Source organism: Taudactylus pleione, unplaced genomic scaffold (assembly GCF_031769625.1).
Source record: "Taudactylus pleione unplaced genomic scaffold, aTauple2 ptg000089l, whole genome shotgun sequence".
Classification (NCBI taxonomy): domain Eukaryota; kingdom Metazoa; phylum Chordata; class Amphibia; order Anura; family Myobatrachidae; genus Taudactylus; species Taudactylus pleione.
In genome coordinates this window covers 9566520-9854877 of record NW_028284491.1, presented here as the reverse complement: position 1 = coordinate 9854877, position 288358 = coordinate 9566520, and the positions used below count along the sequence as shown (strand labels likewise).

The 288358-nt window shown below is 44.3% G+C and overlaps 1 protein-coding gene across 3 annotated transcripts; it reads left to right on the top strand.

The window, feature by feature from the left end:
* Positions 1-57888: 57888 nt before the first annotated feature.
* Positions 57889-250165, top strand: RARG (retinoic acid receptor gamma). 3 transcript variants are annotated; one of them, XM_088469160.1, is made up of 9 exons: positions 57889-57992; positions 113239-113603; positions 233280-233428; positions 234764-234905; positions 242807-242970; positions 243153-243329; positions 244436-244640; positions 247945-248103; positions 249254-250165. In XM_088469160.1, the coding sequence occupies exons 2-9, from the start codon at positions 113411-113413 to the stop codon at positions 249442-249444; spliced, it is 1380 nt and encodes a 459-aa protein (XP_088325286.1). In that variant the 5' UTR covers positions 57889-57992; positions 113239-113410; the 3' UTR covers positions 249445-250165. The 3 variants fall into 3 exon arrangements, with proteins under 3 accessions (XP_088325286.1, XP_088325287.1, XP_088325288.1); XM_088469161.1 differs by lacking the exons at positions 57889-57992; positions 113239-113603 and adding an exon at positions 207323-207603; XM_088469162.1 differs by lacking the exons at positions 57889-57992; positions 113239-113603 and adding an exon at positions 217876-217956.
* Positions 250166-288358: the final 38193 nt, after the last annotated feature.

Below are 288358 nucleotides of genomic sequence, written 5' to 3'. Positions count from 1 at the left end.
GAATATAACACTCTTTGTTCTATGTTGCAATTCTTGTGTTTAATGTTCGGTTGTGTCAGTTAGTCAGACCAGGTCTCTCTCTGACTTTGTGCAACTCTGTTACAAATTAATTTAAATTTAATACAAACATCTGTTGTTTTCGCTTTTAAAAATCAAATAGAAATCTGCGTTCCAGCAGTACTCAAAATGGAAATGTCATATAATATAGCCACCATGCTAATGGATTACTGGAGAGGTCAATATGCATTTAGCCAATCAACAGTGACTAGAGCAGGACTTCTCAACAATAAATATTATTACAGGATCTCAGCAAGATAATGCAGAATGGACGCCACATATGCGGAGGCACAAAACAGAAATTAAGTGTCCACTAATGTGTTGTTTAATAGACTCATGCAAATGTAAAGTTTATAACCCCTATGATGGCTTTTTGGGGGTGTCAGGGAGAGGCAGAGGGTGACTGGGGAAACAATGGGTGATTGGAAAGGCAGCGGCAGGTAGAGGGTGACAGGGGGAGGCAGTGGGTGATGGTTGAGCAGTGGGGGCCAGAGGGTGACAGTGGGGAGGCATAGGGTTGCAGAGAGAGGCAGTGGGAGAATAGGAGGCAGAGGGTGACAGGGGGAGGTGGTGGGTAACAGGAAGAGGCAGTGAGTGGCAGGGAGAGGCAGAGGGTGGCAGGAGAGACAGAGGGTGACAGTGGGTGACAGGAGGAAGGCAGTGGGTGACAGAGAAGCAGTGGGTGACAGGAAGCAGCAATGGGAGGCAAAGGGTGACAAGGGGAGGCATAGGTGGCAGGGAGAGGTAGTAGGAACTGGGGAGGCAAAGGGAGACAGGGGAAGGCAGAGGGTGTTTAAATACCCCCTCCACATACCACACTGTATGCTCCCCTGTTCCCCTATCCACAGGCACATCCCATAGGGTGACGGGGAAGGCAGTGGGTGACAGGAAGATGTAATAGGAGACAGATGGTGACAGGGTGAGTCAGAGGTGGCAGGGAGAGGCAGTGGGAGACTGGGAGGCAGCAGGTGACAGGGGGAGGCAAAGGGTGACAGGGCAAGGCAGAGGGTGACTAGGGAGAGGCAGTGGGTGTTTTATGAATGTGTATACTCCTGTTCCACATCCCACTCTGGTGGCTCCCCTCTTCCCCCAATTACAGACACATCCCATAGGGTTTGTGCTCAGTGCTGCCCTCCTTCCCTCTCATGCCCCCTGCTGCTGTTCCCCCTCCCCCACATCATTCATTACACATTATGGGGACCCCCTATCCCGGTGCCTGCACGACCCCAAGCTGAGATGGTTGCGACCCACTTTGGGGTCGCAACCCACAATTTAAGACCTGCTGAACTAGATAATGCTGTTAAAGGTCATTATCATCATTGCCTATCGTTGAACAAGGCCTTTAGCTCCAACAAGAGATGCTCCTCTATGTGTGGTCTACTTGAGTCCCACTTGCATGAACATCCTCCCCATTTCGCATCTTCGGTGGCTTAACCAGTGGAAGTGTAAAATAAGCCAAAATCTAAATATTTGGAACCCCCTATCTACCAAAGTGATTTCCACTGGTGTTAACCCCATCAATGTTAAGAGACACCAGCTATTGTATATATACCATTATTTACTAAATTGGCAAAGAGATGGATAACATTCTGTCTATGGGCTCTTTCCAATTCCATGCGATGTTCTCGCGGGTGTGAGTCATTGTGACAACGGGAGCGCTTTGCAGCAGCCCAAATTCGCATAAAAGTGCTCGTAGCCCCATAGGGTTCCGAGCAAAATTATGCAAATTTGGGCTTGAAGCGGGCCGCAAAGGGTGTGAGGTGCGGTACCGTTGCTGGCGTTTCACCGGCAACTCGCACCCTTCGCAAGTAATTGTATTGACCCCTATGTATTCATTCATGTTCTTACAAGCACTAAGCATTGTTGCATACAATGTGTACCTCAGGTTACCTTTTCTTATTACGAGCAGGATGCATCAAGCATCAAATTTTGAATGTGATGCATCCTACCACGAATGACCTTCCATAACTTCTCCCACTTTCACTGCATCTCCCTGGCACACTTCCATATAGCGCAGTTATCAGCACCTGCCAGCTTCTCAAAACTCACAGTGATCCTTGCACTGTAGGTATTACCTCTGCAAGTCTAAGGATCATTTCAACTTGTTCATCCTCCTGGAACTCTCTGCCACTTTGGACACTGTGGATCACAATCTTCTTCTGCACATTGGACTTATTTACACTGTTCTCTGAAAGTTCACGTCTTTTTCTCTTCAACTTCACATTCTCTACTTTCTATTCTTCTCCCTCTACCTGGCTCCACAATGCTCCATCCTCAGCCCTCTGCTCTTTCTATGAACATCTCCTCCATTGGTGAACAAAGCAGCATCTTCAGACTCCAATACAACTTTTCTGTTGATGACACCCAAATCTTCCTCTCCTATACCAAACTGTGTGCCCAGCTGTCTCACTGCTATTTCCTCATGGATGGACCAAGATTATTTTTAGCTTAACCTCCTCACCTCTCCCTCTCTGTGGACAAAACAACACTCCCCTCTGTTCCTCATGACCATTTGTTAGGAGTGAGCGCAGGGATGTATTTATAATGGGTGCAGGGTGTGTGGTGGGGGCCCGCACCGCATACCTTGCACCCATATTATACTTACCTCTCCAGAGTCCCACGTCGGCGCCGGTGTCAGCACTGTACAAACGGCTGGAAAATGGCTGCCGCGGCGCTATAGACTCTGAGCACACTCTAGTGCCCAGAGTCTATCAGTGCAGCGCTGTCCACTCTGCGCTCTGTCAGACTGACGGCGACTGCACACGGGCCCCCTCCTCTCTTGAAATGCCCCTGAGTGAGCGCCCTGTTCTGTCTCTCCATCCAAGCATTTCAAACACAGCCTGTGAGATGACAGTTGGGAGCTGATTGGCTGGCACCTTATCACTTTTCACTCTGTCTCCTAACACTGCTTAGTAAATAGACCCCTTTGCGATTTAACCAAGCGATTGCATGATAACTACGTCATTATCGTGCAATCACTTGCAAATTGCGCATGCATCGAGCATGCATCGGACATGTTTTGGTCGGAAGCGACCAGCGATGCGCGTGCCCGCTGGCCGCTTCCGACATCGCCCGTACATGCTGGTCAACCTGACGATCTCGTCAGGTTCAGCATGTGCAGGGATGAGGGATGTGCCTTGACTGAACGAGTGAACGTTCAGTCTAAGCACATCACTAGATATACAAACGAGAGCACGACAACAATGTCGTAATCGTGCTCTCGTTTGTATATCTATAAGTGGATACCCGCCTTTAGTGTCATTCTGTATGTCCATTACTTTTACTGTTGGCATGTCTTTATATGCTCTATTTTCTCACTGTACAGCAGTGAGTAAATAGAACATATAGAGCGGGAAAGGGAGTTCCGGGTAGGGGGCATGACAGGGCAAACTGCATCAACCCCCCCCCATGACAGTTTGTTGCAATTTTGCCAATGCGTCACTAGGTGGTGATAACATAATTCTTATCATTGGGTCATCAGGCCCCATCCACTTTACCCAGAAAGCACCGGGATGCGTGAGGTTTGCCCACTTTCCCGGGAGCTGTAAGTGTCTCCCCCAAAGTTAGGAGTCTCCCGACTATTCCAGCAGTGGGCAAGTATGCTGGACAGTAATGTAGATTGTTTCACCTTAAAAGCAAACAACAGGGATAATAATAATAATGATATTCAGCAATGCTGTACACCATGTTTGGGCCACCTGTGTGCATAGGTTTGCACTGAGGGCCCGATTCAGACCTGCTCGCTAGGCTGCGTTTGCACGCAGCCTGCTGATGTTTGCAATCTGCGCATGTGTATGCATCGCAGTGCGCGTGCGCAAACTAATCCATGCGTTCGGGAAGCGGTCGCTCGCTGCGCCTATACAGCTCGCTAGAATGAGTGACAGGACAAGCCGTTTACGGGTGGTGACAGGGGATGGTCGATGAAAACGGAGGAGTGGTTCTGCGAATGCAGGCGTGCCTGAGTGTCTCAACGCCGTTCAGAGGCGTGCATAATTAAGACGCAGCGTAATAGTACACGTCACATGGTTGTGTTACACAGTGAAGCACTCAGTGCTTGCGGTAGGGTATAGTCAACCATAAGTGCTGCTTTCGCTTCCGATGGTACTCGATGTTACCGATGGTTGCATACACATCCTGGAGATGACGTCCGCAAGTGGGCATCTTAAGACAGGCAGGTGGGCGTCTACATATACATCGCGATTGCACGCCAAGACATAGTGAGCGTGCTAATGACTTGCCGTGAGATTGCGGATTTGCATACTTTAGCTGCGTGCGAACGCATCTAGCGAGCGAGTTTGAATCAAGCCCTGAGGTCCATGAATTTACAAAGCAAGACAGGGAGGTTTGCAGAGTAGCAGAAGTTGTGCAGGGAGAGAGGAAGAGTTGGGTGGAGTAAGGCGTGTCTCACACAGAGTACATGCACTGGTGCACCTCATTTTACAGAGCAGTGCTTTAATGGAATCTCATTACGCAGATGGAAGTTATTGAAATGAGATAGAAGGCGAGGGAGCATTTTGTAGGGACACTCCTTGGCATGGGGAAGAGTGCACCAGCTTAGAGTTGGCAGATTTAAGCTGCATACACACGTAAAGATTATCTGTCCAACCATCCAACTAGTTGATTGGTTGGAATGAAAATCTGGTAAGGTATGAAAGCAAATGACAATCAGCAATTTGCTTCCAAACAAAAACTGTTGTTTGAACAAATTGTTTATATCAAACATTTAACAAACTTGTCTGACGACCATTTTCATCTGTTTTCTGGCATTTAGGAGCAAATTTCTGATCATCAGTTACTGATCATCAGTTATTTCTGATCATCAGATTTTCATTCCAACCAATCAACTAGTTGGATAGTTGGACAGAAATCTTTACGTGTGTATGCAGCTTAAAGGGCTTTGCCTTTTATTTTTTGTGCCTCCATGTTGCATTTTTAGGAGCGCTCCAAGCAATAGAATAAAAAGCTTTACACACATTATTGCTGACAAATGTGACAAATACTGTGCCCATGTCCACTAACTCTCATGATTTATTGACATCATATGTGAGACCATTCGCACATTATTTTAAGACAAAGGGGTCTATTCATTATGTTAATTATCGGGGCGCGATAATTAACAATCCATCTCGATGCGAGCGCCATTCATCATAGCTTCGCACAGAAACAGCTTATCTGAAAATCAGCTGTCTTCCCGAAGACAAGTGAGCATGCATGACCTACAGGTCGCGTATGCGCACAAGAGCCCTGACGTTTGGCGGAAGGACCCGGACAGGGGCGGAGGGATCCAAAAGGATCCCTCTTCGCGACCTGTGACTCCTTCCCATAGGGAGAAGATGGCGAATGCTCCCACACTCAAGCTCCAAAAATATTGTATTTTTGGAGCTTAATGATTCTGTCCCCATACTAGTGTATGGGGACGGACAGCGGGACATTCCGCGTGAGGATGGTAAGTAGGAGATATCTGTGATATCTCCTGTTTTACCTTCTTGATGAATGGCCCGATAACTTAATTTTAACAATTGCAGGTAAAAATATTCATTTTTTCACCTGCTTTTCTAAAAATTAAGTGATGATGAATAGGCCTAAAAAACTGAACAGATTATTTTATTAAAAGTTGCTTTTAAACTGATAAGAGGCTGGACTTTAATGTGACAGCTTCACTTTTCCCAGTGTGGGAATACACATGGGAACCCTCCTTGGTTGAGTATGTGACTCCGGAGAGTGGAGGGTAGACATGCACCTATATGTATATACTAGCTGCACATAATATGCCTATGGCAAAGTATAACATATTTTGGCAATGTGTATACTGTTTTATATAGGGCTGGCCTATATATGGTGTATATCACTGGCACTGCTCCCATCTTCACTTATATTTTATTGACTAGATTCTAGGGAAGAGATTAGGTGAAAATATTCTCATTTTACTAAAACAAAAATGTGTCAATAATGCAAGATATAGTATTTTATATAATCTACCATACACAGGGACAGATGTATCAAGGCTTGGAGTGCGATAAAGTGGAAAGAGATAAACTACCAACTAGAGATGAGCGGTTCGGATTCTGTGGAATCCGAACCGCTCCGAACATTGGGGATCCGAGTCCACCCGAACCCTGTTCGGGTGTTCACCGCCTGACTCGGATCCCCGTTCGGGGCCGAACGGCGGCCGCCTGATGTCGGATTCTCACTAGAGAATCCGACATCAGGTCTCCTCGCGTGTAGGGCAGAGCGCAGTGATAGCGCTCTGCCCTACACAGACACAGACACACAGCCGCCAGCGGCAGCTGTGTGTTTGTTACAGCAGCCAATGAGAGTCACACAGACTCTCATTGGCTGCTGCACGGAGGGAGCCGGCTGGAGCTCACACATGACTCCGTCTTCCGGCTCCCTCCTCAGCGTGTGACAGAGCGGACGGCGCGGGAGCGGGGATACAGGTAAGTTTTATTTTTTTTATTTTTTTACTTGTCAAAGGTCCGGGGGCGCTACTGGGGGGGGGGGGTCTGCACTACTGGGGGGGTCTGCTACTGGGGGGGGGCTATACTACTGGGGGGGCCATACTACAGAGGGGCCTGCTACTGGGGGGGCTATACTACTGGGGGGGGTCTGCACTACTGGGGGGGGGTCTGCTACTGGGGGAGGCAATACTACTGGGGGGGCCATACTACAGAGGGGCCTGCTACTGGGGGGGGCTATACTACTGGGGGGGGGTCTGCTACTGGGGGGGCCATACTACTGAGGGGCCTGCTACTGGGGGGGGCCATACTACTGGGGGGGCCTACTACAGGGGGGGCCATACTACAGGGGGGGCCCATACTACAGGGGGGGCTACTACTGGAGCAGCCTACTACTGGGGGGGCCTGCTACTGGGGCAGCCTACTACTGGGGGAGCCATACTACTGGGGGGGCATACTACTAGGTGGCATGCTAATGGGGGGCATACTACTGGGGGGGCCTGCTAATGGGGGACATACTACTGGGGGGGCCTGCTAATGGGGGGCATACTACTGGGGAGCATTCAACTGGGGGCACTGCATAGTGGACCGTACTACTAAGGGGACTGCATAGGGGGCACCACTGCTGGGGGACATTGTGTAAGGGACACCGCTACTGTGGGCATTGTGTAAAAGGGTCACTACTGTGGGCATTGTGTAAAAGGGGCACTACTGTGTGTCGTAACATAAATAAGAGACACTACTTTATGGTGTAATGTGAATCAGGCCCTATGTGCGGTGTAATGCTAATAAGATTGTGCACTGTGACTCCTAGGGCCGTAGCCCACTTTGTAAACAAGTACTGTGACTCTGCTGGCCGTACCCCACTGGGTGGGTGCACTACTTTTCATTTCTGCCACTGCTGTGTGGCAATGTGTCATAGATGTGCTTTATACTGTGGTGTCTGTGTCGTTGTGCCGCTGCTTTGTCGCTTAGTAACCAGTCAGCTCACTGCAACCTTTGGCCAATAATGTTGAAAACAATATTATAAGCTGTGATATGGTCTAAATTGACTGGAAATTAATGTTATTGAGGTTAATAATACTCTAGGAAGAAAAAAAAGACCAATTTATGTGATTTTAGCTTTTTTTGTCAATTTTTGTAAAAAAATCCAAATCCAAATCCAAATCCAAATCCAAAGCCAGTCACCGCAGTTTGGCAAATCCAAATCCAAATCCAAAGCCGGACGACGAATTAGAACCAAATCCAAATCCGGCAAAAATGGTCCGGCGCACATCCCTACTACCAACCAATCAGCTTCTAACTGTCATTTTTCAAACACAGCCTGTAACAAGGCAATAATGGAGCTGATTGACTGGTACTTTATCTCTCTCCACTTTATCACTCTCTAAGGCTTAGTGCATCTCCCCCATAGAATCATAGAAGACTGATGACAGACAAAGACCACTGAGCCAGGTGCAGCTGGATGCAACAATGCTTACAAAAAAGGGAACAAAAACATACATACATAGGAATAAAATAAAAAAACGCTGAAACTTATGCATTGGCCATCACGGAAAGATGAAGGAAAAGGAAGAAGGAGAAAGGGAAGAAGGAATATAAAATCTAACAAGTGTACAGACCAGTCCTCTCATTCTGTTGGACCCTCATGGGTAAGAAAAGCATATAGGGATAGCCACACCAGGAGAACCACAAAGCATGATATTTACAAGTTGCTACCCAACATGTGTACATACATTTTTTATCATTCATGGTCACATTAACCAGAGCCATCCACTTGTGCCCACATGGAGCATCCTGTGCCATCCATCCCATGTCACCATTAAGGTTCAGTTGAAAACATTTGAATACAGGTAAAGTTAGCATTTTCTCTAGGTTAACTCAAAGAAGCTTTAGGACTTAGAGGAGCGATCGGTATTGCCATCTAATGAGTGATATCCCAGATATCCACCCAGAATTGAAAACATCTCCGGGCAGCTCCACAATAGGTGCCAGAAGGTGCCCCCAGGAAAACCACCTTTGAGACAATCAGAAGTATCAACGGCTGCCCATCCCAAAAGGAAGTTGTACTTTTTATATATTTGATGTTTTTCATGTGTGAAAGTTGATAAGAGGGTGACCTGTCTTTCCCACCTTTATCAGTGGGCAGCATAGTATAGTGTGATCAGGAGGAGGAGAATCTCCGAGCAGAGTACCCTCTATTCTGTTTTATAATTCATCATTATTTAAGTTTTTGTTTTGTTTTATTAAACATGTAAGGTTCCCATGGCATTATTGCACCCCAGTCCTATGACTCACACCTCAAATAAACAAATGAGCAATGAAACATAATTTTAGAGGTCTTTTTACATGCATTTAAATTGAATTAAATAAACTTGCATTTTAAGCTGCTGGTAGTTATTGTAATTTTTCTATTCACATAAAACACTTTGCCAGATTCTAGACCTGCCAACAAATAATTCTTCTTTTATTCTGTAAGGTAACACATCTGTAGGAAAACATTACATACCATCTAGAAGGAACACATTTAAACAAGAAAAACTATTGTATTTTAATTTTATTTTGGGATATGGGCTGACATTAACACTTTCCATACTGGCCAATTCTTCCATGTTTTTTTATTCATTTCTAAGGGGGGAATCCAATAAGCCACATGCTCTTGAGCTCCGAGGAAAAATCAGCTTCTGGGAAATGATGCCTGAGGTTGACCCCACCAATAAATATGCTGTGTCACAGCCAGGGTTTCTCGGCATGGTAGTCACCGGGTATTACCTGTGAGTTTGTTATGGTGGGGGGTCTCTGGCAGCGGTGCTGGTGTTTGGCGAGGGGCATTGGCTGTGCATGGTTCTGTGCAGGCACATTGTCACTAGGCCTGGCGAGGTCTGGCGGTGTTTCCGTTCCATTGGCATGGGCGCCGCCATCTTGCCTGCGGCCATGAGATTCCAGCTGTCCAATCCTGGTAGGTCATGTGCTCATTCCAGCCAGTCACAGCGCGGCACTGAGCATTTAGGAAGGTCCAGAGCCTTCCTTCCTTTGCCAGTGCAACGTGTTTCTCAGCTGCCGCTGAGAGAGAGTACCTGTGCCTTACCTGCCTGCCTGTCTGTTACACTACTAAGCCTGAACCATGCCTGCTCCAACCTGCTGAATTTACCTTGCACCCTCCACATACCTTTACCTGCCTGAGTACCTGAACCTGCTGTTCCCTTCACCTTGCCTCCCTTCACTCCCAGCTGGACTTCGTTACCACAGCCTGCATTTGTTACAGCTCATCATTCCTGCTCATCATATCTGCACTCTGTTACAGCTCACCATATTTCATTACTGGACTGTTCCTGCCTGTCACTATCTGGACATTTCCCATTATCCTCACTACAGTTATCGAGTGCACTTTAGTGCTGTACCTGGACTTTTTATTTGCCATTCCCATGTCTTCTAAGTCACTTATTAAAAACTCCATTTTTTCATTTAAGTCTGCTTCTGTGTCTGCTCCTATCACCACCACGGGTCCACAACAAATTCAGAACCTCACATGCTGGCCATGGGTAATTGGATTCCCACTTAAAAATTGTCTTCAGTGCTCTCAGTGTGTCTCTTCTGCAATTAGAATTCTGGGGAAAATTTGAAATTCATCAGATGATCTATAAATTAAGATTATGATTTCAGCGATGACTTTGGGCCTGATTCAACAGAGGACTCCGTTGAATGGATTATGCATATTACCAAAGTTCAGGAATCTGCACATGCACCGGACCCATACAGCACATGTGCAGTACAGGTCTGCAGTCTAGCACGCAGTTCGGCAGCAGACCATCAGTGATTAACAGTCTGCTGCCGTTTCTAGGCTGGGAGGGGACGGTCAAAACGGAGGCGTATCACCACCGTTGGGGGGGGCAGTGATGAGGCCAGGATCTCTGTTGCCTTTTGTGCATCTGCGGCTGCCAACTTGCGTGACCCCATGGGCCACTTAGCTGGCTGATGGGATCACAGATGACCCAATGTTACATTCTAGAATGGAACTCGGATCATTAATGCATGCAGGAAGCATGATGCCTCCTACTGCACTACCATAATTGTGCAGTAGGAGGCGTTGGCACTATATATAGTACTCTATATTGGATTACTGATATAAAAATAGCTTTATTAAGGTATATAAAACATGTGCATGAAACATAATAATAATAATAATAATAATAATAAGTACAGATAAAAGATATAAAATGAATATAACATTTCTTAGGAATGTTGAAGCAGCAAACTAAAGGAAAAGCAGGCAGATGAACACGTGTATTTTGTGTTCATTACTCCTATGGAGCGTCCAATAAGCACTTCCAATGATTCAATAAAGTGCAAATACAATGTCAAAACGTGGACATAAATGGAAAGTTCCTGCCCCGCAAAGGTGTTGGGAAAACGAAAGGGCCTCCGGAGTACCCTGCATAGGCTCCAAAGTCAACTCCAGTCAGGTAAGTATCTTTCCATATGGTCCAGGCACAGTTAGGCCTCCTGAACTGCGATTTTGCATGGACAGCAGCTGCAAAAATATGCTAATGTCTGCAAAGACCACCCGAGCATTGAGACGCCCACTGTTGCCTTCTTACCTATGTGCGATGATGCATACCTGAGTAAATATTGGTAACATCGCCACACATCGCAGCCCATCTTGCCCATGCGGAAGATCTAACCAGCCGCATCCTTGGGAACTCTCCTGACAAACAAAAAGTATGGTGGTTGCTCATATCAGCTTAATGACATAGCACGGGTGTTTGTAAAGGGCAGGGTTTATACTGAACCACAAAAAAAAAAGATTCCCTCCAGCTCACTGCAGCAATACCAACAAAAAATACTTAAATCCTACATGATAATAGAGATTCAGAGGTATTAGTTACATACATTTGCAAATATATGAATAAGCGCCAGGCCATCGTCAAGGCTCCTCTATACTGGCGTCCCTTTTTTTTCCTGTGGAACTCTCCTGACAGGCAGAGCTGCATATGCACTCGCAGTGGCTAATTTATGCACGTCTGCATTTTCTGACCACTCCCCATTACCACCCCCAAACGCTGACAACCTGTAACTCACTCTATCATGGATTCCTATGTGCGCACACGCAGTGCGGCTTAAACGCATTAGCAATGGCAAATAATCGCTCGATCTGCATGAGAATCGCAATAAAGATGTAGATTTTGTTGTCTTCGAGGTTTTTAATAGGCTCTGCTGTGAGTAATGGGAGTGGTTTATTTGCTGTCCTTGGTTGAAATGGGAGTGTACACAGTTATACTTGGAGGGAACCCCCGTGAATTGCCCACGGTGGCAGTCCTGCAGGGGTTCACAGGATTTTTTTTAGGTTATTTTACCCCAGTTTTGTGTTCACATAGCGATGAGGATATTGGATGATCAGTTGTTTGAACACTGTAAATGTGACCCGTGGAGTTTGGGTTATCTAGCATGGTATACATGGCCAGAGGAGGAAATTGTTGCCCGGCACACCCTTCAATTTAAGAGTTAAATACAACACTTTAAATAGAAGTCTGTGGTCTAATAATCTCTACTGCTTGGTGTCATGTCTAATATTGACTGAGTGATTCTTGGGGCAAATAGTGTCCCAGTGTAAAGTCATTTGAATCCATATCTTCTAGTTGCACTGTAGCATGGTATTGGCACAGGCAGAATGCTTTTCTTTCCAAATAGTCATTACTGATGTTACAACAACAACTCACTCTTGCTAAACTGTTGGTCCAAGTTTAACTGTAGATGAATCAGATTGGTCATGCAGGAACAGTTTCGGAGTGACAGACCTTTGTGTAGTTATTACAGATAAAGTTGCTGTTGTGTGTTTGTTTATATAACACCGTGATGCCTACAGGCTGATTCTGAATTAGGAGAAAGGCAGAAAAGAGCAAGTGATTTGAAACGTGCAGAGAGATTTAGATTTGGGACGGGTGTGTCCAAACTCAAATATCAATTGCAGTGTAAAAATAAAGCTGTGCAGAATTTGTGGGCTATATGCAAAAGCAGCCAGTATTTATCCTACATCATGCAAAAATATATATAAATATATTTACACCCAGAGGAGTAACCAGAGGTATGGGGGCCCCATAGCAAAATTTCCTTGGGCTCCCCCCCAGCACGCACTACTTACCTCCTCCTGAGCCCGATGCACTGCTCCATCTCTCCTCACTGAACTTACTGAAGCTGGGAGGAGGCGTGGCCATGGTCCAGGGATGTCATCATAGCAACGCCTCCTCCCAGCTTCTAAGAGAGCCGATGTCATTTTTAATCAGGCGCTGCTCGCGAGCCAATCAGAACTCGCGGACCAACAGCCCCTGCTCATTGGCTGCTAATACGCAAGTTCCTACTGGCTCGCGACTGGCTCCTGATTGAAAATGACATTGGTGCTGTACTTGGTATGGTGCAGGGGGTTGCTCGCTGGGCAGGTGGTTCCCCTAAGCCGCCGGGCTCTATAGCAAGCGCACCCCTTGCACCCTTTATAGTAACACCAGTGTTTACACCACAACATGGTTTATTCCAGATACAAAGTTACTTATTTTTTTTGCTTTGCTCTCATCCCAGAATAAGCCCCTTAATGTTCCATCTTTCTTATGGTATTGAATTTGCTTCTGTGGCAGAAATTGCTTTATTTTGGCTTCAGGAATTTATCATTAGACATTTGTGGGATATTCCCCCAAAACAGCCATTTTCGGGGGGTACCTGCAGATATTAAGTATCCCCCAGTTGTACTATGGAAGGATCGCAGCAGATATCTTTGATATCTGCCACAGTCCCTCCATTTTTGACCGCAAATGTAGCCCCCATATTTTTCTGTGAGTTGAGAAGCTATCAGATTTACCAAGCTCCAGAATGCGCTTGGACCTGATAGGATAACGCCAGCCTATGGGCTACTAAGTTGCAGAATTGCTCCATCATCCCCAATGATGCATACGCCGGCCAACGGCCGTACATGAGCATTGGCTGCCGGGGACACGAACCAGGAATCAGTGTGAAAGCTTTACGCTAGTACACCACTTCCAGTTCTTCGCCAGGATGGGCTCTTATGGGAGCTCATCTCACAGCAAGAGGATTTAAAATTTGCGTGCAAATATTGCTTTACACATAGCAAATTTGGACAAAAAATATTAATCACATACACATAAAAAATGCGGATTGTGATAAATATGCCCCTTAGGAGCTCATTCTGACCCGCTCGCTAGACATGTTCTTTCGCACCCAAAGTATGCAAATCTGGCAAAGACCCAGCAAGGCAGGCGATCGCACGGCAAGACATAAACACGCCCACTATGTCTTGGCGTGAGATCACTTTGAGTATGCAGACGCCCACCAGCCTGTTATAAGATGCCCACTTGCGCACGTCATCTCCAAGAAGTGCATGAAACCATTGATACATCGAGCAGCATTGAAAGTGATCGCAGCGCTGCAGCAAACACTGAGATCACTTCAGTGTGTAAGTCAACCAGGTGACGTGTACAATGACGCTGCCTGTTACTGCTACCTCCACTGCCTGACGCTGCTACCTCCACTCCACCATTTCAAGTGGCTAGCCCCTGTCACCACCCACAAACGGCTTCTCCTGCTTTGCTGTCTATTTACAGCGAGCAAACGCTTCCCTATCTCTCCCAGTGGTTTGCGCACGCGCATTGCGATTTGTATGCATGCGCAGAAAGCGACAATCAGCCGGCTACGAGCGAACGCATCCTAGTAAGCGGGTCTGAATCAGCTCCTTAGTGCGAAGTTAAAACCCTCACAGTGCGTTTCTGCACACAGTAGAGTAAACTTGCCCGACTATTTTCAGACGTGTGCATGAAGTATGTTTTTGCATACGACAGTTGAACTGTGCATTTAAAAGAATTTTAGACCTACAGATTGCTATAAGGTATTGGTCTGTATACATATACCTCCAGTTCTTACCAAGTCCCCCATTTATTAATGATCGCATTTGCAATGCGATCAGGGCATGTCAGAACCGCCCATGATCGCATTGCAAAATGTGATCATAATGGCCGGATGTGTTATCAGGGACACGGGCGATGCCTCTGGAGAGCTGTCGGCCAGTGCCAGGGCTGCTGCGCATGCGCAGTCCCGGTGACTGGCGGCTATTGCCGGGGGAGAGTTCCGAGGGAACCCTCCACCGGCTAATTATGCGCGGTGTAGCCCATAGGCTTCAGATGGCGTTAGCTGCGGGGGCCAAAATTGGGAATGCATCACATTCCAGATATTGGTAAATCTGGCAGCATCACATTCCCCGTAGAAACCTATGGGGGATGCGGCTGCCTGCGGAATTGGAGGGATCACAGCAGGTCACTCCTTGATACATCCGGGGGAAACTTAATATTTGAGGTACACCCCAAAAATGGGTGTTTTGGGGGATATTACCTCAAATATTCAATGATAAATGGGCCCCTAAGTATTACATTGTTTCTAGGCTTTTCAGACGTGTCTTTATATCATCAGGTGCAGTGGCGTCCCTCCCTGCGGTGTCACCCGGTGCAAGGAGGGATGCTGTGCACGTGGCGAAGTCGCGTGCTGCCGAATAGGGGTTGGTCTCTATGACAGGGCGTGGCCTCACAGGAAGGGGCGTGGCCTCACGGCCGAACCCCCGTGGTCCTATCACCGTGCTTATTACTCGGGGGCAGGGGGGAAGGTGCAGTGCCTTGTGTGCAGTGCCGGTCGACTCCCTCATAGTGTCAGGAGCCGAGTGCTGCACTTAATTATACAGCATAGAAACCCGGCTCCTGTCAATGAGGGGGAGTCTGCACCTTGGTGTCACCCCTCAGCGGGTGACACCAGGGTACGGCACACACCCCCCTTGTGATGCCACTGATCAGGTGTACTTGTTAGTTGTATTTACATTGCTCAGGTAGATGCTGCGCTTGGATACAATTGTAATGTTTACAAAAACCCTAACAGCTGTATCATAGCCCAAGACAATGAATATAAACAGCTTTGGCCCGTATTCAATTTGAATGGTTAAGTCCGGATCCGCGTTAAGTTACCGCCGATGACATCATTATCGCCTGTTTTGGTTTTACCCCGTATTCAATTTGAAAGACTTTCCGCCTAGGCGGAAAGTCAATGCAATGTAATAGGCGGTAAAGTGTCGCCTATGAATGGCAGGAGGAAAAAAGTGCAGAGTAGGGGTTTTGGGGTGCAACGTTGCGGGAACCCCCGTGCATGCTTAAGACAGTCCCCCAAAGGTAATCTGTGTCAAAAAAATGTTTAAAAAACTTAAGAACACCCCAAAAATTTACTTTGAAAAAGGGGGCAAAAAAATGTTGGGGTACAAACTTAAAAACTAGCGAACTTGACTCTGGGGGGGTCCCCAAGTATGCCCCAAATGTTTTTTTGATTGCAGGTGTTTGCGGCAGGTGGATTTTTGAAAATTTTTCCAACTTCACTTTTTCAACTTTAAATATGCTGACCCCCATTTTCAAGTACCCCAAATTTGCTGGGATAAGTTATTTTCTGGAAAAAATACTCCTAAATACTATTCAGCATCAGGTATAGAAAAACGCTATTTAGCAGCTATTGAGCCCAGTTAAAAACACCAAATACCTTCAGCAAAGCCAAATCGGGGGGTACTATAGTGAACCCCCATGTCACAGCATCATTTGGGGGGTGACAGGCTGATTTTCCCAAAAATGAAAGTACTTTCCGCTTGTTACAGTATCGCCGGGTGCCGTTTACGCGTACTTTCAAATTGAATATGGGGTAAAAGCCTGGACGGCTGCGATACTTTAACGCCTACAAAACAGGCGAAGTCGGCGTTAAGTCCGGGCCGACTTCGAACATAAAAATATAAAACAATGTATTTGGCAAAAGCTGCTGAAGGGCAGACACAAGTCAGTTAAAGCCGACTGAAGGTGGACAACCCCGTTAAAATAAGCACATTAAGTTTATGTACTTTTAATGAGTACACCTCTGTTATGGCAGGGGTCCCAATGTGTCAAATATCATCAATTAATACATATCTGGTTCTACAGACACAAGGGGTAATGTGATACAATAATTTGCACACCTGGCCCTGTAGGAATTTATGCAGCAGAATAGAATTGCTCTGTAGGGCCTGTTTTGCCATTTTGTTGCTGTCAGGCAGGCGCATTGTACCATTTCCCTGACAGCTGAGGTTACTGTGGCAGAGTGGAGAGTACCGTCTTCTTCAGGACGAGGCTCGTGTTGGCGAGTCTCTCTTGTTGTTGCACATAGAGGAATGCAAGAGTAAATGAAGGCGCTAGGTGTGGCACCCTATGGTCTCGGAGATAATGAACATGCCCTGCACCCTGAGGGTACACATATGAACGTGAATAATAACTATGATTCACCTACATTTGTTCTTAAGTGGGAATCCTGTGTGTCTGCAAACGTGTGCGACTCTAGGTGTGTCTGGGCTTGTCTGATCCCTGCCAGAGAAGCAGACAGTTTCCATATAAAGAACTGACGATCAAAAAAAGTGTTGAAAGAAGCAACGATATGTGCTATCCCTCCTGTTCATAGCACCACCCTCCTAGCTTAGTGTGAGATTCCCTCTGTCACTGTGAAATGAGTCTCTCTCCTGCTCACGGTTTTCAGCTGCCTTGTGCTGCTCCTGGCACCTACTACTTCACATGCTGTGTTCTGGGACCTTTCTCCACTCTACCTTCATGGAATACACTTCTCTCTATATGGGATCACCCTAATTATTTTCTATATTTCAGGGTGCACATATTTAGTGTAGATGTGACTGGTTATATTCAGTGATGTGAGCAGGTCCGTACAAGCAGGGCGAGAAGTCCTGTTGTGGGGCCATGGTTATGTCTGCTTTAGATGTGGGCTACGTTCAGTTGCGTCCCTTCTTGCACGTGCATGTTATACAAGCGCACTGGTATTGCTTGGCCTCACCCTCTTCTGCTCCTCGGCTCTTCTCACCAGTTAAACCTGTTTAATGACCTAGGGCTGTTTATCTCTATTTGCGTGTTACTGCAGCAGCTGCTGTATATGTTTGTGATGCATGTATGTGTGTGTATATATATATATATATATATATATATAGATAGATAGATATATAGATAGATAGATAGATAGATAGATAGATAGATATTATAAGGGCACAGTCGTGCCCTTATATTAAGGCTGACTCGAAAAAAATGGAATTCTCTCATAGAGAACTCTTGACAGGGGGGCATGGTGTTTAAGGGGCTACACCTCAAAAGCTATTGGAGGTGCCGAGCTGAAATTTGGCACAGGCAGGTAGAACTGTCGCTTGGTGCTGCTGCCAAATTTCAGAGCAAAAACAAAAAGGATTTGAGACTAATCTAAAGGTCCAACTGTCAGTTTTTTCGGACACTCTCAATTAGGACCACTTTTCTGCTGTTCTCTATGGGGGATTTTTGGGAAGGCATAACTTGGGGAAAAGAACTACCAGCACTGGGCTTTGCAGACCCAGTCCTGGTGGTGCTAAATACAGGGGAAAAATGACATAGGGGTCCCCTGTATTAAGCACAACCAGCACTGGGCTATTCAGAACCAGTCCTGGTTGCCAAAATACAGAGGACAAATGACGTAGGGGTCCCCCGTTTTCAGAGCAGCCAGCACTGGGCTCTGAGCCAGTCCTGGTTCTGGAAATACAGGGGAAAAATATGTGTAGGGTCCCCCTGTATTATCCAGAACCAGCACCTGACTTTTTCTAGCAAGTAGCTGATGCCACAGCCAGGGGAGCCCTTTCACCGGGCACCCCAGCCGAAGCATCATTCCTGACCACTAGTGAGTCCTGGGGAGCTGGGGACCCCCCCAATAAAGGGGTCCCCCTCTCCAGGGCACCCCAGGCCTAGGCTGATAGCCCGGATCTATCCCCGGCACCCCTTCAGTGGTGGGTGCCGGGTTGATTTGTGCAAAAGTGTAGTGCAAATTAAAGAGTTCAAATATTGTCTTTTGCAGTAGAACTACAGGCCCCAGCAAGCCTCCCCCACATGCTGGTACTTGGAGAACCACAAGTACCAGAATGCGGGGCATTCCACAGAAAAAGAAATATAAAAAAAAAGACAGGCATGGCAGTCCATCGGCCGAGAGGGAGAGTGGAATATCTCCTGAAGAAAGAAGATGCCTGGAAGCCCAGGGGCGGCTCTGGCCCCATAAAAGAGCTTAAAGGCTGCCGCCCCCCAGGAGAAGGTGCAGCTAAATAAATTACTTTCAAAAATCGGTGTAGTTTGTTTATTTTAATACTTTTGCTGTGGAACTACAGGTACCAGCGGGCAGATAATGCCCCACATGCTGGTACTTGTGGTTCTCCAGGTACCCGCATGCAGGGAGGGCTTGCTGGGACCTGTAATTCCACAGCAAAAGACAATGGGCCTGATTCAGAGCCGTTCGCTATTTGCGGTCGTTCGTTCAAAAACAAGGGGTGGCTATTCAAATGATCCATTCGCAAATTGCAGTCTGTTCACACCTCTAAGTCTGAACGAGCGAGCAAAACATACGCTCGTTTATTTGTTAAAAACGCCCCCTGGCCGCTCGCACCATACGTCATGTCCGCTATTTATTAGATTAATCGAGTACATCGACCAGCGTATGAACTGCTCGCTATTCTTGTGGTTGGTGTTTGCTACCACAAATTTGCGAGCAGTTCTGGCTATAAAATAACCCAGTGACGTGGTCAATGACGCTGCTGTATTAATTATGCACACCCATAAAACGCCCGTTTTGACCTTTAAGCACGCCTGCGTTCGGATCTCCACTCCCCATTTTCAAGCACCTTCCCCTGTTACCACCCACATACGCCTCTTTCTGTCACTCAAAATAGCAGGCATTCGCTATTTAGTGAACAAACGATTTTCAGCCGCACTGACTGGTTGGCGCATGCGTATTACGATCCGTACGCATGCGCAGATGTGCGAACATCGCTCGGAACGAGCGTACTGCCGCTAGCGAGTGGCTCTGAATGAGGGCCAATATTTTTTACTCTTTCAAATGCACCACACTACTTCAATCGACCTGGCACCCACCGTCCAGAGGTGCAGGGGAAAGCCCCGTACTATCAGCCTAGGCCTTAGGTGTCCTGGAAAAGGGGAATCCGTTATTGGGGGAGCCCAGCTCCCCAGGGATCCCCGACCAGGGCTGACTAGCGGTCAAGGTTAATGCTTCGGCTGGGGGACACGGTGAAAGGGCTCCTCTGGCTGTGGCATTACCCTCCACTAGAAAAACACTGGTTGAGTAAAATATGGGGTCCCCTATGTCATTTGTCCCCTGTATTTTGGCAACCAGGGCTGGTTCTGACTAGCCCAGTGCTGGTTGTGCTTAAATACAGGGGACCGCTACGTCATTTGTTACCCATATTTTGCACAACCAGCTCTGGGTCACTAAAGCTCAGGGCTGGTTGCCTTTTTAGGTGGGGGGCATGCCATTTTTTTTTCCTTTTTGCACAGGTTTTTATTTTTTAGGCATAGATGCAAGCACGAGGCAACTGCATGGAAGTCCATTGGCCAGGAGGGAGCGTGGAAGAGCTCCCAAAGAAAGAAGACACCTGGAAGTCCTTATACGGTGGCAGCCCTGTAAAAGAGCTTAAAGGTCACCGCCCCCCAGGTGAAGATGCAGCTAAATAAATTATTTTCAAATATCGGTGTAGTATGTTTATTTTAATATTTATTTTGCTGTGGAACTACAGGTACCAGCGGGCCCGTAATGAGCCGCATGCAGAAACTTGTGGTTCTTCAAGTACCAGCATGAGGGGAAGGCTTGCTGGTACTTGTAGTTCCACAGCAACAGACATTATTTTTAACTCTTAAATTTGCACAACACACTACACAATCAACCCGGCACCCACCGCTCCAGGGTGGTCAGGCGTAATATTTTGACTGGGGGAACCGGTGAGAGGGCCCCCTGGCTGTGGCATTCCACCCCCACCTGCTAGAAAGGGTCCAGTGCTGGTAATGGTAAATACAGGGGAACCCTACTAATTTTTTTTCCCTGTATTTCCAGAACCAGTTCAGAGCCCAGTGCTGATTGCGCGAAATACAGGGGACCTCTACGTCATTTGTCCCCTGTATTTTGGCAACCAGGACTGGCTCTGATTAGCCTGGTGCTGGTTGTGCCTAATATAGGGGACCCCTATGTCGTTTGTCCCCTGTATTTAGCACAACCAGCACTTGTGCTTCAAAGCCCAGTGCTGTTGGGGCACAGTTTCACATGTCCCATTAAGGCTTCTTAGATATGATCTGAAATTTCACAAAACCTACTTAATTTGTGCCACTCAAACATAAAAAAGCAATGAAATTCCGATCATTAAGGCTGACGCCTTAATGGACGTGTTCCTTGCACAATACAGATATGGTATGCCATTACACTCTGTGGTTAACTGCAGATTCAGCACTCTCACAAAATGGTGGAGCTGCTAATTCACAGAAATGTGTGCTCATTGTAACACACACATATATATGACCACCTATCTTTATATGCATTCTATATACATGGATAGATAGATAGATAGATAGATAGATAGATAGATAGATAGATAGATAGATAGATAGATAGATAGATAGATAGATAGATAGATAATTGATTGATAGCAAAAATTATCCTAGAACAAGTACATTGGATGTTTCATCTGATTTGACAAAACGCATCAAAACATGTAACTCAAACATGAAAATAAATATGAAGGTATTAAGAATTACACTAGTTTGCAGGAATCTATGACCTGCAAACTGTCTTTGTTCTAGGGAATATGATTTCCACCTAGAAACAGCTGGTGGGTAGGTGAGCAAGTCTACTGATTGTGGCTGGAGAAGGTAAAGTGAAAAAAAGTTTCACTTACCTTCTCCACAGCCAGGGAAGCAGGCTGGCGTGGCTAATGTGATTCGTTCATGTGTGTGCATGTGTCATAAGTGCAAATAGCCACCAGAGTCCGCCCCCTGCAGGTTTTACAGAAGCGCACAGATGGCTAAGAAGAACATGAGAGCAAGGGTGTAACACCAAGAACACCAAGAACTGTACTAGCATACCAAAGAAGAACCAGAGACTAGTGGATGCAGAGTGAACAGTGCTTAATAGTAGTATTCAAAAACCCAGTCAACAAGGGATTGAGGAACAATTGGTAAGTGGAAGAAAAGTCGATGAGAATGTCTTGGAACCAGAAAAACAAAGGAAACTTGTGGCAACAGAAGAAAAAGTAATGGAGTGTTGTTTAGGTGGTTGCACTTTCTTTAGACCCATTGAGCGCCTAGAAGAAACATTAGCATAAAGAGTCAGTCCTGATTTGGCATAATTCATTGAGAAGCCTAGAATGAGAAGCAGGGACACAGCTCTCGCTGAGAGAGCAGCAACTCCTGATCTGAATTGACTACAAGGTCGTCCAAGTGAATTATGCAGTGGACTGGTTTCTGCTAGAGGTGTGTCACTACAGCTTCATAAGCAAAGTGAATACGTAAGGGATATCTTGATGACCATGACCATTCATTGATAGAGGACGTCATTCCAAATGAACCTGAGAAGCCTCCAGTATTTTAGGTGGACCTGAACTGCATGTCTCCTCCTCCTCCTATCTTAATGCAATAGTCATTTTGGACAAGAAGTGAAGGGGCCTCTGCAAGACCTTCCATTCTGAATTTGCAACGTTTTATATATTGGTTCAGGGACTTGACATTCAAAATGGGTCTGTAAGAACCATCCTGCCTCCTTATGGGGAAGAGGTGACTGATCCATCCTGACTTGGAGACATCTGCCAATTCTGTTTTGCCCTGAGATGCTGGGGTCAAAACGCCATCCATCAGAGGACTGGAGTTTGTTGAGCAGGGAAATCTCAACAATGGGATGGACAAACACCTTTGCATAATGTTTAGCAGTCATCTGTCTGTAGTAATCTCCCTCGACAACACTACTGCTTGAGAGAGGCCAAGGTAATTAGGTACATGTAAATTAAATACCATGACCTCTGTCTCTCCTGGAGGAGTTGAGGATGGTGGATACAGCACTTCTAGGGACACATATCATGGAGAAGCCTACTCCTTGCCCTCGTGGATTTCCTCTGGGTGCTCCGGTTTCCTCCCTCAATCCAAAAATATACTGGCAGGTTAATTGGCGCCTGACAAAAAAATGTACTTTTGTGTGCATGTACAGGAAATATAGATTGTAAGCTTCACAGGGGCAGGGACTGATGTGAGTGGCCAAATATTCTCTGTAACGTGCTGCGGAATATGCGTGCACCATATAAATAACTGGTAATAGATAAATAATAAATAAATGTTTTTCAAATAAAAACTGAATAAATAGGCTCTTTCCATGGGTGTATTAATGCTGGAGGGGGTTCATGTTCAGCGGGCCCCCTCCTCTGAGCAGCTCCCTCCCCAACTGCACAAATAACCTTTGGGCGCCGGGCGGCATGTGGGTCCCTCCTCCTCCACGGCGCCATCTTCACAATGATATTCGAAGATGGTACATGCCCCAACCAAAGCAAAGAATGTGGCATAGTGCCAGAGTCTTTGCTTTCACTGTGCGGCACCATCTTCCCGAAGATGTCACTAGGAAGATGGATTTTGCGGAGGAGGGACCCGCTTGCCAGCACAAGGTATGTATAAGCTGAGTGCAGGGTTTGCAGTTCAGGTTCACCTTGCCTGAACCCAGGGGCCTGTGTGCATTGCACACCCTGTGCCCATTATAAATACACCTATGGCCCCTTCATAACTAATGGTTGGTCTTTCATTGTGGTTGGATGCTGAAAGGAGAAACAAGCTTATATAAGGAACTAATACTATAAGAATTTGAAGTAAACATACAGGGCCAGACAGTGGCAAACACAGGATTTCTATAGGGGGGTTTCCAAATGCGTAATTTTAGAGCGAGTGTGGACAGTCCATGAAGAGGGTATAATTAGCACTTATCCAGCTTTAATATGCATCATACAATGTATATTGTGTTGCATAATTCCAGCATATACAGGACCAGCGATCACAGTAAGCCATTACTGGTCATGGTGTGTGCTGGGGAGGGGGGTTTCCAGGCAGATGGAAACCCCCCCTGCGTTTGCCTATGCCAGAATAAGGATTTTGGGGGCCCTAGGGCATCTAATTTGTGAGGGTCCCTACAAATAAAATTGTCAAAATTATATACTGGCAATGTTATTAAAAAGTGTCACGTGTAAATACTCCCAGTACTACAAGTGTACACACTGTAGTACACCCAGTTCACATTATGCCACAGTGCCCCCCACAGAAGTGATGTAGCTACCGTGTTTCCCCGATAATAAGACACTGTCTTATATTTTTTTTTGGTCAAAAAAACTCCATAGGACTTTTTTTCGGGGTAGGGCTTATTTTAATTCACATTGAAAGCATCATGCCCTCAGACCTGCTTTTATCCCCATCATGGCCTCAGTCCTGCTTTTATCCCCATCATGCCCTCAGTCCTGCTTTTATCCCCATCATGGCCTCAGTCCTGCTTTACAATTCTTTACTTACCATTATTTTTTTTCCTCCTTTTTTGTTAGGGCTTATTTTCGGGGTAGGGCTTATTTTGGACCATTTTTCAAAAGTAAGGGTAGGGCTTATTTTCGGGGTAGGTCTTATTATCGGGGAAACACGGTATGTGTGGGAGCAATCACTCTGTCTCCCTGTTGTTAATCCAGCACTGTACACAGAAATGTTCAATGTGGATATACAAACATAACTGACAGTGAGCTATATATTAAATACATGCTATAAACGCTCCCCATTTTCTGCACAGGAACACTTTGCACTTTGCTTTGTGAAAAATACTTGGATAGGAGAGATTTGAATATATCCTTGGTGTTGTCCTTGTTGACACTGTCTACATCCTGGTTGGCTTCACTTGAAAACGGAGCTTTCTTTTGTGGTTAGTCTTCACTTCTTCACTAAAAGAATCATTGGTGGGCACTGGGCACACCAGTATCTCTAGGTCTCTGGGATGATTTCAGTCTCACTCCTTAATCTAAGGTAGTGAGATTGTGTTTCTGCTTCCCTTTACCCAGAGGTCTCTGCATCTTACTACTACCTACTAAGTGTCGACAATGGCATAGCAGCTCTATTTTTCTGTGTTTCCCAGTTCATGTTGTACATTGTTATGCATAGCTCCCAACTTTTTCCAAATTTAGATCAGTACCTCTGTGCGTCCAAAAAGGGGGGCTTGACTGGGGGCATGCCCAGTGCTCCGGAAGCTACTGGCATGTCCCCAGTCCCTCTCTGCACTGAATAGATGCCATGCGCATGCGCTCGGCTTCTATTCACCTCTGCTATGCGGGTGGGACAGTGCCCGAAAAGCTAGACTGTCCTGACAAAATCGGGATGGTTGGGAGCAGTGGAGGCTCCAGAGGTGGGGCTGTAGTGTAGTCCAACTGCCACACCAACTGCCACCCCAAATGCTGCCAAACATCACCAGCTGGGACTCACTGCCAGTTGGTGTGGTTTCCCTATTTCAACTTTGGACTGCGCTGCAGCCCCACCTCTGGAGCCACCACTGGTTGGGAGGTATGCTTTATGTACATTGCAAAGGAATTATCCCGGCAGTTATAATCTTTGATCCCAATGTTATCAGAGAAGTAACTTTCTACCCATTAGCATCTGAGCATCTGTATGCGTTTGTAGCCAGAAATCATAGCACCTTCCATTGAACGGGTGATATATCTGTAGTGCATCGGCAGGCATGTATACCTATGTCTGTGAACGACGTAGTTCACAGACATATCTGATTGGCAAAATTTCATAGCCACACCTGTCGGCTTCCACAGCATGGCCGTCGCTATCCGGGTCTCGCGCATGCGCACAATGGAGCCGGGTCCATCATGCGCATGCGCACTGGGCCAACATCGACCCGCTTGCGAGCGCTCAGCGCTCACGAGCGGGTCTGAATCAGGCCCATAGACCACACTTTCCATATGGATCTCAGTGAATAATAAAGTGGTGAATGAGGGTGCATTTATTTAGCAAATTACTTTATTCGCAATGTGTATCCAGTAAAAAAAAATTACAGATGTCCCGCAGGTCCCAGCAGGCCATGTGTGTCAGTAAAGGACAATATAAATTCTTGCATTAAAGAATATTTATTAGCCCCACACCCATCACCCTAAGGGTTTTGAGGAAAAGCCCTAGTGTCCTAGTGCTATTGCTTTCAGCATGGGGCTGGTTTTCTTAGGTGGAGGCCCAACTTCCCCAGGGATTCCAGCCCCATGCTGCCTAGCCAAGGTCTGGTTGACACTATGGTGGACGGACCCCACACTGTCATACCACTGTGTGTTTACCATGTTATAGTGCCACCAGCCATGGCTGGTAAAGCCTAGTGCTGGTTAGTGGAAAAGTTGGGGGGGCCATGCTCTTTGTCCCCCCGATTTTGCCACTAACCATTTGAGGGAAGACCCACATTTTTTTATTATTTCCTTCTTTCTTTAAACACAATTATAAAGAGTAGACTGCACAGATCTCTACAGCGCTTTACACAAAGTGCTTCCCAGAAGCAACTAAGGCCCTCATTCAGAGCCGTACGCTCTGAGCAGAGCACACGCTCTGAATGAGGGCCGCCCTCCATAATTCTGGAGCGTCCTCCTGGACGCTCGTATAGCTGTGGGTCACCACCCACAGCCTATACGAGCGTGCAGTTTGATGGCCGCGATGGTCGTGACCATCGCGACCATCGAAACTGCAAGCCGGAGCCTGCGGTTGAGGTTTTCAACCGCAAGGCCCGGAGTGATTTTGGCTCTGTCAGAGCCAAAATCACTCCCACTGACATCACTAGTGATGTCAGTGGGCCGGCTTCTGACGGTAGGCGTTCCCTTGGGAACGCCCCCGTCAGGGAGGCATGCCCCCGGCATGCCCACCAAAGGGGGCGTGCTGTCAATCAACATCGACAGCACGCCCCCTTTGATCAGACACAACGAGCGAAGGACTTTCCTTCGCTCGTTGCGTCTGGCGCATGCGCACGACGGAGCTCCCTCCGTCGTGCGCATGCTCAGTGCAGACCATCGACCCACTTGCGAGCGGACAGCCGCTTGCGAGTGGGTCTGAATCAGGCCCTAATTTTGTTGGGCTTTTTTTGCAGTGGGTTTCAAGCCCGTACCCTGGAAATTCTGGTAGCTGGTATCCTAAAGTCACGTCTGAGGGTTGGATTTGGTCGGAACAGGCGTGGGAGGTTGATGAAGTTGGGAGGCTTGAGCCAAGACTTCCTTATGTTTGATATGAGGAGTTAGGGAAATTGTAGAGGATGATGTGCCCAAAGGTGAGAACAGGTATGCAATGTCTTTATTTAACAGCGAGTAGGAATGAGAACTGGAGATGATGATACTGTACAGATGAGCAGAATCGGACTGATGATGCTGGATTGTTGAGTAGGACCAGAGTGACCAGTAATGCTGAACTGAAGAGCTGGATCGATTTGAGGCCGATTGTGACGAAGTGGAATTCTGAGTCGGTTGGAGACCGATGAGATGTGTTGAAGTTCTGAACCGGTTTGAGACTGATGATCATGAGTTGAGATCCTGGAGTGGTTTGAGACCGATGATGATGAATTGGATTTCTGAATCATTTTGGGACAAATGATGAATGTACCCGATGTTTGAAGATGACAGTTGGAATCGATAATTGAATATATTGAATGAGACCGATGATTTGAGGTATCAGATGGGACCGATGATTGGAGGTATTGAATGAGACCGATGTTTGAAGGTATCGGGTGGGACCAATGATTGGATGTATTAAATGAGACTGGTGTTTGAAGGTATTGAATGAGATTGATGATTGAAACAATCGGATGGGTCCAATGATTGGAGGAATCAGCTGGAACTGATGGAGGCAGTTAAGAACAAGTCTCAGAGGTAGAACTAGACTGGAGTACAAGATAGCATTGCAGACTTATATACCAGATTTGGAACTGGATATAACGGACTGGGACCAATCAGATACTGAGTATTTGGAAGCTTAACACACAGGTGTAACTTCAGCAAGAAGGAACGTTGTATTAGCAATGTGGGCCAGTCAGGAAATGGAATTTATAGGGGTGGATCCCCAGGGATTGGATACTGCGATCATCTGCTTTGGGGAAGCATTCTGAGTGGAGGAAGAGAGTCAGGTGACAGAGTCCAACATGGCTGTGCCCATAATGTTGTTCTGATGGGAACTCCGGCGTGCAGTTTGTATCTCATTATGCTGGGGAGACACGCTGTGAGCAAGGGACTGGCAGAGAGCCATCTCCATGTTCAGTGACAGGACACTGAGCGGACGGGGCAAGAGCAGCACAGGCAGACCTCAGCACCAGCCGGGAGCAATGTGCAGCATGAGCGGACCTCAGCGCTAGCCTGGATAGGCACTAGGGAGGTAAGAAAGAGGTTTTAAGTGTCTGGAGCGTGCAAAAATCAGCTTGTTTTGTTCTAAAGTATGGTTTCTCAGAGTTTTACATGGTTTTGAGTTTAGTAAATTGCAATGTAATCCAGTTAAATTTCAGCCTTAGATGTTCTTGAGTGTTTCTCCTAGGATTTGCTTGACTTGTTTTGACAATTTTCTGTGAATTTCAAAATCTTCACTTATGTGTGGCCGAAACACTGCATTGATAGCACATCTCTTGTTCAACATTGTTCACAGGTGACCGTGATGTTATTTGTAAACATTTCACTGAGTAGGCACTTTGCAATTACAAGCTTGTCACCCACAAGCCCATTTGCTTCTGACAATAAGTGAGGCAATAAAAGTGTGGTGAAAATAGGTCACAGCTTTATTTAAATTAGAATAATTGCAATGGTGTCAAAAAATGAACAGCAGAAGCCAGCTCCAGCACCACATTACATTGGGGAGCACTACTACACCCACACCAACAACCATGGGTTCCAGTCCTGGTATTTACAAAACTTCTGGCTAGATGTCCTACAGCCTCCATTTCAGATGAAAATCACCTGGATATGGTGTTTTTTAATGAGTGTGTCTTTGTCTGGTTTGTTTTGCTCTAAAAAGTTCTATTTTTGTAAACTCATTATCCACCTTTACTGGCACTGTGCAGCCAACATTGGAAGCTTGTGAGGTTTGTACTACAGTGGCGTGTGATCCGTTTCAACCACTGTTCTACACCCATCACTGTAATGATTGAACTGATCAAGTCCCACTTCTGTAGCCAATATTTATTTCTCTGTCTGTGTGTAGTTAATCTGTGGTTGGTGTTTTGGCATGTGCCATATAGGGCTCTATTTATTTTCATTATTTTTACTAAAATAAAGTGAAAAAGGGTGTTTTCACACCCGTTTCACATTATTTTGTTTATTTTAGTTTAACCTAAGGCTACTAAAGGGCAATTGGAGTAGAATTCGTGAAATTCTACTCAACCCATAATTATCACTTATTTTTAGTAATCAGATCGCATTTCCCATCATTGTACTGCGATCTGCCTGGTAGTTACTAAAAAAATTGTGAAAAAACACAGGGGGAAGCCATGTGATAATAACGCCACCTCTTGCTCCGCTCTGACAGGCAGAGCAGATCCCAGAGCTGGCCCCAGTGATCAGCTGTGTCGTCTAAACAGACCACGCGCTGATCTCTGCTAAAATCATAAAAAAAATAACTTATCTGAGTCCAGGGACCTGAGATTTCCTCCCTCCGGTCAGCTGGTTTCCCATCCTGCATTGGGACCCGGTCATCAGGTGACCGGGTCCCAGTGCAGGATGGGAGATCAGCTGACTGGAGCCATTGAGGACATTACCGGAGCCCGATCACCGAAGGCAAATGCAATTAAGTGAGTGGGGGTCACAATCGCGTGGGGGCGGGGCTTAGTGGCGGCTGGCGCATGCGCGGGCAATTATCACAGTATTTTGTTCGAAAATACCGTGATAAGTGTGCGGAGGGGAGTTGCAGGGACAGAGCTTTGATCACAATTTTTAGTAAATCCCTGTGATATTGGCTGAATTCGCAATGCGATTTCAGTCGGTACTATCACACTACAATCTGCATTCAAAATGCGGATTGTAGTAAATAGAGCTCATAGTTAGTAACTATAACCCACTGTCCTCTATGTGATTTATCCACTTGAATTTTAACAACTATATATATATATATATATATATATATATATATATATAACAGGCTTAATCCACGGCACTCAACCATCTGGGGTGCCCTTGGTATGTGACCACACCATCTACATAAGAAACATCATACAAACTCGGCACTCACTTGCTTTTCAAACTGCAACTCCTTTTAATACAGGGAATGTTGGTTCCAAAATATTGCAATAATTTGTTAAGCTGACCACCACTTCACGGTCATTCCCATCTGGCCTGTCCCTACACTGATTCTCAGATAAATGATCTTGGTCTGCCACCTTTGGCTCAAGCTTGCATATATTTTATCAAGAACTGATAAAAGTCGCCAGACTGAAATGTTGAACTTTGACCTTCCTGAGTCGTGAGTCTTCTTTACACAAGTCCTGTGAGTGCCGCCGTTATTTCCATATATATATATATATATATACATATATATATATATAAAATGTCCAATGATGCGGCACTCCATACATGAAATAATAGAATTTAATGGCAAAGGCAAACAGCAACTTTTCAGTGCTGCATCGGCACTGTCATCAGGCTTGCCACATCATTGGACTTATTTGTATATTTCTTCTTTGTGGGCACCTGTTCCAGCTTCTGCAGTTTGGGGAGAGCTGGGCCTTCAGTGGACATATATATATATATATATATATATATATATATATATATATATATATATATATATATATATGAAAAACAATAGTCTAGGCACCTGGCGCTTCCTGATACTTATGAGCCAGAACAGTTCAAATTAAGTATTTTTGTGAATTGTTCAAAAAACACACACTTCTCTGTGTATAAGAGATGGCTGCTTTTTCCTCAAGGTGCTGGTTTGAGCAGAATAGCTGGGTAAATCTGGAATAGTGGGAAAGCGGAAAAGGCGCCTGATAGTGTAATATATTAAGTAAGAATTGTGAAAGACATATAACAGGTAACTCTTATGTGCGTACCAGACAGTTTCTTGAGTATACTCAGTAGATGGGATCCAGTTTGGATGTTACAATATTTCATAAAACGTCGATACCACGAAAAAATATAAAAAAAATCCAGTGATATCACTATGGTATTTACCACCAATTAGTGTAGTGCCCTCTGTTTAGAGGATATAAATATAATTCAAAAGAATCATTTGATATATATATATATATATATACATATATATATATATAAAAATATATTTATTAGAGGAGGGGGACCCAACGCGTTTTGTTCTGCTCCCCTTGAAGAAGTCTGTGTTAGACGAAACGCGTTGGGTCCCCTCCTCCCACCAACATATGGACTAAATAACGGACTACCATATTGAGTCTCTGCGCTAGCACTTTATATGAAATCTTGGAACATCGAAACCGGATCCCATCTACTGAGTATACTCAAGAAACTGTCTGGTACGCACATAAGAGTTATCTGTTATATGTCTTTGACAATTTTTACTTAATATATTACACTATCTATATATATGTATATATATATAACTATATATATATATATAAATTCCAGTAAGCAGCACTCAGTGGGCTTGATAAATAAAAACTCTCCACAGCTCCTTTTGAGCAACGTTTCAGGCTTTAATGCCCTTCGTCAGGCTGCATACATGTGAGAAGACTTAACATAGATGCTTACCTTAAATACCTGTGACTCTCTCCGACCTGCGTCCAGTCCCCGCTGGCTGTCCTCCGCCTTGTGTACTCAACTTCCGGAGCCAGCATTCCATTTATACTAACAACAGAGATATATTAATGTCCCCTAGTATGATCTATATTAGAGGAAGATATTGCAATTAAGCTTATCATTTAGACCTCTAGGTCTAACAGTGTCTAAAAGGTGGATCCATTTTGCTTCCAGTCTCATAAGTTTCTTATTCCTGCCCCCTCTTCTATCATCAGGTACATGGTCGATCACCATATGTTTAAGACTGGAAAAATTATGTTTCAATTTGGCAAAATGCCTTGCCACCATACCAGCTGTTCAGATACTTTGCCACTAATAGCTGATCTGATAGCCGATCTATGTAGGGACATGTGTTACTTAAACAAACGCATGGTTTTCCCTACATAGCAGAGTCCACAGGGACACTTTATCATATATACAACAAATGAGCTAGTACAAGTTAACCTGTGTCGTATTTCAAACTTGTATCCAGAATGTGGGTGAACAAAGTATTTTCCCGTTATCATATGGCCGCAAGTTGTGCAGCCCACACACTTGTGACATCCATTCTTTGGTCTACATGTATAGCTGAATACTTTATTGTGCTCTGTGATATCTGACCGGACTACCCAATCTTTGATATTTTTGCCCCTTTTATAGCATGATCTAATCCCTATTTTTTTCAAGGTGGGTAAATCTCGGTCACTCTGTATAAGTGGCCAAAGTTGATTATGTACTTTTATGATTTCATCATGGGCAGTAGAATATGTCTGTACCCAATTGATGACATCATCTGAATTTTTTTTGGATATATGTTTTAAAGTGTCTTCCCGCGTAATAAGATCCATCTTATTTCTTGCTGAACGAAATGTTGTTTCAGAGTAACCTCTATCTTTAAACTTCTTTAACATATTGTCCATTTCTTCCTCTAGTATCTCTTCATCGCTAGTTATCCTCTTCACTCGCAATAATTGAGAGTATGGTAAACTGTTAATTGTTGGCTTTGGATGGAAGCTGTCTACTCTCAAGAGAGTGTTTCTTTCCGTCTGTTTAGGAAAGATCTTAGTCAAAATTTTGTTATCCTTTACTGAGATAGTGACGTCCAAGAAGTTGATTTCTTCTAAGCTCATTTGATATGTGAACTTGATTGGATGATCCAATGTGTTGATGTTTTCTATAAGATCTACCAGATCATTACTTCTCCCCTTCCAAAGGAGAAATACGTCATCTATGTACCTCTTAAAAAAGAGGATACTTTCTCTGGTATCTCTGTTGAAGAAATATTCTCTCTCGACCTCTGCCATGTATGCATTGTCATAAGTTGGTGCCACGTGCGATCCCATTGCACATCCACTTTTTTGTTGATAGTACTGTCCATCGAAAAATAAATAATTTCTTCTCAAGGATAGATCTAATAATGTTAAGAAGAAATTGACCTTGGCGCCCTAGGTACAGATCATTGTTACTGATCAATCTTTTAACAGCTTCCACCCCTCCTACATGAGGTATATTTGTATATAGACTGGCTATGTCTAACATACAGAACCACGTCCCAGAAGGAATATTGCTTATTTCTGCCAGGCAAAGTATCAATTCTGTAGTGTCCTTTAGATAAGTGTTTCCTGTTTGGACGCAGGGTTGTAGGAAGTGATCCAAATAGCAGGAGATATTACTAAAAAGTGAATCCCTTGCTGAAACTATAGGTCGTCCAGGGGGGTGGGTGAGGCTCTTGTGGATCTTGGGTAGAGTATAGAGTAATGGTACTCTCGGGTGTTCAGTTGTTAGATACTTTTGTACATCCTCTGTGATGATTCCTCCATTTAAAGCCACCCCAAGAAGGATATCTTTTCATATACCGATGTATCCGATAGTTGTGTATAAATCTCATCACAGTATTCATCCACATTGAGCACTACCACCCCTCCCCCCTTGTCCGCTGGTCTTATAACTATGTCCCTGTAGGCACTCAGATTCTACAACGCCGCCCATTCATTTTTATCCAGGTTGTTCCTATAGGGGACCTTTTCATTAAAATTCCCACTGATTCTAGTATCCAGGTATTTTAGATAGCTATTAATAGAAATATTACTAGTGGGAGGTTCAAAATTGGATCTAGTTCTGAAGGGGTTCTCAACCTTCTGATATTGTCTCAAGATTTAGTTGTCTAAAGAGATATTGATGGTCAATTTTCCATTTTAACGAATTATGCTTATTAGTAGGTACGTAGCCAAGACCTTTATTCAATACTCTCACTTCTGCTTCTGATAAAATTCTGTTGGAAAGATTGTAGATAAGATTTATTTCCTCCGGCCTCTGCCCATGATGTTTTTTGCAGTGCCTCTGCCCTCCCCTTCTCTTATGTTTAGGGGTGAAAACCCGTGCAGGACGAGGGGTGGTAGAAAACATTATTATTTGCATCTATAGGGGTTCAGCATGCAGTACACCCTGGAAACAGGCCATTTTGCTTCAGAGTCCATGGCCAAATATATCATCGCACAAACTGTCGAAATGCTACAATAAAAAAAAATGCCAAAACCCATAAATGTTGGAAAAAGTAGGTCAGGGAAGAGTGCCCTCTACGGCAACAGCCTCACGTGTTGTGCCACCCGCACCCTCCTTCAGTATGTAATAGCTACGTCACGCAGCTAAGTGTTGGAGAAAGTAGGTCAGGGAAGAGGGCCCAAATTGGCAAAATGTTCGCCCAGGACATACTAGTATATATATTTGTATATATATATATATATATATATATATATTTATTTATATATATTGTATATATTTTTGTTTTTCTTTGCTTGGTTGTGTATTGTTTTAAAACTTTCTGCGTGCTAAAATCTCATGTTCTACATTTTGAGTAAGGTTCACAAAGGGAATGTGGCTTGTGCTAATCCCTTAGGAAATTATAGTTGAACTTGCCGAATACAGTCTCTGGCTCATTCTGGTTTGTTGGTGCCGGCTCCATGACTGCATCTATTTTCTTTGGAAATGGTTTTCTACCCTCACTGCTTATTATATGCCCAAAATATGACACCTCCTGTTCTCCTATTTGCATTTTAACAGGATTAAGTTTGAGTTGTTTCTTTTTGCAGTGTTCTAGCACTGAAGGCTGCTTAGCTTCATGTTCAGTCTTTGTTTTCCCATGCTCCAGGTTATCAGCAATGATTGTACCTCCTGTACTATTATTTCATGTACCTTTTTTTTTTTTATATATTTCCTGTGTACATGTGATTCATGTGATTCAAAATCATATGTGTATAAATCTGAACCTCCCAAATGGATTTTGAAAATCGATTGAATTATTGTCTTCTTCATCCAGTTGGCATACTTTATCCAGAACGCAATATCTATATAATAAGTGAGAGAGCGTGTCTGTCTGTCCGTGTTTTTGTCCTTTATGCATGGCAAGAGTTTTGGACCTAGGACCTGATTCAGACCCGGTCACAAGGCTGCGTTCGCACGCAGCCTGACGATGTTTGCAATCTGCGCATACGTACAAGATGCAGTGCACGTGCGTAAATTAGTCCATGCGATCGGGAAGCGTTTGCACCCTGTACACAGACGCTCTTTAAGCATGAGTGACAGGACGTGCCATTTGTGGGTGGTGACAGGGGGTGGTCGATGGTAACGAGGGTATGGTGGTGTGATCGCGAGTGTGTCTCTGCCTCTGAAAGCCGTTTCAGGGGCATGCATAATTAAGACGCATCGTCAGCATACACGTCTCATCACTGAATTCCACACAGCAGAGATGACGTCTGTTACTAAGGGAAAGTGGGCGTCTTTTGTCAGGCTGGTGGGCATCTAATGACATACCGCGATCGCACAGCAAAACATAGTGGGCGTGCTAATGTCTTGCTAGCGATCGTGGGTTTGCATACTTTGGATGCGGACAGCTGCATGCAAACGCAGCCTTGTGACCGGGTCTGAATAAGGCCCTTAGCTTCACCAAATTTGGCATGGTGGTGTAGTTTGACCTAATTAGGTTTTTGCCTAGGTTTGAACTTCGTCAGGGTCACACACTGTCACACAATCACTAATGAGGGCACTCTTAAATTACAGGGCTGGCTCCAGTGGAAATTGGCAGTCTGCCAAAAACCTGTGAGAATGCAATAAAAGTATCCTTTTAACTGAGCAAACTTGATGACTCATGCAAGTTCATATTACATCCAGAGCCTCTCTGTTTGCATGCAAGGGCGAACCTGGAGAGAGCTACCTGGGGAAATGGTTTGGCCTAATAGCGCCTGCCGTGGCCACGCCCACTTAGGAAAAAATCTTTTTGCGGTGCTGCGCACTGAGGAGGGGACGCTGTGAGCCTCTCAGCGTGGTGCAAATCCAGGGGGGGGCACGATCATTGTGATCACACACCCCCCAAGCAGAGGAGACTGCTGCTGCTGTTCTGCAGCAGCAAGCAGTCTCACATTGCAGCTCAGCACACAGCAGCGTGTGCTGGGCTGCTGACAGGTAAGGGAGGGTGGCATCGGACCAAGGCAACAGGTGGGCCCCTCCAAAAAGCTGGGCCCAGGTAATTAGTTCCTGCTCCCCCCTTCCTCTTGGTGCCCCTGGGTGTAACTAGAACTTTGTGGACCACATAACACGATCTTAAAAGGGCCCCCCCAGAGGTAAAAAAAAACACATACATTTGACCCTCACAGAGCCCATTCACATTATGCCACAGACTCCAATCAGAGTATGCCACAGAGTACAGTATGGTGTGTGTGTGTATATATATATATATATATATACAGTCAGGTCCATAAATATTGGGACATTGACAGAATTGTCAGATTTTGGCCTCTATTCACCACCACAATGGTTTTGAAATGAAACAAACAAGATGTGCTTTAACTGCAGACTTTCAGATTTAATTTGAGGGTACTTACATCCAAATCGGGTGAACGGTGTAGGAATTACAACAGTTTCAATATGTGCCTCCCACTTTTTAAGGGGCCAAAAGTAATGGGACTATCAACTCAAAAGCTATTTCATGGGCAGGTGTAGGCTATTCCCTCGTTATTTCATTATCAATTAAGCAGGTAAAAGGTCTGGAGTTGATTCTAGGTGTGACATTTGCATTTGGAATCAGTTGCTGTCGACTCTCAATATGAGATCCAAAGAGCTGTCACTATCAGTGAAGCAAGCCATCATTAGGCTGAAAAATCAAAACAAACCCATCAGAGAGATTGCAAAAACATTAGGTGTGGCCAAATCAACTGTTTGGAACATTCTTAAAAAGAAAGAACGCACCGGAGAGCTCAGGAACACCAAAACACCCGAAAGACCATGGAAAACAACTGTGGTGGATGACAAAAGAATTATTTCTCTGGTGAAGAAAAACCCCTTCACGACAGTTGGCCAAATCAAGAACACTCTCCAGGAGGTAGATGTATATGTGTCAAAGTCAACAATGAAGAGAAGAGTTCACAAGAGTGAATATAGAGGGTTTACCACAAAATGCAAACCATTGGTGAGCCACAAAAACAGGAAGACCAGATTACAGTTTGCCAAACAACATCTAAAAAAGCCATTACAGTTCTGGAACAACATCCTATGGACAGATGAGACAAAGATCAACTTGTACCAGAGTGATGGGAAGAGAAGAGAAGGAAAGGAACTGCTCATGATCCAAAACATACCACCTCATCAGTGAAGCATGGTGGTGGTAGTGTCATGGCGTGGGCATGTATGGCTGCCAATGGAACTGGTTCCCTTGTATTTATTGATGATGTGACTGCTGACAAAAGCAGCAGAATGAATTCTGAAGTGTTTCGGGCAATATTATATGCTCATATTCAGTCAAATGCTTCAGAACTCATTGGACGGCGCTTCACAGTGCAGATGGACAATGACCCAAAGCATACTGCAAAAGCAACCAAAGAGTTTTTTAAGGCTAAAAAGTGGAATGTTATGCAATGGCCAAGTCAATTCCCTGACCTGAATCCTATTGAGCATGCATTTCACTTAATGAAGACAAAACTGAAGGGAAAATGCCCCAAGAACAAGCAGGAACAGAAGACATTTGCAGTAGAGGCCTGGCAGAGCATCACCAGGGATGAAATCCAGCGTCTGGTGATGTCTATGCGTTCCAGACTTCAGGCTGTAATTGCCTGCAAAGGATTTGCAAGAAAGTATTAAAAAGTGAAAGTTAGATTTAGGATTGTTTAGTTTGTCCCATTACTTTTGGCCCCTTAAAAAGTGGGAGGCACATATAGAAACCGTTGTCATTCTTACACCGTTCACCTGATTTGGATGTAATTACCCTCAAATTAAATCTGAAAGTCTGCAGTTAAATCACATCTTGTTTGTTTAATTTCAAAGCCATTGTGGTGGTGAATAGAGGACAAAATATGAAAATTCTGTCAATGTCCCAATATTTATGCACCTGACTGTATATATATATATATATATACACACACAGGCTGTCTCTTCTGTCCCACTCTGATTTATAGTCAGGAAACCATTGCTGCCTTTCTTATACATATAAATATATATATATATATATATATATATATATATATATATATATATATTGTAGTATAGGGGTGCACTCACCAGTCTTCAAACCAATTCATATAAGAATATATCTTTATTCCATTATGAAATATCCGAAGTTTCGGTCCTCTTTGGACAAAGGTCCAAAGAGGACCGAAACATCGGATATTTCATGATGGAATAAAGATATCTTCTTATATGAATTGGTTTGAAGACTGGTGAGTGCACCCCTATACTGGGGAAGCAGTAGGGAAGCCGGCGGATGTAATCCTGACCGCCGGCTTCCCGACTGTCTAATGCCGGCAAGGCACTAATGACAGACGTCGAAATCCTGACGCTTGTCATTAGACCGACGCCGGGAGCCCGACACACGGCTTACCTTCGATCGCTGGGCGCGGACGGCCGCGCGGGGGGTGGTTTAGGGGCTCCCGGGGGGACTTAGGGTTAGGCACCCCCCCGGGAGGTTAGGTTTAGGCTAGGGGAAGGGGGTGTTAGGGTTAGGCACCTCCCTGGGGAAGGTTAGGGTTAGGCACCCCCCCGGGGGACTTAGGTATAGGCTGCGGGGAAGGGGGGGTTTGGTTTGGGCACTTGGGGGGGAGGTTAGGGTTAGGCACCCCTAAGGGAGGATTAGGGTTAAGGGGTAGAATTAGGTTAGTTAGTACTTACCGTAGGACAATCAGGATTTCCTCCTCTGTCGGGGTGCCACAGTTGGGATTTGAACCGCCGCCGGCGGTAAATCATACTGATTCCCTATACTGCAGTGTATCTTTGTTGGTCTGCGAATGATTTCCAGACTGAATATTGGCCTGCACCCCAGCATATTAATTATACCAGAGAGTGTGCGGATACTTCTGGAACTATATATATATATATATATATATATATATTATATATACCATCCTTTCTTCTACTTCAATTGTAATTCCCCCAAATTACGTTCACTAACAATAACACCACTTCTACATTTCTTCTTCAATCACTGTACATATTTCTTAGTAGGGCTTTTCTGAAACCATAACATGATATATTTTTTTTATATGGTACTTTATAGAAAAAAAATAGTGAAACAGTAACCAAGCTCATTTTCCAAGATATTACCTTCACATTGTTGTAATATTCAGCTAATGTTTTTTCAATGTTTAGGTGGAAATTCAATTCCTCGCCATGTGCTGCCAGCAACACTGCAGTGTCCGGCTGCACATTACTGTAGCAGGATAACGCAACAAAGTAGCCCATAATCTCCAACGTTTTGGGGTCTTTCTTCAACCCCGTAGTGAAATCGACCAGCTGCCGAAGCCCCATCAGCAGTATGTGTGTGACTTCCAGAAATAAGCTGTGCAATGATTTCAAGGGTGTACCACGACTACACAACATCAGGTAAGACAACGTGTGACACTGCTGTGGCCAATGAAAACTCTAGACAGCATCATCCGACCGGCTTGCAACAATGCTATAGATAAAATTGGGGCCACAAGTAAATCAGCATTTGAACAGTGCAACGTTCCCTTTCTTCTATGGAGAAGAGGAGCCGACAGCCCTCATAGGTCCCATTGCTGACCCCACAGCACAAGGCACGTGAACACCACCACTAGACACAAGATGACTGGAAATGTATAGCCCGGTCCAAAGAGTCGAGGTTCCAACAGTTTCTGGCAGATGGACGAATACATGTGTGAAGAAAACCCCATTAGACAGTGGACCCTGCATGCCAGGAGACTATCCAAGGCAACTCTCTGATGGTAGGAAAAGTATACTTTTAAAGTATAGCAACAGCTGCAGGCTTAGTAGTAAACTGTACTGAAGGGACAATAGATGGCAGTGTGACAAATTGTTACTGTTGTAGTCTCTCTTTGTTGTTATATTGTACTGTATTGTTGTTAATCCTCCATGTTTTGAGTTTTACAGGTACTGTTCCCACATTAAAGTTTACCTTACAAACTCTCTAGGTGTGTTTGAGAATAGGGAATATAAAAATGCAGCACAATAGTCTAAGGGGGAGATGTACTAAGCCTTGGAGAGAGATAAAGTGGATAGTGATGGCAACCAAGTACCAACCAATCAGCTCTTAACTGGCATTTTTCAATCACAGCCTGTAAACTGACAGGAGCTGATTGCTTGGTACTTTATTACTCTCCACTTTATCATTCTCCAAGGGTTAGTGCCTCTCCTCCTTAATGTATACACTCTTGGATATTCTTTATAATTTAATATAACAGTGACATAATTTTAACATGCAAATAACTATCTCAGCAACAGAATATAAGATAAAAAGTAAAATGTGTAAAACATCCAAGCCTTGACCCTACAATATAATGTGTTTAAGGAGTCATCCGTAACAAATCTGGCATTTATATATCCAGCTCAAACAAGTCTGCATAATAAAGTCTAAAAGACCATTTATATTGCACTGTGTGTAATATAATATATTCACTGTCCCTAAGTTGTTATTCAAAGAGCTGGGATCATATCCTCCAGTATTCCCTCTGACTGGTTTGTATGTTTGAATTTTTTTTTATATACAGCGTAGTATAGGTTATCCCTGGACCCAGTGGCCATGTGAGCTGCGCCTCTCACAGTGTTCCATGGCAGCCATCTATGGTGATGACAGCTGCAACTGTATGGGATATGATGTAAAGCGGTATCCAAACTATCAGTGCTACAAAGCTACCTATTGCAACATGGTTGATTTGAGAGCTGCCCCACTCTCAATATTCTGTGGAATTGGCCTTTGATGTTCAAAGCTGCACTGATACCAGATCCTATGTTCAGTAAGGAGTAATTCAGCACTGTATTATAAATGGAGTAAATGAAGAAAAAAGGAAATAAATTTGCCAGCGGTTCAGAGCTGAAAATATCAGTGTTATGAATCAAACTGTTAACACTGTGATAAGCTTCTAAAACCAAATGCTTTACAAACAGCAGCCTTTCTTTTAAAGTGAGATTACCTAGGTACCACCAGGACTTCTGCATTGGTAGTAATGGCTTAGCAAAGGTTAGTGTGATTATGAAAGGATATATGGGACACATAAATCAGGCCATATACGAAAAGAAATACAAGTAACCAATGAAAAGGTTTGTTATAAATATAGTAAATGAGAATAAATCTAAATTAGAAAATGAAAAATTAATATGTCCCAAGGCGCAAAAATTGTAGCTTATACTGCCACTTGTATAACTAGACCACCAAATCTATTTAAAACCAAGATAACAATGAAAATAACAGGTCTGCCCAGTTTCAGACACAACAAAGTAAGATAACACAATGTCCACTATAAATGATACTTAGGGCCTGATTCAGAGCCGCTCGTAAGCGGCCGCTCATTCACTCTGAGCGATGTTCGCACAACTGCGCATGCGTATGGGTCGTAATGCGCATGCGCCAACCAGTCAGTGTGGTCGGAAATAGAGCACTCGCAAAATAGCGAGTGCCTGCTAATTTGAGTGACAGGATGAGGCGTTTGTGGGTGGTAACAGGGGAAGGTGCTTGAAAACAGGAAGTGGTGATCCGAATGCAGGCGTGCCAAACGGTCAAAACGGGCGTTTTAAGGGTGTACATAATTAACAAAGCATCGTCATCGGCCACGTCACTTGGTTGTCTCTTAGCCTGAACTGTTCACATGATTGCGGTAGGAAAATCCTACCACAAGCACTGCGAGCAGTTCAGACGCCTTTCGATGTACTCGATTAATCTAATAAATAGCGGAGATGATGTAGGATGTCAGCGGCCAGGGGGCGTCTTTACAAAATAGCGAGCGCATGTTTCGTTCACTCGCTCAGACATAGAGGCGTCAACAGGCCACAAAGAGCTAGCGCTCAATTTAAATATCCGGCCCCTTTTTCTGAACGAGCGAGCGCAAATAGCGTCCGGCTCTGAATCAGGCCCTTAGTCCTTCCAAATTGGTCCAAGAAGTCATGTAAAACAGTTCTGTGTCCTTCTTTGGAGTCCACACATATATAGTAAAAAAACAAAAATATACAAAAAACACTAATAGTGTAGTATGTCTGAGGCCGTAACACCCTTCAGTGTATGTAGCACAGAAAATTGTTGATAAATATATCAAATCCACCAATTTGCAGAAAAGATGTATTGATACCCCTAAATCTCTATACCCAAATGTCGCTTAAGAAATAATTGCTTTCCAATCCAATTAAGGTTCCAAAGCACAAAAAGTTATATTGTTCAATGAAATGTATAATGCGCTGTGGTCTAAGCAATTAGTTCAAAAAGCAAGTAAATACAAAGATACAAGCCGATACATACGCGTGCACACTGGTCCCAGTATACAGTCGTCTATCCAGAAGCCTGTGGTCATCCAAGAAGAATGGCTGTATACTATAATCAGTACTCAGGTTATATACCTTACAGAACAAAGAAACTATTTGACAGATTTCTATTGGGTCTTGCTCCTGGACATTCTGGTACGATGCCGGTCATAGGACAGTTCATACAGCATCACTAGGGGTATGTTCCAGTTCCTCAGATGTTGCTTTGTGTGGTTTTCCTGCCGAAGAACTGGTTTAAACTAGGGATGTGCAGGCTCGGTTCTACTCGGTTCCGTTCATTTTTTTTTACCGAATCTTATTGGCTATCCAAAACTCGTGACAGCTGAAACCCAATAAGATTCGGGAAAAAAATCAGAACGGAACCGAGTAGAACCGAGCCTGCACATCCCTAGTTTAAACTAATAAAATACACTACATACAGATATACATTCTAACCTATAATTCATAACTTGCAGACGCATGATGCGATCTCCTTGACGATAGAACCGGAGATCTGCAAATAAACAATAATTTAGAATGGTACCAAACATGACATGTCTACTAGCTTATGTACCTTAAATATCATATACATTACATTTCACAACATAAGTATTTGCTAATAAAACCTCTAACATTAACCTTAATTCTTGGGAACCTTTTTTATTAGTGCGTGCATGTGTGAGAGTGAGAATATTGTGTAAATTCGCTAGTATGCGTTGTGCGTCTGTGTTTTGTACTTATCTGCATTGGTGTACAGTGCAACTATGCGTTGTGTGCCTTGTATGTTTTATATGTATTATCTAATGTGCGTATAGATTTTGATTGGACTCGACATTATGCAGTAGCAAAACAGACGCACAACGCTAATAATCAAATATAGCATCGTATATAATGGTATCGTGCTGAAAACGCAAAATGGCGTCGTCAGAGGCAACACAAAATGGCGTCGCCAGATATTAATTTAAAGATTTTTTCTCAGCCAATCATCCAGCTTCGACAGATGGCATACCCAACTATTATTCACTGTAGATTATGCTCTTAAAGGTATCTATACACTGGCAATTCCCACCGCGTGAAGGGAGGTAACTAGCATATCACCATGGTAGACTGTTGGTTCAAATAGGTGTTTGTACCGTACTCACAAAACAACAATCACGATCAATCATGTAGTGGTTTCTAAGTGATACTCAAAAGTAGGGATGTGCAGGCTCGGTTCTACTCGGTTCCGTTCGGTTCTTTTTACCGAATCTTATTGGCTATCCAAAACTCGTGACAGCTGAAACCCAATAAGATTCGGTAAAAAGAACCGAACGGAACCGAGTAGAACCGAGCCTGCACATCCCTACTCAAAAGTATCTCCACCTGCTAAATGGCCATTTCTCTTTCTACCATTTAAATGGTATATCATGGAAGCAAAAGATATCAAGGATATTTATTGAAATAAAACTGATAGACTGATCATAGAAGACTATATCATACACAGAAGATGGAATAAAAAAGGCATATCACCTGACCAGCAGTCCTGCAGCCAATGGACATGGCTACCATGAATGGCTGGTGGCAGGTGGATCAACACAACCGGCCTCCGCAATGTGGAAGATGCACACGTGAACGTGGATATTTTCACTATAAAAGATGTTAGTGGGTAAGTCACTCTTTCACCTTGACAAAGACTAATGATAAGTCAAAACGCATCGGCGGAGAGAGTTTGACTGATCCATTATCCCTATTCAAACTGGAGTATGGTATTACCGGGAGCCGCATCCATTAGCCGCAGGACTGCTGGTCAGGTGATATGCCTTTTTTATTCCATCCTCTGTTTATGATATAGTCTTTTATGCTCAGTTTGGTAAAGCAGAGTGTTTAAAGTTTTTCCAGTGATCCGCTTACATGCTGTAAGTAGCATGTTAACCTTGTCAACATAGAAAAAAGAAAATTGCCCTCCAGCACACTGCAGATAAATCAAAAATACTTGAATCCTACATGATAACAGAAATTCAGAGGTATTGGTTTACATACATTTGCAAATATATGAATAAGCGCTGGGCTGTCGTCAAGGCTCCTCTATACCAGTATCCCTAAAATTAAGGGGTTCACGTCCGAGAAGCAAGGCACCCCAAAAAATTCCAGCCAAGGACCACCCCCAGGGCATCACACGAAAAGGGGTGATAGTGAAGTGTTAAAGTACAGGTGTGTAAAGATAAATCAATAAGTGTTAATGAGATGTAAAAGAATTAAAATGACATAAACAATACACAAACGCATAGAAAAGTGAAAAAATATTCTATGTGAATTAAGTGGTGATGCCATGAGCAAGGTCCAGCCAGAACAATCCCGGGGGCCCCACTCCCAAACGCTCACCCCAAAATAATTATTGCTACATAATAGTAGCACCCACTCTGGGTCATATAATAACAAATTGAAGTACTTCATGATAACAGTACATGTATGAGCTGAGAGCTCACTTACCTTGGAGGTACCCCAAAAAACCTCCACATGGCACTATAAGGAACAGCACCTCCTCCTAATGCTGACTCCTTTCATGCCTCCAAACTGCAAGTAAAAAATATGGTAGTTGCTCAATCAGCTTAATATACTACAGGTGCTTGTAAAGGGCGGGGTTTACACTGAACACAGAAAAAAGAAAATTGCCCTCTAGCACACTGCAGATAAATCAAAAATACTTGAATCCTACATGATAACAGAAATTCAGAGGTATTGGTTTACATACACTTGCAAATATATGAATAAGCGCTGGGCCGTCGTCAAGGCTCCTCTATACCAGCATCCCTAAAATTAAGGGGTTCACGTCCGAGAAGCAAGGCACCCCAAAAAATTCCAGCCAAGGACCACCCCCAGGGTGTTTCTGACAAACATCCAAGACAAGGTTCTGCAACATCCGCTTGCATCTGTAAGTGACAATGGTGGTGAATTTACAGCAGATAAAATAGAATTTCATGAGACAACACTGCATAATGCATCAAAACACAGTTCCATATCATCGGATAGCTGAAAGGAAGACCAGTTCCTTGGTTGAAAGGATCATATGCATGGTAACACACACCAGATATTGGGGTCTATTTACTAAATCTTGGAAGGAGATAAAGTGTAAGGAGATAAGGTACCAGCCAACCAGCTCTTAACTGTCATTTTTCAAACACAGCCTGTGACATGTCAGTTAGGAGCTGATTGGCGGGTACCTTATCTCCATTCAAGGCTTAGTAAATAGACCCCCTATCTGGGGAAAGCTGGGGACAGCAGCAATAACCGCTACTTACTTGCAAAACAGATTGGTGTAGGAAGTTCCTTGACATGGTAAGAAAACTATCATAAAACCCATCACAGTTCTTAGATGCAAAGCATCTGTTATAATATCATTGAAGAAAAGAGCAGCCAGTTACAAGTCCAAGCAGAGGAAGGGATACTTGTTGGATACAGTGAGAGCTTCAAAGGATACAAAATCCTAGACCCAAGCACAGACAAGGTGACTATCATCAACAGCATGACTTTTGTGGAAGACTTAAGGAAATATGCCATGCTTAGTGTCACCAATATATCTTCTGAATACATGATTGAGTTCAGTTGGATAACATGGATGAAAGCACACAGTTAAGAATGGATGAAGGTGTTCAACAAGAGAAAAGAAGGCACACCACTTGTACCTCTCTCATACAAAGCAAGAACGACCAACATCTTGGAAAGATATAGCAATTTACTTGTACCTGTCCCATAATCTATCACTGAATGTTTGAAGTGTAAACAAAGAAACACATTTTGCAGCATAGACAATTTGGGATTACATCCAATTAGTTATTGTGGTCTTCTATAAAGGACCGAGGGCCTGATTCAGCAAGGAACGCAGTTGCTAATGCGCACACAATCGGTCGATTAATGCGCATGCGTCTGCTGATACTAGCAAGTACGGTGCATACGTATAAGCAGAATTGTGATCCTTGCTGAATCAGGCCCTGAGATAATGAGTAGGTAAGTGTATAGTTTATATAGGTATTAGGTGACAGAAATAGTTTTTATTTCATTATCATAGTGTCATCGGTGCTGTTATAATCAGTGCTGCATTGTAACAAATAGCCATAATTTATTAGTCAGATTTCATTAATCTGCCTACATTATACATCTAAAATCAGGTATCTAACTGGTTGCTAAGGGTTACTGCACACACATTATTTTTACTTCGTTATTTAAAAGAACATATTGCAACAAAGGCATTCCTTACGCATTGAAAAGTTGTTTTTTTTTGTATCTATTTGTTATATTATAGGCATTTTTGTTTCTCCTTGCCCTTCCTACTTGCCTCCTACCCTGGCCAGCGAGCAGTGGTGCCATGTTTCATTGACAGCAAGCGTTGAGCAGGTACCTGGTTTGCATCTCTAGTCACCTGCCTAGCACCAGCTCACAGGATACTGACCCTGGTTGCAGCACATGTGAGCAAAATAAGCAGCAGCCAGGTGGAAAAGAAAAGGGAAGGCTAATTTGCATACACTGAGTATATGCAAATAAGTACACAAATGAAACAAAATCATAAAAGAAATATATTTTTCGATTTTTGATATGATTTTAATATAAACTAAAATATAAATGGTCATCTTTAAACTAAGGCCGTGATTCATTTACGGATCGTAACTGCGAATGCAATAGCGATTGCGCATGCAGTCTCGTGTCTGCGAAAGTATGCTAATTCATTGTGATTGCTATGCCGTCGCAGCAGTACATAAGGACACCCACTTTACCTTACACACATTTGTAATGTTTAGCAAGACTGCGAAACCATCGGTAACATCGGAGCCTCACGCACACTTGCACAAGGTCAGACCTTACTCAGAAATTGCTAACCTCATCGCACGTAGTGAAAACCCAAGCTGCGTATGACATTGCAGTGGCTAATTTATGCACACCCCTGTAACAGCGTTTGAACACACTGGCACGCCTGCGTTCCGCTGACCACCACCCCCGTCACCACCCACAAACGATGCTTCCTGTCAATCACTCTGCGATGGGTCGGCATAGTCACTGCAATCGCAGTCCCGATCGCATGCACAGTATGCAATTGGACGATTGTGTTCGGAATCGCAGTTGCAATCGGCAGTGAATCAGGCCAGAGGTTCATAGACTCTGTAGATACCCAGCATACATTGTTTGTACTTACCATTGTATACACAAAGTATAGCTGGGTTTTCCACCGGGTGATCATGTGTCAGTGGTTCTGATCTTAACATATGCAGCTTTTTTTTTTTAAACTGGTTAGGAAACACAAAAATGCATTGATCAAAGTTCCACATGCTTATACAAAAGCTTCCTTTCTAAGATGTTCCACCTGCATTTTCACTATTGCAAAACAGTGGGCGCTGGGGTGAGCGGTATTCTGGGACTGAATGAATTGTAAACATAACATTGGTGCTGCTATAGAAATGGTGTTGTAGAGATTTGTATTCCCTGAACAAGCTCTGTGAATGGAACGGTCTCTGGACCTGATTCAGACCCACTCGCGAGCGCATGCGCACAACGGACCCGGCTTTGTCGTGCACATGCGCGAGACCCGGATAGCGACGGGCAAGCCGTTGCTATGGGTCTCGCTACAAAGGGGGCGTGCTGTCGATGGTGAGTGACTGCACGCCCCCTTTGGTGGGCATGCCGGGGGCATGGCTGGCTAGACTGAGGCTTTCCCATGGGAATGCCTACCGTCTGGGGCCGGACCCACTGACATCAATAGATAGAGCCAAAAGCACTCCAGGGCTTGCGGCAGATGAGACCTTACCACAAGGGTCTCGTCGCAAGCCCGATGGTCGCGATGGTCTTGACCATCGCGACCATCTTTTTGGCCGCTCGCTATAGCTGTGTGTGGTCACCCACAGCTATGCGAGTGGCCAGGAGGCCGCTCTAAAATCAAGAAGGACGGCCCTGATTCAGAGCGAGCGCTCTGTCAGAGCGTCCGGCTCTGAATCAGGGCCTCTGTCTCTGAGTTGCTATTGGTTAGTACATATCGTATTGTAACCATAGATTTTATGTCCCCCTTTGGATAATATTTAGGTGGGTATATCTCATGGGTTGACAAAGTTTTGTAACATTCAAGAACCAGTCTGTCTGTCTGTGAGCCAGCAGGGTCTATAAGGGAGCCAGGGCAGATGTGCATACATTATTGACATATATTACTTCTAAAACTTTGGATGTATTTATTAAGATAACTGGGACTGGTAGTTATTAGATTAGTCTTACCGCCTGCCAGGCCAGTAACTTGTATATCAGGGCATGTGTGAGGCGCTCTGACAGACAGATTCAATTAAAGCTAAATATATATATATATATATATATATATATATACAGTCAGGTCCATAAATATTGGGACATTGACAGAATTTTCAGATTTTGGCCTCTATTCACCACCACAATGGCTTTGAAATGAAACAAACAAGATGTGATTTAACTGCAGACTTTCAGATTTAATTTGAGGGTAATTACATCCAAATCAGGTGAACGGTGTAGGAATTACAACGGTTTCTATATGTGCCTCCCACTTTTTAAGGGGCCAAAAGAAATGGGACAAACTAAACAATCCTAAATCTAACTTTCACTTTTTAATACTTTGTTGCAAATCCTTTGCAGGCAATTACAGCCTGAAGTCTGGAACGCATAGACATCACCAGATGCTGGGTTTCATCCCTGGTGATGCTCTGCCAGGCCTCTACTGCAAATGTCTTCAGTTCCTGCTTGTTCTTGGGGCATTTTCCCTTCAGTTTTGTCTTCATCAAGTGAAATGCATGCTCAATCGGATTCAGGTCAGGGGATTGACTTGGCCATTGCATAACATTCCACTTTTTAGCCTTAAAAAACTCTTTGGTTGCTTTTGCAGTATGCTTCGGGTCATTGTCCATCTGCACTGTGAAGCGCAGTCCAAAGAGTTCTGAAGTATTTGACTGAATATGAGCATATAATATTGCCCGACACTTCCAAATTCATTCTGCTGCTTTTGTCAGCAGTCACATCATCAATAAATACAAGGGAACCAGTTCCATTGGCAGCCATACATGCCCACGCCATGACACTACCACCACCATGCTTCACTGATGAGGTGGTATGTTTTGGATCATGAGCAGTTCCTTTCCTTCTCCATTCTCTTCTCTTCCCATCACTCTGGTACAAGTTGATCTTTGTCTCATCTGTCCATAGGATGTTGTTCCAGAACTGTAATGGCTTTTTTAGATGTTGTTTGGCAAACTCTAATCTGGTCTTCCTGTTTTTGTGGCTCACCAATGGTTTGCAACTTGTGGTGAACCCTCTATATTCACTCTTGTGAAGTCTTCTCTTGATTGTTGACTTTGAAACATATAAACCTACCTCCTGGAGAGTGTTCTTGATTTGGCCAACTGTTGTGAAGGGGTTTTTCTTCACCAGGGAAATAATTCTTTTGTCATCCGCCACAGTTGTTTTCTGTGGTCTTCCGGGTCTTTTGGTGTTGCTGAGCTCTCCGGTGCGTTCTTTCTTTTTAAGAATGTTCCAAACAGTTGATTTGGCCACACCTAATGTTTTTGCTATCTCTCTGATGGGTTTGTTTTGATTTTTCAGCCTAATGATGGCTTGCTTCACTGATAGTGACAGCTCTTTGGATCTCATATTGAGAGTTGACAGCAACTGATTCCAAATGCAAATGTCACACCTAGAATCAACTCCAGACCTTTTACCTGCTTAATTGATAATGAAATAATGAGGGAATAGCCCACACCTGTCCATGAAATAGCTTTTGAGTTGATAGTCCCATTACTTTTGGCCCCTTAAAAAGTGGGAGGCACATATTGGAACTGTTGTAATTCCTACACCGTTCACCCGATTTGGATGTAATTACCCTCAAATTAAATCTGAAAGTCTGCAGTTAAAGCACATCTTGTTTGTTTCATTTCAAAACCAATGTGGTGGTGAATAGAGGCCAAAATCTGAAAATTCTGTCAATGTCCCAATATTTAAGGACCTGACTGTATATATATCTATACAGGGGTGTATCTAGGGATCCGAGTGCCCCTGGCAGTGTATAGGACTGGCGTCCCCTTCCCCTCATAATTTCAGGCACTGCCCCCAGTAGTAGTCCCCCCTATGCAGTGCTCCCAGTAGTAGTCCCCCCATACAGTACCCCCAGTAGTAGTCCCCCCTATGCATTGCCCCCAGTAGTAGTCCCCTTATGCAGTTCCCCCAGTAGTAGTCCCCCCTATGCAGTGCCCCCGGTAGTAGTCCCCCCTATACAGTGACCCCAGTAGCATTAGGGGTGTGCACCGGCCACTTTTCTTGTTTTGTGTTTTGGTTTTGGATCTGGATCTTTCTTCGTGTTTTGGATCTGGATTGGTTTTGCCAAAACCACCCTTCCGTGTTTTGGGTTCTGGGTTTTGTGTTTTGGATCTGTATTTTTTTTAAAAAAAGCATAAAAACAGCTAAAATCACAGAATTTGTAGGTTTTTCTGCTCCTATGCTATTATTAACCTCAATAACCTTAATTTCCACTCATTTCCAGTCTATTCTGAACACCTCACACCTCACAATAGTGTTTTTATGTCCAAAAGGTTGCACCGAGGTAGCTGGATGACTATGCTAAGCGACACGAGTGGGCGGCACAAACACGTGACCCATCTAGGCGTGTAACTGCAGTGGCAGATGGATGGCAGTTTGAAAAACTAGGCCCCAAACTGTACATAATGCAAAGAAAAAAAAGAGGTGCAAGATGGAATTGTCCTTGGGCCCTCCCACCCACCCTTATGTTGTATAAACAGGACATGCACACTTTAACAAACCAATCATTTCAGCACCAGGGTCTGCCACACAACTGTGGCTGAAATGATTGGTTCGTTTGGGCCCCCACAAAACAAGCTGGCAATTAATCTGTCCCTGCACAAACTGGCTCTACGGAGGCAAGATGTCATCCTCATCCTCCTCATCCACCGATTCCTCACCCTCTTCAGTGTGTACATCCTCATCCTCACAGAGTATTAATTCGTCCCCGCTGGAACCACAGGTCCCTCTGTATGTTCTGGAGGCTGGTCTCCCTGGAAGAGTTGATAATTCATTTTATGAACATCATCTTCTCCACATTTTGTGGAAGCAACCTCCTACGCCTTTCGCTGACAAGGTTCCCGGCTGCACTAAACACTCTTTCGGAGTACACACTGGAGGGGGTGCAACTCAGGTAAAATAGAGCCAGTTTGTACAGGGACCTCCAAATTGCTTCTTTTTCCTGCCAGTACAGGTACGGACTGTCTGACATGCCTACTTGGATGCTGTCACCGATGTAATCCTTTAACAGACAGACGCACGCTTGTCGCTGCTGCTTTAAGGATGCAGGTGCGGCTACAGCCCACACAATTCACAAAGACAGAAAAAAGAAGAATATTTTAATTGTTTGTGTAGCACACTTTGAGGGTGTCACCACCCTTTAACAGACAGACGCACGCTTGTCGCTGCTGCTTTAAGGATGCAGGTGCGGCTACAGCCCACACAATTCACAAAGACAGAAAAAAGAAGAATATTTTTATTGTTTGTGTAGCACACTTTGAGGGTGTCACCACCCTTTAACAGACAGACGCACGCTTGTCGCTGCTGCTTTGAGGATGCAAGTGCGGCTACATCGCACACAAGTCACAAACACATTAAAAAAATAGTTTTTTATTTTTTGGAGCACTTTGAGAGTTACACCACCCTTTAACAGACAGACGCACGCTTGTCGCTGCTGCTTTAAGGATGCAGGTGCGGCTACAGCCCACACAATTCACAAAGACAGAAAAAAGAAGAATATTTTAATTGTTTGTGTAGCACACTTTGAGGGTGTCACCACCCTTTAACAGACAGACGCACGCTTGTCACTGCTGCTTTGAGGATTCAAGTGCGGCTACATCGCACACAAGTCACAAACACATTAAAAAAATTGTTTTTTATTTTTTGGAGCACTTTGAGAGTTACACCACCCTTTAACAGACAGACGCACGCTTATCGCTGCTGCTTTAAGGATGCAGGTGCGGCTACAGCCCACACATTTCACAAAGACCGAAAAAAAAGAACAATATTGTAATTGTTTGTGTAGCACACTTTGAGGGTGTCACCACCCTTTAACAGACAGACGCACGCTTGTCTCTGCTGCTTTAAGGATGCAGGTGCGGCTACAGCCCACACATTTCACAAAGACAGAAAAAAAAGAACAATATTTTAATTGTTTGTGTAGCACACTTTGAGGGTGTCACCACCCTTTAGCAGACAGACGCAAGCTTGTCGCTGCTGCTTTGAGGATGCTGGTGGAATCTAGACGGGATTTGGAACCGAGGACACACTACCTCCATCAATTGTCTAAATCCCACTGCACTAATGGCGGATACCGGACGCACGTCTAACACCAACATAGCAGTCAAGGCCTCAGTTATACGTTTTGCTTCAGGATGACTGCTGTCGTACTTCATCCTCATCGCTAGGGACTGTTGGAGGGTCAATTGTTTAGTAAAAGTAGTGATGTTCCTACTTCCTCTCTGGGATGATGAACAACTCCCAGCAGCAGCAACAGCACTAGGAGGAAGTGGTTCTTGATCTTTCCCTATTTTATTTTTATCGGAGAAAGTTTGGTCCTCCATTTATGTTATATTGATATATACGTGCGGCTAAAGCGCACACAAACACAGAAAATATTTTTTTATTTTTGCTGGAGAGTAGTGCACTTTGTGGGTTACACCACCCTTTAAGAAATGAGCCAGCCGGCCCTTTACTTATGACACAGGCGCACGATTGGCACTACTTTGTTGATGCACGTGCGGCTACTGCGCACACAATTCACAAACACAGAAAATAATTTTTTTTTTGGTTTGGACTGGAGTGTACTTTCGGGGGTTACAGCACCCTTAACGGTCAAGCCAGCCGGCCCTTTACTTATGACACAGGCGCACGCTTGGCACTACTTTGTTGATGCACGTGCGGCTACTGCGCACACAATTCACAAACACAGAAAATAATTTTTTTTTTGGTTTGGACTGGAGTGTACTTTCGGGGGTTACAGCACCCTTTAACGGTCAAGCCAGCCGGCCCTTTACTTATGACACAGGCGCACGCTTGGCACTACTTTGTTGATGCACGTGCGGCTACTGCGCACACAATTCACAAACACAGAAAATAATTTTTTTTTTGGTTTGGACTGGAGTGTACTTTCGGGGGTTACAGCACCCTTTAACGGTCAAGCCAGCCGGCCCTTTACTTATGACACAGGCGCACGCTTGGCACTACTTTGTTGATGCACGTGCGGCTACTGCGCACACAATTCACAAACACAGAAAATAATTTTTTTTTGGTTTGGACTGGAGTGTACTTTCGGGGGTTACAGCACCCTTTAACGGTCAAGCCAGCCGGCCCTTTACTTATGACACAGGCGCACGCTTGGCACTACTTTGTTGATGCACGTGCGGCTACTGCGCACACAATTCACAAACACAGAAAATAATTTTTTTTTGGGTTTGGACTGGAGTGTACTTTCGGGGGTTACAGCACCCTTTAACGGTCAAGCCAGCCGGCCCTTTACTTATGACACAGGCGCACGCTTGGCACTACTTTGTTGATGCACGTGCGGCTACTGCGCACACAATTCACAAACACAGAAAATAATTTTTTTTTGGTTTGGACTGGAGTGTACTTTCGGGGGTTACAGCACCCTTTAACGGTCAAGCCAGCCGGCCCTTTACTTATGACACAGGCGCACGCTTGGCACTACTTTGTTGATGCACGTGCGGCTACTGCGCACACAATTCACAAACACAGAAAATAATTTTTTTTTGGGTTTGGACTGGAGTGTACTTTCGGGGGTTACAGCACCCTTAACGGTCAAGCCAGCCGGCCCTTTACTTATGACACAGGCGTACGCTTGGCACTACTTTGTTGATGCACGTGCGGCTACTGCGCACACAATTCACAAACACAGAAAATATATAATTTTTTTAGCACTTGGGGGGAGCACCCCTGATGGACAGAGCACCCCCTGGACAACACTACAGCACCCCTTTAGGACTGGGACACTGCACAGGACTTTGGAGTGGACACAGCCCCTATGGAGAACTGACTGCACAACACAGTCCAGCCAGCCCCTATGGACTTTGAAGTAGTGGACACAGCCCCTATTAGCAACAGCAGCACAGCACAACACAGCCAGCCCCTATGGACTTTGAAGTAGTGGACAACAGCAGCACTACACTACACTACACTACACAGCCCTAACTCCCACCCTCCCTCTTCACTATCCACAGCCGAGTGAGAAAATGGCGCCGACGCGGGTACCTTATATAGGGTCCAAAACCCGCGAGTCTCGGAAGGCGGGATGATGACGTTTTGCCTCGATTTCAGATCCGAGTCAGGTGGGAAAAGTCGAGCCTGACTCGGATCGGACTCGGATCGGGGGGGCTCGGGGGGGTTCGGATATTAGAAATCCGAACCCGCTCACCCCTAATATATATATATATATATATATATATAATTTTTTTTTTTTAAGAAATAAAACGTCCCATGTTTGCAGTATATATGGCGTTTCGCCTTTGATAAATAGATGCTTTAGACACCAGCAGTAATGTTTAAGACACATTTGACCATGATCATTTGGTGGCAACCTCTCCACATCCAGATGCTGGGTGGATGTATGCTCATTCTATCCAGATGTGTAGAGGGTTGTGCCTGTGTCTCCACAGATGTTGAACAGTTGTCCCTCTTCTGACTTAACATAAAAATGTGTGCATAAAAATAAGAAATCTCCTCATACATCTCTGCTGTAGTGATCCTTTCATACATCTCCTCATACATCTCTGCTGTAGTGATCCTTTCATTATGGTACAAAACTCAACAATTCAGTCATTGACATAAGTTACATTTTTATCCCCTTATTTGTAAAACCTAGGCAATTACTATTCATTCATTACTGGGATTCCAGAGATGTACACAAAGTATGGTAGTGAAATGTTCCTGATTGTATCACTGAAATTCTTCAATGGAGTCATTACTGTGTTCTTGGTTTCCTTTTTTGCAATGTATCATTAACCACAGGAGCCACAGGATCATTTTAATAATGCACGTCAGGCCTGGGGATGTACTGCCTTCCCCTGTATTATCATGCTTTTGCCAGAGCTGTGCTTACCATATATGCCTTGTGACTCTCTATAAATTACCATACTGTATTCCCAATAACAAAATGCAATACTCAAATTAGCTTCATTTGTGTTATAGGAAACATTTGCTAATTCATGCTTTTTTAATCTCCTGTAACGTCCCGAGAGACTTATGACTGTAGGGTGGCTCTCCCTGACACCTGGACAGGAAGCTCAGTTCTCCGGAGGTACACAGCTGTCTCCCTGAGGGAAGTGAGTGGCTCAAGCAGATTGATGAAGTGATTTGCGCTAAATAGTGTAATCATCTGTGTCACCCGTTTGTCTTCCCCTCCCTTTTAGAATGTAAGCTCTTGCGAGCAGGGCCCTCTACCCTCTTGTGCTTCTCCCTACTTTAGTTTCATCTACTTCTTACTCACCACTAGGGCACCTAACACTTGGTTGCTTATGCTCTGTTGCTTATCTGGGTGTTATGGTCGCTAATGTAGCAATATATATTATCCATATCCTGGTCCTGTATTGTATTGTTCTGTAAGTCGCTTGTCTACAACTTGTTTATGTACTTTGTAAGGCGCTGCGGAACATTTGTGGCGCCATATAAATAAATGATAATAATAATAATCATGGTCCCGCCCCGCACTTTACACGGAATCATGGATTTGTATAGAGGGGGTGGAGCCAAGATGATGCAACGCCCCGCACAGTCACATTCCCTGCACCTCCCATCTAGCTGCCTCCTGAGAGGGCAAACAAAAGGTCAACATCTATATGGAATTTTGTATATATTCAGTGCTGTCAGACGCTGCTACTACCAAAAGTGCAGCAATATTTCAATAAAAGCCCTGTCCATCCCTCTGTATTAGATAATCTTCCCAGTGGTGGATTTTACCTAGTGCTGTAGCCCCGCCCAGTAAAATCCACCACCCGCAGAGGCTGCCTAGCAGTTGCAGTGACTTCTCATTGGAATTGCTCCCTACTAATCACAGCTACACAGGCAGAGCCGGGGAGAGATGTTTTCTTCACTTGGGACTACCAGTCCAGACCGCTTCCCACAGGAAACCACTCCCCTGCTATTATGGCATGCGCGGGACTGCGATCCTGCGCATGTGCACAATTACAGACCCCACGGCCGGACAGGTAATTAATTAACAAATCTGCACTGATTGAGCAGCCTGTGTACCCTTCACAACACTTGGCTTCCTGATCCAATCTGTAAAACCTAGTACTATGAAGTGCTATCAAATTTAGCGCATTAAAGGATCTTAGAGAAGAGAGATGCATAGAAATGCAGGTCTACAGACATGTCAAATTAAGGAAGGCCATCGTTAGGTTAACCATCGGCAGGGAACCATTGATGGTTTTGCACACCGATGGTCATACCTGCTCTCTTACTCAAGGGACAGCAGATCAATCACAGGGCAGGGCTTCGCAGGTCACATAAGGGGCGGACCTATGCTATGTCCAGGTGCCATGGGGAAAAAAACACATTGACAGCCTCTGTGCCATTGAAGGTGGAGAACCATTGGTTCTCACCATCGATAGCAAACCAATCACCCATCAATGGATAACCATCGATGGTTGTTAATCATCGATGGCCGATAGCCATCCCTATGTCAAATCCGTTACCATGGGAGAAGAGAACTGTACAGCTACAGCCCTCCCTGCTGCCCCAGCTCATTTCTGCTTTATTGTCAGATTTGTTTGTCAGGGGTGCACAGAGGTTTGGGTGTGGATATAAAGTACTTCAGCCTCTGTGGAGGCCCGTTAGTGCAGAGGAGGCAGAAACACGCCTACCATAATGCCACAACACCACCCCCTCTCTGTGTGCCACCAATTTATGTGCATACTCCATGATGGGGTGTAGCCACGCCTCCTCTGGGGCCACACCCTATCGTATTCAGACCTGCCCAATGTCTCATAAGCCCTGTTGTTTGTTATAGCTAGCACTTAAAATACCTGCAATGTTATTACAGATGGGTGTCTTTTTATTTGATTCAATGTATTGTATAGGTATTGCGCAGCCCTTTCGAAAGCTACAGGGCTGCCATTGTTTACAGAATCCGAGTACAGCACAGTTATATTTCTTGTAAGTGTAACTTAAAACAAATCATCATTATGGGGGCAGGGTCAAAAAGGAATAAGTGGCTGGAAGTTTTCCAATGTAACCAATTCACAGCACACTTGCAAGCGTAAGTTAGAGAAGATACTGTATGTAATATATTTTTATTTCAGTATATGTTAACTTAGGAAATTCAGAGTTCGGCAGATCAGTGGGTGCTGTAATGTGTAAGAGACAGGGGACCTGATTGCTAGTTGCACGCACTGCCGATGCTCAAACGCTCACATAGGAATCCATATGTTACTCAGTCGAAGAAACTCTGCCAGCCAAAGGGGTTTGGAGCGACATTTGCAAAAAGTCGCAAATGGGTGACCACCAAACGACGCAGAATCAGCCCCAATATATCCATATTTTACATAATTCCTGGTTTAGCTCACGTTTACATTCCAGTGAGAATGATCAGATTTCAGGTTTATGTTTATGCCAGCACAGGCTATATAATGCATGTACATGAACACACTAGCACAGTGAAGTCTTGAACACACATGTGTTTATGTACATAGGAATTTTTTACAGGCCCCTCCAGCAGGATGGCCATATAATGACTGAAATTACATTGCCTTGGAATGGCACAGCCAGAAGAAAGGAGGGGGAAATACATTTTCCGTGCTTTCCACTGAATTCATTCTGTGGTTTGTGCAGAGGAAAAAAAAAATGTGCTTTATATTTTGTGAGTGGAGTCACATGACCTAGGTTATGAATAGCAGATTGTAATGAGTTGGTAGTGTAAGTAAGAGAGGAGGCGAGAGCACACACATAGACACACACATACAGACACACACTGTCTGTGCTGCTACTACAGACACATCCATACAGCCAGGTACAGTGCTGAGCTGCTGGTGGGCAAGGTGAGTGTCCATGTCCAGTGGCTGCACTCATGTGCAGTGCTGAGGGTGGGGAAGGGGGGGATCCTATTGTTTTCTTTTAGGGAACTTTACAGGGAGGAGGGAAGATTTCTCATCTCAGGAAGTTACAAGAGTTTTTTTTCCTCTTCATTAATTGAACCCGGCTGGTGCCCTCTCTATGCCCCGGCTCTTTCCTCTCCTCCTGGGCATCTCTGCGACCAGGAGCCGGGTGGAAAGTCTGCTGACTGACACGTTGCTTTTTTGTTTGGCTGAGAGAGGGCAGAGGTCACGGCTGTCAGCTCTCTCCGGCTACAAATCGCTCCGTCCTACTCTCTCCTGCGCTTCTCTATCTGGGTGTCTGCTGCGACTTTACTCTTTGCGTGCGTGCGACTTTGCCTAGACGCAAACTTGTCACTCCTGGTTTTTGCACTTGATTTCCCCAGTGTCGCCTTCAGCAGCCCTTCTTGTCGTTACTCCCTTCTTCATAGTGTCCTGCTCTTTTCTCCTGTTCCTATCCCGGTCTTCCTTCTCTCTCCTTCCTACTTTACCTTTCTGCGTCCAGGGAGATGCTGCGCAGCTTTCTCGTACAGACCTGCGTCTTCCTGGCGTCATGTAGGAAGGGTCACTCATATATACCCTGCGCGCTTCTATATAGTGTGTGAAGTTACACAGATAGGTCAGTGCTCACACTCAGCACTTTACAGTGTTCAGCAAGATAAGGAACTTTTCCTTTTATTTCTCTCCTGTCCCACTCTGTCCTTAGTTTCCGTCACAGTCAGGAAACCACTGCTTCATCATTTGTTATATATACATAATATATCTTACTGTAGCTTGTTTTTTTCATTTATTTTGCTTACTATATTGTTGGTATTTACATTAGATTATTCAATTCGATGCTTTCATAAAGTAGTATGTCTTGTTGCACAATTCTGAAACTTGTTTACTGTAGTACTTTATTATAGAAATTTCTCCTCCACTGTAAATTCACTTCTTCATCAAACTGCATCAAACTGTACCTCTCATGCTTTTTTGTGTAACTCTTGTTTTTCAACAAATTTTTATCAATTACTTAATATTTTGTGTAAATTACAGTGGATTGCTTCCAATGTATAAGGATTGTTAAGTCCCTAAGTTATAGTGCACTCATACACTACCTGTCTGCACTCATTACAGTGTACCAGAATGTAAATATATGTGGCTGTTCATGGACTACTGTTTTTCATTGTACATAATTTATATTGTGCCTGCATCAGGATATGTAATAGCAGTAATCACCCTAATTCACAGTGGCTCACCTTTACTAATAATAAACCCTTCCAAATCTAGGCTGTCATTTTGACTTTTCTATGTCATTCCCTAATTTACCAGCAGGAGTCTCCACTGTCATTCATTATTGTACATCATGCTTTAATATTTCTATGGTGGAAGAGGATGAAGAGAAGGGTGTTGGGGTAAAGGAGGTGAGATGAGGTGAACTCAGAGGTGGGGGGTTGGCAGCAGGGTAAGGAAAACATCACCCTTTCCTGGCCCGCCTTTTGCCCCTTGAGCTGTGTCTGACTGCTGCTCTGTGATTGTGTGTGTGGTACCGCGGGAGGATGATGGTAAAAGGGAGGGAGTTTGGGGAAGAGCGGAGAAGTGACCCTCAGATGTGGTGTAGTAACCACAGTATTGGTTTGTTGTGTTGCAGGGAGTGTGACAAGCGTGGTACATATGCTTAGCATACTCTGTCCTGGAGTAACAAACAAACAAAAGTTTTTTTTTTTTTTTGGTTGAACATTATGAAAGTATTTATTTTAATATATTTGCTTACTCACTTCTGACTCATAAGTCCCCTTTGGACAGCTACTGCACAGATACTTGTACATATAAATAATAGTATAGCTGTATGTACAATGGGATAGATGGAGGGGATACCCAGATGGAGTAAAGCCTACATCCCATGTGTAGCAGTCTGAAGATTTTTTTTTTTACTTCACAGCATTTTTTTTTTTTTATTTCTGCTTAAACAGTTACATTATTTTAATTCTATCTGATTTAATCATTTGCATTTTGGAAATGCAATTTCTTAACCCATGTGAGCAAACTCTATGCTTTATTTACTAGAATGGACATGCTGCTATAATAGTGTGGTATGTGCAAATAGCCTCAGAAAATATTACACACACTTATCAATATATTTTTTAAAAAAATCAAATATGTTGAAAAGTTATTGTAATTGCCAGTGTGAGCAGGTTTTCTCCTACAGCTCAGTCTGTTGTTTGCATCGTTAATCATTGTTGTATTAGATTTGATCATCATTATAATTCCTATGATTTTGTAAGTATGTAAACATGTTTATGCTTATGCAGAATTAAGTCTCTTACATATACAGTCTAACATATGGGAATCATTTTTTGCTTTGAACAGGGATTTGTATCTGGCGTACGAGAAAAGCTAAAATAAAATATTCGTAATTGACAATAAAGACCATTCCAAATTGTCTCCACGGTTAGTTGTAAGTATAGAAACTCACGGCAAAGACGCTTTCTGCATTACATTTTATTTTATTGGGAACTGCTAGTTGTTGCTCACTATATGCTACCATATATCTGTAAAAGTTCCACAAGTATTACCGTATGTTTTAGTAGACCTATGTTATTGTGCCCGTGGCCTGCCTACATATTATATGAAAGACAATTAATGACCCTTCTCTGTGGATGTGTAGTATATAGCATACTGGAGATCACTTATACAAATTCATATATTAGTTCCAGATAGGAAGACCATTTTTCTATTATTTTTTTAATAAGTAAAAAAATAAGTAATGTTTGGGTAAGTAATGTTTGATCACAGTCAAAAACATATAATTAGTGTGCAAATCTTTACTATTTATAATGAGTAAAGCCACTATTTGCAGTGCCATAGAAATAGGACATTGGCAGCCTCGGTGACGGTTTCCAGCTATGTTAATTATATTTCTATGTGTTTGATTGGAGCTCACTGAGCCAGAGACTTGTTTGCACTGCAGAAAAATGCCACAAAAGAGACTTTTGGAGAGACAATTAAATATGTGTCTGATTGTCAGGCTGCTGAAACATTTTGTACACTGAGCACATCTGGGGAGCAGTAGTAGCAAGAGATAGGAGCCGTCTGCATCCAGAGCTGTCTGGCCGAGTCCCTTAAGGGCCACTGACCTGGCTGATGTTTAACTTTTTTTAACTAGTGAGCACGTAATTCCTATAGAAGTTACACAGGAACAGAACTGGTGCCATGTGCAAGCAGGTTTAAAAAAAGCACAGGTACCACTTGTTTTTCACAATGGTTTTTCCTGGTTCTTTAAGCTGCTGGCAACATATGTAATATTTTCATTAGCATGCATAATTATTTAATGTCCCACTAACCGTGAAAACGTAGAAAACTAATAGACCATGGCGACTGCTTATCTCCGATTTGCCTAATTCTACATCTTATTTATATGTTATAAACTCCCTTTCTGTCTATCTGCGTCACACAGGTGACAGCAGGGCAAGGGGAGCGTACCTTCACGGTGTAGGTTTATAAGTAAGCTGTGTTATATCTGTCATAATTAACACCGCAGTGTGTGTGCAACCTGCTCCCCTGTTGTTCAGCTCCACCATGTGGCATGGCCATGGCAGAGTATAGAAAAGTAATAACTGTATATAGCTGTGGTCTCACTGGTGAGTTTAGACATCATTTCAGGTAAGACTGACTTTTCTTCATTATATTAAACATACACAGGCAAAAATAGAAATTCAATGGAAAAGGGACATGTATTAACGATTGCATTTGATATATGCCATCTGGGCATGGTATTAGCGCCCATGATCGCATTGCAAGATGCGATCATGGTGCCGGAATGTATAATCCGAAATGATCCCGTCCCTGCGATGTGCCTGTAGTGCTGTCGGGGCTACTGTGTATACGCAGTCCTGCTGACTGCACATGCGAGGGCACCATTGCCGGGGGAGGGTTCCCATGGAACCCTTTCCTGGAAAGTTTTGCAATTTCGAGGCCATTAGCTGCGGTGGCCAATATCCGGAGTGCTTCGCATTCTGGATGTTGCTAAATCTGGCAGCATCGATCCTATATAGAAGCCTACGGGGGATGTGACTGCCTGCAGGAATGGATTTAAACTGTGCCCGATATGTCTGTTTCTCACTTCACATATGCCGCCGTCTGAGAACAGCAGGGCAAGTCAGATCTGCTGCAAAGGACGCTGGGCAAAAGGGGACGGAGCCAGCGGCGGGTGCCGGGCAGACAGCAGAGAAGTATGCAGCTTCCCTGCTTGCGGTACAGATTACGCTTTTCTCAGATGGCGAATCTGTGCGCAGCAGAGGATGAATTGCACTCACTATACAAAAATATGGTGATGCGATTCGTACACAAAGCTGGGGTGCTGCTGGAGAAGGAAGAACCTTCTCCACAGTATGAATTGTCGAAAGCTAAATAGGACTTTTCACTGCTCTATGAATAGACCCCTAAATGCTTTCTCTCTCCTGCTTGTGCAAAGGGCCATAACCCACATTACTCAGAAGTTCTGTACCCTCGGTTGTATTGTATATGTGTAATGGAAATAGTTGTAGACCAAGCATTGCCCAATGGAACGGTTTTTGGGTTCCCCACTTCATCCAACAACACTTTCCTATACTAACAATGTCACTCTCGTGTATGCTCTCAACCTCTGCTCTATTCCTTTGCCTTGCAGTAATGAATTCCCACTCTCCCCTGTTCCCACATTACACACTTATTCCATAGGGCTAGATTCCCTTGAAAAATGGACAAAACTACTAATATAATAGAGCTAATAGTAAAAAAAATATTGTTATTATTATTACTATTAAAAATAAGAATTAAAGTCCTCCCAAACTACATCCCTGTTATTTTGGCATTGTTGTCACAATTCGGCTCCTTTGCGGGGTATAAGATTGACCTACACAAGTTAGAAGTCCTTTATGTGCATAACACAGGGTCCTCGTCCCCACCACCCTCTGTTACATGTTTAGATCATTTTCGGCTGCCTAAGCAGTCATTTAAATACCTTGGAATTCAAATTCCGGCTGATAGCTCTAAGTTATACACTGTTAATGTCACTCCTGTGATAGCTGACATAACTAGGCTACTGGGAATTTGGCAACACCTTCCGTTATCTCTTCTGGGTAGGGTTGCATTGCTGAAATCAATTATGTTTCCTAAGCTGGCCTATCCTATTCAAATGTTACCAATACAATTATCACATTTCAATATTTCTCAAATTACTCGCCTATTTCTTGAATTGTTATGGAGGGGTGGGAAACCACAGCTAATCTAGAGCGAAGATGTATTTGGGGAAATCTGATGGTGGACTGGCTGTTCCGCATGTCTCTGCATTCACCAACGCAGTATTTTTTCGTTATTTACTTGATTGGTTGACGGGTTGTGAGGCATATACCCATAAATCCCTGGAAGAAGAAATGGTTTATCCTTATTCTTTAGCTGCTCTCCTACATACTCCCAGAGTAAGTCTCCCGCCCCTAGTGCGAAATATTTTATTTTTTGATACCTATTTAGTTTGACTACAAATAAACTGAAAGCTTCACAGGTGTCATACTGTGTCTCAATATATAATGCTTTTTGGGGCAATCCTATGTTTATTTCTGGTTTGGAATATGCTAAGTACCTGGTCTGGAGGGTAGGGTGTATCGCTGCCATTTGGGATGTGTTTGATCCTGGGGATAAATTATATTCTTTTTAGGATCTGAAATTCAAATTTCTTCTTACTAATAGAGACTTTTTTATGTTCTTACAACTTAGACACTTTATACAATCCTTACCACCTCCTATGCTGCGGGAGAAATATACTGATGTCTTACTGCCCTTATGTAATGTATCCAATACTGGGTATTACAAGACACGGTTTTTGTATCCCTACTTGCTCCCTGTGACAGCGGAGGTTTTATGGGAAAGCTGTACCCAAAATTGGTCCTCAGAGATATAACAGGTGGATTCCCCGGCTGTATATGGAGAATACTTAAGAATCCTCCATTCAACTATTTGGCAAGAAGTACATATGAGGACCATTCATAGGGCGTCTATGTCTCAGATTCAGGGGCAACATGTTGTTAAGGGAGCTCATTCAGACCCTCTCGCTATGGTGCGTTCGCTCGTAGCAACCGATGGCTCGTAATGCGCGTGTGCAAACCACTGCGAAAGATCGGGAAACGTTTGCTCGCCCAGCATAGACAGCCCAGCTGAGTGACAGAAGAGGCCGTTTGTGGGTGGTGGCAGGGGCAGACCACTAGTAACGGGGGAGTGGAGGTGCGAACGCAGGTGTGCCTGAGTGTTGCAACGCCGTTTCAGAGGCGTGCATAAATAAAAGGCAGCATCATAGTACACGTCACTTGGTGGGATTTCACACTGAAGTGATCGCAGTGCTTGCGGAAGGGTATAGTCAACCTCAAGCGCTGCAATCGCATCCGATGGTGCTTGATGTACCAATGTTTTCATGCACTTCCAGGAGATAACGTGCGCAAGTGGACGTCTTATGAATAGCTGGTGGGCGTCTGCATACACATAGTGATCGCACACCAAGACATAGTGGGTGTGCTAATGCCTTGCCGTGCGATCGCCTGTCTTGCTGGGCGTGCTCTGGATTTGCATACGCTGGGTCCGAGCGAACGCATCTAGCGAGAGGGTGTGAATGTGCTCCTATGTTTTTGCCACAATGGGCCGTATTCAATTGCCGGCGTCATTTCGCCTGTCGGAAACTGGCCTCCGTATTCAATTGCAAAAGAAAAAGATTCGCCTCTGAAAGCAGGCGGAAAAAAGTGCAGAATTGGGGTTTTGGGGTGCAACTTTACGGAAACCCCCGTGCAAGCTTAAGACAGTCCCCCAAAGGTAAACTGCGTAAAAAAAAAAAAAAACACTTAAGAACACCCCTAAAAATTACTTTCGTTTTGAGGGTGAAGAAAGAAAAAGTTGGGGGACATACATAAATACTAGCGAAATAGACTCCAGGGGGGTTCCCAAGTATGCCCCAGGTTTATTTAAGTTTGCAGGTGGTTGCGGCAGGTGGATTTTTCACGATTTTAAAACTTTAAGCAACTTCAAAATATGCTACCCCCCATTTTCAAGTACCTCAATTTTGCTGGGACTAGTTATTTTCTCCCCCCAAAAATTATAAATGCAATTCTTCACCCCTTATGCAAATACGTTAAACAGCACCTATTAAGAACTTTTAACTACCCCAAATACCTTTAGCAGGGCAATTCGGGGGGATCCATAGTGATCACACATGTCAGTGCATCTTTTGGGGGGGTGTCAGGCTGATTTCCCCGTTTTTGAGTGGACTTTCCGCCTGTTCAAGTTTTGCTGGGTGCCGTTTTTACGTCCTTTGGAATTAAATAGGGCGAAAAAGCAGTCGCGCACGCGGAAAGTGATTTCTCCAAAAACACGCAATGTAGGCGGAAAGTCCGGCAGGAGAAAAGTCCGGGACTTTTCGCCTGCAATTGAATACGGCCCAATATATGGGAGTGCGGGAAAATTAGAAAATTTTGGGATAAGATTATGGTATTTATAAATATGACATGTGCCCTACGCCATACCCTCTAGATATGTTATGTGCTAATTTAACGAATTGGGATTTACAAGATCGTAAGACGGAATTGTTACCTTTTCTTACGGTGGTTGAAACTGTAGCGAGAAAAAATATCCTCTGTAATTGGACAGTTTCCACAGCACCATCTCTAAAACATACTACTACAAATGCTTTATTTTGATCCGACGGGCAACTATACCTGGTGTTGAGAAGGGGTGGTTAACTTTTATGCTAAATGGGGTGTATATATTGATACTGAAACACATATTGAAGCTATTTGAGACTATAACTTGGTCTCTACATGGTAATTTGGAGTGACATATTTGGACCTACCAGTGTTATATATTTATGATCTTATGCTTTTATAATTACATGCTATGGGATATGCTTCCTTTTCTTTCGAGAGGGATACTGGCATTCCCCCCACTATAAAGGTATTCAGTTAATGGGAGGGTTCAGCTGCACTAGGGTCCAGTCTCCCCCCCCCCCCCTTATTATGTTAGTTTTCTGCTGCTAATGTTTTCAGTTGAATTATATATCTTAATTATGCTGCTTTTCTTAAAAAGGGCAAAAAAAAAAAGAACGCGTGGCAATATTAAGGCGGAGAATTTGTTGTTTTGATGTTTTGCCATAGCCTGTGTTATGGTCTATGAGGAGGGTAATTATTACAGTAGCTGACCTTGGGTAAAGTGGGACTGTACAGTTATATTGGGTAATTAGAATTGGAAATTGACAGGGGTGGTGGTAATAGAGGGGTTCCTTACAGTTTTGGAATTTCATCAGGACGGGTCATCTGGTGGCCAGGCGATAGGGTGATGTCATGCAAAAATTAATGCAGATATTTCCTGAAATACATGGTGTTTCTGGTGCTCCAGAGTTTCAGCCGAAATCACAGCTTAAGACAGTGAGTGACAGTAAACTTTGAGATGTTTGATACCTATAATATATACATCATATGTACACCATACCTCTCAGCATTCGAGGACAGGAGTACAGGACAGGGGGCATAGCAACATTTCGGAGGGGGTATGACTGTGCCACTGGAGCCTGTCTAGCACTAGGCTAACCTTCCAGGCCCCTCCAATCAAACTTTTAATGCTCTGCGCACCAGCTGCTCTGCATAAATGGGACATGACTGTCAGATCGATAGAGACAATGAAGTCTCCATTGGGACAATGAAGTCTGAAGATAGGTGGCAAGCGGAAATGTTCTCCAATGACAAAGGGCTACCTCAGGGCAATCAGTAAAATGTTAGATAGCTTTAAGGACCGGAGTAACATGGACTGTGGGCCTGATTCAGAGCCGGACGCTCTGACCAGAGCGCTCGCTCTGAATCAGGACAATCCTCCATGAAAATGGAACGGCCTCCTGGCCGCTCGCATAGCTGTGGGTGACCGCCCACAGCATATGCGAGCGGCCAAAAAGATGGTCGCGATGGTCTTGACCATCGCGACCATCGGACTTGCGACGGAGACCATGCGGTAGGGTCTCCCTGCCACAAGCCCTGGAGTGATTTTGGCTCTATCAGAGCCAAAATCACTCCCACTGACATCACTAGTGATGTCAGTGGGCCCGGCTTCAGACGGTAGGCGTTCCCATGGGAACGCCTCCGTCTGGCAGGCACGCCCCCGGCACGCCCACCAAAGGGGGCGTGCTGTCAATCAACATCGACAGCACGCCCCCTTTGGTGCGAGACCCGGAGCGATGGGAAGCCCATTGCTCCCCGGAGCTCCCTCCGTCGTGCGCATGCGCAGTGGGGAACATCGACCCACTTGCGAGCGTACTGCCGCTCGCGAGTGGGTCTGAATGACCCCCTGTATGTGCATGGTTGGTTGTACTCTGGAATAGCTATCAGGTTTATGTGTGGGGCGGGGGGCAGATGGTGTAGAAAGTGTACATGTTGCTAAGCAGAGAGTATAATGAATGCGTGTGAGTAGCAGAAGGTGCTCCAGGGCAGGATTACTGTACAGCGGTAGCATAATGTGTGGGGCACTGAAAAACAGGGAGGACCGCAGGGTAGGATTAAAGCACAACAAAAATAAAGCTATATAAAAATAGAGAATTTAGTGCAACACCAGAACAGGAAATGCAGTGAAACGAGAGTTCATCGTGTGTTCTTTTCCTGTCTTACAATATATTGTTTGCTGGGATTTTTTACGGTATATTTTTAACATTTGCCAGAGTTGTATTCATATGTTTATACAACAATATCCACTAATTGTTGGGGGGGGGGGATACTGTACATCTAGAAGCCAATGGGACTTGTTCCCTGATAAATTTATTTAGGTTCCATAGCTAGTATAGGGCTGTTATATAAGAACAGTGGCAGGAGCCCGATATACAGTGCCTCTTTAGCAGTGCAGGCCCTTTGGGGTACCTTATAAATAATAATACAAATGACATATAGATGGAAGACACCGAGGGCCTGATTCAGACTTGGACGCAGGACTGTTTTGCTGACGGATCTACACAGCTTTGAGCAATACGGACAATTCAGAGTTGTACGCATCTCGGGGCATCTCCCGTTTGCGGCTGAATGGGTGTAACTGGGCCGATTCTTGTGGGCAACTAGGCAGCAATGTAAGGTAAGCGCTCAGTGGGCCGTATAGACAAAACTGTCTGATCTAGAAGGATCTCTTGACCAAGGACAGAGCTGCTGCACATCTGCACTTGTTAATGATGAAGGCTACTTACACAAGCAGATGGATAGGGCTGCGGCAGCCTCGTCGTATATGCAGCCAACTCTGTATACAGGCAAATATATGCCTTTATTTCCGGGACTGCAATGTGGCCAAATTGTGTGCAACTCTGAATCAGCCCCAGAGTGTCTCCATTGACTTCCATGTAAACTAAACTAAAACCTTTGTGAAAGAAAAAAAAAACAAGGTGGCCTGATAACAAGTTCACGTGTTGTCCTATACAAAGTGTGGTGACTTTGTAGCTACAGTAAACATGATGGCGTAGCCATCGGCTCCTCCTAACAAGCTTTCAGAACTGTTCACAATTGTAACCAATAATAATATATAGAAAGCGATCGTCATTTGTGCTACAACCTCTGCTCACTGGTGCAGTAGGTGGCATACTTAGTTGTGTTGAAAGCAGACTTATTGTCACCATGTTACATGACTTAATGACATACTCTGTACATCAAAGTGTGTGATGTGTAAAGCAGTGACCTATTCTCTGGAGCTTGCTGTAGAATAACCCTTCGATGTGTCATGCAATGTTTGATGATCTAAAGATAGATATACATAGTGGTTTATTCTGTACTTTGCATTTTGGCTTACATTTAGGTGTCAGGCAGAGGTCAGAGTCAGGGTCATGAGATTCAGGTCAATAAATGAGTCTCTGTTTTGATCTTAATAGGTTATAATTATATTCTGGAAGTTCAGGAAAACATTCCCCACCCTCTCGGTCCATGAATACAGGATGTCTAGCTGTATGCTTCTAAGTGCAGGACATCCCATCCCCATCACACTCTTTCCAAGTGAAAGCAAGAATCCAGAGTTTAGAATATCCACACTTGTACTGTATTTGCCTCCTTTGGTTATATAATAAATCATCTGATAGCGACACCTTTACCGCTATCCATGTGTCTCGCCAGTGCACACAATCTGTCTGCAAATTCCAGTGCATGTTAGAGAACATGAGAACACAGTTACTACTGTCTGACTATGGGGTCTATTTATTACACTTCAAAAATCTACAATGCCACCCCCCCAGTAGTGAGGGGGTAGTGAGATTTGCTTATGTAAACATTTTGGCAGTACATGTTGGCATTAACCGCACAGCGACAGAAGAAAATCAGTGACAAAATATTTTATTCTTTAATTAAAGCATTTTTTCAACAAAAAATATTTTTTATTTGTTTTTCTATCATTTTAGAATTATTATTATTAGTATAATTATAATTTTTAAGTTAGTGGAACTGAATGTCCAATCAGGGACTCACGTGCACATCCATGAAAACGAACCTGTAAGTGAATCCTTTGCCGCTTTGGGCCAGTATAGCCGAGGAAGCTGCCATTTTATTGGTACATTGCAGAATGGGAAATCAACCTTATCACTGCCTTTTAATAAATAGACCTATGATATTCTTACTTTGGTGCAAAATGCAGTCTTTACTCTTGTTAGGTGGACCTCTTTGTCCTCTAGCTTATCTTACATGAGAATTTAGGACTCCATCTTTTCATGAACTTATGCTGATGTTCTTATGCCTACACTAGTGTAGTTGTCCCCCGACCAAAGTGCTGGGCGCAACCGCGAAAAGTGATGTTTGGGCGCCGAAACAGGTCACTTTTCGCACATTTCAGCTCTCGCCCCCCTGGGGCTGCGAGCTGAAATGGAGCACTGACTGCTGATCGCGCCCAACAGGGGCAACAATTGAATAGCTCCGTCGGGCGCGATGGGGGCAGGAAACAATTGAATACCGCCCAATGAATGCACACAAATACCAGAAGGGGCATTCTCACTTGAGCTGAGTCAGAAAGAGCGTATTTACACAAATGTGGCCAGTGCAGACCAGCACTGTTAGGAGGTGTATCTTTTGCACCTAGCATAGTGCAGGAACAAATACAGTACAGTACATACTGATGATTTGAAACTAAACGTATAAGCTTCCAACACAGGAGATGTTTCTTTATAGCAATGTATGCCAACTCTACTGTACATCAGCGCTAAAATGATTTTCCCAGGTGCATATTTGCCCCAGTAGCAGGATTTGCTCCTAATTATAGATCAGCCTTTATGCCTCCAACTTGCTGATGTTTTACAGATATAGGCTCGGTTATAGTACATTTTTATCGTAGCAATGAATATGTCAGATATTTTGTGTAACGTTTTACATAATGTATGTTCTTGTAAGCACTTGTTTGTATGTGAACGCAGCTCTCATTTTCTTCCTGCCTGTTAGTATAGATTTTCTTAAGTAACTTGAATTCAAGCTTGCCTTGTCTTTGGGTGCCTCACCCTGCCAAATGTAACCTCCCCCCAACTTCACACACTAATGGCCCTTCTGGAAATCAGGATACGCGACCTCCCTTTCCCTAGCCAGACATGAGCCACTAATGAGCAGCGAGTCTGGGCGCGCATGGAATAAGGAGCATATATCACTTTATTTTATTTGAATAAGCCAAACATAAGAGGGATTGACAGAGGAGGGCTTCAGTGAATAGAAGCCTTGTTCATTCAAGCCCCTGCGTTTATTTAAAGGGGGGATTCTGGAAACTAAATCATAGAAAGTAAAAGAAACAGATTTACAAGCATACCTGTATGTGTTTGTGTGAGTTAGATGGAAGCACAACACAGTTAGCCATAGATACTGTGCCTAGTTTTCTTTTTAACCTAAGTTCTGCTTTATGTTCAGTTATATGTGATACGTTTCAAGGTAACTGCCAACAATACAGAATATAAATGCCCATCAAAATGCTGTGTTTCAGATTATTCTGCTAAAGGAAAACATCAGTGGTAGAAGATTTTTCCCAAATCGTGAGTAGCAGATAGGCGAGGGTTAACCCACCAATATTCCTTTCCTGACACGTGTGTGCTCTAGAGGTCCGGAGGTGCAAGAACAATGAAGTTATTTGACAGAGTATATTTTGGGTGAAGCTGGCATTTAAATGGATGGTTGTGGCACATGTACACAAACTATTCACATTAATTTGAACCTTTCCCCTTGCTTTCGGTCACTGCTGGCGGTATCCCATTGTGGTATAAGAGTTTGGGTGGGATGTATCGTGCATCGCATTTTGAATGTGATACATCCTGCCACTTACCGCATGCATAGCTGTGTTTATAACACCGTATGCATGTACAATTTTGATTAAAACTACAAAGGACAGCTGTCCATTGCGGTTTGAGGACTTCCAGGTTCATGACCCTGGAGTCCTTCTGCACAGCTGTGTGAGCCGTGGGGGACACTGGGAGGTATCCTATTGGATCCCTATAAGGGAATCATCCAAAAAGAAGCCCATAGGCTAACAGGAACAAGCTCCGGAAAGTTTCGCTTTCTGCAGCTTGATACTTATGGGGAATACGGTAAAGCCTCCGAAAACAGCAGTATTCAGATGTTTGACCACATTTTAGTGTTAGTACTTCCTGCCCTTTATGATAAACCTGCCCCTTTCTAAAGGGAACAAGTTACAATTTGATTGGTTGCTATGAGTACAACGGCCGCTTGTCCTCTTTAGAAGGTTTGATAAATCTCCCCCAGAGTATCCTTGAATTCTCTATAAGCATAACCAATTCCATCATCAGATCCATACCTCAAGCTTACTGTGTAGGGATAATCTCTGAGGGAATCGGTATGACATACCCCCGGAAGCAAGCCAGATGGATGTAATACCGACGCCGCAAGGCAGAAAGCTGAAAATCCCGACTAAGGTAAGATCTAACCCTAACCCTCCCTTAGGGGTGCCTAACCCTAACCTCTCACCCTAGTGCCTAACCTCCCCCCAAGAGTGCCTAAACCCAACCCCCTCTCCCCACACCATAAACCTAACCCTCCAGGGGGGTGCCTAACCCTAACTCCCCCATTCTCCTAGCCCAGCAGTTTTCAACCGGTGTGCCGCGGCACACTAGTGTGCCTTGGGCAGTTGTGAAGTGTGCTGCGGCGGCTTTAATGTGTGGTCTGGGCTGCCGCTGAGCTCCTCCGGGAGGCTCAGGCACGCCCGGGCCGTCCCCTGCCTAGACGCGGCGATGTGACATCACAGGTCACGCACACCGCGTTGCCTCCAGCAAGCCCGCACGCCTGCGCTAGTGAACAAGCCGGCGCTTCCTGCTCCTGCCAGTGACAGAGCCATTTCTTCCCGCCTGCCCCACGCCAATGACAGAGCCAGCGCTTCCCTTCCCGCGACAGTGACAGAGCCAGCTCTTCCAGCCCGCCCTGTGCCAGTGACCGAGCCAGCGCTTCCAGCCCGGGGGGGCAGGGTGAGCCAATCTGCTTTTTTTTTCAGTTGGGGAGCAATGTGTTTTTTTTCTCTGTGGGGGCCAATGTGATTGTTTTATTTCTGCAGGGGGCCAATGTGATTGCTTTATTTCTGCAGGGGGCCAATGTGATTGCTTTATTTCTGCAGGGGGCCTATGTGATTGCTTTATTTCTGTGGGGACCAATGAGATTGCTTTATTTCTGTTCGGGCCCAGAAATGTAATGTGTTTTATTCCTGCGGTTGCCAATGTAGTGTGTTTTATTCCTGCGGGGGCCAATGTAGTGTGTTTTTTTCCTGCGGGGGCCAATGTAGTGTGTTTTATTCCTGCAGTTGCCAATGTAGTGTGTTTTATTCCTGCGGTTGCCAATGTAGTGTGTTTTATTCCTGCGGGGGCCAATGTAGTGTGTTTTTTTCCTGCAGAGGCCAATGTAGTGTGTTTTATTCCTGCGGGGGCCAATGTAGTGTGTTTTATTCCTGCAGTTGCCAATGTAGTGTGTTTTATTCCTGCGGTTAGCCAATGTAGTGTGTTTCATTCCTGCGGGGGCCAATGTAGTGTGTTTTATTCCTGCGGTTGCCAATGTAGTGTGTTTTATTCCTGCGGGGGCCAATGTAGTGTGTTTTATTCCTGCGGGGGCCAATGTAGTGTGTTTGTTTCCTGCAGGGGCCAATGTAGTGTGTTTTATTCCTGCGGGGGCCAATGTAGTGTGTTTTATTCCTGCAGTTGCCAATGTAGTGTGTTTTATTCCTGCGGTTAGCCAATGTAGTGTGTTTTATTCCTGCGGTTGCCAATGTAGTGTGTTTTATTCCTGCGGTTAGCCAATGTAGTGTGTTTTATTCCTGCGGGGGCCAATGTAGTGTGTTTTATTCCTGCGGGGGCCAATGTAGTGTGTTTCATTCCTGCGGGGGCCAATATAATGTGTTTTTTCATAGGTTGAGCACGCCAAATCGCCGGATGGTGTACCTTGGCAATTTTAAAATCTTGTGTAGTGTGCCTTGATTTAAAAAATTTTGAAAATCACTGTCCTAGCCTAACCCCCTCGGGGGGGGGGGGGGGGGCGGGGGTGCCTATCCCTAACCCCCCCCCTTCTCCTAGCCTAACCCTCCCGAGGGGGTGCCCAACTCTGTCTCCAGGGCGTTCCTAAACCTAACACCACTCCCGCGGCTAAGAGGTCCCGACGCCCGGCTTACCTTCATTCGGTATGCCGGGCGTCGGGATTTTGGCATCTGGATAATGATATGCGTCAATATTTCGATGCCTATCATTAGTCCCATGCCGGAATTTCACAGTCGGGAAGCCAGCGATCGGCATCCTGACTACATACCTCTCTGAGATGTCCCTTTATTCTGTTGCTGAAAACTGTCATTTTCACCCGCTCAACATCTGTAACATAAGTGTAAGCAGTGCTTTTATTTTTGGTGGTTCCTAGTACCGGCACTTTTTTATTTGTCTTGTTTTTAATTCTTATAACTAGTTCTGGAACCATAAGAAATAAGTTAAATTCTTTCAGAAATGAATTAAATAAGCATCTGAATACTTATCTAGAGTATGAAAGCTACTATAAGTCCTGTATCATCTTGTAACTTTAGATGAGTCCCTACAATCCCTGGAAATAACAATGTTTCCTTACACAATAACATTCAGTCCTGATATATTTTCTTATCATGTCATGCCTTGACTATTTTGACTGAATGTTCACAGAATGCCCTTTAATCCTTTATGAATGAATCCTGCTCCCTTCAAATCATCATTCATCCAACCACACATCCTTTTATCCGTTTGATAAATACAGGTCTATTTATCATTGTGTGGAGATAACAGATTTTCTATTGCTGCTTATCAGACATATATATACAGACAAACTACAGACGTACAGGCTGGTCAGATATGTACATACAGACACATCATACACAGAAACTGGGGTTGGACATACACATACAGAGGCACCACATTCAGACTGATCCGACATACACAGACAGACACACCAGCATATCAGACAGCTACATACACGAACACAGACAGCCTAATCAGACGCACACACAGACACTCATCCTATTGGCCAACATTACCCATTTCATCCAGAAGATACTGGTTTACTCTTGGTTTCTTTGGATATTTCCCAAATGAATAAACCTGATCTTAATTAAATAATTGATGTTGCAAATGTCTATCATCATCCCAGCTGAGCTTGTGTATCTGTGAGACAGCCTATAAATATGACCATGTTACCATACAGTAAAGGTGCGTACACATGTAACGATTTTTTTTAAATGATGTAACGATAACGATATCGTTAAATCGTTTAAAAAATCGTTAATTTTTTTGGGTGAACAATGAACGATAGTCGTTCTAGCGCGCTCCCGTTTGTAGTTTGAAGTTCATCGTACATTCTGCCTGTCCAACAAAACGATTTTCATTCAGAAAATTGTTCATGTTGTACAGAATGAACGATGAACGATGTCCATTCACTGTATGCATGATTAAAAAATTGTTCATCGTTCATCATTCATGAAAATCGTTCACAAAATCGTTCAATAATTTAGTAACCAACGATTTTTGTAAACGACTTTCGTTCACTTTTTCAAGGGAAAATCTGAACGAAAATCGTTGGTTAATAAAATCGTTACGTGCGTATGCACCTTTAGGCTTACCATACTATACATTTAAACTGGGACACTCATGAATTACACAGGTTCTATAGCGGGCTGACTTCAAGTCTGCATTTCACCTGGTTTTATTTAGCCACAGAACCTGTGTAATTCATGAGTGTCTTGGTTTAAAGGTATAGTATTTGAAGCCTACTTATAGCTATATTTGTAGTATCAAAAATTGCTAAGGTTTTGAGCAATAGAATGACATAGTACTGTCTTTTTCATACTGCAGAATTAGGGGTATATTTACTAAAGTGCAGGATTTTAGAAGTGGAGATGTTGCCCATAGCAACCAATCAGATTCTACTTATCATTTAACTAGCATTAGGGCTGTATTCAATTGTCGGCAAAAAGCCGAGATGGGTAAGAAGTTCTCGCTGATGACGTCATTTCGCCAGGCGAGAACTTTTCCCCGTATTCAATTCCATTGACTTTCCGCCTTGCGAAAAGTCCGGGACTTTTCGCCAGCAATTGTAGCAATAGTAGAAGATAATATCTACAATATGATTGGTTGCTATGGGCAACATCTCCACTTCTAAAAACCTGCACTTATACCCATTATAGTCAATTGTCATGTGTAAATATATTGTTTGCAAACCAAATCATCATACTCTTCCAATTGCAAACAATGGAAAGATGCAGCTACAATGCTTCCCTGCATTTCCATTGTGGTCAGCTGTAGACCAAAATTCTCAGTCTTCTCTGGAATGGATAGATTGCCCAGCTGGTATAATAATAATAATAACAATAATAATAGTAATAATAATAATAATAATAGTAATTGTACAAGTATCTAGAATACCAGCAATGATAGAGTTAAGCAGGTTAGTGTCAAATAAAAGGGAAGACCAATGACCTGTATGAGATGGTTTCATTTATGTAGCGCTCATTTAAAAGTTGTATAAATTATAACATTACTCATGTACCCAGCTAGTGATCCATGTACTTTCTTGATGTTGTATTCTATAATTAAGCATCTCTTTCCTGCATAAACTATGTTGATTGTGATTGGCTAGAACATTATTACTGGGCCAGCTGGCCTGCTAAAGCGTTCATAGCTTTGAGAATGTTCTCACAGATATGTCATATGTTAAAATGCATTGCAAGCAATCCTCTCATCATCTTTCGTGGAGTAATTTTAAATGAAACCTTTGTTCCTGGATAATGATTCCAGGCTGTGTGAGATTCGGATTGGTAGGTGTGTACCGTTAACTTTTCCTCTGCTCTCCAGGGGGGTCATACTCAATGATGTTGTCTAACGTATTGACGAGTTGCTCATATGAATTCGTACTGACTTTCTTGTTTTTTCCACTGGAACTTATATCAGGACCTCTTTCATTTACACTCAGTACTAGTTTTGTTTTGGAGTGGCAAAAAAGGATTTAGGAAAAACTGCAGCTGTTTATTGCAAAAATAGCATTAACAATATCTGCACCAAACTTTTGACTCTGAGTAATGAATATATACAGGACATCTTGTTGTTTCCAATATATTTTAGTGAGCAATGATAAGAGATGACAATTACAAATGGCTTTACAATGGATTATATTATATTTTGTACATTAATGTGCGGATACATGGCAATTTGTATACAGTATGCTGATTTGTGTATATACATAAGTGTATACTGCTTGTTGAATTATGATCATGCAAGCTAACATGTTTCAGTTTGTTTATATAGTTTAAAGATGGTTATAATGAAGACAGATGCCATACAGTTATACTTGGTTTTAGTCCTACTCTGTGAATAGTTTATTATAAATGAACATGATTGTAAGCTCCTAGGAGCAGGGTCCTTCTCCCCAGTGTCTCACAGCCTTCTTCTCTAGCACTTCTATGACAGCCTTCACCTTCAGAGCTGTATTGTGTATGGAGAATTGTGTTGCTAACTGTTACTTGTGTTCTGTTTATATTTTGGTTACTGTATTGTAATGTAATGTTCTGTGTACCCTTTACTGTATGTACGGCGTTGCGGACCACTTGTGGCGCCCTATAAATAAAATGTAATAATAATAATAATACTTGTCCACTATCACCAGAATGTCCAAGAGACTCCTGTATCCCACTTCTAGGGATGGCCATTGGTGTGGCATCCATCGATGGATACCATCGATATCAAAGGTGACACAAACCATCGATAGCTGGTAACTATTAAGTGTGGTGCCATCAATGGTTTTACCATTGTTGTATTTGCGCACACGCACTGTGGCAGGTTCTGTTTTACACAGCTCAGCCTGTGAAGGAGGCAGGACATCCTATTCCCTGCTCTTTCACTTATACCCCTTTTACACCGGAGCTAAAACCTGGGTTATTGCAGGGTTAACTCGGGCAGCTCCCTGGTGTAAAAGGGGAGAGGGTTGGATCGCTGAGTCGAGAGTCCCGGCAATCCAACCCAGGCAAACAGCAGGGTTTAACACGGGCATAGCCCGTGAAACCCTGTTGTGAGAACAGCGCACTCCGAGTCACGATGACCTGGAGTGCGCTGCAAGCCGGCCGATTGGTCCGGCTTCAGTGGCGCTTGGAGATGACGTCATCTCCAAGCGACCACTTACACGCCGGAAAAGCCGGGTCTATGCAGACCTGACTCCGGGGTGAGCGGCGCCGACTCGGGAATATCCCGAGTCGGCTCCGGCAAAATTCCGGGTCTGATCCGGATAGGAACCCTGGCCCTGATTCAGACCCGCTCGCGAGTTCTATGAGCTCGCAAGCAGGTTGATGGTGGCCCAGTGCGCATGCGCACGACGGAGCAGGCTCTGTCGTGCGCATGCGCGAGACCTGGATAGCGACGGGCAAATCATCGCTCCGGGTCTCGTACCAAAGGGGGCGTGCTGTCGATGTTGAGTGACAGCACGCCTCCTTTGGTGGGCGTGCCGGGGGCGTGGCTGCCCAGACGGAGGCGTTCCCATGGGAACGCCTACCGTCTGGGGCCGGCCCCACTGACATCACAAGTGATGTCAGTGGGAGTGCTCTCGGCTCTGATAGAGCCAAAAGCATTCTTGGGCTTGCGGCAACGAGACCCTACCACAAGGGTCTCGTCGCAAGCCCGATGGTCACGATGGTCTTGACCATCGCGACCATCTTCCTGGCCGCTCGCTATAGCTGTGGGTGGTCACCCACAGCTATACGAGCGGCCAGGAGGCCGCTCTAAAAATCAAGAAGGCCGGCCCTGATTCAGAGCCAGCGCTCTGTCAGAGCGTCCGGCTCTGAATCAGGCCCCCTGTTCCAACTCCGGGTCAGACCCGGAATTTTGGTAGAAAAGGGGTATTAGTGTAAGAGGCTGGGGCAGCACAGGGCTGCTTGCTGACAGCCTAGCAGCTCTGTGCAGCAGAAAATTACAAGGGCGTAAAAAAATCAACCATCGGGCATACAGCTACCATCGATGTCAGGAACCTATCTGGTTCCCTGCCATCGATGGTATAAGTATTCAACATAAGCCATAAACCATTGATGATTTTGAATCATAGACCATCGCTACCTACTTCTCTTTCTTGTAAAGTGTGTGTGCCGTTATGGCATAATTCTGCAGGGACTGGTGATGCAAATCTACTCACCATGGCTCTGCCCCACCATTGCAAGGTGATATGAATCGTGTTTGGCATTGCGGGGGTCACGTGGTAACACAGCTGTCTCAGTGATATCTGCCAGGAGCAGTACAGCAGTTAAGCCCCATACACACTGGACGATTTATTTGAACGATAATGATATCTTTGAACGATATATAGTTCAAATCGTCCAGTGTGTATGCACTTACCGAAGAACGGTGCGCGCTCCCACGTGTCGTTAACAATATCCCCAGTCGTCTGTATATGCAGTCCAATCTGGGAATATTGTTAGCGATGCCATGCTGCCGAATGCCGTCCTTCATTGTTGCCGGCATCGGCAAGTGTGTATGCACTTGCCGATGCCCGCACCACTGCCGAATCCGACATCGCTCTGTACACACATTGTCCAATGTGTACGGGGCTTAAGGGATACCTAACCAGTTCGCCGGGACAGTTCCTGCAAATTGGTGCTGGCATGTGCAGTGGGACTGGAAGTATCGACTTCAGCTTTCAAACTCTCTTAGTAAAAATAATTTGAAAAAAAGTTATATATAGATATATATTTTTAATAAATGTGTGTATATATATATATATATATATATATACTGTATATATAATATATAAAAAAATTATTTTAAGACTACTAGCCATTGAAAAAATAATGTCTTAATCTAGATGGCAATTTGATGGCAATAAAGAAAAGTAAGTACTGCGGTGGCAAGCTTACGTGTGCAAAGCGCATAACACCTATTTGCACCTATGGTGGATACACCCCTGCAGCCACTCCTCTGACCCCAACCCAACTCGGTCTGGAACTCTTATGGTGCCCACACACATAACAATGTCCTCACGATACAATTTTATGGCCAATTTCCTCATGAATTTTCACGGGAGCTCCCTTGCCGTCGTGATCACGATTTGGAGTTAAAAAAGATCCATCTTGCAGCCAATGCATTGTATCCCAGATTGGCTAATCTGCCCTACAGCACGGCAGATCAGAAGATGCGATGTACGACGAGCGGGGACGCGCATCGGCATCGTGCTCGTGAGTATAAATAAACTCACGATTTGTACTTTTTTTACCCGATTCGTCGAAATCGGCCAAATCGTGTAAAATATCGCTATGTGTGTGGGCACCTTTACTTCTATGTCTGCCTGTTAAGGTGCCCACACACATACCGATGTCCTCACGATACGATTTTATGGCCAATTTCCTCATGAACTTTCACGGGAGCTCCCTTGCCGTCGTGATCACGATTTGGAGTTAAAAATGTCCAATCTGACTAAAGATCCATCTTGCAGCCAATGCATTGTATCCCAGATTGGCTAATCTGCCCTACAGCACGGCAGATCAGAAGATGCGATGTACGACAAGCGGGGACACGCATCGGCATCATGCTCGTGAGTATAAATCCACGATTTGTACTTTTTTTACCCGATTCGTCGTCACGATTCGTAGAAATCGGCAAAATCGTTTAAAATGTCGCTATGTGTGTGGGCACCTTTAATACCCAGCCTTGTTTTATTACATTGTGTGCTTTGATGTTGACTATTGTATAGCACTGTGAAGTAGGCTGGAGCACCCATAGGTGCCTACACTCCCAAAATTTTGGGGAGTTCTCCCTGACTACTAGGAGAGAAGGTAACCCTCCTCCTCCACACACTTCTCTAGTCAAGTGATAGGGGGCTAATTACTGCATATCGCATCATCAAGACCCCTCCATCTGCGTCCTGATGCCATGATTACAACCTTATACCACAGGGTGCACGGCAGGATGGCCACCCCCAACCTCCCATTCATTTGCCATTAGGTCCAAAAAGTTGACAAAAATGTGCTATATAAATAAATGTTATTAATAATAAGAAGTAGAATGAGAAGAAGAATATTAATAGCACAAAGAAAGTGTTCATTCAGGTGTGCATTCAGCCCATAGATTTCATGTCTTATGTACTATATGAGGTGTGACTGATCTACAGAGGTGTTGATAAAAGTCTGTAAAACAATGGTTTAGCTGTGCTTGCTACATATTGATGCATGTCTGGCTTTCATTTGTCTTTAAGAGAATGAAGACACAGATATTTTATGGGACAACCAGTGTTTGTACAGTAGGGCGAGATGCTTTTAATATGATCTGTGCTGACATGTGATGTATTCATGAGAGTGAGAGTGACAACCTTGCTGTAGGCTGTAATGTAGCTCGGAAAGCTAAAGTCAATAAAGGAATTTAGACAAAAATAATATTGATGGGCAATTATAACTCTATAGGGGGCTGTTGAAAAACCACTTTTACTGATACTGTACACATTACTTACCGTTGGGGAGCGTTACTATTCTGACATAAATACTGTATGAAATAGCTCAGCATTATACAGGCTTACGGTGTCGTTTTGGTCTTTTTGCCGGTTATATGGCAGTAATGCTGATCATTCCACTTCTTTTATTTATTTGAACGGTGCCTAAATTCAGTCTTTATACAACGCACAACTGCCATGGGTAGTGAGTGGATGGTATTTGTGTTGTGCAGAACAAACCTGTCTGCTCATTGATCGATGATGGTTAATCATATTGCCTAATGTGCAGACAATCTTATTACCAATCGCCATTAATATTAATCTGACATTGGTTATTTGACAATGAGTGAGGGTCGGTAAGTATGTCTAACCCTAAACGTCATTGCAGCCTGCTCCTAAAATTGTCCTAACATTGGTTGTCGACATCTCTTTTTGACAATCACAATGTCCACGTTGTGAGTGTTGACATTTTTGTGTCAACATTCCTAATATAGACATTCTGAACGTATTTACCATAAAACTTTGATCAAATCTCTCTCCCTCTCCTTGATGACTCAAGCTTAGCTCTCCGGCCTAGTCTAATGGGCTGTACGGGGGAGCAATTGATGTGATTTGCTTCACCATAGCCCTGGCCCACTGAGCAATGCTGAGGCCATGACGACACATATCACGCTGCCATGTGGTGTTAGCGCAGACGTTTGACAGAATAAAACCTAACTTTTATCAGTATTGATAATAAACTTTTCGAGGTGGGGTTCCTCTACACTTTCCAATGGTTTATCCATTTTTATTTTTTTTTTTAAAAAGGGGAATACCGAAATTCACCGCCATTCAGTGTACGTTTATCTTTCCATTAACGTCAGTTCAAATACCATAGAAATATAAATCTTGGTATACATTGGATCTCATACATTGGATATGCATTTCCATTAGCAATGATATCATCTCAAATGCATTGAACACAATTGATCAATGCACAATAAGTGCATAAAAATTAGGGATGTGCAGACTCGGATTAGTTCGGATTTTCCTGACAAATTCAGATTTTCCCAAAAAATGCGAATTTGGAGGGAGAAACCGAACTAATCCCAGCCTGTACATCCCTAATACAAATACTGAGTAAAGCTGGGTACACTCTATGTGATTGTGTCCCCAGCTGACAGGACGTCGAAATGGAACGATACATTGCGCTGTCCATACACACTGCACAATTCGGAGTACGACGGCGCCATGTGTCATTCCATGCTGCATTTAGCAGTATGGCGTAGTTTATCGCATCATCCCATCTGCAGTTCAGCACAGCATATTGGACGATGAGATGAATGACCTGCGGGCACGAGCTGTCGGGCGTACACACTATGCGATTCGCACGATATATCGTTCCAATCCGCGCTGGAACAATATATATCATAAGATGGATCGCATAGTGTGTACACAGCTTAACGCCATGTGTGCATTATTGACATGTTATGAATGTAGGTAGCCTGGGGGCACAGTGGTTAGAATTGCTGACTGACTGCATTGGGATCATGAGATCCATTCCTGAGCAGGGCCCTGTCTGTGTGGAGCTTGTTTGCCCTTCCTGTGTTCTCCAGTTTCTATGTGAATGGACAATATTCTCTGTACAGCACTGTGTTATTTCATAGCGCTATATAAATAAACAATAATTATAATAATGAAACCTGCGTTTGAATACATCTAAGGGAGAGGGTGTTTGGTTTAAACCAGGGGAGGGCAATAAGCGCCCCGCTAGCTGCTGTAGAATGACACATCCCAGCATGTCCTGTCGCAGCTTTGCTGTGACCATGCTGAAACTGTTGCAGAGCATGCTGGGAGGTGTGGTTTAACAGCAGTTGGAGGTACGCTCATTGCCCACCCCTGATTTATACGTACATTGATGACCATGTGCTTCTGTGGTGCTAGAAATGGAAATGAAAGACTTTCAATGAAAGACCAGTAAAACCAGTAAGTCAAAAAGAGGAATTCCGGCCACCTGTCACCCCCCTCTGCACTTGCCTGTGACATCATCACAGTTTTTTCCTACAACCCTTTGAACATGACCTGATAGGTTGAAAGCAGTTAGGGCATATCGCGTTAGTCTAAGCAATATTTTTAACCCATTGTTTACATGGAATACTAAAAGTTCAGTATGGTGCCATGAGATTGCATATTAATCTGTGAGTATTGAAATGTTATTCATTCATTTCCTACAATATGCTGGATATGTGAGTACTATGGGTATTGGAATATTATGGTGCGTACACACGGTACGACTTTCATGAACTATATGAACGATATCGTTCATATCGTTATCGTTCATATCGTTCACGACCAACAATGCACGTTCCCACATGGACGATAAAGATATCTTTCATCGTCCATGCATGCAGACCAACTTGGACGATATCATCAACTTTGCCTGTTCAGAGATGTGGCAGGATGACTCACTGAAAGATATCTTTGAAAGATCTATGAAAGATATCTTTCAAGTCGGTGGTACAGATCGTACCGTGTGTATGCACTTTGGGTATTGGAATATTGCAATTCAGGAATTAAACTATAAGGAGTGGTGAGTTATAATTATTTTCTTATATGTTATGCCTTATAAGTTTGATGCATTTTTATTATAATGTATGGACATGAGAATTATATCTCAATACATTATTATTTTCAGTTATTTTTAGTTTTTCACAACAACACTCTACTTGAAAAAGACGCCGCAGTGCGTCGAAATGCGTAGAAAAGAGTGTTATGCTATGGTCTCAGGAAGCCTATCCATATTTTTTGTCATACTGAATATACCCGGGTTCCATCTTCAGTATTTTCTATGTCCGTTATATGGTACGGCCACCTTTTACCTATGTTTTTAGTTGGTTGTAGTTTTTAATAAACATGTGTTAATATACCCATACCACAACCTTTTCCATACTTTTTCTTTTTTGACGTTGCATTATATTAGAGCTCATTGGAATATATCCATTTCTTACCTGCACATTGGTATATTATTGGGATTAAAGAAACCTTTGCACCATCCTTTCTGAAGTAAGCATTCATGTGAGGATTCATTATATATCTTGTTCACGAGTTTGTGGTGTCTTTCGGATCGTTTTGAACTATTATCTACTGGAATTTGGTACAGCATGTATCCTTGAAGAGGACCTATATGCACCGATCCTTTTTCCTACATCACCATTGGAACATTTTTTTGTGAAATAACTATATACTATTGTTAAAAATATATCTTTTTTATTTTTTATTTTATGTGAATGTCTCATGGCTTGAGGAAAAATTATCACCATCATTATTTGAAGTTGAAAAAATCTGGAGCGCAAGTGAGATTGTTCTATTTTTTCTTTTTGTATTGGAATATTAGTCATTCACTTCCTACAGTACGCTAATATTTGAGTACTATGGGTATTGGAATATTAGTCATTCACTTCCTACAGTACGCTGGATATGTGAGTACTATGGGTATTGGAATATTAGTCATTCATTTCCTACAGTATGCTGATATGTGAGTACTATGGGTATTGTAATATTAGTCATTCATTTCCTACAGTACGCTGATATGTGAGTACTATGGGTATTGGAATATTAGTCATTCATTTCCTACAATACGCTATGTGAGTACTATGGGTATTGGAATATTAGTCATTCACTTCCTACAGTATGCTGATATGTGAGTACTATGGGTATTGTAATATTAGTCATTCATTTCCTACAGTACGCTGATATGTGAGTACTATGGGTATTGGAATATTAGTCATTCATTTCCTACAGTATGCTGATATGTGAGTACTATGGGTATTGGAATATTAGTCATTCATTTTCTACAGTATGCTGATATGTGAGTACTATGGTTATTGGAATATTAGTCATTCATTTCCTACAATACGCTGATATGTGAGTACTATGGGTATTGGAATATTAGTCATTCATTTCCTACAGTATGCTGATATATGAGTACTATGGGTATTGGAATATTAGTCATTCACTTCCTACAGTATGCTGATATGTGAGTACTATGGGTATTGGAATATTAGTCATTCATTTTCTACAGTATGCTGATATGTGAGTACTATGGGTATTGGAATATTAGTCATTCACTACCTACAGTACGCTGATATGTGAGTACTATGGGTATTGGAATATTAGTCATTCATTTCCTACAGTACGCTGATATGTAAGTACTATGGGTATTGCAATATTAGTCATTCATTTTCTATAGTACGCTGATATGTGAGTACTATGGGTATTGGAATATGAGTCATTCACTTCCTACAGTACGCTGATATGTGAGTACTATGGGTATTGGAATATTAGTCATTCGCTTCCTACAGTACACTAGATATGTGAGTACTATGGGTATTGGAATATTAGTTATTCACTTCCTACAGTACGTTGGATATGTGAGTACTATAGGCATTGGAATATTAGTCATTCACTTCCTACAGTATGCTGGATATGTGAGTACTATGGGTATTGGAATATTAGTCATTTATTTCCTACAGTATGCTGATATGTGAGTACTATGGGTATTGGAATATTAGTCAATCACTTCCTACAGTATGCTGGATATGTGAGTACTATGGATATTGGAATATTAGTCATTAATTTCCTACAGTACGCTGATATGTGAGTACTATGGGAATTGGAATATTAGTCATTCATTTCCTACAGTACGCTGATATGAGTACTATCGGAATTGGAATATTAGTCATTCATTTCCTACAATACGCTATGTGAGTACTATGGGTATTGGAATATTAGTCATTCACTTCCTACAGTATGCTGATATGTGAGTACTATGGGTATTGTAATATTAGTCATTCATTTCCTACAGTACGCTGATATGTGAGTACTCTGGGTATTGGAATATTAGTCATTCATTTCCTACAGTACGCTGATATGTGAGTACTATGGGTATTGGAATATTAGTCATTCACTTCCTACAGTATGCTGATATGTGAGTACTATGGGTATTGGAATATTAGTCATTCATTTTCTACAGTATGCTGATATGTGAGTACTATGGGTATTGGAATATTAGTCATTCATTTCCTACAGTACGCTGATATGTGAGTACTATGGGTATTGGAATATTAGTCATTCATTTCCTACAGTATGCTGATATGTGAATACTATGGGTATTGGAATATTAGTCATTCATTTCCTACAGTATGCTGATATGTGAGTACTATGGGTATTGGAATATTAGTCATTAATTTCCTACAGTACGCTGATATGTGAATACTATGGGTATTGGAATATTAGTCATTCATTTCCTACAGTACGCTGATATGTGAGTACTATTGGTATTGGAATATTAGTCATTCATTTCCAGACTGAGATGATCATCTTCCCACCCTCCCACATAACCTCACCTCCCACTATTTCTTTATCAATTGATGGCACAGCTATCTCCTCTAGCCCCAAAGTGCGCTGTCTTGGAGTTATCCTGGACTCCTCCCTCGCCTTCAAAGCACATATCCAGAACCTCTCACAGTCCTGTCATTTCCATCTTAAAAATATTTCCAGGATCAGACCCTTTCTCACCCAGGATGCTACTAAGACCTTAATACACTCACTGGTCATCTCCAGATTGGATTTCTGTAACCTTCTCCTATCTAGCCTCCCCAACTCCCATCTCTCTCCGCTCCAGTCTGTCCTCAATGCTGCCGTTCGTCTCATCTTTCTCTCCAAACGCTCTTCATCTGCCTCCCCTCTCTTACAAGCCTTCCACTGGCTCCCCTTCCCCTTCAGAACCCAATTCAAGGTTCTCACATTTGCTTACAAAGCCCTCACACACTCCTCTCCCATTTACATCTCTGACCTCATCTCCCTTCACTCTCCTGTCCGCCCTCTTCGTTCAACAAATGCACATCGCCTCTCATGCCAACTGATTACTTCCTCCCACTCCCGCCTCCAAGACTTTGCCCGTGCTGCTCCCCACCTTTGGAACTCTCTCCCTCTCCCCATCAGACTCTCCACCTCTCTACAATCCTTCAAACGGGCTCTCAAGACCCACTACTTCATCAATGCTTTCCAGCTCTCATCCTAACTTGCTACTACATGCTCCCTCCTCCCTGTCTTCCCCATCTGTATAATGCCCATCTGTCTGCCCCTCCCCTTGAGAATGTAAGCTTTTGCGAGCAGGGCCCTCTACCCTCTTGTGCTTCTCCTTACTTTATGTTCATCTACTTCTTACTCACCACTAGGACACCTAACACTTGGAGCCTATGCTTTGTTGCTTAATTGGGTGTTATGGCCACCTATGTATCAATGTATATTATCCATGTCCTTGTCCTTCATTGTATTGTATGTTACTGTAAGTCACTTTTGGTTATGTACCTTGTAAGGCGCTACGGAACACTTGTGGCGCCATATAAATAAATGATAACAATAATAATACCGTACGCTGATATGTAAATACTATGGGTATTGGAATATTAGTCATTCATTTCCTACAGTAGGCTGGTATATGAGTACTATGGGTATTGGAATATTAGTCATTAATTTCCTACAGTACGCTGATATGTGAGTACTATGGGTATTGGAATATTAGTCATTCACTTCCTACAGTACGCTGATATGTGAGTACTATGGGTATTGGAATATTAGTCATTCACTTCCTACAGTACGCTGATATGTGAGTACTATGGGTATTGGAATATTAGTCATTAATTGACTACAGTACGCTGATATGTGGGAAGTATGGTTATTGGGATATTAGTCATTCATTTCCTATCTACGCTGATATGTGAGTACTATGGGTATTGGAATATTAGTCATTCATTTCCTACAGTACGCTGATATGTGAGTACTATTGGTATTGTAATATTAGTCATTCATTTCCTACAGTATGCTGATATGTGAGTACTATGGGTATTGGAATATTAGTCATTCATTTCCTACAGTATGCTGATATGTGAGTACTATGGGTATTGGAATATTAGTCATTTATTTCCTACAGTATGCTGATATGTGAGTACTATGGGTATTGGAATATTAGTCATTCACTTCCTACAGTACGCTGATATGTGAGTACTATGGGTATTGGAATATTAGTCATTCACTTCCTACAGTACGCTGATAGGTGAGTACTATGGGTATTGCAATATTAGTCATTCATTTCCTACAGTACGCTGGATATGTGAGTACTCTGGGTATTGGAATATTAGTCATTTATTTCCTACAGTACGCTGGATATGTGAGTACTATTGGTATTGAAATATTAGTAATTCACTATGACATTCTTATAAATGTGACTTGCAAAACAATTGCCTCACTGCACATGTGCAAAACTTACACCCATATTTTGAGTTGAAGATTTATTATAGCTCTTTTCTGGCGATTGAATAGGTGGATGATGCATGTCTACCATTTTATGCGTACATTCAAGCGTCACATAGACTGTGTGCAAGTTTCCGGGTAAATGTTGATGATGCTGATGGCTACATTTGTTTTAAGATGAAAGTGGGGTAAACAGATTCTTCTTTCTTTTCCACTTACAGAGAGAACAAATGACTAGCACATGCATTCTGCACAATTAAATTAAAATAGCTTAACAGACTTTCTTCTTTAACTGTGTGGGATAAAGAGATCATGTCTTGTCCTAACTGGGTAAAGCTATTCTCAAAGTGAGGCATGGCCATTAGAAAGATAAACCCTGCCCTCATCATTTGCTAATAATATCTATGTCCACAAGGGTTGGGTTCGGGATCCCGATAATCACAATACCGACAGATTTTGGTAAGTACTCTAACCCCAATCCTAACCCTAACCCACCCCTCCCGCAGCCTAACTGCCCCCCATATTGCACAATGACATTTGGTGAAGGAATACTGACCACTTCTTCTCCTGGAGAGTGGCAAGTGTGTGGGGGGCATCATCCTTTGCTTATCAAGTACTGGCTCTGCCCACTTCATTAGGGAAGTGGGCAGGATTTGGGAGTGCAACCTAGTTGTTTGGGAGCCCAGAATGACTCCTCAAAATTGTTGCGTGTAGGCTAGTAGGGGTGAAGTCTTCCTAGTTGGCCTTGACATTAGGCTTTTTTCAGTTTGTTCATGTTTTCATCCTGTGAAGTAGTGTTTGTGTCCCCTGATGAAACCAGAGATGTCAGCAAGGCCTCATTTATAAAGCGTCAAATAGCTGATGCAATGAGGTGCAACAACCTCATTTTGTGGAGTGAAATTATTATCATGAGTTAAAAGTGTGGAGAAAACATATCATATGGGGAATTCCAGAACTTGCCTAGTTTTTGTTTCTGTTTCCCCTGGTATAAACCATATGGGAAGATCCAAGAGGAAAGGGCCATGGTTCACTGCATCTCGCAGCAGGGCTATAATGAGGCGAATCACTGCATATTGCGTCATCACCCCTTATATCACATAGTAGGGTGGGCTACTCTCCTGGGAGTACAGAGGAAGTCACCACAATTTGTGCATCTCCTGGACATCCCGGGAGAGCAGACAAGTGCGGACATATATTTACTCAGAGATCATGTCTTGTCCTATACGTTTAATGGGTCACATGTTGCTTGCCATTAACAGTAAGCACAGAAGCTACAAGAGGCTTATTTATATGGGCTGTTCTACCTAGAGTTGGAGAGTTTTAAGGGACACTAACCTCTACAACCTTCGCCTGATTGTACCTTGGCCAATAGCATAAATATGGTAAATGTACTTAATATGGTATGTTATCTCTCTGTGCAGACAAACCTTGGATGAGGTCCCTGTTACCTGTTTGCCTACATTCTGCCATATATTCTTTCCATTACAGATTTCACCATACCTCCAATGATACCATACACCACATGCAGTGATGTATGATATCATTTACACACATCCTATTGCCATTGGACCATGCCCCGATGTATTGTACTGAGTGAGAATGATCACACATCAGTTACATTGATAGTAAAGCTCTGGTTAGAGATAAAGGGATTCCATGGATGAGAAAGAATAACAATGGAACTGTACGCAATAATGAATTCTATAATTAGTCTTAATAGCACTATCTTACAAAATAGGTAAAGTACTATAACAAGAATATTTTTAGAATTCATATCTTAATATTAACATTGCACAAATATAAGGGAATATATATATTTAAATATATATATATATATATATATATATACACACACATATGTATATACAGAGTAAAAGACCCTTTAAGTCAGTGATGTTGCTGTCATGAGTATATGGTCTTCCCTCAATCACTCAACTTACATAAGCTTGTTAAAGAGTAGTTCATGTGCATTTCCACATGTGTTTTTCTGACTATGCTTGGCTTGCATTTTGCTGTGGAATATCTACTAATGCAATATGCATTGGTGTGTGTGCTGACTATCAGTCTTAAGGTGCGTATCCACTAGACGATTAAAATGAGCCATTGAACAATTATGCCATCGTTATCGTTCAATCCTTCATAAATCGTGCATTAAAATGTTGAAATCGGCCAGCGATGCGCTCTCCCACTGGTCGTTTTCGACATCAATCATTGCCTGAACAGGCATCAGGCCAACCTGCCGATATCAACAGGTTGTGCTTGTTTGGGGATGAGGGAGGGTGCCTGCACTGAATGACATATCGTTAAGTGTGGGCACATTATCCACTGCACAGGATGGAGAACGATTGCATGATCACAATGTTGTAATCGTACAGTCGTTCCAGTGGTTACGCACCTTTAGTCCATCCCAATTTACCTTGCGCAATCTCATCAAAAATGCAGTCCATAGACTATTAGACATTATGTCGAGCTCCATGCATATGTTTTAAAATAACTCTTGGGGGATTGCAGTTAGAAATCATATTATGTGGGACTGATCCAGCCAATGAACGTCTATTCCGGATATTTTGTGGATACATTACAGACCTCAAGTAAGGGTTCAATTTGCACCTACTCCCAGTGTAAACCAAGCCATGTGTCAGTATTTGGCCTCCAGTACACAAAGATGAGCCATAGTCAAGATTTCATTTGACATGGAATTCTCTATTAAATTTGTTTTTCACCTAATATTGAAGACAGTTGGGATTATTCATCATATTCCAAATGTGAGTGTATGATAAGTTTTTAGTTACTTAGCCAATGATCAGCTCTGTGCACAGCATGTTAGCAGGGCAATTTATTATCGCTTGGCACCAATGTGAGGCCTGGACACTGGCTTTATGAGCTTATTTAGCACACATGTTACGCTATATATCTATCACTTTCTGTTGTCTCTATTCATTATCCTTTCCTGATGTGCCTAGCCACCCTTACAGTGGATAATACAGCTCTATGCTGATGATGAAACTGTTTTCTACAGTCACAGTGAGTCGACCAGCAACCCAGGTGGCTGCTCTGGAACATGTCAGAGTAGGGGGTCCGAGTGATTCAGCTTAGTTCCGTATATTTTGTCAAGCTGCCAGTGTTGACTTTATTATTATTATTAATTGTTATTTATAAGGCGCCACAAGATGTCCGCAGCGCCCTACAATGGAATAAAAATGAAATACATATAGCAAAATACAAATGATAGCCAAAGTACAAATAACGGAACGGTTGGGGAAGAGGAATGGGTAGGGACGACTAATTGAAATCTGAAGCAGCAGTAATGGGTATCCCAAGGGGGAACAGAGAGCAAGCAGCAATCAATGTGCCTTTACCCACAAGCGGGCAGACAGACAGGAACAGAGGCCCTGATTCAGAGCCGGACGCTCTGACAGACCGCTCGCTCTGAATCAGGGCCGGCCTTCTGGTTTTTTAGAGTGGCCTCCTGGCCGCTCACATAGCTGTGGGTGACATCGTGACCATCGGACTTGCGACGAGACCCTTGTGGTAGGGTCTCGTTGCCACAAGCCTCGGAGAGATTTCGGCTCTCATAGAGCTGAAATCTCTCCCACTGACATCACTCGTGATGTCAGTGGGGCCGGCGTTCACATGGGAACGCCTCCGTTTGGGCAGCCACTCCCCCGGCCCGCCCACCAAAGGGGGCGTGCTGTCACTCAACATCGACAGCACGCCCCCTTTGGTACGAGACCCGGAGCAACGGTTTGCCCGTTGCTATCCGGGTCTTGTGCATGCGCACGACGGAGCCGGCTCCGTCGTGCGCATGCGCACTGGGCCACCATCGACCCGCTTGCGAGCACACAGCGCTCGCGAGTTGGTCTGAATCAGGCCCAGAGTCACTGGTGGGAAGTAAGGAGACAGGGGAACTGATGGAATAGTGCAGGGAGGAGACCGAGGGATGAGGGCCCTGCCAGTGAGTGCTTATAGCCTTACGCTGGGCATACATATACAGATAAAATGCCTGTCGGGCATTTTATCTGACAGCCTAATATCGTGACTATATGACTCACAGTGTATGGGCCTCGGTATCTGCGCTGTTCCGCAGGGGAGGAGACATTTCCTCATTCCTTCCCTGTGAAGGAACAGGGGAAATGTCTGTCGGTCGGCCACGGCAGTGCATGCACTGCCTGATACTGCCGACTCTTACATAGGAATTATTGCATCGAACGGGCATACTGGACGATCTGGCATGCCTGACCAATCGATATATTCAAATTGGTCGCCCGCATACACTGTGCAATTATCTGGCCAGTTCGCCAATGTCGGGCAGGTCGGCCAGATAATTGTATAGGGTATGCCCACTGCTCAGCATAAAAAAAGTTACTGGGGAGAGATTACAGTGTAACTACCCCCTAGTCTGTCAATGTACTGGTTACATGTCTCATCTCCTGCATCCGGTCTTCATCTCAGTATAACCTTTGGGGCAACCTGTGTTTTATTCAGGGAGCTACTTCCGGTTCTGCGTCTAGCACATTAAAAAGTTAATGGCTGTTTGGAAGCCAAGTGATCCAGCGTAAATGAAGGTTAGGCACAGGATATGGGAGCTGTCGGCACTCTTTGTGCAGGTGAGAGGCAATAACAATGGGTGCCCATAGAGAGGGTCATGCAAGTTGGCAGTGGACAGCTTTTAAAAAAAAGTGAGGTGGAAGTGGTCATTTGTTTTCTATGGCAAAGTATTGTACAAGAGGCTGCAGTTATTTATACGGGCGGGAGGGGCGAGTGAGAAGATATTGTATGGGGGGGTGGGGAATAAAAGAAAAGGATTTTATTTCATATGGTAAAATGGGACTGGAAATATTTGTAATTTATTTGGCTACTACTGTATTTATCCAGGTGGGTCTCTTATTTTAACACAGAGAACCGTTTATTCTAATTATCATTTTTTTCTTGTTCTGTACACTTGTAACAGATTTCATGCTGTTTAAACGATCACTGCAACTTGCACTTGTTGTAATCTTAGAAACAAAATTGGATTTTGCTCTAATTGATATTAAGTATCTGAAAAATATGAGAATATAAAAGTATAATCGGAATATGGTAGAACCCATATAAAGATCAAGAAGCCATTTTTAATATCATACAATGTTTATAAATGTATTTTGAATAAAAGTAACAATAATATAACAATAAAAATACAACAATACACCCACATTAATAATCTAGTAATAGTAGCATGAATATTAGCAGTGGCCCACTGGGATCTAATGTACTATAATAAGAAATCCATAGAGTCCAGACCTGAACCATCGATCGTCAGCTTCGAAAAGTACAATTCTGTGTATATAAATACAGGTTTAGGGGTAAATTTACTAAAGGTCGATTAGGCATTTTCAGTGATTTGAGGTGCGATTTTCATTCGATTTGTATTTGACTTTGCTATTGAGTATTTACTAAAGGCCAAATCGAATGAAAAATCGAATTTCAAATCGAATTTGTGACAAATCGACCTCAAATCGAACACCGGAAAAACATTGGTACTTTTACAAAGCCCAACACACAAAACCCTTATTTACTATCATTCGATTTGAAATCGACCTCAAAAGCGGATTTCAAATCGAACTTCAAATCACCAAATGAATAGACCTGCTTCATGCTTTCGATTTGAGCATGAGCAGGTCGGATTGACACAGATACATGCAGACATTAGTGAGATGCCTGCATGTATCTGACTGTAAAAAGTAAATAAAGAGTTAAAAGTTTTAATAAAATTACGTAAGCCCCCCCCCCCACAAACAGAACCAGCCCCGGACTGTTCAAACCCAGGTCTGGTTGACTTAAGTACAAGGAAAAAATTGCGTAGGGTCTCCCTGTACTTAATACAACCAGCACTGGGCTATGAGAATCAGTGCTGGCTCTGGAATTACAGGGAAAAATTTGCGTTGGGTCTCCATGTAATTCACAGAACCAGCCCTGGACCCTTTGTAACGGGGGACTGATGCCACAGCCAGGGGAGCCCTATCACTGGGCCCCCCAGCCGCTGCATCAGCCCTAACCGCTAGTCAAACAAGGCTAAGGATACCTAGGGAGTTGGAGCCCTCCAATAAAGGGTCTCCCTCTCCAGGGCACCCCTAGCCTAGGCTGATAGCCTGGGGCTATCCCCACCACCCCTGGGCGGTGGGTGGCGGGTTGATTGTGTTAGTGTAGTGTAAAAATAGAAGAATAAAAACATTGTCTTTACAGTAGAACTGCAGGCCCCAGCAAGCCTCCCCCACATGCTGGTACTTGGAGAACCACAAGTACCAACATGTGGGGCATTAAGGGCCCACTGGGACCTGTAGTTCACCTGTAAAGAAATGTTGAAAGAAACACACACACGCACCTTACACAGTATAAGCTTAATACATACATACACACTCACACAATACTCACCTATATTACCTCAAGTGGTCCCCTTGTCCAGTAGGCATCCATGGGTCTTCTTAAAATAACAACATGAAAAACCGGACCCTCGCACTAAGCAATAATCTAACCAGGATGATTATTCCTTCCCGAATGAAGCGCTCATACGCGGCTTCCTCCTTTGAAGGTCCGTGTCTGAGCGTTCATTGGCTGAGAGAGGTCAGGCCCCGCCTCTCAGCCAATGAATGGCTCCCTCCATTGAACTCAATGGAGAGCTGCAGTGTAACTAAAGTTTATCCTTAGATGCTTCCCAATGCGAGCTTGCTTTATCATAGGTAATGGTGGTGCAAGTACCGCTGCTGCCTTATTACTAACACCATTTCAGAATGGCGTTAGCTGGGGTGGGGGGGCACAGGAAAACATGCTTTATTAGTCAACTAAAAGCATCAATATATTTGTAACTATTAATGACCTAAGCTCACCCTAATTTGTCTAACATCTCTTTTTTTATTGAAATTAAACTTCCATTTCATTTATTGATTAGGTTGATCACCCCTTAACACTTTTAAGGTCTACTATGATTTTATTACAGACAAGCGCCCAAAACTGTGACTGGCGTCAAAGAAGATGTTCTGACTAGTGGCTTATACAGTTACCAAACTATGGTTCATATATCCCTCCTTTTATGCATCTCTGTATTTATTGTGTATGTAAAGTGTTTTATTATACAGCTTGGACTGTATGGGGGGAATTCAATTAGGTGCGAGTTTGGTCCCGCAAGGTGAAACCACAGCAAATTAGCATTGCGAATTACATTTGCAATACAATTCCAAACTCGCATTTCTTTTTCAGAGTAAATTTGCCTGTTTTTGTTTGCACCCCCCTGAGCTGGGAAAAAGTAGGGAAAATCTGTATTTTAAGGTAAAAATGTTGGAACTTGCTTCAGAACCCCTTGCACACACACCATAATGACTAATTAGGCATTTGGAATTTTGTAATTAGCTTAATTGGACCAATAATTACTTGTAATTTTTTGTGTGAAAAAATGCCCTCAAATTACCTAAAAATAAGCTTATTTAGCTAAATAATGCACCCTACATTTAATGAAAGTATTTATTTCAACGAAAAAAAAATTGCTTTCTATATTTTTTTTACATTTTATAAAGTTGCCTCAAATTACCCCAAAAGCATCTTTTATTTCAACTTTTATTGCATTTTCCGTTTAGTTCCTTTGTAATTAAATGAAATTCTACAGCTTTTTAAAAAAAAATTTTTAAATGCACAAATCAGTAACGAAGTTTTCACTTTTTTGAGATCCAGGAAGGTCTCCCCACTTTTTCTTGCTATTTTCACTGTTAATTTTTTGGACAAAATTCGCACGCTCTCACTGTATGAAGTGCAAATTTGCATTTTTAATTGAATTGCGCGTATCTCGGGTCCGTGCATGAAGGCGAAGTGAGTGAATTATAAGGCAAAGTGTGAGAGTTTTTCGCCTTTTGAAAACTCTCACCTTTTTGTATTCCCCTCTATAAGGCCCGTATTCAATTTGGAGCGAAAAGCCTTCTCCGCCGATGATGTCATTTCGCCAGGTGGGAAAAGTATCGCCGTATTCAATTTGAAAGACTTTCCGCCTAGGCAGAAAGTCAATGCAATGTAATAGGTAAAAAAGTTTCGCCTATGAATAGCAGGCGGAAAAAAGTGCAGAATTGGGGTTTTGGGGTGCAACATTGCGGGAACCCTCGTGCGGCCTTCAGACAGTCCCCCAAAGGTAAACTGCGTCAGAAAATATAAAAACAAAACACTTAAGAACACAAAAAAAAATCACTTTCATTTTGGGGACTAAAAAAAAAAAATGTTGTGGGACAAAGTCAAAAACTAGTGAACTAGACTCCAGGGGGGTCCCCCAGTATTCCCCAGGTGTTTTTTCATTGCAGGGGCTTGCGGCAGGTGGCTTTTTCAAGATTTTTTAAACTTAACTTTAGCAACTTTAAAATATGCTGACCCCCATTTTCAAGTACCCCAAATTTGCTGGGATAAGTTATTTTCTTCTTAAAAAACTCCTGAATACCATTCTTCACCACTTGTACAAAAACACTATTTAGCAGCTATTGAGCCCCTTTAAAAACACCAAATACCTTCAGATATTCACACACTACCTTCAGACGGGATATGACACAATGTCCGTCAGCTCCGAGCTGGTACAAAGCATGAATCCTTTTCAGGAGTGGAAGAGGCGATGCGCAGTTGTGATCCACCCTCCGCCATCTGACATTGCAGCAATCCTTACCCTGAAACTGGAAAATCATTCCTGCAGCCTCCTTAGGGTAACGGCAAGTTCTCCATTTTAATCCATTCTGACTTCTCCACTACATATATTGCTATAGCTGGCTGATGTTACCTCTGGCTACATACACTGAAATATTGTAGCCAGTTACCTGATATTGCAGCATGATCATTGCCAAATAATTGTAATCAGATAGAAAGTGCAAACACACAGACGTTAGAATCAAGCACCGAGAATGCATTTAACACACATCAACAAAGGCCATTAACATACCACGACATCGGGACTCGGAAAAATAATCTAAGCAAATGGACCTGTATGCGTTATAACAAGAATTAGCATTGCGTTGCATCAATTTCCAGTCATGTCTGCAGCAGTAACAGTTATTACGCTCGGTAGACCTTAATGAAGTTCTATGGGAATGATTATGTAGGGCAGGGGTGGCCAACCAGCCAGAGGCAAAGAGCCAAAAAATATCTGTGGTCAAGTTGAAGAACCGATCGCATGCGTGCACGCAAAAAATGGGGCGTGGCCTAACTGTCACAAGGCCATGCCCCATTTTTGTGCGCACGCCTTTGGTATGACATTCGCAGGAGCATGACCTTGTGTCACACCCCCGTTTTTAGTCACGCTGGGGGCGAGCCCAGCACATTGAAAATACACAATTTACATAAACTTCCCAATATAATTTTTTCACTGTTGAAGAAAAAGCCAGAGCAATATAGAAAACACTGAAATAGCCACGTTCACATAAAATACACAGAAACAAGCCAGATCTACATAAAATACATTTAAAATACACATCCACATAAAATACATATTGAAATCCAGAACCACATAAAAGCCAGTGCCCATTATGCTGTGCCCCCTGTAGTTGTGCCCCATATGCAGTGCCCCCCTGTAGTTGTGCCCATTATGCAATGCCCCCAGTAGTTGTGCCCCTTCTGCAATGCCCCCTGTAGTTGTGCCCATTAAGCAATGCCCTCAGTAGTTGTGCACCTTATGCAGTGCCCTCTTGTATTTGTGCCTTCTAAAGTAGTGCCCCTCCCTTAAGCAGTGCCCCCTAAAGTATTTGTGCCCCCTAAAGTAGAGCCCCCAGCCTAGTACTTACCTGATCACGCTGGCTCTGGCACCCGCTGCCTAGCTCTGACTGGATCTAACTAGATCCAGCAGGCGTGCAGAGCAGGCTCCTCACATCGCGGGTTACGTCATGACGTCACCTGCGCAATGCATCACTGGGAACATTGGCCTCTGAAGCGATCAGAGGCTTATTTAGTCTCTGATCGCTTCAGAGACCAGCGAAGCCAGTTCCAGTACGGGGAGCCACATTTCAGAAACAAAGGAGCCGCAGGTTGACCGCCCCTGATGTAGGGGATGATGCACAGTGAGCACTAAGCCAGTTGGTGAGGCTTATTTTGAGCATTTTCACACTGTGGTTACCCAGAAAGCAAAAAGACGCAAATGTGCAATTGTAACTGGGACGTTTTATGGACGCAACAAACCTTATGACCAGAGAGCTGGATCGGGATGTGAAGGGAGTCCTCAAACAGGCAAAGTTCAGTAAGGGCATGTTCACACAAATACATTTTATTCAGGCCAGCAATTATAGCATAAATGCCTTTTAGATGGCGTATCAATTCCAGCCGCCATAGGGCAGGCGAAAGTACACCCTGATGTTGATGACTTGTTGCATACTATCGGCTTGATTCAGAGTTGTACGCAAACCACAACTCAGATGGTGGCCTATTGGCACATGTGCAGGATCTGTACTGCGCATGTGCCGATCAGTGTCTATGAGCTGACTTGCAGTGCCTGAACGCCGTAGCCCAGTGGTTCCCAAACTGGGAGCGGTGGCACCCTGGGGTGCCTTTTATAGTTCGTTCTGAAGCCAGTAGCAGCGTCCTTGTAAGTAGCTTCACTGACTTCAGCTCAGTGAAAATATCATCCATCCTTAGCAACCTGAGGGCTACTCAGGTGACCCATGTTCATGCACAGTGATCCAGTGGCGGATCCAGACTTTACTTTTAGGGGGGGCGGTTTAAGAATACAATGCCCACAGTAGTAGTGCCCCCTATTCAATGCCCCCAGTAGTAGTGCCCCTTATGCAATGCCCCCTGTAGTACTGCCCATTATGCAGTTCCCCCTTTCGTAGTGCGGTGCCCCTTTATGCAATGCCCCTGTAGTAGAGCCCAATATGCAATGCCCACTGTATTATAGCCCCTTATGCTGTGCCCCCAGTAGTGCCCCTTATGCAGTGCCCCCTGTAGCGCCCCTTATGCAGTGCCGCCAGTAGTGCCCCTTATACAGTACCCCCAGTAGTGCCCCTTATACAGTACCCCAGTAGCTCCCCTTATGCAGTGTCCCCAGTAATGCCCTTATACAGTGCCCCCAGTAGTGCCCCTTATACAGAACCCCCAGTAGTACCACTTATACAGTACCCCCAGTAGTGCCCCTTATACAGTCCCCCCAGGAGCTTCCCTTATGCAGTGCCCCCAGACAGCAGTGCCCCTTATACAGTGCCCCCAGCAGTGCCCCTTATACAGTACCCCCAGTAGCGCCCCTTATACAGTGCCCCCAGTAGTGCCCCTTATACAGTACGCCCAGGAGCTCCCCTTATACAGTGCCCCCAGACGGTCGTGCCCCTTATGCTGTGCCCTTATACAGTACCCCAGTAGTGCCCCTATGCAGTGGCCCCAGAACTCCCCCAGTAATGCCCCTTATGCTGTGCCCCCTCCCCTGTGCAGTACTACTTACCTCTCTTCACTATGTCCAGGCTGGTGCACACCTCCTTCTTCTTCTCCCTCCCAGAACCACTAGCGGAGCCGGCGTGCCACGTGCATGTTGACGTCACCACGGCCGGCATCCAGGCAGAGCCACACACAGGCACAGAGAGATGCTCTGTGCTCTGTGCCTGTGTGTGGCTCTGGACGCCGGCCGCGGTGAGAGAATGGACTGGCCCCCGGCGTTGGCAAGCAGGGGTCGGCGGTAGTGCCGGGGAAGGGGGTGTGCGGGCAGCTGACGTCGCGGATTTGTGTCACCCGGTGTGGGCTGCACCCCCTTAGTGACACCACTGGGGAGGAGACGGGAGGGGGGCCAGCGGGACATGACTACGCTGAGCCGGCAGCCCAGCAGAACGCTGGCAGCAGCGATGTGTGAGTCATCGCTAGCACTGCAGGCTTGCAGCAGACACTGACAGTATAAGCGGACGGGGCTTCGGGCTTTCTGTACGCGGGGCGATCGCCCTTATCGCCCCCCCTGTATCCGCCACTGGAGTGATCAGATGCTGCGTCCTCGGACGCAGCATCTGGATCACAGAAGCCGTTAGGAGGAGTCTATTTACATAAAACAGCTCCTGCGGCTTTAGCATATTTTAGCATCGCTGCTGTGGCCAAAGATGCAGCGTCCATACTAAAAGCGTACGAATTTGGATCAGGCCCTCTGCTCATATGCTGCCCATGTAGATTCGGACACTACTTTATATATGATCAGCTCTGTATAGGTGCGGAAATATGCAGCTTTTTGTGCCCACTATATTTTGTCGTAATTTGCATCCATTTTGCTACTGACTCTGCATCAGTAGCAGAATGTCATTGAGAGCGCTACAGTAAACAGCTTTGTAGCTAAATGACCTAGGAATGAGAGCTGCCCTTCTGTGCCCGTGTGCCAGTAGCTTTACGGGAACTTAGTACTTGGCCAGTAGGCAATAGCTATTAACTGCAGGCAGAAATTTCATCTGTGGCTTTAGTGGCGGAAAATGTTCTCGGTATAAGAAAATGGTGTGCGCGCTTTGGCTAACACTGTTATTATGTTAACAAATAAACTGTTCTTGGGCTTTCAACGAGAAAATGTTAACCCTCTAAACACACTGCGAGCTATGTCCCAGCTTGAGGAATGCAGCTCTGCGAGTTTGTGGTGTGAATATTATTCTTATTAGTCAGCCCAAGGGATATAATAGCTCCGAGGATCACGCCATTAGCCCCACATTTTGAAGTTTCAGTCAGCTTCCCAGTTTCTCTAAAGTACAGGGCTGGATGAAAGTTGTCAGTAACAAATCTATTATTTCTAATAGATGGCTGATGAATCCATACTTACTGTAGTTGTCACTGTAATGGAATCTTGTCGTTTGTGTAGTTTGTGTTTCATTGACTTGTCATTCATTAACATGGAAGAGATAAGGCAGAGAATAACCCATCATGGGGGAGAGCATGAGCGGAGCTCTGGGTGTAAAACCTGATATTTGTGGTGGTTGATGTGGCTAAAATATGTAGCACTCAGCATTATTTTGCTGCGAATTCCAGTAACGTCTTGTAAAACTTACTTGCTTTCAGGATGGTGCTTTTTTTTGTGGCGCGTTGTGCATTTTTTGGCGGGTCCGTTTACTCTAGGGCAGTGATGTCAAACTCTGGCCATCCAGATGCATCCAGTGGAACTACATATCCCAGCATGCACTGCCACAGTATTGTTCTTAGGGCATGCTAACACTGTGACAGGGCATTCTTGGATCTGTAGTTCTACTGCAGTTGGATGGCCCGAGTTTGACACCACTGCTCTGGGAAATTCAGCCATGTGTTGAACACGCATGGGCTGTAGTACATTGTAACAGGGGGACCTGTCCAGCATAGTCTATGAGCTCTGGTTCTTGCTTCCCTCATTAAAGGAGGGGGTCCACTCTGGTTTATTGATTTATTTATTTAAAACAATTTTTATACCTCAGCAGAGATCTTTGCTCCAGAGGCAGGCCACCCACAACAGCTATACTTCCTGCAGTATAAGAAAACTTATTGTACACTTAAACGGGCCTTCAGCCTGATTCTGAGTCACACGCAAACGTGCACGCAGCAGCGTCTATTGGCGGTCGCCCGTCTGCGACTTTATGCATATGGCCTACAAACTCCTCCCTTGTGTACATCAGTGCTGCCAAATGTGCAAGGACTGGGACACTCGCTTTTAGTGCCTGTGCTCGCCGTAATACTGATTGGTGCATCCTTATTTGCCACCATCGGTCGTACCACCAAAAATTGCTTCAGCCCTATAGAAGGTGCAGTTTCTCCGGCTGACCACGGCCTCCTATGCGTGTGGCTGTACGTCTGTGAACGCATTAACAAGCAGTCGCATTAACAAGCCTGCGACACTCCCATAATACGCCCACTGAATAAACCATTTTTGCGCGTACTTCTAGCCACCTCCCAGTCACCGCCAAGGAACGCCCATCTCTTTTCGCCACACTCCTGATGTCGACTGCCCTGATAGCCCCTTTGTGCGCACACTCAGGGTAACGCATTAGTCGTAGGAGATTTCAGATTTTTTCTCGCATACGCAGTTGCAAATTATCACTCACCTATGTGAACATTGGCATTGCATGCGGCTTGCGTGCAGCTCTGAATCAGGCCCCTTGTCTCTAAATCATAATGATCCCCAAAATACGTACTCCCCTGCCACTCATGTTATCAACATGGTGTTAGGATACTGAGGCGGCTTTACCTAGGTGTTTATTAGACTACTCAGGATCTGCCACGTTGGGAAAAATGATTAAACGTATTTGAGAAATGCTGCCTTAAGGCGCACATCCACTAGCAGATGAGGTAACGACAGTACGGTTACGACATCATAATCGTACAGTCATTCCCCACCCCCTGCAGTGCCTACACCGAACGATTGGTCATTCAGTGTAGGCACCCTCCATCATCCCTGACATGACCAATCTGTCGTTATCGGCATATTGACCAGCATGCTCAGCCGATGATTGATGTTGGAAACTAACTGCGGGAGCGCGCATCGCTGGTCGTTTCCAACATTATAGTGCAAGGCATCAGTACGCCCATTATGTCTTAGCATGCGATTGTGGTGTTTTTAGACGCCCACTAGCCTGTATTAAGACGCCCACTAATGCACGTTATCTCAAGGAAGTGTATGCAGCCATCGGTACCAAAGAGTACCATCTGATGCATACGCAGTACTTGTTGTTGACCATACCCTCCCGCAAAGCCCTGCGAGCGCTTCAGTGTAAAATTCAGCCAAGTGACGTATACTATGACGCTGCGTCTTAATTATGCACGCCTCTGACACGGCGTTAAGACGCTAAGGCGTGCCTGCGTTGACACCACCGCTCCCCCGTTTCTAGTTACCAACCCCTGTCACCACCCACAAACTGCTACTCCTGTCACTCATTCTGGCGAGGTGGCTATGCTCAGCGAGTCAAAGCTTCGTAATCGCAAGGGCTGGTTTGTGCACGCGCACTGCGATGCGTACCGGCTGGCTGCGTGCGAACGCATCCTAGCGAGCAGGTGTGGAATGGGCCCAAAGAACCATGTTTTACTACATACTTGTGTTTATTAATAATGAAACGTCTCTTATTACATATTTAACTGAGGTGTAGCTCATGTGCGCCTACCAGACGTTGCGTCAATGAGAGCACCTACTGGAATGCTCTGTACTGCACCCTGCTGGTTGATGCACACTGGAACATCAGTAGAGGCAAGCTAGGATCATTTGTGAGCACTTTGGCTGTGTGGTTATTTCAGTGTTTTCTAGTTTCCTGCCATTAGTAATAGTATTACTTCCAGTTTGACCTTAACTTGTCCACTAGTTAGTGTTAACTTCTTTTCAGATTTTGGGTAATCCTTATCCCTCTCTGTATTTGCTGGACCATGATTTTCCTGCCTGTCCCTGATCTCAGTTGTGTTTCCTGTACTTGGACTGTCCTATCTACCCTCAACCTAAACTATACTTGCTGATGCTTAGATGATTTTAAGCATGCCTGAACATCTACTCATCACTCGATTTTCTGGTTACCAGGAATGTACCTTCATATTAATCATTGATTCTACTTTAGCTTGGTTCCTGTTTACCTCTTTCTGAAATTGGTTTATCCAAACTCCTGCATGTGACCTCAATGGGTTCAGATTCTTTGCTTCCTGCCCTTAAAATCAGCTTTGCTGAATGTGTCTTGTCTTCTCCTGGGTACTCTTAGTCAGCACTCATGCTAATCTCCACATTACAAATTTGCCTGTGAAGTAGTTTCTAGATATTACTGATATATCGCCATAAATAGGCAATAACACGGTGCTTGAGTGACCAAATTAGTAACTTTTGAATTAAGCATCTCTTCCTTGTTTTATTCATTAATAGGAGCACCACTGGCAATACTATACATTCTCTAAGCAACTATAAAGACCATGCTTGTGAAGCCATGGGATTGCTTCTACATGAGAATACACTGAAAGAGGTATAGGTGCAGTACTCCGAGAGGTGGTAGTTTAGTATCGTGCAATACAGTACACGGATACGTTGGCACTGTCTGTACAGCATGTATCACGCAATAAGGTACACAGAGGTGTTGGTACTGTTGGAACAGCGCGTAGCATGCATTGAGAGGCATGGATATGTTGGCATTGTGGGAGCAGCATGTAGCATGCAATGAGATACACAAATGCGTTAGTGTGTAATGAGAGGCACGGATGTGTTGGCACTTTGGGAACAGCATGTAGAGTGCCATTAGAATCATGGATATGTTGGCACTGTAGGAACAGTGTGTAGCTTGCAGTGAGAGGCTTGGATGTGCAAAACCACACAGCGAGTGTATCAGAGTACACACATGCATATAGCTCATAAATACAAATAGTTGAAATTGGCACAACCAAATGCACTGGCACAGAGTTTAAGACCCCCACCGGACTTCACCAGGGATCCTCGCAAGAGCATATGGACTTTACTCAGTGAAGACCCAGTGTAGGGAAAGCAACATAGCACTTAGCTGGTATGAGGACACTGCCTGGAAACACTGCCGATGGAAATGCGGGTATGAATGTGCAAACACCGAAGTTGATACAATACTGGAAGCACACTATACTGGAAAGTATAGTTCTGAAGCAGGTGCATCTGAAACACAATTGATACTCAGGCACTGGAGAAATGCACTGAGCAGGCTTGCCTGATGTCATCAGGGCTGGAGGTTATTGATAACACCTGAGAGAGGTGTTATATCATGCCTGAGCCTGAGCACAGCTGGGTTCTGTTGAGAACTCTGATTGGGAAGGCCAGCAATCAGTGACCTTCTGAGTGTTGGTAGCTGGCCAGTCATGTCTATGACTGTTGTTACTGACAATGCTACTCTGAAATATAGGGGCAATGGACCTAGGTAAAAAATATGGACATATAATGGTAGTCTGACAATATTTTCTGATCTTGTTGTTTGGCCTATTCACTGGATTTGTTTCCAGTATGGCCAAACTTGGATAAAACCAGTTGTTTGGTGGACCAGATTATGGGGGAGATGTACTAAGCCTTGGAGAGTGATAAAGTGGAGAGAGATAAAGTGCCAGCCAATCAGCTCCTAACTGCCATGTTACAGGCTGTGTTTGAAAAATTAGCTGATTGGTTGGTACTTTATCTGTCTCCACTTTATCACTCCCCAAGGCTTAGTACATCTCCCCCCTATATGGGTAATAATCACCATGAATCACGTCATTAAACTCACATCACTTCACTGAGACTGCCCTACTCTGTCAGTCTGAGTGAGCTTACTAAAATTTGTGAGTCTCCTAGAATTTCCTAGAGAGAGATCAAGTATGACCAATGGAATACGTACATCTTGTTGATATAGAGTATGTGAACCCCGGAACACCATCATGTTTACAGTTGTACAGCCGGCGCATGAAATGCTTGAAAAAATGCTTGAAAATACAATTCACAGTTGTCGATCTTCTGGTGCCAGCGTTCCGGGGTCGACCTAGGTCTTGTCATCATTATAAATGTTGACAAGACAATACATACCTGACCAATGGTTAATCAATTTTAAACTCAGTAAAGATTTGTTTCATCTCATAAGTGTGTTACAGGGCCCAGGTCAACTTCCTATTCTTTGGAAACACCCACATATAATTAGAGAGGAGTAGTTTAGTTTTGACTTGGTTCTTTTGGCCAATTTATCGCAAGTTTGGATCTGTAAATGTCATCTTATTGGCTATCCAAGACACGTGAGTACCGGACAGCCAATAAGATCAGAGTAAAATCCAAACCGCTCATCTCTTCATAAAATATGAACCTACTATTTGGTGGTGCTGAAAAAAACATTAATGGTGGTAGTGTCACATCAAAGTCCAACCTACTCCCACCTTAGGACCTCCTACTTCACTCTTACAAAATGTTATACCTCTATCCTTTATTTTCGTCATAACTTAGACATGAGAGTGATTGGATATTGGGACCATATTAATAAAATGTGTTTGAAGCTTTCCATTACATTGCTTGAAGTGTACCTAGAAAGGGGCTATCTAGAAGGTGCAAAATGCGTCAGCCATTATACGTATGAGACCTGATCCCTAATACATCAGAAATGCTAAATATATATGAAGTCCTTTTGAGGGGAGGAAAAAAATATGCTATTTCCCACAAATCAGGAAAGGTATTAATGCTTTCCATCCGCTGATTCGTCTCATTGAAATAATCCCTTCCCACAAAATTTGAATCCTATTATTCCACTACAGTACAAAGGCAGACCGACTTGTGTCCTTAATCCGCAGATCCCACCATCTTGGCATCAAAAATCTGAGTAAAACTAGGGCAATTGTGCAACAGTAGGCACGTGACATTACTAAAAGCATTTGCAATGTGGTTTTACACTGTTGTGGTCCACAAACCATCCGTAATAATGTCATATGTGGGTGGAGCTTGTTTGGGGGGTGAGAGACAAAAATGTTGGTCACAATTGGTGCTTATTATTTGTGGCAAGACATCTATTTGTAAAAGGCAATTTGTAAGGAAAAGCCACACTGCCGGAGGCATTAGCAATCTGCTGTACCTTTGCATTTTTCATAAAGTCGTCCATTTCCAGTGTTCATTGTTTAGAAGGAACATTTCCCTGTCCTACAAGGGCAGTCTTTAGGAAGATGTTTTGTTTTTTTAATAGTCGATAATGAGTACAGAACACAGCAGTGAAGTCTGGATAAGCTGAGCAGAAACTCATGAAGTCACATAAAACGGTGAAATGAACATAAGGAGCTCAGGGAAGTGGTTTATAGAAGGAAAGCACAAGACAGAATAGCTATAGATTGAAAACGAGAGAGGGAGAATAAGGAGGGATGTGGAAAAAAAAAAAAGAGCCAACGAAGGAAATAGCAGGGAGGGGGTGCGGGTGACAGACAGGGTAGGGGGGAGCGTAAGGACGGCACAGGGACAGAGTGAGCCTGTTGTGAGTTAGGAGTGTGGTTTTGAGTTCCATGTGGAATATTTGAGCTCAGTTTCTGCCCTCGGGGTGGTACAGCCAAGGCTGCAGCTCTATGGGAGCCAAGCCTGCCCCAGCGCTGGCAGTGAGAACATAAGCGCTATTTATCTCACAGCCCAAAAAGACTCCTGATTTAAATCATATGTTGCATGCGGCACACATTTCCACCGTGTCTGGACACGGCTCAAAAGAGGGAAAAAAAACACACACACAGAAAGCAGATCCACACCCTGTTCTATCATTCAGCTGCCGCCACTGTTGGGACTTAACCCTTCACAATCTGTCTATGAATGATGGGTTAATATGGAGGTTTCCTGCACACAGTCATTCTCAATGTTTCTACAAGTTATGGTTTAAATTCTTGGTAATTAGATTACATGGTATAGGCATAGCAAACACTCCTATGTTCAATTTCACATTCACAGAGTGCACAGAGTGTATTGCTTTTTACATTACATTGCAGGAAACATAAGGGACGTAAACTGCGAATGTTCTGGGTAGTTCACCAGTAAGTATGAGGTTAATGGGTGGGGTTCAAAAGAAGTTTCATAAAGTAATATTTAGCATTTTTGTCATTAAAGCACCATTCACCTGCATTTAATGTATTTATAGGGCAACTGTCTGTGCTGCAGATTTGCATCCATGCCTACACCATGCATATATTGGAGGTCATTTACTACAGATGAGTAAATTGCTGCGTTGTGTGGCAAACCTCATTTTGCGGAGTAACAGATCATTTTGTGGGGGTGTGAAGATTCAGCGATACCAGTTTGGGCTTTGCTTCACCATTCTGTCCCAAATTCTACACCCAAATGCAGAACGAGGTGCATATTGTGCGAAACAATTTCATTCATCTTCCTCAGTTTATACAAGTGCGCCGAGAATTCAGATAAAGCGCATACATTTGTACATGAGCAGAAGTTGGGAGGAGTCGCAGGAGGGGTTGGGCAGAGCGTGGACGATACTTGGTATGTGCCTAGTTTTGCGCATTAGTGCAATTGAGCTTCCAGTTTCAGACCAAGCAGTAGATTTACTGAAGCTTATAAAAATAAAAAGTCTAGGCGTGGTTTATAGCAACCAATCAGATTATAGCTATTATTTAGCTGTTACATTTTATAAAATGATTACAATGAATTGATTTGTTGCTTTGGGCAACACATCTACTTTCCCTTTTACAAGCTTTAGCAAATGAACCCCCAAGTGACATTTATGATAGACAACATTTGGGCGGGATGTAAAGGCAAAAATGCGGTAAAACTCCCAAAAATGCAGTTTTCGGGGGTTTACCATATTCCCCATATGTACTAAGCGGTGCTTCGTCCCGATGCGTAACGTCACTTTCAGGTGGCGTTACCCAATAGAAGCTTATGGGCTTCATATCGGGACACTCCCGTATGTGCAGAAGGATGCCAGAGTGACTTCTGAGTGTTAAACCCGGAAGTCTCTCTGTCCGTAACCATCACAAAGAACAGCTCATATCAGGAGAGCTGTCCTTTGCGATATTCTTGGTCAATACCGCAGTAATGAACTGCGGTATGTACCCGAAGACAGGGAAGCGATGTTTAGTACATCCCGCCCTTACTCTGAAAAGTTGAATCTCTTGTCACCGCTATGCTTTTCAGAGCTTGGTAAATTAAATAGGTGTCATCCTTGACTCTGAACTGTCTTTTGTTCCCCACATTCAATCTGTCTCTAAATCCTGTTACATACATCTAAAAAACATAGCCAAAATTCGACCATATCTTACGCAAGACACTACAAAACTCTAATACACGCAGTCATTATTTCCCGCATTGACTATTGCAATAGTCTCCTTATTGGTCTTCCCAAAAACAGGCTCTCCCCACTACAATCCATTTTGAATGCAGCTGCGAGGCTGATCTTTCTTACCAAACGTTCAGTGTCAGCTGATCCACTCTGTCAGCCCCTCCATATCTGCCAGTCTTCTACCGTATTCAATTCAAAATACTTACACTCACACATAAAGCTATTAACCAAACCACACCAACATACATCTCTTCACTTATCTCAAAATATCTTCCAACCCGACATCTCCGCTCTGCACAAGATCTGCGTCTCTCCCCATGCATTACTTATTTGCACGGTTACAGGACTTTTTTCGGGCTGCACCCACCCTGTGGAATGCCCTCCCACGCACATTAAGACTTTCCACTAGTTTCCAAACATTCAAGCGTTCCCTGAAAACTCACCTCTTCAGACAAGCTTATCAGATTCCAGGACCGCCCACATAACCCTTATAGCTTCCCTATCTAACTCCCTTCTTATAGTAAACACCTATCACATCTTCTCTTTCTTCAATTTAACATCCTCCTAACCCTAGGCCAACTTTCCAGTGTGATTGCATTATACAGCCCACCAAGAACATCTGCAATCGGGCTGGACCAATTTGCAATATGTAGCATCTATCCTTGTGTATCAACACCTATTTCCCTATAGATTGTAAGCTTGCGAGCAGGGCCCTCTTTCCTTTATGTGTGTCTTTTATGTATGTCTTTTATGTATGTATGTATGTTTGTCTTTTACAACCAGGTAACATTTTAATGTTGATTCAATTGTAAATCGACAATGGAATTTGCTGCGCTATATAAGAAACTGTTAATAAATAATAATAATAATAAATAAGGTTACCTTTCCCATAGTGGACTATGGGGACTGCAGTGTTCAGATGTTCCTTGGTTAACGCATTCTGAGCAATGTGATAAGACGCTTTGCACACTCAAAATTGCTGCATGCAATAAAAACAGAGTTCTGCTCACCTTGAGCTATAAATGAAGCTAAACAATGGTCTGATTCAGAGTTACATGCAAGTCTGTTCTGCAAATGGACCTTTTTGCACTCCATAGCCAAGCATATACAACTGTGAGCAACTACAGGACATACACATGTAGCTGATTGGATATAACTGGGTGGCAATAACATTTGAGTTTGTCTGTATAGGCAATGGGGCTTTAGCACATAGGGTAAGGAGCCAGAGCAATTACTTTAGAGGTGATGTGTTGCGATGTACAGCTGCACACATATTTGCTCATTGCAGTAACCACTGCATCACTTCCTCCTGCATACCTATATGGCTGCTAGGCAATTTTAAAAATAATAATTGATGTCAGCGGCAAGTGCAGCTGAAGGACAGCTATAAAATACATCATAAAAAGGTGGCACCTGCAATGCGGCATAGAAGCAGCGGAGACTAGTGATGACACCAAAAACAACTCTGCAGGAGCAATTTGTATGCTGGACTGTTGTGTATTATTACATAGGATCTCTGGTAGGCACACCTAAAGTCTCATTACCAGCATTTTTATGGTTTCTATCTATGATAGTTGTGCAATTAAATATTCATTGTTTTATACAATGTTGCACTAGTTCTTTTCATTTCTCTCCATATACAAGGGTGACCGACAGCAGTCGGAATCCTGGCTCCACGATCCCGACCGCAGGTAAGGGTTATAGGGGTTAGGCACTACTACTGCTATCAGGGACTCTGAGAGGGAATGGTGCTGGTACAAAGTAATGATGGACATCTACTATCGATGGTACTCCTCCAGTGATGGCAGAGAAGCAATTATGCTTTTTTCCTTTTCCCAGAACAGGGGGCATGCCACTTTGCCTTTTCCCCTTGTTGCCCCGGCCCCCACTCAGCCTCATCCTCCTTCCCTGATTGGGCTCCTTCACAGTTGGGATGCTCATCGATGGTTGAAACTATCCAAGGCTTTCTGTTGATGGTTTTCTTGACGGTGAATCCTTTGATGGACATCCCTAGCACAAAGTATCAAGCCCTGGGCCATTCTGGGGGCCCAGGAGTGCAAGGGAGGTGGAACCACACACCCAGTATGGCACAGTCCAGCCCCCTTAGCACAGAGCTTTTATAGAGGTCACCCAATGGGGCATTGTCACACCCCGACACATGTTGACTCCCTCTCTCTTGGTGGCCGTGACTACTTTTTTCTTCCTATTTAAAAAAAAAAAACTAGCAAAAATGCTAATAAATGATGCTTGTCAAGCACATTAGACATGCATTTTTACTAACATTAAAACATGCTAATGCAAAGCCATGGGATATGTGGCCTAAAAATAGTCTTTGGAGCTTGAACATATGTGCAAGGAATTAAAAAATAGGCGCAGTAATGCTTTCTGTAATGTTCTTTGCTCTGTACATGAACCCTTTATTTGTAACTTTGCACCAGATTTGTGCTAAGGATACTTTATACAATTTACAACTATTAGAACTTCCTCCGGCTGTCAACTGGAGCTACGCTCAACATAAATAACCACATATGGCAGAGATTTGGGAAGTTTACATTTACTTGATAAGTAACAATTATAACCCACAGTGAATAGCCCAGAGAACTTTATGTACTTACGTTCCAATACAAGTTAATGTATTGTATGACTGAACCGTACAGGCCCATTGCTATTTGCAGAGAGATTGTACTTTGTGGTTGTCTTTTCTTAATGATTTTACATCATTTACTAACATTGATTGACAGACACTTGTGATTTCAAAGACTCCATCTCATTAATTTACATGTCATTGTTTGAAATGTGTTAACCCTATTTATTAGTACATAGCTTCAAACATGACCCTGTCATGGCATGACGTGGAGGGGGCAGGACCCACAATGCATGCCATTGTGCTCAGCCCTGTGTATGGGGTCCTTTGGTCTGTCTGATTTTCAGAAAGGGTCTGTCAACACAGAGTTAGGGGATGGCGCTATTCAAGGCAATGGGATATTCAATTTTAAAAGAAAATTTATCAAAGGATATATCCTTTTTAAAGTACAAAAAAAATCAGATCACTAATTTTAAAACCCCCATTAAGTATTTTACTTTATGTATCTGTAATTTCAGCCTCACATGATTGGGATGATATTGATGAGCTATCTAAAAGGGTGATGCTTTTCAAATCCACAGGAGAAAATAGATATTAATGGCAGTGATGTGATATCTAAACAGTCAAAGGAGATTAAAAAAAATACTGTCTGCTGCTGCTGCGTGCATTGGGGCTTATGCTGAGTTTAATGGCGTTTGATCCCAGAAAACAGGCGCATTTTGCTTAGTTTGAAACTCTGGCTGTACGTACGAAATACAGCACATGGCTGGACAGTGTCATTTATAACTAATAAAGTCACATTCACCATGTCAAGACACAAAGACATTTTATATATATATATATATATATATATATATAATTTTCATCACATCAATGCACATCATTGTTCTTCTAATTTAAAAATCCTAAGGGGAGTCTGCTTTATTACTTAGGACCAATTACAAATATTACTGTAATAATGCAAATAGTTTGCAGTAGAATATTAAAATAGAAATAGCCTAAATGGGAGGGATTCAGCCATTTTGCTCAAATACGCCCTTTCTGTATTTTTGCCTCGCTTACCTACGCAATTGATACAAAATACTTGAGCCCTACTGTTGCTTTTCTCACTTTAAAATAAGTGACTAGGGGGTCTGTGTACTAAGACTTGGAAAGCGATGAAGTGGATGGAGATAAGTGCAAACCAATCAGCTCCTAACTGTCTCTTTACAGACTGAGTTCGAAAAATGACAAGAGCTGATTGGTTGGTACTTTATTTCCATTCACTTTATCTCCCTCCAAGGCTTAGTACATAGACCCCTAAGGATGAAAGATGGACTTTCTCCAAAATATGTCAGCACTCAGCAGCATGCAGTAAGCAACTTCTGATTCATTTTCTGAATAGCTGCTCCAGTCCTATTACGTCAGTACTTTTGGTTTTAGTTGGAATGAATAAAATGGAATTTGACTGAGGAAAGTATTAGATACTTTATAATTGATTTTCATAAGGATATAACAGGCCAACTAACTCTTCTAAATGTGTATTGATGTTTGTACATGCACACATTCATGTGCAGCTACTGACACCCTGGTAACTGGCTTATGGTTTATGACCTAATGAGCAGGTATAGACCAATTGCACATTCCTTGTTTCTTACATTTCAGCATGAATGTTGTCGCCATTGAAATTAAAGCTAAAGGAAAGCCTTAAGACATGGATAAATATCACCCTGATTTATTGTTATGTTATTCTTCAGGAAGAAATGTAAGAGACTGCAGTCCAAAGTGTGGCCACTAAATCACTACACATGTGTCCAGAAAGGCCCAGGATGAATTTATTGCTGGAGAACTAGACCAGACAGGTTTATCTGAAGAGGATCCCCTGGAGTTACGTTACAGCTTAGTGATCTACGGAGATACCATAAGACCATGGCAAACAGCAGCAAGGAGCGTCTGTGCGGGTCTGGTACGCCACTTGGTCATGTCAATGGCTTCCCACCATCTGTTTACCCCTTTGCCTTTAGCGGAGGGATCCGGAGCTCACCACCTTTTGAAGTACTTGCAAATGGGAACTTCTTCCGGAGTTTCCCCACCGACCTGCCCAAAGAAATGGCTTCTCTGTGTGAGTATACAATTCGTTTTAATTATGTATATTAAATAGTCAAATAACGGTACCATGAAGCAAAGATAATACAATAGTTAATGAGATAATGGGTTATTATTTATTAGTCTAACTTTTCTTATTACACTGCAATTATTTTTTTTAGCACAAAACCCTTTCCAGCCTTTTGATAGGCCGACTATGAGTGCCCACCTGATGTACCCACCTGTATGCACAGTAGAGGCAGTGATTCTCTGGGCTGAACAAATATTTGGGAGCATACAACCTATTAAATCACTAGGAACAAGTGACATTACTGAGGGATAAGGCATAAAGTGGTTCCTGGGGAACTGATGCCTACAAAATGGCTGCCTCCAGTGGAGGGTAGTCACTGCATTGCAATTAACTCCCCTAAAAATGTGCACTCTCCACCACTTTAATATTTTTAGTAATCATGCACTGCATATAGAACTTTCATACCTGCACTGCTTTGCGAAACTAGGGGCGTATTCATTTAGTTTTGCGTCCGCGATAAAGTTCCACCTGCCGATCTTTTCGCCTACTTCACGTCTTTTGGATGCTAAAACTTATCGTGCGCATCCCCGCTATTCGCCCTACTCAATTCCAAAAGACGAGAAAACAGCGACCCGCGAAGGTCCCATGGTGCCCTGGGGTGGTTTGGCTGGTGTGGTTTGGGAGTGCCCCACACCCCAGACATGAACCCCCATAGTGTTAGGGACTTACCCGATGAGGTTTACTTTGACGATGGTGGGTAAGCTCATAATTTTGGCCAAATTTATGCCAAAAACCTCACATATTATGCATAATTATTAATGGTTGTATGGTGCATCTGGTTTCTCTGTTTTCTATGTTGTAATATTTAAGTCTCAGCTAGGTAGCACATCACATTAGAAAGCGCTAGGGTGTGCAGTCCAGGCCCCCTTTCCCAAAAGTCCTAATAAAACTGTTTGGGGTACTTAAGTTGGTACAATAGTCTCTAATTAGCGTCTTTGCACAAGTGGTGAAGAATGGCATAAAGCTGTATTTATTGGAGCAAATAAGTAGTCCTGGCAAATTTGGGGTACCTGAAAATAGGTGCTAGCATATTTTAATGTCTGTAAAGTGAAGTTTTAGTAAAAGTGAAATTCCTCCGTCATAAAAGCACCAGAAATCCCAAAAACACTTGTCCCCTTCTTAGAGCTCCCCCGGAACCTTATTTCACTAGTTTTTGAAGTTGTCCCCCCACTTTGTGCTACTTTTTTGGGGTGTTCTTAAGTTTTATCCAGGAATTTTTTGACGCAGTTATCCTTTGGGGGCTGTCCCAAGGGTTCTGAGTGGTTTCCCCACCTTTGTACCCCGAAATAAAAATGTTGCACTTCTTTTCTCCTGCTATTCAGAGGTGAGTCTTTTTCGCCTATTACATTGCATTGACTTTCGGAGTACGCGAAAAGCGGCTGGGCGTACGGGATCACAGCTGCGGTGGCATTAGCGTACTCTGAATCAGGCTCTTGGTGTGCTAGTGCTCCTACTCTGTACTTTGTATCACCCTCCTATACACTGGTGCAGTCTCCTGCACCTCTCCCAATGCTGCCATCTTGCATGCGGAAGCTCCGAATAGCGGTTTACACTGCAGCTGTACTTTGAGGCTCACATCGTGTCAGCAACAGGTGCAATTCAATATTAAAGCATCACTTACTATTATTTATAAATATTATGCTGAAAGTAAAATAAATAGATGTAAACGCCCGGCGCACATGTTGATTCAAAGCTACAGAATTTTACTTCCTGTTGCTATTTAACTGGTGGTCACTAAAGGGCATTATACTGACACATTATTTATTTGTGATCTATAAACAAGGCTGGCCTCACCTAAGAGTTGTTGTATCATGCCTGGTATAGTTGGATTGATAATATACAATGGCCCCGTATTTACCAACGAAGTATAACCCCTTTACCCTTTCTGACTACAGTGAAGCCTTCCAGGCACTGGCGGGTCCCCGTGTTATGCACATGCACAGACGGACCGTCGCGCATGGGTATAACACCGGAGCCACGTCCTTGCCAGCAGCCCTGCGGAGGACCTCGCCAAGGACGAGGACTTCGCAGGACCTTGCTGGAGGGGTAAGTATTGGTAAATACCAGTGAATTTTTCGTTTGTATCACAGTGATACTAAACGAAAAATTGTGCTGGTGTTTACTATCAATGATTAGTGTTCACTCTAGGTCTGGCGCCAGGCAGGGTGCCGGACCTAGAGAAAGGGCACTTCTGCGCACGCCCAAAAAAGGGGGCGTGGCCAATGAAAAAAGAGTATGTCTTTTTGACGCGTCCCCTTTTCGTCACGCTTGGGGGCGTGCCAGGCACTTACGGACATGCCGGGCAGCCCCCAAGCACTGCGGTCACTGTGAATGGATGCCGGACGCATTCGCCCAGCATACGTTCACCGGCGGTGACCTCCGCACTGCCGTTTTCCCCACCCGCGGGACACTGCGGCCCACGGGAGGGAACAGAACCCGCAGGCTGTTTCAGCGGGGCACCGTGGGTAGGGTGCTTTCTCCCCTTTAGAAATAGAGCAGGGCGCAGTGCCCCGCTGAAACAGCCTAGCAGGAACACTAAATGATAAATGGGGGCCTCTGGCCCTGATTCAGAGCCGGACGCTCTGACAGAGCGGTCGCTCTGAATCAGGGCCGTCCCTCTTGATTTTTAGAGCGGCCTCCTGGCGGCTTGTATAGCTGTGGGTGACCACCCATAGCTATAGCGGGCGGCCAGGAAGATGGTCGCGATGGTCAAGACCATCGTGCTTGCGACGAGACCCTTGTGGTAGGGTCTCGTTGCCGCAAGCCCTAGAGTGCTTTCGGCTCAAACAGAGCCGAAAGCACTCCCACTGACATCACTTGTGATGTCAGTGGGGCCGGCCCCAGCAGGTAGGCGTTCCCATGGGAACGCCTCCGTCTGGGCAGCCACGCCCACGGCACGCCCACCAATGGGGGCGTGCTGTCATTCAACATCGACAGCACGCCCCCTTTGGTACGAGACCCGGAGCGACGGTTTGCCCGTTGCTATCCGAGTCTCGCGCATACACACACAACGATTTTTTGAACGATTATCGATATCGTTTATCGTTCAATCGTTGAAAAAATCGTTCACTTTCTGTGTTAAAACAATGAACGATCATCGTTCATGCGCGTTCACGTTTGTAGTTTGTAATTTGTAGTTCAATCAGACTGACCAACTCAACGATTTTCATTAAGGGAATATGCAAAAATCGTTTGTAGTTCAAAAAAATCGTTCATTACACTTTAAAAAATCTGACAGATAATCTGACAGAAAATCATTCATAAAATCGTTCATAAAATTGTTGGTAACAAAATCGTTGTGCGTGTATGCAGCTTTATTGGTTGCAGGCTGGTCTAGCACTTTTGGGATATTTCACACACACCGGTTTTAATTGTTGCCAGCAATCGGTGCCTTTCACATGCAACGGCTTGGAGACGTTTTTAATGTTGTTTTCTTTATGTAGTAGGCATGCGCAGCAGCAGCTCTATTCAAAGATAATACTAGTTTATACACAATACTTAAAAACAGTACTACAAATAAAAGTACTAACCATATATATCTTTATCCTTGTCTCCCAGCACATTGAAATCTTCTTTCAATTCAAAGCAACCCTCTTGCCACGCCTTTCCAGTGGAATTTCTATCATTATGACTATCTTGTGTTTTGTCCCATAAAACTGGTCTGGCTTCTACTAATGATATCAGCCTCTCAGTATTTATGTCACAGTTGTCACTCATGTCGACACTCAGGTACCAGCTCGGAAAACCCGGTGTGTGTGTGAAAGCAAACATAGCAATAAGTACCTCACTGACTTGCAGTGATGGCACGTATATGGCATGGCAGCCGTATTTTTCAGTGTAACATGGCGACCGTGCCGTCTGAAAGGACCAATCTATTTACATAGTTCACTAAAATTAGCACACGGCAAAAAAATTCAGTTTTTTTGCCGGACGGTCAAAACTGGTGTTTGTGAAATAGCCCTTTGAGCTTTCAGTACACTGATTAGGAAGTTATAACACTGCAATATTACAGTATACTGACTTTAGGTTGCTCTAGCTATGGCTACACTTCACTGCAATGATTGGCAGTAGGGTTGCCTAATTCTGGGAAATTTCCATTGCACTGATTGGTTGCAGGTTGGTCTACCAATGGGAACATTATAGTACACTGACTGGCAGCAGGATAGTCTAGAACTGGTAACATGCCACACTGGTGTCAGGATGTCAAGCTCTGGGAAATTTCCATTGCACTAATTGGCGAAAGGTTGCTCTAGCTCTGGTAACATTCCAGTGCGCGGTGTGGTGGCAGGTTGGTCTAGAACTGGAACATTCCAATACACTGGTGGCAGGATGTCTAGCTGTGTGAGCTTTCCAGTGCACTGATTGGCAGCAGGGTGGTCTAGCTGAGGCAACATTCCAGTACCCTGATTGGCGATAGGTCCGTCTAGCTTTGGGAACATCTCAGTGCACTTATTGGAGGCAGGTTGGTCTAGCACTGGGAACATACCAGTGTTCAAATTGGCAGCAGCCTGGTATAGCTCTAGTAACATTCCAGTGCACCGTTTGGCGGTGGGTATATGACTTCTCCAGTGCACTGTTTGGCTGCCTGTTGGTCTAGTTCAGTGAATGGTCTAATGTACTAAATGGCTGCAGTTTGATCTTGCCCTATGTATGTTGTGATCTGAGAGGCTGCATGTTTTTCTATAGTTGTGAATGTTGTAATTTTCTTACTAGCCCTGGGAAAGTTTCATTCCTCTGATTGGCTACAGATAGGTATAACAGTGGGAACAAACTAATAACCAATACAGATTTGTCTAGTTTCGGAATTTCTCAAATACAGTATGAACACTGGGGCTGATTCAGAGATGTGTGCAAACCCGATGGTTAGCGTACATCTCCGATTGTGCCTCCTCTTCGCAGGTGCATGACCCGTACAGCGCAAGTGTTCCCCTTAGCTGTGTAACTATAAATCAGTACTTTGCTGGTAACGATTGCTGTCCTGTAGTTCAAGACACCACCTGATATCCTACCTAGCCAAGATCCTGTGGCAGAGGAAAATTGGGGAGAAAGATCCTTTCTAATGCCATGTACATACTAGACGATGATAGTACCCAGCCAACGCACGATGCGATGAACGACGTATAGTGCAATCATTTGACATTGCATGATCTGGTGAACGACCGCTCAACATGTCAAGCACCAGCCGCATCCACAACCATGGGGTCGCTCATCAAATTGACAGATTGAGCAGCATGTAGGCTTGACCGGGATCGCGCATGGTCAGTCATAGTGCATATACACTTGCCGACATGGACGATATTTCAGCCCGATCCGCCAGATCGGGCGACAATCGCCTAGTGTGTAGCCAGCTTAAGTCATCCTTAGCGCAATCCATCAATTCAATCCTCCGTATGTAGAGAACTAAGCACTTTTTTTAAATGTTACAAATCATAATGTTACAGTTTTGTTAGGAAGATGTAATTGAAACATAGTTAATAGCGTTATGAAGAAATAAAAATCATACCAAAAATAATGAGCAATAAAAGGTAGAGCCTTTAAGAGCAAAGTACCAATTTCTGTTTTCTCAATATTGACCAACTGCTCATTAAAATACAACTTTTTCTGCATGTCATATGCCATTTGTACCGGGAAGCGGTGAGATTACCAGCGGCCGGGATGCTGGCTGTCGGAATCCCGACAGTGGAATCTCGACCCGTGACTAAAGATAGCCGTAGAAACCCAGATGCCTATCTTTAGCCCCATGACAAAATCCCGACGGGCCGGCATCCCAAACGAAGGTAAGCAGGGCTCTCTAGGTGTTAGCTGGGGGGGGGGGGGGGTAGGTTTCGGCACCCCTTGGGAGTGTTAGGGTTAGGCTACGGGGAGGGGGGATAGGATTAGGCACCACCAGGGGGGAGGTTAGGGTTAGGCACTGGGTTAAGTTTAGGGTGCAAGGAGGGGTGGTTAGGTTTAGGCACCTCTGGGGGGACTTAGGGTTAGGCACCACCCCGGGAGTTTTAGGGTTAGGCACCACCAAGTGAGGGTTAGGGGGGGGGGACAGGGGAGGGTTAATCTACTTACCAGCCCCAGTCGGGATGTTAAACCTTCAGGCGTCCGGCGTCAGTATGAGAACCGACGGCTGAATATTTCATACCAATTCCATTTGTACCATCTGTTCTTATATTTTATACCTTATAAACTAACCGCTATTGTGTATGTGTACTTAAAATTCCAAAAAGAGCATTATAATTAAGTTCTGTAAATATGACTTCCTGGAAATTGTTAATTTCCTTGTATGCAGTTATGTTGATGGCTTGTTTAAGAAATTCTTACATAAAAATATTGGTGTTTGCTTTATTATTATACTGGTTTTGGTAGATCTTTCACATCCAGTACAATGGCCCACTGAGGACTAACCATAATCAGTGTATATAGGGGCTAATACAGAGATGTGCACTAACCTGATGGTTAGTGCACATCACTGATTGTGCCGTTCTGCACAGGCGCAATGCCCGTACTGCCCGACGGCCTCCGTCTCCCCAAACGGAAGGCGCTGTCTGACAGAGTTTTCCTGGCCTCCTTTGAGCAACTGCGTTCGCCGGCTTGAGTGACCCCCATGAGTCACTTAGCCGGCAGAGGATCACGCGCAGGGGCTGGCTGGCAACTTTCAGCCTGGGGGCAGACACAAATAAATGGCCCGGCTTTTCTACCAGTGCGTGCAACAATGGGTGTAATAAAAGTGGTTGTAATGTTGTAGGTGTGGTTTGCCTAATGTGGATGTGGTTTAAATAGCTATTGCAATTTGTGACAAACTGTTATGTAAAAGAGCAACATATGACCAAATGCTGCCCCATTTGACCAATGCTAGTGACCGATAAACAATAGAAGAACCATTCAGGGGCGTATCTATAATGTGCACACGGGCCCCCAGGTCCAGGGGGGCCTGCACCGCACCCAGATTATTTAAAACTTTCCTCTCTGAGGTCTTGCATGGGGTCCCTCAGCGCTGCTCAAAACGCTATAATATGGCCGCCGCGCCCATTTTTCCGCCGTTTTACGCATGCACTATGAAGATATCACCGGGAAAATGGCGGCAGCGCCATTTCCCTGGCGATCTGCGCATGCGCAGTAGACTCTACTGATTCTGTGGTGGCCGGCCAGCCACATCAGTCGGCTGCTGGCCGTCGGGGTGAGAGGAGGGGGCCCGTGACGGGGGATGCACACGGGCCCCCTCCTCTCTAAAGACACCCCTCGAACCATTCTAATGACTGATATACTATACAGGAGCCATTCCATTCTGTATGCAAAAAAATAATATTACTGACTTGACATGAAATTTTATTGTAACCTATATACATTATGCAAATGTCACAGCCGCAGGAGTTTGTACTGAGACGCCCACTAGCGGCGCCTGAAAACCGCTGCTTGTATACAATCATGCACCATCAGTCAGACCAACCATCTACTGAGCAACACACCGGAGCCTTCACTGTGTACAAAATCACAATCACAGGCTGAGATGCGCCCCCCAGAACGGCCTAGACACCTGCTTTTACCTCTCCATCCCCCCGTTACCTCCCACAACCGATCCATCAATCACACTGCATCCAAGTCCTCACTGCGACCGTCGCTGGTAATATCACTGTGCGCATGTGCAGTATGGCTCATACACATGTGCTGTATAACAGGAATTGCTCAGTCAGGCGCTATGTAGTATATTATGCCAAATACTTTACCCTGCAAACCCTCACTTAATTATGATGGTATCAATGCCTCAATATATACCCTAGCACACACAGTAATAGATACCCTAGCACACACAGTAATAGATACCCTAGCTCACACAGTAATATATACCCTAGCACACACAGTAATATATACCCTAGCACACACAGTAATATATACCCTAGCACACACAGTAATATATACCCTAGCACACACAGTAATATATACCCTAGCTCACACAGTAATATATACCCTAGCACACACAGTAATATATACCCTATCACACACAGTAATAGATACCCTAGCGCACACAGTAATATATACCCTAGCACACACAGTAATAGATACCCTAGCGCACACAGTAATATATACCCTAGCGCACACAGTAATATATACCCTAGCGCACACAGTAATATATACCCTAGCGCACACAGTAATATATACCCTAGCTCACACAGTAATATATACCCTAGCACACACAGTAATATATATCCTAGCACACACAGTAATATATACCCTAGCACACACAGTAATAGATACCCTAGCGCACACAGTAATATATACCCTAGCGCACACAGTAATATATACCCTAGCTCACACAGTAATATATACCCTAGCGCACACAGTAATATATACCCTAGCGCACACAGTAATAGATACCCTAGCGCACACAGTAATATATACCCTAGCGCACACAGTAATAGATACCCTAGCGCACACAGTAATATATACCCTAGCACACACAGTAATATATACCCTAGCTCACACAGTAATATATACCCTAGCACACACAGTAATATATACCCTAGCACACACAGTAATATATACCCTAGCTCATACAGTAATATATACCCTAGCACTCAGAGTACTATATACCCTAGCTCACACAGTAATATATACCCTAGCTCATACAGTAATATATACCCTAGCACTCAGAGTACTATATACCCTAGCTCACACAGTAATATATACCCTAGCACACACAGTAATATAAACCCTAGCACACACAGTAATATATACCCTAGCTCACACAGTAATATATACCCTAGCTCATACAGTAATATATACCCTAGCACTCAGAGTACTATATACACTAGCTCACACAGTAATATATACCCTAGCACACACAGTAATATATACCCTAGCACACACAGTAATAGATACCCTAGCACGCACAGTAATAGATACCCTAGCTCACACAGTAATATATACCCTAGCTCACACAGTAATATATACCCTAGCTCATACAGTAATATATACCCTAGCACTCAGAGTACTATATACCCTAGCTCTCACAGTAATATATACCCTAGCACACACAGTAATATATACCCTAGCACACAGAGTAATATATACCCTAGCACACACAGTAATATATACCCTAGCACACACCGTAATATATACCCTAGCACACACAGTAATATATACCCTAGCTCACACAGTAATATATTCCCTAGCTCACACAGTAATATATACCCTAGCGCACAGAGTAATATATACCCTAGCTCAAACAGTAATATATACCCTAGCACACACAGTAAAGGGGGGTATCCACTTAGCGATTTTTATGAACGATTGAACGATAACGATCATGCAATCGTATGCAAATCATTTGCAAAACGTTTGCAAAAGTGTCTAAAACGACCAGCGATGCGCATGCCCGCTGGTCGTTTAGACATCTATCATCTTTCCAACACGCTGGTCAACCTGACGATATCGTCAGGTTCAGCATGTTTCCAGAAGATTGATGACCCTGCACTGAATGGCTGCTCGTTCAGTGCAGGCTCATCACACGACTGACTAACGACTGAACGATTACAATATCGTAATCGTTCAGTCGTTTTCAGATCTTGTAGTGGATACCTGCCTTAACACTACTGACATTAATTCTAAAATCAGAGGTAACATTTATCTGATAGAATATGTGGCCTACAGTATAAAGGTAAGGAAAATTACAAGTCATTATAAGCAAATCAAGCCCCCCCCCCACACACAGACACTCATATCATACACACATAAGCACTGCCCCCCCCACACACATCTATATATCATACACAGATGAGCAGACCCCCCCCCCTCCCTTCTCTCAATACACATACACACATATATACTGTATCATACACACATAAGGAAGTACTCCCCCTCTCACAACAGGCCACTTGCCTGCTGTCATCTGATTCTAATGTAGGCAGGCAGGCAGCCACGGCTACAGAGAGGAGGAGTGAATAGGAGGAGACATGGGTACTGGGAGGAGTCAGGAGAGGACGGAGTGGCATAGAGAAGGGAGCAGGAGAGGAGGGCCCAGACTGTAAAGGAGCTCAGGTCATTGGTGGCTGGTTCCAAGGGAGGGGCCAGCCACTGTAAAGCACGAACAGCAGCAGCAGCAGCTTTTCACGAGTGTAGAACTGTTGGGGCAGGCAAAGATCTGCTGCATGTCACTCGGACCTACAGAGCTCCGCCCCCAAAATGCTGTATCTCTATGGCCACACACTCGGAGCGGCCGGGAGACGGGAGTGTACTATACATGTCTCCCGGCTGCAGTCTCTGCTGCGCAAGCTCAGTGCGCCTGCGGCCCACAGATGGCAACAATGTACCGGCTCGGGGAGCAGATGGCACCCTGCCCCCCGGCCCAGGCCGCCACTGATCACGCAGATGTTCCGATGCTGCGTCCATGGACCCAGCTCTGAACAGTAAATCATGCAGGAAACGAGACGCCTCCTGCTGCATTACCATAATAGTGCTATTGCAGCTACTACCATGGTAACAGCTGCGATAGCAATAGTGTGGGACGTTGAAAATAGTGTATAGAATTGGATTGATACTTCCGGTGTAGGACTTTTTTAATAGGTCAATGATAAAGCAAAGTGTAAACATGTGCAACTTCTCTCTTACCACCTAGCACAACTCATTAGCAATATTTTGCACCATAATTTGCAGTGTACTTTTAACCTTACCAACAATGAAACAGTGTCACACATATCACCTTATTACATAAATCTGATATTTGACATAACATTCAATAGAAATTGCTGTTTAGTATGAGATTGTGTTGTGCTGGATCATGTTGTTGCAGCTAGGCTGCTTTGTTTGCCACAAAATAGTGTATACAGCATCCTCCGAGCTGAAATGCTCCCATGTGACAGGAGTGGAGCGTTACCCCATCACTTCAGGAGAGATATACATGATATATCTATATGATATGATAATATAATAATGACAATGTGCAAGATCTCAGGTAGGATTAATCAAAGACTTTCTGCAAGCTCTTAGGTAGTATAATATATACTGTATACAATATATATGATAAATATTTAGGGGTAGGTGTATCAAGCCATGGACAGAGATAAAGTGGATAGAGATAAAGGGGTCTATTTACTAAGCAGTGTTAGGAGACAGAGTGAAAAGTGATAAGAAAGTGATAAGGTGCCAGCCAATCAGCTCCCAACTGCCATCTCACAGGCTGTGTTTGAAAAATGACAGTTGGAAGCTGATTGGCTGGTACCTTATCACTTTCTTATCACATTTCACTCTGTCTCCTAACACTGATTAGTAAATAGACCCCAAAGTACCAACAAGTCAGCTCCTAACTGTCATTTTTCAAACACAGCCTGTAAAGTGACAGTTAGGTGATGATTTGTTGATATTTTATCTCTCTCCACTTTATCTCTCTCCAAGGCTTAGTACATCTCCCCATAAGGGATATGAAGGTAGAGATGTTCTATAAAGAGGACAGGTAAAGAAATTACCCATAGCAACTAATCGGCTTCCAGTTAATAGTTATCTAGTACCTATCTAACACCACTAAATGCCAATGAGCTTGTGCTTGAGATCATGCTCGGTGTTGATTTACGGCCACATAGAATCTCAGCTATAAGTCCTAGCTAGCTGGATCATACTTGCCTACCGTTTAGGAACTTCTTCAGGAGCAGCCCAGAGGAGAGATGCAGCTAACTTGAGGTGGGGGCGGAGCCCGGCTCTACCCTCTCACACACAGGAAATTACAAAAATTGCAGGTTAATCGAGAGGGGACGGGGCCAATATGACGTAATATTCTTAGAAAACATCATATTGGCCCCGCTCCTTTACTGTTTACCCATATCCTCCAAATAGTGCCCACTTCACTAGAAAGTGGGCAAGATGCGAGAGGGCTGCCTACTCTTCCGGGGGTGCGGGGGAATACCCGCAAATTCGGGAGCCTCCTGCAACTTCCTGAAGAGTAGGCAGGTATGAGCTGAATGAATGACACTGTGCTCTGTGTGAAGCATATATCCAGACTGTGCATGGCCAGAATGTGAATGCGTGCAAATGCTTGATTGCAGAGTGGGATGTAATATGGACACATCAAGCCTTGTGACTGGAAAGGCAGAATAGAGGTGGGTAGAGGTGTTCTTATGTAGGCAAAGTTCAGTAGCAGCATGTTTGAGCAAATGCGTCTTTTCCAGACCAGCAATTATGCCCATATGGGCATGTGACGTGTATCTATTGCACCTGTTATTGTACAGGTGCAAATATACACTAATAATGATGTCATCACCAAAAAGTCGCGTATGCAGATCTGGACACACCTCGAGATGCCGGCATATCATGTACGGCTCTGCATACTCTATGGGAGGACATATGCAATTTTTGCATGTCCTATTATGTCCTATTATTTGAGTAATTTGCACCCATTTTGCTACCATACCAAAATGTAAATCACAGCCTCTGCATAACTACTTTATAGTAACTATTAAATACAAATGCACAATAGCTCAGTGGTGAACATTGCTGACTTGATCATTTCTGACTAGGGTGCTTATCTGCGTGTATATTTTTCCTGTATTCTGTTTTCTTGCACGGTCCAAAAACATGCTGGAAGGTAAACTGACATCAGACTACATTATCTGTAATGTGTGCATGGTAGGGAATGAGATTATAAATTCCAATCAGGATCTCTGTGATCCTGAGCTAATAATATAGCTGAATATACTTCTGTCTATACAGTACTTAACTAAATCTCTCCTACACACCTCTTGTATGGTGGTACTCCTGCCGGTCTTGCATCTCTCATTGATAGCAGAAAGACTCATAAAGAAAAACCATCAGATTGCTTGGTTTGCACACTTGGGGCCTCATTCAGCTGCTGAACGCAGATTCCCGAAAGTCGGGAATCTGCATGTGCGTAGGACCCATTTGCACACGTGCAGAATGGGACCTGCGTGATTGAATGCAGAACGCCCAGCAGACTGTCATTGGTTGACAGTCTCCTGCAGTTTGTAGGCAGGGAGGGGGCGGTGACGGCCTCTTTTTTCCGAAACGGAGGCGTGTTGCCGCCGTTAGGGGGGAGGGAAGAGGCCAGGATCTCCGTCTGCAGACAGAGTTTTCCAGGCCTCTTTTGACATCTGCGATGGCTGGCCTGTGTGAGCCCATGGTCATGGCCAGGCTGGATTGGATCTAGACCTCCACCTAGCATCTCTGAAAGTGCAGGTCTCTGTTTTGTCCATCTGGTTCCAGCGCATAATTGCTCCTATACCGGATGTTCACACCTTCCTGCAAGGTGTTCTACGTATACAACCTCCCTTTGTCCCTCCTGTGGCTCCATGGGATTTGTCAGTGGTGCTTCAAGCACTTCAGGAACCTCCATTCGAACTCCTGGAATCAGTGGATATAAAGTGGCTCACTGCAAAGACTCTGGCCCTGATTCAGAGCCGGACGCTCTGACAGAGCGCTCGCTCTGAATCAGGGCCGTCCCTCTTAGTTTTTAGAGCAGTTTTTCAAGACCATCGCGACCATTGTGCTTGCGACGAGACCCTTGTGGTAGGGTCTCATTGCCGCAAGCCCTGGAGTGCTTTCGGCCCTGGAGTGCACGGCTCCCTCGTGCGCATGCGCACTGGGCCAACATCGACCCGCCTGCGAACAATCAGCACTCGCGAGCGGGTCTGAATTAGGTCCTCTGTTTCTTCTGAATATAGCATCTGCCCGTAGGGTATCTGATTTAGCCACGCTTTCATGTTACTCCCCCTTTTTAATCTTTCCTCAAGACAGGGCTGTTCTTAGAACGTGCCCGGGCTTCCTTCCCAAGGTGGTTTCTCATTTCCACCTAAATGAGGAAATTGTGGTTCCTGCCTTTCAATCATCAGACCTCTGGGCAGGTGAGGCCTCTTTGGATGTGGTCTGTGCTCTGAAGATCTACATGGACTGTACTACTTCCATCAGGAAATTGGACTCAGTCTTTGTCATATATGGATTCCACTAGAAGGGATGGGTAGCTAACAAACAGACTCTGGCCAGATGGATTCGCATGACTATCTCGCAGGCTTACACGCAGACTGGCCTTCCTGTGCTGGCGACAGTATCTGCTCATTCTACTCTCTCTGTGGGTTCCTCGTGGGCAGCTTGCCGTGGCGCCTCCGCTGAACAGCTATGCAAGTTGGCCACATGGTTTTCTGTCTACACCTTTCTTAGGTTTTATGCCTTTGATACATTTGACTCTCAGGATGCTTCCTTCGGGCGTAGGGTTCTCCTCTCATCTCAGGAGCGTTCCCACCCCTGAACAACTGCTTTGGGACATCCCCATTGTCTCCCCTGTGGAGCACTATGGACCCTGAAGAAGAAAAGGAGAGTTATGGTAAAACTTACCCTTGTTAACTCTTTTTCTTCGAAGTCCATAGAGTCCACAGGGCACCCGCCCTGACAAACCTGGCTTCTATGGGTTTTTCTCTTGGTCACTTGTTTCCTTCTCTGTGTGAGAGTGTGATTCTTCAGTGTACCTGTCTTCCTTCTCTCCTATCCTGCTCCTGCCTTGGGCTTGTTAACAAAACTGAGTTGCCCTCAGGTTGTGGGTGGGGTATAGTGGGATAGACCAGAGCATCCTGGGATTGAAAAGCTGTGCTATTGGTGTCCGGTCTTCCAGGTCCCACCTACACCCCATCGTCTCCCCTGTGGCAGGGCCGGCTCTAGAGGTATTCGACCAGTGCGGTCGCACAGAGGGGTCACCCATAGAGGGCGCACTCCTCCCCAACATCCCTATTTCAGCGGGACAGGACTGTCCCGCTGTTCTACCCGTGAGCCGATGTGGCCCGCGGGTGGTCAAATCGTGAGGTTGGGGACTCCCCGCCGCAGGACCCCGGAGTATGAATGGATTCTGTGAGCATGCGCACGGCATCCATTCAGTGATGGGAGAGGGGCTGGGGGAAGCCCAGCTAGTGAGGCTTCCCCCAGCCTGACCTCAGACGGGGGCAGGGTCTATGGTAATTAGACCACGCCAACAGTTTCGGACACGATCGGCTAAGCCGCGCACAATGTAAGGACGTCCTGTTGAGAGCCGGCACAGGGTGCTCCGACCCCTGGAGCCGGCCCTGCCCTGTGGATCCTATGGACTTCGAAGAAAGAGAGTCAACAAGGGTAAGTTTTACCATAACTCTTTTTTTAGTGTGTTGTTGTCCTCATATGAGATATGAAGTTGATTTTCCCTGACTAAAGGGGATTTACTAAACGGTGCTTGAGGAGTGCTTTGCTTTTACTATTATTGCCTTTTTTTAGTTTTCAACAATAACATTTATTTATACCTAACCATAAAAAGTACTATGAGAGAATGTGCCTAATTTCTTGTATAATGCCAGTGGCTGTATCTAAGTGATTTCCAATAGAATATCATTATAACAGTTTATGGGATTCATTTCATAATATATGTTTATTATACAGAATACCAGTTTCAAAAGCCATTTGCTCCCTTTGCAAAATATATCTAGCGTAGTCTTCAGCAGTGACAAAATATTTTTTATTTTTCTGCCTGATGTATAGTAAAACAAATCTGATGGTACCTTCCTAGTTTCTTGAAGAATACCATCAATGGAACTGCAGCTATTTCTTACAGGATGCCATCAGTGGTTCCTGCCTTATTTCTTGCAGAATGCAATCGCTGGAACTTGTCTGATTTCTTACAGATTGCTATCGATGGAACCTGTCTGACATCTTGTAGATTACCATGGATGGACTTCCTGATTTCTTGAAGAATGCCCTCAATGGACCCTTCCTGATTTCTTGCAGAATGCCATAAATGGACCCTTCATGATTTCTTGCAGAATGCCATCAATGGACCATTCCTGATCTCTTGCAGAATGCCTTCAATGGATTTCATGCAGAATGTCATTGATGGAACCTGCCTGATACCTTGCAGAATGCCTTCGATGGACCCTGTCTGATTTCTTGCAGAATCCCTTCGATGGACCCTGCCTGATTTCTCGTAGAATGTCATCTAGGGACGTTGCTTGATTTCTTGTAGAATAGAATTGATGAAGCTTGGAAGATTTGTTGGTATGATGTCATTGATTAATCCTACCCATCTTGCAGAAAGTCTTTGATCAATCCTACCTGATATCTTGCAAAATGTAATTGATGAAACCTACCTGAGATCTTGCAGAATGTCTTTGATGGGACCCACCCTACCTGAGATCTTGCAGAATGTCACTGAGGGAACCTGTCTATGCTCTTGTAGATTGTCACTGAGCGAACCTGAGTGACTTCTTTCAGAATGCTAGTAATGGAAGCACTTCAGTTTCTTTACATTGACAGAGGCTTTTTTAAGTCACATACAGATGAATGTCAGTGACAGGACTTTCTTGATTTTAGACTGAACATTAGTAACTTACAGTAGTTGCTCTCAGATTACAGAGGCCGTCTTGGGTAACAGAATGTCAGTGACAGGGCCTATCTGAGGTCATGTACAGCAGACGATCAGTGGCAGTGACTGTAATTTAGGCACAGGTAGGTTAAGTCAGAAGGAAACAATGGCAGAGTCTGGATGTTTTCACACAAGATATATTGTTCCATCAGGAGAACCGCACCCATGGGCGCAGTAGCTCGTACTTGTCAGTCCCAATGTGCAATTATCTTTGTTATAATGATAATAATCAGGAATGCATTCTCCCGGGCACTCCTGAGGGAGGGGCGCAATGTTACTGTTTTTATTACAATATCTGTCTACTTACTTCTCCCCTATTTTTCATGATTCTCTACGTCTATAGCATCACAACTTTCTTTCTATGTGGATTTCTCACTAACCGATCTGACACCTATAAAAAGCATGTAAGGTGAATAGCTGCTCCCTTCTCAGAAATATTGCATCAGGTGCAGGGGTGTAACTATACATGTCACAGGAGGGGTGACAGCTGTGTTGCCTGGGGCTGAGGGGTGCACAGTTGGACATTCATCTACTACTCTAGTCTCTTGGACTTACCTGTGGGCCAGCACATGATCAGAAGATCAGAGCAGAAACCAATAGGGGGATGGAAACACATTGCCAGACCCCTCCTCCCAGAAACTTTTTCTAGGGGGCCAGCAATTGCAAGTGGCCCATCCTCCCCCATATCAAGTGCATGTGTCAGTGTTAGAGGAAAGCTGCTCTTGCCTGCTGGGATGGATTGTGTTCCTAGTGTAGCAGTCTTTAGCCAAAACACCTGGGGCATACTTGGGGACCCCCCTGGAGTGTATTTCGCTAGTTTTTAAGTTTCTCCTCCAACTTTGTTTTTTTTGCCCCCAAAATGAAAGTACTTTTTTTGGGGTGTTTTTGTTTTACTTTTTTTGACACAGTTTACCTTTGGGGTGCTGTCCCAAGGGTGCAGGGTGGTTTCCGCAAGTTTGCACCCCAAAACCCCAATTCTGCACTTTTTTTCAACAGCTTTCATAGGCAAATCTTTTTTGCCTATTCCAATGCATTGACTTTCCGCACCAGCAAAAAGTCTTTGGAATTAAATACGGGGATAAGTTTTCGCATGGAGAAATTACGTCACCGGCTAAACTTTTCTGCAGAAACTGACGTTTCGCACCTAATTGAATACCCCCCAAGTGTTAAGCCGCGTATCCATTAGGCAATTTTAATGAGCGATTGAACGATTACGACATCGTAATCGTTCAAACGCTCATTAATCGTGCACAAATCGTGCACTTTGTCGGAAACGACCAGCGATGCTCTCTCCCGCTGGTCGTTTCCGGCATCAATCATCGCCTGAACATGCCAGTCAATCTGCCGATAACAACAGATTGACCACTTTCAGGGCTGAGGGAGGGTGTCTGCACTAAACGACATATAATTCAGTGTAGGCACTACAGAGGATCAGGAACCTCTGTACGATTACGATGTCGTATTCGTACTGTCTTTCCATAGTCGGGTAGTGGATGCGCACCTTTCGGGAGTTAGGAGTAAATGATTGTATAAGTAAGGGAAGGAGAAGCACGTGAGAGAAGAGGGCACTGCTCGTGAGAGCTTACATTCAGAGATAACTCCTGCCTCAATGTGGACTGTGATCTGGATGGTCGACAGGCAATAGGCAATAGGTTGAAAGGGACAGAAGGTCAACTTACAATTGGTTGACGGTGCAAAAGGTCAACAGGGACAAATGGTCAACACAAAAATGGTTGTTTTTCAAAAAAATGTTTAAGGCTAGGATGAGGATTAGGGTTAGGCACTAATTGGAGGGTTAGGGTTAGGCTGCGGAAGAGGACGGTAAGGGTTAGGCTAGGGTTAGATCTAGGCACTTGGGGGAGGATCAGGGCTTGTTCAACCGACAAACAATATATCGTTCTATTACTGGGGGGAGGGGGTGCACCCGATGTGTGAGGCATTTCAGGTCGGCCCTGCAGATATATCTGAAAGATATATTTGTGCATCTGCCGACCACCTGTACACTGGCTGAAGAGACTGCCAACACTGACATCTCAACTGAGCAGGCAAATTTAAATATGTTTACAAAAACATTTTGGGGTGGCGTGGCCTGGAGGAGCTAGGAGAAGGAGGCTGACTTTACAGCTCCTGGGCCCAAATATCCGTTAATAGCATCCTGTACCCTCTGACCGGACTCCTGGTTTGGCACATAGCTGGATACTTACCTCTCCACGCTCCTGGAACCCATTGCGCAGCCTGTTCTTTCTGGTGGCTGTGCTGTGGATGCAGTCTGTCTCCTTCTGCAGCGTCTCATCACCGCAGGCGCCATCTTGGATTTCCCTCCGGCGGCTGCTGCATCTCCTGGCTCGGGCACTGAGTTCCCTGTCATCCTGGTCGGTGTCCTGGACTAGTGGGAAGGTGGAAGACCCTGCTTCAGTCGCTCTGCGGTTGTCTGTGGGCTCCTGTTGATCCGCGAAGCGCGGGCCCGCCCACCATTTTGTGGTTGGCTTCAGAGTGTGCTGCTGTTCCTGCTCCTTTTGATAAGAACGAATCTCCGCCGGTTAGTGCCTTGAGTTGTTGGGGAGGCGGATGATCATCCTATAGTGCTCCTCTGAATCATTAAAGGCCTGTGGACTGAGGGTGGACCTTCTGCTGCTTTCCTGTAATATCCTGGAGTGCAGGTGCAGTTGTACTTATTGATGTGCTAGATTATTTCTCTCTGCACAGTTCTATGACTCATAGCTCACGTTACAGTCTGCCTCCCTGCACTTGCTTCCTGACATTGCAGCTTACCCACAACGATACCATATTTTACATTAACTTCCTGTTATAATATATTATTGTTATTACGTTCAGCTGCTGAGGTGGCTATGCCCTCACATCCTATCATGGAACTTCTCCTTACAGCTATTGCCAGCTCAGAGGAGAGGCTTGTGGCACGGGTGATGAATCTACATTCTGAGTTGCTTCATTCACATTATGATTTCCCGCGCTCGCTCTGAATCGGGGCCGTCCCTCCTACATTTTGGAGCGCCCTCCTGGCCGCTCGCATAGCTGTGGGTGACCACCCTCAGCTATAGCGAGCAGCCAAAATGATGGTCGCGATGGTCAAGACCATCGCGACCATCTGGCTTGCGACGGGACCCTTGTGGTAGGGTCTCGTCTGCCGCAAGCCCTGGAGTGCTTTTGGCTCTATCAGAGCCGAGAGCACTCCCACTGACATCACTTGGGCAACATCGACCCGCTTGCGAGCGCTCAGCGCTCGCGAGCGGGTCTGAATCAGGCCCATTGTTTCTCAGATAGCCGAAAAGGTGGCTTGTGATCATGACGTGGGGAAAAGTAATGCCTCTGTTAATGGCTGCCTGAACACCATCAAACCGTGGAGCGGGTTGTCTCAGATGCCATTTGCTGACAGTGTTCGGTACCTCACTGTTTCTCCAACTTCTCCTTCGATTTCTGTATATGGCGACCCCACTTTGCAAGCAACCAACCAGCTCCTGGATTTGTCTTCCTCAGTGCTTGCATTTTCTTCCAAGATTGACTTTTTCCCAATCCCTGAACATTCTGAATCGTATGCGGCTTTTCAGGCTCAATATATGGATATATCCTCCATTGAGGTTGCAACTAAATCCCAGACCGTTGAATTTGCAGCTTATGGGCCTCTCCAAAAAGCCCATCTTTTTGTCATATACGCTATGCTGAAAATCCTGATTCCAACAATCCAGCAATATATGTACTCTTTATGTACTCTTTTGCATGTGTTTGGGTGGGTTGGTCCAAAGCTCCTTTTGCTTTTAATATTTTGCCAGAACCTGAGGCTTGGCCGGATTAGTACTCCTAAAGGTGCATACACACTAGACGATATGCTCCCTGAGCGATATCGTCTAGTGTGTCCCCGGCAGGCTGTGCTCAATGTCGTTCATGACATTGAGCACAGCCGCTGAACGATATCATTAGCGATATCGTTCAGCGCCGGGCTCTCTCACCCATTCCCTGACATGCAGCAACCTGATGAGGTCGTCAGGTTGGCCTGCATGTCAGCCCGATGAACGAGGATGACGAACGACCCGCGGGAACGCGCGTCGTCGTCATCGTTCATCTTTTTTGTGTTAAAAATGGACGATAAAGTGGACGACTGAACGATAACGATATCGTTATCGTTCAGTCGTCCACTTTAATCGCCCAGTGTGTACGCACCATTAGTCTAATGTATTTGTTATATTTTTGATGCCGTATCTATTTGATTTGCCATTTTCTGCACCGATATACAAGTATATATCCTGATTCTTTAAATGTTTATATTTTTCATGCCAAAAAAGTACCATATTTCATTTCAATAAGTTGAGGAATTTCATTCCTTTTTAGATATCTGGGAGCCCGGTTATGACTACTGTTTAGTTATTTAAGTCTAATGCCCCTGCCAATTATTATTTATCCTGTACAATTTATATATGTTTATATGAATATATATACTTAAATATTATTTTGTTTATATTTTGGCTGGGAGGTGACAGGGGATTTAATCCCGATATATATATGATCTTTATATTTCTGTTTCTGTCTTTATGTCGAGGAGGGAAGGATCTGTTTTTGATTTAATTTATTTTTCAGGCCTTGTGGGCTGGGGTCGGTCTCCACTAGCTTAGGGCCATCCAGTTTTTAGCCCCTGTTTTATTATTTTCAGTAGGGAGGGGGGCGGGGGGTTTTAGATATTTGATGGATAGATTTGGTTAGTTAGTAACGGGTTAAGGGTATAGGAGATCCAGGTATACCTAGATTGGGGTTAGGTCATACAGGGTGGGGGGTTTTAAGGGTGGTTTGTTTTGGGATTTTTGGGGGGGGGATAGGTACTTTATATATTTGTATAATTTAGATATGTTGGCAGGCATGGAATGGTTTTTGTTTTTGCATTTTATTCTGATGGGATATTTTGTGTAGATTATATAATGTTTAGACAATATGTCTGTTTATATAATTTATCCTAGATAGCTTCTAGTCCGTGTGGGCTCAGATGGCGCCTATGGGTTCACGCGGCACCTTCTGCACACTTTGAGATGGCTAGGATCTATATTTCTATTATTTACCTGAATTTATGCTATTCATATCTGTATTATTCAATCAGAGCACTATTATGTGTTATATATTTTATGCCTGCTGATATTATTAGCTTATTGTATCTTTTGTTATTTTGTTTGGGTGTGTTTTGAAAACTCAATAAAAATTATAAGATTAAAAATAAAACAAAAAAAAACATTTTGAGCGACCTATTGATAAGTTTACCAATCGACTGCTCTGACGGCAGATCGGTCTGTTGACCGATCCGTCATCTCAGTGTGTACTCGGCATTACAGGTGATTTGCAATTTCATAAGATTGCCGGTCACCACATTCTATCAGTATATACTGTACCTACTGTATAGATTTGCATTGTCACTTTCAATGTGCAATTGTTTATTTTATACATTTTATATATACAAAAAGCTGTAAGTAGGAACAAAAATACTAATAAAGAAAAACCATAATAACATGGAAGTGAATGTTTGTTTTATCCTCAAGTGTCTGCTATAATCAACATTTTCCTCTTTTATTAACGTGACTGCATTTCTTTCCATCCTTTTCCTCCTCTGTGTCTTCATAGGTTCTGCATTTTTTGGGGGCCTATTTCTAATTCAATATTTGCGGCATATTCCAACAAAAAAACACCAGTTGCCCGCGGCACATGTGTGGTCAGTAGACCATGAATACACTGCGGGGTCCCGATATAGTAGTGAAGTGACCACTAATGCGTTCACTCCTAAGTCCTAACACATCGCAGGGACGGGCTCCTTTCTCAGCCCCTGCCTGTGTTTTTTTATACATTCAGGTAAATGTTTATTTTTTATTGCTGCGATAAGAAGTCACAATTATCTGGTGTAAAACCTGAAAATTGATATACGTCCCTTTGTCACATACTGTATGTAAATCCATCTGCAAGCTTCTTCCATACATTATAGTCTGTCATGTATTTATTTCTCCTTGTTCCTCGTCTCTGATCATTCTTCCCCCATTTACCTTTCCTCCTCCCACAGTGCCGTTGCCTCTTGTTCTCCCTGTTAACACTTTTTCTACGTCTCGCCCCTGGCTGGCTGTGTGCCGTGCCGACATGTCCTCGGGTATGAATAACTTGCCAGGACAGGCTCAAAGGGGTGTTGATTGGCACTCTGCCCATTGCAACATACAGATCAGGACAAGTACAGGAAGCTGCCTAGTTAAAGGACTGTCACTCACTCCCAGCTGGCTTCTAGCTACCTCCCTGTGTTTTATAGAGGAATTAACCATTACTCTCTGAATATACACCACCTCCACCACCAGTATATTTATGATATAACATATACAGGCCTATTGTTTGTCTGTTCTGACACATTTGCATAGTAGTGTGTGGCTTCTGTTCCTTCCTCTAACAATGGCTTCTGCAGCTCAGTTAGTAATGATGTCACAGCTCTTGCTCAGCAAATTAGCTATAGAACGCTTCAGATTTCTCATGTGTGACAATAAATACTAGTAGAAAGCTTTCTGCACTTTGCTATGGTGAGATAAATTGCTAAAATATCATACGATGTGTATAATGATGCGTCGTAAATAACAAACAATTTTAGCCACATTTTCAGTGCTATAAAAAAACACCTGTAATTTACAAAGCCAAGCTGCCACATTGTTAAATATACTGTAAGCTTTATTAATGACATGGAAGTCTAACTGCAGGGTTAAGGCGGCACGCCCTATACAGTTTGGAAGCAACGGATCACACAGCTTTTGAAACTCGCATATGCGTCATCCAAATTTTAATTCATTATGTCACCCAGACTTGCAATTGCATGATTGGCAGTTGTGTATAGAATATAATTTATTATGTTAGGTCTTGTCAGGACCTTTCATACTAGTATTCCAACTTGATGCTGAGGTAGGGTAGGCGTCGATTCACCTGTACGTGAGCTGGAATGTCACACACCTTAGGCTGGATCAGGGGGTCACAGGAAACTTTTGGAGGGTTTTATCTGGATGTCTACCAACAACCTATTTTTTTGCATAGAATAAAACACATGCCTTTCCTGGATCCCACATATTCTGAGACATAAAACTATTAGTAGTTCTGTCCTGTGCAAATCTGTTCTCGATGATTGTGGACATCAATGTACTTTTGTTTGGACATAAACAAATGTATAAGTGACAGTTTCAGTCTATGGGGCATATTTATCAATATTCACATACTCAACGCAATACGATATTAGCACCCATGATCCCATTGCAGCATGCGATATTAGCGCCAAGATGTATTAAATTGCAACGCAGGGACAGGACAGGAGCTCCAGTAGGAGCCTGCCCCTTCGATGTGCTTGGAGTGACGCGGTCTTTGTGCAGTGGCCATCTTCTCGTAATTTTTGCAAAGTGTAGCATATAGGCTAAAGCAACACAATGCCATCTTCCGATGGCATAAGCTGCGGGGGCCAAACTCCAGAATGTTACACATTCCACAGCTTGGTAAATTGACAGCTTTGAAACCCCCATAGAAACATATGGGGGTTGCGGCTGCTGTCGGAAATGGAGCTGCGATCCCTGGACAGTACATCAGGGGATACTTAATATTTGCGGATTTACCCCCAGTATCTAATTAGCCCCGATATATTTTCAGGGGTGAAAAACTGGGATTTTTCGACTATTTTTTTATCACCCTATGCTACTGTATTTGTTTGGGCAAATAGGATAATTTGGCCAAAAACACATAGGATCTGGGAAAAGTTCACGGACCTATGTGTTTTCGCCATTGCCCTGGCAAAACACAGCACTTTTCGGGGATTATTTTTCGGGACACGACTGGTCCCAAAAAAATATCCCTGATAAGTGCCAGTGTCGTAATTTATCGCTGCTAATTGGATACCGTTAATAGTGTAAAAAAAAGTTCTAATAAAGAAAAAAAAAACTCACACATACAGACCATTTATTGATTGAATATATTGAATAATACTAAAATGTACTAGAGTTATAGTAAAATGTAGCAATAAATGTTTTAATATATTATTAAAACACCCTTGCTGAGAATTTAATTATGGTATCCATCACTATAAACATCACAATGTGTACAATATAATTAGCAGAATAATGTTTGGGCTACAGTACCTATATAATGATAACAAGCAGTAAAATCTTGCACAAGTGTATTTTCTTTCCTATGTTTGCTCACTTTTCTGTAATATTCAAATAAATAAGCTAAATTTAACCCAATGTGCTACCAAATTAAAGTAAAATTTGTCCTAACTATTAAATCTAATTTTCCCAACTAAAAATGATTAGCATTGGTCTGGTCATATTGGCACATGTATGGTCATGAAGTGTTTAATTTACCTTGTATAAGTAAAGCACTAATTTGACTTTAAGATTGACACATATACGTCTATAGTATCTCTACTTATGTCATTTGCATTTTGCAGTGATCCATTATAATCAGTGTTACAACACAGTCATTATTTGTCAATAATAAACTGTTCAGAGAAGGTCAAAGCCCTTAGAATTCCCCTCTCACCCCGTTGGTCAGGGTTGATGGTTTCCAGTATATGAAGGGTAACATTTGCCCTGTGGAGTCTAGCTGGACACATTTCCTGACACCCTCAGGTACATAGTCCTGTCCGGTCCCTGGTGACCCCATGACCCCGTCATCAGTGAGGTCAGAACATGTTCCCCGAGGGGGCAGTCAGCATTCCTACCCCTCAGGTATATAGACAGCGGGCCATGTGTCTCACACAATATGTATGTAGTTAAATATATGTATAATATAAATTGCATTAAACTGATTGAGAAACACTACAGTTCTCAATGTAATCCCTATGCATGTTAAATTGTTTCTATTTCATAATTCTAAGGTAAATGTTGTATGTTGCTCTTTTTTTTAAATACAACTTATTTTTTACCTACAAAGAAAAACATTAATCCATCTTAATGGAACTGTGGCCACAGTGATCTTTTATCTCCTGAATCAAACTTTTAATATTGACACATTCTAGGTCTCAAGAGATGCATCAGATGATTGCTGTTCATAGCAAACAGCGGTTTTGTTGCTTGTGACAAAGTACGTGATGTGATACACGAGGTCAAAATAGAAAAAGACTTGTTAATAACATTAATGCACTGGATATGGTAATAGTTCTTTTAAAACATTCTGCATCTATAATGACAAAATATATAGTGCTGTAAATTATTTCCATGTATGTGTCCTATTCATCAAAATGTCAATAAAAGGGAATCTTCCCCATTTACATGCAATTGGCATGTAGAAAATCATTTATGTAAACCGTTTCACAATGTTCTATATAGATTCGCCTGGAAAGTTATATAATATCCTGGGGTGCATAAAAAGAGATAAATGTACGGAAGTAAGTATTACCGGTGTATATGTCAATACTTAGACCACATCATAAAGATAGGTCTAAGTTTTGTGCAAAACACTGTAAGAAAGCTATAGGGTCACAGGTGGGCAACCTCATTAAATGCAGAAATGGCTACAGTATACTAAAGAAAGGTTAACACAGTATAATAAAGAAAGGTTAACACAGTATAATAAAGAAAGGCTAATAAAATGTAGATTTGCACTATAAAGGAGACCTACAGTAATAAACATAATACCTCCCAAAATGGTGTGAGCTTGGATCAGAACAGGGGACGTGGTCTCATCATGAATGGGGTGAGTCCACATCACAGAAGTGATGCGCCTAACTCTGAAAACGTCCTTATCATCCTCCTGTCCCCTGCATGGGTATTAATTAACTATGGGCCTCATTCAGCAAGGAGCGCACAATGCAGACGCACGCACCCGGCTGCTGCGAGAATATGCGAATGACTGAATACGCACAGCAATCGCAGCACAAAGATACAGACGCCCAGCACTACATAATTCCGCCCCCTTTACCCTCTGCTGACGTCCGTACTGATGTGCAAGGTTGAGAAACCATCAGGAACATCGCGTAACATCGGATCCGCACGCAGAATAAAGGTAGACCTGACCCTGCCGCAGGAGTTGAGAGACTTCCTGCACACAGAGGGATGCCAGGCTGTGTCCGGCATCTCGGGCTAATTTATGCATGCCCCTGTAACAGGGTCCGAACGCATTGGCACGCCTGCATTTGGCCGACCACTCCCCGTATCCACCCACAATGGCACTTCCTGACAATCACTTTTCCTTGTGTCTGAGCATTCACTGCGCTCGCTTTTGCGGACGCAGTAAGCAGTTTGCGCACTGCGACCCAGACGCATGCACAGACTGTGAACATCGACCAATTGCGTGCGTATGCATCCGTGCGTTCCTTTCTGAATCAGGCCCTATGTCTGGACTAGCCATGGACGCAGAGTGTCGCCCGACCACGTGCGGTGTGCTTAATGTTCACAGTGAAGGTTTTGATGAGGAGGTGTGCATCGTCCCGATGCTTGGTGAGGCACCCTTCTCTCGTACCAGGGCCTTTACAAAAATCTCATCGGCCCTTCCTGAGCATAGAAAGAGGTTTTGGTTAAGCCATGGGATTCCTTAACACAGAAGGAGGCGCTGGCTAATTCAAAATTTAAATGGATTGACAGCATTTTTTCCAAAGAACTGAAGCTATATTTAGAAGAGGACATTATAGGGGTGATTGATCCAGGGTACTTATGCAAACGTCACAAGCGTGGCTGTCTAGGAATAGGCATGTATTTAGACACTAAAAAAACTGCATCATAGTGTCATCAAAACTGTTTACAATGGAAGATCATTATCATGTGGTCAGTGGAAGAGTCCCATTATCTATAATAGCCGTATATTATGCAGAGCTCAGAATATCACGTGCCGACTAACATATGGATAACATATTCATATATTTAAGTTTTACTCCCGGGGCCTATTCTGATAAGAAGGCTTGAAATTTCAGCTCTCATGGTTATCCGACCCGGAGTGCCTATATAAAACTAGGAACAGCCATATAAAACATGTATCGTTTGCAGAATGAGTTATGTATCAGTATATTGCCTACTCCCTTTTGCAGCAGCCCTTGATATCACTAATGCCTGTGCTGTTATGGGAGTGCCACCTACAGGAGTCTTTTCTCACTAAGGATGATGAGGTTAAGGTGGGCTTGTCTCTAACTGAAGTAGCCAGACCACTGTATGGGTGCACTATCCTTTATATTATCACTGCAATCAGATTTTGGTCTGTCCCTACTACAAGTGTATGGGCAGTCATCAGCTAATCAGTACGTGTAGCTATGATGGGTGCAGATAGAGCAATGCACTTTAGCCGATCCGCAGGACGGGCCGGAAATATGTCACCAGCACCTGCGCAGATTACATCAGTGACTATGACACAATGCCAGAGCCTTTGCCATCTTTTACACAGACGCCAACAACATATTTCATGGAGCGGGTAGATGACAAAAACTTGAACACAGGACCATAACTTTGGTTCCTATGTTGCAGATGATATTGAGTCCAGAGAAACATTCTGCATTCATAACAAGGGGCTCATACTGAATTGAATCTCTTTGCACTGTGCAGAGTACCGACTAGCCGTAGGCTTACCGACCAAGTTGAATTGAACTTATATAAATCCTTGTGCTTTGGGGGCTGAGTGAGATGGGGTTGTGAATGGGCATGTAGACGCTGATGAAATACAGCAAGGGCATCTAAATCCCTTTCATCTACTATTAATATTTTCAGAATCCTTAAGCTGCAATCTATTCGCAGGAATACAGTGAAATAAGAGAACGGTTTGCTGTAATAATATCGGCGCATTGCCCACATAATTGTACTGCATATTTGGGCGACCTATTACAAAATTGCCGCATCGTCCAGCATGTCCATCCAATGCGATATTTTAGGAATTGCAAGTCAGACACATCAGGCAGTGTGTAAGCTGCCACGGCCGACCAACATTTCACCTGTTCCTTCACAGAGGTGGGGTGGGGAAATGTCTCCTCCCAAGGGGAGGAAGCCAGATGTATTGTGTGGCCATACACTGTGAGATAGCTCACAGTGCATCGCCACGGTATCTGCTGGGTTACAGGCTGTCAGATAAAGGGAGCGATTCAATTGTTTTTTGGGCGGCGATAATTAATGGGTACTCGACGGAGCAATTCAATTGTTTTGGGTTCCCATTAATTATTGCGGTTGTCACACCCAAAACCATCGGGTATAGCCATGCAAAGTGGCTAAACCTGTCTAAACTAATGGACACGATGCGAAAAGTGCAGCTTGGGCGCATAAATTGGATGTTTTGCACATTTCTGCTTGCCACCGCAGGAGACTGCGAGCAGAGATGTGTGTGCCTACGGTATTCGTGCCAAATCGGAGCAACAATTGAATTGCTCCATCGGGCGCCCAAAAAAAACAATTGATTTTCCCCAAAAATGTATGTCAGTCTGACAGGCATTCTTTCTGCCAGTGTATGCCCAGCATTAGTGTAAAGGGGAAGACTACTGACTGATTTACTATAGCAGTGGTTCCCAAACTGTGCGCCGTGGAACCCTGGGGTGCCTCAAGACACTTGCAGGGGTGCCCCAGGTTGGTGGTCCAGCACCAAATCAAACTATTTATGGTCAGTGTAATGCAAATATGTGGACAAACAGAAGCGCAAACCTGTCCACCACCAGATAACTGAGCCTAAGGATAACATATAAGCGCAATTTACTCCACTTTACTACATTTTTTTCTAAATTTCTCATTAAGAAACGTTTGGCTTAGGCCGTGAAAACAATGCTGAAACTCTAGGGCGCCGTGGTTTAAAAAAGTTTGGGAACCACTGTAATATAGTGTTATAAAAAATAAATAAACATATATATTTGCGTCCTGTTTGATTTATCATTTGACATTTTAAGCCAGCCATGTACTGTAATGCATATCTATTGCTTGCTAATTTTTAAAGCATTCATTTGCTACCACTGTTAAGCCACACCCCCTGCCGTATTCCAGTTGCATCTGATTCAGTTATCTACCGGAGTAAGGCGGCGCATTTTGCTAGACATGCTAACTTGGAAGCATTTCGCATTTGGGGGCAGATCTGCATGGGTAGCAGAAGTGCTTAAATTCTCAGCACATTTTTATCGTTTGCAATTATACACAATTTGCTTCCAAATTTGCACAAACCCCAATGTGTAGTTTACGGTACTGAATCCCCTGATCTTTTCCCCTGCTATTAATATTTGAACATTTTGTTATGTAGGTGTAATCCTGACATGGTTTCATTTATTTACTGCTAATGGACATTCTGTTTGTGTTTCCAGTCTCTTTTGTGTTACCTTCTTAGTCACCTAATTAAGAAAGTATCTCCTCAGGCTGCAACATTGTTCCTACTACAGAATCCTGTCATTGTTCTACTCTGAGATCATATGTCTGTGGAGACTTCATATTTTGTTAACAACGGTGTATAAACAGGCACTTTTGTCCACATCTCACATGTGTTTTAATTGTTATGAGCGTAACTAAAGTAATAAGATTTAATAAGCAATTAGGTGCTTGCAGATATAATTTAATATTGTTTTGTTAGTCATTAATGAACAATAGTTTTACAAAAATAAATGAGGACAATCAATGCTATATGGTATGGCGGCACGTATTTTACATCACAACACATAGAGGTTCAGAACATCTAGTCTAAAGGCTGAAAGCATGGTGCCCAACACGTCCAATCTGAAGTCTGCACAATTATCTGCAGACTATAAGTTTAGTTTCAGTTTATAAAACTACAAGCTAGCTATTAAGTTGCTAGCTTCCAAAATACTTGCTGTTTGTGTTTTTAGACTAATATGTACAGAAAGTGCCTTTTTCATGCATGAGCATTAACATTTTAGATCCTATTTCATTTTGCACCATAACATCATACCCGGCGGAGCAGAAATAAATCAATCACTTAATAGGTTTATTTACATGGAGAAATCAAAAACACTAAAGTCTTGATTCTGAGAGTGAAAAGTGATAAGTCTGTGATAAGGTGCCAGTCAATCAGCTCCCAACTGTCATTTTTCAAACACAGCCTGTGAGATGACAATTAGGAGCTGATTGGCTGTCACTTTCTTATCACTTTTCACTCTGTCTCCTAACACTGCTTAGTAAATAGACCCCGGAGTTTGCTCAAAAAAACGAATGCAACTGCATTCTGTGGAAGACTGCGTGAGCCCTGCAGCTTACATACGCATCTCTGTATCTCCGAGCCAGATGCCTTTCGGCTGTTTCGGCATTACTGGGTGTCAACTGGTCAGTAACTTCCTCTGACTGTTATTACCCAGTCTTGTTTTATTATTGTTTTGTTCCCAATTGTAAAGAGCAATGGAATATGGTGGTGCTACATAAGTAAATGTTAATATTAAACTGGTTGTATGCACATAAGAGAACTATCTCATTGGAGCATTGTTACATCATATTCTGAGTCACCTGTATTGTGAGGGAACGCTTATTTCTGTTTTATCTCTTGCACCGTGCATGGGGTAGGTGTAAGTACTGATAATACTGATGAAGGCTGCTCTAATGGATGGAGGTCTGGTGGTGGTGCAGTCACAGAGTTGTGCGACTCAGAATGTGGGTGGATACTTATATTAGGCTTCTGTTCGCGGCCAGCATATGGAATTTTGGAAGAGTTGTGTGCGACTAAGAATCAGGCCCTGAATTTATTTTGTCAGACCAGCAGCACATGTGTTAAAGGTAGATAGAGATGAGCGGTTCGGTTCTGCTGAAAACCGAACAGAGACGAACTTTGGTGTTTCGAGTTGAGTCCTGGCTGAGGTGACTTTGGCTGTTCCGAGTAGAACAGAATCCCAGCTCAGGTGACTTTGGTAGTTCCGAGTAGAAAAAAGTCCCAACTCAGGTCACTTTGGGGGTTCCGAGTAGAATCAAGTCCCAACTAGGGTCACATTTGGGGTTCTGAGTAGAACAGAGTCCCGGCTTGAGTCACTTTGAAGGTTCCGAGTAGAACCCGAGTCCCGGCTCGAGTCACTTTGGGAATTCCGAGTAGAACCCGAGTTCCGGCTCAGGGTCTTTCTGCAAGTCGGCTCTAAACTGGATCGCGTGTGCTTTTCTTTGTAAGTCCCTCCATCGTGATTTCAGGTGCCATAATTGGTGAAATGCCTGGAAATAATTGGAAATGTAATTGATATTAATAATACTATAGGGACAACAACAGGTCCTAGTTACATGATTTTTTTAAATACATTTTTTTAAGAAATGCAAACCAAAATACTCGAGGGTGGTTTTGCCAAAACCAAAACCCAGGGATCTGTGCACATCTCTAAAGGTAGGTAACTGAGCGTACACTATATTTAAAGCCACTGTTCTCCATCTACATACTCCCATTATTGCTCCATCTACCTCCACCTTGCTTCTCACTCATAATACTGTTTACTTGTTGTTTTTTAAAATAAGAGTTCTGGAGAGTATGTTGCACCGTGCATTCATTAATATTGTGTGGACTCCAGCTTTTGTCCAATGTGTTTTGCTTTCTTAAGCTGGGTACACCACACACTGACAGATATATTGGCCGATCAATTGATCGGCCAATATATCTGGTGCCCGTCGGCCAGTGTGTACCAGCAATATGTCTGTGAACGACGTCGTTCACAGACATATTGCGTCGGCTTTGCTGCACAGCCGATGGACAGATATATCTGCAGACATATCTATCCATCGGCAAGTGTGTACGGGTGATCAGCCGATCGCTCATACACATGCAGCGGCAACCGCGGTTAAAAGGGGGCGCCCCGCGCCCCCAACCCTCCCCCCAGCCAGCGGGACCCGTGGCTGCCTGGAAAATTATGGTCATTCAGTGTATATGAACGACCATCATCTACAGATATATCTGCCAAGTGTGTACCCACTAGTGTAGTTTTACATATTGGGAAGCTCTATTGAATCTTCCTCCTGCATGTCTAAACAAACCTGTTAAAGAATGTAGTACTGTACCTGGATAGTTACCTGTGTTGGGCTATTGCCTAAAGCAGAGCATCTGTGCATCACTTGTTTTTTTTTTATCGTTTTTTGCATGAACAATTGTATTTCAGTACAAACATTTCAACAAACAATTGAGGCACACACGTTACACTCTAGAGGACTAGGGCATGGCAGTAAGAGGCACAATGGGGCAGATGTATGAAGCTCTGGAAAGTGATAAAGTGCAGAGTGATAAACGACCAACCAATCAGCTCCCAGCTGTCATGTTACAGGCTGTGTTTGAAAAATGACAGTTGGGAGCTGAGTGGTTGGTTGTTTATCGCTCTCCACTTTATCACTTCCCAGAGCTTCATACATCTGTCCCAATATATGTTACCACAGAGAACGTTTTAACAAAAGCGTAGACAAACCCTCTCTCCATCCTTTTTGCTCCAGAGATTTGGCTTTTCTCCTCTTCATAAATAGGTCACTTAAGGAGATATAATTTTAACCAAGTGAATGATTGCTTAGCACTCATCCAGTTTTCATCTGAGAGAACGATTGAATCATTTTGGATGAAAGTGTTCCCCCTAGATTATCACCCATGTAGATAAATAAACATTTGCTCAAAAAATTACTTCAATTGAATGGTCAGATTGCAACGTGTGTGACCATCTTTTATATTGAACTTCCCAAATACATTTCCTAGTTTGATTTGCTAACGACTAGATGAAACAATGGTTCCTATTCATCATGGCTGCTGACTTGTGGTGACTGTTTCATGGAAAAGTCCAACCACCCCACAAACTCATATAGGCACTAATGTAGAGTGTGCCACACCATAAGCATTGCTCTTTTTACATAAAATACACATTATCATACTGCACACGTGCACAAAGGATCGTTCACTTCCTTCTGTGTGCAGATTAGGTCACATTTTGCACTGGAGAGAATCAGAATAGGTAGTAATGGGGACTGCAAGCGTGTGGTGAAGACAACAAATCTTTCTATTTATTTGAGCTTAATTGCTGCCATCATTTTGTGTATGATGGTGTGTATAATTTTATTTTCCATGCTAAATACTTCACTATTTATTAAGAACACTGTTCAAGCACAGATAGTCTGTCCTAGGTATATGAAACTTTATTAAAGTACTACAGGGTTTATGTACTAAGCCTTGAAAAGAGAGGTAAAGTGGCTGGAGAGAAAGTACAAACCAATCAGCTTCTAACGGGTCTATTTATTAAGCAGTGTTAGGAGACAGAGTGAAAAGTGATAAGAAAGTGATAAGGTGCCAGCCAATCAGCTCCCAACTGTCATTTTTCAAACACAGCCTGTGAGATGACAGTTGGGAGCTGATTGGCTGGCACCTTACCACTTTTCACTCTGTCTCCTAACACTGCTTAGTACATAGACCCCTTAATGTCACTTTACAGACTGTGTTTGAAAAATGGCAGGCGCTGATTGGTTGGTACTTTCTCTCTCTCTACGGCTTAGTACATCATGATCTGCCCCTATACTGCAGCTTTAGATTTTACCACTAACACTGTCAGCTGACATCTTCTGGCGCATATACTACAGGTTTCTAGTGAAGTCAGCCTGGCGCATACACTACTGTTCTCTCCTGCTGTAAAACCTGTGGTTAGGCCGTCCTTGCAGCGTAGGATGCTGGATGCATCTTTATATCCGTCCAGCTCTGCAAGCTGCAAAAAATGTGTATTTTTTTCCGGACGCATTTTATTACTGCAGTTTTTCACAAAATGAGGCCAACTCTACATGAGCCCAAGTGTGAATTGCATTATAATGGCTTAGATGAAAAGATCCTATAAATAGCTACAGTTTAATGCGCTGGAAACACAGGGGTTAAATGCGAGTTCTATATGTAGGAGTTAGGCACATTTCAGCTGTGAACAGAGTGTGACAGCTTTCAGTTTAGTATGTGCTGGCTGAGCACCTGGAAAATATTACCCCATACGGCTGCAGATGCAGCTCTCACCTAATAAATAGGCTTTACCTCGTACCTTTCTGCACTCGTTCTTTGTGTCGTACTTATTTTCTCCCCAAATCCAGGGCTTCACCCTATCTGGTCTTCATTAATCAAGTGTTTGAATAGTGTGACCAAGTCACTAGAATTGTCCTGTGGAAAGCTAACGTAAGTGGAGAACTCTTTCTACATTTTTCATTTAAAACTTCATATCCCCAATCAGTAAAAAGATCTGCAATTTTTAATTGCATTTAATTATTAAAACCACATAACTAAAAAAAGTGCAAAAGTCAAGGTTGACAAACTGCTAATGTGGCAGTGGTTCAAGTAAGGTGGTGCGGGCCGGTACAATTTTTCATTATGAAATTAGTAGTGGTACGCCGTACCCCCATCACCTTACTGCCGGTGCCATTACCTCCGTCAAGTGAGTCACAGCACTCGGCGGCGAGACCGACCCCCGGGACTTGAGTGACTGGGAGTAGCCCAGCATCTCCTGGAGTGCTGGCCATTCCACCAGTATCACGGGATGTGTTGTGAGTTCATGCCCCTGTGACATGTGGCCACGCCACCATGATGAGCGGCCATGCCCCACCTGACACATGGCAACCCCGATTTTTGTGCTCCCGACAGTACACATAAAAGGTAATGTCTAATTGCACCACTTGAATGCGCCGTGGAAAGCAGCATGCATACACAATGGTTGGGAATTGAAAGTGCAGACGGATTGAGCCATCCATTGATATCACTCTTTCCATGAGATGGGCATTTCTGGGTGGCAGCTTGGCAACGACCATATGATCGCTTGGAACTGATCTCTCTTGTGGGAGTGCCGTGGCCGGGTAGGCAGACTTCCATGCTTGTTTAGAGTGTACAGATGGAGATGGCTTGCTTATTTCCACCAGATCTTTTGCACCATTGAATCGGTATAAGTGCTGACACTTATGTCGGCTGTGGGAGTGGGAAGAAAAACAGTTGGCGTGCCAATCATCAAACCTTTCACTTAAGGTGCCCATCCACTAGATGATTAAGTTGAGCGATTGAGCGATAACGATCATTCAATCGTTTGCAAATAGTTTGCAAAAGTGTCTAAAACGACCAGCGATGCGCTTGCCTGCTGGTCGTTTAGACATCTATCATCTTGCAAACATGCTGGTCAACCTGACGATATTGTCAGGGTCAGCATGTTACCAGATGATTGATATGTATGCTCGTTCAGTGCAGGCTCATCACAGACTGACAAACTACTGCACGATTACAATGTCGTAATCGTGCAGTCGTTTTCAGATCTTTAAGTGGATGGGCACCTTTAGAGGCCAACACCATTTTAAGATAAAAATATTTACCCAGTTTCCCTTACCTTGAAGGCAGGATCTAAAGGTATAACTAATACCCCTTTTCCACCGGAACTAAAACCATGGGGAGTTCCAGATTTACTAGCACTTGGAGATGATGTCATCTCAAAGCGCCGGCAGTACAGTTCCACTGCACCCTGTGAATAACCCGGGTCAGCGCCGCGGTCTTAAGGGGGGCCTGACCTGGTTTGGAACCATGGGCCTGATTCAGAGCCGAACGCTCTGACCAGAGCGCTCACTCTGAATCAGGGCCCTCCTCCATGAAAATGGAGCGTCCTCCTGGACGCTCACATAGCTGTGGGTGACCACCCACAGCTTATGCGAGCGTCCATGATGATGGTCGCGATGGTCAAGACCATCACAACCATTGGGCTTGCGACGGAGACCCTGAGGTAGGGCCTCCCTGCCGCAAGCCCTGGAGTGATTTTGGCTCTATCAGAGCCAAAATCACTCCCACTGACATCACTAGTGATGTCAGTGGGGCCGGCTTCAGACGGTAGACGTTCCCATGGGAACGCCTCCGTCTGGCAGCCACGCCCCCGGCCCGCCCACCAAAGGGGGCGTGCTGTCAGTCACCATCGACAGCACGCCCCCTTTGGTGCGAGACCCGAGCGACGGAGAGCCCGTCGCTATCCGGGTCTCCCGCATGCGCGCGATGGAGCTCCCTCCGTCGTGCGCAGTGGGGCAACATCGACCCGCTTGCGAGCGGGTCTGACTGACCCCCCATGTTCCAAATACGGAATCTGTATGAAATACCGTCAGTCCGACAGATGCAGAGATCCTGGCAGCGGCAGCCCGACAGCGCTGGAAATCCCGATCGTCCTTAGGTAAGTACAAACTAACCTAACCCCCCTAACCCTAACCCTCCTTAGGGGTGCCTAACCCTAACCTCCCCCCGTGCCTAACCCTAATCCCATCTCTAAGTGCCTAAACCTAACCCCCCCTTCCCCGCTGCCTAAACCTAAGTCCCCAGGGGGGGTGCCTAACCCTAACCTCCCCCCGGGGGTGCCTAACCCTAACCTCCCCCCGGGGGTGCCTAACCCTAACCCCCCCTTCCCCTAGCCTATCCCTAACCCTCCCGGGGGGGTGCCTAACCCTAAGTCCTCCCCGGGTGCCCTAAACCTAACCCTCCCCCCCGTGGCTGTCAGCACGCGGCGCCTGGCATCCCTTTGGTCGGGATGCCAGACGCCGGTCTCCCGGCGTCGAAAAAATGACAGGCGTCTAAATTGAGACGTCTGTCATTTAACCCTCGCCGGGATAAAGCAATCGGGAAGCTGGCTGTCGGGCTTACGTCAGCCGGTTTCCCAATTGAATACCCCAAATACCGATTTTTTAGAATAACAGGGGTATAATATGCACAATCCATTGCTATTGCTAATGGGACCATTTGCATAAGGGAGTCGCGGGTCTCAGGCTTCCACAGCTTGCTCAGCCTACACGTCACTTATACCCGGTTTACTCTCTGGGAAATCTGGAACTCCTCATGCTTTTAAGCGGACGACCCGGGTTATCCATTTGCACTGCAGGGTTACATGGGTCGTTCCCATGTTAAACCCTGCAAGCTACCCGGGTTGGGTTGTCGGGTAACTCGACCCAGGAATCCAAGCCTGGTCCCTTTTATACCTAACAGCAACCCAGGTTCACCTGCGGTGTAAAAAGGGTAAAAGTAATTATAGGTGGGCAGCATGATAACATTACTGTCTGAGTACTGGGATCATGGGCTGAATTTTGAATTGGGGCATTATTTGTGTGAAGTTTGTATGTTCTTCACATGTTTACGTTTGTTTCCTCTGGGTACTCCATCTTCCTCCTACAGTCCATAAACTCCTAATTAATTGCTGGAGACCCAAAGCATGATTTGTCAAGCTAGTGTGTGCGAATGTGTCCCCATTATCATCTCTTTTTCTATTGTGTACTACTAATTTTATTAATGACTTTTTACTTGGTACAGGTTCAAGGTTTCCCGGTTATATTTAGTAATATACTTATTTCGTAGACAACAGTAAAGTTATTAAAAATAAATCCATCATTAATTAAAAATAAACCTGAACAATGGGTTACAGATATAACTTGGGTTCAGGTCAAACAATCTCAGAAACCACTGATCTTCTTGGTGACATCCTGCTGGCAGAAGGGGGGATGTTTTGGGATGGGGGTGGGGGGTGGAAATAGTTTCAGTTAGTGTTATAGTTACCTTCAAGCTGGACACATGCATTTTGATTTGCTCATTTGATCTAATTGTCTTATAAGAGGCTCTGAGTCCAACATAATAATTCGATGGTGCACAATCGATTTGTTAATTTCCATGCAAACAGCATAAAGATTAGTGACATTTTTAAAACTGTCCTGTGAACTATTCACATTCCCCTGGATCTGGCGATAAATGTTGCTTATTTGCCAGCAGAATTTTACCTACACCTCACAGCAGAATCAATAAACTGACTGTCATTGTCCCAGCTGTGTCCGCAGACCATACTTTCCTACTCTCCTCTGGGGGGTGGGGCCACAACTTTTTCTGGGGGGGTGGCACCAAGCCCACTGCACCACCCACTTTCTTGGCCACCACACCCAGTCTGTGCTAACCTGGCTGCCCCCTCCCGGAAGAGGGGACAGCAGACTCTGTAGGTATCCCGTAGGCTATAAATTCTGTGAAATAGAGAATGAAGTTAATTGGAATTATGACGGTAAAATAATACTTACATTTCACCACAAATTTCGAATGAAATATGTGATTCCTAGCAATTGAATTGTTATTAGAGAGTGCCTTCTCATGCAGCGAATTGGGGAGAGTTATGCCGGGTACACACTAGACTATATGTTGTCTGATTTGCGGATCGGGCCAACACATCGGGCACATCGTCTAGTGTGTACCCGCTATGCGCACACCTGCTGCCCAACATCGGGGTCATTCCGTCACCCGTCCATGCACGGACGACGGAGCGTCCCAGCTGCTGATGCCGGCAAGTACAATGGTACCGGTGAACATCAGGAGTCGCATCAGGGGGTCACCTAATGTGTACCCACCTTTAGGGTCACTTTAGATGACTAAATTGCTCTTTGTGTGACCAGGTTAGGACACAATATACTGATGACTGAAGTTCCAAATTCTATCTCCAGATCTCCCTGTAGACTATCCAGAAAGATAAAATCTTGAGATAAACTTATCCCAAACAATGAATGTCACCTTAAGCCCATTAGGATCATATCTATCTAATAGGGTAGGTGCTTAATGGATTGTCCTAAATAAAGACTATTGTTGTGTGTGGATTTTTTTATAACAATGAGATTCATTTCTAATCCCTTAATGTTGCATTATACTGCCAAACACTGCTGTAACATAATGATGACAATAATAATAATGATTATTAATAAATAATAATAATATTTTGTGCTGAACATCACCAATAAATGATAAATTGTGTGTAACTTGCGGCACATATTGGGATTGTAGCATATAAAATGTGGGAAAACAAAATAAATGTTAAGCTGGGTACACATTAGACGATATTTCGCCCGATCCTATGGTTCCGGCCGCCATATATCGGCCGTGCGGGGTCGTCAGTCTCATCGTTGGCCCTACATGCAGATCATTCTGACAATGTGACTGATGACCCCATGCAGCGGGATGTGTCAGGGGCCGACATATCACCGGCAGCCCCTGAGTGGGGAGGTCGTCAGTCACATTGCTGGGTACACACAGCCTTAGGGTTCTACCTCTGTTCTTTCAGGTACTTTAAAACCATTTCCACACTATGGCCTGTTAGTTACAGAACGCAAGAGCAAACACTCCACTGCTTTTTAAACAGAAGTTTGTGTTTGTTTTCCTAGGGGAAGCCTGGTGACAGGTAATGTAATGACTTACTGTGTGTTGTGTGGGAGAGACCCAGGCTGCTGATTGTATCTGACAGATTAGTTTCCCTAATTGTATTAGAAGATGAATCTTTTTTGTTTTCCCTTGAGGAAGAATGGGTGGGGGGGATTTTTCAATTAGCATCAATGATTTAACCCTTTTTTGCTGAGGGCTGATTTGCAGAGAACCTTAACCCTTTTTAAGTTAGGTACGATTATGTAAGTGTGATTCTCCAGAGCCTCTGTTAAGTTCCCTGCCATGTGTTTTTGGACTAATGTTTATTAGAAGGACTGTAGAAGTATGTATTCTAATAGGAACATGATGAGAAGAAAGGTTTCAGTTACACGCACTTACAGAGGTTTAGAGAGTCATCAATGATATTAAACAACTGCTTAATGTAACTCTTGCACTGACGGGGAGTTGGCTAAAGGACAGGGAAGAAGAATTTTTGACAGACCCCCTGTCCTATTCCACCGTGGTATATTTATGACGACCAGGGGGCATTGGGGTTAGGCTAAAGAATAAATAATTTATCCTTGGTTTACTGGTCCAATGACATTGTTTTATGCCTTTCCACACACATACAAAGGTTTTCCTCTATGTCACATCAAGTCCATATTTTCTTTATGTCAGAAGAACTTCCGGACCACATTCATTTTTATCTCCGAGGCTTCCTTGTCACAGTGCCAGAGATCCAGTGAAGGCTGAATGGGAATTTCAATTTCCTAAACTGGTGCACACTCAGCAGTAATGACCCAATGCAAAGGGCCTGATTCAACCAATTCCCTCAAGCTATCCGATGGTTGTTTTACTGCACCGGAGCCGCAGTGCGCATGTGCTGCGATGGTGCTGCTGCTCCGGATGCAGCGTGGGGGAAGCCACAGACTGATTGACAGGCTGCAGGCATTTGGGGGCGGGAAAGGGGTGTGTTTCAGAAAATGGAGGCATGTCGTCTCTGTTTCTGTGGTGTAGCGAAGCCAGCAACTGCGTAATCGGATGCAGCTTCACTGGCCTCAGCAGCTGGAAATTCAAATTCCGACCTTAGGCCCACACGATGGTGACTTGATGCTGCATCTTTGGATGCATGCAGCGGATCTGAAAAGACTCCTCCTGCTGCATTAACATAATTCTCAGATCCACTGCTGCTACCGTAGACTCAGCACCGACACCACTTACATCCTTATCAGAATCAGATTCAAAGTCTCCCTGCACTTTGGATACATGAATCTGCTGCTGTTTTGCAGATAGAGGAGAATAAGGGTGCAGAATATCATTGTATTCTTATTGTATGTACTAAAACTTTCTGTCTTCCGGTTTCTTTATCCAGATCATGCTTTAGCTCCACTCTCCATCCATACATTCCCCTTTATCCTCCTTCACAAATAGACTTAATCCTGAGTTCACTTTCTGTCCATTAGGTCTGTTTATTCTGAGGCTAAATGTGTTTGGGTTTGGGATTAAGACCAGCTCTAACCCCAAAAACTCAATCTTAACTTGCCCACACCTTCTGCCCTTCAATTACTAAAGAAAATAACCCCCGCATAACATAATTTGTATAGTAGGACATGTATAGTATTAATAAACATAAATAGTATTCATATTTGTGCTTGTGAAATCATCTATGGTTTTTGATGTCTATGGACATTTTACTCTTTTTATTTTTATTTTTTCAGGATTTTTGTGCTTGAAATACTGTAAACTCCAAATTCTGTTATTGTTGGACAAGTATATATTATTAGTATTGGTGGATTTATTTGTATGTAGGAGTTTCAGGTACCGTTGCAGCAGTGTTACTGGCACAAGTTTGATTTAAAAAAATAAATAAATATATATATATATATATATGTATATATATATATATATATATATATATATTTATTTTTTTGTTATATATTTGGATTTTTTTCTAAAGTTCTTTATTTTGAACAGACACATGTAAAAGATACAGACATTTGCATAAAAGAAAATAAAGTTACATGGCCAAACATTTTAAAGAACAGATATGTTGAAATGGGTGTAAGAAATGGGGGAAAGGGGACAGCTAAATTATGTAGATGGGTATATGGGTTGAGGCTTCCTAGATTTGATGATGATATGGAGGAGTTTCAAAATGATTTGCGTTGTGGAAGAAAGCTGCAAACTGAACGTGATTTAAACACAAAGTCAGTGGAAATGGCGTCCTGAAAGACCCAAGGAACCTAGACCTTAGTATATAAATCTGGTATTTCGAGTAAATATTATATAATACTTGTCAACTCTCCCTCATTGTCAGGGAGAATTTCTGAAATAGTAGCAATCTCCCTGACTCCCTGATGAGTCTAGCAATCTGCCTGATTCCACCTTACACCCATTGTGAAGCTGTTATATATAAAAACACAGTGATATATACATTCAAATGGGATTATTAGTATAATTTCCCTGCATTGGTTATAAGGCACAATGAGCCCTATGGCTACATGCATTTTCTGAAAAGTATCAGTGGGGTTTGTTTTTATCAAAAAATAGATCTTACTAACTGCTTGGGGCTCATTTACATTTGGATGTAAGTCAGTTTGATGACAAGCCCCCCAGATGTAGCGGTACACGCCCACATTAACGCACACTTTTTACTTTGTTACTTTCACAGTCTCCCTGAAAAGCTTTTTCAAAAGTAGGCAAGTATGTATATAATGTGTGTACAGGAGAAAAGATTAATTGGATATAATGCTCCGACATGATATATCGTGCCGTCGTTCTGAAGATTGCATAGTGTGTACACTCTATGTTGTGTGTTCTGGGATGAAAGGGAATTGGAACGACCATCACATCTTTTGTACGTTCTGATGTGTACCTAGCCTATGGATCTTGTCCCAAAACAGTAGGGTCTGTCCACCAGATATGGAGGACCATTCCCTTATGAATGGGTTTTAAATTTATGATCATCAAGTTAATGTCTTTCTACTGGTTTTGCAGACCCACCATATTTCAGCAAGTGTGTAGGACAGCTGCTATGCCTCACTCCATTGGCCTGTCTCCCCACAGTGAACAGTATCAAATCTATGAGGTTTAGGGGCCCATTTATTAAGGATCGCATTTTGCAATGCGATCAGGGCATACAGTACCGCCCATGATCGCATTGCAAAATGCGATCATACCAGCCGAATGTATGACCCGGCACATGCAGGGAGACGGGCTCCGAAAAGATCCCTCCGCCGGCTGAAATGCGAGTAAGTGCCCATAGGACACAGCGGCTAACGCTATCTTCAGATGGCGTTAGCTGCTGGGGTCAATATCGGGAATGCTTTGCATTCCCGATATTGATACATTTGGCGGCATCGCATCCCCCATAGAAACCTATGGGGGAGGCGGCTGCCGGCGGCAATGGAGGGATCGCAGCAGGTATCGGAGATACCTGCTGTGGTCCCTCCTTCATACATTCGGGGGATACTTAGTATTTGAGGTAAACCCCCGAAAACAGGTGTTTTCGGGGAATTTACCGCAAATGCAGTTTGATAAATGGGCCTCATAGTAGTCTATTCATAAAGATAAAGATAAAATAAATTGTTACTTTTCACTATATATCGCATCAGTTTGATGCGATATATAGCTTTGTTAAGTAGCAATTCAATACTTACCGCTCCGACGTCTTCATGTGCTGTCCAGGGGTCCGGCGGACCAGTTTTCGGCATCGATCCAAGGTGAGCGGCCGGGAGGCGAAGGCAGGTCGTCCCTGCGCAGCTCAGGTCAGTGGCTGCTGGGACATCAAGGGGGCGGAGCCAACGCCAGGAGCCGGGGACTGAGATGGTGATGCGATTCATCCACAGAACAGGGGTGCCGCTCGAGAAGAAAAGCACTTCTCCACGATAACCACGCTCTGTGAATTGCACGAAGCAGAGAAAAGCCCTGTTTTCCGCAAAACAGGACTTTTCTCTGCTCTATGAATAGACACCTTAAGGTGCGTATACACGGTACGATTAAAATGGACGATATGAACGATATTGATCATATCGTATTTTTTGGTGCCCAACGATCATCAATGCGTGGGCACGTATGGACGATATCGTTATCGTCCATCGCCCGTGCATGCAGGCCAACCAGGGCCATCTCTTCCATTGGGCTTTTGCCCAAGGGCCCGAAACTTGTAGGGGCACGCCAACCCGCCCCCCTGCAGCTGTGGCCAGTTTGTGCATTTGTGATATTTTTATAAGGCTGCCGCCGGTGCAATGTATTCTGATCTAACCTCCCCCACACCCTCTTCCCCCCCCCCCCCCCCCCGGTGACGAGTACTCACCACAGTCCAAGTTTCACTTCATCCGCTGGCTTCAGACCAGTCAGACAGAGTCTCTCTGCATGTGTGGAACATTTGATGGGCATGCTTCAGTGTTTAATTTTATTGAACATTTAAATTTTTTTCCTGTGAATGGGTGGGTAAGGGGCCCCAGTGCATTGCTGTGCCCAGGGCCCACACTTCTGTTAAGACAACCCTGAGGCCAACCTGGTCGATATCAACCAGGTTGCTATAGGGACCCGCGATCGTTGATCGCGGATTGCTATAGTTGTTGGTGAGTTGGTGGTCTAGTCTTCCGGGAGTTCTGGTGAGTGGCCCGAAAGAATATACAAGCATACTTCAAATCGGTTTTCCAGATTTCTACATATCATGATCTTTATTAGAAGCAGTAAAGCGTCTGTCCAACCATATTCCAGTTCTAACTTTATACTGAAATCTGATGTTGATAGTTCAAAATAATTTTTGGATGGCATGTTCTGTTGACTATGGCCTATGTGTTATTATTATTATTATTATTATTATTATTATTATTATTATTATTATTATTATTATTATTATTATCCATTATTTATATGGCACCATAGGGGTCCACAACACCTTGCAAAGTACATAAACAGAAACAGACAAGGTTTATAAACATTGCTGCAGCAGCAATCATAGAGGTCAATGCAATTGATGGCAAAGGGTGCGAGTTGCCGTTGCCATGGCGTTAAAACACCGGCACAGCATCTCGCACCCCTTGCAGCACACTCCGAGCCCAAATTTGCATAATTTAGCTCAGAGCCCTGTGGGGCTGTGGGCACTTTTATGCGTATTCGGGTTGCCTTTAAGTGCGGTCGTTGTCACGATGACTCACACCCGCGAGTACATCGCATGTAATTGGATTGGCCCCATGGTGCCCAAATAAGCAGCAGGGCGGCAGAACCCAAAGGTTTTGTGTCATTGTCGGCAGTGAGGAGATAATGGTTTAAGGGAGGGATGGAAAAGCACAGAAGGGAAGAGGGCCCTGCTCGTGAGAGTTTATAATCTAAAGGGGAGTGAGAGACAGTGGTGACACAAAGGGGTATTGCCAGCATAAGGCAAAAGTGTCCTCTTTGTGTCACAGACCCAGAAGGGACTGAGTATTTGTTTCTAACCAGGCCAAAGGTTTGGTTAAATTAGAGCCAGCGATCCTTACATTATCCACCCATAAAGCACAGTAAGTGATGAATGATAGAGGAATTCTCAAAACAATAAAAAGTGTATTAAGGCAGGAATAAAAAAAATAGCATCACTTCATGATACTCACAGGCAGTGGTAATCATTCACTTAATGTAACAAACTCATAGGGCGGTATCCAATTAGCCCCAGAAATAGTTTGGGCGCTAATGGATAGTCGCGATCGCCAAAAAATGGGGATTATCCCAGTTTTTCACTGGGTTTTTTTCACCCTATCCTATTATTTAGGTCGATATAATAGGATAATTCATCCAAAAACACATAGGGCCTGCGATAAGCTTGCGGACCTATTTTTTTTTCGCCATTTAGGTGATGAAAGAACAGCACTTATCGTGAATTAATTTTCGGAACATATCAGGTCCCGAAAAATATCCACGATAAGTGCCGGCATCAGTAGGCACTTCGGGGCTAATAGGATAGCCCCGCCGCGATCAATTAGCAGCGCTACTTTAGCGCTGCTAATTGGATAACCCCATAGTGTCGATTAATTACTGCTTTTAAATGAAAGGTTTAGGCATAAATTATTATTATTATTTTGTTAAGAAAGGCCTGCCTCAACCACACCTGATCTGTGCTGTTAAGTCAGAAGAATAACGAGTGTAACAAAATGGTTGTGCATGGAAAAGAAAAAAAAAATCAGACTATAAGTAAACTTTCCGTTATGGGATAATAACTAGCACATTTCCAGAACTGCAAACTTTATTGTGTCGGCTTAATGTGGCCGCTGTTCCCTCATGTCATCTGCAGAGGGAGCAAAATGCTCAGTGAGTCTGAGATTTAACTCATTCGCTACTGGATAAAGTAGCACTGTTCTGTATTGGTCTCATTAACAGAGGAGGGGTTTTCAACATAGTGTCCTTCCATTGAACCTAGGAGGAGCAGGATGGGAGGGCGGTGCGGATAGAGTTTGCCAGGGAGGTGGGGGTAAAATCTAAGTTAGAATAAGCTGTAATACCAGCTTCCCCCCTCTTAACATACTAGCAGCTGTTCCAAAACACACTGTTTTCTTTAGCAAAGGCTTCAAATGGAGAAACTCTGCAGGCTACATATAGAATATGCTGTACCCTAGTACAGTATTACTTTACTTCGCTACAAAACACTTTCCCTCTATCGAAGTACTCCAGAAGTTACATTATTATGGTTTCTTTGTGTAAGACACATATTGCGCTGTTCGCCTTGCTGGAAAGTATACGCTGGATCCATGAAGTCCAATAGACGTCAGTACAATGTCACAGGTATAATAGAAAAGACACACTGTGGTAGGTATGCTTTAAGTGGAGTGAGCATCTCAGATAATAAGTTGCTCCCCATTGAATATTTCTTATAAACCACAGGTGATCAGAGACTTGACTGGCTGCTTCACCACACCACAGACTATCTATTTCAGTGTTACAGGTTTCAGCACCATAGGGATGAAACCCACCAGAGCCGTAACTAGACTTTTTGGTGCCTTGTGCCAGAAAGAGCATTGGCGCCCCCCTCATTTTTCAAAGGGACATAATGCACCCAAAAAAGGGCCATGGCTTCATGGGGAAGGGCCAGGGAAGAGATAGGAGAGGCCAGAAGATGCTGTGGATGAAATAAGAGGCAGCTACAAGCAAGAATGATAATAAATAGAAATTTGACAGGCCAAAACAGCACCCCCTGACCTGTGGTGCCCTGTGCGATGGCACCGGCCGCACTACCCTAGCTACGGCCCTGAAACCCACATACAAGATAGAAGCTCAACTGCCAACATTATCGCATGGAATCTTATCAAACCCCTGATAGAACATTGGCCATCTTTTTTCTGCCACACCTTCAGAACTAATCTATGCAACTGAAGTGCATACGTATAAAAGTACCTCATACTTACCCCACAGAGCACTGTACTGTTCTCAGACTGACCTCGCTACTGGCTGATCTGCCAGCACCAGCCATTCCAAAAAATACATTTTTGCAAAAACACAGGAAATTGAAGCAATCTTAAACATACTCAACAATCTATTTCGTCGTCCAAGTTCTCTTTAGAGGCTATAATGAGCATTTCATCAGAACTGGGCTGCTAACCCAATAATGCAAAAATGAATCCCAGCAGCCATGTTTTTCATCTTAACATCGAATTATGGTTACAGATATTTTATTTATAAATGTTATGTGTGTATTGCTGAGATTTTTTTTTCATTCTCACGTAGGCCATTATAAAGCATGTCCCATGGTTATTTCCATACCAACATTTGTTATTTTTGGTTATTAGCTGTCAATTACTGTGACAGGAACATTTTCTGGCACGTCAGATATTCCCAGCTAGAAGCTAGAATAAAAAAATAAAAAAGCACATTGTGAAGCAAAAATCCCAAACACAGTGCAAAAGGATAAAGGTAATAGAGTTGAACATAGGGGCCTGATGAAGAGTTTAACACTCTGGGTCTGATTGTGTCATAGCAGAAGCTCATTTTCACAGACGGAAATTTACGGTTTTTTTTTAGGGTATCTCTGGACGATTTTGAGTCGGTGGATTTTGGCCAGAGCTCTCCTTGCATGGTATAAGTATTTCTGGGTGGCGACAATACAGCTGCATGCACGAGATTCATCTTGTGAGTGTGTCATGGGTGTGTTGTGGGCGTGTAGCGTGTAGTCTGTGCTATTATTATTATTTATTGCCAGTTATTTGTATAGTGCACACATATTCCACAGCACTTTACAGAGAATATTTGTCCATTCACATCAGTCCCTGCCCCAGTGGAGCTTACAATCTATATTCCCTATCACATGCTCACACACATACATAGCGTTCCCGCTAGGCTGTTTTAGCGGGGCGCGGCGCCCTGCCCTCCTTCTGGAGGGCAAAAAGCACCCTGCCCTCCAGGAGGAGGGCAAAAAGCGCCCTGCCCTCACAGCCTGCGGGAGCCGTTCTCACCCGCGGGACGCAGTGTCCCGCGGGTGGAGAAACATGCGGTGACCTGGTCACCGCCGGAGAATAGACGCCGGGCGCATGCGCCCGGCATCTATTCTCCCTGTCTGCAGGGCTTGGGGGCTGCCCGGCGTGTCCGTAAGTGCCGGGCACGCCCCCAAGAGTGACGAAAAGGGGACGCGTCTTATAGACACGCCCCTTTTCCGATGGCCACGCCCCCTTCTCGGGTGCGCGCGCACGGGCATGCCCTCTCTAGCTCCGGCGCCCTGCCTCCCGCCGGAGCTAGAGGGAACACTACATACACACTAGGGTTAATTTATTTTGGGGGCCAATTAGCCTACCAGTATATTTTTGGAGCGTGGGAGGAAACCGGAGTACCAGGCGCAAACCCACGGAAGCACAGGGAAAATATACAAACTCCACACTGGTAAGTGGTGGCAATCGAACCGATGACCTCAGTGCTGTGATGCAGTAATGCTAACCATTACACCGTCTGTGCTATTCTGAGTGTACAGCGAAGGGAAGCCTGTTTCTGACGGGTTGGTGCATGGGGCTGGTGTGAGTGCCAATACTAATGATGGCGCCTGCGGACGGAAAAACAGTGGGCAGAGTGGCATCCTGCTTGAAACCTTACGGATACTCTCATTAGCTCTATGGATACTCACATTAGCATAATATGGCTTCCGCGACATGCCGCACATACAGCCACTTTGCGTCTGACTCAGAAACAGGCCCTTTGCTTGCACAGAATATTTGCCAGTATGACGAGCTGTAAGCATCCTTGCAGACAGACTGGCTCTATCCGTATCTAAGCTTGGTTTGCTACTCGTCACCGCCATTAGTGTGCACCTGCACCAGCCTGTGATTGGTGCAAATGATACGTCTGGAAACATTCATATTTACACCATACATGCTGACTTCTGGTAGGGGGCAGCCAGGTAAGCCCTGCAGGAGGCAAGGTAGCGGTAGTGGTTGGCGGTACGGGGGTGTGGTGGCGCAAAAACGTCATTGCGGCCCCTGCCCCGTGCTACATAATGCAGAGATTTCTGTCATTGTAAAGCAGGGGGCAAGGCTACAATGCGATTCAGTGCGATATGCGTGATGAGCCCCCTCCGGACTGCCCACTTTTGCCAGGTAAGTGGAGTGGGTGTGGGGGAGGTTTGCGGCCAGTCCGGTAGACTTGCACTCTCTTGCAGGTGGCCGGGGGCACAACACGATTTCCGGGAGATTCGTCAACTATGATTTACACTTACCGCCAACACTGCATAACCCACACGTATTGCTTATGTGAGGACACCCCATTACAGCCCTGTTCCCCATCTTCAGTCATAAGTGGAGAGGTGAATGAAATCTGTATAAAGCTGGGTACACATTAGGATTTCAGATCCGCCGTCCTATCTGACGATTGGTAAGTGCATACTGCATACTGCATACACACTTATCAATGTCAGCCCAATGTGTCGTGCCTACGTCACAACTGGGCGGGCATTTACATGTGTCCTCCCAGTTGTGATGTCAGTCACCGGTGGCCTGTGCATCACGTTTTCGGGCAGTCGGCTGACCGCCTGTACACACAGCACGATGTGCAGATATATCTGCCATGGGCTGTGCTGCGATATGTCTGTGAATGACGTCGTTTACAGACCTATCGTCTGTACACACTGGCCGACGCACACACCACATAGCGGCTGTTCAATTGAACGGCCGATATGTTGGCCAGTGTACTCTTCATAACTCTGCCTCACACGTACTTGTGTACTCCGAGTTCAGGAGCATGGTCCTTGATAAGTACAGATATATCTGCAAATAAGCAGGGATCTTCAAGTCTATGGACTTGGTCCAAGTATTTGCGAAGTCCAAAGTGTCTCCGGTCACCACAGCCTCATGGATATAATGCAAGTAATAAGGATACATGAATTTTTCTACATTTTACTAAAACATTAAGGTAATCACTTGTATTCATTAACAGCTATTTATATAATGCACTTATATTCTGCAGCGCTTCACAGAGAATATTATCAGTCACTGACATCAGTCCCTGTCCTGGTGGAGCTATATATTCCCTATCACATTTCAGCATCCAATTAACTTCCCAGTATTTTTTTGGCGTATATGTGATGGAAACCAGAGCACCCAGAGGAAACCCATGCAAACACGATAAGAACATACAAACTCCACACAAATCAACCACGACCGGAAATGAACTCAGTGGTTAGCATTACTGCCTCAGAGGCAATAATGGTAACCACTACACCAGCAGTGCTGGGTGCATATTGTTTCAGTACCAGTGGCGTAACTATGGTTTTTGGAGCCCAGGGCAAGTTTAAGAGTGGCCCCCCCACACACACACACACACAAACACCCAAAAAAAGTGTGCGCGCGGCAAAAAATGGGTGTGGTCACATGCCGAAGGGGCGTGGTCACATACCGAATGGGCGTGGCCACATGCCGAATGTGGTGTGCCGACATGACACACCACCCATTTCTAGTCACTCTGGGAACATTCCTTTCCATTCCATATGCACCTTACCTAGGCGGTGGTTTCTCACAATGTGGTACCTCTGAAGAGATGTATCCTCCCTAGGACGACGGCGTCTTCAGTCGGTATTCAATATTCATGTACTGTAGGTCACATCGTCTGGAAGATGCCTGTTTGTGTAAGAATATTAACAAGGTCATCATCATACAACAGCGGTTCAACGAGACTCCTTCCCCCTGTGTAACTTCCTTCCCCCTGCGTCTCCAAGCCACACAATCTCCCCCTTGTGTCGTCTCTCAGCCACACCATCACCTCCCTCCCTGCATCGTCTCTCAACCACACCATCACCTCCCTCCCTGCATCGTCTTTCAGCCACACCATCACCTCCCTCCCTGCATCGTCTCTCAGCACACCATCGACTCCCCCCTGCATCATCTCTCAGCACGCCATCACCTCCCCCTGCATAGTCTCTCAGCAACACCACCTCCTACCCCCCTGCGTTATCTCTCAGCACACCATCTCCCCACCTGCGTCATCTCTCAGCCACACCATCCCTCCCCTCCGTGTCGTCTCTCAGCACATCATCACAGATACACACACACACTGACAGACACACACTGACACAGATACACATACACACTGACACAGACACACACTCTGACACAGACACACATACACTGACAGATACACACACACACTGATACAGATACACACACAGTGACACGCACACTGACACACACACACTGATACATATACACAGTGACACCCACACTGACACACATACACACACACTGATACAGATACACACATAGTGACACGCACACTGACACACATACACTCACACTGACACAGATACACACACAGTGACACGCACACTGACACACATACACACACAGATACTGACACACATACACACACACTGACACAGACACACAGTGACACGCACACTGACACACATACACACACTGACACAGATACACAGTGACACACACTGACACAGACACACAGTGACACGCACACTGACACACATACACACACACTGATACAGATACACACAGTGACACACATACACTGACACAGACACACAGTGACACGCACACTGACACACATACACTGACACAGTGACACACAGACAGGGCCGCCATCGGGGGGCACTGCCAGGACTGGAGTCCCGGGCCCGTACACTCAGACAGTGAGGAAGGGCCTGCCGCCCTCTGCGCCGGGCCCCTCAGTTGTCTGCCATGCTGCAACAGACACAGGCTGTCTCTCACTGCCTGGTCCGATACAAACATGCTCCGTTTGGGCAATGTTTAGCCAATTTGAGCATCTGCGCATAAGCAGGGCTGTAGCAAGGATGCTCCAGCCCAGCTTCTCTGCCCATCCAACTACCTTCAGGTGCCGGGCGACTTACAAATATACGACTGACCGCCGGCACCTGGCTGTTCCTGTTGGCCTCCTTCCTCCGGTGATGATGACAGCGCCGCACCACCTTGGGACCCCAAGAAGACAACGGGCCAGAAGTAGGCTGGCTGCTGGAGCTCAGCTGCCCAAGTAGGAATGTTGGGGCCCTGGAGGACTGAGCAGAACCCAGACCACCCATTAGTGCTATAAATCATTATATATATTATTTAAGGAGTGGGGTGAGGGGGGAGAAACTAATGCAACATATTTTATAACGTTAGGGGGAGAGAAACATTAAACCTATAAGGGGTGGGGGTGAAGTGTTGTTCGGACAGGGAAGAGGCTATATGTGTGTGTGTGTGCATATATATATATATTAGGGGTGTGCACCGGCCACTTTTCGTGTTTTGTGTTTTGGTTTTGGATCTGGATCTTTCTTCGTGTTTTGGATCTGGATTGGTTTTGCCAAAACCACCCTTCCGTGTTTTGGGTTCTGGGTTTTGTGTTTTGGATCTGTATTTTTTTGAAAAAAAGCATAAAAACAGCTAAAATCACAGAATTTGTAGGTTTTTCTGCTCCTATGCTATTATTAACCTCAATAACCTTAATTTCCACTCATTTCCAGTCTATTCTGAACACCTCACACCTCACAATAGTGTTTTTATGTCCAAAAGGTTGCACCGAGGTAGCTGGATGACTATGCTAAGCGACACGAGTGGGCGGCACAAACACGTGACCCATCTAGGCGTGAAACTGCAGTGGCACACAGGATGGCAGTTTGAAAAACTAGGCCCCAAACTGTACATAATGCAAAGAAAAAAAAGAGGTGCAAGATGGAATTGTCCTTGGGCCCTCCCACCCACCCTTATGTTGTATAAACAGGACATGCACACTTTAACAAACCAATCATTTCAGCGCCTGGGTCTGCCACACAACTGTGGCTGAAATGATTGGTTCGTTTGGGCCCCCACAAAAAAAGCTGGCAATTAATCTGTCCCTGCACAAACTGGCTCTACGGAGGCAAGATGTCATCCTCATCCTCCTCATCCACCGATTCCTCACCCTCTTCAGTGTGTACATCCTCATCCTCACAGAGTATTAATTCGTCCCTGCTGGAACCACAGGTCCCTCTGTACGTTCTGGAGGCTGGTCTCCCTGGAAGAGTTGATAATTCATTTTATGAACATCATCTTCTCCACATTTTGTGGAAGCAACCTCCTACGCCTTTCGCTGACAAGGTTCCCGGCTGCACTAAACACTCTTTCGGAGTACACACTGGAGGGGGGGCTACTCAGGTAAAATAGAGCCAGTTTGTACAGGGACCTCCAAATTGCTTCTTTTTCCTGCCAGTACAGGTATGGACTGTCTGACATGCCTACTTGGATGCTGTCACCGATGTAATCCTTTAACAGACAGACGCACGCTTGTCACTGCTGCTTTGAGGATGCAAGTGCGGCTACAGCCCACACAATTCACAAAGACAAAAAAAAAAAGAATATTTTTATTGTTTGTGGAGCGCACTTTGAGGGTTACACCACCCTTTAACAGACAGACGCACGCTTGTCGCTGCTGCTTTGAGGATGCAAGTGCGGCTACAGCCCACACAATTCACAAAGACAGAAAAAAGAAGAATATTTTTATTGTTTGTGTAGCACACTTTGAGGGTGTCACCACCCTTTAACAGACAGACGCACGCTTGTCGCTGCTGCTTTAAGGATGCAGGTGCGGCTACAGCCCACACATTTCACAAAGACCGAAAAAAAAGAACAATATTTTAATTGTTTGTGTAGCACACTTTGAGGGTGTCACCACCCTTTAACAGACAGACGCACGCTTGTCGCTGCTGCTTTAAGGATGCAGGTGCGGCTACAGCCCACACAATTCACAAAGACAGAAAAAAGAAGAATATTTTTATTGTTTGTGTAGCACACTTTGAGGGTGTCACCACCCTTTAACAGACAGACGCACGCTTGTCGCTGCTGCTTTGAGGATGCAAGTGCGGCTACATCGCACACAAGTCACAAACACATTAAAAAAATAGTTTTTTTATTTTTTGGAGCACTTTGAGAGTTACACCACCCTTTAACAGACAGACGCACGCTTGTCGCTGCTGCTTTAAGGATGCAGGTGCGGCTACAGCCCACACATTTCACAAAGACCGAAAAAAAAAGAACAATATTTTAATTGTTTGTGTAGCACACTTTGAGGGTGTCACCACCCTTTAACAGACAGACGCACGCTTGTCGCTGCTGCTTTGAGGATGCAAGTGCGGCTACATCGCACACAAGTCACAAACACATTAAAAAAATTTTTATTTTTTGGAGCACTTTGAGAGTTACAACACCGTTTAACAGACAGACGCACGCTTGTCGCTGCTGCTTTGAGGATGCAAGTGCGGCTACAGCCCACACAATTCACAAAGACAGAAAAAAAAAGAACAATATTTTAATTGTTTGTGTAGCACACTTTGAGGGTGTCACCACCCTTTAACAGACAGACGCACGCTTGTCGCTGCTGCTTTGAGGATGCAGGTGGAATCTAGACGGGATTTGGAACCGAGGACACCCTACCTCCATCAATTGTCTAAATCCCACTGCACTAATGGCGGATACCGGACGCACGTCTAACACCAACATAGCAGTCAAGGCCTCAGTTATACGTTTTGCTTCAGGATGACTGCTGTCGTACTTCATCCTCATCGCTAGGGACTGTTGGAGGGTCAATTGTTTAGTAAAAGTAGTGATGTTCCTACTTCCTCTCTGGGATGATGAACAACTCCCAGCAGCAGCAACAGCACTAGGAGGAAGTGGTTCTTGATCTTTCCCTATTTTATTTTTATCGGAGAAAGTTTGGTCCTCCATTTATGTTATATTGATATATACGTGCGGCTAAAGCGCACACAAACACAGAAAATATTTTTTTATTTTTGCTGGAGAGTAGTGCACTTTGTGGGTTACACCACCCTTTAAGAAATGAGCCAGCCGGCTCTTTACTTATGGGACACAGGCGCACGCTTGGCGCTGCTACTTTGTTGATGCACGTGCAGCCACAGTGCACACAAGTCACAAACACAGAAAATATATATTTTTTTGTTTTGGAGTGTACTTTGGGGGTTACAGAACCCTTTAACGGTCAAGCCAGCCGGCCCTTTACTTATGACACAGGCGCACGCTTGGCACTACTTTGTTGATGCACGTGCGGCTACTGCGCACACAATTCACAAACACAGAAAATAAATTTTTTTTTGGTTTGGACTGGAGTGTACTATCGGGGGTTACAGCACCCTTTAACGGTCAAGCCAGCCGGCCCTTTACTTATGACACAGGCGCACGCTTGGCACTACTTTGTTGATGCACGTGCGGCTACTGCGCACACAATTCACAAACACAGAAAATAATTTTTTTGGGGGTTTGGACTGGAGTGTACTTTCGGGGGTTACAGCACCCTTAACGGTCAAGCCAGCCGGCCCTTTACTTATGACACAGGCGCACGCTTGGCACTACTTTGTTGATGCACGTGTGGCTACTGCGCACACAATTCACAAACACAGAAAATTATTTTTTTTTTGGTTTGGACTGGAGTGTACTTTGGGGGTTACAGCACCCTTTAACGGTCAAGCCAGCCGGCCCTTTACTTATGACACAGGCGCACGCTTGGCACTACTTTGTTGATGCACGTGCGGCTACTGCGCACACAATTCACAAACACAGAAAATATATTATTTTTTTAGCACTTGGGGGGAGCACCCCTGATGGACAGAGCACCCCCTGGACAACACTACAGCACCCCTTTAGGACTGGGACACTGCACAGGACTTTGGAGTGGACACAGCCCCTATGGAGAACTGACTGCACAACACAGTCCAGCCAGCCCCTATGGACTTTGAAGTAGTGGACACAGCCCCTATTAACAACAGCAGCACAGCACAACACAGCCAGCCCCTATGGACTTTGAAGTAGTGGACAACAGCAACACTACACTACACAGCCCTAACTCCCACCCTCCCTCTTCACTGTCCACAGCCGAGTGAGAAAATGGCGCCGACGCGGGTACCTTATATAGGATCCAAAACCCGCGAGACTCGGAAGGCGGGATGATGACGTTTTGCCTCGATTTCAGATCCGAGTCAGGCGGGAAAAGTCGAGCCTGACTCGAATCGGACTCGGATCGGGGGGGCTCGGGGGGGTTCGGATTTCAGAAATACGAACCCGCTCACCCCTAATATATATATATATATATATATATATATATATATATATACACACAGGATTAACCACACTGCGGTTGCCGGGCTCAATTAGGGAGTTTCCCTTCCCCTCCTCAGACACCGCCCCTCAACACACCCACTCCAATATTAGGGCTGCTTTCAGAAATTTCCCCTGGGAAGGGGAGGGCGCTGTCTATTACATCAGTCCCGGACCCCACACTTTCTGATGGCAGCCCTGCACACAGATACACACATACAGTCACACAGATACAAACACACAGTGACACACATACACACAGTGACACACACATGCTGACACACAGTGACACACATACACTGACACAGTGACACACACACGCACACATGCTGACACACTGACACAGATACACGCACACAGTGACACACACCTTTCACACAGAATAGATGCAGCCAGCCAAGTAAAAACAAAGCTGACATCATTTGAAAGTTACCCCTCCCCCCACTGGCAGCCCGACCCCCACCAGCAAAAAAATAATAATACTTACTTACCTGGCTGCAGTGGCTGGTCCGGAGCAGAGACAGCGCTGGGGAAGGAGATTCATCCTGGCCTCCAGCGTCAACTCTGAATAGCAACACTGCCTGGGAGGGGCTGCACACTTCTGCTGCAGCTCCCCCTACAGTTCCCAGCAGCAACAGCAGGCAGTGCTCTTCACAGTAATAAAGTCGTCCGGGACCTGGTGCAATGGTGGCGGGCGGGCGGTGCCGGTACGATGTCCTGGCCGGCAGTGCCCCCCTCTGCTGGGCCTGCCACGGCGCCCAGGGCACGTACCCCGCTCGCCCTGCCCTAGTTACGCCACTGTTCAGTACTATTTTTTTCTTGTAATATGATTGTTTTTATATTTGCTTATAGGTTTGCTCAGTGTTAAGCTCCTTTCTCGTAAATATCTCAATGTGTTTACACCCCCAACACATTTCATGCCTACTCAGCGTGTGTTCGTATGGAAGTACATTTCAGAAGGAAATTGGATGTAGGACATACAAGTGCACTGCTGTAACAGGATGCGGCCAATATCCCGACCGCGGGGATTCCAGCCGCCACAATGCCAGCGCCGGAACTCCGACACCTGTCAGAATCCAAGCGCCTGCATCTCGATCGCCGGAATCCGAAGGTAAGTAGCGGGGTTAAGGCGAGGGTTAGGGATTAGGTTTAGGCACTAGGGGGAGGATTAGGTTTAGGGTGCGAGGACGGGGAGGTTAGGTTTAGGCATTGCGGGTGGTGGTTAGGTTCAGGTACCGAGGAGGGAGTGTTAGGGTAGGGAGAGGGTTAGGATACCTACCGACTCGTGTCAATATCCTTACCCTGTCAGGATGCTGGCATCAGGATTCTGAGCGCCCGCATCCCAAGCGCCAGCATCCCGTACCCAACCAGCTGCGACTGTTGCAGGACTCATACATTGTGCAGCCATGGTTTTCAAAAATTAAATCTGTCTGGCCAAATTGGAGTAAAGTAGCTCTATGTGTCTACTTATTATTATTATTATAACAGTTATTTATATAGTGACAGCATATTCTGTTGCGCTTTACAAACAGTAATAAACCAAGGCTGTGTAATAAAAGACAGACAGAGAGGTAAGAGAGTCCTGTTTGCAAGCTTACAATCTGTACAAAAATAGGAATTTGATACATGAGGATAAGTACTATACTGTATATTGCAAATGGTCCAGCCAGATTGCAGAGGTTCTTGGTGAGCTATATGATCCAGTCACACAGCAATGTTGGCTTGGTGTCAGCGGGTTGTGTGAGTATAGAAAGAGAACATATGTATGAACTGTATAAAGATGAGCTAGTTAGGTAGAATAGTCTGTGGAGGTTATGAGCGTGGTTCTGGAATTGATAAGCTAGCCTGAAGAGAACGCTTGTAGGTTTGGATAATTCCAATAATCGTGTAAATATATCAGGATGTCTGAATTCCAACAAATCAACTTTCTAAGAAATTGCTAAACAATCTATTTGGTACATAGGGGGGAATTCAATTGTTTTTTCGCGCCAGATCTCCCGTATAAAGTGATGGGAGATCAGGGGGTGATATTCAGTTGTTTTGTACGTCCATTACTTATTGCGCATGTTGCAGCCAAATGCGCCGGATTTAAATGCATAAATCGGCTAAATCCGTCTAAGCTGTTGAGCACTCTCTCAAAAACGCAGAACTTTTTGCACATTTCTACTCAGCACCTTAGGAGGCAGCAAGCCGAAATAATAGCCGCCCGCGGCACTCACGCTCAATTGGAACCTCACTTGAATAGCTCCGTCAGGCGCCCAAAAAACAATTTCCCCTCATAGAATCCATGTCATACTTAGCTACTCTCCCGAATCCTGCGGGAGATTCCAGATTTTTCGGATATAGCTTTGGCCTACCGAAATAGTGGGTAAACCTCCCGCATACTGCCCACTTCCTAGTGAAGTAGGCAGCATGGGGAGAATGATGCCAGGAATTGCGCTCCGTGTAGATAGGAGGCGGAGCCTAGTGATGCGATTCTATTCTAATCTCATAATTTTGCCTAATGACACAAATAGTCCGTCCCCGCCCACATCACCAGCCACTTGCATCTCCTCTCAGGGCTTCTCCCGGATAGATTTTTAAAGTAGGCAAGTATGATTCATGTTGTATTGTTAATGTCTGGTGTTAACCTGTCCAGCAGATTGATTTTAATACAGTAGGTACATGTTAGTGCAGGGACTGAATCTTATCCATTCATGATATCTGCATCACTGTTATATGCCAGAAATCATAATTGGCAGGCCAGATTAGTAATAGGGTCTATGGGACTACAGCCCTAGGCCTCCACAAAAAAAAAATAGTCCCATCATCATGACAGCATGAGGATGACCAGCTGGCCACATGATCGGCAATAAATCATAAGTCTTAAAATTATATTTCTATTTTCTATTTATGAAGCATTCTGGAGCTTGGACCCGGTAACGCCATCTTCACTGAAGAAAAGGAAATTGCTCGCAATTTACCAAGATATCACTGATTTCTCCTGCATACTTCTCTGTCTGAGCTATCGCCCTAACCTGTGACCTCTATGGCGACAGCGGCCTAAGGCAAATTACCAAACAGCAAAAAAATATTTATTCTTGACGCTAGCTAACGCCATCTTAGGCTGAATCCCCTTAGATGAAATCAGTAAGCACATGTGCAGACATTAGCCACACTTGCCTATACGTACTACAGTAACCCTTAGCTGGCAGCATTAGGAGACCCCTTAATGAGATCCAGGTAAACATTTTGTTGCTTGTCAAAGAGAATAGTGGTAGCAGGACTTGCATTTTGACATTCAAGATATTGAATGTTTATACAGTAGGTTATGTATGCACCATATGTATGTATACTTCTATATTACCACAAAAAAGGGTAATATAATCCAAATCCAAGGAACAGACAGTAATTCAGAAAATTATATTCAATAAATTGGTTTATTTAGCTTCAGAAGTGACACATTTCAGATCTAGTGAGATCCTTTCTTAAACTATATATCAGGTAAAACACACACACACACATATATATATATATATATATATATATATATATATATATATATATGTTTTCTTTATACACCACTGACTTACTTGTACAGCAGAAACAATCATCTATCTTCTTGACTGACAAAGGTGACAAAACAGCAAAGGTTGCATTCCATGTCTGCTTCTCGTATTTAAAACAATAGAAGTTCAATGTGAAGGGTATTTGCATGGAATCCTGTCCAGTGTGCTGTATCAGTCACGCCAGCTGTCACTTAGACTGGTATATCCACATTGAACATATCCTTCACCTTTCATGAGTGCTTACCTCCGCCCTTCCTGACCCCACTACTCCATAAATAACAGCAAGCCATAGCAAGATGGTGGTACACTCCACTTCATTACACAATACAAATACAGAAGACATAAATATAATAAATACAAATATTCTGTACATGTGTATACAAGGAACGTAAAACAAAGTCTCAAAACATGTAAACAGGAAGGGCATTCATATTATTCTATAAATACAACTAAATTCAGAGGCAGGGTGATAGGAACTGAACCATGTAGTGTCTGTGGCTTACGCAGAAGAGAGTAACACATTTTGTAAATGTGGGTGGCAAAACCCATTCCTTACATGCATCCAACTTCCAGTGAATGGAGCAAAAGATCACTTTGGTAATATATTTCATTGGCACATTCGAGTGTTGAGGATTATAGTAAAAGGATGCATCATACCTTTGTATTTATCAGTGATTTCTAATCTTGTCCTATGTCCCCACCAGTGAAGGAGATTCCCTTATTATTATGTATAACAACCTGATTACATATTAATGACATTGCACAAATACTGTAAGTTGTGGCTTGTTCAAACATACATGAAAAAAAAACCCTAATAAAATAATATACATAACACTGTACTCAGGATAGGTACGGATGCCGACAGCCGCATCCTGAAAGTCAAATACAGATGTATTTTGGTAAGTATTTTAACCCTTATCCTAACCTTCTCCCTAACCCTAACCCACCTCTCCCTCAGCCTAATCCACACTTCACACAGCCTAACCCTAACTGTCCCATCATGCAGCCTAACCCTAACCGTCCCATCTTGCAGCCTAACCCTGACCCTAACCTTTCCCTTCCTGCTGCCTAACCCGCTACCTCTCAAAGTCTAACCCTCCCCCTAGTGCCTAACCCTAATACTACCGTTGGGATCTGGCGGGATTGTGCCTGTCGAGATGCCGCTGTCTGTATTGTGATCATCGGTATCCTGACTGTTGGGACCCTGACTACATCCCCTGCACTCTAATCTCACTTTCAACAGAGCATTCAAAATGAGTTCTCAAAGCCACCCTGCAGCACAGTGTCCTCTCATAGACTTAATGTATTGTAACAAGTTTAACCCTTGTGAATTCTGCAGGTAGCATAGAAATTGACAAATGAACAAATGCTTGTCAGAAAATGTATGTACACAGGTCCATTTGCTTACATTATTTCCGGGTGACCAGCATTAAAGCGCATTTACTAGGCTGTAAGCACACACCCTGAATGGGGATGTAGTTATGAGGGTCTCAATACCGTCATCTGAATCCCGACAAGGGACTTAAGATAGGCGTCGAAATACCGACACCTATATTACTGAGGAGTCTATTAACTAAGCAGTGTTAGGAGACAGAGTGAAAAGTGATAAGAAAGTGATAAGGTGCCAGCCAATCAGCTCCCAACTGTCATTTTTCAAACACAGCCTGTGAGATGACAGTTGGGAGCTGATTGGCTGGCGCCTTATCACTTTCTTATCACTTTTCACTCTGTCTCCTAACACTGCTTAGTAAATAGACCCCTTACTCCCGACGCCGGAACACCAGCCTGAACAAGGTAAGTCCGGAGCTCCCTCAGCGTTAGCCGTTGGGGGGGGGGTAGGTTTAGGGAGCGTAGCAGGGTTAGGTTTGGGGGGGAGGTTAGGGTTAGGCACCCCTAGGAAGGATGGTTATGGTTGGTACCCCCGGGTGGAGGTTAGGGTTAGGCACCCCCCCCTGCCCCCCTGGTTTAGGGTGCGGTAAGGGGGGGTTATAATTAGGCACTAGGGGCGGGAGGTTTGGGTAAGGCACCACTAAGGGAGGGTTAGGGGGGGGAGAGGGGTAGGGATAGGGTACTTATTCAGCCGCCTTGACTTCATACCCATTCCCCTGATTGTGTTACATTAACTTCCTTGGCTATGACTCTTTAGAATATTGAAAAAATCTATTACCCTTTCAATTTGTCTGTATTAGTATAATGGAGCTAAAATAAGAAAATATATTTATACCATACATACTACTTAAAGAAATGAATGGACAACTGTCCCCTCTCATAAAGTGGTTAAATAGTCACTAAACTTAACATACATTTTGATCAAATATGTAAACGCATATTGAAGCCACGTAACTACCATTGGAGCAGACTGTGCACCTGAAATCCCTATGGGATGGACATGTGTCAGTGAGCTCATCCATACGAGCACAATAGTATGTCGCGTTCCACTGGAATGTCACTGGAATATACCATAATCAGGGCCAGATTAACAATGGGGCGGATGGAGCTACAGCTCCAGGCCTCCACATAAAAATAGGCCCATTGTCATGACAACATGAGGTTGATTGGCCATCTGCTCTCCGCACAGTCAGCCATAAATCATAAGTAGTAGCATTGTATTTCTATTTACCTCACAAAATGAAGCATTTTTTTTCTTTTACATATTTAGGGAGACATTGGGGCTTAGAGTATAAGGGTGTACACGCCCACATAGCACTGGTCACACCTCCTCTACGTCTCATAATAGGCCCTTGGTCATTTTCAGCTCCAGGCACATGTGGCCCTCAATCCGGCCCTGACCATAATACCACCATCTGTTGATCCCTATGACGTGCTGTATATACTGCCCGCACAGGCACCAATGAAGTGCAAGGCCCATTTTCTCATGGACATTTTGTGCCACTTCTCTGCTATTTGCATAGACAGTGTACACATAACAGGGAATAATAGACCCTTTGCCAGTGGTATGTGCCCTCCAGCTTTCTCATGTTGCATCCTATTAGGAACTCAATATGAGTATTGCACATCTGTGGACGAACCCTACATTCTGATAGGAAGCTGACACCTTATCTTGCACACTAGAAATTAAATTGGACAAACACAGAGTGATATTGACCATTACTGACATGTTTTTGGTCCTAGCACAAAGCCTGGAAATCATTCAACTGATATCACGTGGATAGTTTTCAGGTATGTCATTATATCTGTCTGTCAAATGACGGCTGTCTTCAGCTGACTACCCAATTATTCTCTGATGTGATCCTGGCCACTCAGACCAATCACACATCCAGCCCTGCTTTGCCCCAGCTGACCGGCTTTCCCATACATGGCCACCCTTAGTAGCAGCTCTATGATATCCTAATGGCTAGTTTAGATTTAGTGGTTGGTTGATGCTCAGTTTTGTTGTTACATATCTACTGTATCCTATTTAACAATTCTTATCAGTAATATAATTTATTAGCGGTGTTTGCTACTGTAATGCATAAGATCTCAATACAAAAAAAATGTTCTGGTAAGAATGCATTGCGCTAATTGGGATAAGTGTTGGGGATTAATGGTTGCTTCTTAGATGGATCACATTTTACTCTATCTTATTCCCACCTATACAACTCACACTGGTACCAACTTTCGGCTGTCCCAATGTCCTCTCTGGAGCCGATGCAGTGTTGGAAATAAATAGGTGTCTTTTATTCTGATTAGACGTGAGTAGAGAAAATGTGTATATTTGCAGAGCAGCAAACACATCTCTAGATGCGTCGCCCTCCGCGTCTGTAGCATGTTCGCCTAGTTTGCTACTAGTCATCATTAGCGTCGAATGACGTGAGCCCGGTGGTTGAAATCCCGATGCCAGCAACTCGAACAGCGCCGATCCCGACTGGGCAGGTAAGTACGCTATCCCTACCCCTCTCCCCCCTAACCCTCCCTTAGGGGTGCCTAACCCTAACCTCCCCCCGAGTGCCTTACCCTAACCTCACAGTGGTGCCTAACCCTAACCCCCTCTCCCCGCACCCTAAACCTAACCCTCCCGGGGGGTGCCTAGCCCCCCCTTCCCCTAGCCTAACCCTCCCAGGGGGTGCCTAACCCTAAGTCTCACTGGGAGCCCCTAAACCTAACCCTCCACCCCCCCATGGCTGTCTGCTCGCGAAGCCTGGCTTACCTTCGTTCGGTATCCCGGGCGTTGGGATTTCGGCGGGTGGATAATGATAGGCGTCGGGATTTCGACACCTATCATTAGTCCCATGCCGGGATTTCACAGTCGGGAAGCCAGCGGACGGCATTTCGACCACGGCTTCTTGACTACATACCTGATCAACATGCACTTTCACCTTCCCTATACTAGGTGCAAAAGATACGCCTTCAAAAAGGTGTATTTGTACTTCCGTATGTCTGCTTGGAATAAATTTGGATGCATTTGTGCCCTCACAGATCTCTGCCTATATGAGAAGACCACTGCATACCGGAGTTCCGCCGAACTTGTGCCCATTTTTAGCGCATGTGCAGTGCAAAAAAAACCGCAGGATACTCTCTGCAAAAGGGCCACTCTGAGTCAGACTTGCTCCTCTTGTCTTAGCTCTACTCCAGACCGGGCCAAACTGCGTCTCTCCAAATGTTGTGAAACTACAAGTCCCAGCATACACTCCCACTGATCAGCTGGTAAAGCATCCTGGGACTTGTAGTTTCATAACAGCTGTAGAGCCACAGGTTGGCCAGGCCTGCTACCAGTTGGCTGCGACTGAACCCTGATAAAACAGAGGTCCTTATGATAGGTCACAAGTCAGGGCTACAGCATAGCCAACCAACAGGACTTACGCTTGGGGGATCAGAATTACAAAACACTGAACATGTGCGGAATCTTGGTGTTGTCCTGGATAGTGGCTTGACACTTAAACATCAGGTGTCAGCCACAATCAAATCCTCATTCTTTCATCTGAGGAACTTTGCCAGAATATAGCACTTAATTCCCTCAGAAGATCTGCCTAAAGTCATCCATGCATTTATATCATCACGCCTAGACTACTGCAACGCCCTCTACCTTGGACTCCCAGCAAAAGAATTGCACTGCTTGCAGATGGTATAAAATTCAGCTGCCAGGCTATTAACCAACCAGCCCCGTTCCAGCCACATAACACCCTCTACTCCCTTCACTGGCTGCCTGTCAGATGGCGAATTGTTTTCAAGATTGAATTTCTAACTTACAAAGCTCTACATGACCATGGCCCAAGGTCATACATGCATACCTAAAGCAGCTTCTGATTCCTTACCGCCTCACTCGATTACTACGATCCGTTGATGAAGGACTATTAACAGTACCTAGAATCTCCCGGAATTCGTCTGGGGGTCGAGCTTTCAGTTTCGGGGCTCCAACCTTATGGAACTCACTTCCCCGCACAGTTTGAGAGGCCTCCACTCTAGAATCCTTCAAAAATAGACTCAGGACTTACCTCTTCACCCTATTTCACTAATGTCCCTTGTTTAAGCTTATTTTGTATTTTGTACTGTAAAGGCAAATGTAAAGCACTTTGAGTCCTTTAGGAGAAAAGCACTATATAAATAAAATTATTATTATTACCCTTTTCCTAGATTTAAAGTCCTCTAGAACAGGGCCCTTGCTAGCCTTTATATTTTCACCTACAATTTTTTATGCTACCTTGTGTTTATATAGGGCCTGTTTATATAGGGCCTGGCAATGTGTGTAAAAAAAAATGCAATAATATCATCATAATTGACAAAAGTGAGCATTTAAGCTGAGGAGCATGAAATATGACCATACGATGCTGTGCTGATACGCTTTGTGTATTATTTAGAAAGATAATTTGTTCTTGTTTTTTTTGTATATTTATATTTATATGTCATCCCTATGATAGCATTATGAGCATCAGCTAAAGTCCATATGCCCCTGGTATAGATTGGCCATTTCACATTATGCCTAGTTTCTCCATAAAAGCTCTATAACTTCCATGACCACTGATTCATGGCCTTTCCCAGCCCCCTGCTTGGTTGTCACTATTCCCCTTGAACCTCACATCTGACCTGGCACATCTTTCCACTGTCTCCTTTTGGCCAGGCAGCAATTCACTCTGAACTTCCCTTCCCCCAGACCCTATTCCCACCACCATAAATGATCAGGAAGGACCCCCTCCCTCTTCAGACAACTTTATGACTCCAATTCAATCTACTTTAGTGCCTCCTCTTTAGAAAGCAGAGCTTCCTGTATTTATTGCTGTCTGAGACATAAGGGTCTTTTTCAACACAGGTGTCCTGCACTGTAAACCGTTTGACCACTTATACTTTTGCATTGTCAGATCATTGCTGCTCTAAGCATTTGGTTATACAGAGAACATGCTCCAGCTAAACAACTGTCTCAAACATGTATTGAGGGTTTTGATAAAGCATTGTTTACACTCTCAGTGATGTGCAACTGTACCCATACCGTAAAACTATTACACTGATATCTCATGAAGCGCACCCACATGTTTTACTTTGTACCCTCGCTATTGGGTCACAGCATGTGGCTGGGATTCATCTGCAAGTTAGAGCTGCCTCTTTGGTTAGAATGATCAACTCTTACAAGTATCCTATAAAATATCCTAGAAAATAATAACATGCTTGTTTTTTTCATATTTATAATTGTCTAAGAATAATAGAAATGAATAATGACAAAATATGATTTACTGATTATATAACATTTATGGTATTCCTCATTGCAAATAAATTCGTAGTATCTAATAATGTTATATAATCAAGAAAGAGGAATGTTCCACCAATAATCTCCCTGTTCTAAAACTAGAGTCTTGAGAAGACCATATTTTATGTCATGACACTGGACCCCAGGGAGAAAAAGGGATTTGTTCAAGGTCATAAGCAGCTGACACTGAGAACCTGAATCAAGGTCTCCAGCAAATGTCTTTTCTCTGTTGTACAGTGTGATCACTTGAACAATGGGGTAGAACGCCTTCCCACACCGCCTGTTGGATCACTGTAATATATTTAGTTATCAACCTCATTTAGGAATACTATTTTTATTACGTAAAACATCAGTATGCTCCTTTGCCAGAGGCTGGAGGATATTTGTGCACCACATGTAAAATGTACACTTTTGTACTGAAACTACAACTAGAACAGTCTGGAAATATACAATGTTGTCTTTTAACATATTGTGTAATTTTGTTCCCTACATGCGAGATTATCCTTCACCACAAAGGAATCAGGAACTCATACAGCCAACCCCCTGGCTGTAAATCCTCACAGGATGTACCTAGAGCTGTAATATATATGATGGCTATTGTAAAAGTCATGTGTTGACTTAAGTGAAGAAGACTTGTAGGACTTCAAAGTGTCAGAAGCAGTGTTTATTAAGTCCAATATAATCAATGCGTTTCCTTCCAAGGGGTCTATTTATCAAAGGGAGAAAATCTCTAAATCTGGCGAAAATATGTTTTCATTGGATTTAGGGATTCTCCCTATTTATTAAGCCCCGCAGCGTTGGCCATCGCCAGGTATTGGTGGTGGTGGCCGTAACAGGGGCTCTCCTGCTGAGCTATTTACCACATATATAAGAAGGACAGTGGTGGTACCTGTACCTGCCATCCTATGACATCTCAAGATGGCGATAATAGATGAAAGTTGAAAAAAATATATATATATGCTTTATTATTCAAATAAAGCATTTTTTCTTATTCCAAGTATTAAAATATTTTCTTTTTTTTACCATTTTTGTTTTTGACGAATTAGCACCTGAAAGCCCGAGACTGGGCATCCAGACAAACATGCTCCTGTGTGACCTAGTCATGTATGTGCAGTATGGACCCTGACTGACCGGCAGTACGTAGTTTTTAATGATCAGTCTGGAAAAATATTTTCTATCACCGCAATGAGCTTTTCAGGGTGCTTTGATAAATAAACTACAAAAACAGAAAGCATCTCTGTTCAGTTATTATAATAATGCATGAGATAAGTCAAATTATTCTGTTGAAGTTTGATAAATGATTATTATTTTACAGCAAAATATTGCTTTAGACCAGTGGTTCCCAAACAGTCCTCAAGGCACTCTATCAGTCCAGGTTTTAAGGCTATCTATGGTTGCGCACAGATGGTCTAATCAAAATGAATGAGGTACTAAATAATTAAGACACCTGTGTACAAGCATGAGATAGCCTTAAAACCTGGACTGTTAAGCTGGGTACACACTAAACGGTCTATTGTCCTATATATTGTTCCGTTGTGGATTGGTGTACGCCCGATCCGACGTTCGCTGCTGTAGTACTATACATCCCAGCATGCCCTGCTGCAGTTTTAGAATGTCTAACAGTCTACGGGGCCTATTCATTAAACATAAAAATTCTCTGGAGATAATTAGGTTTAGAACTCTCATGGAGTTCTAGCAAATTATAGGTGGAATTCATCATTCCACCTCTCCATAAGTATCTATTCCGAAAAGCTGTCATTTTTGCGATGACAGCTTTTCGGGAAATAGATACTTTTCCCTGCCTACACTACCTTATCGCATCTGGAAACAGTGCTGCTCGTGCGCTGTTACATCTGTAAAACCAGCGCATGCGCAGCACTGCCTACAGATGCGTTAAGTTTCACAGTGGCGAATAGTAACTGCATCAAATTCTGAAAATTTATAATTTTCGGAATATGATGAATACCATAATTTCCACATCCCCATACTAATGTATGGGGAGTGTGGAAATTAACGCAGGGGAACTTAGCAAGGAGATATCTGTGATATCTCCTGTGCTAACTCTGTTCATGAATACCAAAATAACGTTATTTAAGGAAAATGTCCTTAAAAACGTTATTTTAGTGTTGATGAATAGGCCCCTACCTCTGTTGTAAGTGATTTCAATATATAATTACTTGACTTTATTAATTGGTATTCCCTTGTCCATCCTTCCAAATTGTCAATTTACGGATAAATACAGATGAGTCACTCAATGTACCCCATACTTACCGACATTTGTTTTTACCTTTCCGGGAGTGGCCTGGAAAGGACTTTCAAGTGGGGGCGGGGCCGGAGTGTTTGCATCATTAGGCTCCGCCCCTCACGGAAAACTCAAGAATCTCAAATATATAAATAGGGGTGGGGCCAAATGACCTGATTATCATAAAATCGCGTCATTAGACCCCGTTCTCTATGCCCGGACCTGGAACTGCTGATAAGATTCTCCCCATTCCTGCTGAATTCACTAAGAAGTGGGCAGGGGATGCAGAAAAAGTTCCTACTCCTCCGGGGGTGCAGGGACTACTCGAAGAATCGGGAGCCTCCTGCAGGTCCTGGGAGAGTAGGCAAGCATGTGGTTGGGAATATAGATTGTAAGCTCCATCGGGGCAGGGACAGATGTGAATGGTAAGATATTCTCTGTAAAGCGCTGCGGAATGTGTGTGCGCTATATAAATAACTGGTAATAATAATAACAATATATTCTATAGGGCAGATCCAAGTTATCAACCAGTGAGCAGCTGGGTCTATGAGGGAGATGTATCAAAGAAAAACCTGAAATTCTCTCCATGTTTTTACAGTATTTTATTTTTCGACCCCTCTCTATTGATGATCCAGTGTATTTATTAACCTGTTCCACCATTGTTGGGTATCCACTGTCATTTTTCTAAAGTTGTGCAGTTCTTCCTGACACTTCCCCTGAGACAATCGTTTTCCAGCTTCAGTGCATGACTTCCTATTATAACATTTTTCTTCCTGAAATATGCTTCTGGCCTTAACTGTATCCCTTAGTGCATTTAGAAATGTGCTATTTAGGTATTCCAGAACACTGAGATAAAATAGCTTACCTATGATTGAGCTAACAGTATAGTAAGTAGCCTAGTATTTTAAATATATATTGTATGCTTTCCGTTCCATTTAGGGCACAATTATTATTATTATTATACTTTATTTATATGGCGCCACAAGTGTTCCGCAGCGCCTTGCATAGTACATAGAACTAATAAGTGAATAAGAAACAAGTAACTTACAGTACATTACAGTGCAGGGCAAGGACACGATTTATATACATTGCTGCAATAGCGATTAAAGCACTTATAATAAGCAGCCGAGAGTTGGCGGTCCCGTGTTAGGTGCCCTTATGGGGAGTAAAGAGTAGAAAAAAATGTAAAGAGAAGCACATGAGGGAAGAGGTCCCTGCTCTTGAGAGCTTACATTCTAAAGGCTAATACATGATAACACAGCTACCTTTCTATCCAGCACAGTGAATAGGATCAAGTCACTCAGACTGTGAAGAAAATAACTTTAGTTCTGCAATTCATGTTCCAAAATAAAACTCTAAACATGTGAAAATGTACGTCCATACCATCTGTATACTAAACTATGGCTTAGTTTAATATACTTTCAGGTGCTAAACTACATACATTGGTTTTATGGAATATATTTTCCTTTACTTAAGCTGAATACACACTATATGATGTATCATACGATATATCGCTCTGAAGCGGATCATAACGATATATATTGTACACATCATATAGTGTGTACGTTCCCGGCTGTTATTCATCGCATCGTCGGATGCAGCAATGAACAATGCGCTGCTGTTACGTGCATTGCACCATACGACGGAACGCGCAGTTGTATGACGTGTGCGATATATGGCTACATTGGTCACCACATTGCTGGGTTGCACCATCACATGATGTGTACACAGTTTTACTTAGGGCCTCATTTAGAATTAGGAGCATATGCAGATAACAGGTGCACATTTGCACCTGGGCAAAGCATGTTGTGATACATGCGGTGTAAATGCATTTCCGTTTTTAGTATGCATGAGAAAATACAGCAAATGTAGCAAACACATACAGAACAACTTTATTTTTGAGTTATGTCTGGAAGACATCAGGCAATATATTGAACAATATATTGTTCCGATGCGGATCAGAACAATATATCATTCATATAGCTCAGTGTGTACCCCCAATCGTGCATTCTAGTGCGACCCATCTAATGTGCTGCACGATGGCATGCTACTGAATGCAGGTTGGAAGGGTATATCGCTGAGTCGTACACCGGATAATGGGCCTAATTCAGACCTGCTCGCGAGCACTGAGCGCTAGCAAGCGGGTCGATGTTGGCCCAGTGCACATGCGCACGACGGACCCGGCTCCGTTGTGCGCATGCGCGAGACCCGGATAGCGACAGCCAAGCTGTCGCTATGGGTCTCGTACCAAAGGGGGCGTGCTGTCGATGGTGAGTGACAGCACGCCCCCTTTGGTGGGCGTGCCGGGGGCATGGCTGTCCAGACGGAGGCGTTCCTATGTCAGTGGGAGTGCCTTCGGGTCTGATAGAGCCAAAAGCACTCCAGAGCTTGCGGCAACGATACCCTACCACAAGGGTCTCATCGCAAGCCCGATGGTCTTGACCATCCCGACCATCTTTTTGGCCGCTCGCTATAGCTGTGGGTGGTCACCCACAGCTATGCAAGCGGCCTCCTGGCCGCTCTACAAAAAGCAAAGGACGGCCCTGATTCAGAGCGAGCGCTCTGTCAGAGCATCCGGCACTGAATCAGGGCTAATGTACGGACACTCGATATATCCAGGTCGGCTGGGATACATGTCGTTCTGATGTGTACCCAGCCTCAGACGCTTTAAATATATCTGTATATGTTAAACTTGTCCCTCCTACAATGCAACATTGTTTTTTTGGTAAAAAAGGCACCTTCTCACTTGTTTTACTCTAACTTTAAATAAGGATGCTCTTAGGGATATATTTATGGAATGGCGAAAAGCCTTATTGTTGGCATACAAAAAACAAAACAGGTGTTTTCGCCAGTGTGAGGGCGTCACCCTATAAATAAAGGTGGTAGCACCCGCAATAGCACTAAGATTCACCAGGTTTCACCAGCTTCCCCATGCAAACCTGTATGTAATGACTCTACCAACTGTGCAAATGTCATTTTATTCCAGAAATAGAGGACTCTGGCAGCTATAACAGAAAGAAGAAAGACCAGCTCAGCTCTTACAGAGAGAGAGAGAGATGTTACTGCAATTGTACTGCGGTCCCAAACCAATATGGATTTGTTTAGAACAGGAAACCTGTATTTTCTTTCTCACTCTGGGCAGGGCGTGTCAGGGGACTGCATGTTCACATTCTGTTCCGAAGCACACGGTTTGTGGGACTGGACTAAGCTTTTAGTGTTATTAGAGTTAAAAAACTTGGTCTTCAGCTCCATGATTAAATAGGGATCCTGAGCCTTTTCTATTTATTCCTGCCCTAGTGGGATACCTTGGTTTATGGAACCTGTTTATAGGCAGGGTTTGCAGAATAATTATAGTACCCTCACTGAAGCCCTCTTGCCTTGCCAAGAGATTTTAAATGAATGGTTATTAGAGGTAATGTACTTATAACAGTTTATTTTATGTCCTGATTGTACTTTACTTTCAGTCTGGCAATTATGGGCGGCAGAGCTATGGGGCATTTCTATGCTGTGTCTGAGTCTCGCTGACAGGATGTGACGTCTCTCCAGATGTGGGACAAGGGAGTGAGGGAATGTCTAGATCTGTCCATAAAGGCATGAGTGTCAGCAGGAGAGGGAGATGGAGATCTGCGCTGTTACCTTTACACAAAGCTTGGACCATTCTGCAGCTCCTTCTGGTTCCAATTACCAAGCTCAGCTGCTGCAGGTTACCCACAACCTTTCTGCATATCAGACAGCTCTTTAACCCTTGCAGCCCTGACAGCTACTTTGTGCGTCAGTTGAAGCTAAAAAGAGGGTTATTTACTAACATTGCATTTTGATGCAATTTTGCACAAAACTGCTGTAACCAATTGCACATCTGCTTTCATTGCCTAACGTGCACTATGCAGATAAAGGCAAATTGCTGACTGGTTGCTATGATTTAGTGCAAATTTGATCATCTGCTCACTGTACATCAAAGTGCTCTCTTATCCTTCACTCTCTGGAGACGCCTCTGCAAACTAATTGCGCCCAGGTGAACGCAGAGAGGTGGGAAAATCTCCCAACTCTTCCCATCAGCCAGTGCAGACTTCTGCTCATTTACAAATGCTGCCATCCTGATCCATTAAAGAATGCACTTAGGCAGAAGTCTAGGAGCACTCGCTCATATTAAGCAAGTATAACCGGGAAGCTACATTTTGAGAGTTCTCCCAGGAAAATAGAGTACACTCCTGGATCCCGCCCACTTCCCCCTGCGCTCTCTTCTGGGATCTCCCAGAGGGCATATATAAAAAGTAGTCAAGCACACAGCGAAAGAGTATTGTGCATCCGAGTATTGTGCATCAGAGTATTGTGCATCCGATTATTGTGCATCCGAGTATTGTGCATCCGAGTATTGTGCATCCAAGTATTGTGCATCAGGAATAACCTCCAGTGTATTTGTCTTCACATAGATCTGTGTGTTCTCCATGTGTCATACATTAAGTACTCACATGTCGCTTTATTTGTGTAGTTCCATTTCTATACACTGAACTAAAGAGGAGAAAATCAGAGAGCAATATTTAGTTATCTAACACATATTGAATACAAGATTACATTTTCACACCAGATAATGACTTTTATTCATTCTCATGATTCTATAAGATTTAATCTCACACGTGCTCTGCTTGGCATTGTCTGTATGTGAAGCAATAGCTATACTTCCCCTATGCTTTCTGTCACGACACATCAAATGTAAAACCTTTTCCATATGCTAATGATTTTTTTTTAAGAGATTCCACCCCAAGGTGCCAAAAAGTCTTCTCTAGATTATAACTGGTTCCATATGTGTGACCAAAGACAGTAACTGGAACTAGCTGAGGCGCGGCAAGCCTTGGGCGTAAAACCACTGATGGAAATACCAACTTCTGCTTTTGTGGGTGTTAACGCTGTATTACGCTGAATAACCTGCATTGGCCAATTCATCTTTCTTTCAACACACATATTTTCTTTCCTGTACCTAATAAGCTGTGATCTTATAGGATTGTCTCATTCGTAGAACACCCCTCATATTATTAGTGTGATACTTTCATAATAGTGTTGAATTTGGCACACCACCTACTGCAGAGCTTGATGGGGCTATAGTTAAATAGTAGTTGAGGAACTACTGGTTTATTCCTATATTATGTTCAGTTACCTTTAATCCTATAACACACATTGGGGGTCATTCAGACCCACTCGCGAGCGGCAGTACGCTCACAAGTGGGTCGATGGTCCCCACCGCGCATGCGCACGACGGAGGGAGCCCCGTCGTGCGCATGCGCGAGACCCGGCGAGCGAAGGACTTTCCATCGCTCCAGGTCTCGCACCAAAGGGGGCGTGCTGTCGATGTTGATTGACAGCACGTCCCCTTTGGTGGGCGTGCCAGGGGCGTGCCTGCCAGATGGAGGCGTTCCTATGGGAACGCCTACCGTCTGAAGCCGGCCCCACTGACATCACTAGTGATGTCAGTGGGAGTGATTTTGGCTCTGATAGAGCCAAAATCACTTCTGGCCTTGCGGTTGAGAAACCCAACCACAGGGTTTCACTCGCAAGTCTGATGGGCGCGATGGTCAAGACCATCGCGACCATCTAGTTGGACGCTCGTATATGCTGTGGGTGGTGACCCACAGCTATACGAGCGTCCAGGAGGACGCTCCATTTTAATGGAGGTGGGCCCTGATTCAGAGCGAGCGCTCTGGTCAGAGCGTCCGGCTCTGAATCAGGGCCATTGTTTCTATGTTAAAAGGTGATGTAGTCAGGATCCCGGAGGTGACCATCCCAATGGTCAAAATACTGACGAATCCTGATGGTGAGTATTAGGATTCGGCACTAGGGGGAGGGTTTGGGCTAGGCTATGGAAGGGGGTGGTTAGGGTTAGGCTGCCCAAGGGGATGGTTAGGGTTCGGCTGCCCAAGGGTTAGGATTGGGCTGCCCAAGGGGACGGTTAGGGTTAGGCTGTGGGAGGGGTGGATTAGGGTTAGGGTTAAAATACTCACTAAAATTAGTTGGGATTTTGACCGTCGGGATGCTACTGCCAGTATTGTGACCATCAAGACCCAATTTGTTCAAAGGTGTCATGTGACATCCACAGCACTAGATGTATCAAGCCTTGGAGAGAGATAAAGTGGAGAGAGATAATGTACTACCCAAACAGCTCCTGTCATTTTACAGACAGTGCGCCAAATGTAATTGGGTCCGCGTTTTGAAAATGTGCAAGTATAGAGCTATACTCGCACATTTTTAGAACTCACCTTATGTAACAAGGTGTGAGAAAATGCAAACTTGCATGTTTCTCACACCACCGCATCTCACAATGACAAAATTCACATCCAGATGTTTGGTCATTGTGAGGATACAACTAGGCCAATGCGAGTTTTAAAATATTTATATTGCTTATAGAGGGAAATTCAAATGTTTTCACCGGTTGCTATTAGTAATGGGCGCCCGAGGAAGCAATTCAATTGTTGCTCCGTTCGGGTATAAAAGTCACTGGTGCCGACATTTCTGCTCGCCGCCTCCTGCGGTGGCGAGCAGAAATGTGAGAAAAGTCCATGGTTTGGGCGACCTAATCAGAACTTTAGACAGGTTTAGTTCTTTATGCAGCTAAACCTGGCAATTTTGGGCTCAAAATGCGTGAAAAGGCATGGGCGCCCAAAACAATTGAATATCGCACCCCGATCTCTCATCACTCTAGATGGAAGATCGAGCACAAAAAAACAATTGAATCACCCCGATGGGGTGGGATGTACTAAGCATTGCATCCACGATGCGGTACATCCTGCCTATCATTGGGTACATACCGTGGTTGATTACCACGGTATGTACTTAGAAATGCAATGAAAATCGCAAAGGACAGCTTTCCGGTTAAGAGCTGTCCTTTGCTATGCCCTAGAGTAGAGGGACTTTCGGGTTCCACACCCAAAAGTCCCATAGGCTGCTATTGGGTATCGCCACCTGAAGATGGCGTTACTCATCAATGTGAAGCATGGCATGCATTACATTACGGTGCTTAGTACATATGGAAAAAGCATTTTTGGGGGTTTTTTTCCACATTTTTCACTTTAGTACATCCTGCCCATAGTGTGATAAAAATATTGAGGACCACTAGTCTAGCTACATGAATTCATCTAAGTGAGCCATGACATTGGTCACCCTCCGCCCACTGCCGTTGCATCGTTACAATTGATTGAATTGTTCAATCTAAAATAAAAAATGGAATTCTTCAAGACCCATTGTGTAAAAAATTCTGTATTTTGGGACTGGTGGATGCTACAATGATTGGACAGACCTCTAGTACTATGGCATTTGGGAATAAAGGGACTAATGGAAAACACAGGTCGGTTTGTTGATAGTTTCCCTTTAATAGGTGGGAATACTAATAACTTGCACAACTGATGTTAGCAGTTTGATAAATGTAACCTAGTTTGCATTGAATATGGAAAAAGGAATTATAGTCCAAGTTCTAGATTACTGCACACTATAGGATGTCTATGACCACATTGTATTTTGTTGGCTGCTGACTTGCCTGCACAGACAGGGCTGTTCACCAGGCACAAAGAAAACGGTCTGATGTGGTTACATATATAACATTTTAGGGTTTAAGTTCTCTCTGGTGTTTTTTTTTTTTTTTAGTAAGGAACATAAATGATGGAATTAATACTTGGTTTCTTAAACTATCCTGTGCTTCCCTCGATGCAGTCACTCTTGCATCTAGAATATGGGAACTAAAGTACACATTGGTTATTGAGAGATGAGAAACATATGTACTGAGACAGAGCGAAGGTGAGAAAGAGAGAGAGAAAGCGGTGAGGAGAGATACAGGGGGTGGACAGGAAACGACAAAGGATCAAATAGACAGAAAATAGTTTGGTAGCAAGAAGATAAAATATGAACATAAAAGTGATAAAAGAGAAACAACAGAAGGTAAAAGACAAAACCACCGCATGTCAGTCACAATGCAAAATGGAAGCGCGTCACAGAGAAATGCAGATAACGGAACAGGGAATGGCGAAAAATATATAGTGGTGTAAGTACAGAGAAAAGGGAAATGGTTTATCAGGCAGAAAAAGTAAAAGCGGCTAAAAGAAAAAAAAGAAGTTATTCCAAAGTATATGGGGAAGGCACCAAGAGAAATAAAAGCAGGCATTGGAGGAGGGGAGATGGAGCAAAAAGGGGGAGAAGGGATAAGGAGAGGAGAAAGTAGAGGGACCAGGAGAGGGAGAGAGAGGGCAGGCGTGTAATAGTATCAATGCCTTGGAAAACTGTGTAGCAGGCAGAGAAGGAAGGACTGACACAGGGCTGGGTCACAGGGAGGTTACTGCACCCAAAGGGGGTTCTGGCAGGGTTCATAGAGAACTGGCTGCCTGCATCTTACTGACAGGGAGGGGAGAGAGAGGAAAGGAGGGGGGTGGATTCCCTCACAGGCAACTTGGATTGAAAGGAAAATGCAGAGTTTCACGCCACAGGAATGTACCACTGCATCCTGACCTAAGGGGAGCGAGAGAGCCAGAAAGGCAGAGAGGGACTGACAGAGAGAGGGAAAGGAGTGGGCACTGGAGGTGTGAGTGTAAAACATTGTACAGCGGCACAAAGAAGATCCATGAACGGAGGGGAAATGGCCAAAAAGAAAACGCCAAAATGCACGCTCGCTAATACACAGGAATATACATTCCTTTGTCTATAAATAACTAGCCCTTCTCTGATAGTAATTATTACACATTATAAGCCGTACCCATGTGCACATATTTTTCCACATGCATCTGCACGCACACTTGCTGCTAGGGCTTTTCCACACTCCAGCTTTTATCACCACTTAGCACATCTGCTCCAGCAAGAAAGAAATATGGCCTTAAGGCTGCATACAGTAGTTCTTCTAAAGAACGTTTTTTCGCTCCTTTTCAGTGCTTGCGGCACATGTGTGAAACATGATATGTACCTTTTTTTTCTCTTACACTAAGCTCCTGTTTATGGAGGCTGCTGTTAAGTCTGGACTGTGAAGGATGTAGAGGATCTGTGGCACTGTATAGACTGTACACATGTACAGTACAGACAGTATTATATTTGAAAGTGTAACCCTTGTGCCCAAGGCCTCAGTAAAGCTAAAGACGCACATCCACCAGCCGATTTCTACGAGCGATTGAACGATAACGATATCGTTATTGTTCAATCGCTCATGAATCGTGCATGAATTCGGCCACATTAATGTCAGTAACAACGCTGCAATCATCAGCTGAACATGCTGAACAACCTGACGATAATGTCAGGTTGAGCATGGAGGATGATTGATGTGTCTAGACTGAATGACTGCTCGTTCAGTGTAGGCACAGCCCAAACGACTGCACGATTACAATGTCGTAATCATGCAGTCGTTTTTTGGGTCTGCTAGTGGATGTGTGCCTTAAGGCTTCATAGGAAATTCATAGGCAACAATGTCATGAATTTTGACTTAGCTCACAAAATGTCCCCCTGCACTGTATGTAGGGTAGAGTACACTTAAAGCCATTGCACAGTGAACAATACTTCATGAGATTATCACTTTCAATTATAGACAATAAGGTAATGCATGGGGCTTGATTCAGAGGTGAATGCGATGGTGATTTTTGTACTGCGCATGTGTATGAGTCGCACTGCACACACGCCAAGTTTCATTACCGATGCAGCAGGTTGCAGTGAGGACTTGAACACAGATGGACTGACAGTCAGGGAGTGACACAGATGGACTGACAGTCAGGGAGTGACACAGATGGACTGACAGTCAGGGAGTGACACAGATGGACTGACAGTCAGGGAGTGACACAGATGGACTGACAGTCAGGGAGTGACACAGAGGGACTGACAGTCAGGGAGTGACACAGATGGACTGACAGTCAGGGAGTGACACAGATGGACTGACAGTCAGGGAGTGACACAGATGGACTGACAGTCAGGGAGTGACACAGATGGACTGACAGTTAGGGAGTGACACAGATGGACTGACAGTCAGGGAGTGACACAGATGGACTGACAGTCAGGGAGTGACACAGATGGACTGACAGTCAGGGAGTGACACAGATGGACTGACAGGGAGTGTTTGTGGGAGGTAACAAAGGGGTTGCGACTGTTTTGGGGGTGTGTCTGTGCCTGCAACTGCAAATTCGTACACAGTGGTTAAGGCTCCGGTGGCTTACTTGAGACGGACATTATGAGTGACCATAGGGTTGCTCAGAACACAGAAATGTGCGAGATCGGAGGATCACGCACCTAATTGGATTGACAAGATGTATTTTATTGCATTTTACATGAATTAAATAGTATTTGTCTATAAATGGCATAATGGTACTCAAAGGACAGAGATGGGATATAAGAACATAAAAATAAACCAGAAATTGCATTAACAACCTAGATGCTTTATAGTGCATACACTGCGCAGCACAGAATGATCTGTTCAGATTTGCTGTAGCTACTTGTTAAGCACAATGCAGAAGAAACATTACTGTGGAACTGGGAGACAAACCAGAGAAGAGAAACCTATTATTATTTTTAATAATAATAATAATAATAATAATTTTCTTTATACAGTATAGCGCTTTTCTCCCGTAGGACTCAGTCGCTTTACAGACATCAGAAAACATGGTACATTGTACCAGGATTTGGTATTGAAAAAAAAAAAATAGAAAACCACACCGAGATAATTCAAATCAACCAAAAGCTAGAGAGCACAATAAGCATATTGCAAGGTTGGTGCACACAAAATGGGTAGTTGCAGCATCCTAACGCTAGGAGTAGGGTCCCACCATAATAACCAGGTCCATGTATTTTTCATCCCATCCATGAGTGTACCAGGTGAGGCAGCCATGTTGGGCGCACTACGAAGGTTGCACTGTGGGAGATAAGCCATACAAGGACCCAAGGCACATATGGGAAAACTGACAGGTGTGTGGCAGTATAATATACCCTGTGTGAATAAATCCACGTGAAGTACATCCTGCCCATGGAGGATGCACTTCAGTGGAGGTATAGCACACCAGTATAGCATACATTCGGGTGGAAGTACATGGTACGAAACAGGGAATAGCAAATACAGTAAACAGTGTTGCAGTTCGTGCATGGCATATACAGGTGACTGAAACATTTGTAATATGAAATACACTGAATGAATAGATCCATATGTTTGTTCATCCTGCCTAAGAAAGAACCATCCGAGGCAGCCATCTGGGGCACAATGTGTAGGTTACATCGTATTGGAAGTATAACGTCCAGGTGGAGAGAAAGAAAGAAAAAAAAAAATTAATGAGAAGCTGAATACAAAGGTATAAAGGGCCATAAAAAAAAATGGTGACAGCATTATAAGTTAAAAACCATGTTAAAGTTAATCAGGAATTAAAATAATAGAGTGATCTGAAAAAAGCCATCTGACTCAGGGTCTCATTCAGACCTGCTCGCGAGCGCAGGACACTCGCAAGCGGGTCGATGGTACCCAAATGCGCATGCGCACGACGGAGGGAGCTCCGTCGAGACCCGGGTAGCGACAGCCAAGCTGTTGCTCCGGGTCTCGCACCAAAGGGGGCTTGCTGTCGATGGTGATTGACAGCACGCCCCTGGCACGCCTTTGGTGGGCGTGCCAGGGGCGTGGCTGCCAGACGGAGGCGTTCCCATGGGAACGCCTACCGTCTGGGTCCGGCCCCACTGACATCACTAGTGATGTCAGTGGGAGTGATTTTGGCACTGATAGAGCCAAAATCACTCCAGGGCTTGTGGCAGCGAGACCCTACCGCAGGGTCTCGTCCCAAGCCCGATGGTCGAGATGGTCTTGACCATCGCGACCATCATCATGGACGCTCGCATAAGCTGTGGGTGGTAACCCACAGCTATGCGAGCGTCCAAAAGGCCGCTCCAAATTTAAATAGGATGGCCCTGATTCAGAGCGAGCGCTCTGGTCAGAGCGTCCGGCTCTGAATCAGGGCCTCAGTCTGCACCTAGCGTTTACCTCGCTCAAGTGTGTGGACTTGTCGCATCCAGCAGTTTGTGGAGTGTGATTTGGCTGCAGCATGAGTCAGCACCCGAACCCAGTCTCAGGGGTGTTGAATGGAAGGTCGAGTGGTAGCATTCATGTGTGGCTGTGTATGAGAAATGGTTTATTTTTTTGGTTAGAAAGTAGTCAAAAGTCCAAATTCAGTTCAAACTCCGGTTCTAACTCCATGCTTCAGATGACATGATTCAGATGCAGGCTATAATGGCAGGCCTAACCTGTGTGTGCAGGCTTTCAAAGGAGTCCCATTGGCAGGAGATGCTGGGTTAGCTGGAAAGAGATGAAAGATGGTATTAAAACTCAACTCTGGTTCTAACTCCATGCTTCAGATGACATGCTTAAGATGCAGGATATAGTGGCAGGCCTTATTATTGGTGACAGCCTATTCATATTACATCACATTTAAGCAGTTGCTGATTTTATCACCCCAGTACATGAAAACAAGAGCTATCTAATTGTGTATACACTACATGGTCAAAAGTATGCGGACATCACTTTTAAGTAGCCAACCAATGGCTAACAGGTTCATAAAATCAAGCATTAAGTCATGCAATCTCCATACTCAAACAAAACAGTAGAATGGAATATGCTGAAGAACTAAGTGAACCTCTGCTTGGCACTGTCATAGGATGCCACCTTTCCAACAAGTCACTTAGGGGCCCATTTGTCAAAGTGCATTTGAGGTAAATTCCCCGAAAACACCTGTTTTCGGGGGTTTACCTCAAATACTTAGTATCCCCCGAATGTATGAAGGAGGGACCGCAGCAGGTATCTCCGATACCTGCTGCGATCCCTCCATTGCCGCCGGCAGCCGCCTCCCCCATAGGTTTCTATGGGGGATGCGATGCTGCCAAATGTATCAATATCAGGAATGCGAAGCATTCCCGATATTGGCCCCAGCAGCTAACGCTATCTAAAGATAGCGTTAGCCGCTGTTTCCTATGGGCACTCACCGCATATCAGCCGGCGGAGGGATCTGCCAGATCCCTCCGCCGGCAATGGGCGCCGCTCATGTGCAGTCCGCGGGACTGCGCATGCGCAGAAGCCCTGACTGCCCTCCGGAGACATCGCAGGGACGGGCTCTTTTCGGAGCCCGTCTCCCTGCATGTCCCGGATAATACATCCGGCAGATAGGATCGCATTTTGCAATGCGATCAGGGGCGGTACTGCATGCCCTGATCGCATTGCAAAATGCGATCATTAATAAATGGGCCCCCAAGTCAAATGTCTGTTCTACTAGAGCTACCTTGATCAACTGATAATGCATTTATTGTGAAGTGGAAACTGCTAGGAGCAACAAAAGTTCAGCCTCAATGCAGTAACCACACCACCAAGAGCTGAAGACCATAAAAAGTGTCTGTCTTCACTCACTACTGAGTTATAAACTGCCTCTGGAAGCAATGTTAACTCAAGAACTGTTTGTTGGGAGATTCATGGGTCAGGTTCTAGAGTGGTATAAAGCACACCACCATTAGACTAGTGGAAACACATTCTCCGGTGTCACCTGTAAGTCTGACGGATGAATCTGGAATTAGGAGACGCCAGCAGAACACTTTCTGCCTGTATGATTACTGCCAACTGAAAGTTTGGTGGAGTAAGAATAATGGTAAGAGGGCTATTTTCATAGTTTGGCCTGGATTCCTTAGTTCCAGGGAAGGGAAATCCTAATGCTACAGCATACCATGGCTTTCTAGAGAAGTGTGTGTTTTCCAACTTTGTGGCAACAATTTGTGGAAGGCTCTTTCCTATTTCAACAAATGCCCCTGTGTACAAAGCGAGGTCCATCAAAAAATGGTTTGCTGTGTTTGGTCTGAAAGAACTTGGCTGACTTACGCAGAACACTGGGGCAAATGTATGAAGCTCTGGGAAAGGAATAAAGTGGAGAGTGATAAACGACCAACCAATCAGCTCCCAACTGTCATTTTTCAAACACAGCCTGTAACATGACAGTTGGGAGCTGAGTGGCTGGTCGTTTATCACTCTCCACTTTATCACTTCCTAGAGCTTCATACATCTGCCCCACTGTCCTCAACTCCATCGAACACTTTTGACTGAATCCTAACGCTGAGTGTGAATCAATCCTTATTTCCTAACATCAATGGCCAACCTCATTATTGCTTTTGTGGCTGAATGGATGTGAATACCAGCAACCATGTTCCAAAATATAGTGGGAAAACCTTCCCAAAAGAGTGTACCCTGTTCAAGCAGCAAAGGGATAACTCCATATTAGTGCCCATGGCTTTGGAATGAGATGTTCAACAAAGAAATACAGGTTTGCTGTTCGGGTGTTAACATATTTTTGGCTATCTAGTGTACTTTCTGGTAATATATTTAAAAAATAAAATAATGGGATCAATTTAACTGCAGGAGATGCCAGAAAGTCCCGCAAGTATTCGCATGCATGTACACACTTCCGAACGTGGATTTTTGTACTCAGACCAATAGTGCTGTGAAATAAAGACTGCTATATAGGTGCAAAATCTGATGTCATTACATTAGACATAGGGCCTGATTCGGCAGCGATCGCAACTGCGGTTAGGCACACTACTGGCCGATTGTTGCTTTCTGCGTATACATCGCAGTGCGGGAACACTCCACTGCAATCAGGACTGCGATCACAGTGACTACGCAAACCCGTCGCAGAATGATTGACAGGAAGGTGGTGGTGACGGAGGGGTGGTCGGCGAAACGCATGCGTGCCAGTGCGATTGAACGCCGTTGCAGGGGCATGCATAAATTAGTGATTGCGATGCCATATGCAGCCTGAGCTTTCAGACCTATAGTCTGCAATCAGCCACACTACAGTCAGATCAGAGGCGTAACTAGACATTTTGGTGCCCTGTGCCAGAAAGAGCATTGGCGCCCCTCTCATTTTTCAAAGGGACATAATGCACCCAAAAAAGAGGAATGGCTTCATGGGGAAGGGCAAGGGAAGAGATAGGAGAGGCCAGGAGATGCTGGCGATGATATAATAGAAAGCTACAAGCAAGAGTGATAATAAACAGAAATTTGACAGGCCCAAACAGCGCCCCCTGACCTGTGGTGCCCTGTGCCATGGCACCGGCCGCACTACCCTAGCTACGGCCCTGAGTCAGATATACCCTCATATTACTGAGAAGATGAGGAGGATGTTTATTTCATTAATGTCAGGCAGTATTGATTGACACAGGGTGATTCATATTTATAAAGCTGAGCTGAGGAACTACTTTCAGTCAGGTAGAGTTAACGTGAATCTGGCTTATACTGTGAATCCTACTGTGATTCCATAATGCTTACTTGTCACTAGGGGGCATGTGCATACCGATGAGCACTGTTGGACCTGAGTGCATTTTATCCATTACTCTTATTATTGCAACGATCATACTATGCAAAGTTCACATTTCTCTGACAATAGACTAATATTCAGTATTACTCCTGCACATTGTACTATTTCAAAAGGACACCATACATCAACCACATTTTATTAGGTGATGACAGTTTCACAAACAAACTTGATTGTTTCTAAGATGTTTCCTGACATAAAAAAGCATTTTCAAGACACTTTCTACATATCTACTAATCAATACTCCAAATAGTTTTCTGCCCATGACAATATAACTAGATTTTTGGCTCCTACTGTGGCTCTATTGGACCTATGGCATTCCATTAATAAATACAGGAGAAGAGACTGAAGTCCTTCTATATTGAGATTGTGTAGTGTAGTACAGCTCTGGATTGTGATCAGGGCTGTTATCAAATATTCAACTCCAACACTTATTTTTACCTATCACTATGTGTTCTCACAATATTACTATAGCCTCAGGGAAATCTGATTATACTTGTAGAAAGGAAACATAAAGTGCACAGAATCTACTATTCTCAATTCAGAAAAGCTGCATTCTGCATATTAACTGGTTATGTACAAGAGACATTGGGGACTAATTATTAATGCTTTTACCCATAAAAACCAATTGGATGCAGCAGTTTCTGTCTCCGGCGTTCAGCTGAGTAAAGCAGGATACAGCAGTCCGTATTTTTTCCATAAGGCCTGTGCTATTGGGCAAACCTTTGGATGGAGTTAATCGCTGTGGCCTCTGAACTACAGTATCGCTGGAGAGGGATCTTTTATATCCCTCACTGCGGGTTGGGTACAGGATCCTGACGGTCAGGATGCCGACAGTCAGAATACCGACCTTGTTAGCGTCGGGACCCGGCATGCATACACACTTGCTGATGCCGGCAGCGTCGGCATCAGGGTCACGTCCATAGCGGGTACACGCTGGCCGATGTGCCCAATATGTTGCTCCGATACACCGGATTGGGAGACATATCACTTAGTGTGTACCCGACTTAAGTATTATAACCCTTACCCTAACCCACCTACTGCAGCCTAACCCTCCCACTAGTGCCCAACCATAACACTTATCTCTACAATCTGCCGGGATTCTGACAGCCGGAATGCTGCTGACGGTATTGTGACTGTTGGCATCGGACTACATCCCCTCTCCGGCAGTTGTACAGTGCCCACATTCACATGCACAACCCTAATAAGCAGACCATAAAGGAGCTTTAATAGGGGAAAGTGCAACCTCCTATCAGATACTTCATTGATAAATGATATATATGTTTTTGCTGCAATATTGCAGTGATAACAGATGTTAAATAATATGGCAGCAATAAATAGGCCCCATTAGCTTTTAATGCCTCACTTGTCGCACCAATATACCTGCTGAGAGGTGATTACCCTTTCTATAGAAAAGATAAGTAACTTTTTCTCCTTCATAGAAAAGACACTCTGGTTCTGAGTCAGCGGCGGCAATATCGGACGCAGTGGAGCATCTCTTACCTCCCGCTTCTTGTAGAATCGCAGTATAGATCTGGTAGCAAAAATGTATGGGGCGTTCCTGGAAAGTGACGGAGGTTGGCTAAACAGATGCACAGAGATGGTGTGTCTTATGAGTGTGTGGGGGAAAGTGGTTGCATTCAGAGACGCTGAACTGCTCACATAGGAGGCCATGGTCTAACAGAGAAACTGCGCCTGTCGTAGGGCTGGTGCAAGTTTCAATGGTGCATCTAAAAATGCAGCAGAGAGTAATGAGGTGTTTATAATCGCTGACAGCGGGCAGCTCAGTCCTACGCACAAATGTACACCAGGAAAGGTCTGACTATGGTGCCTGCATCTGACTCACAATCAGACCCTACGTATTACTCTGCTACTGATGGAGTTAAGGATCTTGTTCAAAATGTTGACACAATACCCAGGTATATTGCTTAGGATTAGACATGCAGCCTCAAATAATTATATTTATGGTTGCTAAAACGCACCAATCATTTGTTATAGTCCCTGACAGCTCATGTACATTGGGCCTGATTCATAGATAGACGCTTATGTGATCGCAGCTGGGATTCCGCATGGAACACAGCTGCGAAAATATGCTGACGATTCCAAAGAGCATCCCAGCATAAGGACGCCCACTTCTGCCTTCTCACATGCGTACAACGTTGCTTACCTGCTAAAATATCGGTAACATCGACGCATATCGAGCGCCCACCTTGCCCTTACGGAAGGTCTGACAGCTCTCCTGACTCGCAGAAAGCTCTCATGCTGTGTAGGAGATCGCATGGGCTAATTTATGAGCGCCTATGTAACAGCGTTCAGACAGTCAGACACGCCTGCATTTTTATGACCACTCCCCATTACCACCCCCGAACGCAGACAGCCTGTCACTCACTTTGTGATGGATTCCTCAGTGCGATCGCCGAGCACGCGCAGTGTGGCTTATACACATATGCAATGACAAACAATGCGTACGTAATTGCCATTGCGTTCATCTCTCATTATCCAGATTGGGATGCAGGATGGTATTCCTCCTTAGGAGTATGAGCTTTCAGTACAGAGATAAGGGGCAGGATGCATGACGCATTGCACTCGGGATGCGATGCATTCCGCTGGTCTTTGCCTGCATACTGGCGTTGTTAATGCCGGTATTATTATTATTATCCTTTATTTATATGGCGCCACAACTGTTCTGCAGCGCCTTACATAGTACATAGAACTAATAAGTGAACAAGAAACAAGTAACTTACAGTACATTACAGTGCAGGACAAGGACACGATTTATAAGCATTGCTGCAATAGCGATTAAAGCACTCACAATAAGCAGCCAGGAGTTGGCGGTCCCGTGTTAGGTGCCCTTATGGGGAGTAAAGAGTAGAAGAAAAATGTAAAGAGAAGCACATGAGGTATGCATGACGATCACCACAAAGGACCGCTCCATCGGTAAGAGCCCTTTGTGATGGAGGGACTTCTGGGGTCTTTGACCCAGAAGCCCCTCCGGCGTCCTTCTGCGCATGCGCCGGCGGGGGGTACTGGTAGGGATCCGATTGGATCCCTCTATCAACACTCTGCGGAGAGAAGCCTATAGGCTTCTATGGGTAATGCCATCAGGAAGATAGCATTACCCGCCGCAACCAAGCAGCTTGGTGCACATGAGAAATTAGGTCAAACCCACATTTTGGGGGGTTTGACAGCATTTCTCCCCTTCCTGCATCTCGCCCAATATATTCAGAGTGTTTCTAAGTCATAAATCAATCATTTTATAAATATGTATTTTGATTACTATTAGTATGTTCTCCGTGTATCTGGCATTCCAAGGGCGATTTCAGTTTTCTGCCGCAATGTGCCCCCAGAACGTATGGACGAAGGCACTTCACAAGCAGTATCTTCACTAACTTTCTTTCCCACTCTATTGAGATGCTAGGGAAAGTTATGTACTGAAATCGACGGTAATGTCTGCAGCCAGACATTGCGGTCAGGCCAAGTGGCACATTGCTCTGAAGCAGAGCCGGCCCTAGCCAATTTGGTGCCCTAGGCAAAATATATTAATATATATATATATATACGTAATAAAAGGTCGGCACCCCACCTTGCAGCTCCACCAGACCTAGTGTGTGTCTCAGCCCCATTCCCTTAGACCCAGTGTGTCTCTCGGCACCATTCCCCCACTGTGTCAGCCTCATTCTCCCCCCAGCCCCAGGGTGTGTCAGCATCATTCTCCCCTCCAGCATGTTTCCCAGCCCCAGTGTGTCAGCCTCTTTCCCCCCACCCCCAGTGTGTCAGCCTCTTTCTCCCCCCAAGCCCCAGAGTGTGTCTCAGCCTTGCCTTCCCCCTCCAGCCCCAGTGTGTCTCAGCCTTCTCCCCCAGCCCCAGTGCATGTCTCAGCCTTCCCCCCCAGCCCCAGTGCATGTCTCAGGCTTCTCCCCCCAGCCCCAGTGCGTGTCTCAGCCTTCCCTCCCCAGCCCCAAGTGCGTGTCTCAGCCTCCCCCCCAGCCCCAGTGCGTGTCTCAGCCTTCCCCCTCCAGCCCCAGTGTGTCTCAGCCTTCTCCCCCCAGCCCCAGTGCGTCTCAGCCCTCCCCCCCAGCCCCGGTGCGAGTCTCAGCCTCCCCCCCAGCCCCAGTGCGTGTCTCAGCCTCCCCCCCAGCCCCAGTGCGTGTCTCAGCCTTCCCCCTCCAGCCCCAGTGTGTCTCAGCCTTCTCCCCCCAGCCCCGGTGCATGTCTCAGCCTCCCCCCCCAGCCCCAGTGCATGTCTCAGCCTCCCCCCCAGCCCCAGTGCCTGTCTCAGCCTTCCGCCCCCAGCCCCAGTGCGTGTCTCAGCCCCCCCCCCCAGCCCCAGTGCGTGTTTCAGCCTTCCCCCAGCCCCTGTGCATGTCTCAGCCTCCCCTCCCCAGAGCCGCCACTTACCTTGGCTGCTTCTCCGCAGCTCCTCTCGATCCTCTCCTTCCAGAAGCCCGGCCCCTTGTTATGACACGGCGCACATGATGTCACGTGCGCCGTGTCATAACAAGGGGCCGGGCCGCGGTGGGTGGCTGGCTGTTATGTTGGTGGAGCCGGAGCGGCCGAAGCGGGCCCCTCTCCGACTCCAACCATTTTAATAATGGGGACCGGGTCGGAATGAGCTTCTGTGCAGAAGCTCATTCTGACCGGTCAAAGTCACCTGACCGGCTGACAGGTGCGCTGCCAGGTTGGAGCGGAGCTCCGATCGCGGCAGCGGCATGTGGGAGGCAGCAGCAGAGCCTTGAATGCCCCTAGGCATTCAAGTCGCCCCTAGGCATTAGCTTATTATGCCTATGCCTAGGGCCGGCTCAGCTCTGAAGTGAATTCCGCCCTAAATGACTAGATTTATGCATAGAGCTCTTTGCCATGACGGCTGCATATGGGAGTGCACAGGAATTTATACCAACCAATTGGAGAAGTTAGACCATACTTGCCAACATTCTGGCAGCCCCCTCCAGGAGGGGGCAGCCAGGTCGGACAAGCAGGGAGGCGTGGCGAGGTAGAGGGTGGCGCGGCTGGGGATACTACCTGGCCAAGGAATCACAAAATGTTGGCCCCTCCCCCACTACACAATGCAGGCATTGTGAAGCAGGGGGCGGTGTCATGATGATGCGATTCAGCGCAGGGGGTTGTCTGGGATTCGCCGGGGGGGTCGGAGGCTGGCCGGGAGGTTTACCTACTTTCCTGGGGGGTCGGAAGTGGCACCCGATTTTCAGGAGGCTCCGGGCCAAATTGGGAGAGTAGGTAAGTATGAGTTAGACGGATCAAGGACAGCCATTGCCCAGATTTAGCACATGAGCACTGAAGTGCAAAAACAAGTTAGTTTTGCAGGCCCAGATTATTTATATGATATAAGGGCCCTGATTCTGAGCAAAAAAAGAGCAAGTAACTGTGCACTTGGGCAAAACCATGTTGCATTGCAGGTGGGGGAGATGTAAAATGTGCAGAGAGATTGAGATCTGAGGACTTGTCCAAACTCAAATCTAAAATGCTCTGTAAATATAAAGCTGCCCAGCATATGTGGGTTACACACAAAATCAGCCAGTATTTACCCCATATGCAAAATCATAAAATGTAATTCCACCCCTTGCATTGCAAATGGTTTGCTCCATGTGCACAGTTACTTGCTCTTTTTCGCTTTACTCCCAACTCAGACTCATTTGCATTGCGGCAGGATGCACGTCTCCTTGGAAAAGTCCTTATATTCATTCACCTCTGTGGTAAAGATCGGGACTTATCCCTATACACATTGCACCTTCCATTTTCTCTTTTACAGCAAAGTGCATTTCTAAGTGCTCTTCTTGGATCCATGCAATACAGATATCTCCAAAGATGCAAAAACTTGGTCTGTAATAAAGGTAGTTTCCTCACTTTCATGATGTAACCAGGGCCAGGCAACCTTCTACAACCCAGCTGTTGTGGAGCCGCAAACACCAGCATAGCTGGCAGAGTATCCTGGGACTTCTAGATTGACCGCACCTGGGGGTTCATTCTGAGTTGGAGGCATTCGCGGCCACATTTCCGTCTGGCCGTGGATTTCTGCTTACTACATGATGGTAATGCGAGAATCTGCATTTGTATGGTAGAAAGCTCTGCGGCTGCATGTGGAGAACTATCCTGCCCGCTGTCCTTACATCCGCTGCTGGTCCCGTCATCATTAGTAACTGAACTTACACCAGCCGCATGCTGGGTGCAGAAGATTGGGCTGGACCAGATGTCTTATCTCCTTCTGCACGCTGCGAGCAAGCTAGGAAGTCAAACGACACTCCCACGACAGAAGAGTTCCTTGCCCAAGACCGCCTCCCAGATACTGCCCAGAAATGCCCATTTCATGCATAGTGCGGTCAATCAATACAGATGCACTAGCGATCTCCATCCGTGCGCGGATAGCTGATCCGGGGCATGCGCATAAGCCCATTTCATTCTTTAGCGCAGGCGCAGTATGCTGACATCCATGAGATCCATGCACATCGCTACTTTACTGCAACTCAGAATCAGCCCCCTGGACAGCAACTTTTTGTCCAAGCCTGAATTAAGCTGTAATGAGGCTACCTGAGCTGTATTTTAGGAGAACCAAGTAGGGATGGCCATCGACCATTGATGATTCATAATCATCAATGGTTTATGGCCGATGTCGAATGCTTTTGCCATCAATGGGGGAGAACCAGATGGTTTCCCTCCATTGATATTCTAAGCATAACCAAATGTTGTTTTTGTTTTTTACAAGGTGCCGGGACACGAAGCATAGCTCCACCCCCGGCACCCGCAAAGTCCCGCCCCAGGTTCTGATTGGCCCACGGGCCAGTCAGTCAAGAAACAGGGATGACCATCGGTTGGTGAAACCATTGATGGTAATCCATTGCATAGTTGGCAATGGCTACTTGCTATTTTGTCATCAATGGTAAACACACACCGATGGCCATCCCTAGCTCCAAGGAAACATATACATGAATAAAACATGTGGTCCTAACATGGTAATGGTTTGGACTATAATGTGATGTTTTACTTTCCCCACACTGCGCATTTTCAGCCATATAAACTAAGCTGCAAAACTAGGTACAGAAACTGTGAAGTAAACCTGGACTGTGAAATGGACAAGTTATGTGCAGAAGAAGCATTGTGGGTCTGCAGATTTTGAAGTGTGTGACTGACTCTTACCTTGTACCTTGTGCACAATATCCTGGATCAGTTTTCATTCAAACATTTTTATTTAAGCATACAGTGCACATCCAGTTGCCATGTGATCAATTATACTAAAATATTGCATGCAAAAAGTGCACTGAGAAATACAAATCAGGAGAGGAGAGGCATAGTACTCAGTGTTCCACCAACTGGAAAATAGTGTCTCAAATTCTTCCAGGTAATTGTAATGGGTAATAGATGCAAAAGGATACTGCAGATAAACATTTAAATACCAATACCTAGCTGTAATTGTGTGCTGTTGTATTCTGTGTGTGTATTTAACACTTACAAACAATACCCCATCATTCCCAGCACTCACCATACTACTGTTTCCTCCTTTTAGAGCAGTCCCTCTTTTTTCTTTTTTTTTTACCAGACTTCTCTTATTTACCTTTTCGTAAAAAGTGTCCCTCTTATCTGTCTCATATATGGGCCATACTGAGTGTATATATGTTTTAAAAAACATAAATAGCCACACAAAAACCTGATTTCCACATTGACATAGATACCTAGGGCCAAATATAATAGGATGAGAGTTTAGAAAATGTGAGAGAAAACTGTCACATTTTTAAACACAGCCAATGTAATAAAGTCACAGAACATGATATTTTTCACACTCAAAAAACTCTCAAGATATGGCATATGTATCAAAGCTTGATGTGAGATAAAATTGTGCAATATATATCACCAACCAATCAGCTCCAAACTATCATTTCTTAAACACAGCCTGCAAAATGTAAGTTAGAAGCTGATTGGTTGGTGATATATATCTCACAATTTTATCTCACATCAAGCTTTGAAGTTTTACTGCTAAACTCTCACATCTTCTAAACTCTCACCCTATTACATTTGGCCCCTAGTGTTACTATTACAGTTAGGCTTCTATTATTGCAGATAGCCAAATTTGTTGAGGAAAACATTGCTGAAAGTTAAAAATATACCCCTTCTATATTGTAACACAAATATATACACATATCTAAATAATTATTTTGTACTGAATTATTATTGGTTATGATTGATGCGGACATGTTACCATAGAAAACACTATAGTACTAACAAAATAAACATAGCTGCCTACCTAATAAGCTAACCCTAAAAGGGGCAGACTAGATGTGCCAAATGGTTCTTATCTGCTGTAAAATTCTATGTTTCTATGTTAATATTCAATGGGCACTTTGCTGTAGAGCCAGCGCATCAGTGCAGATTATGTACAATTCTGTCTCATTGGCGAACTACATGTCCCATCATGTCATGAATACTAAATTTGACAGTATACTTCTTAACAGTTTAAATAATCATTCATGTAAATCTACAGCAAGAGCAGATTGCAAAAGTTACATCCCACATCTCAGATAGGTTTGTTTTTTTGGTGTATTGGATCATTATTGAAAAAGCAAGGACATTCTTCTAGGGACAAAGCCTGAAAACCTGGGGCTTTAAATTACAGGGAGTGTCCCACTATGGATAACGCTAGTATCAATAGTTACTAAGGGGGAGATGCACTAAGCCTTGGAGAGTGATAAAGTACCATCCAATCAGCTCCTAACTATCAGTTTACAGGCTGTGTTTGAAAAATGACAGTTATTATTATTATTATCGTTTATTTATATGGCGCCACAAGTGTTCCGCAGCGCCTTACAAAGTACATAAACAAATAGATTGATTTACAGTGACTTACAGTACAATACAATACAAGGAATGGGTATGAAATACCGCCGGCCATGCCAATTCCCGTCAGCGGCAGCCCGACAAAAGCAGAGTTGGAAGCAGCGGAAGCCCCACAGAGCTGGAAACCCGATCGTGGATAGGTGAGTATATACTAACCTAACCCTCCTTAGGGGTGCCTAACCCTAACTTCCCCCCTCTAAGTGCCTAACCCTAATCACCCCCTTCCCCGCTGCCTAAACCTAAGTCCCCCGGGTGGGTGCCTAACCCTAAGTCCCCCCCGGGGGTGCCTAACCCTCCCTCCCTCTAGCCTAACCCTCCCGGGGGGTGCCTAACCCTAAGTCCCCCCCGGGAGCCCTAAACCTAACCCTCCCCCCCGCGGCTGTCCGCTCGTGGCGCCCGGCATCACTACGATCGGGATGCCGGCGCCGGTCTCCTGGCGTCGGGGAAATGCGGGCGTCTACATCTAGACGCCCGGCATTTCACCCTTGCCGGGAAATGACAGTCGGTATTTAGGCAGTCGGCTTCCCGATTGCTTCCCCCATACAATACATTACAGGACATAAATAATATACATTGCTACATTCGCGACCATAGAGTAAGAAGAAGCACAAGAGGGTAGAGGGCACTGCTCATAGGAGCTTACATTCTAAGGGAATGTTAGAAGCTGATTGGTTGGTACTTTATCACTCTCCACTGTATCACTGCATCCAGAATCTGCAATCTATTGCCCAGCAAACCCAAACCAACCAGGAATACAGAGGATGGAGTTTAACCCTACTCCCGCTGGAAGGAACAAAAACGCATCAGTCACACAGCAGTGATATCTATATCTTGGAATGTGGAGTTACAGGGGACTTTATACCTAATGCTGGACAGAGACCAGCTCATGCAGGGGGTGGGTATTGAGATGCAGTGGAAGCGCCTCTGCATTGTTAGGGAGATTATGGGACAGGTAGAGAATGAATACACTTGTGGTGGAGGAAGCAGTAGAAAGTTGAAAGGCTGTATTGGAAAGTGGCCCGTCCCATCCCAGCCCATAGTCACTCCCACTGTCCCACAGCCCGGAGGCAGCAGCTCGCCTATTTGCATTGCAATAGGTATGCCACAAAGCAGGCTGTGCTAGAGGAGGAGGGAGACGGAAAGCACAGGTCCAGGGGTGCCAGTCCTTACCAGCAGCAGCGGTGCCAGCCTTCCTCCTCACCTGCCCTGGGCACACATCCCCGTACAGGCACAATGTATGACTGCGTGGAAGCTTTCCCCCTGATGCCTCGGCCACTGTATGATATGAGCCCCCAAGGTGCCTGCATGCTGCGGAAAGCTGGCTGCTTTGGGGGTCTGGACCCCTTTGGATGGATGCAGAGCCACAGCTTACAATGTAGGTCCCTTTATAAACTATTTGTCATGAGTTTGCATTGCATAATGCATTTATTCACAGGGCTTGTTTATTATTATTATTGTAGAATATTTGGAATGATCCGTTTAAAATATATATATGGTAAAACATATATAGAAAACAATAATACATGTGTATAACTTTTGCTATTAATGCATGTATTACAGGATCGTTTTGATTTAATCCCTTTGCAAGATGCATCTTTCTCTGGGCAGTGTTTGTGTATTTTCACTTGACTATTAACTTTATATGTGATTGTGCTCTTGGTGCAATGAGATGTGTCTCCAGACACATCACAGTCTATTCCTGCATTCCATGGCTGGGATACACTGAGAGGTGACTGCACTCCCTTATTATTTCTGCATATCAGTACCATATGTGTAACACAAACAAGCACACATCATCTAGACGAGATCCTTGTACACAACCAAACAATGAGCACTAAACACACACACACATATCTAATTACTGCACAACTTGTCCTGGTTGATAAAGATGAAAACTTTTTTTTTCTGTCTGTAACAAAGTTTGCTTATATCCCCGCAATCAAAGCACTGTCATCAATCATCTCATGTTATACAATGATACTGTCTGCTGGAGATAGTTTATGACATGCCAGGGTGTAGCTAGGCTCTATATTGTGACAGCAATTTACACATGCCTCAAGTGACAGCCTACTGGGCACCAGGGAACAATTCACCAGACAATGCTGTTAGCTGCCTCTCTGGTGATCTAGGAGTTAAAGTATTCTTTGTGGCAAAGCATCTTTGGAGTTGAACACAATACTGTGAGCTTTCCCAGGGGATAGAGTGTGTGGGATAAAAAAGTTACAGTGGAACATTGAGTGAAGTACTGTGATTGTGTTAGTGTGTGCACAGTGATGGCATGTTGTCAGTACTGTGGGTGTGAATGTTGCCGTAGGTATGATTATGTGTATATTGTTTTGACTGTCAGATTGTGAGAGTGTGTGGTTGAGGGAGGGGTACCAGTCGGAATGTAGATTTTCTTTCACGCTTGTTGGGCGGGTTATTTTTTTTTTTTTTTATATGGAAATTTGGCTAAATGCCACTAGACAGACAAACAGGACGACAATCAGAAAAGGGCAAATGAACAATAAGCCACAAACCAAGAATGAAGAAGTGTGTCAGCTTGCGATGTGCTAGTAACCCAAGCCTGTATCTAGCTACAAGCTCTTTCATATGTTTATATATTTGAGTCATTGTATTGAATCACTACACTGTGTCTGTGTTCATCTGATTTGTATTGTTACTGTGCTGGGTTCTCTAACCATTCAGTGTATACTGACATAATATGTACCGCTAGTCGTGTTTTCTGCACATCTCCCACTGGAGTTAAGATTGATGATTTTAGTGTGAATTGTTATACCTTTGGGCAAACTACTGTTTTGTCTATGAATTTTGATATAAGTTAGACTCAGGGAATTGGGGCATATATATTGTTGGAGGAACAAATGTAAAGCATTTGGTTTGTATTGGGGCAATGAAAACTTTAACCTGTGTCCCAGATATTATGGGCTCTATTTATTAATTAGTCTAAATACCAGCGGCATATTTTGTTTAACAAATCTGCCTCTGGTATTCATCATTACTTACCCCTGCAGCGAGTTCCAGCAACGATCGCCCTCAGCGGCGTCTTCAGCTCTGTTGCTGCAGCCTATCGCTGCGGGGACCTAGCAGTGCCTGGAAGGCTTTGCTGAGGCTGGAAAGGCTGCTGCCGGTTCCCCATTTACCGACCATGGGCACTGTATCGTTCTCACAATCTAAACAAGGTGAGAGTGATGCAGTGACAAATTGCAGTAATCTTATATTACCGCTGTTTTTGAAATATTGAAAGGCTGACATAACCTCTTTAGCGAGTGCTAAAGAGGTTATGTCTCTTTGATAAATGGGGTCCTATATACCAAACGATCAATTATAACCTCAGTCATGCTGTCTTCAAGTATATTTCTATTATTTCAAAATTAAGGGGGAGATTTAATAAAGTTTGCAGAGAGATAAAATTGGAGATAAATAGCACCAACCAATCAGCTCCTAACTGTCACTTTACAGGCTGGGTTGAAAAATGACAGAAGCTGATTGGTTGGTGCTATTTATCTCCAATTTTATTAAATCTCCCCCTAAGTATTTAGATGGTAAATTAATGGATTCAACTGATTAATTGTGTCATACAATATCTTCTTTCTTGTTGGGTACAATATACTAGCGTCATGTCCTAGGATCTTGTGTTCTATAGAATGTTAGTCACTTCCTCACTAACATATAACGTTATCGCAGACAGTGACTGCATTTGTTTTTTACTGTTCCCGTTATTTACATTCTTTGGCAATGGCTCCATTCTTGTTTCTTTTAAGCTTGATTTCCCAATACATAAAAGTAACATCAGGGCAGGTTGGGAAAAGTCCGTTGCTGGACTGAAATCTACAGTAAAATTGCTGTTGATGGGTTAAAGTGCAGTGAAGCGGAAATGGACAAGCTGAGAATATTATGGGTTTGTGGGTTCTACTGGAAGCCTTTAAACCTGCCTTCCATATGATGTACTGACAAAGGGCTCCTTATACTGGCCCTTTCACAAGTTACCAGGATTCCTGTATTAGGGACAAATGGCTCTTAATGGCCCGACTAGGTTGTAAACATTTTATGACTGTTATAAATGTTTCTACTTTGAAGTTCAGCCTATGGACAAAGAATTTCCTGAATTTTAGAAATTTGGGGTGAAAAACACTGTGTCATTTTTTACTCTCATTCCTGTCCCAGCTTTTTTAGTGCTTTATTTTTATGATGGCAGAGGTGAGAGCTGGGTGAAGGGGCCTGGTTGCCTCACTTTTTTCTCTCTCCCCTTGATCTGTTGATACCAGTCTGGGGCCCTCGTAAAAGTTCCTTTAAACTTCTCAAATACTTCACTCCATCCCCCTTTCCCCTTCACGGCCATAATCCTTTTGTACGTGGGTTATGCTGCTTTGTGCATGAGCAAATGTTTGATAACTTTATTAGCTGTGTTAACAGCTTCTAAATCACACTGCATTCTTATTCAAATCTAACGTATTTGTTGCGTTAACTCCCCTTTTGTCCCAAAGTATATAAGAGATTTCCTGAACTCTGATAGCTGTAAAATCTTTTTTTTTCATCTTTATTTCATTTGAACATACACTAAAAGGTTATTTGTAAGCATTCATACACAGAAATCACAATTTTCAACAGTAAATAATAATGTTGTTTGCCAGTTTAACTTTTTATTAGTTTATTCTTAGAACAGACGTGTGTCAGGTATGTTTACATTCCTTTAATGTCATCGTGTTATGTCTTCATTGTTGCCAAAAGCTTCTTCTTTTTTTTTAAGGCATAGTAAAAGTGCACCTGTCACCGACACAGAATAGTGGCATCGAATTTGTGAGCACAGCCTATAAAGTCACTAGGCGCTGCCATTGTGTGGTTTGATAGGCTGCCTCCTCAGTGATGTGTTTGGTTCCTAGGAAACATTTTTTTATCTTGAGGTAATCAGGACTAAAGTTGTGCTTTACATAAACATGCATTTAAGAAAAAAAAAAAGGTGGGGGTTAACCCATATGGGAGTGGGCATGCACAGAGCTTCCGAAATGCTAGGTCACCTAATACACCTATCCTTACAACATACTTCAACTGATGTCGGCATCTGCTCTCTATGGTGATGTCGCTGCTGGCTTCAGTCCGGACAGTTGAGAGGTATGAGTAAACAGATAAGCTGCATTCTCAAAATGGCTGCCACCAGGTGTGTGTCGGTGACAGGTGTACATTGACGGCAGCCTCCAGCAGGTTGCTTTTTAGGGACACCAACCAAAATGTACATTTAACAGATTATTCTCAGTCGTTATTCATAGCTCGTGCTCTTAGGAAAATATCAGAAGTCAATTAAATCTGTCAGGCCACAACCATCTATGCATCAGTAACTGCTAGCACAGGCTCAGATTTGAGGAAACACTGGTGTGAATCAGCCACCACAATAAGCATATAAGTGTGTTGTCTGTCACATATGGTACTAGTGTACACCCGCTGGCCTGGTTGTATTGTTTGTGCACTTGCTATTGTGAAGTAGGTAAATTGTAGTTGACTTTAGCATTTGGTTTGGAAATTGGTTTCTCTCTGACATTTGTTCATGTGTAACTGCTGGTGTTTGTATAAAGTCCCCAAATTTTGTAATAATCTTAAGAAACCTTTTGGGAAGAGATGAGCGGTTCGGTTTTACTGGGCATATCCAGGTATGTTCGGATCTCAAAAACGGCATTATGTTGGCTATCCGGTTGTCACCTGTTTTGGATAGTCAATAGGATAAATCCGAACTTGCACTAATTTAAGGAAAAGAACTAAATCAAAACCGAACCGCTCATCTCTACTTTAGGGGCTCCCTATAACTTATTAATTTATTGTCAACATTTACACTCTTGGGTTTTGGCTTTCCCCGTCTATTTAATATATCATTCATCTGTAACCTCCTCCTCTCCCCGCAGTCTACCCCTCCCTTCCACATATCACTTCCTCTGGTTTGTGTCTCACGTTGGCACAGCTGAGTCAAAGACGTTTTGTCACAGTCTGCGTAGGGCAGTGACATGCGTGTGTAGTGATAAATATTGCAATATTGGTGCCTGGAAAAGGAAGGAAATGAGGCAGAATCTGATGCCGTGACATCACAAGGTACACTCACCAAATAGAGTGCAGAATTTGTTACATTATGGCAAGGTGAACATCTGTCATCACTTTTCAAAGCCTCCCTCCCTCCAATGCCTTCAATTCCCTTCCCCTGATACCTTTATAATGTAAAAGCATTTGTAATGTTATTATATGCTGGAGTTTCTTTTACAATTAACTATAAATATGTTTAATATGGCAAACGCAGTCAACAATTTCTACTTTTGCAGGCATTAGATGTTATGCAACTTATAACTGAAAGTTTTACAATTGTATTACTGTACCTAATTTAAAACAACCATCATTATCCCACAGAAGCTGAGGGAATACATCTCGCCATATGAATTCTGGGTAACATAGGTTTGCAAATGACTCCTTACATGCCCTTATTGCATTTAGAACTGCTGGTTTACCTACCAGCTAACAGCCAGAGATAGGCACAATGGGGTAAATTTACTAAAGTGTGAGTTTTTAGAAGTGGAGATGTTGCCCATAGCAACCAATCAGAATATACTTATCATTTATCTAACACCTTCTAGAAGATAATAGCTAGATTCTGATTGGTTGCTATGGGCAACAACTCCACTTCCGTTAATACGCAATTTAGTAAATATACCCCAATGAATCCAATGTGGAGACAGACAGTTTATCCTGTAAGATGTCAACAGGACAAGATATAGATCAATAGCTGGTGAGGTGTAAGGTTTAATTAATACTAATGGCTGCACTGTTCGAAATACATGGGGAAATACATCTTTTAAAAATGGACGATGAAACTTTCAATCTAGATGTGTACAATGTCATGGCTGTCGGCAGTGACTTTGTGATTACCTCCATTTTACTTACAAATTTTTCATTATACTAGGCCTCAGTACTCCACAGGTTTAAACTTTACCCGTACGATAAAGTTTCAGCATCCTTTTTATGAGGGTTGGTTACGAGATCCCGGCACTGATAATGCCGCTAGCCAGAATCCCGATAGCGTAATCCCGATGGTGGAGATCTTGACCATGCAGGTAAGTATCCTTACCCCAACTCACATTTCCCGCAGCCATATCCTTACTCCCCCACCACTCCCCACAGCCTAACTACCCTTCCCCTAGTGCTTAACCTTAAACCTAACCATACTCACCATCGGTATCGCAGGAGCGGGGATTCTGACTGCTGTCTGGATTCCTAGGCAGGGATTCTGTCCGCAGAAACTCTATCTATCTATCTATCTATCTATCTATCTATCTATCTATCTATCTATCTATTTTCTTTATTAGAGAGGTATACTGGACAGTTCAAAGTGGGGATGCAGACCTGTCATTGATTTAGACTTCTTCTTGCTTCAAAATACCTATAGTGACCTTAGTTTAGCCCCGTCCAAAGGATTAAATTCTTAGTAAATGCAAGCCAGATAGTTTTCTGTGTGGACGCTACATGAAATAGATTTCCCTTGGCAGCATGTGAGCACAGATGGGACTCTCTGTGGCGATGGATAGGGAGCTCAGTGTGTTACGGAGCACATTCCACAGGTGTGTGCCGCCTTTATCACCATCAGTGGCATCCAGTTAAAGAGGAGCCCCCCCCCTCCCCTAAAGGGATGATTGTTTGTTTTGTTGTGTTCAGAAGCTATTAAGTAGGATTAGACCCAGGACTGTAATGAGATCTACCCAGGAAATGGTAGGGCTGATAACCAGCTTTTCAAACAGACAGGATTCTTATGGAAATGTATAAGAAGGCTTCAGAAGCCATCCTTGGGCTGGCACTGATTGTAGGTTTATTGTCATTGTTCATTTTTAATTACTGAAGAGATTAGACAGTAATTAGGGGCAGAGGAGCAAGGGTTATGCGTGCCTGTTCCTGTCCAGCATCATTGCAGTTTCTGAGGACATAGTAGTATGAGAGAGCCATTAATATTGCAACATCCAACGCAGGCCACAATGGAGTGTTCCCAGGATAGCGCCTCTGTGTGACAAAACTGGGAAGCAGTCTACATCACTTCTTATATGGTGCCGTGTAGCCTGCGGAGGGTTGTTCTTTCCTCCACCAGACAGCACCCCACCCCTACCACTGGGAGAGACAGCGTCACTCCATGAACTGGTTCCCAGATATCACTGCATGGGCTCTCTCCATTACATTTATAAATCACAGCCATAGATCTCATCAGGCTGAGTAATGGCCCTTACATGTTACATAATCATATAAGTGCTATGTGTGTATATGAATGCATGCTGCATGTTGCTATTTGCTCAGCCTGTGAAGTTACTGACTGTCCGGTGCTGTTTATAGAACTACTGATGACCATATTAGCACTGACGAGCCATAAGGCATCATCCAGCCTGTTCAACAAAGGGGCCAAATGAAGCCGCCTCTTAATAAACACAAGCCATTGTGTCCACGTTTCTGCATTTCTGGGAGTATTTGTACTTCTGACTGATGTGACACATAAAAATACAGAGTCAGCAGAGCAATTCAGAGAGTGCTGCAGAACGGGGCAAGGCAGTCTTTTGTAATGGATGCCTCATTGTCATGGGAAGGGGATTACTGTGAGCACTAAGGGACTTTTTTTTGTGTGATCCCGTTAAACTTTAATGATGTCAAGTGCATGTCGTGTGTAAAAAGAGGGTGGTCTGCCAAGAGAATATTCAGAAGAATTTGCTGAATCTCTCCTTCCTTTATACCTTGGGACATGGCCGAAGAGAAGAGGAGACTTCATGGGGTTCTATTATTTACGTTTCTGAAGAATTACTAGCAGAATATCCTGTTATTTTAATACAGTATCTGCTGGTTGCAGTATCAGTGACCGAGTTACTCACTTGTGAATTACCTGCAGCTTCTACTCTATTCCCAGCAGTGGTCTGCTTATAAATCAGATATAATAATACCCCTTACATAATATACATTTTATATACAGGCAGGAGGAGACATGCTACATCATTTCATAATAGTAAATTAAGGCCCATATTCAACTTGCAAAGAAAATGGACCTTTTTTCACCATCGGCGAAAGCAAACAATTTTCGACAAAAAACCCGGCAAAAACGGGCAATTTTCATAAAAAAAAGCCAGCCGAAAGCGTGATACAGGCGATAACGGAGAAAAAAAAAAAAAACAGGAGAAAAGTTTTCGCCATCCCAGACCAGGAGAAAAAAAATGCAAAATCCCTATTTTTGACTAAAAATGTGGGGATTTCTTCCCCCCCCCCTACTGATAAATTACCCCAAAAGTTATTCTTAAGTTACGTACTTTGACTAAAAACAACCGGTCTAATTTTGGGTGGAGAAAATTTTTTTATTTTTTTATTTTTCGGGGGTGATATGGATGCGTCAAGTGTTTTAAACATTGCATGTGGCCGCAGCAGGCGTTTTTTTTTTTTAAATTGCGCTTTTTCGACATGAAAATATACTTGCACCCATTTTAACTTAACCGCAATTTATGTGGAACAGTAATTTCCTGGAAAAAAATATATTGCTTTCTATCATTTTTTAACGTTCCGTATATGCAATTTACCGCCAACCGACGTAATTTAAGTACCCAGAATACTTTTATTACGGCCAATCGTACACTTCTAAAATAATTTCCAATGTACATCAGCCATTTTTTGGGGTACAGACACAATTTCCAGAATTTTTCACCTATTTTCGACAATTTTTTTTCCCAACCCACCCGTTTTCGCTGTTTGTTTGCCGAAAATCGGCCAATTTCAGTAGGTTTTTTTGGGGGGGTAGGGGGGACAAAATCGGACGATTAAGGAAAAAACGGTTGTTTTTGCCGCTAATTGAATAAGGGCCTAAATCTGAGTGCTATTTAATGTTGAATGGGATGCTGTCAGCGGCAATGTTGTCAGGCTTACCATAGTCAATAGACATTGCTGCAGTTCTACACTAGTCAGGAAAATGTCAGAGATTCACTTGTTACTGATTATAAAATACTAATTTATGTTGCTTCAAGACCTGAACATGTTGGGATACATGTTGCATAGATTGTACATCCCTGCAGCTTTATCAGAGTACACTGCTCATCGTGGTCAGTGACCGAGATAGAGACCCTTTGGGGAGTCAGAAGGATCCCGACTCCTGTACAGACATCTCTTCCTAGGCACAATGGCAAATACATCTCTCCTTTCTGCAGGCTCTCTGTGGTTGTTGCTAGTGATATGTGCTTATCTGCAGTTATGAAGAGGATCCTAGATCTTACATATCCTAGGGAAACTCTACTATAACACTCAACGGCCCTCATTTATTAATGAACGCAATTGCAATGCGATCTGGGCATGACATTACCACCCACGATCACATTGCAATATGCGATCATGGTGCCCGGATGTATCATCCGGCACATGCAGGGACATGGGCTCCAAAAGGAGCCCATCCCTACGATGTGCCCGGAGAGCTGCCGTGGCCACTGCGCATGCGCAGTCACGCTGAATGCACATTCACGGCCGCCATCCGCCGGCTAACTATGTGCCCATAATGCCGGCATGCATGCGAAGAGCGGCGGGATGCATCTCATACTGGATGTTGGTAAAGTTGGCAGCATTGCACCCCCCATAGAAACCTATGGGGAATGCGGCTGCCAGCGGGAATGGAGGGATCACAGCGGACCCTCCTTAATACATCCGGTGGAAAACGGGTGTTTTGGGGGATCAAACCTCAAATATACAATGATAAATGCCCCCGTAGTATTTAATGCATGCTGTGAGTGGCCATGGCTGTTGTATAATATATTAACACAGAAAATACATCATTAGAATGTAGCATACCATGTCACTAGAAACAAGTGACATTACTGAGGCATGGGGCACTTTGTGCCTCAAAGTGATGTCATTAGTAAACTGAATTTATTTAGCTATATCTCTCATCAATTATATGGGACATTCATGATTTGAGAGCTCAATATCACATTGTTGACACTTGAATGTTAAGGGGATGCCCAAATTCACTGCTACACTTTCACGGCTACCTAGCACGGCAGGCATGCCCAGGGGGTGTGACCTCGCCCCTGTCAAGACGTGGCCACATCCTCATTGTGAAATGGCCACTACACTTCTATATGTTTCCCAGTTTGATCCTTCGTAAAGTTGTGAGGTATGGTTCAGTCCACAAAATGGCTGCTCCATTTCTCCATTTGGGCTGAGCCATCTTTTACCTTCTGTTTTATGCCATCGTACGTAATTTCTATTTTTGTCATGATACAGCACTGAATAAATTGTCAGTATTCTATAAATACAGCAGATTAAAGAGAAGTGTGTCTAGCCACTCTGATACATTGTCATATACAGGTTGAGTCTCCCATATCCAAATATTCCGAAACACAGAATATTTATAGCATGACTGAGATAGTGAAACTTTTGCTTTCTGATGGTTCGATGTACACAAACTTATTTAAGGCAAAAAAATATTAAAAATATAGTATAAAATAACCTTCAGGCTGTGTGTATAAGGTATATATGAAACATAACTGAATTTCATGTATGTACACAAACTTTTTTGATGCACAAAATTATAAAAAATATTGTATAAAATTACCTGCAGGCTGTGTGTATAAGGTGTATATAAAACATAAAAGCATTCTGTGTTTAGATTTGGGTACCATTCCTAAGGGATCCGGTATGATACACCGCCGGCAGCGCCAGCCCGACATGGAAGGAAATCCTGTTCGTCTAGAAGGTAAGTACTTACTAACCTAACTCTACCCCCTAACCCTAACCCTCCTTTAGGGTGCCTAACCCTAACCTCCCCCCCCTGTGCCTAGCCCTAATCCTCCCTCTAAGTGCCTAAACCTAACCCCCCCTTTCCCCGCCGCCTAAATCTAAGTCCCCCGGGGGTGCTAACCCTAACCTTCCCCCAGGGGTTCCTAACCCTAACCATCCCTCCCCCTAGTCTAACCCTAACACTCCCGGGGGGGGGGGGGTGTGCCTAACCCTAAGTCCCCCCCGGGATACCTAACCCTCCCCCCCTGCAGCTGTCCGCGTTCGGCACCCGGCATCCCTTCGATCGGAATGCCAGGCGCCGGTCTCCCGGCGTAGGTTAACCCTCGCCGGGATTGTGTAGTCTAGATGCTGGCGGTTGGCATTGTGTATACCTTCCTAAGATATCTCATTGGGGTATGCAAATATTCCAAAATACGGAATATTCCGATATCCAAAATACTCCTGGTCCCAAGCATTTTGGATATGGGAGACTCAACCTGCATTTTATTGTATACTGAAAGAATACATCCCAACATAATATCAAGGAAGAAGACAACATGCTCTTAGTACACTAGGATTGTGCTCTTCACATTCCAGAAATAATCCTGTATATTACATCCACTTATGGCAACATACATAAGAACCTCCGGGGTGCTTGTGGCAGAGCAGGTGATAAACATTTACACTAATCAACTTTAAAAATTGGTTATTCGTTTATAACTGCCAACATATAAAATGAGTTTCCAGGTACAGTACAAATTGCGCCTAAAACACAAAGCAGTTGACAATTGTATTGCGAACATATTTGTGGCCTTTAACAATGAGAAATACATTTGACTGGTGAAAAATTTTCGATGCTCTCTATTGGTAACTATGGGCTTGAGTTGTAGGCAAACCCAATGTTTTGCATACAACTCCGTCTGTCACAAATGACATGCTGCAGTGTTTGGAGGCTTGGAATGGCCGTCGACAGCCAGTGTTCCCAAAAACAGGGGCATGTCATCCCCTTTTTCTGAGAGTGGCGAGGCCAGTGTTTGTATCCTCCGATGCAGATTTACTGGCTTCGGCTACGGACGTGCGACGGCTATTCTCAGTAGCCCTAGGCTCACTCAGATGGGCGATGCCACCACCGATGGTCGCGATGGTGATCCGATGCTGCTTCTTAGGATGCAGCACTCGGATCTGCGATGCCGTTGGCCGGTCTTCTGTCCTCAGATGCCTCCTGCGGCATTAGCATATTTTAGCACCGCTGCTGCACCTGAAGGCTAATAATGTACAACCCTGAATCAGGCCCTACTATATGTCCACGTAATATTCATTAAACTGGTAACTCTTTCCTCTGTGACCAGCTAATTGATACTTTTTTCAACCTCATGTACATGCTTTAAGAATTCATTATCAGAAGGCATTTTACCAAAACTTAAGATATCTCTTCTTTTTCAAATCAATGCTGGATACATATGGTATATACCTGCCTAAAATGTAGGTATATCCCTGTGTAATTCCTGCTTGCTGCATATCAGTTTTGTTAAGGGGAGCCAATCGTAAGAGTTAATTAATTCAGCAACTTCTCGCTGACCCGAGCTAACCTCACAAGTGTCACATCATAACAGGGCCACGCGTGTTTTATTCAAGGTTGCAGCAGATGAATGTAATTAAGTTGTTTATACAATGGAGCCTCACATTGGTTATGTTATGTAACAAGTCTTCTCTGTCATTTGGTTTTCAAGTGCTCTATTTGTTCTAGCTCATACCCTAAAGTCTGTCTTTATGCCCCAACGATGTCGTTTTTGGTCATTTCCACTAATGACGATAGCTAGTGCAGTATCTGCATGTGTGTCACTCTTTCTGCATGTTCTATATATGGGAAATGCATTATTATTATTATTATTATTATTTATATAACGTCACCAATTTATTTAGCACTGTATTGAAAATATGTGTCATTTATTTCAGTGCCTGCCTCATGTCATCTGTCAGGCTTATGCCACGTACACACTAGACGATAAGTTGAACGATATCGTTATCGTTCATCGCATTCAACATCGTCCAGTGTGTATGCAAGACATCGTTAACGATGCGCGCTCCCGCGGATCGTTAACGATGTCTTTTATCGCCCATACTTGCAGGGCAACCTGATGATATCGTCATGTTCTGCAAGTACGGGGATGAGGGAGGGTGCCGTCACTCATCGATATCGTTCAGTATGTATGCTCAATGTCATTAACGACATTGAGCCCCGCAGTGCAGGGGAAACACTTAACGATATCGCTATCGTTAGTGTGTATGCGGCTTAAAATTCCTCCCATACAAACGCACACACAAATACACAGTGGTGGTAGAAGCTAATTACTTACCAGTATGTTTTTTGGGGTGTGCGAGGAAACTGGAGCCCCTGGAGGAAACCCACGCAAACAGTGGGAGAACACAGATGGGCCATGACTGGGAATTGAGCTCATGACATCAGTGCTGTTATGCAGCAATGCTAACCGGCTACGCCATACGTGTTGCATGCTTCCAAGTGCAGGTCTGCACATTACATGATAAAGAGAGCTGCAGAAAGCGTAACTGGATCAGCCTAATTAAGTTACAAAACTGGCTGTCTGTGAGGTTTGCTATTGGAAGAATGTGATTGCAAAAACATAATATAATTGCCTCCATCATCCATTGTCCATTTTCAGCCATTTGTTCCAACAAAGGTGATCTAATGTCTATTATAGGGACTAATTTTCAGAACCATTTAAAACAAATTTCACCCCACACTGAACATAACAGAGCAAATCATTTGTGTGTTTTGCTATAATTTTGCCATAGTGTAAGGACCCTGTTGTTTTTTTTTTCACTGTGCTAATCTCACTGTGCATAGTTAGATAAGACCCTTTTGGGAAGAATCTGGGTACACACTATACAGATATATCTGCAGATGATGTTCCTTCATACACACTAAACGGCCATCATCTGTGTCTGGCTGCGGGTCCCGCCCCCTTCCTCGTGGCTGCCACTGTGTGTGTATGGGTGGTCTGCAGACATATCTGTCCATCGGCTGTGCAGCACAGTCAATGTGATATGTCGGTGAATGCTGATGTTCACCGACATATCGCGGGTACACAATGGCCGACTGGCAACAGATATATTGGCCGATCAGTTGAGATTTCACCTAATAATTAATTCAAGCCATGAGATATGAAGTCAGGTAGGAACAGGACAGGTAAGCATGGCCTACTCTCCAATGATGCCCTGCTTCTGGAAACACTGTCTGACAACTGACCTAATTCACCAAAACATGACCATTCAGCTCCAACAATCTAGCACACTATTATAAATTGCATCAGCAAAGCACCAATTGCTTCTCTAAAGGTTTAAGCCATTTAGGAGTCTTCCAGGGTCATGATCAGATTGCACGCTCATAGGAACAGGGTCATATATATATATATATATATATATATACTTATACACTCTGTGTTCTGGTGTCCTGGTCTTGACAAAGGGCCCTGTGTGGTTCGAAACGTCGACATCTGCAATTTAATGATGATGTGAGTAATTAAATGATCCTTTTTTGCCTGCATTATGAAGACTGGTGAGTGCTCTCTCATTTCCTTGAATATATTTTGGCTGTCTGTGGATGGATTCTGATGTGCTGCCTGAGACTACGCACCCCAGTGTGGATATATGAAATTTGTGAGTGCCACTTGGACTTTGGATTTATATATATAATTATATATATATATTTATTTTATTTTTTTGTAAAATAGAAGTATTTGTATTTATCCCTTGTAATGTGTGCATGTTATGGCTGTCAGTCTGCCCAGAGCAGACACAGTTGAATGACGCACAGTTCCTACTGGTTCTGTGCACCATTTTGTTAATGCATTTATGTATGTCAGTTACTAGATTTTCTCCTGCAGAACTCACACTGTAGTCTAGTTATCAGTGGCACGTACCCGGCTATGTAATTACGAGAAGCACTTCCTTCCGTTACAAGAAATCACTTTTAATCAAAGTGAACATTTTCAGGGGCAGCGGTACCCCAATAACGCTGTAACGATTTGACTAATCAGAGCAGACTGAGCATGTGCCCCAAATAACTATTTGTTTCTGAATCATCATCTCTATAGTAATGAGTGATTTATTATCGTTTTTCTTATGGAAAGCATGAGTCAAAGTTATACTAGCTGTCACTGAGAGCAGACTTTCTCAACCTGTGGTATGCGGGCCTCCCGGGGTACTGGAGATATACGGAAGACCTATTACAACACTTGTGTATCATGATTATACATATGTTTGCTTTGCCTGCCAAAGCAGCATCATAATTCAGTTTGGGATATTTCATCTAAATATATGGTAAATATATGCACATGTGCATAAGCTGCCTGATCCTCCGACATGCACGGGATCTATGTAATGCTGGGTACACGCTGGCAGTTATATTGGCTGATCAATTGATCGGCCAATATATATCGTGTGCCTGTCGGCCAGTGTGTACCAGCGATATGTCTGTGAACGATGTCGATCACAGACATATCGCGTCGGCTGTGCTGCAGAGCCGATGGCAGATATATCTGTCCATCGTGCTGTGTGTATGGGCAATCAGCCGACTGTCTGTACACTTGCAGCAGCAGCTGCTGGGACGGAGTTGCAGAGTGACGCCCGACCAGCTGGACCCGTGTCCAGATGACAGATGATGGTTGTTCAGCATGTATGAACAACCATCATCTGCAGATATATCTGTAGGTGTGTACCCAGCTTATGAGTAGCGTCGTTTATCCACTGCTGGTTGTATCTATTCAGACCAATTGCAGGTATTACTTTCCAATGGTCTTTTATAAGAAGGGATTACCTCCCCCCTCCCTGCCCACACTGGCATGCAATTACCATGCAAAACATCACTGACTGAGTTCACTATACCAGGAAAGCAGAGTGATTTTCACCTCTTTAAGATAAGACAATAGCTCATATTCTAAATCAACATCCATCCCCCCTCCACCACAAACACCTCTGTCTTACTGCATTTGAATCTCTCAGCAGGCAAAGGGGACCCCCGCCATTCTTCACTCCTTTATATACATACAAAGGGATGTAGACAGAGAATTGCTGATTAAGATCTTAATTCCTTGGTTCTATTTACTTGGGGAAAATGGCATTGCTGAGATGAGCCATCAAGGAGATAAGCTCGATCCCCTCCTCCTACTCTTCCCAGCAAGCTCAGGTGGGCTTTTTGTAGCTTGTGATTGAGTTGTTCTCATTAGATCCCACCTGATCTTATAAACGGAACCTCACCATTGACAACGGCATTATCAGTTATCATTATGACTGCTGTGAATGACTGAATATTCTCTGTAAAGCACTGCCGAATATGTATGCACTATATTAATAGCTGGTAATAATTAAATACATTTTCATGCCTGTGATCGATTAGTGATTTGTATTGCGGTTACATATTACAATGCAGTCCATATACCATATTTAATAACACTACTTTGTATATATTTACAGAATAAGAACCTGATTCTGAGTTGCACACCAGACCGCATTGAGCAATTTTTGCAAACTGTAAACTGGCATATACATCTGAGAGCAGCTACTAGTGACTCAGTGTCGTAGGCAGTGTCGTAGGCATGTCGGTCGCTTCTCACCGACAAAGTGTTTGAATGAGCGGCAACTGGGGCATTCGCACGTAAGAGATGCGTCCCGTTTGGGCGATTAGCCAGAGTTGGGACCTATTTTAAGTTGTGCATATGGAGTGTGCGCGCCATTTTCAGTTACATCTGGGCAGTGTGTTCGCATGCCTACGACGGCGTATGATGGTCACATAGTCACATAGGACTTACGATCGCAGTAGGCGCCCATAATTGCAACCCAGAAATGTTTCCCTAATTTAAGCCTTTTGTTATGTCTACAACAATCCATATAGCCTGCTACCTATATACTACTCTTTTGCAAAAGTAAGTAGTGTATATTTAGTCATTTACTTCTCTGTAAGAATTCAAAAACTAGGCCAGACTCCTCTTTATTACTGTACCAATGTATCTTCCAATGTAACCCATTTAGGCCTCATTTAAAGCCATTTCTATTTACTCTAAAGCTGGGTACTGTAAGATATAGCCTACAATATATTGTTCCAAAGTGGATCAGAACAATATATTGTGCGGATCGTATAGTGTGTATGCCTGATTGCACATCAGATGGGATGATACGTACTGCACAGCAGATGGGATGATATAGTGGTGGACGCCATGCTGCTACTCGGAATGATACATTGTGCCGTCGTACACCGGATGGTGCAGTATGATATATCTTGTTGTACCATCTAATGGTGTGTACCCAGTTTAAGCTGACACTTTCTAAACAGTGCTTTGGCTTAATCTGAAATAACTATTGGCGATCCCTCAGGAGCATTTTAGTATGTTTAATTGACTAACAGCAAATATAAATAAATGGTTTGGTCACAGGGATCAATGATCCCTATCTCAAATGTAGTGTAGAGAGCAAGAGGCTGACCACAAACCTATTTAATCCTTGTATGGATGGATACAAATCACTGTAGGTGTGCATCCATAATCTGGTCCTCAGTGATCTGCTCTTGTATCCTTATTTCCCATAGTGGGGACGTGGGAAGGACCTTCATATGACAGATGAGTTGGTTCATGCATGTTGTTTTTAACATTTCCATTACACACTTATTCAGTAAATGTATTCTGTGCAATGTCTCAGTGATTGGATGTAGTTGTAATCTCCACAGTCACAAATTTCATACTAACCGACTGCCTTGACTCTATAACCTGTCCGTCAGCGGAGCCAATGATGTGTCATTTAATACAGACCTTGCAGGATGCTGTGTTATCTAATGCAAGGAATGAGTTAATAGCAGTATGTACCTGAGGGACCGGTTATGTCAGTTCTCAATTTGGCAGGATCATGAGAGGGGTGTTTGCATTAGTGGGGGAAGAACTCTCCCCCCAGGTGTTGAAAAGCTTTTCAGCTTAGTCCTGCTAGAGCATTTCAGCTATTGTGACAGAGAGGAGCACTCACCGCACTAACATTCCTAAAATACACACCCAGCACACACACACAAGTAAGCACACAGTCATACAGGAAAATACATGCACACACGCCTCTTGCAACATGACTTCATGTACAGAGATAGGAAAATATGCATGGACGTACAGTATGTTTAAATTTCATACATAGAAAGAGACCCCACCATAATATTCGATTGTACTGTAGGTGCTTTTCTAATAGTCTTGTGTCACTAGATAACGACGCACTTGGAACATGCTAAAACATTTTATTACTGTTTTGAAATATTAATGTTTTTTTTTTGTCTTTTTAGTTATTGGTTCTACCAGATCAAACACAATAGGATCACAGTTTTTTTGAACAATCATCTAAAGACCACATATGGTGGAGCTGTCTATCAAATTGATTGACTGGTAGATAAAATCAGAGCCAGAAAAGTGTAAATCTGGCCACACATGCTGCGATATTAACAGTGATCAGTGCTGCTCCTACCTTTCCAGTTTAGGGGGACTGCAAGGGTGTACATGCTCAATTCAAGCATGCACACAAACCCCCTCCTCAGCTTTTAGGGACTGCATTGGCTGCAGCACCTAGAATCAAGATAAGGCTGTAGGAATAGAGGGGGGGTGGTTTCACAATGGCAGCACTTTCTGCTAATCACAGTCTGGATTAGCAGTCCCAGGGACAGAAAACACCTCTCCGAGAGACTGCCAGTCCAGCATGCGATTAACAGAACGGGTTGGGTACGGCTGCCGGGGCTCAGGATTCTGGTAGTCAGAATCCTGACACCGGCATCCTGACTGGATCAAAATCCCGACAGATGGAGGTAAGTACTAACCCTCCCTCCTTACAGCCTAAACCTAACCCGCCCCTTAGTGCCTAACCCTCCCCCTTACCCCAATACTTACTGTCAGCATCCCGACAGCCGGGATAATTACTACATCCCAGCAGGAACAAAGCGCTCCCATTGTGAAACCACTGCCATTGCACGTACTGGGAGTGGGAGGGATTTGGATAATTGTCTGTACGCCTATGCTCAGAACGCCCAGATTACACCCAAGTTGGCCACCTATGAATATGGCTAATTGAATATTGATCCTGTTGTTTAGTGTCTGAACCAAGAGACTGGATCAGCACGTGTGTGTCCAATGTAAGGCTATAGATGAAAGAATATGCCTGGATCACACCGTAAAGAAATAAGAATAAGGTACATAAAAGTTTCTATGTCTAATCACAGAATATTCAGTATAGTGATCGCTATACATGGATTTACATACTGTGCATGCACATGCAAATTTGTGCTGAGGGTGGTATGGGAGAAGCATCCGGCCTACCGAGGAGAAATCTAAATATCCCTCTCCGAATGAGCCTTTCCTATAGACAGAGCGAGCTAATGCTATCCAAAGGTGGTGTTAGCTTACAGATGCCAGCTTCGAAAGAATTAAGTTTTCCGGAGTTTGGCAAATAGGTAATTTTTGCAGCTATGGGGACTGCTCTGGCAAATTAAAATTGAGGGACCACCGCAAATATCTATGCTATCTGAGGTAGTATCCCATGTTAAATAGCCCCGATACTATAAAATGCATCAATACTCCAAAGATGGCTAAGGATTGACCACAATATTCACAATAATAAATAGGCCCCTTATTATCAGGTTGGGGTGTTTTGCTACATATGAAGAATTGTTCATCCTTGTATCTGACTAGCAAACGATATGGCAAATTTTGAAGAAGGAACCATACATACATACATACACACACATATATCTCTGTATGTTTTACTGCCTTCTTAAAATAATGTAAACTCATCTAGAATATATTTTCCTTTTAAACTTCACTAGAGAATGGACTCAGACATTTATTTAAGACCTCATAAATTCCCCTCATGTATAAGTTCCTTGTCTATGTGTGAATTCAAGGCAGGGCTGAGAAAATGTAATAAGCAAGGGATTCATGGCCACTAAAATGTTGCTTTTGGCTCGCTTTTGTATATATTATATAGATCTCTATGGCTGCAGCCGGTGTCTGGCTCCTGATAATGTTTGTTTGGCTGATAATTCTTTATAGTAATTACAGTGGTTGAGACCGAGAGGTAGTACAGCAGCAGAAAGAGTATGTTACTACTTCAATAGTTTAATCCATTTATTGTCTATATTTTAAACGTAAAATAAATTAAATAAATACAACTTAAATGAGTGCATTAAACCATGTAGGTTGTCACATATACTTTCTATTGCTTCTATTTTTTTTAAATATACATAAAATGAAGACAGTGTAAACTAACAATGCAGCACTGTATTATATAGAGAATTAATGTGTTAATAGGAATAATAGGGGAATGGGAAGGGACTGTGCTAATGGGAAGCAATCGGGAAGCCGACTGCCTAAATACCGGCAGCCGGCTTCCCGACTGTCATATCCCGGCAAGGGTGAAATGCCAGGCGTCTAGATGTAGACGCCCGCATTTCCCCGACGCCGGGAGACCGGCGCCCGGCATCCCAATCGTAGCGATGCCGGGCGCCGCGAGCGGACAGCCTCGGGGGGGGGGGGGAGGGTTAGGTTTAGGGCTCCCGGGGGGGACATAGGGTTAGGCACCCCCCCGGGAGGGTTAGGCTTAGGCTAGGGGGAGGGAGGGTTAGGCACCCCCGGGGGGGACTTAGGGTTAGGCACCCCCCCGGGGGACTTAGGTTTAGGCAGCGGGGAAGGGGGTGGTTAGGGTTAGGCACTTAGAGGGGGGATTAGGGTTAGGCACTTGGGGGGGAAGTTAGGGTTAGGCACCCCTAAGGAGGGTTAGGGGGGTTAGGTTAGGTTAGTAGATACTCACCTATCCACGATCGGGATTTCCAGCGCTGTCGGGCTTCCGCTGTTCGGAACTCTGCTGATGCGGCCGGCGGTATTTCATACCCATTCCGTGCTAATTAATAAGAAACAATTGCAGTTCTTATGCTGGGTACACAATGACAGATATATTGGCCTATCAATGAATTGGCCAATATATCTGCTGCCCGTCGGTCAGTGTGCTCCCGCGATATGTCAGTGAACGTCGCCGTTCACTGACATATCCCATTGGCTGTGCTGCACAGCCGATGGACAGATATGTCTGCAGACATATATGTCCATCGGCAAGTGTGTATGGGCGGTCTGCAGACCGCCCATACACACACAGCGGCAGCCGCGGGGAGGGGGGCGGGTCACACCCCTCGGCTGCCCGGATCCCGCTGGCAGACACAGATGATGGCCGTTCAGTGTGTATGAACGACCGTCGTCTGCAGATATATCTGTATAGTGTGTACCCACCATTAAGTACAAAACCATTTAGTTAGTACAATTTAGCCCTAAAGGTGTACAATTGAATACATTCTAAATAAACATAGTTGAGAAATTTGCAATCACCAACAGTACAGCCTTATTATTTTCTAGTGGCGGTTGTCCCTGGTGTAGTCTGGGTTATTTCATCTCTCTATTCCTTCCTGTGTCTGCCCCTCTCTGTCCACCTACCTCCTCAGCGTCTATCTCTCCTGCCCCTCAGTCTCTTCCTCTCCTGCCTCTTGGACATATTCAATGGATTGAATGAACGCGGCAATCGCGCGGTAATTACGATTACAGTGTCTATGCAAGAAAAAAAAATGGATTTAAAAAAAAATTTAAATGAAAAAATTTATAGATAACAATATTTTTCAAGCAAATAAATGGTCTAGTTTAATTTGGGTTGCATACAATGCATGTGATTGTGAATTATAAACATTTGTGGAAAAAAAACTTGTAACTCCCACCTGCAAGGCTAAAAACACCTGTCCCATCCATACAACACCCCAGATACCTGTCCCACATCTTTTAACCTATTATTCTGCACTTTGCAGAATATCACCCCCAAAAATATATGTAATTATTGCCCAAATTAAGATAATTAAAACTAATCAGTGCCTAATTAATCAGAAACTTTTCACCTGCTCAGAAAACAAAAAGCAGAGTTACATCCTATTGAGAATTGGTGCAGCTAATTGAATAGGAAACAATTTGTAGCCGGCCGTTGTCAAGATGAAGTGCAAGTTAATGCGGCTAATTGAATATGCCACTCAGACCAAAATCGCGTGAGAAAACGGCACACATTTCTGGGTATACCCCTTTGTCTCGCTTAAATAGCCTATTTCCCCAAAATGATATCTCATATTTGCATGTCAGAGTAGGTGCATATGCCTAATCCATGCAGCAAGGCGCTGGATGGAGGGGAGAGGGGGGGGGGGGGGGTGCCAGTATTTATGACCTCTGTAAATATTACAGTTTTAGAAGTGCCTCCTGCCCTCATCGAAAAGATAATTATTGCCAATAGTTGATCCTTCTTATACCCCTTTTACACCGGAGCTAGAACCCGGGTTATTGCAGGGCTAACCCGGGCAGCTCCTTGGTGTAAAAGGGGTGAGGGTTGGATCGCCGGGTCGAGTGACCCGGCAATCCAACCCAGGTAACTTGCAGGGTTTAACACAGGAGTAACCCGTGAAACCCTGCTGTGTGTACGGCGCACTCCGGGCCTGCCAATTGGTCCGGCTTCAGTGGCGCTTAGAGATGACGTCATCTCCAAGCGTCCACTTTCACACCGGAAAAGCCGGGTCTATGCAGACCCGACTGCGTTGTGAGCGGCGCCGACTCTGGAATATCCCGAGTCGGCGCCGGCTAAATTCCGGGTCTGATCCAGATAGGAACCCTGTTCCAACTCCGGGTCAGACCCGGAATTTGGGTGGAAAAGGGGTATTAATCAGACTACTCCAGGTAGCAGTACTGCAGGTGTTATGTGTTTCAGAGAAGTCTATAGTATTTCATGGGTTCTTCACCATCCGTTTGTTAACTTTTCAACATTATAAGCTTTCACATCTCACCCAATCTATTTATACATTCTTCCAAGAGGACAGTTTTGTGTGCTCTGTCCTCCCACTCTTCAGATAGCTCATTCATCCTCTGTAATGGATACCTTCCCTTAGTCCCAAGCCACTCAGTCTCTGTCACCCAGTTCTGTGTGAATGAGAACATCAAGAAAGAGGACGCTATGTCTTGATGAATGGTATTCGCAACCTATATGACTCCTTAGTGAGGATTAGCATCTAGTTGTCACATATGTAGAATATCAAAGGAAAAGTTGTAATTATAGTTAGCGAAGACCATATGAGCAGTCTCAATGCAAAGTTAACACATGAGGCATAACCTATCTGATAGCCATCACAGTTCCATCTTCATTGAGTGACACGTGTGTTTGGTTTCTGATTAGCTGCTTTTTAAATGTTTACTATGTTTTTATGTGATTTCAACATGTTTTACCTTCTTACTGTAAGGGGGGGGATTCAATTAGCCCGGAAACTTTATGTCGGAGAAGTTTTTGCACAATTTGCGTGTTTTGATGCGATATTTTCCTGACTTTTGTCTATGCGCGCTCCTGTTTTTCACATTATCCAATTACAAAAGACGCAGAAACGCATTTGCACAAAAACTGTTCTTGGAGAAACCAGAGAAAAGTACTGATGAATTTGTGGAAATCTGACTGTACCCTATAAAAAGGCTAACTGATTGGAAATCAATTTAGAAGTGTATTAGTGGCCCTAATAAAAGTATTTCGGTTCTTAAATTGTGTCAAATGGCTGTTATATGCATATTTGTATAAGTGTGGAAAAATTATAAAAAAATATATTTGGGTGGCAACTATTAAAATGGGTGCAAGTATATTTTACGTGTCATTTTAGGGCATTTTTAAAAAAAACATTAAAAATACACCAAGTGCAGCCAACTGCAAAGTTTAAAACACATGTCCCATCCATACAGCCGCCCCAAATACCAGACCTACTACTTTACATTAATTGCCAATGTCATTATTGGCTAAATTCGCCAAACCGCGGCTTTTCGCTGCTAATTGAATTCCCCCCTACGTATTTACAATAATAACGCTTTAAAGTATTTGTTTACATTTATTTGCACAAGTCCCTGTAGTAGCCATCTGTAAGAATATTGAAATGATAATATTATAATACACATAATTTCATACACATTAAACCAGAGCTGATCATTAGAAAATGCACGTATGAGACTTGCTACATTTTATCTGCATTTTTAGGAGTCTTCCAGTGCTGTGCTTTGGCCGCGTACATACTCCAAAAAGAAAGGATTGATCTTAAGCTTAAGCAGGGTGCACACTGACAGATATATTGGCCGATCAATTGATCGGCCAATATATCTGCTGCCCGTCGGCCAGTGTGTGCCAGCGATATGTCTATGAACCACGTCGTTCACTGACATATCGCGTCTGCTGTGCTGCAGAGTCGATGGCAGATATATCTCCAGTTATATCTGGCCACCGGTCAGTGTGTACAGGCAGTCTGCCGACCGCCTGTACACATGCAGCAGAGGCTGCGGGGAGGGGGGCGGACACGCCCCCACCCCGCCCCCTGGCTTCCAGGACCCGCGGGCAGAAGCAGATGATGGCCGTTCAGTGTGTATGAACGACCATCATCTGCAGATATATCTGTATGGTGTGTACCCAGTATTACAGGGCGCACATGCAGAGAATAAATTTACACCAATAAAATTTAACTTTTATTAATTACACTAAAAGGCCTATTACTGTGAAATATTAAAAACAAATAAGATGAGAATCGTGAAAGGAAAAATAGTGACAAAAAAGTGATAGTAAAAAGAAACACACTGTATCACAGTGTGTATGCAATGTCCTTTTATCAAATTATTGTTATTGGTAATTATAACCTCCCAGGAATTTGTTGTCTGTGTCGTCAGTATATAATTAATATGAATAAATTTTATGTATACTTGTCTCCAATTACTTCCTTACTGTTTATTTTAATTATATAAGTAATATTGCTGATGTTTTTGAAATATCCATTCCCAATTAGGATAGAAATCATGTTATAGTGTCCACTATGAAATCAATACACCAAGATATATATATCCTGATTAAGTTCTATAATGAAATATTTGGCGGCGTATAAAGCGGGCACTAATGTGAATGAGCCCTTAATGTAACGCAGGGATTGAGGGTGCAGATTAGTCATAGCTGATGTATTGAAGGTGGCCCACACATTGCAATGCAATTAGAAAAGACATTTGTAGAAAATACGATGATGACATTGTTAGGAAGTATACATTGCATATAGAGGAAGGTGATGGAACACACACAGAAAATTAATAGAAATAAGATGCAAGGAAAGATATGTCTATCTGTGTCCCAGTCGTGGTTTGTGCCGCTGTAGATATAAAGATAGTCTTCTGGGAATCTCCTATGCCGCCTGTCCGCCAGGGACAGAAGCTCACCCTCTATCCTCTAACCTGGCAATGCTGGAATGTGATTCTCGGGGCATTGTAACAGGAAATTCTGTGTGTTGAAAGCTAGGATACAAAGCATCTGCAGAGCTGCCCCGAGGGATGTTCTCTGCCTGAGGGGGCTGCGGAGGCTGGGTTACATTAGGGTTAAGGCTGCCTTCTTTCCCCCTCCTGGTTATTTTGGGCTGTGGTAAATTAGTAGCACATGTCTATGTAATATTCACATTGCAGCTTCCTTTAGTCAAAGACCCTGCCTAATAATGGGAAGAAATAATGAAATCCCTCTGTATTAAAAGGCCTCAGATTAGGATTTTAACATCCATCTCCTCCAGCTCGCTATTACTAGCTTCGTACTGCTGTAAAGCTTGCTATTGACCAATACTTGTCATCTGTACACACCGTGATGGACCAATAATCATGCGAAAGTAACAGTGTACTATGACATAAGTATGAGGCACTAATAACATTATCACGCTTGTCCAAAGTTATTAGACCAAAACACTTTCTGTAATGTTTTTTCAGTCTCAATTACTACGTGCATTTTGTCACCAATTCTAGAAGCTTTCATAACCACCAGGATTCAAGTGGCCATACATGACTGCCTATACGTTCTTGTGTGCCCTGTAATATACCATATGTAAATGATTGTTAAGATGGATAAGTTTGTTGATGGCTATATATGAACATAACGTATGCCTTCGTGTGTGATTATTGACCTTTTGGCCTGAAAATCTCCTTGAATTCATGTTTCTAAAAGCCTGTCTGAAGGAGGAAACAAGGAAAGGTTCAAGGAGATGTCATATATATCCATAAAACGCTCCATGCACCGTTATACCAGTCATTACAATAAATACCATACACATTAAATACAATGAGCTCCATTCTAGCTGGTCTGAGAAGGATGTGCTTCAGATTCTAGTTTCCATGGGTTCCTAACCACTTTATTTTTCTACCTATCTATGTGCAGCCGTCGAGACGCAAAGTACCAGCTCAGAGGAGATGGTCCCCAGCTCTCCCTCGCCTCCCCCACCTCCACGTGTTTACAAGCCCTGCTTCGTGTGCAATGATAAGTCCTCTGGATATCACTATGGGGTCAGCTCTTGTGAGGGGTGTAAGGTACGTTGCCATAGCCAATCCTATACATTTCTGGGAAGGGCTTGACCCTTTTGCCGTATATAGATGAGCCATATGACGTGGAATTGAGTCTTAATGATACACTTGGGCAATTTTGCCATAACTCATAATCCACTAAGCAATGTTCTCCAGATGTCACGGAAATGTACTTTTAAGACTTCTTGTACATGAGCAGGCTGATGTAACAAGCAGTAAAAAGAGTGAAGTGGACCAGTGGAGAAGTGACCTATAGCAACCAATCAGCATGTACCTATCATGTTATAGAATTAACTTGAGAAATGTTTCTTTGATGCTGATCGGTTGCTTTAGTCAACTATTCCACTTTTCCACTCTATTCAATGCTTGATACATCAGCCTCATAAAACCTTACACATTTCTGTGCAGACAGATAAAGCATGAAAGGGTTGATGTTATTAAGCAGTGAAAATAGTGGAGAAGTTACCCATAGCAACCAAACAGCTTTGAAGTAGCATTTATCGAGTACACTCTATTACATGAGTAGAAGCTGTTGCTATGGACAACTTCTCCAGTGGTCCACTTTTCTGCTATTTTCACTGCTTGATATATCAAGCCCTAATTGTTTTGTAGCTTTTTCTTACAAAGGAGACAGGATTTTGTGGGCTATATTACTATTTATGAATCTACAGCCTATCCATTCTCTAGGAACCCGTGGCATTAATCAATATGCTCCAAAATGACCCCATTGTCACTGTATAAAAAAAGCGCGTACACTTTAAGTGCTGTTATTCCTGGTACAACTATCTGCCTAACTCTCTTTCACCCTCTTTTCCTCTGTCATTGTCTCAGTATTTCCATCTGCTAGAGTTCTGCTCTCCCCTCACTCATCTGTCCCCCTCTCCACATGCCATGGTGCATTCATCATCTGTGTCTATTTAGGATAATCAATGATTTCAGCTCAGTATTTGCTCCATCCCCTGCTCGCTCACTAACAGGTCTCACAGAGGGTGGTACATATTTAAACAGCTCGAGTGGAAAAGCGACTGTTTCATATTTCTAAAAGAAACATTCCATTATTTTGTTAGAACTTTTTTCTTTTGATCAATGGCGAGCGTTGTTTTGATTGTTATAGTTCTTATTTGTCTCCTCTAAGTTCTGGCTCCTCATTTTTTTTCCCGTACCAAATGTGAGCTATGCCTCACTGAATGGGTCACCACGTCTGTCATTGTGCCTATCTGACTCTATGTGTTGCACTCACTCGTTCTTGTATAAGTCGCCCCCAGTTCTCTTTCCCCTTCACTCCTTTTGTCGTACACTCACCCCATCCGTTCATCTCACACCCTTCCCTATTTCTGGCAGGGTTTCTTCCGTCGCAGCATACAGAAGAACATGGTGTACACTTGTCACCGCGACAAGAACTGCCAGATCAATAAGGTGACACGAAATCGCTGCCAGTTTTGCAGACTACAGAAGTGTTTTCAGGTCGGCATGTCTAAAGAAGGTGAGTTATTATAAAGTGCTCAATAATATACTGCTCAGGGCGGTAAGCGAAAATAGATAATTCCATTACAAAAGGGGTCAGCACTTTCACACCAGGGTCTGAGTTGGTTAAGGTTGTGGACTCTGCATTCTTTGTAATCCCAGCACCTCACTGTGTCCCCTGGGTACTCGTATAAATAGATTCTTTTCACAGAGAGGCTCCTCAATTCTCAATTCCATAAGGATAAACATATACTCAAGTAACAATCGAGCCTCACTCCTATCATCAAAGTGAGAAACGTAACTCCATAGGGAGAAGAGCGAGAGACAACTGCAGAATTTTAATCTATTTTGGAAAATCCAATTTATTGACAGCTATAGAAGAAAAAGTATAATATATAATAAATATGCCATAACTAAGAATAATAATTCTCCACCTGTCTTTGTATTTTTAGCTTTGTGCTTTATTTTCTATAGTTGTATAATGGCATTGTTGTATGAGATGTGCTAGTTCACTTATTTGTATTGTTACATAACTATAACATTCATACAGTATATTCCTTTTTAGTTGTTTATCTGCAAGGCATCTCTAAAAGCTAAATGTTACCTTAACTATAAAATTAAGTAGTACTTAGGGCCTGATTCAGAGTTGGGAATAGAGGCCCTGATTCAGATCTGGATGCTCTGAAAGAGCGCTCGCTCTGAATCAGGGCGTTTTTTGTTTTTTTGGAGCGGCCTCCTGGCTCAGCGCTTGCGACCGGGACTGAATCAGGCCCAGAGAGAGATATCTCTCTCAACTGATCATCTTGGTGACACCATGCTGCACTGCAGGTGGGGCAGATTTAAAATGTGCAGAGAGATTTAAGCTGCATACACACACACAACGATTTTTTGAACAATTATCGTTAACAATATCGTTTATCGTTCAATCGTTGTAAAAATCGTTCATTTTCTGAGTTAAAACGATGAACGATTATTGTTCATGCGCGTTCACGTTTGTAGTTTGTAGTTCAGTCAGACTGACCAACTGAACGATTTTCATTAAGGGAATATGCAAACATCGTTTGTAGTTCAAAAAAATTGTTCATTACACTTTAAAAAATCTGACAGATAATCTGACTTAAAATTATTCAGAAAATCGTTGGTAACAAAATGTGCTAAAGAAATGATAAGTAGAATCTGATTGGTTGCTATGGGCAATAACTCCACCTCTAAAAACCTGCACTTTAGTAAATATACCCCTCACTATATCACCTCTGCTAATTATTACTGTTCTCCAGTTTTGATTGTTTTCTGCAGAAATGCTGTGTTAGATACAGTAGTGGACAAAAGAAAATGGAAACACAATTATTAATTCTCTTAGGAGCTGTTTCTAAGTTGCTCAGTTCTGTGACTGCTTTATCGTCTTTTGCTGTAGACGCTCCTATTTATGCTAATGCTGGTATCAGCCCTTCCCCTGGTGTACAAGTGTGCGTCTGACCGTGCAAGGACTGGGACGCCCACTTTAAGCATCTTCAGACGCCATAATACCACTTGATAAGTCTTTAGCCGCCACCTTAATAGGGAGCTGGGCCACCATGTACAGCCAGAGGCAGTGGTTTATCTATAATGGGTGCAGGGTGCGTGGTGCACATGGGGCCTTGGCTCCATTCTGCACTCATATAATTAGTATGCTTACCTCTCCAGAATCCCTCGTCGGACGGTTCTTCCGACTTTAACCACCAGGAAAATGGTGTGGCGACCATTTTCCCGGTGATTTGCACATGTGCAGTAGTGATGTCCTCAGGAACAAGACGTGGGTGGGGGAGTAGACTCTGTCACAAAGCCAGAATCTACTGTGCTGGCGGAGAGGAGGGGGCCCGCATGTAGGCTGCACACGGGCCCCCTCCTCTCTTAAATCGCCCCTGGTCTGCGGTCACTATGGATGGAGACTTTGTATGTTTGGAAGGTTACCCTACTGTCAGGAAAGCAATGCTGAAAAATGGGGTAAAAATGATCACTAAATACCATTTTAGAATTCAGGAATTCATTGCACCCAATGTATGAAAATGTGTTCCACAACATTACATTTCCACCAGAGCCCCCTGTTATCCTGTTATATAGAGTTTTTGTTAGACCATTATTCGTGACACTTGCTGCCTGAGCAACTGGTTGAAATTTGCAGTCAATTGTTCTACGTCAGCACAGACGGTGTAACGGTTAGCATTACTGCCTCACAGCACTAAGGTCGTGGGTTCGATTCCCACCACGGCCCTACCTGTGTGGAGTTTGTATATTCTCCCTGTGCTTGCGTGGGTTTCCTCCCACACTCCAAAAATATACTGTCAGGCTAATTGGCTCACCAAAATTAACCCTAGTTTGTAGATGTGGTAGGGAACATAGAATGTAAGCTCCACTGGGGCAGGGACTGATGTGAATGGCCAAATATTCTCTGTAAAGCACTGCGGAATATGTGTGCGCTATATAAATATCTGATAATAAATAAATAATTAAATCTCTCATTTGCTTGCCTTACACTTAGACCATATGCACGGATGTCATTATCATGGAGTATGTGCCAAATTCACACAAACTCTAACATCCAATAAAGGCACCTAGAGCTGTCTAATATCATTATACCTGACCATACTGGGATGTTATTTGCTTACTAAAAGCATGAACTACACCTGGATGAAAGCCCTTGCTTTTAATACGCTTGGTATCCCTCATTTCCTCAGGTGTTTCCATTCTGCTTTTGTCCATTACCGGATGCATTGGGCCTAACTCTGATAAAGTACATATAAGCCAGTTTTACAGCAGTGATGTGAGGGCTAATATTCTTTGTCCAGTTTTATAGCTTGTTGTTTATGTTGATAAGTCTACAATGAAAACACTTTTATTCAGTGCATTGAATTGCAGCAAGTCATTGACTAACAGAATTTGTGCCAACATGGGGGAATTGGAGTGTGTAGTAAATTATAATGATGTAGAATGAGGAAGGACACAATGAGTAACTGAGTAATCGACTCTCTGATCACTATCATTTTCAGCAGAAGTATTCAGTGTTACCACAAGTGACTTCACGTAAACAATTGCAGCAAGTGAACACAGAACCAACAAACCGCACACGCACATAGAGAATGATTTGGTGCAATTCCAGCATATTTAAGAAGTGCTATAAAAGGGGCCACATGCTTTACACCAAAGCCTAGAGAAGAGGTTCCCAAACCCGGTCCTCAAGGCTCCCCAACAGTTCAGGATTTAGAGATATCCATGCTTGATCATTGGTGACTTAATTAGTACCTAAGTCAATTTGATTTAACTACCTGTGCTCAACCATGGATATCTCTAAAACCTGAACTGTTGTGGAGCCTTGAGGACCGCGTTTGGCAACCTCTGGCCTAGAGTGACCTGTAGAGTGATCTGTGCTATGGAAAATAGTCATTGTAGAGATGGGTTTAGAAAGTATAATGACCTGTATAAAGGAACTATTGGAGTTTAGTGGTCTTATAGAGGATCTATACTAGTGATTTGTATAAGGATCTATAACTAGGGATCTGTAGTTTGTGAGCTGCTTGGGAATGTAGAGATTGACAATGTTATTTAGCATAAACCTTCACAAAATCTCTCATAATACAGGGCTATGGATTTTGTACTATGCAAATCTTTTAATAAAATATATATCTTCAAATTGCAATATCTTTATATTATAATTCACAATGATCATGCCATCCTCATTTTATTAACATTCACTCACTCTTTTAATATATTCTGTGTCAGCTATGTCTTCTAATCAGTGAGTTTCCCTGTCTGTGGTATCTCATGACTGAGTCCTGGGGCTATATTTACGAACCTCCGCTTCTCGGCGGGTTGAAGCTAAAAATTGAAAGCGGCACTAACATTCAGTGTAAGGCATGACGAACTTTACATTGAATTCTAGTGCCGCTTTAATTGTCCAACTCCAACCCGCCAAGAAGCAAGTCGCCGCTTCGTAAATATAGCCCCAGCACTCACCTGGGGAACATTCCTTCATCACTCACTGGAGACAGACTTTAATAGCAGACAGATCTGAATATATTTGTAGTATTCTCATTGGTCACTTGGTATACTTTATACATGTTATCACACAGTTGAAGTCAGCTTTCTATTGCTTATGCACCCAAACTATCTTTACTTACATTTACCTATGCCTTCCCTATCTGTTTTCCTGTCTCAATCTATAGCCCCTATTGTCTCTTCTCTATCATACATGTTGTCTAACGTCAACCCTTCTGTTTTCTGCTTTTATCATGACAAATCTAAGTTTCCTTTTCTCTTGAACTGATATCTCCCCCCCTCTCTCACTCACTGCCATTCCCTCTCTCTCTCCTATTTCTCTCACTGCCATTCCCCCTCTCTCTCCTATTTCTCTCACTGCCATTCCCCCTCTCTCCTATTTCTCTCACTGCCATTTCTCCTCCTTTCTCTCTTCTATTCCTCTGTCATTACCCCCCCCCCTCTCATTGTTATCCCCCCCCCTCTATCTCACTGAGAATGGGTATGAAATACCGCGGCAGCCCGACATGAGCAGAGTTCGACAGCGCTGGAAATCCCGATCGTGGATAGGTGAGTATCTACTAACCTAACCCCCTAACCCTCCTTAGGGGTGCCTAACCCTAACTTCCCCCCCAAGTGCCTAACCCTAATCCCCCCTCTAAGTGCCTAACCACCCCCTTCCCCGCTGCCTAAACCTAAGTCCCCCGGGGGGGTGCCTAACCCTAAGTCCCCCCCGGGGGTGCCTGACCCTAACCCTCCCTCCCCCTAGCCTAACCCTCCCGGGGGGGTGCCTAACCCTAAGTCCCCCCCGGGAGCCCTAAACTTAAAAGCGGCTGTCCGCTCGCGGCTCCTGGCATCACTACGATCGAGATGCCGGGCGCCGGTCTCCCGGCGTCGGGGAAATGCGTGCATCTACATCTAGACGCCCGGCATTTCACCCTTGCCGGGATATGACAGTCGGGAAGCCGGCTGCCTGTATTTAGGCAGTCGGCTTCCCGATTACATACCTCTCACTGTCATTACCCCCCCTCTCTCATTGTTATCCCCCCCTCTATCTCACTGTCATTTCCCCCATCTCTCTCTATCTCTCTCCTATGTCTCTCACTGTCACCCCCCCTCTCTCACTCACTGTCATTCTGTTTCTTCCTGTCCCCCCCTCTCTTTCCTTCCTCTCTCATTGTTATCCCCCACCTCTGTCATTTCCCCCCTCTTTCATTGTTATTCGCCCCATCTATCTCACTGTCATTTCCCCCCTCTCTCATTGCTATTCCCCCCCTCTATCTCACTGTCATATCCCCCATCTCTCTCTCTCTCTCTCTCTCTCCTATTTCTCTCACTGTCACCCCCCCCTCTCTCACTCACTGTCATTCTGTTTCTTCCTGTCCCCCCCTCTCTTTCCTTCCTCTCTCATTGTTATCCCCCACCTCTGTCATTTCCCCCCTCTTTCATTGTTATTCGCCCCATCTATCTCACTGTCATTTCCCCCCTCTCTCATTGCTATTCCCCCCCTCTATCTCACTGTCATATCCCCCATCTCTCTCTCTCTCTCTCTCTCCTATTTCTCTCACTGTCACCCCCCCTCTCTCACTCACTGTCATTCTGTTTCTTCCTGTCCCCCCCTCTCTTTCCTTCCTCTCTCATTGTTATCCCCCCTCTGTCATTTCCCCCCTCTTTCATTGTTATTCGCCCCATCTATCTCACTGTCATTTCCCCCCTCTCTCATTGCTATTCCCCCCTCTATCTCACTGTCATATCCCCCCTCTATCTCATTGTTATTCCCCCTCTATCTCACTGTCATTTCCCCCCTCTCTCTTATTTATCTCACTGTCATTCTCCCTTCTCTCTCACTCACTGTCATTTCCCCCCTCTATCTCTTATTTCTATCTCTGTCATTTTCCCCATCTCTCTCTCTCTTATTTCTCTCACTGTCACCCCCCCTCTCTCACTCACTGTCATTCTGTTTCTTCCTGTCCCCCCCTCTCTTTCCTTCTCTTTCTTGCTCCCTCTTCTTTCTATCTCTTTCTCTCTCCCCCCTCTCTCTCTTTCCTACTTTCTCTCTCTCCCTCTCGCACCTCTTTCTCTCCTGTTCTATTTCTCTTACAGTCACCCCCCCTCACTCACTGTCACTCTGTTTCTTCCTGTCTCTCCCTCCCTCTTTCCTTATCTTTCTCTCTCCCCTTCTCTCTGTCTCTATCTCTCTCCCCTCTCTCTCTCCCCCTTCTCTCTCTCTCTCTCTCTCTCTCCCTCTCACACCTCTCTCCTATTCTATTTCTCTCACTGTCATTTCCCCCCTCTCTCTTATTTATCTCACTGTCATTCCCCCTTCTCTCTCACTCACTGTCATTTCCCCCCTCTATCTCTTATTTCTATCTCTGTCATTTCCCCATCTCTCTCTCTCTCTTATTTCTCTCACTGTCACCCCCCCTCTCTCACTCACTGTCATTCTGTTTCTTCCTGTCCCCCCCTCTCTTTCCTTCTCTTTCTTGCTCCCCCTTCTTTCTCTCTCTCTCCCCCCTCTCTCTCTTTCCTACTTTCTCTCTCTCCCTCTCACACCTCTTTCTCTCCTGTTCTATTTCTCTTACAGTCACCCCCCCCCCTCACTCACTGTCACTCTGTTTCTTCCTGTCTCTCCCTCCCTCTTTCCTTATCTTTCTCTCTCCCCTCTCTCTCTTTCCTTCTCTCTCTCTCTCCCTCTCACACCTCTCTCCTATTCTATTTCTCTCGCTGTCATTTCCCCCCTCTCTCTTATTTTCTGTTTTTCACTGTCTCTCTCTCTCTCCCTGTGTCTCCCCCTCTCTTTCCTTCTCTCTCTCTCCCTCTCACACCTCTCTCTCTCCTATTCTATTTCTCTCACTGTCATTTCCCCCATCTCTCTCTTTTCTTTTCTCTCTTTCTCACCGTCTCTCTCCCTGTCTCTCCCCCTCTCTCTTTCCTTCTCTCTTTCTGTCTCCGTCTCTGCTCAGCCTGTGTGCCCTTCTCATGCTATAAGTGGGTTTCCGGCGCCTGGCTTCCTGTTGTTAGGGTCCCGCACACTTTATCCCGAGGTGAAAAGGAAGTTCACAAGGAAATGTGTGAGGAAAGTCAGGACACCAGGGAGTAGGGTGAGAGAGTAGCGCTGTGACATGGACAGTAGGGAGAAATACAAGGTAAACTTTATTTAAAAGCAGAATTGGTGAACATAGCATTATTGGAAAGAAAATATTCTCATGAGTCTGTTGTAGGCATTTTATACCAAGTATTGGAGTTTTAAATGTCGTCACTTTCTGCGGGGTATATTTTCCCAGCAAGTGATATATTACAGCCTTCTTACTCGCTGTGAAGTTGACTTACCCCTTTTATATTATGTGACTCCTTTACGTGACCGTCTGCTCACAGCTGACCGCTCTGATGTAGAAGTCGATGAACTTGAGATGAGACAGTTTTGTTTTAAATTTTAATCTAAATTTGATTTACTTGCTTTCTTCGCCTTGCTGATGTAACAAACGCCCCATTTGTCATGCTTCTCTGCAATGTACACAGTGGTGGGTTTTAGTGAGATATATGACAGTGAGAGGTAAGAGGAGACCAAGGCGATCATCCATCTCCGTCCCCTGTAGTGCTTTAAACCTACCACCTGCAGGCACGGACAAAGGTCACGTTTCAGGGTTAAAGTTCAGGTCAGGAGGTATTTTGTAATGGTGCTCAGACAGCAGACACAAGACTAGTATACCTTTCCCAGAATGACCGTCACTACCACTATCATTGATCTCTAAAGGAAACTGCATCCAACACCAACATGATTTGAACTATATAGCTAGTTTTCATGCTTTCATTTATGCTTACTGTATTAGTCCATCTGCGCATCACTTTACATTTATTTTTTGAGATGATGACAATGCTTGCACCTCTTCTTATCCACGTTTTGTGCAGCTGTACGAAATGACAGGAACAAGAAGAAGAAAGAGATAAAAGAAGAGGTAGTGGTACCAGACAGCTACGAGATGCCTCCTGAGATGGAAGAGCTTATTCAGAAAGTCAGCAAAGCTCATCAGGAGACCTTTCCATCTCTCTGCCAGCTCGGCAAGTACACTACGGTAAGAGCTGCAGGTAGAGGCTCTGAGGTGCAGCAGGGCGGCTGATGAGTTCAATCAAATGTACTAATTCTGACAGAAACGCCAGCTGCTCCATTACTGGAATAGAGGGTAGCTTATAATTGGCGTGGTACAGCTCTGAGGAGTGCTGTTTAGCTGTGCTAACAGTGTTGTGTTCATTATAGAATTCCAGCGCTGACCACCGGGTGCAACTGGACCTTGGCCTGTGGGATAAATTCAGTGAACTTGCTACCAAATGTATCATCAAGATAGTGGAATTTGCCAAACGCTTGCCGGGCTTCACTACATTGACCATTGCCGACCAAATCACCCTGTTGAAAGCTGCTTGCCTTGACATTCTGGTGAGTAGACATCTTGTAGACAGTCTAGTTAAAGTTCAAATCCATTAGTTGTAATGGCAAATATTTGCTATTAAAAACAGATGGATGACTGGTATTTCTGCAGCAGCAACACCAATAGAAATGACACCAATAGTGCATTGTACAGTCTCAACCCTATGTTATGTACAGCAATAGTCAGGCACAGTGTGTCCGCAGAGGCACGGTAGGATACAAGTTTCATTTTGTACTGTGAAAAGATACTGGAGCCACCGGAGGGATTCTGCCCAAACAAGGAGAGAGCATACAAACTCCTCAGAGATGGGGCCCGGTTTGGAATTGATTCCATAACCTCTGCACTGCCTGTCGGCAATATTAACCACTGTCCACTGTGCTGCCCATTATATTTAGCTAAATGTTGTGTACTTTAGCCATATTATTTCTTATTTACCAATGTGAAAAAAAACAAAACAGGGAAATTTGACTGCTTGATAGATTTGTCTAAGCTACAGATAGGTAACCTGTATCTCCGTAGCCAGCTGTGGAACTATAAGTCACATCATACCCTGTTGGGTGTTTACTGGTGGGACTTTTAGTTGCACGATAACTGGAGATCTACAGGTATATACAGTGTCAGCACACAATATGCAGACAGAGAGGACCACAGATCCAACATGCTGTAATCAGAATACAGTTCTTATACATCATCCAGGATAACAACTAACAGAGACAATTGCACTCAGAACAAGAAAGCTGCAATTGACCGGCATTAAAATCAGGGACATGAACAGCTAAACAGAGACATATGTGGGCTCCCAGTACAGCAGGAGACATAAATCTATCAGAGTATCTACCCCATTGTGCAGTAAATGAACCTGACAAATGTCACCACTTCCCCCATAGTATGTCTTCATTTGTTTACTGTCATTCAGAGTTGTTTTACTACCTCAAGAAATATGGTTGGACTAACACTGCTCCATGCCATAATCATGTGTTGAGTACAGACACTTTTTTAGGAAATGACCTTATGTGTTTTGTGGAGTATACCTGATATATAAATGTTTCTTCAATGTGCAGAAAATGACAATGTAAATCTTATTTTATGACTTTTTTTAAAATTTTTTGTGCAGATGCTTCGAATTTGCACACGTTACACCCCAGAACAAGACACCATGACTTTCTCAGATGGACTGACCTTGAACCGGACTCAGATGCACAATGCCGGTTTTGGTCCTCTCACAGACTTGGTTTTTGCCTTTGCTGGTCAGCTTTTACCATTGGAAATGGATGACACAGAAACGGGTCTCTTGAGCGCCATCTGCCTAATCTGTGGAGGTATTACAACCATTATACTTTTGATTAGAAATATACTATTTGCATGCAGATAATCTCTCGTATGTTGTCACATTTAGAGGGATTTAACAAAAACCTCTAGAGCTGACGTTTAAAACTAAAGTGATAGAAAGAATTGAAGTTATGGAGAACCTCGCAATTTGTGGGAAGAAATACTATGTTAGGGACAAGAGCATTCTAAACTATTCTTCAACCTAGGGCACTGACATCTCATTCCCACATAAACCTTTGATTGTGAGTAATGTCATTTCCTTCAACACAGCGACAGTTTTAAAAAATAACAACAGAGCGACTGATTCTTAGTTGGACGCATCTGCGCATGCTTTTCCGGACGGCTTCGGCTAATGCGAGAATCCGCCCATATATGCAGAAAATCTGTGCCTCTGCAGGTGGAAGCCTATCTCGGGCCACTGTTTTTCCATTCACAGTCACCATTAGTGAAAACTATAAAACAAAAAAGGTACCCTGCGCTAACAGTGGTGTATATGGATAAAGTGTCAAAATTTGCTGCACACCCGTACGAGAGGCTTCACCAAGCTTCTCACAAAGAAAGATACAACCAAAAATGTATAAGGTGGCGCTAAAGGACACAAAACATTCAGATAATAAAATATCCTATTTTAATCACGATATCACAGTAAATAAAATACAGTCTAAAAATGACATTAGGACATATCCATATAAAAGAGGAAAAAAATTTCCCACTATGACTCAAATAATATACTGAGTTGGCACAAAATCCTATGTAATAAGACACTAATGTTTCCACATTCTAATAAATGTGTACAAGAAAATAAACAACAATGTGTCACATAAAAAGCTACAATACAATGTTGCAGTAGTGCTAGTGCACAGAAGTATTAAAGTTCCAATAAAGTGGATTTAGAAATGAATTGTGCATATACTCAGTGTATTAATGGAATTCCATATACTCACAGTCCTGAGAAAAAGAGAAAAAAACATATATGATAAGAGGCACCTATTTATGGCTGATGTTAAAGAAGTAGATGTGCTACTGTATCCGTGTAATCTAATGAGCAGATACTTTAATAGCTATTAGTATCAATCCCAATGTACTCCAGCAGTGTGCCAAGTCGTAGGCACTGTATGTTCAGAGCTGGCTCTGTGCTGCGGAGCACAGTAAGCTCCAATAATATGCCAATGTCTGTAGCAGGTGTGAAACTAAAGTCCGTGGCAGAGCTTACTCACAGTCACACATGGACGAAGGCACAATAACCAGCGCAGGTCGTCTCTGTCTCCACTCCTAGCCGCAGGGACGTGCCGCCTCCAATGCAGCCGTGCACGGCAGACAGCGCCCAGGTGGAATAGGGCACGAGCTGAGACAGTCCCAAAGGAGTAGCACCTCTGCGTCCTTGGGCTAAATGCTCAGCGTATGGCACAAGGCAAATGGTTTCCCAGGTTTGTAGAGTAGCTTAATAACAGGCTCCTTCTGTATCCTTCAACATGTTTCTCCTCACTGGGAGGCTTTTTCAAAAAGGCAGAAACCCGGGCCACTGTTTTTCCATCCACAGTCACCATTAGTACCTGGACTTGCACCCACCCCAGGCTAGGTGCAAAAAATCTATCTGAAACAGGCGTCCTACCGCAGTCCGCACGCTACTATTGAGCATGAAAGTTGGCCTATGCTCCCGTGACACTCCCATGACACTAATGCTAGACGGAACAGATCCATGTGCTCGCAAGGTCACCGCACAGGAACGCCCATTTCACAGATAGCGCGGTCTGTGGGATGGCAGATCAATCTGTAGGCACTATTGAACTTCGTCCGTGCACTGAAGTCTGATTTGGCACATGCCCAGTTTCCGATTTCTGTCTAAGGCGCATGCCCAGTATGCTGAAACATGCAAGATCCGCCTGCGTTTCCAGCTGTGTTCATCTCAGAATCAGCGCCAAAATGTAGGTAAACCACACGGCTTATTGAATCTGCCCCTATTTGTCCTAAATTTACTGCCCTTACTAATGTGTGAAAAAAACAGGTGGGAATAACCCTGCAATAAATGTGCTTAGTTTTATCCTCTATCTTACCTTATTATTGTTAGTGACAAGGGAACTGTAGGACACTAATAAATAAATAGTTGTCTCTGTGCCAAGTGAAGGTGCTAAAGCAGAGTTAGCCGCAATTGCAGAAGCAATTTGCAATCACTAGAATTTCAGCAATTGAGTCTATAGTCATAGCTGCTGCTATTTTTTTTGTGCAAAATATCTACTTACTATTGGGCAACAATAAAACTGGAAAGACTTCTCTAATGCATCAGTAACAAATCCACATCTTGTGTATAAGAAAAAAACATAAAACATTTGCTTAAACGCTTACAAACGCATAACATATCCCTGAGCAACAAATAAAGCACCGATCAGCGGCGGCAAAAAGTGTGTCTCTGTCTGCATATGTTCACAGTTATCCGTACATGCCCACCTATATTAGAATGCCCCTTTCTTTGCTTGTGCCACCTATCCAGGTGTAGGGGGCATACTTTGATATGCGTGAATGCACTTTTCTGTGTATGCATGGATAGATTTCACACAAGATATGCTACACTAACCTGTAATGCTCTGTGTCAGCTCCTATATGTGATGATAAAAAGTCTCCTATAGGGCAGTGTAACGAGGGCCTGTTACCTCTGTGACAGAGTCTCTTCTTACTTACAGGAATGGAATTTCCTGAAGACAGAGAAAATAAAATATATCACCAGAATGCACCATACCTCATTCTATCGGTAGCACTTTCTATATTTGTGGAAAAATTAAGGGGGTGGAGGGGTTCAGGGGCAGAACTATGGGAGAGAATGGAGGCACCTGCCGCCGGGCTAAAGCACTGAAGGGGCACCTCCTCCATTGTCCACAACATATTCACCCCACTTAGGGCTGTAACTACCCGGAGTGTACCGTCACGGCCACCCAATACACGGCACCTCTTCCCGGCACCTGAGAAGCCACCATACACTAGTGGAGAGCTCCGTGTCAGACCATCAGCTGCCGCCTTCGTCTATCTATAGCCTGTCTGCATGCTAATTGCTACATTACAGTGTCAGCGGCTGTGACGGGGGGCACCAAATTATAACTTGCCTCCAGGCGTCTGGGATGAATTTATGACACTGGAGGGGGTTATTTCTCTTGCAGGCTTAGATATCTAATACTTAACCAAGGAGGGCCTGTCAGAGAGGTGGCATGCACTCTCTAAGAGATATACAGCATGATCACATATACATACAAGTATTATTTACATGCATGATATGAAGGCTGCCTTTCTCATTGCCTCCCATAGATCGGATGGACTTGGAAGAGCCAGAAAAGGTAGAAAAGCTTCAGGAACCGTTACTGGAGGCCCTTAAATTTTATGCTCGAAGACGACGACCTAACAAGCCTTACATGTTCCCTCGTATGCTTATGAAGATCACCGATCTGCGCGGCATCAGCACCAAAGGTAATACATGTAAAGGATTAGCTTTCTATGGCTGTTCAGCAGTCTCTTGTGCTGGGTTACTATGAATATGAATCCAGTGTAAGTGTTTGCCAAATGAGCTATGAATAGGACGGACAGTGGACGCAGTCATTTCCTAAAGAAGCTGCCCTTCATTGTGCAACTAGGATACTCATGTTTAGCTAGGATACTCATGTTTAGCTAGGATACTCATGTTTAGCTAGGATACTCATGTTTAGCTAGGATACTCATGTTTAGCTAGGATACTCATGTTTAGCTAGGATACTCATGTTTAGCTAGGATACTCATGTTTAGCTAGGATACTCATGTTTAGCTAGGATACTCATGTTTAGCTAGGATACTCATGTTTAGCTAGGATACTCATGTTTAGCTAGGATACTCATGTTTAGCTAGGATACTCATGTTTAGCTAGGATACTCATGTTTAGCTAGGATACTCATGTTTAGCTAGGATACTCATGTTTAACCCATTCACTGGCTAATATTTGTTCCAAAAAAAACACTCAAAAATTGACACTAAGCGCTCAACTTATATTTTTTATTCTTGTTTCATATTGTGTTTAACATAGCACAGAGCATACACCATGGTCAGATGTCAGACTTACTGTACATACATACTACCATCTGGTAGCTTTGATCTGTATAATGTCTCTGGCTGTTGAGTGGCAATACCATTCTGATGTTGGGATTCTTACTGCAATATCATCGCATGTCTCCCAATGTGTGTTTAGCAATATGGCTCTATGTATCTGTGGAGGCAACAGAATCATCATTGAGTATGACTTTCTGACACAGACATTACACAATGTAACTGATGGCAGACCTACTAAAGGGACACCTTAAAGTGGTGACATTATGGACCGATAGTTCTCATGCAACGCATTGAAAACAAAACGATTCTGCATTGATATGGTAAAAAAAAAAAAAAAGAATTCACAATCCAAACAAAATTAGCTAAAACAAACCCAAGAGCTAATATAAATATGATTAACTACATAGAAAGTTAGACACCGCTACGTAGAAACAGGCAACATTAACAAAATAAAACATGTTACAGAAAGGCTGCTGTTGAAGTCTGTTTAGAGTATAACAATAAATTCCATTCCATAACTGTTCCACTTCCTTCACTACAGGAGCAGAGCGAGCGATCACATTAAAGATGGAGATTCCTGGACCTATGCCTCCACTAATCCGTGAGATGCTGGAGAATCCTGAGGCCTTTGAGGACGGTTCAGACACCCCTAAGCCAAGTGAACCTCCGTCCAGTGAAAGCAGCGAGGGCAGTCCTACAGAGGAAGATAGCAGTGGTTCCAAGACACCCTAGCCGTCCACAACATGCAGGGAAAAATGCCCTGCCACTTGAACTTTTCCTGAGAGCCACCTTGGCTTCACCCTCTGTTATTTGAGGCATTCAGGGTGAGCCAGATGAGCAGGGATATTAGCCTTGCTTAGTGCTCAATACTGCTCTTATTTTCTGATGCAAAAAAAGACTTTCTCACTGAGAGGACTGGAAGGGGACTTCAGAGTAAAGAACAATAAAACTCCTGAGACATCATGGGGTATCTACATAAATATGGGCACTGCAATTTAACCCCCAAATAAACAATATGTGCTGAAGCTAATATTGCTTTGAGGTGAACTGGATAAAATTAAGCATAGCCCTCCACTTACTCAGTATTTTGCCAAAGATTTTGATGACCATTGACCCTCTGATGCAAAGACTCTATGAGACTGGACAAGCTGACGAGTTCGCCAATTTTGGCACCAGAGAGAATACCCTTGTTTGGAAGGGTTTGAAGCACATTACTCTGTGTGTACATATGCAAAAACATGTGTATATATGTGTGTATATATATATATATATATATATATATACACATAAGTTCGCACATACGTGCGTGCATATATATATGTGTACACATATATATATATATATGTTGTATGTTATTAAATATATTTGCTGTTGCAATGTTTTTATGCTTTTATTTTTTTTCCATTGGCTGAACGAGGTCTTATGACTACAAATAAAGCCTGTTATACCTTTACCATGATATCATTGGCATGAATTTGAAAATAATATAAAATCGCAGTTACATCTCTGGCTTAAACAGAAAACGTACACCGCCAATACCCGCGCCCACTAAAAATTATACAAGTTTCCACATCAAATACATAAACTCTTAATCACGTTCTTGATGATACTTTCCTTTTCAAAAGTCATAGTATCATACAGTCCAAGGAATATAGTAGATGGTGGCTTCAAATATGACACAGTGATCGCATGTATGGGCTGTGGACATTTTCTGTTTATTCAACAGTTTTTATCTGTTCGGTGACACATAGTTTACATCCATTGCAGCTCCTAATGTGCAAAGTGATTTTCAATATTGTCCGTTTGGTTTCACATGTCTGGCTTAGTCCCCTTCACCCATCTCCCCTTCATCCGCTGTTACTTAGCACATTGTTTATTCAATAGTTATCCAACTATATATGGCCCGTATTCAATTTGAGGCGAAAAGTCCGGATCCGCGATACTTTTTCGCCGATGACGTAATTTTCGCCTGTTTTGGTTTTACCCTGTATTCAATTTGAAAGACTTTCTGCCTAGGCGGAAAGTCAATGCAATGTACTAGGCGAAAAAGTTTTGCCTATGAATAGCAGGCGGAAAAAGTGCAGAATTGTGGTTTTGGGGTGCAGCGTTGCGGGAACCCTCAGCCTTCAGACAGTCCCCCAAAGATAAACTGTGTCAAAATAAAAAAAAAAACACTTAAGGACACCCCAAAAAATTACTTTGAAAAAGGGAGCAAGAAAAAAAAAAGTTGGGGTACAAAGTTAAAAACTAGCAAACTTGACTATGGGGGGTCCCCAAGTATGCCCAAAGTGTTTTTTTGATTGCAGGTGCTTGCGGCAGGTGGATTTTTCATGATTTTTTCAACTTCACTTTAGCAACTTTTAAATATGCAGACCCCCATTTTCAAGTACCCCAAATTGGCTGGGATAATTTATTTTCTGAAAAAAATACTCCTGAATACTATTCTGCATCACTTATACAAAAATGCTATTTAGCAGTTATTGAGTCCGTTTAAAAACACCAAATACCTTCAGCAAGCCAAAAACTGACAGTACTTTCCGCCTGTTCAAGTTTCGCTGGGTCCCGTTTTCGCGAAGTTTAAAATTTAATACTGGGTAAAGCGGGCACGCTCGCGATACTTTTCCGCCTGCAAAACAGGCGAAGTAGGTGAAAAGTCCGGGCTCGGCTCAAATTGAATACGGCTCTATGAAGGAAAGAAATATTCAAGTGGAAATGAAAAGTGATTGGTATTTCCTTATTCCTTGCACCGGTTCTTGTCCTTCACAGTCAGAGTCTATATCTGCATGATGAGTCCAGTCACATTAAGCAGTGAAGGGGTTAAAAGAATAATTACAGAAATCCCTTTATCGTGAGCATGATCACAGAGCTTAGCCCATACAGGAGCATATTGATTTGCTCCTTTACTTTCTATGAGGTAGCACTGAGTGTTAATATATTACATACAGTTGTTTCTAATGTAAAAACATTTTCAGGGATGTCCATTCCCACACCAAGAATGGGAAGAGGTGGTCTCTCACAATGAGGCATCCGCTGGTACTCAACACAGCGTTTATGTGATGTAACCAATCTGGCTCATGGTACAGGTGATCTCAACCCATCCAGCCAACTACATAAAGCAGAATGATGAAAGCAGCAGCTTACACAGATGCACAGGCACAGGAGGCCATACTCAGAGGGGAAAAACTGCTCTTGCCATATGTGAAAGTTTCAGTGGTGCGGCCGATGGTGGCATATAAGGATGCACCAATCTGTATTACTGCGTGTACACACACTGAAAGTGGGCAGCTCAGTCCTTCCACATTGGGCCGCACAAATGTGCACTAGGGAAGGAGATTGTAGCCTCATTTGCATAAAGTTACAGAGAGGCGACCGCTGACAGACGCTGCTGCAGGCGCTTCACAGAATCAGGCCCAGGCTCTCTAGGGATGATATAATGTAACAAATGTCCAGTCTCTATAATCAGTTTATATAGTATTCAGATTTGTGGTAATCACCTTCTCTCTAACCTTAGGTATTGTAGGTGGTTGCGATATATTTCCTAATCTTCCTGGAGAACCAGCAAAATCTCAGTGATAGTGATATAGGCCCTCATTCAGAGCCATACGCTCTGAGCAGAGCGCACGCTCTGAATGAGGGCCGCCCTCATAAAAATGGAGCGTCCTCCTGGACGCTCGTATAGCTGTGGGTCACCACCCACAGCCTATACGAGCGTGCAGTTTGATGGCCACGATGGTCGTGACCATCGAAAACTGTGAGCCGGAGCCTGCGGTTGAGGTTTTCAACCGCAAGCCCCAGAGTGATTTTGGCTCTATCAGAGCCAAAATCACTCCCACTGACATCACTAGTGATGTCAGTAGGCCGCCTTCTGACGGGAGGCGTTCCCGTGGGAACGCCCCCGTCAGGGAGGCATGCCCACCAAAGGGGGCGTGCTGTCAATCAATATCGACAGCACGCCCCCTTTGATCAGACACAACGAGCGAAGGACTTTCCTTCGTTCGTCGCGTCTGGCGCATGCGCACGACGGAGCTCCCTCCGTCGTGCGCATGCTCAGTGCAGACCATCGACCCACTTGCGAGCGGACAGCCGCTTGCGAGTGGGTCTGAATCAGGGCCATAGTGTTAACTTTACTGACTGTAACAGTGTAATAGAAACAATAGGTCTGATACAGAGTTAGGAGCAAATAAAAAAGGAGCAAATTGCTCCTGGAACAAACCATGTTGCAAAACACACTATGGCTCCTGTACCAAATCCTGGACACTCTCTACCTGGATCTCAGTGACCTGGCCATGAGTATCTGTCCACCCACCCTAATACCATAACACTATTCCCTAACACTAAAACCCAAACACCTTAATCCCCTATCAACCTTAACCCCCTAATCCCATACCCTAACACGCACTCCTAACACTAATACCCAAACAACCCTAACCCCCTAATAACCTTAACCGTCAATCCTAACCAAGCCTCAACCCAATCCCCTAACCCTAATACCATAACCCCAAACTAAAACTCTAACACTAATGCTGAAACAACCCTAACAACGCTAACCCAAATAATTTAACCCTAAAAGGGCAGACTAGATGGGCCAAATGGTTCTTATCTGTCGTCAAATTCTATAATTAATGCCAGGGGTACTAATCCATTTATTTTTTTGCATGCATGGAAAATACGGGCTGCTTCTGCATATAATGAGCTAAGGGCCTGATTTATAAAGGATCACAACTGCGACTGCAATAGCGATTATGCACGCAGTCTCACTGTGATATTATGCTAATCCATTGCGATCGCTATGCCGTCGCAGCACAACATAAGGACTCCCACTTTACCTTACACACATCCGTAGTCCTTAGAAAGACTGCAAAGCCATCAGTAACATTGAGTACTACCGCAGCCTCATGCACACTTGCACAAGCTTTGTCCTCACTCAGGAATTGCAAGCTTCATCGCATGCTACGAGTGCTCAGGCTGTGTAAGGCATTGCAGTGGATAATTTATGCACGCCCTTGCACGCCTGCCTTTAGCCGACCACCCCCCGTCACCTCCCACAAACGGTACTTCTTGTCAATCACTCTGCGATGGGTCTGTGTAGTCACTGCGATTGCAGTCCCGATCGCACTGGCCGGTTTGCAAGCAATGCATCCTTACCAGTAGGTCAGCCATAAGGTGGGTACACAGACGATATTTCACTCGATATGATGGATCGGGCCGACATATTGTCAAAATCGCCTAATTTGTACCCACTACTGTATGTCGGACCATGCGCCAGTTTGGTGGTCAGTCGCATTGTCAGGCCAGCCCTACATTCAGCTCAATCTGACAATGCAACTGACGATCCCATGCAGTGGGAAGCGGCTGGTTTCGACGTATCCGGCGGTCGGGCACTGGATCGTTTAATGTGTACCGGGCGCTCGATATGTCGGCCCGTCGGCTGTCGCTGGGTACACTCATTGCTTAGTGTGTACCCTGCATTAGTCTTAGGTGATGTGGTTACTCGATCATCCGTTTTGTCACAATCATTCAGGGTTGGACAATTGAAGGTCCAGCATCGATATTCTGCATTGATGCAGGATCGGCACAGAGACTCATCAATGACAGGTGAGCATCGTTGGGGAATATTTTGTTATATCCATGTGCAGGGGACCCACTTCTTCCTTTACAGGGCAGAAAATGTCAGGAAAGAGACACACGCACCCAGCTCTTCCCAATGAGCAGACCTCACTCTCAGAATTAAATAGAAAATGAAGGATGTGAATGGGGGCAGGGATGAGGGTGAATTTTTGAGAAAGGAGGCAGCACTACAATCTCTCTTGGGGCTCTCCAACACCCCCCCCCCCCCACACACACACACACACACACACACACACAATGGTACTGCCAGCATGATCCTGGCAATATCAGGCATCACTAACCCTTAGCGTACAAAAAAAAAATGAAAGATGTTTGTGCTCATATCCCTTGTTATATAAAGTCCACTTGCAGGAGGCATTTCACCACATGTACCACTTTCAGACATTTCACACGTCAAATGCCTACTTCTGCAATCAAAGACAGGTGCTTTTTGTTTCACATATTACAATGTATGGTAAACCAGACAACTTTAAAAGCACAGCATTGTGTATAACAAATGTCACAGACAGCTAGTAAAAGGTGCTAGATAACCACACAAATGCCCACGCAGCACAAAACCTCTCTCAGGAACCAGAAGAGGCCGGATTCAGTTAAGATTCAGTAGAGATTTCTGCAATAATTAGTACATCTTTCATGTCTCCAATATCCACTGTGTCTCTACAGTCCCCTGTGCCATGTCCACGCCACTAGTAGCGGCACTGGAATAGCAGTAGCCAGTAGCTGTTTCTGCATTACAGTAACCAAACACCCTATCTCCATAAACAACCCCACATCCCTTAACAGGCACTTTCTGATGATATCGTCAGATTGGCCTGCATGTTTGCTCAACAGCAAACATCGTTAATGACCCTCAGGACCGTGCACCGTTGGATTTTTGGTGAATATACACTGGATGATATGAACGATAACGATTTAGTTATCGTCCATATCGTTCAGTTTTATTGTCTAGTGTGTATACCCCTTTAGATGTTTGGGCAGATACATCTTTACCCTCTGTTTCATGTGCGGGATGTACTTTACAAATAAAGGATAATAATTATTTGCCCATATTTTCCATTTTTGTCCAATACCTGTATATTGCAATATGTGGTACAAAAATTCCCTGTTTTATACAGAGACAGACATTTGAAATGTAAGAAGTAAGAAGTTTTTAAACCTATTCTGGGGATCCAGTACAATTTAGAGAGTTATTATTCTGGGGATCCAGTAGAATGCAGAGAGTCACTATTCTCATGATCTAGTACAATGCAGAGAGCCGTTATTCTGGTGATCCAGTATAATGCAGAGAGTCGTTATTCTGGGGATCCAGTACAATGCAGAGAGTCGTTATTCTGGGGATCTAGTACAATGCAGAGAGTCGTTATTCTGGGGATCCAGTACAATGCAGAGAGTCATTATTCTTGGGATCCAGTACAATGCAGAGAGTCATTATTCTGGTGATCCAGTACAATGCAGAGAGTCGTTATTCTCATGATCTAGTACAATGCAGAGAGTCGTTATTCTGGTGATCCAGTACAATGCAGAGAGTCGTTATTCTGGGGATCCAGTACAATGCAGAGAGTCATTATTCTGGTGATTCAGTACAATGCAGAGATTATTCTGGGGATCCAGTACAATGCAGAGAGTCATTATTCTAGGGATCCAGTACAATGCAGAGAGTCATTATTCTGATGATTCAGTACAATGCAGAGAGTCGTTATTCTGGGGATCCAGTACAATGCAGAGCGTCATTATTCTGGTGATTCAGTCCAATGCAGAGAGTCATTATTCGAGCGTCGTTATTCTGGTGATTCAGTCCAATGCAGAGAGTCATTATTCTGGGGATCCAGTACAATGCAGAGAGTAATTATTCTGGGGATCAAGTACAATGCAGAGAGTCATTATTCTGGTGACCCCATCAAATGCAGAGTCATTATTCTGGTGACCCCATAAAATGCAAAGAGCCATTATTCTGGTGACCCCATACAATGCAGAGAGTCATTATTCTGGTGATCCCATATAATGCAGAGATTCATTATTCTGGCGACCTATACAATGCAGAGAGTCATTATTCTGGTGATCCCATACAATGCAGATATTCATTATTCTGGTGACCCCATAAAATGCAGAGAGTCATTATTCTGGTGACCCCATACAATGCAGAGAGTCATTATTCTGGTGACCCCATACAATGCAGAGAGTCATTATTCTGGTGACCCATACAATGCAGAGAGTCATTATTCTGGTGACCCATACAATGCAGAGAGTCATTATTCTGGTGACCCCATAAAATGTAGAGAGTCATTATTCTGGTGACCCATACAATGCAGAGAGTCATTATTCTGGTGACCCATACAATGCAGAGAGTCATTATTCTGGTGACCCCATACAATGCAGAGATTCATTATTCTGGTGACCCATACAATGCAGAGAGTCATTATTCTGGTGACCCATAGAATGCAGAGAGTCATTATTCTGGTGACCCATACAATGCAGAAAGTAATTATCCTGGTGAAATTCTTCATGTTAAAAACCCCTATTTGCTGATCATATTTTGTTTGGGATCAGCAAATCAGGGAAATCCAACATGTTGTATTTCACCGATGCCCCGACCCCGTCGTCTGGGGATTGAGGAACTGCCCCAATCCACTGCAGATGTATGGGGGCCATAAGAAAATGACTGCTTCTCTCAGCACACTGATGGCTTCAAAAGTGGCTGTATACCCAAAGAAGTTTGATGAATTACTGGAGATATATGCTCCATTACAGGGTATGTGCATTGCATTACAGAGCATGCATGCTGCATTACAGGCGGTCTGTGCCTAAGGATGTGTGTTGCATTACAGAGAGCATGCGTGCTGCATTACAGGCGGTCTGTGCCCAAGGATGTGTGTTGCATTACAGAGAGCATGCGTGCTGCATTACAGGCGGTCTGTGCCTAAGGATGTGTGTTGCATTACAGAGAGCATGCGTGCTGCATTATAGGCGGTCTGTGCCCAAGGATGTGTGTTGCATTACAAGGGATGTGTGACAGATTGAATGAACCTGGTGGAAGGGACAGCGTTAGAGAGGGTCATTTTTTATAACACACTTTATTGAGACATTTCAAAAATATACAGTCGTCACAATAATATGCATAACACAGAGCAAAAAGGGTTACATATATTGTTCCAATTACTTAAAGTAATAACAGAAAAGAGACGACAAGACAATATATTGAGTGACAACATTTAAATAAACATTTTAGGACTATAGTTGTGAGGGATGGGGGAGAGAGAAAAAAAAGGTCTGGGCAAAAAAAAGCAGGAGGGGGAGATTAATTCTGCTGAGAAAAACTCACATACTAACAATAGCGTAAGTTTAAAGTAAAAAAAAAGCATTCAATAAAATCTAATATTGCAAAAAATTCTTCTCGATAAGTACAGCATACATTGCTCTAGAGGGTTAATGAGCTAGAGACATGGGCATATCTAGAATGGGTGCACACTGCTCACCTTACACCCATTTACAATATTTAACTCTCTATAGGTGCCACAGATATAACCAGGAACATGGCCCAGATGCCATATTTCCGGAGATTTCAGTATGCGCATTACGGAAATTACTGGAAAAATGGCACCCACGCCATTTTCCTGGAGATCGGAGCATGTGCAATAAACTATGGCACAGTGACACTGAGGACATGCATCAACTAGAGTGTGTACAGAGGCTGTACACGCTCCCTCACCTTCCTCTTATAGCGCCTCTGGCTAAAGAGCAGACTTATTGGCCATCTGTGCAGGCTTTCTGTGACCATTGCTGAGTTATTTCTTGCTGCGACAACTGTGCTTGATTTGTAAAATTTAAATGTTCAAGGTACAGCCCTCCTGTTATGTTTGCCCCTTACCACCATTATCAAGCTGTCATAAAACTTAGGCCCTGATTCAGACCCGCTTGCTGCTGCAGGCAGCTCGCAGGGTCTGTGGGCGTTTTCTTATTTTTTTTTGTCTCCAGGGCGCTCGCAAAGCTGTGGGTGTCCACCCACAGCTTGTGTGAGCGGGCTGGAAACTGTCGCGATTATTGCGACCATCGGGCAGGAGAGGAGGGCAGGAAGTCCACTACTGACATCACTAGTGATGTTAGTAGGTCCTCCCGCATTTGTGCAGCCACCCACCCTACCCGCCTACAAAACGGGGCGAGTTGTCACTCACCATCGACAGCCGCCCCGTCTTGTAGTGAGCCCCGCAGCGACTGAAGTTCAGTTGCTTGCGAGCGACTCTGAATCAGGCCCTTATTACCTACATTGGGGCTCATTTACAGTTGCATGAAAGTGACTGTTATGACATCTCTCAGACGGAGCAGAACACGCCCTCTTCAGTGCAGCACACATAAATGCTGCTTTCACAATCTCCCTGAAATGCTTTTTCAAAAGTAGGCAAGCACGCTTTAAGAAATAACAAAGGAAATAGCATAGGGAACTTGATAGCTTTCATATCACTTTATATATGTATAGCAGCACTTTAAGCACAACTTTCGTCAGGGTTTGAGATTTTGACCAGAAAAATATCTATAGACCAGGAAATTGGAATTTGAAAGTAGAAACATTGGGCCTGATTCAGAGGTGGAGGCAGAAGCATCTATTAGCGGTCTTCCGTCTTCTGCGACTCTATACAAATGCCGCTACAAAGTCCTTCCCTTCTGTACATCCATGTGTCTGAATGTGAAAGGACGCTCGCAAGCAGGTCGATGGTCCCCAAATGTGCATGCGCACGACGGAGGAAGCTCCGTCATGCGCATGCGCGAGACCCGGCTAGCACCCGGGTCTCGCACCAAAGGGGGCGTGCTGTCGATGGTGAGTGACAGCACGCCCCCTTTGGTGGGCGTGCCAGGGGCGTGGCTGCCAGACGGAGGCGTTCCCGTGGGAGCGCCTATCATCTGGGGCCGTCCTCACTGACATCACAAGTGTCTGATAGAGCCAAAATCACTCCAGGGCTTGCGGCAATGAGACCCTACCGCAGGGTCTCGTCACAAGCCCGATGGTCGCGATGGTCTTGACCATCGCGACCATCATTATGGACTCTCGCAAAAGCTGTGGGTGATAACCCACAGCTATGCGAGCGTCCAAGAGGCCGCACCAAGTTTAGGTAGGAGGGCCCTGATTCAGAGCGAGCGTCTGTGCACACAGTAATACAGATTGATGCTTACTTAGGGCTTGATTCAGAGATGAAAGCAATGGCGATTATGTACACAGATCGAGCGATTGTTTGCCATTGTGCATGCGTGTAAGCCGCACTGCACCTGTGCAGTGATTGCACTGCAATTACGGACGCACTGAGGAATCCATCGCAAAGTGAGTGACTGGCTGTCAGCGTTTGGGGGTGGTAATAGGGAGTGGTCATAAAAATGCATGCTTGTCTGACCATCTGAGCGCCGCTATATGGGTGTGCATAAATTAGCCCTTGCGATCTCCTACGCAGCTCTGGGAGTCAGGAGAGCTGCCATATCTGCAGCAGGTCAGACCTGCCGCAAGGGCAAGATGGCAGCTTGATGTGTGTCGATGTTACTGATATTTACGCAGGTATGAGTCATCGTATGCAGGTCAGGAGGCAGCAGTGGGCATCTCTATGCATGAGTGATCTTTGCAGAAATTGGCATATTTTCGATGCTGCGTTCCGTGTGGAATCGCAGCTGCGATCGCATTAGCGTACGTCTTTTGAATCAGACTCATAGACCATTGCACCATCGAAACTTGCACCAACCCTGTGGCAGGCGCAGTTTCTCCAGCTGACTATGGCCTCTTATGTCTGCGACTGTGTATGCAGCTGCTTTCACTGACAAACCCGCGACGCTCCCATAATATGCCATTAAACGGACCATGCTTGCGTGCGCTACTAGCCACCACCCAGGAAAGCCCTGAACTTTTCAACAGCATTTCTGATACCGTGTGTCTCGATCGCAATAGCGCCTTTGTGCATACACTCTGCACATGCCCTCTCCGAGCTCTAAGGGATTGTTTGCGCATGTGCAGTTGGAATAATCACTCAGCTACGTGAATCCGATTGTCCCCCTGCGTTGTGGAAGTGCTCTTGCTTAAGACCAGTTTTCTGGTAATAGGACAAATATGTTGTTAGTCATGAAGTCTTTAAGGAAAAATGTAACACCAGCAGAGTTTTTATGTTGTCAAGGCGTCATTCAGCAGCATAAATTGCAGTGTAGGGTCACATTGACAGATTGATCCCTGAGTAAAATGTTTATTTATGACATTCTGGACACAAGTGTCACATAGCACTGTGTAGTTCTGTAAATCACACTGCTTTGGCGTTAATCTTTTAATTCTGAAAGACTGAGCAGTATTGCACACATTCTACTTGCAAGCACAGCCAGATCAATAGAGCATACCTATTGATGAAGACATACACCACTAATTGCTTGGTATGTGTACAAAATAAAACAATAAAATTTAGCAGGTTATTAATCAGCAACTAAATAGGGAAAACATGAAAGTGCTTGTTGTAAAACGGAGCATATGATGTTTTTATGAATATATAAATAATTGCTTTATACTGGTAATGTGCAATCACATCCTCAGCTGTCAGCTGTACAGTGATGGTAATGTTTGTGACAAGAGCGACGTATTGCGAATAAAGGTTTAGGGCAAAATTTACTAAGCGGCGGTGTAACAGAGTGGGTCTCTCCCACATTCTGAGGAAAGGGTTAACCTCCCTGTAGCCAAGTAGGAACCACACCCGTGCCTCAATTGAGACCAGCTAAGGTATAAAAACCTGGTAAGTTTAGTCAGTGGAAATGTGAGGGAGAGGTTTCACCTTAAGCAGCTCTCTTTGCTACACAATGTGAACCATGACTGTGCTGGGAATACTCTGCTTGTTTGAACTGCTGTCTCATGTAAGCTGAATTATTGTTCCTGAACTGTGTTTGCCTTATGTAAGAAGTCACTGCACTGACTCTGCCTTTTCATGCCTGGAATAAAAAGCTTACTTGTTTGCATCATCTCAGTCTCCCATTGATCGTCTGAATTTACCCGCTACATTGTGGTGTCAGAAGTGGGATAAAGTGAGTTCCTGTGCCAAGGATCCTAAAGAGACCACCATGGAAGCCGTTTTGCAACAGGTGTTGGACTTCTTTAAACAGCAGCAAGCCGTGGTAACTGCTCCAGTACTTCCCAAAATGCAGGCCTCAGATGATGTCTTTCTTACCTCTTTTGAAAGGGTTGCTACCTTGCAAGCATGACCCAAAGATTCATGGGCCATACAGATTGCCCCTCTGCTAACGGGGGAGGCTCAAGTTGTATACGCCGCCCTCTCCCTGGAAGATGCAAAAATATATGAACAAGTGAAGGCTGCCATAGCAGATCGGTTTGGCCTCTATCCAGAAGCATAATGGCGGAAATTCAGGTCTGTGTCTAATCCTGATGGAAGGCCATGCATCTTGGCCCAGAAACTGGCCGACCTCGCAGTTAAATGGCTGCAGCCGGACCCACATAATTCCGCAAGGCTGGTAGAGCTAGTCATTCTCGAACAGTTTGTTGCACCTCTCCCTGCCAAAATTGCTCGCTGGGTCCAGCTGCATCGAGTTGGATTCATTTTCAGGCTAGTAGAAAATGCTTTGCTGGTGCTGGATGATATAGAGAACCTGTCTTCTTTAATTACGCTGTAGTCTCCCTGTCTGTCTCCACAGTGTGTGATATCTTGGGATAAGGTGCCCCCACATATGGATTCGGATAGGCACCAGTACCCCTCACAGACGATGGCTCCAAGAAAAATAAGGCCCACAGCTTCGCCCTTCTCTTCACGTAAAGAGGGTTTACGGCCCAGAAGTCATTCTATGGGGAAGGTAATGGCCGCCCATTTTCCAGAAGATGGAGGTCCAGAGATGAGGACTTCTCCAATAACTCCAGCTCAAGTGTTTTCCTCATGTGGCCAAGGTGGGCATCAAGAATAGGCGTGTCCACAGATGGATTGCTCTTTTTCCAGTGTCTTTACAGCTATAGAGACCTGCCCTCTTCTGCCTAGAATACAGGTACGTGTGCAAGTCGGTAATAGACTGGTCGAAGGCTTGGTGGACTCTGGATCTGCTACTACCCTGATACAAAGGGATTTGTTGTCCCCAGAGTTGTTGTTGCCCCACGAACTAGTCCGCATCTGTTGTGTGCATGGAGATGTTCGGGCTTTCCCTGTTGCCATGGTCCCTTTGATAATCAGGGGAAAGACAAATTATGTATGGGTGTGTGTCCCCTGTGCTAATAGGTCATGACTGGCCTCACTTCAGGACTCTTGTTTTGCCGGAGAAACAGAAGCCTGCAGCAACCCTTGGAGAGACATTTCCCTTCTCCCCTGATTTGTTTCTGTCTCAGGTAAAGGCTCCTAAATCCAAGAAACAAAGGAGAAGGTATCACAGTGTCACAAGCTGCCGCACTGAGAACGCAGGGTGAGGCGAACGCCTGGAAATCGTTCGCTGAACTCCTCATCAGCTGTCCATCATCCTTGGTCTGTCCTGGATGGGCTCCTGTGGCTATTACCTGCTGGTGCGAAGGCTACTCCGGTGCCGGTGATAGCGTTTCACGTATTTCTGGTTTTGGTGTTGTCTCCTGTTATCCAGTCGAGTACCCAGTTCTCCTGTCAGCTTTAGTTACCTGCTGTTTGTGTCATCTAGGCGGCATGGTCAGCATATCTACTACCTGTCGTTTATCATCTAGGCGACATGGTCCATATATCCACGCTCTGCTGTTTGTGTCATCCAGGTGGCACAGACAGCACTCAGAGTCCAGAGTGCGCAGTTTATCATCCAGCTGCTTGTGTCAACCCGGCGGCACAGGCCACACTCCAGTGTCCAGCTGCTTGGGTCAACCCAGTGGCACAGGTCGCAATCCAGCGTCCAAAGTATTCAATCCAGTGTACCACTGCTTGTGTCAACCCGGCGGTACAGGCCACATCCCAGCATCCAAAGTAGGCAACCCAGCATACCACTGCCTGTGTCAACCCGGTGGAACAGGTCCTTCATCAGACCACAGCCAAGGCTGCACAGCCCAAAGGCTGCATCTTGTTCTACGACCCACAGGCCACAGCTTGCCAAGGCTGCTACACGGCCCAAAGGCCACATCTTGTTCTATGGCCCACAGGCCACAATAATCCAAGGCTTACCAGCCCTCAAGGCTGCTACACAGCCCAAAGGCCACATCTTATCTCACTGCCCTTGGGCCAAGACTACTCAAAGACTTACCAGTCCTCAAGACTGTTGCATAGCCCAAAGGCTATATCTACTTCTACAGCCCTCGGGCCACAACTAGTTGAAAGCTTACCAGCCCTCAAGGCTGCTCCACGGCTGCAACTAGCCAAGTGTTCCAGCCCTCTAGGCCAGTGTTGGCTAACCTTGACACTCCAGCTGTTATGGAACTACATAACCCAGCATGCACTGCTACAGTTTTGCTATTAGGACATGCTAAAACTGTGGCAGGGCATGCTGGGATATATAGTTTCACAACAGCTGGAGTGTCAAGGTTAGCCAACACTGCTCTAGGCTGTTGCGGGACTATATCCTCAAAAGATAATACCCGTTCCTTAACACACAGAGACTGGCTTGCTTGTGATGTTTTGTTGGGAAAAAAGGTCTTTTCCCATAATGCTACTGCTCGCAATGTGCCTGTAAATGCTGATGTACCTATTCATGTCAATATATCTGATAATTCTAATGAACTTGTCATTACTAATGTGCCTATGCATGCTGATGTCCATGGTAATGCTGAGAGGTCTAGGAACACTGTTATGTCTAGCAGCCTGCCTAATCCTCGTGGCGCGGGGAATAATACTGGGGTTCAATTAAGTAGTATTAATGAAGAGGTCTTAACACTTCCTCTTGCACCTCAGCCTGATTTAAGAAAGGTCCAATGGGAAGATCCTGCTTTAAAAATGGCAATTGAACAGGTTCTTTTAGTGGATAGTGTCCTGTTTTCACATGTAACAGAAGTAAAATATCCCCATTTTGTGTTGCTTAGAGAGGTTTTATATTGACTAGACAAGCACAAACGGGTAGGTAATACGACAGTTGGTGGTCCTGGGCCCTTTCAGAAAGCAGGTTCTGGTTTTAGTCCATGCAGTTTCTTGGGGTGGTCATTTGGGACAGGATAAGACGGTGGAGAGAATAACCTCCCAGTTCTATTGGCCATGTGTTTATGCTGAGGTCTCACGGTTCTCTTCTGCCTTTTCAGAGTGTCAAAAGACAACAGTAAACTGGCTGTCTCTTGCCCCGCTGATCCCTCTGCCAATTGTAGTGTTCCCATTTGAAAAATTAGGGGTTGATTTACTGGGTCCGATTGAATCACCGTCTAAAGGCTATAAATTAATTTTAGTTGTAGTTGACTATGCCATCCGTTATCTGGAGGCATTTCCCTTAAGGGTCGCTACAGCCAAAGAGGTAGCGACTAAGGGCCTGATTCAGACCCACTCGCGAGCGGCTGTCCGCTCGCAAGTGGGTCGATGTTAGGCACTGAGCATGCGCACGACGGAGGGAGCTCCGTCGTGCGCATGCGCCAGACGCGACGAGCGAAGGAAAGTCCTTCACTCGTTGTGTCCGATCAAAGGGGGCGTGCTGTCAATGTTGATTGACAGCATGCCCCCTTTGGTGGGCGTGCCGGGGGCGTGCCTCCCGTCAGAAGCCGGTCCACTGACATCACTAGTGATGTCAGTGGGAGTGATTTTGGCTCTGTTAGAGCCAAAATCACTCCGGAGCTTGCGGTTGAAAACCTCAACCGCAGGCTCCGGCTCGCAATTTCGATGGTCGCGATGGTCACGACCATCGCGGCCATCAAAATGCACGCTCGTATAGCCTGTGGGTGGTGACCCACAGCTATACGAGCGTCCAGGAGGACGCTCCATGAAAATGGAGCCCGGCCCTCATTCAGAGCATGCGCTCTGCTCAGAGCGTACGCTCTGCTCAGAGCGTACGGCTCTGAATGAGGGCCTAAGTTATTAGAGCTGTTTTCCAGGGTTGGATTACCTAATTAAATTCTTACCAACCAAAGGACAAACTTTATGTCTAAAGCTGGCCACACACTAGACCAACTTACATCCAACCAGCCAACTTGTTGATTGGTTGGAATGAAAATCTGGAAACGTATCGGAGTAAATAATGAAAAGCAATTTGCTCCTAAATGCCAGAAAACAGATGAAAATGGTAATTCAAACAAGTTTGTTAAATGTTTCATCTAAACTATTTGTTCAAACAACAGTTTTGGTCCATTTTCCAGTGTTTGGGAGCAAATTGCTGATTGTATTACTTACCAGATTTTCATTCCAACCAATCAACTAGTTGGCTGGTTGGACAGATAATCTTTAGATGTGTGGCCATCTTAAGTTAATGCAGGGGGTGTTAAAGTTGTTGAAAATTAAATCTGTCAGAAACTCTGTATATTATCCCCAAACGGAAGGCTTAAGCTGGCCACACACTAGACCAACTTACATCCAACCAGCCAACTTGTTGATTGGTTGGATTGAAAATCTGGTAACGTATGGGAGTAACTGATGATCAGCAATTTGCTCCTAAATGCCAGAAAACAGATGAAAATGGTCGTTCAGACAAGTTTGTTAAATGTTTGATCTAAACTGTTTGTTCAAACAACATTTTTGGTCCATTTTCTGGCGTTTGGGAGCAAATTGCTGATTGTCATTTGCCTTCATTCCTTACCAGATTTTCATTCCAACCAATCAACTAGTTGGCTAGTTGGACAGATAATCTTTAGATGTGTGGCCAGCTTAAGTCGAAAGATTCAACCGTACACTAAACAAGTTTATAAAGACAGAAAAAAGGTAGGAAGAGCATCTACCCTGTGTTATTTGTAATCAGAGAAGTGAACCAGGCTTCTACCGGCTTTGCCCCTTTTGAGCTTCTTTATGGGAGGAAGACCTTCTGTGGGAAGAACAACCAATAGAGGGTGAAAGCATCATTTCAATATGTGGTCCAGATGCGTAATCGCATAGACCTGCTAAGTCAATTGGCCTGGGAAAGTTTGGTGAATGCACAGGAGGATCAAAAATATCTTGCAATACTGTAATGCCTGAACTTCAGTTTTTTCACCTGGGGATAAAGTCCTTTTGTTGTTACCTACACAGGGAAGCAAATTACTAACAAAGTGTCAAGGGCCATTTGAAGTAATTAGAAAGGTTGCCGAACTAAATTATGAAGTCTCCAGATTTTACCAAGCCTTTTGTCGTACAAACAGACACTCAGATGTGGGCTTGGGGGCAGTTTTGTGTCAGGAGTTTGATGGCATTGAACACCCTATTCTATATCTTAGTAGAAAGTTGTTCCCACAAGAGACTACGGGGAGATGTATTAACGGCAAAATGCGGTAAAACCCCCGAAAATGCAGTTTTCGGGGGTTTTACCGCATTCCCCGTATGTATTAAGCAACAGAATGCGCTGCATTCTGCTGCTTCGCGTCGCTAGGTAACGCCACCTTCAGATGGCATTACCCAATAGAAGCCTATGGGCTTCTTAGCGCGACGCTCGGGGCCGGGGGGGATCCGATCGGATCCCTCCCATGAGCCCCTGCGGCCCGCGGCCTTCTGCGCATGCGCAGAAGGACTTCTGGGTGTTCAACCCGGAAGTCCCTCTGCCCGGCAGCATCGCAATGGACAGCTCTCATCGAGAGAGCTGTCCTTTGCGAAATCCTTGGTACATACCGCGGTAATGAACCGCGGTATGTACTCGAAGTCAGGGGGATGTACCGCAACGGCGATGTCGCCGTTAATACATCTCCCCCTAGATAATAGAAAAAGAATGCCTCGCTATAAAATGGGTTCTTGAGTCATTGAGATATTATCTTTGTGGGGCCGGGTGTACAGTCTATGAAAAATTCTAACGCAAAACTGACAAGGTGGTATCTGGCTCTCCAGACTTTTTCTTTTGAAGTCCGGCAAATACCGGGACATCTACAAATGAATGCGGATTGTTTGTCCGAACTGGGCTGGAGAGTCGGGCTTCCGCCATGGGCGATTTAGGTTCACACTTTAATGGGGGATGTATGTGACAGAGTGGGCCTCACCCATCTTCTGAGGAAAGGGTTAACCACCCTGTAGCCAGGGAGGAACCACATTAAGACCAGATAAGGCATAAAAACCTGGTATGTGTAGTTAGTCAGTGGAAATGTGAGGGAGAGGTTGCACCTTAAGCAGATTTCTCTATGCTGGACAATCTGAACCATGACTGTGCTGGGAATACTCTGCTTGTTTGAACTGCTGTCTCATGTAAGCTGAATTATTGTTCCTGAACTGTGTTTGCCTTATGTAAGAAGTCATTGCACTGACTCTGCCTTTTCAAACGTAGAATAAAAAACTTGTTTGCATCATCTCAGTGTCCCGTTGGTCATCTGAACTTACCCGCTACAGGCGGGTTTTAAACCCTGGCGGTTTGGTGGTCCTTTGACGGCAGGTTCTAAACCGTGGCATTTTGACAGCAGTTTCTAAATGACACCAAAACCGCCGCTTAGTAATTTTAGCCCTAGCCCTGTTCTATTCTATTCTAAAATGTGTTTTGATGGCGGTTTTGCAGCGACTTTGGCCTTAGTAAATCTGTGGATAGCAAAGCCAAACTGCCACCAAACCACCAGGGTTTAGAACCTGCTGCTTAGTAAATTTTGCCCTTAGTCTGCCTCTCCCAGGGAGAAATGACTGAGGCACTTCCCAAATGTTCTTAAATATTGCCATGTGGCTGTTATGTGCATTATATGTACAAATAGAATGTACTGTTAACAATACAGTGGATAAATCTACAGACAATGTGGAATCTGTATATATTTTTGAACTTTCACATAGCTTCTCTGTGCTGAAACCTGGTAGTTTCCAGCCTCTAACCAGGGGTGCAGAGTGGGGGTGTGGGTACTGATTACCCAGCTTTGCTGGGGGGGCCCAGATCCACCGCTCATTCTCCCTCCCTCCTCTTCGTCCTGTAAGCTGCAGCAGCATGGGCTGCAGTGAATACAGGGAGGCTGCTGCTGTTGCTGAGCACAGTAGCAGTCTTCTCTGTCTGTACCTGATAGGAGGGGGGTGAGTGATCGAACTGATTGCAACCCCCCTTCCTGGATCTGCCCCTAGCTGAGGTGCACAATATGAAGGCATTGGCATTGCTTCACAACACCACAGATACAGTGGGAAATTATTTTTTTTTGTAAGGAGGCATGGCCATGCCTCCTTACATTTGGCTACGCTCCTTGCTAGTACCTGGGCTTGGCCAGGCTCTCTACAGCCCTGCCTCTAACCATACAGATATTGGGACTTTGTGCTTTACCAGTTGGCTTCTACAAACTAGATCAACCCAAAGTACTGAAGATGCACTGTGACCTGATGACCTCACTTGCCGCCCGATCACAGATTGGGTTTTGATCCCCCCTGGATCTTGAGGTATCAGGTATTCCCTCTTACCGTCAGTAACCGCCTTTTGCTGCCACCACCAAACTCCTTCAATCGGCATTTGGAACTGCTTATTGCTGCGGCTACACCTCCTGATTGTTGTCAGCTGATACCCTCTGATCCGTCGCAATGGACCAGGCTCTGCATGGTAGCTGGCAGAGGGCTTGAGCGTGGAGACACCTGGGCTCAATCCAGAACAGCCGGAGAACAGAATAGCGTTTGGCGCAACTCTTATTGCAGGATGCAGATGCAATCATTGTAAAGGCAAAGATGTTTATTGCTCAATAGTCTTAAAAAAGTCTCTTCACTCAGCTTTATGGGGGTCAGCATACAAAAATGTTATAGCAGTTCAATCATTGATGTTCAAGAAGATACACTCAAACCAGCTTGCAGGCCCTTTTTTTTTATCCCACTCCAATACACATTACCACAGGGGGTACGGCCACCCTGTGGTTTTCAAACAATCAACTTAAGTGCATGTGCTGTCAACATGCATGTTTAACATTGTTCCCTATGGACAGTGGGGAGTGGTCACTCCCCTGTGCCTGAACCCACCTGGTGTATTAGTCGCCACACAAGAGTTGGCTCACCTAGGCTGGGGGAAGTTCCCCTCCAAAATGTACTTCCAGGAATCTGCTAAGGGACCAAGCCTGCCATGTCTGCCTGAATCTGAGCTGAAATTAAATGAAACAGTTAGTTGGCTGCGTTGGCCAGCTCCCTCTGCACCTCCTCATACCACTTTCAGGCATGAGGCTGCATAGGAGAGCAGTTTACTTAGCTGGAAGGAGCTGGAGGATCCAGTAGCCCACTGAGAACTCTGGATACCCTGGTCTTCCAGAGAAATCAAAAGGTAAGTGCACTTTTAACTTTTAAATACATTTAAACCTTTTGTACATTTAATATACAGTACATTAATTATATACATTTTGACACTGTACACATATACACTCTGTGCCTGTGCCCAGCATCAGGCTGTAATCACTGCAGCCCAGGACCTGCTTTCCTGGCTCAGTGCTGGACATTTTAAATACATTGTACCTTTGCTTTATTTAAAACTGTACATGTGTGTGTCCACGTTGGGACCAATTTACTGCTGGCAGTACTGGGAGTTACTCTCCCGGACCCCAGCACACACAGTGCCTAGCACCTAGTGCCGGTAACATACATTTAAAATGGGCGCCTAGAGCATATTGTTGTTTTTAAAAATGGCGCCTCCATCAGTGCCGTGGCCGCCATTATCCACGTGTTGCCAGCTTCTGGCCACATGGAAATAAAGGGTTAATATGGGGAGGAGGACACCGGTAGCTACTCTCTGTATGATAATAAGCCTTTGTAAAACAAGGTTGCGTTTATTGTCTTCTGGGAGCTATTACCAGGAGTGAAGTTCCAAAAAATTAGAGGCAGAGTAGAGTTTAGTAAATAGTTCCATAGATATCTATCCTGGATAGCCTGAGATATCAGTTTGGGGTATCTTATTAAGTAATAATCTTGAAGAACAAGGTACTGGCCAATAATGATCTGGCTGGAGGGGTTGAAGGCCTCAGATGAAGCTTGACTTTAATTCAAGAAAGGCATTAATGTTCAGAGGGTATTATCAATAATATAAGCCATGTTGCTGTCATCCACATAGTCTTGTTCCATCCCCTAGCTGCTGACATTTTAAGTGCACCTGGAGGGAGCCCCTGCATGGTGCAGGGAATAGCTGTTTAATGTCGAGATTCGGGACATGATGATGCAATTCACTATAAACTGCCTCATCAATCACCCAAAATTGCCCACTTCACAGGGGAAGTGAGCAGTTCCGGGAGGCTTCCCCAGAACAGTTCCCCAAAGTTTTGGAGTTGGCCGGACATTCTGAAGGGAGTGACCCCAGCTTTACTGTCATTGCCAATGAAAGCTGTGCTGAGCCCAGTGTCTGACTGGGGCATGAAGGGCCCACCGGGGGAATGCAGTTATAGGGGACCATACTTAGGGGTGTGGCCAACCTCCAGAGGAGGTGTGGCTAGCCAACACAGAGGATTGCCTAACCATTAGAGAGTGCATGGTCTGGGCTCTTTAAAAATATATACAGTAAATGCTGCTAGTACATGCAAAATAATGTACCAAATTAATAACAGAAACACATTGTAGAAAAAACACCATAGTCTTGTGCAGTATAATGTAACATATGTAGAATTCAAGTGCACAGTCTGGAACCTGATACCTGGAGGAGGGAGTGGGCACTTGGGCAGTGGGGCCCACCGGGGGATTCCCCTGTACCCCTGTGGGCCAGTCCGAGCCTGAGGCCAATCTCTTCCCAATATCAGTGACTTTCAATGTGGCAACATGCTCTGAGCTGGCTGGCTGCCGGCATTACTAGCAGCAGAATGCCACGATATCAGCTAATCAGCTTGGAGAGATGCACCATAACTGTCAGTCAGTGTATAATTGATTTTATTTTTTAGGATATCCTGGAATAAAAAAATCATCTGTCTAATTAAAAATGACCAGTTATGTGTGGACTGGTGTAAATAACAAACAAACCTCCATCTGAAAAGGCAGCATAACATACATACATACATACATACATACATTGGTTTTCATTTCTAACTCATGGAGGAATTCCCTGAATCTCCTCCTCTGTCCCCTCTAAGCAGGGATTGATGGTGCCATGTTTGGTGAAGTAAGCAGTGTATGGTAAACTTGCCTACTGTCCCCGGATTGGCCGAGAGGCTTCCAAAAATCAGGTGGCACTCCCGGCCACCCGATTTTGGGGAGAAGTGAGCAAGTCTCCTGCAAGTCTTCATAGCCCTGCCCCTGTCATACAATGCCTGTTTTCTCAACACTGTATAGCGGGGACTTGGCCACGGTTCTGCCCACCACACCCCCTCTGTGCTAACCAGGCTGTCCCCTGAGGGTCTGGACAGGAAAGTTGCAAGTATGGTGTGTGGTAGGGATGGACATCTCAAAACGGTGGTTGGCATCACAAAACATGCATCTTATTGGCATCACCAATGCGACAAAAGTACAATGCACGGGTACCCTGATACTGGAGTTGGCAATGCATGCAGCTGCTATTGTGTGACTCAGGCGCTAACCTGGATAAAAAGGCAAAAGACTGAAGATCGATACAGGGGAGCCACGCAATACATTGCGGCACACATCAATGTGTTTAGTCTGAGACCTTATGCAAATTCCTCTGTGACAAAATGCTAATCCTAAGTGCCTAAAACATTATCAGGGACCTTTCATGCAGCTACAAAGCGAATAAGATAATAAATTCAGGAAAAGGTATAAAAGTCCAGGAATTGCTACCCATGGCGGAGTGTCTAAGTCACCCCATGGTCTCGTGGTATATGCCGCAGAAAGAATAAGTGTATGAGGGCACATCTGTAGTCGCAGCAAATTCATGTTCATATATCTCCCCTTTAAATTGTAAGACTGCTTTTCATTCTTGGTTCTTTATGGACATACATCTGTACTGCAGTGATCTCAGTAACAACAGCCAGATCCAACAATTTGTGAATAATAACGTTCGTATGAACGCGTGGCAGGGAAGTGGTTAAGCAGAGGGCCCTCCCGTCATCTCATGTGCGCACATTTCCCGTGATCATTCTCTGCCAGTTCTGTTGGGTGGGGGAAAGCACTCACTAATCACTCACAGGCACAGGAAAGGACTTGATTTGTCGCCTTCTCTTCTGGTTAACCCTTTTCCTCTGCTAGAACTTTGGGACTGCTCCACCAGTAGAGAGCAGAGATCTGCATTTAATATTAACACCATCCTAACTATCAATAACCAGCAAGGGAGTCAAGAACACTAGGAGGGGGCCATACATAGCAGCCTGACGGGGACTGTGCCCTATGGTCTTAAAGACATTTTCTAACACTCATATTTATATCGAAGATATCCCTCTGGAATGTAAGCTCTCAGGAACAGGGTCCTCTGCGCCTTCTGTCTCAAGTCTGCCCCTTCTTCGACCACCTGTGTTTGCTCGGTTATTCTGCTTGATTTGCTATACTTTTGTTACCCTCAAGCTGGGCACACACACTATGCCATATGTCGCTCAATCAGCCGATGAACGACATAATGCATAGTGCATCGGCGGGTGTGTACAAATGTGATGTCTGTGCGCTACGTCATTCACAGACATATCGCATCTGTCCTGCACACAGCCGATGTCGATATATCTTGCTGATATACCAGCATGTCTGGCTGTGTGTACGGACGTCAGCCGACCGGCCGTACACTTGCTGCAGGTGACTGACATCTCAACTGTGCAGGCAAATTTAAGATCCACAGTGCACAGTGACAAAGAGAGTGGTCACTTCAGAAAACAGTCAGTACTTCTGTCACTAGGGGACTGATTCAGAGCCGCTCGTAAGCGGCCGCTCGTTCGTTCTGACCGATGTTCGCTCATCTGCGCATGCGTACGGATTGTAATACGCATGCGCGAACCAGTCAGTGTGGCCGAAAATTGTTTGTTCGCTATATAGCGAATGCCTGCTACTTTGAGTGACAGGATGAGGCGTATGTGGGTGGTAACAGGGGAAGGGGCTTGAAAACGGGGAGTGGAGATCCGAACGCAGGTGTGCTTAAAGGTCAAAACGGGCGCTTTAAGGGTGTGCATAATTAATACAGCAGCGTCATTGACCACGTCACTGGGTTATTTTATAGTCAAAACTGCTCGCAAGATTGCTGTAGGAAAAACCAACCACAAGAATAGCGAGCAGTTCATACGCTGGTCGATGTACTCGATTAATCTAATAAATAGCGGACATGACGTATGGTGTGAGCGTCCAGGGGGCGTATTTTTCTAAATTACAACCGCAAGTTTTGCTCGCTCGTTCAGACTTAGAGGCGTGAACAGACCGCAATGAGCGAACGGTTCATTTGAATAGACACCCCTTGAATCAGGCCCTAGGTTAGCCAGATTAGAATAATTAATAAGGAGATTTAGGGGCTCATTCAGACCTTCTTGCTAGATGCGAACGCTCGCTCGATGCGTATGCAAATTCGGCTAAGTGACACCAAGACAGGCGATCGCACGGCAAGGCATTAGCACGCCCACTATATCTTGGCGTGCGATCACTATGTGTATGCAGACACCCACCAGCCAATCATAAGACGCCCACTTGCGCACGTCATCTCCTGGAAGTGCCATTGGTACATCGAGCACCATCGAATGCGATCGCAGCGCTTGAGGTTGACCATATCCTGCTGCTAGCACTGCGATCACTTCAGTGTGTATTTCAACCAGGTGACATGTACAATGACGCTGCCTGTTAATTATGCACGCCTTTGTAACGGCATTGTGGGTTCTGGGCCGGCACAGATTGAGTCGCTCTTGGCCTCTGTGTATGTGGCAGGCCACAGGAGACATTGAATGGGAGTCAGAGTCCTCCTTCTTTGAATGGTGTGCACCTCCTGGGGGCTGGGTTGTGGCCGGACCCAGCTCTTTGCTCCACCCATCTTCTATTGCTCCGTGTTAGGGATGGCCATTGGTGTGGCTACCATCTATGGTTACCATCAATGGCAAAATAGCAAGTGAACATCGATAGTAACAAACTATGCATGGATAACCATCGATGGTTTCACCAACCGATAGTCACACCTATCCTTTGACTGACTGGCCCATGGGCCAATCAGAACCAGAGGCGAGGCTTCGCGGGTGTCAGGGGGTGGGGCTATGCTCCGTGTCCTGGCACCTTGTAAAAAAAACAAAAAACATTCAGTTGTGCTGTTCCATCGATGGAGGGAAACTATGTGGTTCTCTCCCATCGATAGTAAAAAACAGTCGATATCGGCCATAAACGATGGTCGATAGCCGTCCATACTCCGTGTTGGTTACAAAAGTTTGTGTCTGTGTGTGGTGGCCGTGGCGCCAGCATGCTTCGTGTAGGTGCTGTAGTAGGGCAGGGCGCATCAAACACTACAGCTGTGTCTTTCCAGGTTACAGCGTTCCGGCAGACTGACCTGTTAGCGCACTTTTTGAGCAGCCCTTGAATTATCACCATACAAATGACATACAATTCCACACAAATAGAATAATGCTAAGATGTACTAAATTCCTATGAATAACTCTCTACAATGAATAAACTGCAAACTACTTCAACCTTGTCAATCAAACATAATTCTTAAGCAGGGTACATACGGTACGATCTGCACAACCAATAATATCGCTGAACGATTTCCCATGAACTTTTCTGTAGTGCAGGACAAACGATATTGGGTGTACACACTGATAGATATCTATGATAGATATTGGGTGTACACACTGATATACAGTATATCTATGATAGATATTGGGTTTACACACTGATATACAGTATATCTATGATAGATATTGGGTATACACACTGATAGATATCTATGATAGATATTGGGTGTACACACTGCTATACAGTATATCTATGATAGATATTGGGTGTACACACTGATATACAGTATATCTATGATAGATATTGGGTGTACACACTGAAAGATATCTACGATAGATATTTTCCAGTGAAGTCATCCTGCCACATCTCTTAACATGCAAATCGTAATAAAGTAGTCCAAGTTGGCCTGCATGTATGGACGACCATGTAGATCGTTATCGTCCATTCATAAACGCGCATTGTTGTTCGTTCGCTGCATAAATAATAACGATATGAACGATTTATCATTGAACGACATCGTTATCGTTCATATCATTCATAGATATCGTAAAGTGTGTACACACCATTAGCCTCAATTACTGCAGACCCTCTCTAATTAGAATTTGGTAGAAAATGCAACTCTTAAACTTTTAGAACACTTCCTATTATATCGTGAATACACAGTATGTCTTACATACACATATAGGGCCTGTTTCTGAGTCGGGATGCAGTTTATTTACTGTCGTCCAGAATGCTGGACGTTGGAATCCCGACGCTGGAAGCCTGACTCTGTACTAAAGATAGGCGTCTAAATACCAATGCCTATCTTTAGACAGACACCAAAATTCCGATGCCCAGCATTCCGAACGAAAGTAAACGGGGACTGTTAGCTGTTAGCCACGGGTATGGGAAGGGTACATTTTAGGCACCCCCGGGGGGGACTTAGGGATAGGCACCCCCCGGGGAAGGTTAGGTGCCACTGGGGGGAGGTTAGGGTTAGGCACCCCTCCGGAGAGTTAGGTTTAGGGAGCAGGAAGGGGGGTTTGGGTCAGGCATCACCAGGTGGAGGTTAGGCACCAACAGGGGGAGGATAGGGTTAGGCACCACTAAGGGAGGGTTAGAGGGTGAGAGAGGAGGGTTAGGGTATTTACCAGCCCCAGTTGGGATTCTGACAGTTCGGGATTCCCACATCGGGATTTAGTCCGCTGGCAATACATCCAGCGGCATTACATACCAATTCCTCTGAGTCGCACAAAAGACACAGCTGCGGCTGTACCTTTTGCTGCAGCCATGTATGCATTTTTATGTTAATACCGCATCCGATTTTCTTCAAATCCAAGATGCCCATTTTCATCATCTTGCGCCTGTGGAAATCCGTCTCAGTGCGAGATTAGATTACAATCCTTTTTATACTAGTGTAGCACCCGGAATACATATGTTACACCGCCGGCCGCAAATCCCAGCAGTGCCAGCCCGACTTGGAAGGAAATCCCGATCGTGCATAAGGTAAGTATTATCTAACCTAATCTACCCCCTAACCCTAACCCTCCTTTAGGGTGCCTAACCCTAACCTTCCCCCCCTGTGCCCAACCCTAATCCCCCCTCTAAGTGCTTAAACCTAACCCCCCCTTTCCCCACCATCTAAACCTAAGTTCCCCCCAGGGGTGCCTAACCCCTAACCCTCCCACCCCCTAGCCTAAACCTAACCTCCGGGGGGGTGCCTAACCCTAAGTCCCCCCCCGGGACCCTAAACCTAAAAGCGGGCTGTCCGCGCTCGGCACCTGGCATCCCTTCGATCGGGATGCCGGGCGCCAGTCTCCCGGCATAGGTTAATTAACCCTCGCTGGGATTCTGTAGTGGAGATGCCGGCGGTTGGCATAGCGACCGCCGGCATCATAGACGCATACCGTAGCACCCTGGTCCTCCTGGTGCTTCATGACCAGGGAACTGCAGAAGCTGACTAGCAATGGTCCCACTCAAAATAGCTCGGTCTGTGAATTTTTTAAGTGAAGATGACATCAGAAAGGCGGAGACTAGGAGAAATTTGCACCTGCAGGAAATGGGCTGGAGAAGGATAAAAAAGTAGAGATGTACACCGACCCCCGTGTTTTGGTTTTGGATCTCCCCTGGTTTTGGATCTGGATTGGTTTTGCCAAAACCTCACCTTTATGTTTTGTTTTTCGGTTTTGGTTTTTGATCTGGATTTTTTCTTAAAAAATCATAAAAACAGAGTAAATCACATAAAATGGGCCTAGTTTTGTTCCTACAGTATTATTAACCTCAATAACAGTTATTTCCACTTGTTTCCAGTCAATTTTGACCACCTCACAGCTCACTATATTGTTTTCATCCAGTTTAGGCACAAAATTTTGGCAGCAATGGGCGGCACAAACACGTGGAAGTTCAACTTCCAACATGGCACATCAGGAAAGTTCAATTTCCAACATGGCACATCAGGAAACAAATGTTTTTATTATTCAAGAGAGGCCTGAGGGAGTTGGAGTATGTATGTAGTTGAAGGCAGGGCATGGACAGGAAGGGTTGATAGGTAGTAAATGTAATTAAAGTTTTTGATTCCGAAGAAAATTTATGAGGGAGAAGGGGAAGGGAGGAGGCATTTCCAAAAAAATATTTGACACATTCACATCAGTCCTTGCCTCAGAAGAATCCTTGAGTGCCATGCCTGCTGCTGCTGGGAGAGGATTTTCTCATCCCAGAAGGGGACAAGGAAGACTTCTAATAGTGCTTTCCACATGGAAAAGCATTTCCCAACCTGTACAGGGACATAGGCCCTGATTCAGAGCCGGACGCTCTGACCAGAGCGCTCGCTCTGAATCAGGGCCCACCTCCATAATTAGGGAGCGTCCTCCTGGATGCTCGTATAGCTGTGGGTCACCACCCACAGCCTATATGAGCGTGCAGGTTGATGGCCGCGATGGTCTTGACCATCGCGACCATCGCCACTACGAGCCGGAGCCTGCGGTTGAGTTTCTCAACCGCAAGGCCCGGAGTGATTTTGGCTCTATCAGAGCCAAAATCACTCCCACTGACATCACTAGTGATGTCAGTGGGCCGGCTTCTGACGGTAGGCGTTCCCATGGGAACGCCCCCGTCTGGGAGGCACGCCCCCGGCACGCCCACCAAAGGGGGCGTGCTGTCAATCAACATCGACAGCACGCCCCCTTTGATCAGACACAACGAGCGAAGGAAAGTCCTTCGCTCGTCGCATCTGGCGCATACGCACGACTGAGCTCCCTCCGTCGTGCGCATGCGCAGTGCACACCATCGACCCACTTGCGAGCGGACAGCCGCTTGCGAGTGGGTCTGAATGAGGCCCATAGTTAGTTAGTGGCCTCAAAGTGCCACTTAACCAGCTCAGATATGTAGACAAGCGTAAGATCTATGATTTAAGGCATGGGTAGCTAACCCTGGTCCTTGAGAGCTACCAATTGTGCATGTTTTCTAGGTCTCCTCACAGAATCACAAGTGTAATAATAAATAATGAACTCCACCTGCGAATCTTTCCAAATGTGTTGGTGAGTAATGAAAATACCTGTGCACCAGCTAGATGGTCTAGAAAATGTGAACTGTTAGTTGCTCTGGAGGACAGAGGTTGGCTGCCCCTGATTTAAGGCCTTACGTTGTGTCTTTCTAGAGAATCCTGCATCTGCTTCTGCAGCTAGGAGTGGATTTTCATCCCAGAAGGGGACCAGGAAGAGTGTTTCCCAAAAACAATTGACTTAAATAATCTTTTGCAAACCTTCCGTAAAGGCATTTCCCAACCTGTACAGGGACATTAAAAAAAACACAGTTAGTGGCCTTCAAACTGCCGTTGTTCCCACTGTCCACTTAACCAGATCAGATATGTGAACAAGCGGAACAGAGCATTATATACAACATTTCAGATTTAAGGTTTATGTCTTACGTTGTGTCTTTCTTGGGAACTCTTGAGCGCCATGCCTGCTTGCTGGGAGTGGATTTTCATCCCAGAAGGGAGGAAGACATTGTTTTTTCTTCCCAGCGGACACACATCTGAAGAGAAAAAGATACATGCAAATAACTACTAGCAGGAAAAAGAGGCAATTTGGGGGTATATTAATATATTTACTAAAGTTTCTAAAAATGAAAGTGTTCATGTTGCCCATAGCAACCAATAAGATTGTAATCATTTCTCTATTTCATTCTAGAAAATTGTAGACCGGATCTGATTGGTTTCTATGGGCAACATGAACACTTTTCATATTTAGAAACTTTAGTAAATATACCCCTTATAGGCCCTTACACAAAACTGCCTTTGCTTTACTTTTGCTGCCCACCTTCCAGAAAGAGTTTTCAGCACAGCCGGGAACCTTGTCTGTGATCGACCAGAGACTCCTTCCCCAAAATGTGGAAAAGATGATGTCCATCAAAATGAACTACAAATTCTACAAGAAAGACCTTTACCGTCAATTACATGCAAAAATTACAGAGGTACCTGTAATGGTGGATTCCAGCAGGGACAAAAGAGGAGATATGGTAAGAACTTACCTTTGTTATCTCCCTTTCTATGAGGTTCTTAGGGTCCAAAGGTGACCTTGGGGGTATAGGTGATGATGTAGGCATCGGCACCATGCAGTTAATTTCTTTCCCCCAGGATGCACTGGTACCCCTCCATACCCCACCTCCCAGCCAGGGCATCACTCAGTCTAGTAGCAAGCCAGAGGCCGGAGGAGAGTACTGTGAGAAAGAAGGAAGTCTGGAACACACAAGAATCACATTCTCGCTAGGAAAGAGACAGAGACTGTAGACCAGACAACACCCTAACTACCGTAAAGGGCGTAAGGGTGGGTGCCCTGTGGACCCTAAGGACCTCGTATAAAGGGAGATAACAAAGGTAAGTTCTTACCATATCTCCTCTTTTCTATTTCAGGTTCCTTAGGGTCCACAGGTGACCTTGGGGATGTCCCAAAGCAGTTCCCCTTAAGGGTGGGTACACTCCTGTACAGAAAGGAGGACTCGCCGCCCAAAGGAAGCATCCTGAGAGGCGAAGGTATCAAATGAATAATACCTCACAAAGGTCTGGACTGAAGACCAAGTGGCCGCCTTATAAAGCTGTACAGCCGAGGCACCTTGCCGAGCTGCCCATGAAGGGCCCACAGACCTCGTAGAATGAGCAGATACAGATGGCGGAGGTGGAAGGTGCTCCCTAGAGTAGGCCTCTGAAATAGTCAGACAAAGCCATCATGCCAAAGTCTGCTTTGTGGCAGGCCAACCCTTTTTATGGAACCCAAAAATGACAAAGAGGGAGTCTGACTTTCTGTAGGACCCAGAACGGTCCACATAAATTCGGAGGGCTCGCACCACATCCAAAGAGGCCTCACCTGCTGAAAGACCCGGCCCAAGAAAGGCTGGAACCACAATTTCCTCATTAATGTGGAAACTTGTCACCACCTTAGGAAGGAAACCAGGGCGAGTTTGAAGCACTGCCCTGTCCTGGTGGAACACCAGATATGGAGAGTAACACAAAAGGGCCCCCAAATCTGACACTCTTCTAGCCAAAGCAATGGCCAGAAAGAAGATGATCTTAAACGTAAGCCATTTCAAATCCACTGATCCCAGTGGTTCAAAAGCCGGGCCTTGCAAGGCCTGAAGGTCAACCGCCAAATCCCAAGGCTCCACCAGAGGCACAAAGGGTGGCTGAATCTGCAGCACACCTTGTAAAAAGATGCGCACATCCTACAAAGTCGCAATCCATCTCTGAAACCACACTGACAGGGCCGAGACTTGTACCTTCAGTGAAGCCAGGCGGAGTCCTAGGTCCAAGCCTGCCTGGAGGAAAGCCAGTATCCTGGAATCCTAAACATACCCTCTAGGGGTGCACCACTGAAAGTAGGAGTGCCACACTCTGTGGTAAATCCTGACAGAGGCTAGCTTCCGTGCACTTATCAAGGTGTTAACCACTGCACCAGAGAAGCCTTTCGACCTTTTGGAGGGATGCCTCAAGAGCCATGCCGCCAAAGCCAATCGACCCAGATCCGGGTGAAGGCAGGGACCCTGTGGCAATAGGTCCCAACGTTGAGGTAGCAGCCACGGAGTGTCTACCGGCAGACTCTGAAGGTCTGAGTACATGTTACAAGTCCATTCCAGGACTTGTCTCCTGCCAGTATTCCTCCTGCTCCTGACCATGCTTCTAGGTTGCCGGTTGCTAGGAGACCCAGGCCAAACAGCAATCCTGCCTCTACACCACGTTTCAAGCATCACTGTCTACTACTGAATTTTATTGATGTGTTTTCTAAATAAAAAGCTAATGCATTGCCTCCACATCGACCATATGATTGCGCCATCAATCTTGTTCCTGGAGCTAAGTTGCCTAAAGGTCGTTTGTATTCTCTGTCCATTCCTGAGAGTAAAGCTATGGAGGATTATATTAAAGAGGATTTAGCCAGAGGATTTATTCATTCATCCAAGTCACCGGTCGGTGCAGGCTTCTTTTTTGTCCACAAGAAGGATGGATCTCTACATCCATGTATTGACTTTAGAGGACTTAACAGTATAATCATCAAGAACTCATACCTGCTACCTTTTATTTCTGTGCTGTTTGATCAATTCCGAGAAGTGACCATTTTCTCCAAAATTGATCTCAGAGGAGCTTATAACCTTATTCGCATTAAGGAAGGTGATGAGTGGAAGACTGCTTTCAACACTCATTCAGTTCACTATGAGTACCTCGTCATGCCATTTGGACTCGCTAATGCTCCTGCTGTTTTTCAGGATTTAATTAATGACGTCCTTCGAGAGTTCCTGGGTGTTTTTGTGGTTGTCTATTTGGATGATATCCTTATTTACTCCAAGTCAGAAGAGCTCCATGTTCAACATGTTTATTTGGTTTTGCAACAGCTTCGTGAGCATCATCTTTTTGCTAAATTGGAGAAATGTGAATTCCACGTCACTCATGTATCCTTTCTGGGTTATGTCATCTCTACTGAGGGATTTTCAATGGATCCCAGTAAAGTCAAAGTAGTTCTTGAACGGGTTCAGCCCAATACTTTGAAGGGCATCCAGCGTTTCCTTGGATTTGCTAATTGTTACTGGAGATTTATCAATTCTTTCTCTACCATTGTGGCTCTTATTGTGGACCTTACCAAGAAAGGAGCGGATACAGCTAATTGGCCTTTGAAGGCTATCCAGGCCTTTGAAGATCTGAAGACTGCCTTTACTCATGCACCTGTTCTACGTCATCCTCATCCTGAGTTACCATTTATTTTGGAAGTTGATGCATCAGAGGTCAGGGCTGGAGCAATTCTTTCTCAAAGAAGTTCTCCCGATAATAAATTGCATCCATGTGCTTTTTTTTCATGCAAATTTGCCACTACTGAACGTAATTACGATGTGGGCAACAGATAATTGCTTGCAATTAAATGGGCTTTTGAAGATTGGAGACACTGGCTTGAGGGGGCCAAACATCAAGTCACAGTTCTCACTGATAATAAAAATCTGGCCTATATTGAAACAGCTAAGAATCTCAATTCCAGACAAGCACGTTGGGCTTTATTTTTTACTCGTTTTAAGTTTGTTATTTCCTTCCGTCCTGGTTCTAAAAATGTTAAAGCTGACGCTCTCTCCAGAAGTTTCTTCTCTGACCAACAAGTCTCAGTTTCTGAAGAACCCATCATTACTAAAGATTTTATTCATTTTGCCTTAACCCGGACTCTAGCTTAGACACTCCAGAGATGCCAATCTGAAGCTCCATCGAATGTTCCTGCTTATCTTCTATTTGTTCCTGAGAGATTTAGGAATACTGTCCTTTTGGATTTTCATTCTAAAAAAGCCTTTGGTCATCCAGGCATTACTAAGATTGTGGACATTCTCTATCGTTCAGTCTGGTGGCCATCCTTAGCCAAAGATGTCCGTGAGTTTGTGTTAGCATGTGAAGTCTGTGCCAATAATAATACAGCTCCTTCCATTGTCTACACCTAAGAGACCTTGGACGCACATTGCCATGGACTTCATTGTGGATCTTCCAGTTTCCTCTGGATGTTCGGTTGTCTGGACGGTTGTGGACCAATTTAGTAAAATGGCACACTTTGTTCCTTTGTCCAAGCTGCCGTCGGCCAGAGAACTTTCTTCATTATTTATACAACACATCTTTAGACTTCATGGATTGCCTTTAGATATTGTGTCTGATTGTGGCACTCAATTCATTGCACAATTTTGGAGAGCATTTTGTTCCTCAATTGGTATTTCTATCAGTCTCTCGTCGGGATATCATCCACAGTCCAATGGTCAGACGGAATGTGCCAACCAGTCTCTGGAGCAATATTTCCGTTGTTTCATTTTCAAATGTCATTCAGATTCGGTCCTGCAGTTGTCTCTGGCAAAATTTGCATTCAACAATGCTTGTCATTCAGCTTCATCTGTGTCTCCATTTTTCTGTGTCACTGGTCAGCATCCCAGAGCTAACTCCTTTGAACCTAATGTTTCCAGTGTGTCTACTCCATCATCTGTGTCTCGGCTTCACCGTATTTGGAGCAAAGCTCATCGAAGTCTCTGCAAAGTTTAACTTCATTCCAAGAGTATTGCTGACAGCGTTGAAGACCATGTTTATTGAAAAGGGGAGATTTGGTCTGGCTTTCTACTAAGAATATCAAGCTGCGCCAACCTGCTCATATATTGAGACCTAGATTCATCGGGACTTTTCACATTATTGCTCAAGTGAATCCCGTCGCTTGCAAGTTGCAACTACCCAATTCTTTATGTATTAACAACACTTTCATTGCTCTCTTCTCAAAATGTTTTTTTCTTCCACGAGATTTGGAAGTAAGCCTAGTTCCAAACCTGGTCCAGTGATTGTCCATGGTCAACAGGAATTTGTTGTTGAAAGAATTCTTGTCTCCAAGTTCTCCAGAGGTAAATTACAGTTTTTGGTTCATTGTAGGAGTTACGGCCCAGAGGAACGTTCCTCGGTTTCGTAAGATGCATTCCACGCTCCCAGACTGAAAAGACTTTTCTTTCAGAAGTTTCCCAATAAACCTGGATCTGGGGGTTCTTCAACCCTGCATCAAGGGGGGGAATACTGTTACAAGTCCAGTCCAGGACTTGTCTCCTGCCAGTATTCCTCCTGCTCCTGACCATGCTTTTAGGTTGCCGGTTGCTAGGAGACCCAGGCCATACAGCAATCCTGCCTCTACACCACATTTCAAGCATCACTGTCTACTAGGCCCTCCAGGCCATACAGCAATCCTGCTCCTACACCATGTTTCAAACATCGCTGTCTACTAGGGCCTCAAGGCCATACAGCAATCCTGCTTCAACACCAAGTTTCAAGCATCGCTGTCTACTAGGCCTCCTGGCTATTCAACAACTTTAGTTTGGGCTGTAAGTCTACAGTATATTTTATTGACTGTCCTATTGTATCAGCTCCTTACTGCACCATTGACATGTTGTGTTTGTACTGGCCCTCCATATCATTTATAAAGTAAACTGCCATGATTTTAATATTCTGCTTATGACTGTTCTTCGATGTGCCTCATATCTCTAATACCTCCATCTCGGTCCTAGCAATTGTTAGAGGATCGTAACAGTACCAGTGTCTCCTTGGCCACACTTAAGCCACCAGTAGGAGCCTGCCTCTTTCCTGCTTGAACTGTCTGAGTATGCGAGGAAGAAGGGACACCTGAGGAAAAAGGTATGCAAACTCAAAAGGTCCACCTACTGACAGAGCATCTACTAGTAGGGCGCCTGCATCTCTTGTCCTTGATCCGTACACTGACAGCTTGTAATTGTGTCAGGAGGCCATAAGGTCCACGACCAGAAGGCCCCATCTGTCCACCAGGAGTTGAAAGACCATTCCTCTGGATGCACGTCATGACGGCTGAGGAAGTCTGCTTCCCAATTGAGGAATCCGGGTATGAACACTGCCGATATGGCCGGCAGATGGCCTTCTGCCCATGTAAGGATGCGGGACACTTCTCGCATGGCCGCCTGACTATGAGTTCCTCCCTTGTGGTTGATGTATGCCACTGTCGTGGCGCTGTCTGACCACATCTGCACAGGATTCACTTTTAGGATGTGTCTTGCTCTTGAGAGAGCCAGGAAGACCGCCCTCAGTTCCAATATATTGAATGGAAGGACTGTTTCCTCTAGCGTCCACCGACCCTGAAAGGAGTGAGGACCTGACACTGTGCCCCAACCCCACAGACTGGCATCCGTTGTCAGTAGAGTCCAGTCCAGTAACCAAAATGGGTATCCCTGGGTGAGATGCTGAGTTTGCAGCTACCAAGCCAGAGACAACCTGATTTCCAGGGAGAGCACTATTGTCTGTGCCTTTAATTTCCGAGGTGATCTGTCCCATCGGGCAAGGATCAGTGTCTGTAGAGGCCTCAAATGAAATTGCGCATACTCCACCATGTCGAATGTTATTATTATTATTATTATTATCGTTTATTTATATGGCGCCACAAGTGTTCCGCAGCGCCTTACAAAGTACATAAACAAATAGATTGATTTACAGTGACTTACAGTACAGGTCATTACAGGACATGCATAATATACATTGCTACATTCACGACCATAACACCCAGATAAGCAACAAAGCAAAGCAATCAAGTGTTAGGTGCCCTGGTAGAGAGTAAGAAGTAGATGAAGGTATAGTAAGGAGATGCACAAGAGGGTAGAGGGCCCTGCTCAAAGGAGCTTACATACTAAGGGAATGTTGACACCATTGATCCCACCAATTGCATTGCTGCATGCCCAGAGACTGTGGAGACATCTGTGTACCTGTCTCTGCAACACCGAGATCTTGTCTGATGTCAGGAAGATCCTTTGCTGTTGTGAGTCCAATAGAGCTTCTAGATGCAGCATCCTCTGCGACGGGGTTAGAGACAACTTCTCCCAATTTATGACCCATCCATGTGACTGAAGCACCGAGATGGTCATCTGGAGGTGATGGAAAAGTACCTCTGGAGATCCTGCCAGGAGCAACAGATCGTCCAGATATGGTAATAGGCGGATCCCCTGCAACCACAGATGGGACACCATCACTGCCATAATTTTTGTAAATACCCGAGGGGCCATGGATAGGCCAAAGGATAACGCCTGGAACTGTAAGTGTTGCTATTTCACAGCAAACCTGAGAAACCGTTGATGCGAAGCCGCAATAGGGATAAGCAGATAGGCATCCCGGATGTCCAGGGATACCATGAAATCCCCCGGTTCCATAGCCAGTATGATAGTGTGTAGCATCTCCATCCAGAAACGAGGAACCTGTTTAGGCACTTGAGGTTCAGGATAGGACGGTAGTTCCCATTGGGTTTTTCCACCAAAAACAAGTTGGAATAAAACCCCATGCCCCACTGGGGCACTGATACTGGGACAATCACTCCTGCCTTGCACAGGGAATATACCGCTTCCTGTATCAGTAAGGCTTTGTCCTTGTTGGAGACTTCCGAGTGGAAGAATTGGTGAGGGGACCGGCTGCGAAATGAGAGGGCATAGCCCCGAGAGACCACTTCTCTTACCCAGGCATCTGTTGTGGTCTGATGCCAGCACTGGGCAAACTGAAGAAGTCGGCCCCCCAAAGGGAGGCACGTTCCGTCATGCTGTGGATTTGTCATCTGGTTTAGAGGCTGGACGCCTTGTACTCCAAGCTTGCTTTTTGGGTCTGCCAGTCTTCCTGACAGCCATCTGCTTGGGAAATGATTGGCTTTTAAGCCTAGTCTGCGCCCTATAGGGCCGAAAGGAAGGAGTTCAGTTACCAGAGGGGACCGAGGCTGATGGCTGACAAGCCGACTTGGCACCTGCTAAAGTGTCCATTATCTTGTCTAGATCCGGGCCAAACAACACCTTCCCATTGTAAGGCAAAACTTCCAGTCCCTTCTTAGAGTCCGCATCCACCCTCCAGGAACAGAGCCATAAGGACCTGCGTGCTGTGACAGTCGCGGCTGACACTCTTGAGGATAACAAGCTGACATCCAGAGCTGCCTCATTCATATAGGTAGCCGAGTCACGTATCTTGCCCACCAGGGACAGCTGGTCCTGTAAAGCATCAGGAGTGTTACATGTGCCGCTTTCCTAACTACCTGGACTCTTGCTGCTATGTGCAGCTACTCACCTGTTGGTAGTGTCATTACCTGACCTCAGCCTGATGGACCAATCACAGGAGACCTCTCCCTTCATTAGGGATTCAAGTCAGTTCCTGCCTGCCGGTGATATTACTAGTTCCTGCACCTAGTGGAGGTTCATGTGGTCGCTGCACGTTGTGAAGTTCCTTGCTCCTTAAACCTTTGTTCCTGTGTCCTGCTGGATTCTGCCTGTTCCCGTGTCCATTCCTGCTACGTGTTTGTGCCTTGCCAAGACCCTCCAGCTTACCTTTTGTGTCACCTCCGGTTTGTGTCCAGTCCAGCGTGTACCTGTGCATCTGCCTGCCAGTTCAACCATTTCAAGTACTGATTATGTTACAAGCTCCAACCTGCATTCACCTGTCAGTTCAACTATAGGAAGTACTGGTTCTGCTACAAACTCCAACCTGCATCTGCCTGCCAGTTCAATAATTTCAAGTACTGATTCTGTTACAAACTCCAACCTGCATTCACCTGTCAGTTTAACCATATCAAGTACTGGTTCTTTTACAAGCTCCAATCTGCATTCACCTGTCAGTTCAACGATATTTAGTACTGGTTCTGTAACAAACTAGCACCTGCATCCTGAATAGCTGGTCTGCCACAATCAAATCCATTTCCAGCATTGCAGATTCCACAGTATTCCCTCCTGCATCCTGAATAGCTGGCCTGCCATAATCAAGTCCATATCTAGCATTACTGCTTCAGCATAATTCCAGCCTGCTTCCAGAGCTGGCCTGCTACTATCCGGATCTACACATCCTTTCTATTTTTGTGCTTATCCACCTGTGCCAGTTAATTGCAAGTCTTCAGACCATCAAGCCAGTTTCCCAGCAGCAGACTCTAGCACACACCTGCATCTGTTAGCATCTGCTATTAACCCCTACCTTGCTTGCTGCTTTACTCCAGGTAAATTATTCTCTGTGGATCCCTGCCTATTGCATGAGCCCCATCAGCGAGCTCCAGGGGTCTCATGCAAATAGTGCAGGTACATTCATAACAAGGAGACAGAGACTCCTCCAACAGGTCTGCCCAGGATTCCATGACCCTAGCTACCCAAGAGATAGCCATATATCCGCGCACGCAGGGGGGGTTTCTGAGTACCTAGAAACCCCCCCTAGCCGCCGCTCCATCGCCGAGCAGCTACACAACTTTTTTTTTTTCATTAAAAGAAGGAGCAGCCGGATTTCAGGCAACGGTGCCTGCTCTTATAGTCTGGCTGGAGCTGCGCTGGCCCAGCTGGCTGGCTGACTGACTGTAGGGGGAGCTGCTGCGGCAGCGCGCAGCTCCTCCCAGGAAGTTCTGATGGGGCATTGCAAGAGGGCCAGGCTGTGCTGCGTTGCCTCCGGGTGACTAATCCCAGCGCTTTCTCCTGGACCTTCAGCTGCAGGTGAATTTATGTGGGGAGTGCCCAGCGCGGCAGGGGGA

What these genes read in the sequence shown, in the direction of transcription:
- RARG (XM_088469160.1), top strand. Translation starts at nt 113,411, where the DNA reads ATGGCAAACAGCAGCAAGGAGCGTCTGTGCGGGTCTGGTACGCCACTT. An exon ending in CATCTGCCTAATCTGTGGAG is followed by an intron (nt 244,641 to 247,944) that starts GTATTACAACCA and finishes TGCCTCCCATAG; the next exon opens with ATCGGATGGACTTGGAAGAG. An exon ending in GCGCGGCATCAGCACCAAAG is followed by an intron (nt 248,104 to 249,253) that starts GTAATACATGTA and finishes CCTTCACTACAG; the next exon opens with GAGCAGAGCGAGCGATCACA.